Genomic DNA, 288,358 nt, shown 5'->3' with positions numbered 1-288,358 from the left:
TACTTTGATTTCATGTCTTGATAATTTTTTTCAGTTAGAAGAAACCGAGGCATTTCATAAAAAGTTGAATGAAGATAATCTTCTCCATGCTCCTGAATTTGTCATTAAACCTCGTTCCCATACTGTTTGGGAGAAAGAAAATGTAAAATTACACTGCTCTATAGCTGGCTGGCCAGAACCTCGTGTCACATGGTACGCTGTCTTTTTGAAAGCTTCTCATAGAATTGATTACCCAAAGTTAATTTTAAATCCTGTGAACACATGTGGATTTATGAACATGCAAGAGTCAGTGAAAGCATCTGTAAGTTCAAGTAAATTTTTTTAAATAGTGAAGAAAGAATACATGCATGGAAGGAAGAATGATTTTGCATCATTATAATTTATTATGATACTTTATAATATTCTTATACAGATGGGCCTTTATCTTACATAAAGTGTTAAAATTTAGTCAGCATATTTATTTGGTAACATTTTGTGATGAAAAGCAATGCCACCTTTTAGAGAAATAAAGCCCAGAGGGCTTCATCTCTAGTCTTCATGTGAGCTGAGGTCCTAGTTTCTAAAGCCAAACAAAGAAGGGGATGGGACGGGGAGCTGTTTCTAATATGAGGTCTGAAGAAACTTTCATTCCATAAAGAAGAAGCTCCCCTTTTTTCCGTCCATTATATACCCTATTGCAATTGTCAGTGACTTGGTAACCCCTAAAATAAGAACTCATATGGCATGAATGTCTGCCATGGAGAGTGGGAATCTGAAGAGGATTGTAAGCCAGTTTTAAAAGGTGTTTTCTGCCTTATTCTACAATGTGGGTATTTTGCATGCTGCTTTCTTACCCTTGGGAGTGTGGTAAATGCCCTGTGTCGCAGTATAAACACTGCAGAGAATGGTACTGTTGCCCACAGGGCGCCAGCTCCTTCTCCCTTTTCTGTCATTTCTAATGTTGTTTGGACACCTGGCTTACATAACGAGACTGACAAGATAAACCCTTACCTAAGGTTGTTCTTAAGGAGCAAGTCGTGAGTTTTGTTTTTTTTTAATTCACCTATAATATCAACCTGCCTGTGATCAAATTGGATTTACATACAGTTTTTCTTGTACATAAACTTTTCCAAACTTTTCCCAGGGTTCTTGAGTTTGAAAGTGAGAGAATGAAAAACAAAGCCAGTTCTGTATTACCAAGACAAATAATTTATAGTAAACAAAGATGAGAAGTGTGAGAATATATTTAAATGAAAATGAAGGTTAAAAAAAAATCAATTTCCAAGCTTTAAAAGTATGAGTATACTATAGTAAGCTGGGCTTCCCTGGTGGCTCAGTTGGTAAAGAATCCACCTGCAATGCGGGAGACCTGGGTTCGATCCCTGTGTTGGGAAGATCGCTTGGAGAAGGAAATGGCAACCTACTCCAGTATCCTGGACTAAGTCCATGAGGTTGGAAAGAGCTGGACACGACTGATAAACATAGTAAGCTAGGAATCCACTCATCTGTACCCCCTGCCTTTTTCTCTGCCTATTGGGTTGCGTAGATTGGCCTATAAAAGGGACATTTCCTCTTAAAAACTGATTACTTTCTACCTCAGAAAAAATTCAAACTTCCCTGTAGAAATTCATAAAGAGGGACTTCCCCAGCAGTCCAGTGATTAAGACTCTGCCTTCCAATACAGGGAATGTGGGTTTGATCCCTGGTTGAGGAGCTAAGATCCCAGAAGTTGTGTGGTGTGGCAAAAAAAAAAAAAAAAAAAAAAAAAGAAATACATAAAGAATAACAAATTTTTAGCTCTGAGAAATATTACTTGATGAGTAAAAAATTCCTCATGTTTCATGAATTAAAATATACTACCGGTAAATGAATAATTGGAGTCTTTAAGTAGATATATTTATTACACAGTGTCCTATCTCTGTTTTCCTGATTTTTAAACATGAGAGTTAAAGATGATTTTCAAAAGAATACAAAGTGATCTCTAGGAGATAAATATTAATTTCTTAAGCATTTACTTATTCTGTGAAGTACACAGTAACTAGAATACAAACATGCCATGTACCACTGATGGTGTCACTAAGCCAGAGTCATGAGGCTCCACAAAGTCAGAGCTCAAATTCCATTGGAGGTTAAACTCCTCACATGGTGTTCTTGGGCTGAAAAAGGAGTGATTAAAAAACAAACAAAAAGACATAAACTCCACTGAAAAAATATGATATGACTAAACTTGGCAACTCTGAAAATTCCTGTCAAATTTAAAAATAGAAATACTGTCAGTTTTTAGTTATCCTCACTGGGGGTATGATTGACCCCTCAAATCTTTCATGTTTAGCTTTGAAATATTTATTTCCTTAACATGTGAATTTTATGGCATCAGGGCTCGTTTTAATGAAAAACAAAGGCACAGAGACAAGATTTGTCTCAGGAAGGACTGGAAGGCTGTTCGTTGACTGGGACAAGTCTTCTCTAGTTCCTGCGCCTGCTTCGATGCTTGGAGAACACAAATCCATTCTGTTCAGAAACTCTTCCAGGAGGGACGAATCAGAGCACTTCACACAAAGCCCTGTTGCCTTGCAAGTCAAGTGGGAAGTAAATATGAAAACAAAAGAACCAGTGGACCACTGAGAAAATAGTTTACCTTCCTTTAGCGTGCAAGGTTTGCCCCTAGATAAAGCTGAAATTTGGACAATCAGCTAGCAGATAGCTAAGAACTGGTTCTGGCAATAGCTAAGGTCAGATTAAGGTTTTGTGGGGCAGGAGGGTTATACAATTTGAAGAGCATCCTTTGTAAAAAAAGGTTATAAAGTTAGTCACATGCATTAAGCACAGAGCCTTATGGGAACCTGTGATGATGAGAGACCCTGCAACTTCAGCTTTACTAGTTTCAAGGTAAATCCACTTCTGGGAGTAAATTTCATGTGGGATTAATATATTAATACCTTCCTGGGTGTGCTGCTTTTTAAAAAATAATCATTCAATGAAGCTCTAATTTACTTTGCAAGGTGCTGGTCCAGATTACACAATCTTCAGTGAGCATCCTCCCCCTCAACGAGCAGGGAACCCACAACTCAAGTGAGAACCAAGATGTTGGTAATTTATTTGCTGGCCTTGATATCTCTTTTGTACCGAGCTGCAGCCTCCTGGGCCTGACTCTGAGTACAAGGATGAGAAAAACCATTGAGAATGACCTTCCTGAATAGAACAAGGTCAAATACAGAAACAAGTTTCCAATGCTGCTGCGGGCAGTTGTGCTGTCTCCACTTGAGCCTTTAGGTCCTAAGCCACATCTTTCAAAGTCATATGCGCACAGGGTCTGACTCCCTAAGACTCCTTTCCAAGGAACGTTCAGTTCCAGGTTTCCACTGGCACCCTCAGGCCATGGAAATCCCTGAGGCTGAACAAATGATATCAACATGCTGCAGCTGCTCTTCAGCCAGCCCCTGCATAGTGACTAAATCTGGATGGAGTCCAGAGGGTACCTGGGAGAGCGCTTACTGACAGGCGGGCCCATCACTCATCACGGCCAGGTGCAGAGATGCTGAGCAGCACTGCCCTATTCCAGTTCACCTTCAGAGCAGAAGGAAGCCTGTGGGCCTTGGGTTCAGGAGGAAAGTTAGTTGCAGAAGACACAGTAGTGAAGCTGGCCATCCAGGAAGAGGGCTAGCCAGCAGAGAAGGAGAAATATATATGTGGTGAAAAACCAGTTGTTTAATTTAATAGGTTATATTTATATAATAACTTGTTTAATAGGCAGTATATTGTTGTAAAGGGGGGAGGAAAAGCATTTATGTTTGTATCTTTATTACCTGCATAAAGAAGCTGGAAGGACATATGAGAACCTAAGGAGACCAGTTAGCTGTGGGGAGGAGCTGGGCAGAAGGCAGATAGGTGTGAGAAAAGAGAATGTTCCCTGGGCATCCCTATATTTCTGATTCTTGGATCATATGCTCACATTGCCTGGTCAGATTGTAAGAAGCTATATGAAATAGGGGAGAAAAGTTCTCTTTAAAAGAAAGAGAATTAAAAAAAAAAAAAAAAAAAAAAAGAGAATTAAATTAGTTGTACCCCCTCTTTTTTTTAGAGAGCCAGATTTAATTGCATTTTGAGCCCAAAGTCTAGATTGATTTTTGTCAGTGGAAATTGGAATTATATAATCTGCAGGGAGGCTCACGCCAACTCCTGGAACAATATGTTGTTATTATCACGTAAAACTCATGTGTTCACACACTCAGTGTCCTTGTTTTCAGATTTATATGTGGATCCTGGGCTACAGTCCATGGGGTTGCAAAGAGTCGAACTGGAACAACTTAGCACCTGGGTTAGATCCTCACGCAAGACACTTAAAATACATATTTGAAATTCTTTGCATTATCCCTGAAGTCATTGCCACTTCAGGGATAGTGTGAAGATAAATAGACACTTAAACTTGTCAGTGAACATGATCATAGTTCAAAACCTAGGGATAAGATAGTATGAGAAATGTATTTTAGGAAGAGTCTAGAGATTTGGAAAAGTCTTATTTTATTTTTGCAAATTATGAGAATTCATAAATTCCATGGTAGAATTAATGCATTGAATTTTTTACAAGATTAGAGTTATTCACAGTGTATTTAAATTTAGCAATTACTGACATATTATTGTAGGAAAACAACCTGCATTTAAAATATTAAAAATTCTTTATAATTACTTTTGAAGTATAAAGATTTGGGATTTTATTTTAGATTTTTCTTATTTACATCCAAATTCTATGCTAAAGAAGAGTTAGCTCTCAGCTAATTGGTTTTTAAAGTGAGTAATGGCTGTTTGTTCAAAACAATAGGGTTGCATTCTAACCACACTTTTGGGGGAAGGGGATTCAACGTGACAGAGATAATTTTGGCAGCATTATTTGCTGACAAAGAAAAGTTAGAGTGAAGTCCTTTTGTTTGACCACACTTTACACTGCCAAAGAGCTTTCACTGTAATCCCTTGTTATCAAATTCAGCCTAGTATCCAGACAGACATTTGTTTGGGGAAAATAAGTGTGTATTTTACATAGATAAATGAAGAGTATTAGTCTAGAAATAATATGTAACAGAAGTTCATTAACTAGTCGTTCATACAACTTTAGATGAAAATGATGAGGAAAAGGGTGTACATATAAATACTCACAAGAATTTCAGAAACCTGATAAATAGTCCCAGGGTGTAGATTACTCTCTAAAATTAGCCGATGAGTGGCCAGTTTGGAATTTCACTCTCCAGAAATAACAAGCTGTGAAGTGTACACAAAGCAGGCCTCAAATTCTCCTTTTCTCCTCTGATTTGATACTGAAGACAGTCAATCACAAGTGGTTCTGAACCCGAGTGCCTCACAAGGAGAATTCCTTGAAGAACAGATTTGAATAGCTTCCTCATTTAATCCTTGTCTGCTGCTTTAAAACAGGTGCTTCTTACACTGACATATAGAGTCCCAGTGGAGAGAAAATGTGTGTGTGTGTGTGAGAGAGAGAGAGAGAGAGAGAAATCTATTTCAAGCGGTCACATTAGAAAACTGGGGGAAAGGCATTGAGATATTAAGTCACACAGGACTGGAGTAGCAGTCCCCAGACTCTGGGATCTAGTGCCTGACGATCTGAGGTGGTGCTGATGTAAAAATAATAGAAATAAAGTGCACAATAAATGTAATGTGCTTGAATCATCCTGAAACCATCCCCCGCCCCCTGGTCTGTGGAAAAATTTCCTTCCATGAAACTGGTCCCAGGTGCTGAAAAGGTTGGGGACTGCTGGACCGAAGGACAAGGAAGGTGAAGCAAGCCTAAGAGCTGCAAATGCTATTTTAATTCAAACTTTATGGAAACATGAACATCATTTTTGGTCAGAAGCCAAATCAAGCGTCACTCAGTTGTTTGGTCAAGTAGCACCGGTCACACACATTTGGTGTCTTTTATATCTTCTTATGTTGGGAAGAAATACTGAAAATACCCCAGCACAAAGTAAACTGAGCAAAAAGAAGCTTCTGAGTCAGGTGTGAAATGACTGAAACCGATTCAGTCAGGAGAGTATGCTCATGATTAACGTGATCGACCCTGTCATTCATCCAAACTAGGAATGTTCCAAATTAAGAGCAGCCAGCAGATTGCTTTTTACAGCCCATCTCTGATCAAACAGTCCTGTCCGCCTGGAGCCCTGTTGGGGGACAGCTGTCTGAGGCCGTTTCTGGACTGTCAGAAACAGCTAAGAATGATTCCCAAGGGTGGGGTGGAAGGCTGTGCCCCTACACCTGCTACACAGCTGCGATTCCTAAGCCAGTCCACCCTCCCGTTTCACATCCAAGGAAACCAAGACACAAACAGCCTCAGCATACCTTCTTCATCTGCGCTGATTTTAAATTATCCATACCATGAAAGATGGATTTGTCAGAACTCTGCTCCTTCACCAAAATTCAAGAAGCACAATTGAATTTATGATGTTACCCAATGACTCTGTTCAGTCCAATTTAATACACACTGCCTAATATTTTCCTGGGATGGCTGCTTCCTTGAGAGTGGGAATAGAAATCAGTACGGATCTGACAGAAACCCCATCTTCAAGGCACTCACGGTTTAGCAGAAGTGACACTTACCCAACCATAATTTGATTAACGTTATACCTTCCCATTTGAACCAAGTAACACTGATGCAAAGAGGTGGGAATGATGTTGTGTGGAATTTCAGGGAGGAGATTATTGAATAAGTGGTATTTGATCAGAGCCTTGAAGGATGAGTTGGAATTTTGCTACATGGAGAATGGTGTATTTTCTAAAGTGTAGAAAAGTGTGCATTTTAGGGACATAGGGCATGAGTGTGAGTGTGTATGTGTGTTTATGTGTGTGTGTACACAAGCTGGGGAGAGGAAAGGACTGGCTGAGGATTATTTCCTTTCTCTTTCCCTTTCTATAACTTCCCTTGCTCCCAAATCTGCTTATAACCGTGTCCAAAAATCTGAAGAAATAAAATGCAGCTAAATAGAGAATTGGGCTTCCCCGTTGGCTCAGTGGTAAAGAATCCACCTGCTAAGCAGGAGACATGAGTTTGATCCCTGGGTCGGGACGATCCCCTGGAGAATTTAATGGCAACACACTCCAGTATTCTTATCTGGAAAATACCACGGACAGAGGAACCTGGTGGGCTACAGTCCCTGTGGTGGCAAAAAGTTGGACATGACTTGGCGACTAAACAGTAACAAGAAATAGAGAACAGTAGGAAGATGGAAGCATCCCATGTTGTCAGGAGCCAGATCGCCTGGGTTCAGATCCCAGCTCTGCTGTTTTAGCTGTTAAAGCTGGGGCAGGCTACTTAACCGTTCTATGCCCGGGTTTCTTCATCTGGAGAATGATGTTAAAAGTAGTAGCACTGGGAATTCCCTGGTGGTCCAATGGCTGGGACTCTGAGCTCCCAATGCACGGGGCCCAGGTTCAATCCCTGGTTGGGGAGCTAGACCTAGACCTCATGTGCCATAGCTAAAGATACTGTATGCTGCAACTAAGAGCCAGCGCAGCCAAATGAAAATATATTTATATTCTTTAAAAAGTAGTGCAACCTTATGTGGTTGTTGTGAGGATTGAATTTACTAATCTAGACATAAAGTACTGAGAGCCTTTCCGGACTCTCAGTAAATACTCTGTTTCTGTTATGGTCATTAGCATCATTTGTGATAATTATGCACATGAAGTGGAATGTCTGAAAAGGAAACAAATGAAATTTAGCTCCCCCTTTGGGCAGAAAATGGCTTAAGCATAAAAGCTAGGTCCAGCACCATAGCTACTGGCTACTGAGGACATGAGGCTTCCCTGGTGGCTCAGATAGTAAAGACCCCTCCTGCCAACGCAGGAGCTGCGGGAAACGTGGGTCTGATCCCTGGGTGGGGAAGCTCCCCTGGAGTAGGAAATGGCAACCTACTCCAATATTCTTGCCTGGAAAATCCCATGGAGAGGGGAACCTGGCTGGCTACAGTCAATGGGGTTGCAAAGAGTCAAACACAACTGAATGACTGAGCACACACTGAGAACGTGAGGACGTGGTGATGAATCTCGGTGCAGACTCAGGGGCCGGTGTCTCAGGAGGGGCCCCTCCAGGGAGCCCCTGCCTCTCAAGACTGAGAGGCTTCACCAGGGATCGGCAGTCAGAAAAAGGGACTCTTTCAGCTTCTATTTATCAGTAGTTTTCTTTCATGACTGATATTCTAAGTTCTTCCAAGCTGAGAGCTATGCTTGCTCATGACAAAATAAAACAAATATAATGAGCTTTCAATGCAATGACAAGGTTTTGAATAACGTGCAGGAATGTCAGGGGGAAGGATGTTTTGCTTTCATCCTACACAGACAGCCAACAAAAAACCCACTCAAAGCCTTCCTCTCTGTTGTGTCAACAATGGTCTTCTTTCTTTTCATTTTTAAGATCATCTATTGAGGTATAATATGTACACAAAATAGTGTGGTATGGCATATAAATGTAGAACTTTGATTAATTTTTGTAGACCACCTACACCCAGATAACAAGCACCAAAATCAGGAAACCAAACATTATTAGCACCCAAGGGACCGCCTTCATCCCTGCCCCTTGCCCTGACTTCTAGCAGCATTAATTGATCTTTTCTTGTTTTGTACTTTACGTAAAAACAATCATTATACTCTTTTGTATCTGGCTCTTTCCACTCAAAATTATGTACGCAAGATTCAAACACATGGTTGTGAATGGCCAACTTCTTGAATGTAATTTTTTTAATGGAGGAGGGACGCACATTCATCAAGAAAGTTTATGATACTTGTAATGAATTTTATTTGCATTTATTGAGCAGACACTGCTACTGACCTCTGTGCTATATCTACAGATATTTTTTCAAGAACAATTGTGTGCGTGTTAATCGTGAAGCTATTTACACCTCAACTTACTTCACCTCATTTCCATTGTCTCATAGGTATAAAAACCAGGTGCCAATAAATGTCCAGGCACATCCTGAAAAGTATATCATCGAAAGCCGATATGGAATGCACACTCTGGAGATAATCGGGTAAGAAACATCACGGTCTATGGATGTTGCCCGACAATTGCTTGGCGGGGGGGTTCTCCCCTCTTCCTCCCTACACGGTGGTATCAGGATGGAGGACAGTCCCAAGTATTGCTTCTCTTGGTGCACGCCTATGAGTGATAATCATGACGTTCTTACCAAGCCCATGTTACTGCCCAAAGTGATCTTTTGAATTTAGTCAAAGATGATGAGAAAAAATTCATTTGTATCTATTTAACCTTCTGTATGGGTTTCCCAGGGGCTCAGTGTTAAAGAATCCGCCTGCCAATGCAGATGACTCACGTACGATCCCTACGTTGGGAGGAAATGGCAATCCTCTCCAGTAGTCTTGCTGAGAAAATCCCATAGACAGAAGAGCCTGACAGGCTACAGTCTATGGGGTCGCAAAGAATCAGACATGACTGAGCAACTAAACAACAATCCTTTTCTGTACTTGGGAGTTCTCAGGTATTAGCAAGAAAAATAAGTTACAAAATAGGCGTTTATTTGTATTCAGCAGCCTTCTCAGAGTCCCAAATCCGCACCAGCATTACACACATTCGCCTTTAATGAGTGCAGGCCAGTGAGGTTTGAGGTGGGTGACACTGAGCGCCAAGCTGGCCCTAGAGAAAGTGTTTCTTCCCTCAGCTCGCCGGTAACTGTGTGGGAACTACGTGCCCATTCTGCCAGCCTGTAGGTGGATGCAGGGCCTGACACGGGGAGGTTTTTTAAAGCAGATCAACAGCAAAGATTTTAAAGCAGAATCCACATCAAAGCTTCTGGGTCTTCAAAGGGGTATCATGTCTCCTAACATGGTGTTGAAATCCAAGCCTACTAATGTGGATGAAGAAGTTACACAAGCTCCCAGCATTTCCAGTTCAAATAAAACCATAATGTGCTGCGAAGTCAAAGTAGAATTTAAGTCATTCTAATCTCAGGAGATATATAGCTTTCTCAGATCAGAGAGGTTGGCACAGGTCATACTCGGCTTCAAGCAGAACCCTAGGGCCCTGGGATGATCCGCCAAGTAGGGACCCCTTCCTAAAGACCCATCCTTTCTGTCAGATGGTGATTCAACCAAGTCGGCAGCGAGCTGTGTGGTTGCTTTATAAATTAAATAAGCAACCATATTGACCCACCTGGGATTATATTTATGTCTATAAAATTTCAACAAGAATTAAAATTTCACCAATGAAACTAAAGAAGAACAGTGAAGAACACGAACCCTGGCAATGATAAAACAGCTTGCTTTGAAATCTTAGCCTGTTTGTCTCTGCATGAGAGCCTTCTCTCTCTAAAGTGAAAGTGAAAGTTGCTCAGTCGAGTCAACTCTTTGCTACCCCATGGACTGTAGCCCTTCAGGCCTTTCTGTCCATGGAATTCTCCAGGTCAGAATACTGGAGTGGGTAGCTGGTAGATCCCCTTGGTAGCTGGTAGAAGGTAGATCCCCTTCTTAAGGGGATCTTCCCAACCCAGGGATTGAACCCAGGTCTCCCAAGACATCCCTATGTCTGCATCATAACTTAGAGGAACTTCCAAATGATACTTCTTGTATTGTGTTGTGGGCCTGAACATTAGTAGAATTGAGGGGTAGATAATTTGTTTGTACTTTGAGGCTAAAACACAGAACCACACATGAGACAAAACTGAATCTGTTTGGGCATCTATAAGGAGAGGCTGTTTCTTTGTCTCTCCGTCATACTATAACAACCAGACTGAAACCCATCCTGAGGGAGGCCCCTCCGGGTCTTACCTGCTACAAAGGTACATGACCAGACATTTTCTGCTCCAGATACAACTTTAAACCAACTTTTTATCACACTGTTCATGCTGTATATACTCAACACATTGTTGACTTTTATTTTTGGACATTTTAAATTAACTCAAGCTAGGGTCACAGTGGACTATAGCTGTTGGTAGGTAGATCTATTGGCCTATGTAAAATCCCACAGGGAGCTTGATCAGAAAGTGTAGCTTTGTCAAGAGTCCCGAAGAGTGGTGTGTTAACTGATGACGTGCTATGTGTTGTGTTAGCAAAGAGATCCTTGACAAAACAGTCAGGAGTTACATCGGCCCGCCTTATCTGTAGAGACAGAACCCATGGGTACCAAGGCCTCAGCATACTACTCCATTTTACTTAAAACAGGGGCCCCCAATCCCCCAGCTGAGGACCAGTACCTGTCCCGTTCCATGGTTGTTAGGATCAGGGTGGCATAGCAGGAGGTGAGCAGTGGGCAAGTGAACTAAGCTTCATCTGCCGCTCCCCATCGCTTCCATTGCTGCCTGAACCAATAGCCCCCTGCCTCTGCCGGTGCCCCACCCCTGGAAAAATTGTCTTCCATGAAACTGGTCCCTGGTGCCAAAAAAGTTGGGGACCACTGACTTAAGGGACTTGAGCCTCCTTGGATTTTGTTAACCATGGGGGTCCTGGAAGCAGTCCCCTGCAGACACTGAGGGACAGCTGTACCAGGAGTGTCACTGGACCGAGCACTCATCCCATCCGTTCTTTCAGGTGTGATTTTGAAGACACGGCTCAGTACCGGGCCTCGGCCATGAATGCCAAAGGAGAACTTTCAGCATACGCTTCGGTTGTGGTAAAGAGTAGGTTTGCTGGACTTGTTTCATTCACAGTGTACTTTTAAAAAATTTATTCTCACTGCTAACGTATAAAGAGGTCAAGAAGCAGTTGTCAAGAATTGCTGCTTTCTTTTCTAGGATACAAGGGAGAATTTGATGACACTCGCTTCCATTCAGGGGCTTCCACCTTGCCCCCCAGCTGTAAGTCTGAAAATATTTTTTCTGTGTCATCTCTGTACAATACTGTATAATAAGCTATTCCATAACACTGAAATAAATGCAGGTATACCAAGTCATTTCAGTTCTGTCCAACTCTTTGTGACCCATGGACTGTAGCCAGCCAGGTTCCTCTGTCCATGGGATTCTCTGGGCAAGAATACTGGAGTGGGTTGCCATGCCTTCCTCCAGGGAATTTTCCCAACCCGGAGATGGAACTCATGTCTCTTCGGTCTCCTGCACTGGCAGATGGATTCTTTATCACTAGCGCCACCTGGGAAACCCAAAATAAATGCATAGGCTATATTATAATATGTGCTAGTTTGTATGTAATGGGTTTCCCAAGTGGCACTAGTGGTAAAGAACCTGCCTGTCAGTGCAGGAGACATAAGAGACATGGGTTCAATCCCTGGGTGGGGACGATCCCCTGGTGGAGGGCATGGCAACCCACTCCAGTATTTGTGCCCAGAGAATCCCATAGACAGAGGAGGCTGGCAGGCTATAGTCCATAGGATCGCAAAGAGTCAGACACGATTGAAGTGATTTAGCACATGTACATAATACTACCTGTAGTTAGTTTTATTTTTTTAGATTCTTTGGCTACTGTATTCTCCTTCTGCTTATAATTGCTTTATTCTGGTTTTATAAAAGCCTGGATGTGATGGGCTAAAAATGACAAATGCTTTTAAGTCTTCCTTTCCTTAAGCTGAGAAAAATCATTACACAAACCTGCACTGTGATTTAACCACACACACACATACATAGAGTCTGGACTGTAGCAGGGCAGTCTTACTCATCCTTATATAAACAGTGTAGCATCATCTCCTTAAGAAGTCTCTGTCGGCCCCCCACGTTACCCCAGCCCACACCTACTTAGGTTATGTGTCCGGGTGAGGCTATGACACCTCTGTAAGGACATCTACTCACTGGACACTAATTGTTAACTGTTTGCTCCCACTGACCCATGAGCCACTTGAAGGCTAGGCTGGACCTTTTATCTTTGGACCCCAGCACCTGATACAGAGTAGTATTTGATGATGAATGAATAAATACATACACTAATTTACAAAATGCAATGTAAAATGAGGTCTAAGTGTGGTTTAATAACAAATTATTAGTATTCTGATCCATAGTAATTTATAAATTTGTGAACTTCGATCATGTCATCTGCATCAGAACTTCTTTTCATGGGAAGCAATAAAAGTAAAACCCTTATGGTTCTTCAGTAATTAGATGATAACTCTGTTCAGACTGGAAATGGTAGTCAAGCCCCAAATTCTTATTTTCCAAACATTAAAAAATAAGTGGTCATTTTGAAAATGGTTATGGAAATACTTACTCATGGGTCAGTTTTTCACCTAACTGATCAGCTTGATGTTTCTCCATACTTCATGGTATATATAGTTAAGTCGTTCAATCGTGTCTGACTCTTTGCGACCCCATGGACTGTAGCCTACCAGGCTCCTCCATCCATGGGATTTTCCAGGCAAGAGTGGATTGCCATTTCCTTCTCCAGAAGATCTTCCTGACCCAGGGATTGAACCTGGGTCTCCCGCATTGTAAGCAGACGCTTTACCATCTCAGCCACTAGGGAAGTTACCTATACTTCATGGGATGGCTTCTAATTTTAATATTCCTAGTTGCAATCATTGGTATCAATCCCATGCATGAGAAGGAGTGCTGGGTGGGAGTGAGGAGGAACACATCCCAAATCAAGTCCTTCTCTTGTCATTTCATTTATATTGAGATACAATAATAGCTGGAAAATTTGAAACTATGATTTATAAATTATTTGACAGGTTTGTTGTGATTGCTTTTGGCCTGTGCTAATTAAAATGCTTATGTCTCTTTGATGATAAAAAATAAATTACTGATGTTTGTTTCTGTTGTGTCCAGTTGCCGTGACCCCTTACGGTTATGCGTCTAGGTTTGAGATCCACTTTGATGACAAGTTTGAAGTGTCTTTCGGGAGAGAAGGCGAGACAATGAGTCTGGGCTGCCGTGTAGTTATCACCCCTGAAATTAAACATTTCCAGCCGGAGATCCAGTGGTACCGAAATGGTAAGCCTTAATGATGAATTCTCACTGAGGCTCATATTCGCAGAAGGTCGCAGACCGGACTTGGTCCCAAAGCATCAATGTCTATAGATTGCAGTTCTGTTTACCAGAACTGGCAGAAACTGGATAGTAGAGGACATAACCTACCAGGTGTTACAAAAGTTTTTATACATATTTTAGAGTAGCAGAACTTTTATAACGTATTTGTGGAGATCATAATTTCTTATCACCATGTACTACAGGGAAAAGATTACAAAAAATGTATTTTCATTTTGCAAGTTGGATATATGTTCATTTTGTAAGTTAATTTTATTTGGTAAGATAAAGTGAAATCTAGTGAAGTCTTATTGGTTCCCAGGCACTGTGGGTGGTAGTCAGCATGCTCACCATGCAGCGGGCCTAAACTTCAGTGTCCGTGTGGGCACCGGGCAGGCTGGGCCATCGTGAAGTGATGACGAGGACCGGGGTCTGCGCCCGGAGTGAAGCCAGTAGTAGCTGCAGCGGTGGCGGCAGCAGTGCTGCTGGACGTGGCCCTAGAGGAGAGGAGAGGCCCCAGCAGATGCAGCCCGGGAGCCCCCAGTGGGAACCCAGATCCCCGGTCCATCTCCAGGACCCGTCTCTGTGGGATCTGCACAGACATGAACTTCCTGGCCTGAGCACCGTGACAGGAGCTGCCAACAATCACACCTTTGTCTGTAAAACATTACAGAATAAAAGCACGTATACAGACACTGCAGTAAGGCACATAAGGCAGTTAGAATGCTTCTGAGTTTGGACTCTCTGTTTATGAAAACTGCCACAACATTGCAAAGCAAATATTCACGGGCTTGGAAATAAAAATTAAATTTAAAGATTGACACATTCAGTGAAAATAAACACTATTTCCATACAAAACTTTGGATGAAGCAGTTATTAACAAGAAAGATGTTTTTTTTTTTTTCTTTTTAAATAGAGTAGCTAGTTTTAATAAATAAACAACTGAATTGAAAACTGCCATGCTAGTGCTCAGAAAGATGTTTTTAAAGTAATTTTTCTAATAATCGAAGTTACAGTGAGAAAATGTATAAATAGGCATTTAAATTATATACAAATCATGAAGCCATATTCTTTTTATGTATGATCAAAGGTACAGGACATGTAAGACAAAACATTAAGATGCAATTATTTAAATATACATTTAAAATTAAATTTAGATTTACGTGAAACTATTTGTATAAGGAGTTAAATCTTTTAGAAAAAATTGTTCCTCAAGAATTGTCAGCTCTAGAGTACAAAAATTTATATTTTAAAATAGCTTATCAGAGAATTAACCTACTGTTAATTTTATAACCATAACTATATAATTGTATATAGTATAAAACTGTATAATACTATAACTATATAGCAGTCTTAGCAACAGCATTAATAGTTGCATCAGTGGAAAGATCTTTCTCAAAATAAAAGGAATCAAAACTTATTTGTGACTTTGCATTTGCAAAGACTGAATGACGTTACTTTCAATTTTATTAATTTAAAATGAAGTTGGTAAAAGTATGAATTAGATCACCTAATAACTGAGGTTGCAAAAAAATAAGTAAAAAATTCTGTATTATCCATCAACATATCACAAAACAAAGTATTGTTTGTATGTAAGAATTATGGCATGAAAATAATTATTTTTTTGTAATTTGTATTACCCTATTATGTTTTATAAATAATAAACTATTTTTAGAGGAAAAAGTTTTATATTTTAGTACCTTAACTGTATTTTTTTCTTCTGCTTTTTGAGCCAGGAGCCTTGCAATTTCATCTTGCACTGGGCCTTCCAGATGATATATCTGGCTGTGGTTCCCTCACTTCTGGTCTAGCATTTTAACTGATATAAATATGGCACAATGACTCAAAGTCTTACAGACTTCCTCTAATAGTCAGATAGCTTTCAATATAGAAGAAGAGGAATAAAGAGAGAGAGAGATGGGGAGAGGAGCGAGTTGGGGGGAGGGAGGAAGAAGATAGTAATGGAGAAAGAAGTCAGCAAATTTGTTTACGTTTTTCCACCCAGGGGTACCTGTTTCTCCATCAAAATGGGTGCAAACACATTGGAGTGGAGATCGGGCAACACTAACATTTTCTCATCTCAACAAGGAAGACGAAGGTCTCTACACAGTTCGTGCTCGAATGGGAGAATATTATGACCAGTACAGTGCTTACGTCTTTGTTCGAGGTAAGACATGGCAGAAAGCAGAGCATCTGAGGATATTTAAAACACTGAGTCCGTATCAATCTATCCAAACATATTTTGGGTAACGATGAAAGGGCTGTTGGAAAATTCCCCCTGGGACTTCCCAGGGTCCAGTGTTCAGGACTCAGTGCTTCCACTGCTGGGGTGCCAAGGTTCAATCCTTGGTCTGAGAGCTATGACCCCGCAAGCCACACGGTGTGGCCCCAAAAAAATTGAAAAATTCTCCCAGATGATGTAGCACAGGGATGTTAGCATCTAGTAAAATTAGAATGGATGTGAAAAGGTTAACCCTAAAAGCACCAACCTGAAGGTGACCAGTTTCCAGACTGTGCTGCCGTTACTAGTGTCAGTACTTTCCTCTTCTTCAGTGAGCCACCAGCACAGTCCTCTGTAGGTGTTTGAGAGGCTGCGTCCTAGTGGTGTGAACGAAGAGTCATCTCGGTTTAAAGAAGGAACAATAAAATAGCAGTGGGGATTCACTCTTGATCTGTTTTGGAGAGCAAATTTGTTGTTTCATTCCAGGCCTTCTCTTAGTTTTATGAACTAGGAAGCAAATGTACCACTGAATCTCTAAGATAAGCTATAATTGGTGATTTTAGGAGTCTTTATTTTCTCAGTGGTGTCTTGAACGAGTAGGGTATGTACAAGTGGAAATGTTCTCGATACATGAGATCTGAGCGCACTTAGAAGACCATGCACATGTCCTGGCCACAAGTGCCCTGTGTTCTTTTCTGTGACTTGATTGATAGTCACATGAGTAGATGGAGGAGGGGCTCAGAAAAATAGAGTATATCACACTCACAGGTCCTGGAGAACCACACCGGGCTACATGGGGAGGCAGCCACACTGCTTTGTCCAGGAGGCAGCAGGGTCAGAGGGGAGAGCTCAGACCACAGTCTTTACTGGATTTCCTGTGGAAAAGGCAAGGCGGGATGGGATACACAATTTAGGATCGGCTAGTGTGAGCAGTTTCAGTGGCCCCTAAGCTATAGGGGTTGTGCCTAGTTTTCTGGTGCCTGGTGCAGAGATGGTTAAGTCAGAGGAATATTTCCTCCTGGGGAACATGGCTGGTTGAAGGAGGTCAGCTCTGGACAAGTTAGAGTTGGCTAGCCCCAGAAGATGGGTGATCTCTCCCCAACCAGAAAGGTTTGTTTTGAAAGCATCACAATTCACAGAGAATAAATATATAAACAATATGGTTTATATTGGTTTATAGCAACAAAATTGCTTTTTTTTAATCTAAATGGATAAAAAATAAATTCCATTTTACACTAAATGGAGTCATGAACATCTAGGCATTTTGATCACGGTGGGACTTTAGAGGCCATCCAGGTGTCCTTAACTGGGATCCACAGACTCCAGAGGGGGTCTGTGGTTAAAACTGTACTTCAGTATAATTGGTTTCTTTGATAAGCTCATGTATTTATTTTATGCATTTAAAAGCATTATTCTGAGGAAGGGATCTTTATTCTTTCTTTACGAGTTTTCCAAAGGAGTCTCAGTTCAGTTCAGTCGCTCAGTCAAGTCTGATTCTTTGCAACCCCATGGACTGCAGCACGCCAGGCCTCCCTATCCATCACCAACTCCCGGAGTTCACTCAAACTCATATCCATTGAGTCAGTGATGCCATCCAACCATCTCATCCTCTGTCGTCCCCTTCTCCTCTCGCTTTCATCTTTCCCAGCATCAGGGTCTTTTCCAATGAGTCAGCTCTTCACATCAGGTGACCAAAGTATCAGAGTTTCAGCTTCAACATCAGTCCTTCCAATGAACATTCAGGACTGATTTCCTTTAGGATGGACTGGTTGGATCTCCTTGCAGTCCAAGGGACTCTCGAGAGTCTTCTCCAACACCACAGTTCAAAAGCATCAATTCTTCAGCACTCAGCTTTCTTTATAGCCCAACCCTCATATCCATACATGACTACTGGAAAAACCATAGCTTTGACTGGACAGACCTTTGTTGGCAAAGTAATGTCTCTGCTTTTTAATATGCTATCTAGGTTGGTCATAACTTTTCTTCCAAGGAGTAAGTGTCTTTTATTTCATGGCTGCTGTCACTATCTGCGGTGATTTTGGAGCCCAAGAAAATAAATTCTGCCACTGTTTCCACTGTTTCTCCATCTATTTCCCATGAAGTGATGGGACTGGATGCCATGATCTTTGTTTTCTGAATGTTGAGCTTTAAACCACCTTTTTCACTCTTCTCTTTCACTTTCATCATGAGGCTCTTTAGTTCCTCTTCACTTTCTGTCATAAGGGTGGTGTCATCTGCATATCTGAGGTTATTGATATTTCTCCCAGCAATCTTGATTCCAGCTTGTGCTTCTTCCAGCCCAGCGTTTCTCATGATGTACTCTGCATATAAGTTAAATAAGCAGGGTGACAATATACAGCCTTGACGTACTCCTTTTCCTGTTTGGAACCATTCTGTTGTTCCATGTCCAGTTCTAATTGTTGCTTCCTGACCTGCATACAGGTTTCTCAAGAGGCATGTCAGGTGGTCTGGTATTCCCATCTCTTTCAGAATTTTCCACAGTCTATTGTGATCCACACAGTCAAAGGCTTTGGCATAGTCAATAAAGCAGAAATAGACGTTTTTCTGGAACTCTCTTGCTTTTTTGATGATCCAAAGGATGTTGGCAATTTGATCTCTGGTTCCTCTGCCTTTTCTAAGTCCAGCTTGAACATCTGGAAGTTCACGGTTCATGTATCGTTGAAGACTGGCTTGGAGAATTTTGAGCATTACTTTGTTAGCGAGTGAGATGACCTTTTCCAGTCCTGTGGCCAGTTTCCAAAGGAGTCTAAGGCTCACAAAATGTTAGGATTCCCCTTAGTTTTAAGATGCAGAAACTAAAGCTCAGTAAAGTAAACTGATTTTCCAAAAGCCTCATGGGCTTTCCAGGTGGCACTAATGGTAAAGAACCTGCCTGCCAATGCAGGCGAAGTAAGAGACGCAGATTCAATCCCTGGGTCGGGAAAATCCCTTGAAGAAGGGAATGGCAACCCACTCCAGTACTCTTGCCTGGATAATCCCATGGACAGAGGAGCCTGGTGGGCTACAGTCCATGGGGTTGCAAAGAGTCAGACATGACTGAAGCAACTTAGCATGCATGCATAAACCTCGCAGTTGTTGAGAAACAAAAGTGGTACTAAGATGCAGGTCTTCTGGTGGCTAACCCAGGATTTTAGTTAGGGAATAGGCTAAGCTGCTGAAATGGAACTTAAAAACAAAAAGTTTATTTCTGTCCTGTGTCCATCAATGTAGAAGAGTGGTCCAGATGGTCCTGCTCAAAGCACTTGGGTCCCATCTATGTTGCTGCTCGGCTGGCCCTGTGCTGCCCTGACTCCCAGGCCATCCTGCAGGAGGGGAGATGCAGAGATGCACACAGCACTTCTTCTTGGTGAACACACCTCCATGTGTGTTGGGGAGCTGGGGTGATGAAGTTCTAGCTGGACAGCATGTTACCCGTGGAAGCTCAAGGGTTCCAGTACTAAGAGGCAACAGGAGGAGTGGACACTAGGGACGGTCAGCAGTCTACACCACAGCAGTACTGAGAAGTAATAAATGATCATTGGATTCTGCCTCAGATCAGCAACTGATAAAGATACATGAATATCTCTACCAACTGAAAACCGGGCATTTTGGGAAAAATCAGATCTTGTAAGGGAAAAAGGGTTGCAGTGAAAATGGACACATTGGAAGTTACCAGCAAGTATATTTATTTAACCACCTTGATGGTCCTGGCCAGATGAGAACTGAATAAGCAAACAGAGTCTTTGCCTCTGCTCTCAAGTGTCTTACCTGAACTAGAGTCTTCTCTGGTGACTCAGAAAGCACTGAGTTATGCCTTGAGGATTCCCTCTGTGCTCTTTTCCTGGGAGCTCAGACACAGTCCAGGGTCTCCTCAACAACATTTCTCAGTGGCCATGCCAGGGTCATGGTCCTTTGCAGGTTGAGACCAAATTTCACATTACTAACCACGGATAGGTGGAAGGATTGAAGTTTATCATTAAGCTGGTCTTCATTCCACAAAATAAGGGAAGATTCTAAAATGTATCAGATGTTGAGAGAATTGAGAAGATTCATGGAAAGATGAAATTGCAAAGACGAGTCTCAGAAATCTAATTGTGAATTCAACTTTTAGAAGACCATTTCCCTTGTAAGTTTATTTTAAGTGCTATATTTTGGATTCTTTTAAAAAAATCTTTGTTGAGATGTAATTACACACCGTAAGAGTCAGCCATGCTAAGTGGACAGTGCTTTTTGGAATATTTATAGAGCTGTGCACCACCAGCCCCCCATCTACAATCCAGCTTTAGAACATTCCCATCACACCCCGCCCCACCCGAGATATTTCTCGTGTCCCTTCCCCACTCTCATTCCCAGTCTAGCCCCCAAGCAGCCACTAATCTACTCCCTGTTACTATAGACTTTCTTTTCTAAACATTTCTGAATATGTGATCTTTCACTTTTGTCTTTTTTTTCATTGAGCATATGTTTTGAGGTTCTTTATAATGGTAGTTTACTTCTTTTTATTGCTGACTAGACATGCTTCATTTTGTGTGTCTATTCACCAGTTGATAGACAATTGGATTGTTTCTGCTCTCTGACTACTCTGAATAATGCCGCTATGAAGATTTCTATTCATAGTCACTGACCTGGGCTTTCACTTCTCTTGGTTAGATAGCTACCACTGGAATTGCTGGGTCGTATGTTAAATTTGTGTTTGATTTTTTGAGAAACTGCCAGAGTGTTTTAAGTGACATTTTACGTTTTTGTTTTTTTTAAACTTTGAGCTACATGAAGCCATTTCCATGTATTTTTTTTTAGAGCTCTGGTATTTTGTTGCTTAGGAAATAGCTTCGGAACCAGAATGATCAGTGCAGAAAGCACCATATGTCAGCAGAAACACATTCCAGATTGTACACTTTTGGCCAGGGTTTTATTACATAGATACTATATGTTCTCTCTGAAAAAATTGATAATGTAAATAAGCAAAAAAGGACAAAAGAAAAGCCATCATAAGTCTACCATCCAGAGATATCCAAAATTATCATTTTAATACATATTCTTCTAGACTTTTATATATTGTCCCCACCCCTCCACACATACATGGTGGGGGGAGCAGAGAAAGATGATAAAGTGATGAAGGATGGTATATAAATGTAATGAAAAAAGAATTACAGTTGACAGATAAATGGATGAAAAAGTTTTTGCTATAATCAAAGCAATAAAATTGATCTATCACATTCAAAAGATTTACAAGGTTTTTAGAATCCATTAGGATGAAGGAATGGATGGATGAACACTCCTACATGTTGTTGGTGAGTGTAAATTGGTTCAGCTTTTCTCGGGGGGTTTTGTCACTATATATCAACAGTGTGCACTTTCAACAATTCTATTTCTAAGAATTTTAGTGGACAAAACTGAGAAAGGAATGTTTGTTTTGGGGAAAGTCTGGAAGGAATCTAGGTACCCACCAATCGGAGTTGAAAATAATGTGTAATAAATAGTCCATAAAAACAATGGAAATACTGCACAACAATGAAAGCTAATGGTGTATGTGTGAGTGCTAAGTCACTTCAGTCATGTCTGACTCTTTGCAACCCTATGGACTGGAGCCCTCTAGGCTCTTCTATTCATGGGATTCTCCAGGAGAGAAGACTGGGGTGGGTTGCCATACCCTTCTCCAGGGGATCTTTCCAACTCAGGGATCGAACCCGTGGCTCTTATGTCTCCTGATTGGCAGATGAGTTCTTTACCACTAGTGCCACCTGGGAAGCCCTTAATGGTGTATACTTATACTAATTAATATGAAAATATATTTTAAAAAACAGTTTACATGAAACTATATAGTCCAATCCCACTTTTATTTAAAAAACAATCACTTAGAAAAATGGAAATGTAGTTGGTTTAGATTATGAAAAACAAGCACTTTTGAGTTTATAAATATAGAAAAAAATCCAGAAAAGTTTAGGCCAATGTATTAATAGTAGTAATCTCTGAGTTACGGAATTAAGAGGGATTTTAACATGTATTTTTATTGTCATATATTTTATAAGCATGTACTATTTTTATAATAAGGATAAACAATAGAATTACTTACATTTTGAAAAAAGTTATTAAATAGCCTGTGTCAGAGATCAAAATATAAAAAAGGAACAGGGTAATCTTTGGTCTAATCAATCAAAGCTACAAAAAGTTTGACTATTTGGAGCACTGGAAGAAGGAAGGGCAGAGGCTAAGAAGAGAATTGACCTTGACCAGATGGGTGCCGTGGGCCAGGCGCCCTGCAGCAGCTGACGAAGGCGAGAGCACATGTGTGAAGCAACATAACACAGTTTCAGGTCTGACTTCCAGCAGCTGCTATACAGAATATGTGTTTGAAAGATTCTCAGGTCCACACAACAAATGGCATATTCCAAGCAATTTTATAGAAATGCTGAGAAATGGCTCCCTAAATGCTTACTGTCTGCCAGGCTCTGTTACACACGATGAATTTACCTATCGGCACCAAGTTTACCAGTTGTTACACTATGGGCCTTTTGCTTTAAAAAAAAAGGGGGGGGCATGCCTAGAGGTTGCCAGCTGCCTTCATTGCAGCTGAGCAAATCTTAGGCCTGTTAAGGTCAGCGTTTCTACCTCCTGCTAGTTCTGCTCCAGGACTTCCCAGGTGGCTTAGTGGTAAAGAATCCACCTGCCAAGGCCAGGAGACTCAAGAGACGCAGTTTCAATCCCTGGGTCGGGAAGATCCCTTGGAGGAGGAAATGACAACCCACTCCAGTATTCTTGTCTGAAAAATGCCATGAACAGAGGAGCCTGGAGGGCTCCATACAGTCCATGAGGTCGCAAAGAGTCAGACATGACTGAGTGACTGAGCATGCACACAGCTCAGCTCCACCTTTACCATCAGCTGACCTTCTCCCCACCATCCAGTGCTCTGAAAGCCCGGAAGGAAAGACGTTTCTCCCCTGCCCTCCCCAAATGCCCGTTTGCCATCATGTGGCATGCAGGGATTCTGCATTGTGTTTCGGGCACGATGATTTAGTTAGATTCTCCTATCGCACTTACACAGGACATATTACCCTGCAGGTTCATGAGTTCACACAAGTTCATGGGGCAAGAAACAGAATGTTCAAAACCAAAATGATTTGAGCCCTTCACAGATAACACATACCTATTCGATTCAGAAGCATACAAACAAATATCTCAGCCTTCTTAGCAAATATTTCGGTGACTTAGAAGAGTTACATAAGGGTAGCTCATTGGAAAAGAAAGTGTTTCTTATTTGGTCAACAAGAGTGCTTTCCCTGGGTGAGTGGCTCCTGCAAGTCTCAGCCTCCTCTCCTACTAATTCCAGTTATTAAAGTGCTGACCGGATGTCAGCAGGAATTCGCAACTGTGGATCTCCTCCCCCAGGGATTCTGCCTCTTATCTTAATCCTTCTCACTTAAAAGGCTATTAAGTGGTTATTTTCATTCCCCTTCCTTTCCACCTAAAAACACCCCCAAGTCACTAATTTATCTGTACACACACTGCTGAGGAGACCCACAGTCAGCAGATCCTGTTTCATGGGCAGTCACTGAACTGTTTCTTGTATAGTCCTGGACTTTTGCTAAACTCAGATAAACTAAGCTCAGATGTGGGTATTGCATCAGAGTTCCTTTCGCAAGTATCTTCAGTTTGGGAACAAACATTTAATTAAAATGAATGTTTTTGTTTCTCTTCCAAAATGGTAGTCCCAGCATAGGGATGGGCAAAACTTCTTGGTTCTTCTCTTCTGGATCCAGAACGTGACAGAAGGGGCCGTTTTCTCCCCCTTGGAGCCATTTATAGTTTCTGAGTAACGCTGCACAATAATTATCTTAAGAACAGACATCCTGGCATAATTTACATTAGACTTTTCTGAGAGCAGTCTCTGATGTCTCCATAGTTATTTTCTTTTAGAATATTTTGGGCAGGCAAGGACTATGAAGCCAAGGTCATGGGTCCTTTTCAGAGCCCTTTCTGACATAATGTTCCTTGTACTGATGGTGAAAAGCACATATTGTTATTTTGGTAAGCAAATTACAAAATTGATGATTGCTCTACTGGGGCCTAATGGAGTTCCCTGGTGGCTCAGTGGTAGAGAATCTGCCTGCAAAGCAGGAGACATGGGTTCCATCCCTGGGTCAGGAAGGAGGAAATGGCAACCTACTCCAGTATTCTTGCCTGGGGAATCCCATGGACAGAAAATCCTGGTGGGCTATAGTCTGTGGGGTTTGGGGTCGCAAAAGATTTGGACAGAACTTAGCAACTGAACAGTGACAACAATAATAAACTACTTGGCCAACGATGTAGCCACTGCAGCGATGTGGTAAGAGAGGTCTGCACTATGACCTTGGCTTTGGGGGCTGACAGAATGCATCTGAGAGGGTTCACGGGTCCTTCTGTATCCCCCCAGATGCTGATGCAGAGATTGAAGGAGCCCCCGCCTCTCCCCTGGACGTGGTGTGCTTGGATGCCAACAAGGATTACATCATCATCACCTGGAAGCAGCCGGCTGTGGATGGAGGGAGTCCGATTCTGGGATATTTTATTGATAAGTTAGTACTAGTATGACTTCATTTAGAGTGATTGGCTATAGAGATGCCTGCTTGGTTTTTCCCACCATTTCTTTTGCTCTTTTTTTTCTTTTTTAATATGCTGATTTTAATTTTTATTTTATTTATTTATTTTTTGATTGCACCGGGTCTTCGTTGCTCTGTGAGCTTTTCTCTAGTTGTGGCAAGCAGGGGCTACTCTCTAGTTGAGGTGCGTAGGCTTCTCATTGCTGTGGCTTCTCTTGTGGAGCACAGGCTCTAGGGCATGCAGGCTTCAGTGGTCCCAGCTCCCGGGCTCTAGAGCACAGGCTTAATAGTTGTGGGGCACAGGCTTATTTGCTCTGCAGCGTGTGGAACCCTCCCAGATCAGGGATCGAACCCGTGTCCCCTGCAATGGCAGGCGGATTCTTTACCACTGTACAACCTGGACAACCCTCTCCCGCCGTTTCTTGGTGAAGTGTTTTCTTTACCAGTCTTGTCTCCCTCTTTTTCTCTCTCTGTCTACAAACAGATTGGTATGAATATATACTTAACTATCTGCTTACCTCAATTTCAAAGATAATTCTTCAATTCTGCTCCCAGCCCAAGTCGCTAATTTGGCAAGAATATTATGAATTTGTACACCTGATAGAGGCCACTTCAGAAATGAAATAGCTAGTGTTCAACACGCGTAATGTCCGTGTTCCTAGTATGTCAGTAATTTAATAATATTAAATAATACTCTAGGAACACTAACAAAATTTCATTTACATCACAAGAATCAAGCTTGACAGAGAAATAAATATCAATAGTACTAAACTGTGATTTATCTACAAATTGTTGCTGTTTACATTCTCTAAAATTTAGAGGTTTTGTATTTACAGTAAATGGGCCTTACACATGAATTTGGAGAAGGAAGTGGCACCCCACTCCAGTATTCTTGCCTGGAGCATCCCATAGACAGAGGACCCTGGTAGGCTACAGTCCATGGGGTCACAAAGAGTTGGATATGAGTTAGCGACTAGACCACCACACATGAATTAACCAGTGAGCTTGGCCAATGTAGACAACAAATTTAGATTATTGACCTAAAACCATTATTGTCTGATTTAGTTTCTTTTCAAATAGTTGCTCTAATTCTCTTCCATTTTTGAGTAATAAAGTCTGTAAAAAGCACTAGGGACAGATAATCTGTGCCACTGTAGTATAACAGGTTTGTGCTAAGCTGGATTAGACTTAATATTTATAGAAATAAGTGAGTATATGTCTACTGGGCTCAGAACCAACCAGAGAAATGTTTATAATAAGCTATACACTATTTAACCTGTACTAGATGCTTCCACATTATTTAATCATTGAGTAATGATGACTTGTGAAATTTTAGGTAGGTTCTTCTTCATCCTTACAGTTTCTGCATTATTGTCTTTGGTAGATTTACAAAGAATTTTCAGACTTTGATCATTGAAAGACCAGGGAGAATCAGTACATCTTGTTTTCTTCTTGCTTTAGTCATAATGAAAATAACCATAATGCAGTGAATATTTATTAAGCATTTGCTGTGCGCACTGCACTGTTCTAAACACTTCATGTGCATGTCCCATTAACCCATAGCCACTCTTTGAGAGGTAGGTGCCCTTATTACAGATAGGAAGCAAGTAGCTGAACCATGGCTGCGTCCTAGTGACGAAATGGTAAGTTTGTGTTCTTGCTATGGAAATCTCCAGAGCAGCTGCTCCCCACCTTCCTTTCTGCTCATGTGAGAGTTTGGAAGCAAGTTTCAGGACCACTGGTCACTGAGACAGTATCTGCTCAGGGGCAGAGGGAGTTTCCTGGCAGAATTCCTGGAGGCAGGGGAGGTCTGCTGCTTGTCCTAGCCTTTTAGCTCTCTCCCCTGGCCAATTCACAGCAGCTCCAGAATTCCTACAAAGGAAAATTCAGGAGGAGGTCGTGGAAGGCATAGACTGAAGCCTTATTTGATACCATTTCACATAAGATCGAAGAAAATGTCCATTTATTTCAAAGAATGGAAGGGTGATGGTAAAGAAGTGAAAATAACACCCCCCCCCAACTCCAACTGCCTTTGCACTGCCATTGGCACCCCCCTCCCCCATGAGAATCCTTTGGGAAATTATACCCTTTGGACAGAGAGCCGAGTTGGGGAAGTGATAAAAGCTCAAAGTGCAGTGCTCTGCTCATAAAAAATAGTGAGTTACTTACTGCTGCATTTTAAGGTCACACATTGGGCCCCTCAGACTCTATTGATCAGGCCGAAAGCATGATATGGACTGTCATCTTTTCCTCCTGGGCATCGGCTCTCCACCCCTCTCTCCCCAGGCATTGGCTGCCGTAAAGGCACCCAGTAAGAAATCAGAAGTTCCAGGGACTTACCCTTCCATTGCCAGGCCCAAGGATTTCCCTGCATCTCATCAGTCTCATCTGATAAGAAAAAAAATACAGTGCCTATCTCACTGTTCCACCCACACCACGTGTAGTGACCACTGGTGAGTTCTTTCCAGACTATAGTACAGAGAGATGTCTTGTAAGGTGTTAACTTTCTCAACCATAGTTCGATTTTAAAAGAAAATGCCTAGGAACGATAAAGAAAGAAGTCACTAGTGGTAGAACTGAAGACATTATCTGGGGGGATGTTTTGGGGGTCCTCCCCCTTCTGCTTTGTAAAAACTGTGCATACCTGCCTGCTTCTTTTCCCCCCCCAAAATCTCCTCTGCTTAGCACAGGAGACCCCTCAGCTGCCTGCTTTTAGTGAGGTGGAAGGATGTACATGTCTTCAGGAAAACTCTGAGGTTTCTTTCCTAACTGTTAGAGTAGATCCATTGCAGTTGAGTGGAGCTGAGTGCCTGCAGTTATGTATCTGCTGCAGTCTGCTCCAGCTGGATGTTTTACAGAGAGAAGCCCTGAAGCACTGGGGTGGGTTTACAGCCCTGAAGCCATCCACTTAGCCATCCTTCCTCTCATATAACTGTCTATCACTCTCTCTCTCCCTTAGATGTGAGGTGGGCACAGACACCTGGACTCAGTGCAATGACATTCCTGTGAAATTTGCTCGTTTCCCAGTCACTGGGTTGATCGAAGGCCGTTCTTACATATTCCGAGTTCGAGCTGTGAACAAAGTTGGGATAGGCCTGCCCTCTCGAGTCTCCGAGCCCGTGGCAGCTCTGGATCCGGCTGAGAAAGCTAGACTGAAGAGTAAGTGTTTCTCATTTTTCAGAATGACCTTTTAAAAATGATTGCAGTAGATCCCATTGCAAAGTTATTCTTCCCCTGTCCACCAGAGGGAGAAGAGAATAAGAAATCCTTTACTGATCAGAAAAATGCTAGGGGGAAGAAAACAAAAACAAAACCTTTTTCTGTTTTTTAATTTGTCTATTCACTAAGGGGTTTATTTTATTTAGAATCTTTGCCTTATTTAGCTGAGTTCCAGGCATTGTGTTTGAAATGAAAATATGAAAACCAGGAGCCTGAAGAGCATTTTAATTCATTTTATTAGAACACTTCAAATACACTTTTCTTTCTGGTTTAGTTTCTTAAAATTTTAAGGTAATTTTCTTAAACTTGAATTTATCCCTTAGAGCATTAATATCTCAACACTGTGAGCTTTTGATATCAAAGGAAAATCACATTTACAACATTATATCTGATCTGTACTTAAGTTTCCATGTTAGGCAGTCAAAAATAATCTTTTCATATAGTTAGCCTCCAAGTCTTGATGTCAAAATAGTGGTACATAAATTATGATCTGCTTTTGTTTCATGGGAACCAATATAGCATCCTTAACGATAGGGACCATAAAATGACAGTGAAGAATTTTTGGATGTTCATACTTCAGTCTATGCCAGATTTCTCAACCGTGGCTCTACTAACATTTTAGGCCAGGTAGCTCTTTGTTGTGGGGGCTGTTCTGTGCATTGTGAGATGTTTAGCAGCATCGTTGGCCTCTACCCACTAGATGCCTGTGGAATCTGCACCCTCACCATCTCACCCCCATTGTGACAATCAAAATTATCTTCAGATGTTGCCAGATGTCCCTGGGGGAACAAAATCACCCTAGTTGAGGACTACTGGTCTGTGCCATTTACCACATTTATAGCTTTTCTTGACCTTAAGTACATGCAGTGGCATCATAAAAAATCTAGTAAAATGATGCCACCGTCTCTCTGGAGACTTTCTCTGATCAGGCTCCTCAGTTGCTCTCCAGTCACTTTTCACTTGCTTTTTCACTCTTCACTTTTCATCCAGCTTCCCTCCATCTTTCTTAATTCCATCTCATATTTTCATTTACTCCTCCTTTATAAATTTCAATGAAAATAAGATTTGCCAGAATTGAAAAAAAGTTATCTTGCATTTCACCTTCCTGTTTTTGTACACACTCTGGTAGAAAGTACCTCTTTTAAAGCAAGAGTTGAACCACTCTCTCTGATGTCTTTCTACAATCACGGAAATGAATTTCCTTTGTGACTCTATACTGCCTGAGTCACTCATTTTCTTTACTTGGGATCGAAAATGCTTCCCTTTGTAAGTAACAGTTTTAAAAGTAATGGAAAGAGATCCCTTTGGTTGAGCTTCAACTGCGTGATCAACAACGCTGCCATCACTTTAATCTTCATTATGACAGATACAAAACAGCCAGGCTTGCATTATTCTAGAGAGGTTTCTCCCAGGTATATGCTATCTCTTTAGAAGGGTGAGAGAGCTTACGTGTTTCAGGAGATACACGTTGAAGAGTATATGGGCACAGGCTGTTCCCCTTGCTTATGTGAGTAGTTCCAGAAACATGGACTCCTTCCTGGCAAGTTCTGGGCTTTTGCAGATTGTGAGTTGTTTGATGACCGGGGCTGTGCCCCCTTCCCCCAAAAACTATGCACACGCTTGGTAAGACTCATTAGGAAGGTACATAAGTAAGCTAGTAACAAACACATTTGTGATGAATCTGGACCGTTTATCAGTTTCTCAGTGCAGTTGAACTGTGTTTGTGAATGTTTCTGATTTTTCACACTTATCTCTGTTAGGCCGCCCCTCAGCACCCTGGACTGGACAGATCATTGTCACTGAGGAAGAACCAACAGGTAAAAGCTACATTTTCCCCTGATAGTATTGCCAGTGTTCTGCTATGCGGTTTAGCTATTGTGGAGGGTATGGTGTATATTATTTAAGATGTTTTGGAAAGAACATACTGAAATATTTGGAGATCATGAGGTAACTTGTATTGTTAGAGAATCACTTTTTTTTTTAAAAGATTTATTAAGGTATAATGACATGGACCAAACTGCATGTCTGTAAAATGTGCAATGTGATAAATTAATACCTGTGAAACCACCACTGTAATCAAAATAATGAACATCTCCAGAACCCCTTAAATTTCCTCATGCCCCTTCCTCATCTCTAGGCTCACTGATCTGCTTTCTGTCACTGTTGTTTGTGTTGTTCACAATTTTACATAAATGGAATCCTACTCATTTTTGTCTGATTGCCTTCACTCAGCATAATTATTTTGAGATTTATCCATGTTGACACATATATCAGTTCATTCCTATTTATTTATACCTTCACCCTTGAAAGCCTCTATGAATCTCTCTGTTAAGTGTTTTTGTGGATATACACTTTCGTTTCTCCTGGATAAATACCTAGAGTCTGAATGCACAGGTCATCTGATAAATGCCTGTTTAATTTTTAAAGAAATTGCCAACTCTTTCTCAAAATGATTGTACCTTTTACATTCCCATCAGCAGTAGCTGAGAGTTCCAACTGCTCCTCACTGTCCCATACGTGGTATGGTCAGTCTTCTTCATTATAACCATTCTAGTCAGTGTATAGTGGTGTTCTATACCATAGTGGTATTTCATAGTAGGTGCATAGTGGTCTTAATTTGCACTTCCCAAGTAATGTTGAGCATCTCTTCATGTGTGAATTTGCCATTTTTGCATCCTATTTGACATCTTTGCCAAATCCTATTTCACTCAGATATTCTTTCTTTTTTTCTAGAAATGTCACAGCATCAGCTCTGATGCTATTATATTTTAATTTATGATACATTTCAAATTAATTATTTCTATATTGTGTGGATTAAGAGTTATTATTATTTTGCATATGGTGATCCAATTATTTCAGCAATATCTGTTGAAAAGATTATCCTTTTCTCATTGAATTGCCTTGGCACTATTGTCCAAGTCAACTGATATGCATATTGCATATCTATTTCTGAATCTTCATTTGTTAATTTTATTTTCTTTATACCAGTACCACACTGTCTTGAACACTGTAGCTTTTATAAGCGTCTTGTTTTTCTTTCTTTTGTTTTAGCTTCATAGTTTTGAAATAGAGGTAGTAGAAGACCTCTAATCATTTTTTTCCCAAAGTTGTTTTGACTATTCTAAGTCTTTGCATTTCCATGTAGAATTTAAAATTAGACTATCAATTTCTATTAAAAAATCTGCTGTGATTTCTATTGAGTCTTTTATTTTTCATTTGTTTCTATCCACTCTCTCTCTCCAACTAAATGATGGATTTATATACTTCTTGTAGTTTTATCAGGTTTTGTTTCATGTATTTTGAGACTCTGCTATTAGGTGCATAAACATTTTTATTATTATATCCTCTTATGCACTGACTTATAACTTTATTATCAGAAAGTGACTCCTTTTATCCATGGTAATGCATTTTTGCTTGTAAATCTGCTTTGTCTGATATGAACATGACCATTCCAGCTTTCTTTTGATTAGTGTTAGCATGACGTATGATTTCTGTCCTTTTCCTTTGTGTCTTTGTATTTAAATCACATTTCTTGTAGGCATCATATCATTGGGTCTGGTTCTTTAATGTAAACTAATAATCTTCACCTTTTAACTGGGATATTTGAACAATTTACATATCATTGTGATTATTGATATGATTGGATTTAAATCTAACATCTTGCTGTTTGTTTTCTATCCATTCCTTTATCCTCTTTTTCTCTTTTCTTTTGGATTTGAATATTTTTGTTATTTCATTTTATCTATATTATCTTATTAGCTATAATTATTTATTTTGATTTAATAATATCTTGGAATTTTTTCAGTATAATACACATCTGATCACACCCTACTTTCAAGTAATACTACACTACTTCACATGCAGTATGTCTTACAATACAATTCCATTTTCCTGAGTGCGTGTCCCTCGCGCTTCCCTGTTGTTTTTCAGAGGGTGTTGTTCCCGGGCCCCCCACCGACCTCTCTGTCATTGAGGCCACACAGAGCTATGTGGTGCTGAGCTGGAAGCCCCCCCGCCAGCGTGGCCATGAAGGCATCCTGTACTTTATAGAAAAGGTGAGACTCTAGGAGCAGCATCATTACCTCTGGCACGTCTTCAATATTTCTTTAAAGAAGTAAAGATTAAGTTTCTGTTGTGTCCTGAACTTTTAAAACTCTTATAAACTGTTACCTGTTTCCACAAAAAAATGTGTTTCCCAGAATTTTGCCTGAAAGTTCACGGGGTTTATGGATCCCTGAGGGTCACCCATGGACTCCTAAGAGGTCCACAGACCCCAACTCTTAGCTCCTCTAAGAAGAGAAACATTACTGGAACTGTATATAGCCTCTGCAACACTGTGTTGCAGGGCTTTCTCACCACTTTTTCCATCTCCCTTGCTCTGTTGTTGTGGTTTAGTTGCTCACTCATGTCTGACTCTTTTAGACCCCATGGATTATATATAGCCTGCCAGACTCCTCTGTCCATGAGATTTCTCAGGCAAAAATATTGGAGTGGGTTGCCATTTTCTTCTCCAGGGGATCTTCTTGAGCCAGGAATCAAACTCACATATGCTGCATTAGTAGGCAGAGTCTTTTTACCACTGAGCCACGGGAAAGTCCATCAAAAGACTATAGGTATAGGCAAATACCTGCAAGTTAGGTAACAACATAAAATCTATATTCAACTATCTTTCTGGCCCTTTAATTATTTCTAACCAGCAGCTCTTGAGAAAATTATATTGGAGCCAAAAACACAGGGTCTATGGTTTCCCTTTATTAATAACTTTTATTCATGAGGACATTTGGCTCATGGCTTTGGGGAGCATGCCTCACTTCCTTCCTATACCTAGAGGTGACTAAAAATAAGTAGGTAATTTCTTCAACACGCAAATATGGACGTCTTCAAAGAAAGTCTGATTTTACCAAAATAATGCTTAAATTTTATGTTTTGTCAATTTTTACATTTTCTAGACATTCGCCTCAAATGAAATATAACTTGAGTATCATTCTTGATTAAAAATTTTTTTTCTTTCTCTCTCTCTCTTTTTTTTAATAGAGGACAAGACAAGAGTGATAAACATTCACTTTCTGGTATATTTAATACACACTCCTCCAGTGAATCATTTTGAAATGCTCCACACAAAGATAGTTCTAAATAAGCTCTGTGGCAGTAATTACCATCTTTCTTATAATAATGACACAGTAACAGCCTATTACTGAGGCCTTTCTTTGAGATGAGTCAACTTTGGCTTCTGTTGAGCATCTCCTCTGGTCACATAAACTCAAATTTCTCCATGAAAGTCTGTAGCTTCTCCAGACCTAAATACATGAATCTGATTAAAAATTTGAGTGTTTTTCCATCAGTGGGCCAGAAGGGACATTTATGAGTACGGCATGGATAAAGAGGTCTGCACAGCCCCTGCCAACATTCAAGGTCCAGGCTGTGCCAGAGGGGCAGCACACCTGCAGAGACCTGGGGCACATTTACAGAAAAACCATCCAAATGAATGCCAGACTATGGTCCGGAGCCGAGTCTCAAATTCTCATTTTTTTAAAAAAAAATATTTATTTATTTGAGTCTTTTTTGCTGGGCCCAGGCTTTTGCTAGTTGCAGAGAGTAGGGGCTATTCTATAGTTGTGTATGGGCTTCTCATTGCAGTGGCTTCTCTTGTTGTGGAGCACAGACTCCAGGGCACACAGGCTTCAGTAGTTGTGGCCACCAGCTTAGTTGCCCCGTGGCATGTGGGGTCTTCCGGGACCAGCGATCAACCCGTGTCTCCTGCATTGGCAGGTGGATTTTTAACTGCTGGACCACCCGTGCTTAGTCTGTCCGTTGTGTCTGACTCTTTGTGACCCTTTTGACTGCAGCCCACCGGGCTCCTCTGTTCATGGGATTTTTCAGGCAAGAATAAGGACCACCAGGGAAGTCCTCAAATTATTTCTGATGAATCACTTCTATCCCATTGACTTTTCACAAGGGAAATGTTCCCATGCTCTCTTCCCATGACAAGTTTCCATCCCCAGGATGTTCAAGCCTGCAGCAGTGCTGCCTCTCTGGTTATCCCCGTGCTTACTTTTCTTCAAGGAACTTTTTACCTGAGATTTGCACGCACATCAAGCATGAACTTGCCTGTCATGGTGACGGGCTTACAAGCAGTTATGCCATGTCTGTGAGCCCTGAAATGGTTAATGTTGAGGGGAATTAGATAAATCAAGTTTCATTGCTCTCAGCCCCTCCATACTACTGTGTTCTTTCCAGCCCCCAAATTTTTCCTTAGACTTATTTCCTCAGTCTTACGTTTTTAGCGCTTTCTCTCATTTCCCCCATCAGAAGTCTGGTCAAGTCAGAGACAAGAGTTGTATGACTTGGTAGCTCTGTTTCTACCAAAGGAATGAAAACAACTGACGTTTACCAAGGACCAGGCACTGTTTTTCAAATGACTCAGTGGTAAAAGAATATGCCTGCCTTTGCAGGAGACTCAGGGGACTGGTTCAGTCCTTGGGTCGGGAAGATCCCCTGGAGGAGGAAATGGCAACCCACTCTGGTATTCTTGCCTGGGAAATGCCATGGGCAGAGGAGCCCTGGTGGGCTATAGTCCATGGGGTCACAAAGAGTCAGACACGACCGAGCAGCTGAGCATGCACATGCAGGCACTGTTTTAAGCTCTACATATGTTAACTCACTTCATTCTTACAGGAACCCGCTGAAGGAAATACTTTTATTTTTATTACTTCTGCTTTGTAGATGAGGAAACAGGCCTAGATGGGATATACAATTTACCCCGATCACACAACTAGTAAGAGACAGAGCTAGGATTTGAACCTAAGCAGTCTGGCTCAGGTCCATATATCCAACTTTTATACACTGCTGCCTTTCAACCTTCCCACACCTAAGTCTTCTCTCAAAACCTTGGATAATAGGGACTTCCCTGGTGGTCCAGTAGTTGAGATTTCACCTCCCAGTGTAGGGTGTATGGGTTCGATCCCTGGTTGGGGCCCTAAGATCTCACATGCCTCACAGCCAGAAAACCAAAACATAAAACAGAAGCAATGTTGTAACAAATTCAATAAAGGCTTTAAAAATGGTCCACATCAAAAAAAAAATCTTAAAACAAACTTCGATAGTCACATAATATATGCTAAAAATGAATCAAAGTAATAAACTAAACAATAAGTCTGGGAGGATTCTGTTCCTCAGTGGGTAGCCAAGTGACTTAAAGGGGAATTTATTCTCTCTGCCCTCCCACATACAACAGACACATTATCATAAAAGGCACTGCAAGGGATGTCAATGGTTACCTCATCAAATTTGCCTATTTTACAGACATTGACACTGTTGTGACTTTCCCAGTACCACATAGCTCACTGTTACCAAAGCAAGGACCTGGATCAATGCCTCTGGGTCCTTTTCATCATACCATATTGCCTCTCATTTCAAGTAAATGAAGGTTATGCTGAGTGATGTACTAAAAAACTTATTGTCCCCTAAAGTTATCATCCTTGACAGCTGGTCAGTCTATCATAGGTTTAGATTTCTGGAAAAATCTCTTGAAACCATTCAGACATTCTGTAGCAAAGTCACTTCTGCTTTGTCCGTATTCTAAAAAAGTAAAAAAAGTTTCTTTATCTTTCACTAACTTCATACATTCAAAATTCAGAAAAATTAGTTCATTCAGAAAAAAAATCATTGAGTATCTACTATGTGCCAGATGACAATTCCAGGCTCTGGGGTATAGCAGTGAACAAGATATCTTCCTGAACTCATTTCGTTGGAATTTACATTCCAACAATGGAGACAACAAATAAATAGTATAATTTCAAGTGTTGGTAAGTTTCTCAGTGAAAAATAAAGCAGGGAAAGTAAGGGATAGAGAGAGATGGGGAAGGAGCAAATAACCTTTGCAGGTCAGTGATGGGGTGGTGATGATCAGGAAGGTGATATGTGAGCACAGACCTGCATGTTGTTATGAGTCATTAAGTAAAACACAATTAAAATAACTCAGGTCATAACAATATAATGGAAATGTATCTAACATAGCATATGAAACTTAATTACATACCCTAAAAAAGCATCTGACCCCAATTTGTGTGTCCTGCTGTGCTCAATTGTGTCTGACTCTTTGCGACCCTGTGGACTGTAGCTCGCCAGGCTCCTCTGTCCATAGAATTTTCCAGCAACAATACTGGAGTGGGTTGCCATTTCCTATTTCAGGGCATCTTCCCAACCCAGGGATCAAACCGCATCTACTGCATTGGCAGGCAGATTCTTTACCACTACACCAAGTGGAACGCCCATCTGACTCCAAACTATCATCTAAATAAATTAAGGACTTTTGTAAGTAGACCAATGGCCTTATTTAGTTAAGAAAGGAAGTGAAATATCAAGGCATCATATTTGTCCAACAATACAGCTGTATTTGATTGAGGTAATCCTATGGACTTGAAATGTTTCATCCCCCACTTCCTCCAAATCTCTTTTCCAGACCAACTTGCATAACAGGTAGTAGTTTGTTGGCAGATAAATGAACTTCAAGGTGCCTGGCTTAGAGTTCTTCAGTTTATTCTTTCTGTGCCTTCAATGATCTCACTGTTCTGGCTGCAGTGTGATGCGGGAACAGAAAACTGGCAGCGGGTGAACACAGAGCTCCCTGTGAAATCTCCCCGCTTTGCTCTGTTCGACTTGGCTGAGGGGAAATCCTACCGTTTCCGAGTCCGCTGTTCTAATTCGGCAGGAGTTGGTGAGCCGTCAGAGGCAACGGAAGTGACCGTGGTTGGCGACAAGCTTGGTAAGTGTAGAGTTTGCTTGAGCGGCTATAAACTTATGTAACTTCAATTCGAGAGAAAACTTAAAAGCAAGAATCATACTGAAATACATATATATTCAAAAGTAAAAATGGTAAAAAAAAAAAAGTAAAAATGGTGACAGGTTTTTTCATATTGTAAATTTAATTGATGACTGTGCTTGACTGATATGTTAAAAAGAACTTCATGTGTGTGTATTAGTTGCTCAGTCATGTCCGACTCTTTGTGACCCTGTGGACCTCCTCTGTCCATGGAATTCTCTAGGCAAGAATACTGGAGTGGGTTGCCATTTTCTTCTCCAGGGGATCTTCCTGACCGAGGGATCGAACCCAGGTCTCCTGCATTGAGGCAGATTCTTTACCATCTGAGCTACCAGGGAAGCACCTCTCCCCCCGCAAAAAAACTTTATGAATGATTATGAAAGTACTTTCTCTAGGAGTTTCAACAGTATTACTAGTGTACTTTTTTCCTGGAGGGGATTGGTATGTTCATGGATGTTTAGTTTCTCATTGTGCTTCCAAACTAGAATATTTAAAACATTTTCTGCTCTAACGAACATAAAGAACTGTGTGTTTGACGTGGTTACTAGTATATTTACATATGCATGTTCATGTTTCTGCATATGTGATAAGAATGAAGTTTTAAAACCACCTTGAACTTGACCATCATTTTCTTCTTTTCTCAGACATCCCCAAGCCTCCGAGCAATATCATCCCAAGCAGAAACACAGACACATCAGTGGTCGTTACGTGGGAGGAACCCAAAGATGCTAAAGAGCTGGTCGGGTACTACATAGAGTCAAGCATTGTTGGCTCTGGCAAGTGGGAGCCTTGCAACAACAACCCTGTGAAGGGCACAAGGTAACCGCACTCTGTCGGGAGGTGGGACTGGGGTTCTGACGTTGCAGCCACAGGGCTGCAGAGAAGGAATGCAGCCATGGACCCAACAGCAGCACAAACATCCAACGCAGGGAGATTATTGAAAACATTAGGCTCTGAGTATCCAAATGAATTCAAAATTGAACGTGTCTATGGCCATACATTTGAAAAAAGGATTACTTAGTGACATTAAACACTTAGAAACCCACAATGGCAGCTATGATAAGAGGTCATTTCATAGCTCTTTTCTGATTCTTTCACTTTATACTGTATGTCCTTTGAAACCTTCTGTTCACTTTTAATATCTGCTGTGATACTAGATTCCAAGGATCTAATAGGCTCTAGTGAATATAAATTATCCAGACATTTTGTTTTATTTTATTATTTTTTAAAATTCAAGTATAAGTAATCTACAACACTACGTTAGTTCCAGGTGCACAACATAGTGATTCAGTATTTCTATACATTACCAAATGATCTCCACAATAAGTCTAAGCACCCACCGCCACCATTGCAAAGCTATTACAGTATTATTGACTATATTCCCCAGGCTACACATATCATTCCCATGACTCATTTTTTAACTGGAAGTTTGTACCTCTTAACCCTCTTCACCTATTTCACCAACCTCCAACCCTGTTCCCCTTTGGCAACCACCTGTTTGTTCTCTGTATCTAAGAGTCTGTTTCTGTTTTGTTCTGTTTGTTTATTTGTTTTGTTTTTTAGATTCTACATAGAAGTGAAATGAAGTCATACAGTATTTGTCTTTCTCTATTTGACTTATTTCACTTAGCATGATACCCTTTAGGTTCATCAGTGTTGTAAATGACAAGCCTCCATTCCTTTTTATGGTTGAGTAATATTCCATTGTATGTGTATGCCACATGTTCTTTATCTATTCATTATCAGTGGAAACTTAGGTTGCTTTTATATCTTGGCTACTGTCAATAATGCTGCAGTGAACATAGGGACACGTGTATCTTTTCAAATTAGTGTTTCTGTTTTCTTCAGAAAAATACCCAGAAGTGGAACTGCTAGATGGTATGATAGTTCTGTTTTTAATATTTTGAGGAACCTCCATGCTCTTTTCCATATACCAATTTACATCCCACCAACAATGAGCATTCCTTCTCCTCCACATCCTTGCCAAGACTTTTTGTTTCTTGTCTTTTTGAGAATTTTCATCCTGACAGGTGTGAGGTGATAGCTCATTCTGGTTTAGATTTGCATTTCCCTTATGGTTACTGATGTTGAGCATCTTTTCATGTGCCTATTGACCATCTGTATGTCTTCTTTGGGAAAATGTCTATTCAGATTCTCTGCCCATTTTTAAATTGGGTTGTTTGGGGAGGGTTTGATATTAAGTTTTATGAGTTCTTTGTATATTTTGGATATTAACCCCTTATCAGATGTATCATTTGCTCATATCTCCTTCCATTCAGTAAGTCGCCTTTTCATTTTGTTGATAGTTTCCTTTGCTGTGCAAAAACTTTCTCATTTGCTATAGTCCCATTTGTTTACTTTTCCTTTTGCTTTCCTTGCCTGAGGAGACAGATCCAAAAAAACTTTGTAAGACCAGGGTCAAAAGGTATATGGCCTATGCTCTCATCTAGGACTTTCATGGTCTCAGGTCTTGCATTTAAGTCTAATCCATTTTGAGATTATTTTTGTGTATGATGTGAGAAAATAGTCCAGTTTGATTTTTGTTCATGTAGCTGTCCAGTGTCATAAATTATGCCTGCATTTTAAATGAGGAGAAAAAAGTATTGGTATCGTATGAATTTTGAACATCAGTATGGTAAATCCAGTGCTGAGGAGATATACACAGACCAAAATAAAGACATTCAGAATACTAGTGATCTTGTATCTGGTTCTAATGTAAGGAGGGTTATTTATTTTTTTTCTTCTTGCTTTTGAATATTTTGCCAACCAGCTTTGTAAACTGATGACGAATTCTGGCCTACACCCAAATTCCAAGTCTCCTTTACTTTAGGATCAATCTCAGGGGAGAATCCCCCCACCCCATTGTCAAGCAGGTCTGTTAGGCAGCTTCTGGGGTGGCCACTTCTATTCCAAGGACCCCCATAGATCGAGTCATTCCTTTGCAGAACATGAGAGAATGAAGACAAACCAGTTAATGGGAGAAGGCAGTATGTTTTGCAAGAGATTAATTTAACCTGTTTGTGCATTTCACGTTTACTCTGAGTTTCCTGCATTTTCCAGGGACTATTTAGAAACTTTCATGGCAGGTAGGCATTGACTGCCTTTCCACAAATGGAGGGGAGCTGCTCAGGGGCTGACACCATTTGTTACCCATCTTTGTATCCTCAGAACCTAGCTCAGTGTCTGGAACACTGAAGTGCTTGGTAAATGTTTACTGAACTGAGCTGGCTTACACTATGGCTGCCTGTATTAAATATTTCAACTTGCTGATGGTGGCAGAGTCATCAGCAGGCTGTAGTTTCCTCTACTTACCGTCCTTCAGGATGGATTAGAATGTTACTGTGATTCATGAAACAGGCTTTTGTTATAGCCCTGATAACTATTAAAAAAGTGAGGTTGTTTTATGTGTGAAACTGCCCATGGACTCACACCTCATTACTGAATCGTTAAAATGTACATGACAATTCTGGAGTCAATTTTTCACCTAATTTTCAGATTCTAGTGTAATTTTTCAAGTAATTTTACCTTTCATGGCATGTAGGGAGGCAGCGAGTAGGCCTCTGTGACAAGGGGCAGCCAATGCTTTAGAGCTATAAATATAACCCTGAAATAATCATTAATAATGTTATTAATACCACCTACTATTTAGTCAGTGCCTCTTATATCCAGGGCCTGTAATGGGTACTATTATACTTTTTAAAATTAATTTTTAATTTTTTATTGAAGTATAGTTGATTTATAATATTTCAGGTATATAGCAAAGTCATTCAGTTTATATATAGATATTCTTTTCAAATTCTTTTCCATTATAGGTTATTACAAGACATTCAATATAGTTACTTTTGCTATTCAGTAGGACCATGATATTGATCTATTTTATATACAGTAGTGTGTCTATTAATCCCAAATTCCTAATTTATTCCTCCCCCTATACTATATATAATTTATGGTCAATCTTCACACAAGAGTTACTATGTAGGCATTATTTTTCCATTTTACTGATAAGTACACACAGGTTCAAAAAAAGTAGGGTGTTTATTCAGGGGAAAACCAGGACTCCTCATTGTTTGACAGAGTGAATTTAGGAAATTGCCTGAGATGCCTTCTTGTTTAATATACGTATGTTACCTGGATCTCTCTACATCCTTTTCTTCCTTTTAAAAAAAGAATGGTTTTCATAAAGCCAGATCATCCTGTTAAGATAACAATCATCTTCCCTAATTTTCCTCCTGGGAAACTTTTTAAAAATTTTCTTCCCTTTCAGATTTACTTGTCACGGATTGAAGACCGGTCAGAGTTATATTTTCCGGGTCAGAGCAGTTAACGCAGCTGGACTTAGTGAATATTCACAGGATTCAGAAGCAATCGAAGTAAAAGCTGCTATTGGTAAGTTCTTCGTGCACAGCTTTACATGGGGGGAAAATGAATTTTTCTAAGTTACAACGAAAGATACCATCCTCTCCAGAGACTATGTCAAGTTTCTAATATGGCTCAACGATCCCATCCTCAGATGGTTATTGTCTCTGATTCCAGGTGACCTCTAACCTTCCACAGCTGTTCTTTTATAGATCTCCATCACTTATCCAGATTCTGTGCTTCTGTAGCCTTTCCATCTTCATCAGCCCAAGTTTCCTCAGATATTCCCATTGTGTGAAACTCCATTTTAACATGGTGCTCATCCTGGGAATACAGAGGGCCATCCAGTCCCATGAGGTGGTATATCACCCATAACCAGATCATCTCATACCTAAAAGCCATTCCATCTGCATCAGAGCCTGGCTTGTTTTCAGTAACAGCACATTAACCTGCCTTCTATAAACTCTGCTAAAATTCATGCAAGACATGCGTGGTTGCTTAATCATATGTTTCATCTCTGCTGGCAAAGTAACCAACAGAATAAAACCAGTAATAAAGTAATTATATGTATGTATAATGATGTGCCTCCCAATCTTAAGGTGGGGAAGGGACCTAGGTAGTTCAAACAATAAAAATGAAATCTGTGATATAGTAGCACATATGTAAAGAGAAAGATTATTTAATACCAATTGTCTTCAGTTAGCATCTTGTGTTACTTTTTTTTTTTGTCACAAGGCATGTGGGATCTTAGTTCCCCAACCAGGGTTGGAACCAGTGCCCCCTGCAGTGGAAGCACAGAGTCTTAACCACTGGATCTCCAGGGAATTCCCCTGTATTACTTTTTAACATTTCTTATAATATGTTCATATTATAAGGACATAGTGAACATGTTTCTTTGAGATTGGGAGGTACAGACCATTACTATATCAATAAGGTACATAACTCTAATTGTTACATAATTAAGATCTTTGTTCGTCTCTTGTGCACTCCCCTCACCCCCCATTCTGTTGAATAATGGAACTTATATTTCTCAAGAAATGTCTGAGAAGTGCTTGTTCTTATATTTACTTGGGTCCTGCAAATCCAAATGGTTCTTGTTCTGTCTCTGGTTTTTTGTTCTCATTTCTTCTTTTTCCCAAATATGGAGAAGTTGAAATGTTTCCTTGGTGTTAGTTATGTGAAATGTACGCTTTTCATATTTCTTGCAAATTCAGGTGATTTCCGTTAAACCAAGATTGTTTTTGTTCTGTGTGCGGTGCTAATGTTTTTCTCTTTTGTTCTAAGAGCGATCTGTACTGCGTCCTGGCTCAAAGTGTCTCTGTTGTTATCTGGCAATTGTAGGGGGCGGAGTGTCTCCAGCTGTGTGGCCTGAAATGAATGAGACACCTGGTGGACTAACAGACTCCAGGGGAGGCATGCATGACACCTCCCGGCCAACCTTTAAGAAAGATGCTTTGCTTGGTAGCAAATTTAACAAACCTTCACTACCCAGTAGCGCTCACAACCTGGGCCAAACAGAAGTGAGTAAAGTAAGTGAAACAGTTCAGGAAGCGCTTTCCCTGCCATCAAAGAAAGCAGCCCTTGAGGGGAAAAGTAAGTCTGAGCCTCTGAGAAAGAAGAAGGACCTAGGTGAGCGCTGAAACAGTAAGAGCGTCTCATCTGTTCACATCAGTGTCCTCACGGCTCATTGTCCATATCACCTTCTTCCATCTGTGTTCGCTTTCATCAGTGTTCATTCTTAATTTTATGTGTTTTCAGTTACCCATTTGTAATACCTTTGTTTAATGAGTCATAGAAGTAGTTTTCTGTGAACTTGGCTTTGACACGTAATTCATTGTGCTTAATGACAATAGAAATATTTAAAGTAATTTGGTTCTTGAGTCCCTTCTAGCTTGTCAAACAGACACACCTTTGGCCTCATTTTGCTGAGAGTTAGAGATGAGAGCAGGAAGAATTCGATAATCGTAGCCTGTAAGAGGTCCTTCAAAATATCATTTTGGTAAATGGATAGGAAAAATATTTCACAAAGAACTGATATTTTATTAGGGTCATAGTTATTAACTTCTATTATTTATCCTTAGGTTTTCAAATTACCTTCACATTTAATCCAAATAAACATAAGTAACAATATGTCTTTGAGTTGTCATGAAAAGTTTAACATGATGTTATAATCACATATCGCTATATTTGATTATATATTATTCACATTCCCAGAACTAAGACTATTTATCAGTAAGGCTAATTATCTAACCAGAATTAAAATAGAAAGACTAATGATCAGTAATCAGATTTTTTTTTCATTTATTTTTATTAGTTGGAGGCTTATTACTTTACGATATTGTAGTGGTTTTTGCCATACATTGACATGAATCAGCCATGGATTTACATGTGTTCCCCATCCTGAACCCCCCTCCCACATCCCTCCCCAAGTAATCAGATTTTTTATCAGGATATTTGGTGCTTGTGGTTTATATATTCTAGGAGACAATGTTTCTCTTATTGAATAAAAAATAATTAATAAGTATATACTGACAAATTGTAACATGACTCTCACCCATCCCCTATACCTACCTCATCTTTAACTTCTGCAACCTCTGCTTTTTTGACACCTTTATTTACCCCTTTAACTCAAAATGAGATGGGGTGAACTCATTTGAGAATTCATATTCAACACTGCTCTGAAACAGAGAAAGAAAGAATTTTTAAAGGTAAAGAATGCAGGAGGTTGGTGATGGGAGGAAGAGAGGAAAAATGTGTGTGTGTGTGTGTGTGTTTTAATCTTTATTGTTCTGAGAATCTTTTTGAACAAGAATGAGATGGTTCCTATCTCTGGTAACCCACATAAATATTCAGAAAATTCTTTCTAATGTTACTGCATATCGAGTGGATTTCTTTTCACCAACCACCCTCTCTTTTTTTAATCAGAAAAACCGTATTTTCAATAGTTGAGAGAAAGTTTGATCAGCAAAGCCACATAAATAAAGGGAAACTTTTAAAGTAGTATCCAAATATTTTCCTGACTAAGCTCTAATAAACATAGTGACAGCTATGTAGTATTTCATGCCATATGAATAATAATCCAGTATCAGGTTTAAAATAATGGAGTAAAAGGTGTTATACTAAGAGAAGAATCACATGGAAGAATGTTCCTGGTTTAAGAAAAAAAATGAATGCTGCATTTAGCTGAGCTCAAGAATATGATTTTTCCTGTGTATAGACAGAACTTATATAGTTGTAAGGTCTCACATGGGTGTATGTGTCTGAGTGGTAAAATGCTAGCTGTTTGGAAATATATGGAAATTCTTAATAAGTGAATTAAGGCAGAAATTGATATACGCATGCCATTTTTCTCAGGGAGCAAATAAAAACAAAGCCACATAAAAAAACTAAAATATCTTATATTTTCATGCTATTGTTTTAGGAATGAAGAGATAGTATGTACCTCTGTCCTAAAATTTAGAGTTGAGATACATAAAGCAAGATGAAAATTAAGCAGTAAAAATATGTAAAGTATTATTTTAAAAAAAAACAAAAATATATATTTTGGGGAAATATTTCTTCATATGGGGAATGAATCATTCTTCAGAATATTGTTAGTTTTTTCAGGATTTTGTTAGAAACACTAACATTTTGCTGTTAATATTTCAAAGCTTCTTTCTTCTTGGGAATGAAGGGGGCAGGTTCTTTTTATCTTTGGAATAATAACTGTGGTGCAGTTTTTACTGTGTGTCAGTTTTCTTCCTTGAACATCAAATGGACGCCAAGTTGCTTACTGGTATTACCTTTTAGTTTTACACTCAAGACCTAGTGCCCTCCCGCATGGCATCAGTGAAACAGTTTGATGGACGTAGAATCACAGAAGCAGTTCTGTCCACTCACAAGCTCTTCATGTTACAACAGCACCACCATCTCCACCCTGTGACATCACCTGTCTCGAAAGCTTTCGTGACTCAATGGTTCTTGGATGGAAGCAGCCAGATAAGACTGGAGGGGCCGAAATTACGGGCTATTATGTGAACTATCGTGAAGTAATCGACGGGGTGCCAGGAAGATGGAGAGAAGCCAACATCAAAGCCGTCAGTGATGAGGCATATAAGGTAAGTGTGTGGCCTTCTTTCTGTGGGCTTCCCAAGTGGTACTAGTGGTAAAGACCTGCCAGCGCAGGATACGTATAAGAGATACAGGTTTTATGGAGGCTTCACTACATAGACTTGGTTGATTAAATCATTGGCCACTGGTGTATGAACTTAATCTCCAGCCCATCTTCCCTCTCCAGAGGTCCAGAGGTCTGGGATGAGGCTGAAAGTTCCTGACCTCTAAGCACATGATTAGTTGCCCTGGCAGTCAGGCCCCATCTTTGGATGCTTTCTGAAAGTCACCTCATTAACACAGTAAAAGATGTTTGTCACTCTCATCGCGTGGGAAATTCCAAGAGTTTTAGGGCCTCTGTGCCAGGAATGAAGACAATAGACAAAACATGTATTTCTTATTATAAATTGCAGTATCACAGTCAGGATAATCTATCTCCCTTTGGATTAACTCAAAACCAACTGATTAGTAATCTTAATTACATATGAAACATATCCCCTTCTTTACCATTTGATGCAACACAATCAGAGCACTGATATTCCAGTACCTCTGCCCTGTTCTGTTGCCCAGAAGCAAGTCTCAGGTTTCACCTACATTCAAGAGGAGATTACAAGAAGGGTGTGACTCACTGGGGATCATCCTAGAGTATGTCCAACACATACTCTAAATAAATGCAATGTTGAAACAAACCTGAAACCTTCACTCTCTGTGATGCTGTCCATATTGCAGATTAGCAACCTGAAAGAGAACATGGTGTATCAGTTCCAAGTGGCAGCCATGAACATTGCCGGGTTGGGAGCGCCCTCAGCAATAAGTGCCAGCTTCAAATGTGAAGAATGGACCATTGCTGTTCCAGGTAACTCGGGGAGACCGTGTCTCAGCACTGAGGCTCAGAGCTTCTTCCAATGGATCCTACAACCTGGAACTAAATTTAAGTGCTACATAGCTTCTAAGGGAGACAAATTCTCTCAGCCCCTCATGTTTACATAAAATATTTTTACAAATCTATTAATAGGAACCAATATAAAACTGAGTATAAATTTCTTATATTCCAAATAAATCCTAGAGTCCCCATAGCTCAGCCTCTGTATGGAGTAAGATGGACAGAAGCACGTGGGTTGAATGCTACTTGATTATTAAACAGAAATACCCATCTTTGCTTGTGCTTCTTAAAGACCATTGAAAGTGAAAGTGAAAGTTAAGTCACTCAGTCTTGTCTGACTCTTTGTCCTTGTGGACTGTAGCCCACCAGGCTCCTCCATCCATGGGATTCTCCAGGCAAGAATACTGGAGTGGGTTGCCATTTCTTTCTCCAGGGGATCTTCCCCACCCAGGGATCAAACCCAGGTCTCCTGCATTGCAGGCAGATGCTTTAACCTCTGAGCCATCAGGACATTCAATTCACACATCCCAGATAAATTTCTCTAAAGTTGTCTTCCTGTACTCCTGAGTTGTCGCACATTCTCTTAATACTCTGGAGCCTCTCATTTATCAATCTCCCCCGATCCCCTTCCCCCGACCCAGCCTCCATGGCCTCCTTCCTGTTGTCTCCTCCTCCCTGGCTCCCAGCTCTTCACTGTACACACGAAGGACCCACTGTGCCTGCCTAGGACTTAAGTCCTGTCTTGATCCTCTTAAATCTTTTACTTACCTCCCCAGCCCTGTCTCTCTATGTCAACTTTTCCCCATCTCTACATCACAACAAAGATCCTGGAACCAAACTGGAAATACTCTACTTTGGAGATTGTCATAGGAGGTGGTTGGCTGAAAAAAATAGGGAGAAGCCAGAAACATTCACCTATGCCTTTAACTCTTACACAGTTACAACAGTGAACAAATCTAAAGACTGGATACTAACTAATTTGCCAAGTCATTAAGAGTCAGACTGTGCTTAGTCGCTCAGTCATGCCTGACTCTTTGCAACCCCATGGACTGCAGTCCATCAGGATCCTCTGTCCATGGGAGTTCTCCAGGCAAGAATACTGGAGTGGGTTGCCATGCCTTCCTCCAGGGGATCTTCCCAGCCCAGGGATCCAAACCAGATCTCCCGCATTGCAGGCGGATTCTTTACCGACTGAGCCACCAGCGAAGCCCAGGGTCAGACTAGCAACATTAATGTATTTGGTGGATGGTTTTATTCTGCTTCCAATGTCACTAACTTCAAAGACCCAAATACTTTAGTGCCACAGAATGACTAAGCTCTCCCACTTGGGTTTGATATTCAGCTTGTTTAATACCTGCTGTGACACCAACATCAACCACATTGGAGCCCCGGGCACATTGAATGGACCCAGTCTGCTCCCAGGGCCACCCTCTTCCTCTGGTGAAACCTTAGCACCCTTGGAGAACCATATTTTTGCCTTAACTTAGCCAGTATCCATCTGCATCACATCTCTATCAAGTGTGAATACAAAGATTACAAGATAAACTCAAGAGAAGTTCAAGTGTTCACTCAGGTTCAGTAAATACAAGAGGTAAACGCACTGCCTTTCCTAGCACTTTCTTGAAGCTGGTGCTATTTCTTAAGTTCTTTCTGCCTCCTACACAAAAGTGGGTCTATTTTTAAATTCTTGCAGTTCCTGAATAAAGTTAAAATGTGAGTGACTAGAGACCAACAAATTCTGAGCAGGCCGATGGAAAATGACCTGATAGAAAGCAATGTAGTAAGCAAAAGAGGTTGCAGGGTGAGTGCTCCCAAATCAGAGGAGAAATGAATGGGGCAGTTCTCCATCCCCAAGACCTGTCTATTCCCAGATCCACCCTTGACTTACTGAGAAGTGTTGGGCAAATCATGAATCAAGAAAGCCTGATGACAGATGAGAGCATTTAGGATGTTTTGTCATCCCTTTGTTTTACAGGTGAAGAAACAGACTCAGGTTAAATGATAATCAGGGGGTCACAAAGGCACTAAGTGGCAGTTAGGTTTGGAAGCTAGGTCTGCTCATTCTTAGATGTGGGGGTTAGGAAGCAGCAGCGCAGTGATCCTCGCCTGGAAAACAGGGCTTGGGCTACTGTTAGGATGGCTCCCTGGCTCCTGAGGATGACAGAGGACAACGGTCATGGAAGCTATCTGCATAACAGAACATGCCATGCCAGGGTAAGGTACTAGTGTTATTGTTTAAACCTATTTCCACACCAGGCATCATCAGGAGATGATGACTCATTGTGACTGTTAAGCCGAGGTCAAGGGCCCAGCTAACATTGAGCGATCCATAGCAAAACCCCAAGGCATAACGCGATGGAGTTCGCACTTGTCGTTGGCTCTCAGGCCACCACGAGTCAGTTCAGGTGATTTTGATTGGTTGGTTAGAAATCACTTGTTATTTAAAAAAAAAAGAGGAAAACAAATAGCTGTATCACCTGCATAGCAGCTGATAGTCATGCAAAGATTGTCATGCAGGTAATCACTGAGTAGCTGGGAGTCTCCCAAGAGTGCAAAGAACACACACAGGGAATGTTTGGTTTCCTTCCAGAACAGGTTGATCAAGTTCCTTGGCTTCCCTGAGCTTTCTGTTAGTTGTCTTAGGAATGGATGAGATAAAAGAGTGTTAAGTGCCTGGTAAGGTTTAGCACAGATTCAGGGCCCATGGGATTGAATGTATTTGTTTTGGTGAAAGTTCTTTGTAACCACAAGTGTAGTTTGTTTTTACCCCATATGAAATATATGCTTTATGGGTATCCTTCCAGTGAGGAGCTATTTTGCAATAAATTTGTTTTTCTTTTTGAAAAAATCTGTATTTATTTATTATTTTTGGCTGTGTTGGGCTCAGATGGTAAAGCATCTGCCTACAATGCGGGAGACCCGGGTTCAATCCCTGGGTAGGGAAGATCTTTTGGAGAAGGAAATGACAACCCACTCCAGTACTCTTGCCTGGTAAATCCCATGGACGGAGGAGCCCGTAGGCTATAGTCCATGGGGTAGCAAAGAGTCGGACATAACTGAGCGACTTCACTTTCACTTTGGGTCTTCATTGCTGTGCGTAAGGGCTGTCTCTAGGTGTGGTGTGTGGGCTTCTCATTGTGGTGACTTCTCTTGTGGAGTACAGGCTCTAGGGTATGCAGGCTTCAGTAGTTGCAGCTCCTGGGCTCTAGAGCACAGACTCAGTAGTTGTGGTACACAGGCTTAGCTGTCCTGAGGCACGTGGGATCTTCTGGGACCAGGAATCAAACCTGTGTCTCCTGCATTAGCAGGTTGATTCTTAACCACTGGACCACGAGGGATGTCCCATGTACTTCTTTTTCTATATTCACAAGCCATCAAATAGAGTTGCTTGCTTCATCATAATTGAGATTGGGGGACATTTTCAGATTGTCAGCCAAAAATAATCAGAAACTGAATCTGCAACCAAATTAAACTGTCCTGGTAAAAGGTGAGGAACACAGGCCTGAGGACAGCCTGAGGGCAACGCTTCATCTGGCCGCTGGAGGGCACCTCGAACTGGCCTTAACCACTTGCTGCCCATAAAGGGTCTTAATAGGCTGATGTAGAGCCACTAAGAAAACTTGATATGAAATGACTACAAAATACCTGTTTCCATGGGAATAGTAGATTTTACAAGAGAAGACCAGTATAAGTTTCAGTTTAAGACTGTGAATATGACTCTAGGTTTACACACACTGGAGTTTTCTTATCTTCATTGTGATTTTTACACATGGGTCTCTCTGTCTTTCGCTCTTCAGGACCACCGCACAGTCTCAAGTACAGTCAAGTCAGGAAAACCTCCCTGGTTCTGCAGTGGAAGCCTCCCATCCACTCAGGACGGACTCCAGTCACTGGCTACTTTGTGGACATAAAGGAGGCCAGTGCCAGAGAGGACCGGTGGAGAGGACTCAATGAGGCGGCTCTGAAACACACATACCTGAAGGTCAGAGGATGTTCACAGTTTGAGAAAGTTCCTCCCCCCCCTTTTTCTTTTCTTTTTTTTTTAAAGAGAAAGGGTTCTTCTAACAGGGTAGTTTAAAAATCAATGAGATAAAACAGAGCATCTCAGTGTTGGTTGGTGTCATGTGTTGGGCTCCTGGTAGGCTTCCATTTGGCAGTGGGTGGGGTTTGGGGAAGTTTCTGATGCTTAAAACAATTTGGCTATAATTTGACCCAAATCTCTTTGCCTGGTTTTAGAAATTACCTCTCTCTCTCTTGTTTTCCTCTTCACCTCCACTTGCCCACCTCATATCTTCACTACTTCCAGTCTTAAGATGTTATTACTTACCATCCCCCAAAGGTGACATTCTCATTCCTACCTGACATATTTTTGAGGGTGTTTTTGATTTGAAGGTGTTATTTGCATAGAGTTCACACCCGTGAGCCTTAGACTCCGATCCCTTGAGTCATGCGTGGCCTCACCTCACCTGCCCTCTCTCACCTGAGCTCACGTGAGCTCTTATGGACCAGAAGAATGACTCAACTCTTGACCTTGACCTCACCCTTATCCATGTCACTGCGTTCAGTTTTCTCTAGGGTGTTCTAACCAAACCAGTTTCTAACTCCCATCTACCAGAGTTGGTTCTGCTATAGCCAGTGACCCTCTCACTGGTACTAAATGGAAACCTCAAAAGCATGTTTTCCCCTATTGTCAGTCATGGCATATGGACATCCCAAGTCCAGAGCAGAGCCTCGGAAACTGTAGGGAATGTGACTCCGATTCCCATTACTCAGAATGGAGTGTGACTGTTCGATCACAGTCAGACAGAACGCTGCCCGGGCATTCAGTATGCAGCCTTATCTGCTGGCGGAATAGGCCCCTGCCCAGAGGGTAGGCCTTGGGGGATTCTCAGAGTATACCTACTTTAAGAGACTTCTCTTGTCAACCTGCCGCTAGAGTCAACACCATCTGTCAGAGAGTGCCCTGGGGTTAAGACATTTTTAGTCCCCATAAAAACATAGATATATTCTCCAGGAGACGTGACTCTTAAACTGTTACACCCAACATGCCATTAACTCAGCTTAGCACATGCAGTAAACTCGACAGCCCCTTACAAAACCATGAGGAGATAAGGAAGGTCACATTTCCTGGGGCAGAGAAAAGGTCAAGGAAGTTCTGGAGCTAGGATGCGATTTGTCTGTCCAGAGAACCTGGAGGCCTCTGGATGCAAACAAACCCAAAAGTCAGTGTAAAACAGAGGTTGGACACATCCTAGATGGTGGTGGTGTGTGCTTACAGCTCGCGTGACCTCCAGATCCTCCATCAGCCATAGCACAGGGGTCCCAACAGTCCCACATACAGGAGCCAAGTAAGGGTGAGAAGTCAAGCAAAGGGGGCCAGGAGCCTAGAAAAAAATGGACAGGAAGAAGAAATAAGAGAGTTTAAGCAGATCAAAAAATGGTTAATGTCACTCATTAAAAAAAAAAAAGACAAGAAACAGAAGAAAGGCAAATTTAGGGGGAAGAAAGAGACTGAGGTTGAGTGCCCCTCACAAAGCAGAAGATGGACTCTCTGTAAGGAAATGACCCTAGAATTTGGCCACAATTTTTAAAGTGAAAAAAGAGCATTGCCTTTTCTGGTTATAGAATGGATGGATGTTAATGATGATAAATTCAAATGGTAAAGACATAAGGAAAAAAAGTTGAGGTTCCCATAATCTCCCTCCCTGTGGTGATGTGGAGTCCCTCTTTCAGGTGGTTCATATTCAGAAAAGTTTCAAGCCTGAAATGGAGAAAAAAATGTGCACATTAAAAAACTTTATCAAGTTTAGGTGAAGAAGGGAGATATGTTAATAACTCCAGGTACAGGAGATTTTAGCATCATTGCACAGAACCTAGTGGGCTAGCTGTTTTCTGCCAGAAGCACCCCTGTTCATGTGAGCATGGAGTGTCTGGGGGTTCCTAGATGGAGTTAAAGGTGCATTGCTTTACATCAAAAAATTAACCAGCTGAGCTCACACTTCCTTTTTTATTGGTAATTACAATCTGCTGAGACAGTGTGGTGAGAAGGGAGTGAATAATTGGAAGGGGTAGGGGACAAGGATGAAGAATGCAAGGGAATGCAGTTCTGGAAATTTTAAGGAGGAAAACAAACCCAAGAAAGGGAAAATAGATGTGATGTGTGCACATGTGGCACATGTCCGGTGCTTTAAGCCCCGTGGTCATTGCCCTGCAGTCATGGAAGGGTGCAGGGATGTGCCTGCCACCCCAGCGACTGGACACGGGATGTGTGGATCTCCTTCCTGTGCCGTGTTGCAGAAATCTAACTCACGGTCACAGATTACCTGAGCAGCAGGTGCAGATGTGGCAGGCACCTGGCAACTGGTCTATTTTTATCACAACAAGGAAGTGTTTCTGTTCCTTTTTGTAGATCCACAGTTGCCTGGCATTATCTCTAAACAAGGACTTTAAATACATCAAACTCTATGCATTTAGTGTGTGCCTAAATTCAAGTTCATTTACAGATTAAAATCATTTAAAAAATCCATTAGCTCCAGTAAAAGCTATCGTAATAGTAACATTCTGTTATCATAACTGTAGCATAATGTTATCATAAACACAGCACAATTAAATCATTAGATTAAAAACCCAACAATTTAATACATAGCTCACCTAAATCCATGGTCACAAACACTTTGCTTGGCTGAGTAAATATGTTCTAGCTTTGTGTGATTTAAATCCCATTTTGGATGTTAATCTCCATCACAACACTATGGGAAAAACTGTGTCCTCTGTGTATAATCAATTCCTTCTTAAAGTACAATATAGGTTTTAAAAGTCAAATGTTTTAAAAAAGATAATTATTGTAGAATATTGATAATATTTATACTGTTTCTTTATTTATGAGACTGTGCTGAACCCAAAGAAAGTCACAAAAATTATGAAGTGGGACTGTCATACAAAGGCATATTATAAATATTCTTTTTTACTTTCCTCACGCTCTTGTAACTCTAGCTCAGTGGTACACTTATAATATAGGTCCTCAGCAAACATCTTCTTGATGCATGACAATGTGAGGACCTGAAATTTGAATACATTTGACTATTCACAAATTACCGAAATTTGCAGCCATGTTAGTTGCTTGTCTATTTAAGTGAGAAATAGCTATATTAAATTTACAAGGACAGTTTCTATTTGTTTTTGTTCTAATGCTTTAACATGCTTTTAAATAAATGGAAAGCGATGCATGATCTAAGATCCATGCTTGTAATTCCCCGCTCCTGCCAGAACTTCTATCTGAAATTACTCTGGAATATTCCAAAAGGACCAGGAAAAGAGGGCAGCCTATATGCTCTTGTGAGCACTTTGTCATTTGACCAAAGAATAAGGTGGTTAACGCCTGTGAAATATACGGGTATCAATCTCCTATTTCTGATGCTCGTGGCTGTTAAATTATCTAAAAAAGAGAAAACATCTGAGTTTCAAGGGATCTTGGAAATGTCTACTTTCACATGGTCGGGAGAGAAGAAAGTCTTAGCTGAAGACACACACTTAGTCTCTGACAGGATGACATTTAGAACCCAAATTTTGTGCTGTATAATTAAATCACCTCAACAGGGGAAGAGCACTTCTGTTCAAATGACACAGAGTGACCGTCACCTCTATACCTGCTTCTTCCAGGTGCAAGGCCTCAAAGAGGGTGAGAGCTACGTGTTCCGAGTTCGAGCCGTAAACCAGGCGGGTGTCGGGAAACCGTCTGACCTTGCTGGGCCTGTTGTGGCCGAAACCCGCCCAGGTGGGCTTTTACTTTTTTGTTAAAGTTTACTCATCTGTGTAAGATACCAAAGTAACATTCAGTCTTACTTCTATGTCTTTCCTCATTTTCAAAATCATCACTGTACGATATCCAAATGACTGATAAGTATGACAGTGAAAAGTGAAAGTCACTTAGTCGTGTCCGACTCTGCGACCCCATGGATATACAGTTCATGGAATTCTCTATGCCAGAATACTGGAGTAGGTAGCCTTTTCCTTCTTCAGGGGATATTCCCAACCCAGGGATCGAACCCAGGTCTCCCGCATTGCAGCGGATTCTTTACCAGCTGAGCCACAAGGGAAGCCTACGTATGACTGTCAGATGTGACAGTCATTTACCCCATCACAGGACCTCAGGGCAGGGGTGAGCCAGGTTTGAAATGGTTGCAATGTGGGAGACTCGGGTTCGATCCCTGGGTCTGGAAGATTCCCTGGAGAAGGGAATGGCTTACCCGCTCCGGTATTCTTGCCTAGAGAATTCCATGGGCAGAGAACCCTGGTGAGCTACAGTCCATGGGGTCGCAAAGAGTTGGGCACGACGGAGCGACTAACACTTTCACTTCACTTTTATGGCTACTTTGGTTCATACTTAAAAACATGGAAATTCTTGATCAAATTATGCTTCCTGGACCAACTGTTTAAAGTATACATTCCTCGGACATTATTTCTCTTATACAGTGGCCATTAACTCCCACAAGAATATTTTTCTACCACAGAAGAAGCTGGAACAGCTCAGAGAGAAAACATGATCCTTAAACAAAAGTAAGGTTTATATCATTGTAGCTACTAAGTTAAATAAACTAGGAATCAGCAGATTTTCTCTGTGAAGGGCCAGATAGTAAATATTTTCAACTCTATGGTTATATGGTGCCTGTCATTATCCTCAACTCTGCTGTGGCACAAAAGTAGCCATACACAATACATAAGTGAGTGAGTGTGGTTGTGTATCAGTAAAACTTTATTATGCATGATAGATGCATTATATAATGTGATAAATTATATGCATTATGAAATTTGAATTGTAACTAATTTTCACATCTTGAACTATTAATTTTCTTTGGATTTTTAAAAGCTATTTAAAAATGTAAAAACCATTCTTAGCTTTCAGGCCATACAGAAAGAGGCAATGGTCCAGATATAGCCCACGAGTCATAGTTTGCTGACCCCTGGGTTAAGCTAACAGCAGTCCTGACTGAATGATCTATAGAGCTGAGGCAGCCCTCACGGCCCAGTTCCCAGATGCCATGACTGGACTAGGAAAGACAGTCTTTCCCTTTGTTACGAGAACAAAGTTTACAGTGTTCACTGGGCAAATAGCTCCAGATCATTATATAATACTTATTTTGTCTTATAGTCTCTATCACTTTTCAAAGTTATATATGTCAGTTCATTAAAGTTGCGTGAAAGAAAGCAGTGGAAATGAGAGAGGATTAAAAAAGTATTAACCATCTATTTTAAGTTTATATTCATTCTAGTCAAGCACCCTCACTTCAACTCTTCCCTATTTCTAGATTGAAGTAAAGAGCAGATATATAATGTGATATTTGTTTTTATGATAAGAAAAGAATGTAAATATAGAAAATTCTGCTCTCACTTCATGATGCTTAAAGAGATTATCAAATGCACCCTTTGAGAAAGTACCTGCCCCTTTCAACCTATTACTTCATAAACTACTTTCAGCTACTCTTGTAACTACCCTCTAGAACTGGGTGCAACAGAAGTGACCTTCTTGTACCAAAGTATAGTAGGTGTGTCGGGAGAGAGTGCCATACTTCATATAAGTACTCTTTGCAAAATGTCATAAGAAAGCATAAAAATGCTGGGAATGCATGTGCCAGATAAAAGGTAACACACAAAGACATGAGGACACAGATCTCTATAGAAATCACACCCTGCAGGTACCAACTGTGTAGAAATATAAGGTGCTGAGTGGACGTGCCGAAGGGCCCAACTGTGAGGCTACTCGTGTAAGAACATTTAGATTACTATACAAATAAACTCTTAATCTAGTTATTGATGAGTTAAAAGCACCTGTTAAGCAGTGAATTGACTGAAGAAAGCTTAAATTGATTTCTTGTTTTCTCATCAATAACCCTTGGGATGGCAGATGGCCAGGCAGGACATTAGCAAAGCCACCATGATGGAAAGTTTGCCTTCAAAAAAGGGTCTGCTGGTGGGGTCCTAGGGGAGAGTGTTGTTTCACTGGTGCAGAATAAGGCCCCCAAAGTTGATTTGTGGCCGTTTCATTCCCAGAATATAATTACAAACAACAGTTGTAGACTAAACAGCATCAGATTAACCTGCTCAGGAACCACTGGCTCCGACCTACGAAAGATTCCTGGGACATACCAAGTCAAGATGCTGATCCGAAGCATCGCCATGGTGGTGGTTTAGTTGCTAAGTCGTGTCCGACTCTTGCAACCCCATGGACCGTAGCCTACCAGGCTGCTCTGTCCATGGGATTTCCCAAGCAAGAATACTGGAGTGGATTGCCATTTCCTTCTCCAGGGGATCTTCCCAACCCAGGGATCGAACCTGGGTCTCCTGCATTGTAGGCAGGTTCTTTAGCAACTGAGCCATCAGGGAAGCCTGAAGCATCGCCCTGAAGGAGCCCAAAACCCAGGAGACACTGGTCCTTGTTCCACAGGCAGCAGGCGCATTCCTGCATGAATGTTCAGGCACATTCGTGTGCCTTCTGCACACCTGCTTCATGCCAGGTGCTATGTGGGCACCACGTGAGTAGAATAAAATGACACTGTCACTGCCTACCGAGCTTGCAATCTAGGGAAAAACAGGGTATAGCACAGCATGATGGAAGCCTGGACAGAGGGTCGCAAAATATTGCCTATAGTTAGGCTACAGACAAGATGCTAAGGTTATAAATCCCCATAAAAACTTAAATGCATTTTTTATTGGAGTATAATTGCTTTACAGTGATGTATTAGTTTCTGCTATACAAAGAAGTAAATCAGCTACAGGTATACATATATATGTATCCCCTCGATCTTGGACCTCCCTCCCATACCACCCCATCCCACCCATTTAGGTTATCACAGAGCACCGAGAGCTCCCTGTGCTATATAGTAGCTTCCCACTAACATAACACTGTAAAACAATTATACTCCAACAAAACCCCGAATGAATAGAAACACACAAGATTGACAAAAAAAAAAACAAAAAAACTATTATGTAGCCTGTGATTGTCTGCATTTACTAACTTTATTTAATGCCAGATTTTACTTTTAACCAGGTATTTATTTTATGCTAAAATATTTGGGGCCCGGGATGGGAGATGAGGCTCGGTTATCAGTTTCAGGGTTTGGAATGTGAGACTTGGATTGCTATTTCAGAAAAACAACTCTTTTTGGAACACGTTATTAATATTTCAGACAGAAAATAAAGCTTATCATGTAACAGCAAACCTCAAATGCATCTAACAAGATACCTCGAGTGTAATTTGAATTCCAGGTAAAAGTTAACCTAATCCACTGGGGTTGGTAGGGTCACTGGTCTCCTTTTGAAGTTGACGAAAATGCCAGCAGATGTAACTCAGCCACTACCACACAGTCTGGTCATGCTGGTAACAAGGATCAAAAATGTGCCGCGCTTCCCCACGAAATCTGGCAGCTGAACGAGCCTGTATGAAGAATGAGCTGGAAAATATTTAGAGTAGATTTGTTGGTACATACGACACACTTCTAGTCTTGATATTTGATCTTTTTTCAAACAGTATCTGTGTGGATTGTGTCAGGTCTGGGCTGCAGGTGGAGGCAAGATGAGCTAGATCAGAAGGAAGACAAGAAAGAGACCTGCCAAGGTGTGGCAGGTGATCCGGAGGGTGGAACTGGCTGCCTGTGTTCTTATCAGAAATCTTGCAGCAGGCAGGGGAACTGAGGTGAGAGGCAGGAGAACCCAGAGACAGGCAGAGTCCCCAGCAGGAACTGAGTTACTGGAAGTCAGGACTTCTCACCAGGAGCAAGGCAGGCTAGAAGACTGGAGCTCCAGAAAGAATAATGAGCAGGGTTTGTGTTGACAACCTACTGACCAATCCCAGTTTCTGAAAATTGACTGCTCATAGAACCTGGTAGGGCTGAGGATGCTCAGTGGCCTTGAGGTGGAGTTTTGAAGATTCTAAAGCAGGAAGTCAGGCTGACTATTCAAGATTATCTCAACTGGCTAATTTAGAGAACTTCACTTACATTTGCTCACTGTCCTCTTTCATACATTAGGAAGGTAATTTTCAACCTTGACAATACATTTCATTAGAATCAGGCCAGGAACTTTTTGAAAATACTGACTCTATTTTAGACTATTGTCCAGACCAGTTAAATCAGAGTCTGCAGGACTGAACCTGGGCATAGGTTTGTTTTTGTTTGCTTGTTTAGATCCTTGGGTAATTCAAGTATGAAACCAGGCTTGTGAATTGTGCATTAGACTGTTCAGTTCAGTTCAGTCACTCAGTCGTGTCCAGCTCTTTGCGAACCCCATGGACTGCAGCATGCCAGGCTTCCCTGTCCATCAGCAACTCCTGGAGCTTACTCAAACTCATGTCCATCAAGTCAGTGATGCCATCCTACCATCTCTTCCTTTGTCATCCCCTTCTCCTGCCTCCTCAATCTTTCCCAGCATCAGGGTCTTTTCCAATGAGTCAGTTCTTCGCATCAGGTGGCCAAAGTATTGGAGCATCAGCATCAGTCCTTCCAATGAACGTTCAGGACTAATTTACTTTAAGATGGACTGGTTGAATCTCCTTGCTGTCCAAGGAACTCTCAAGAGTCTTCTCCAACACCACAGTTCAAAAGCATCAATTCTTCAGCACTCAGCTTTCTTTATAGTCCAACTCTCACATCCATACATGACTACTAGAGAAACCATAGCTTTGACTGGATGGACTTTTGTTGGCAGAGTAATATCCCTGCTTTTTAATATGCTGTCTAGGTGGGTCATAGCCTTTCTTCCAAGGAGCAAGTGTCTTTTAATTTCATGGCTGCAGTCCCCATCTGCAGTGATTTTGGAGCCCCCCAAAATAAAGTCTGTCATTGTTTCCATTGTTTCCCCATCTATTTGCCATGAAGTGATGGGACCGGATGCCATGATCTTCATTTTTTGAATATTGAGTTTTAAGCCAACTTTTTCCCTCTCCTATTTCACTTTCATCAAGAGGCTCTTTAGTTCTTCTTTGCTTTCTGCCATAAGGGTGGTGTCATCTGTGTATCTGAGGTAATTGCTATTTCTCCCAGCAATCTTGATTCCAGCTTGTGCTTCATCCAGCCCAGCATTTCTCATGATGTACTCTGCATATAAGTTAAATAGACTTATAAGCATTAGGCTGTGGGCTCCTTCAAAATAGGAACTGTGTTTTCTCTATGTATGTTGAGAGCCTAGTACTTGGTGTATAGATGAAAAAAATAATGGATGGCTACCATGCTTTGGCAAATAGGTGTGACTCTGTTTTGTAGCCACAGCTTATAAACCTGACCCTAGTTTCTCATAATGAATGTCCAGTTATGAAGAGTGAGCTGCTGCTGCTGCTAAGTCGCATCAGTCGTGTCCGACTCTCTGCGACCCCATGGACTGTAGCCTACCAGGCTCCTCCGTCCATGGGATTCTCCAGGAAAGAGTATGGAGTGGGTTGCCATCGCCTTCTCCAGAAGAGTGAGCTAGGAGAGGCCCAGTGGAGGCCCTGATGTGGCACTAAGGTGGTGGGTCAGCGAGCGGTCCTGTCTTTCACATAGGAGAGCTCAGTATTATTAATACATGCAGCTGATTGAGTTCGTTCACTTTTAATGCTTCCGTTCTGTCCCACTCTCCAGTTTTTTAAACACCACCCATGCACACACACAGGCACACACACACACACATGCACTCATGCACACCAAGGGAGAAGGACAAAGAATATAAGCTTATAAAAGTGATCCATAATGCAGATGTAAAAGACTAAATTACATGAGAAAATTCTCATATCAGATTATGAAATGTTTGGGAAGATAAATTCCCACTTTTAAATTTTATCCTTTTTTTTTTTTTTTAATTACTATTTGGAGAGGAGAAAAAAGTGGGACGGAGTTCATTTCCAAAAAGTTCACTTTAGCCCTGGACCACCCTTAACCTGTTCACTTTCTGGGGGACGTGGAAAGCCTGGAGAGATTATTAAAATGCCACTCCAGTGACTTCTCTGGTCCCGTGGTTAAGACTCTGCACTTCTACTGCATGGAACTAGGGTTTGATCCCTGATCAGGGAAGTTCTGCGTATTGCAAGGTATAGCCAGAAAATAAAATGCCATCCCATGCAATCCAGTATCCCCTTGTGTCCATGTTAAGAATGTGTTTAGGGTTGGGGCAGCTGACTAGAGACAACTCTTCTTAAATCCTTTTCAGACCAGAATCATCTCTTTCATTTTCTATAGCCAAATCTTCTCTGCTCTTAACTGAATTCTTCATGTTCTTTAGTAGATTTGAAGGTTGTTTTTGAGAAAAATCTAAGTCCTGACAAATTCTGGTCCACTTTTCTGGCTCAGCTCTGTGGGCAAGTGAGATGGCCTTTCATTCAGATGAGAATATCCATAGAAATCCCTTTACTTTGACAGCAGAACATCTAACTTGCTGCCTGCCCATTAAATATCAGGACCATTTCGATCATGTTTTAGTCAACTTTAGTGAATGTGGCCCTTTAGTCATGTATGAGTTCAACCATGGATTGACAGCAGCTCAGGGCTTGCAAAAACTCAGGCCGTGGGACATTCGAAAAAGAAAATTTGAGGATGTTGTACCTGAATCTCCTTCATCTGACACTAAGCCAGGTTCAGCTCCTTAGGTATAGTTGTGGACCAGCCCGGGCCTCTCAGAAACGCTGTCATTACACTGCTTTTGGTTTTCCTAGAGTATTTGTAGAAAGAATCATCCATTTCAATATCATGTATCTTTTGTAAAATCTCATTAGAATTTTTTGTCTAGGATGTATCCAGGATCCCTTCATTTAAAGAAAGCCACTGTTAATTTGGAAGACCCGGGTTTGATCCCTGGGTCAGGAAGATCCTCTGGAGAAGGAAATGGCAGCCCACTCCAGTACTCTTGCCTGAAAAATCCCATGGACGGCGGAGCCTGGTAGGCTACAGTCCATGGGGTCTCAAAGAGTCGGACACAACTGAGCCACTTCACTTTCACTGTTAATTCCTCTAAGATTTTAATGTGTTGGAAGAAATGGTCTTTCCAGGTTAGTTTCTTTACCACACAAAGAAAATCTACAATCTGATATGTCCTGCCTGTTCAGATACAAGAAACTCTGAGCTCATTTTTGTTTTGTCTTCTTTTAAATTTTCCAAGGGATGTCTTTTTGTTTTAAACTCTTCACCTTTATTCTTTGTTGTCACAAGTAATTTCTTTCTTTTCTAAAATCCTTTTATTTTTCTCCTTTTTTAAACCCAGAATGTAGGAAGAGGCCACTTTTTTCCCAAATGCCAGCTTCACTTTCATTTTCCACTATAGGTATTATTGTAAAACACTTGGTCTACTAAGTTAGTTTTTTTTTTTCCATTTATTTTTATTAGTTGGAGGCTAATTACTTTACAATATTGTAGTGGTTTTTGTCATACAGTGACATGAATCAGCCATCTAAGTTAGTATTTAAAAATACTTTTATTCAAAGACTATGCTAACAAATTAATTAAAGCTGAACAGTAAAAGAAGCCTTTGAATTTGAAAAGCTATGTTGAAAGAGTATTAGAGCATTAGCATTTTAATTCATGTGACAAATACGGAAAGAACTATAATTTGTTGCTTTAATCATTTTAAGATACAGTTGTTTTATATTTACACAGTGATACTGTTGAAACTGTATTCTTTCTTTGTAAGTTATTTCAGTTAAACATTTTCTATTGAGAACTGTTGTGGGGCAAAGAAGTATGCCTAGAAAACTAGTACTTGAATTATTTTCAGTTAATCTGACTTTTCAAAAGTTTGAGATGATGATCACATTCAGAACAATACTTTCAGCCAGTTGACAGCATGATTGTTTGTCAGGGAGGAGATCTAGCTTTGAATTCTAAGCATAAGTAAGAAAACCACTATGACTAGAATATTTTCTTTGTTGGTGTTTTTATTTCCTCTTGTCTGTTTATCAAAATATTGGTGTTATGCTTAAGCTTTACTAAGACTAGTTCCGATAAAATAAACACTGCAATTCTAAACTGACATTTCTCTTTTAAATCCCTTAAGAGTCCAGCCCCTGGCACATGTAAAGATGTACAGGAAATATGGAAGACAAAACCCCTGCCCTTGTAGCATTTAACCCTGCTCAACTTTTTGAAAGGTGAAAATTCACCAAACACTCATCTTAATGAGCGTTTGATTTTTGAAATAGAAGTATGGAAGAGATTTTTATTTTTTATCTTCCCCTTTATTTTAATAAATCAACCAGTAGCACCCATTATAGCCACAGTTACGTGAACATAAAGTGAGGAAATGTTCATGCCTCTCTTTTACCCCCTACAGATACTGTCTGCCATGTCCTGTCGAGTCTTAGCTGTGGCTCAGGAGATCTTTGCTGTGGTGCAGATCCTCTAGTTATGGTGCTCAGACTCAGTAGTTGCAGTACACAGGCTTAGTTGCCCTGCACCTAAGGATCTTAGTTCCCCGAGCAGAGATCAAACCCTCCTTCCCTGCATTGCAAGGCAGATTCTTATCTACTGGACCACCAGGAAGTCCCTACCATGTCCTGATTTGATATGATTAATCAAGAAAAGCTTCACAAATAAATGAGCAAAACTCTCTTAGATACTCATCAACATTACATCTAATCCCTACTTTTTACTTTGCCTCTCCAGGCAATTACTTAATTTCAAATAATAAATTTTGGTCTAAGACTTAAAAAAAAAACCACATTGTTTTCTAAAGGCATAAATTACTAAATTTCTCTCATTAAAACCCAACTACAACATGATATAAAACTCGTAAGTGGAAACACATATACTGCCTGGGACTTAAAAAAATAACATCTTTGTTTTATCTCATATTGTCACAAAAGATGTCCAAGTACTTTACAAAAATTAATTTTCCAGAATAGTTCAATGAGACATCTCTATACTCAATAACTGAGGTAATTGAGACAGCAACTAAGAGAGTTTTTCTATTCTTCACGTTGCATGGATTTGGGACCAAATCTGGCCATTCAGAAATCTGAAAAAAATATTGTTTTATTTTTATTTTTTTATTTTTTATTATTTTTTTGAAAAAAATATTGTTTTAAATAGCCAGTTGTTTCATTTACCTAAGAATTTATTACTAGACCATCAACTATGTAAAATTTTGTATTAAGACTCTTAGTTTAAAATTCTCATAAAATAGATGACACATTTCAGTACATATGTTTCATATACTTCTTGGATACAATATACTTATTTACCTTTTTCTGTGTAACTTGGAGTCACAAGGATCAACCTTATTTATTGCCCAGTGTTACAATACAGGTATGTCTTACAGGGTTAGGAGCTCTTTGTCCTTCTACTAAGTAATGTCTTTGTGCCAGCTTTTTAGTTTTCTGCTTCCTCTTCTGCTGTCGTTTTCCTGCTGATGGTAGTTTTTTACTTCCTTCTCTTGTTCGGATTTAATCTATTGAGAGAAACCAACCCACTAGGCTTGTTGGAATCATCTCAAGCAAAGTACAGGTTCCAAGTGATGGTCTGGAATTCTCCAGCGAGTATCCAGGAAGGCCAGTGCATGGACTTTGTCACAGTAGCACTGGCTCTGAGAAGCTTGTCTGCATTACTTCTTGGTCCTGGGTGAAATTCTGGATTGAGTCAAGAGTTATAGTGCAAAGGTTATCCATGGACTTGAGGGGAAAGTCCAACTAATTATATTGTTCATATTCCTTCTGTTTTATGACTGCTTTGCCAAAAAGTCACATCTTTCTCTTTAATAAAAAATCAAGATTCTTAACCTAAGCAATATCTTTTTTCTGCTGTAAACTTAAGTCATATCTCCAACATAATAAACAGCAGGCCTGTGGATGATTCACTTCCTTTTAAAAGAGATTACAAGTAAAACAATGAATGATTAATATGAATAATCTGTCATGCCTCCAAAATAGATATCATATAAATCACAAGAAAGGGCCAATCAGCATCTATTACATCTCCTTTTCTTTTTGAAACAATACAGATATTCAGAAAATTTTCCATTTTCATTCTCTGTGATTCAGTCATGCTAACTGTGTACTGTATTATTTAAACCTCAGAATTCTTAGGTGTTAGTCCTTTCTTAAGTTTTGATAAGAGCACTTTTTCATTACTTGTTATGCAACAATGAATTGTAAGAATTGGTCCTGTGTTACCAGGAATAGAAATAAAACATGGTCTGGGACTTCCAATGGAGTAGACACAGACCTTAAAATTAATACATGTGGGACATTTCACTTAAGGAGCAATCACATCTTTAACTGATCCTTATTTCTGTTTATCTATATAGCTAAATATGAAAATAACCCTTTGTTTTTTAAAAAGTAATTTTAAAAAATCTCCTAGAATTAGTTATCTCTAAACTTTCCATGGGTTTTTTTTTTTTTAGTTCTACCAATTTATTGCTACCAACCCATCTCCGTCCACCCTCATGCACACATGCACAGTCATGTAACCCCATGGACTGCAGCCCGCCAGGCTCCTCTGTCCATGGACTTTTCCAGGCAAGAATACTGGAGTGGGTTGCCATTTCCTTCTTCATAAACTTTCCATGTTTTAAGTCACTTTTTGGAGGCTTGTAATTGAAGCACACACTGCTATCAATACAGACACAATTTAAATTAACTGCCAGGCTTAGGAACCAACACCTTCATGTCACCAGTCACTCTTTGGGCACTGGTTTTGCCCTGAAGGTGGAAGGAGTTTTGGAATTGTTTTTCTCCTGACAAGTTTTACTGAACAATGCAATAGAGAAGAGAAAACTTTTCATCATTTGGAAAGTATTTATTGGAAGTCTTTTTTATGCTTTTCAAAAATTAAAGCTGTACCTTTCTGATATTAAATATAAAATATTTTTCTTAATGTATGGAAACAAACCAAGTTTAGACTGGTAGTAGAATGAGTGGCAATTTCGGAAGAGCATTTTACCTTTCAAATTGAAGTTAGCCATAGATATTAAAGTTTTCTATGCTATACAAGCTCTTTGAATTGCTACACATATACGTATTGACCACACTGGGCCTTCATTGTTGCCCAGAGACTCTTTTTTTTTTGGTGTGCTCAGGCTTTCTCTAGTTGTGGTACACAGGCTTAGTTGCCTCACAACTTGTGGTATCTTAGTTCCTTGACCAGGTTTTGAACCTCTATCCCCTACATTGGAAGGTGGATTCTTTTTTTTTTTTTTTTTGGAAGGTGGATTCTTAAAACCACTGGACGACCCAAGAAGTCCCTGAATTGCTATATTGCATGCAGATGTAATTTATTATAACCCTCAGATATAAAAGAACTCAAAATATTAACTTGTTTTCTTTTAAAATCCAAAAACTAGTCTTGAAACATCTGAATTTCTTGAAATTCATTTCCATTTAAATTTCTATATTGTTCAATAACAATCATTTCTAGGTATCTATTGTTCTAACCTAGAATAGCATCTTTAGATTAATTTATGCTTATCTAATCAGCAGAACTTGTTTTCATGGATTTTTTTTTTTTCATTCTTAAATGGTTTACAAACTTTCAACATGTGAGTATAGGCAGTTCTCCTTATCTCTACCTTTTCCCCTTCCGTTTCCCTTTGGTTTCTTTATCTCTTATCTATCCTTTCTTGAGATTAGTTAGATATGGGTATTATTGAAGCAAAAGTCATTAATTAGGCATTTCCCAGGGCTGCCTTGCCCTTCTTGTTATGGTCAACATGCTCCCCTAACTGTTCCATTGGTCATATCAACCAGTTTTTGTTCCGCTCTGACCAAACAGTACTGTCCTTGGTGTTACCACTACCTAAGAAACATGATACATTCATTTAATTATGTGTTGCAACACAAAATTGAATTGTAGCAGGATTGTCAGTCACAGTGAGCAGTTGGGACTTTTCACTTGCACAGACTCAAGGCCCTGCTTTAAGGCTAAAGTAAAAGATCTCAAGGTGAGGAATTCTTATTTGGTTAACTTCTACCAGGAAATGTCAGCACCTTGTTTTTTATCTTCTAGGAACCAAAGAAGTTGTTGTAAGTGTGGATGACAATGGAATCATTTCCTTGAACTTTGAATGTGATCAGATGGCTCCAAGTTCTGAGTTCACCTGGTCCAAAGATTATGTGCCCACGGAGGACTCTCCGAGATTAGAGGTTGAAAGCAAAGGCAACAAGTATGTACCGTTTCAGTCGTAACTATGGGTTTCCTTTTCATGAAAGGAGAGTGAAGCAAGCTGTTCTCCATGTCAATTAAGAGAATGAAATCACACATATTTTTATCTGGTAGTGTGAAAAGTGATAACCAGTATAAACCTTAAAAAATAACAATCCTTATAAAGTACTTTTCACATTATTTGATTTAAAATGCTTTCTCATATGTTATCTTATTGTTGACTGAAAAAAAGGTGAGAATTACATTTTATCTGGGGCAAAAATGAGGACTATAGCCCATGAGACAGCCTTTCAGATAGCTCTGAGTAACTGCTCCAACAAAGTAGGTGGAAAGGTCAGAATAGATGTGATTTTGGTGAAGGGGGAAGTGAGCAGTCAAGCACATGTTTTGGCAGAAGCTTGCTGCTAGTCATGAGGAGCAGATGTTAATGACTTTAGTGCTTCTCTAGATATGAGAAGGTGCAAGAAATTGTTCAGTCACTAAGTCATGTCTGACTCTTTGCGACCCCACGAACTGCAGCACACCAGGCTCTCTGTCCTCCAGTATCTCTCGGAGTTTGCCCAAACTCGTGTCCATAGAGTTAGGGATGCCATACAACCATCTCATCTTTTCTTTCACTTGGCAAGAAGTTGAGCTCATAAAATCTTCTGAAAAACACCCAACTATCTAAAGTCCTGTTCTGCCAGTTTTTCCCAGTGCACAGACTGCCTCATTCCTGATCTCTGCCCTGAACTCCTTTTGGGTGTGTTGAAGGTCAGCAACTGCAGTGGCCAGTGGCTTCATCCTTGTAGAGGCAGATGGCAAGCAACAGTTTTTAGTTGGCATCATTTATGGTGCAAGAAATGACATTGACATTTGATTGACATTAAAGTGAACTTTAAAGATGATTCTCATTATTCTACGAGATAGAAATCTTAAAGTAATGGTGAGGATCCTTTTGGGGAGATGGGTAAGGAAGAACTTGCTGATTCAAATTCTGGTAAATTAAACAGATTAGGTATAATCTGTTCTGGTTTTTCACCACCACTTGTGAGAGACACAGTACTGCCCTGGAACAAACTCTATAGGAGAGAGAAGCATGGGAGAGGTGATCTCAAGTCACAGCTTTACTAGGAGCCCAGCTTTACCAGGAGCCGCTATGTGACCTGGGACAGCTTTTAATTTCATGGACCTCCAATTTCCTTCTCTGTAAAACAGAAGACAGTGAAGGAAATTAATTTTATGATCTGTTACTTCCTTCAACCTCAAGATTCTGAGTTTTTTTATTTCGTCTTACTTATCAAGCTTTGTATCTTTATAGTGCCAACCAGATTAGATGACATTTGGTAAAGCACAATATTCCTAAGTATTATTTCTATTACAAAAAAATCCAATATATCCCAAATTAAAAGAAAGTAGTAGTAATTTTGTTGGAGAGAAGAGCAAGAAAATACTCTATATAATTAAAAGACATTCTGCTGTCACTGTGCTGTAAGATCCTTAAAGTAAAACATAATTTTGGTCAAAGGAAAGACAATCAAACTGTAACTATTTCTTCCTTGACTAACTTGACAAACATATAAATGTTTGGATGACCTTAGACACTGACTAGCTATGTGACTCACAAAAGTTAGAAAACAAAGTGAACTAGACCATTGACCCATACATTCATTCCACAAGTATTTATTAAGCACATAGTATGTGCCAGATAAGGTATGGATGCTGGAAGTCACAACAGTGAACAAAACAGATCTCGTCCCTAAAGACACAAAGTGGAGGCATGTAGTCAATGAAGTATGCAATACCGATGCCATGTAATAACCTCCAAAATGGGAAGTGCAAGGAGTGACATAACAGGGGCATTGGGTGGTTCTTCCCTGTGAAGAAAAGGATTTTCAGGCTGCCCAGCGAGGGTTGACCAGCTGAAAATCTCTTTACTTGGGATATGCATTGATATGCATCGTAGCTTGGGGATGGGAGATCGGTACCATCTCCTCGTCCCATCACCATCACCCCATGGGAGGTCAGGAAAGCCTTCCCAGAAGCAGCAAGAGTGGGTGAGCGTTAGGTCAGCAAGGCAGATGGAACACATGCTCCATGTGATGGGAGCAACATGTGCAGATGGCTGGAGACAGGTCAGGGCACAGCCCCCAGACCCTACACAACCTCACTTCTTATAAAACATTCTGTTCTAAAGGACGAAAATGACCTTCAAAGACCTCGGGACAGAAGACTTGGGCATTTACTCCTGCGATGTCACAGACACTGATGGAATAGCATCGAGCTACTTGATAGATGAGGAAGGTAGGTCAAAATCCGTTCATTCATGGGTCGACTCCTGCTTTGACTTCTCACTGGTTCTCCAGGATTAAGTGACTTCTGTTTTAGCAGTTCAAGCTGTAATTGTTCTCATTTTCTCCCTACAGAATTGAAACGTTTGCTTGCTCTCAGCCAAGAACACAAGTTCCCAAGTAAGTGTCCACAATACACTCACAGAGTTCAGCCATGGCACTAGACAATTCTGACAGGATCAAGAGAGGACGCTCTTGAGAACGTATAATGGAACATACATTGGTAGCTGCAGATGTGCTTTCCAAAGGGGCTGCTTTTAGTTTTCCCTTTGTTCTCCAGAAATACAAAGAACAGTGACAGGAGACATGTCCCATGCTCTGCTACCTAGAGCACCGTGAGGTTACATAGGTGTAACAGCTGAGTAGTTACATTCTTCATCTTTTGCTACATATTTTGGAATATTATATATCTATACACACACATATATATATCTTCTAGACACAGTAATTTGTATATCTTTTAGGCAAACAGCTCTTTCTAAGCAATTTAATGTTAGCATTTAATAGAAGGACCATACCTCTAAATAAAGACAATCTAAAGACAGTACCCTATGGGGTGTCCCTGATGGCTCAGTGGTAAAGGACCCGCCTGCCAATGCAGGAGACCTGGGTATGATCCCTGGGTAGCAAAGATCCCCGGGAGAAGGAAATAGCAACCCCCTCCAGTATTCTTGCCTGGGGAATCCTTTGGACAGAGGAGCCTGGTGGGCTACAGTCCATGGGGTTGCAAGAGAGTCGGACATGACTTAGCGACTAAACAACAATAACAAAGACAGTACCTTACACTTTAAATTCCTGAAAAATAAGGTAAAGGTGCCTTGATCAGAGTAAGAGTCTCTCTGAACTATCATCAAACCCTTCAATGAAGCACCCTCTACATAAAAAATTAATTTCCACAGTTGACACCTAAGAGAAGAGAAAGAAGTCTGAAACGATACTTGGAAAGTTCCACTGACCTGATTGGATCTGTTAACATTGGTACCCACTGGCCAAAGTAGCGAAGCGTCCAAAAAGCTACACTCTGAAAAAACAGAGTGATAGCATCACTCATTCTTTTAATTCAGAAATTTTGTTTTCCATCCTTAATCCCTAAGATATAACTTTTTCACTAATACAAGAGTTTCAGGAACCCAGGAAACCATACCCTGACCCCAAACTATAGGCAAAACTTTGTATGTTGTATGTGTGCATATTTCTAGGGAGAGGGCCTTCAGCTTTCCTGAGATTCTCAGCAGAGCTGTGATTAAAAATCAAAGCTCTAAAACCAGTTGCCTGACCTCTTCACATTCCAAAAAAATACATGTCGTGCTTCATGGTGCGGCTGGGTGCTGGTGACTACTGGCCTCAGCTGGAATGTTCGCAAAACCAGCTTAATTCAGCAGAGCACAGTGGGATGCCTTTGGGGTGTGGGTGCTGGATGCAGGCTTTCTGAATTCCAGGGGAGAACCACTTCTCTTCTGTAATCTTATTCACCATAAAACTGGAAAAGTAATACCGTGAATGGTGTCTTAAAAACTATTTCTTTTAAATTGTAAGAGCAGAGGTTGGCCTGGGCTCTCTTTGTTCTGTGCTCTGTGAACCTGAACAACTCACCCCACTCCCCCAAGGTCTTAGTTTCTTTTCTAGGAATGGCTGTTATAATGATTAACAGCCCCCATCATATAGAGGCGCTGTCAGAGCCAATCAACAGGGCATTGATCCTTGAACTCTTCAGGGAAAATATAAATACTTATTGAAACAGAGCAGTGATCTAGACAAACCCACTTGCAGAAGGGTTGTCTGCCGACCGTACAGATGTCCTCTCTTTCTGTTCCCTGCGCTGTGATGCAGGGGAATGGAAGAGAGTGTCACAGTGCCCAGCACAGCCGGAGCCTGTGAACGCTCCCACTGTCTATCATGCAGAGCAGAAAGAGCAGCACCCACTAATCTAGTTAGTCAGACAGTAAACATTGACCAAGTGTCTAGGCAACAGCTGCTCCTAACGATGTTTACATTTAGCTTAAAGGATGGAGAGGAGAGAAGTTAGGGTGTTACCATAGAACTGGAGGCACCCAGACTCCCCACAGTCCAGTGATCATATGGCCTTGCAGGTAATAACTGCGTGCTGTCCCTGTCATTTAGGCTGAGATATTTTATTCTGCATGAGCATCAACACTGGTTGCTGGCTGTAGGAGAGAGAGGAGCAGCAAACTCAGGGACCCTTCTATTAGACACCAAGTGTGGTGTTTTGGGTCAGCTCAGAGAAAACCCAAGGAGGCATTAAAAACTCTGACGTGAAAGCATAACTCTCCCAACCAGAGGGAGCTTCTGTGAGCCCCTTGAAGCAGCGTTTAAATATCATAGCTTCAGTTCCTTTCATTGCTGTTGGATCAGGCAGGTCACTACGTGAATGTCTTCAGAGATCTGATGACAGGGTCAAAGCAGCATATCCAATTTCTCAATTTATAGGCACTTCTTCTTAGTATATGTTGATGAATAATTAAGTCATCTTCTTGAGATTTTGTAAGGTTTTAAATGGTCTCATTCCTTACAGATTGTAATAAAGAGTGTGGTGTTCCTTTATTCCAGGGCACAGTAAATTCTCCTATTTTAAGCTGTTTTCAAAAATATTTTGAAAACCACTAAACATATGCCTTAAGCCTACAAATAACAGATATTTTGCTGGAGCAAATTAACTGCCAGAGAAAAGAGCCTAAGGAAATTTAGGGCTGAGCAGAAGAAAAAAAAATATATATATATATATAAAGCTAAAAATAGAAAACAACCTAGCCTGTCTTGCCAGTTGTGATACTAAATTGCAGTGTAGAAAGTCGGTTTATTGAATATATATCTGTGTATGTATATATATATCAAAACTATACACATATATATATTCATGATATGTGGGGGAGGGAAGACATATTTCAGAGTCCGCAATGTCCTGCAGGCCTCTTGCCTTTTGAGATGAACTGCATTCTGTCTGTGGAATATGTGTCTTTCTAAATAAATCCACTTTCACGTAAAAAAACAAAACCATTCCACATAATATATTTTTTATTTGTAGGCACTGGTTATTGTCCCACTTGTATATGCACATTTATACATATACTCCATGTATGCAGATATGCACAAGCACATATACACAAATTGTATCTATTTGGTATGTCCTCTTAGGTGAAAAAATATTTTATAATTGGTGGTTATAGGGTGTTGTTTAAACAACTGGAGGAAGAGTCACCAAAATATTAATAGCCACCCTTATAGAGTACCTATTATATGCTGTTTATAGGGTGCTTAAATGGAATGTGTTATTTAAACTCCCCAGTGACCTTAAAAGGGTCAGTAAGTACCGTGGTGATCTAATTTTAGAGATGAAGAAAGTGAGGCTCAGAGAGGTTGAGTAACTAGACCAAAAGGACACAGCTGGTACCCGGGGTGAAGACACCTGGGTGGTCTGACACTAACCAGGACATGGACTGTTTCTGTGTGTGCACCTGCCTGGTGAACCTTGGCGGCCTGTGCTCCCCAGAGGATGTCCGTATTACTCAGGGCAGTGAGCATTAAGGGCTCTGGAGGCTTCCAGGAGAGTGTGTCCCTGCCACCAACCCCCACACACTGGGCTTCTTCATAACTGCATCACTCGTGTATGAGATTCCCTGGAATGAGATCACACTTCTCTGGAAGAGACTCTCCTCTCTACTCCCCTTGAGACTTACTTGTAGCAAGCAGGAGCATCCTGTAGGGAGAAGGCTTAGCCCCTGCTCTCACCATCCTGGGGTCTGTTCTTGATCTGTTCTTACTGGAAAACCACTAGTGTTCTTCAGAGTGGATGGCCGGGACCGAGAGATCACTAAGTAGAGGGAATGGCCCTGATCTCAGCTCTGCCATTTCCTGGGTTTTGTCATCAGTAAAATCAGGGAATAAAGAGAAGTCGCCTTTCTTGAGCACAGTGGTTATTTACGGTGGCTCACTGCGTTCTGCTACCACAGTCACCCTTGGTGACCTATGAGGCAGGTAATATCCATGTCAGCAGGTGAGGACCACAGGGTTTCAGGAGCAGGTGACTGTGCTCAATCGAGGTGTGACATCAGAGCCCATCTCTGGCCACAGGGGAAACCCACAGAAGATGATGTCTGAGCCTCCTTTCACCTCTGCATGGAATGACTCTATAACTGACGTTCACATGAATATGGAATAGTGCAAAGGAAAGGCATCCTTGAAGCTTAAGAAGGGTAGTTTTAGAGAAATGATGCAATAAACTTGTTTACAAAATAGAAACAGACTCACAGACTTAGAGAACAAACATGGTTGGGGGAGAGGGTGGAGGGATAGTTAACTTGGGATTGATGTTTACACACTGCTATATTTAAAATGAATAACCAACAGGTCCTACTGTATAGCACAGGGAACTCTTCTCAATGTTATGTAGCAACCTAAATGAGAGAAGTATTTTTAAAAGAATAGATTCATGTATATGTATAACTGAATCACTTTACTATACACTTGAAATTATCGCAGCATTGTTAATCAACTAAAACATAAAATAGAAAAGAAAAGGATACTTTTGCTATAAATATAAAGAAATATTAATGTACATCTGGTACAAGTTTATATCAAACTTATAATTACTTATAATTTAAAATGTAGCATAATTTAAACATATCTTTAAATTTTGAGATATGTTTAAGAATAGTTGAGAGAAAGCAAAGGATGGTTTTCCCTAATAAAAGTGAAGGACTACAAAACTTTGAGAAACAACCATCCTTTTCCACAAAGCATGTCCAGGAATCACCTCTGATGTAGATCTTTTGGCTGGAGAAGTCTTTGTCGAGAACATTTTCAAGTTACAGGAAATTCAGAAGCTGATTTTGGGAGATGTCAGCCAACTTTTTAAAAATTTCACTCATGTTCAAATGGCTTAAGATATACAGGTGTAAATCAGAAATATTTTATAGTTCTTTACTTTCTATGTGAAATAAACGATTTTATAGTTCCTTACTTTCAATGTGAAGTAAAGTATACTGTATTTTAATATAGCTTCTTGATCATGACTTGCTTATTTGCATCTGAAAAATTTTGCTTAATCTAAGAACTTAAACGAACTGGTATACCACTGGGATGGATAGACTTTAAATGATAAGCTAGTTCATCTTACATATGCAGCAAAATAAATTCTTAAGATTCATTTCTTAAACAGCTTAAAGAACCTCCAAATTGAGTTACTTTGTTGAAAAAATAATATTTAACTCTTTTCCAACTATTTTGAGGAAAGTATATATAATTATAATTATATACTGTAATTAAATCATTGCATGTTGTAGCAGGAAAATATCTTGGCCAATGAGGACATTTGGTTCAATTCCATCCATTTACAGAGGAGTCAGGTGAGGCCCAGAGATGGGAAATGAACTATCTCCCATCACAATTCATTAGCAGCTGACCTTGCCCTACAGGGAACAGGTCTGGACTCTTCATCACACTGTTATTATCCCTAAATAATCCTAACCATCCCAGATAATCACAATGGTATGATCACTCACCTAAAGCCAGACATCCTGGAATGCAAAGTCAAGTGGGTCTTAGGAAGCATCACTATTAGTGGAGGTGATGGGATTCCAGTTGAGCTATTTCAAATCCTGAAAGATGTTGCTGTGAAAGTGCTGCACTCAATATGCCAGCAAATTTGGAAAACTCAGCAGTGGCCACAGGACTGGAAAAGGTCAGTTTTCATTCCAATCCCAAAGAAAGGCAATGCCAAAGAATGCTCAAACTACCACACAATTGCATTCATCTCACACACTAGTAAAGTAATGCTTAAAATTCTCCAAGCCAGGCTTTAGCAATATATGAACTGTGAACTTCCAGATGTTCAAGCTGGATTTAGAAAAGGCAGAGGAACCAGAGATCAAATTGCCAACATCCGTTGGATCATTGAAAAAGCAAGAGAGTTCCAGAAAAACATCTATTTCTGCTTTATTGACTATGCCAAAGCCTTTGACTGTGAAAATCACAACAAACTGGGGAAAATTCTGAAAGAGATGGGAATACCAGACCACCTGACCTGCCTCTTGAGAAATCTGTATGCAGGTCAGGAAGCAACAATTAGAACTGGACATGGAACAACAGAATGGTTCCAAATCAGGAAAGGAGTACGTCAAGGCTATATATTATCATCCTGCTTATTTAACTTATATGCAGAAAATATCATGAGAAACGCTGGGCTGGATGAAGCACAAGCTGGAATCAAGATTGCCGGGAGAAATATCAATAACCTCAGATATGCAGATGACACCACTCTTATGGCAGAAATCAAAGAAGAACTAAAGAGCCTCTTGATGAAAGTGAAATAGGAGAGGGAAAAAGTTGGCTTAAAACTCAACATTCAGAAAACTAAAATCATGGCATCTTGTCCCATCACTTCATGGCAAATAGATGGGGAAACAGTGGAAACAGTGACAGACTTTTTTTTTCTGGGTCTCCAAAATCACTGCAGATGGTGACTACAGCCATGAAATTAAAAGACAGTTGCTCCTTGAAAGAAAAGTTATGACCAACCTAGACAACATATTAAAAAGCAGAGATATTACTTTGCCAACAAAGATCTGTCTAGTCAAAGCTATGGTTTTACCAGTAGTCATGTATGGGTGTGTGAGTTGGACTATAAAGAAAGCTGAGTGCCAAAGAATTGATGCTTTTGAACTGTAGTGTTGGAGAAGACTCTTGAGAGTCCCTTGGACAGCAAGGGGATCAAACCACTCAATCCTAAAGGAAATCAGTCCTGAATGTTCATTGGAAGGACTGATGCTGAAGCTGAAACTTCAATACTTTGGCCACCTCATGTGAAGAATTGACTCATTGGAAAAGACCCTGATGCTGGGAAAGATTGAAGGCAGGAGGAAAAGGGGACAACAGAGGATGAGATGGTTGGATGGCATCACCAACTCAATAGACAAGAGTTTGAGTAAACTCTGGGAGTTGGTGATGGACAGGGAGGCCTGGTGTGCTGCAGTCCATGGGGTTGCAAAGAGTTGGACCCGACTGAGCAACTGAACTGAATTGAACTGAATCGTAATGAAAGCTAACCATAGAAAGTCACAAAGGTTAGCTGAACGACCCTGGGAGGTAAGGTCATCTCCCTCATTTTTAGTTACAACATCTATGATAGTCAGGATGAGAACCCAGTTTTACTGTCCCTCCATAGCAAGTTTTCCTACAATGCTCTCACTACCTCTGCTTCTATTGTTTTCCACTTGTTGAAAAAATCTATACAATACAATTGGTCATCAGTATAATTACTACTCTTATTTTATTTTTTCACAGCGGTCCCAGTTAAATCAGAATTGGCAGTGGAAATTTTGGAGAAAGGCCAGGTCCGGTTCTGGATGCAGGCTGAGAAGCTGTCTGCCAATGCCAAAGTCAACTACATATTTAATGACAAGGAGATTTTTGAAGGGCCGGTGGGTTTTATACTTTTTAGATTTTTAAACATATTGTTATAAGATGTCTAATAGGGCTGGGAAAGCCCTATTAGAATGCAGATAAGTTGTAATAAAAACCACTGAACGTGGGGTGGGGGGTTTAAATCATTTCACAAGTGGGAAATGTGAAAGGAAATATAGATTGATTATATCATATTACCGAAGTAAAATGGGAATCTAAAAACAATTTTTTTATAACATTTTGTGATTTGGGATAATGAAACTTTAGTATTTAAAAAAATAAATGTCAGACTTTTAATAATCAATTCTGGTCAAGGTCAGTGATTCCACATATTTTTATTTTTCTGGATACAGTTTTTTGAAACTTTGCTCATTAAAAAAGTCTTAACAAGGAATTTTATTAGATTATGATAATTTGGAGTTTGTGTGTTTATTTTACATGGCTTATTATCATCCTATCTCACATATTTCCTCTCTTTTCCTTTTCACACTGAAGAAATATAAGATGCATATTGACCGAAACACTGGTATAATTGAAATGTTTATGGAAAAACTACAGGATGAGGATGAAGGCACATATACCTTCCAGGTTCAAGATGGAAGAGCAACTGGCCATTCTACCCTTGTTCTCATTGGAGATGGTGAGAGTTCTATGAAATATTATCTGAAAACCTTTGCTACTTCCTTCAATGTAAATACTCCACCACAGGAAAGTAGTCATGTGGGAGAAGCAGGAATTATTTCTTGATTGGATTCCAGTGTTCAAAGTGCAATTTACAGCTAATACTTTCCATAGTACTTTATTTCCTAGAAATGAAAGTTCATTTAAAAGGACACCAAAGTTATCACTGGCCCACAGGCAAGACTGCACTTAAATTATCTCATATATAAACAAGTAGTTATTACTAAAATTCTCCAGTGAGGGATACTACAATACAACCCAGACTATATTATGTCTCAGAAACTATGAAACTCTCTTGTAATGTGTACCTGCTTTAAATTATTTAAATGAAGAAGAAAAATATTCATGAGCAGAGCATGTCAAATCAGTTAATCATCCATTACAACTCAGTTGTATGGCAGCTCTTATTAGCCAGTGTGGAAATCACCAAGATTTAAAATGTAGTATTTAATAAAGCAATGGAAATGCTGGCCAGGTCTGTACATTTGCAATAGCCAAAGCTATTTCACTGTTTCCTGACTTCATGACCTTGAACAAGTTTCTTAGCCTTCCTATGCCTTTTTCTTCATCTATGAATAATGAAAACAAATAGGGTGGTCTGACGTGAGTGTTATAATAATGAAAGTAAATAACTTAGCACAGTGACTGGCATGTACATTTATACTGCCCAACTTTATTTCATATTTGTTTTTCGATTTTCAGTTTATAAAAAGCTCCAGAAAGAAGCTGAATTCCAGCGTCAAGAATGGATCAGGAAACAAGGTAAAAGTAGGCAGTGAATAAAGAGAAAGCTTCAATTTCTTGAACAAAGTATTCTAAGGTTATTTCCATAACAAACTAAAATGAATATTATTGCTTTGTTAATAATGCCCTGATAAATAAAAATAATTGAAAATATTTATCACTACAAATGATTAAAATATTACACATTTTATTACACATTTAAAAATATTTAAAAACTAAATTTTTAATTTCAAAAATTTCACTTTAAACATAAGTCAACTTAGAATTTAAGAATGAGTTTGGATTTTTGCATTCATGATTAACATTGCTGCTTACTGATGTCATTAAAATTTTATAGGTCCACATTTCGCTGAGTATTTGAGCTGGGAAGTGACTGGTGAATGTAATGTACTATTAAAATGCAAGGTAAAAAGTAGATAAATTTTTAATAATTTGGTACAAAGAGAATAAAAAAATAGAATGTGAGAAGAAAAGGAAGATCAATTTCTTATCTCCTCCATTCTTGTCTCCTCTTATCTCTTATCTTTTGCACCAAAATGATAAGTGACATGCCCTTACTGTTGAATGCTACTGTAATCATTGCTTGGTAAGAAATATTTAAAATAAAACAATATAAAAATATGAAAGTCAAGATGATTGTTTTAATTCATCACACATGTCCTAGTTAATAAAAACAGACTTTTTTTTATTAAGACTTTTTTAAAAAAAAAAAGCAGCTTTAGGTTCAGGGCAAAATTGAGGGGAAAGGTACACAGATTTCCCACTTACCCCTGTCCCTATATGTGCATAGCCTTCTTCATTATCAACATGCTCACCAAAATGGTACAAGTGTTACAACTGATGGACCCACATGGACACATCATCACCCAAAGTCCATAGTTTACATTCTTGTTCACTCTGTGAGTGTGCACAAACATATAAAAACCTGTATCCATCATTAGTGTATCATACGGAGTATTTTCACTGCCCCCCATAAGCCTTGTGCACTGCCTGCTCATCCTTCACTAACCCTCCCCCAACATCTGCTGCCCCGCACTTTGCATCACGTGGGATCTTAGTTCCCGAACCAGGGATCAAACCTGCATCCCCTGCATTGGAACACAGGTTCTTAATCATTGGACCACCAGGGAAGTCCCTGAAATTGTTTTCTTGATTTGTATGAAGTCTTTACCTTTTCATACAATCTTAATTATACAAGAAATACATGAATCTACTCTCTGTCATAGAAGGTTCTAACATTATAGATAAAGCTTAAGATCCCTTTAAGCATATGAAGTCGTTTAACCCATCTGAAATTTGTGAGATGATGTATGGATATAGGATTTAAATGAATTTCCTAAAAATTGCTAAGCGACTAATTTATTAAGCCATACTTGATGGATGCTAACTAAACTTACTGCAGTAATCATTTTGCAAAAATGCATCTATCAAATCATTATGTTGTATACAGTAGACATATGCCATACTATATGAATTATATCTCAATAAAATTGGAAAATATCTAATTTAAAAGATTTCTTAACCATATTTCCTCTTCGCATTTATTTGCAAAGCTTCATTTATCTTACAAAAGTAGTTAGCTATAGATTGGGGCTTCCACATTCTGATACTTTGATAAAGTCATTTGTTTTTGTGACACAGACTATTATTTTAATCTAATGGGATTTGTCTTCCTTTGGATTTCAAATTTTTATGTTTTACTTAAGTCTGTTTGTTAGTTTGTATGTTTCTATGCTTTCTTGTCCACGAGATGATTTTAAAGTCTATTTTTTTTTCCTGCTGGAAATAAAGATACTATTGATTTAGGTTTATTCTTTTGTATCCATTTTATTCTAAACTCTAACAGTTAAAACAACTCTCAGTTGATTTCTCTTGAAATCTCTACTTTTTCTTATATCCAATGCTACATTAAGAATTATTTAATTTCATAAGAATAGCATTCCTTTGTCTTGAGAAGCATAACTACTCTTTTTCTCCTAGGTGGCGAATATTAAGAAAGAGACTAGTATTATATGGTACAAAGATGACAGGGAGATTTCGGTGGATGAAAAGCATGACTTTAAGGACGGCATATGTACCCTCCTTATAACAGAGGTAGGTGACTATAAACATAAAATGCAGCATATTACTTCTGTACCCCACGTTCTTCCAAAATACAGAGACTAGATTATGTGTTCCTTTGCCCCGGGGCCTAGATCCTTGCCCTGACGTCACCCAAAAAGTAAGCGGTAAAGACACAAAGCTCCTCTCACTTTGTGATAAGTGAGGGTTTGTCAGACATCCAAACAGTGTTGGCAGGACGCCACAACTCTTGCCTGTCTGAGCTAGTTTTTCTCATAGATGGGTGAGTGGCAGGGCAGTTAAGCGTTCTGTTCTTTGCTCTTCAGCTTCAACTGGTTCCCTAAAGATACAGAGACAATCAGACATAGTATTTATTTCAGTATAGATTTTTATCTACTTTTTGCCTAAAAGAAGCTACCTTTCAAATACAAGTGCTCATTAGTTTTTAAAATGAAGGCAGAGCAAAGGATGAGGACTTTAAGCCTCAAGTCAATTGTCACCTTAGAGGGTGAAAACTCTGGGCTGCTGGCTAGCCCAGTTTTGATGGATAGTCCCTCTGCGAACTGGTCATTGCTCACACGCCTGGCTGCTTGTTCAGTGTGTTTCGATGGCAGTTCTATAAATCATGGGTCCTGAAAAATGCAAATGCCATATCCTGAGGCTACAATAAGCTGCAGTGTGGTGTATCTTTTCTCCCCTTAGTTTTCCAAGAAAGACGCTGGGATTTATGAAGTTGTCCTGAAAGACGACAGAGGAAAAGATAAGAGCAGATTGAAGCTTCTGGATGAAGGTCAGTCCACCGGGGTCCATTCTGTGTGTTCCATACACAAATGACCAGAATTCTAAGTGAGACTGAACTGGGTGATTCAAGCCATGCTCATCTTTTGTCCATAGGTTTTGTTTTAATTGCCATTACAGCAGAGCAAATTTTATTAAAAAACAAAAACTTCACTTTTAGTCTTCCTTGAAAGTCAGAAATGTAGTTTTGATCCTCAGAGAAAGTATAGTCGACAGTCCACTAGAGGTCTGTTTTCAATATCTGTTTCAAATATGTCTGTTTCAAATATTTTATCATTTTTGTTTCAAACCTATGAAGAATGTTCCAGGATCAAATACTACCATGAATAGCATGTCTCAAAATAGTCCACTATTTAAAAGGTGGCAAGAAATGTTATACATGGAAGGCAAAGCCTCTCAGTTAGTAGCAGAGCAAGAAAACAATTTCCATTTTCCCAAGACCTCTGATGACAATGATATCATGATAAAGAAAACCTATATGGGATGCCCACATTTCCAATTTTGTTCCCTAATAAGATCTTTAACAACATTGCTGATGAACAGCAGAGGTCTGACTTCAATTTTACCTTCCTACTCTTGGTGGAGGCAGGACTCAATGTGCTTTTTGTTTATTGGCAAAAAGCATTAATTAGGCTGAGAAATATCAGGGAATTTAGATAGTTAATTCACCGTGGGTTGATGCCACAGATAAGAAGACTTCCTCTAATGTAAATGAAGCCTTCCTGGTACTTAGGAAGAAGGGAATTCTAAAACAAAAAACATTCCTGGAAATCTCACTGTGGCTTTTTCTCTAGAATGTAAATATGGTGACAGTTTACAAAGAATTCGAGGGAATAAAAACATCAAAATCAGAGCAGAGATCTTTTAAAACTTGATAAACAATTGAGTTCTTTGACCAAAGAGCATATATTACCAATTGGTCAATAAGTCCATCTTGTGACAGGATACTTTTGAAAGTGTATGTGACTAATTGTGTGAGATTGAACTTGACATTGAGCATTTTTATGCTAAAACTTTATGAATCTCTTTCCACAGCCTTTAAAGAGCTAATGACTGAAGTATGTAAAACAATAGGTAAGTTCTCACAAGGCAATACTTTCTTATTCTCTGGGGGTGGGCTTGGTTTTGTTCAGTCATGTCTGATTCTTTGTGACACCATTGACTGTAGCACCTCAGGCTCCTCTGTCCATGGACTTCTCCAGGCAAGAATACTGGAGTGGGTTGCTATTTCCTTCTCCAGGGGATCTCCTTGACCCAGGGATCAAACCTGTGTCTCCTGCTTTGGCAGGAGAATTCTTTACCACTGAGCCACCTGGGAAGTCTGGGATGGACTTACAGGTGTGTGAAATACGTGTTTTCTTCTTGCAGCTTTGTCTGCGACGGATCTGAAGATCCAGAGCACAGCTGAGGGCATCCGGCTATACTCTTTTGTTACTTACTACGTGGATGATCTGAAAGTTAACTGGTCCCACAAGTAAGTGAATAAAAACCCAAGTGCTGTGTGGAAGTCCTTACTCCACTCGGAGGAAGGACTAGGGAAAACAACAGCCCTCTGTTGCACTCAGGTAAGGAGCCTTCTTACTTCTCAGGTCTGATGTTGAGAAGTGTAGGACAGAAACATCCAGGCCATCCCTTCAGTGTGAAGTTAGCACCATCCCTTAGCATGGATGTGGTGAGGCCAGTCATGGCTTGGAACATCTGTCTCCATGATCTGTTGTTGTTCAGTCGCTCAACTGTGTCTGACTCTTTGCAACCCCATGGAGTGCAGCACGCCAGGTTCCTCTGTCTTCCACTATTTCCCAGAGTTTGCTCAAACTCATTTCATTGAGTCGGTGATGCCATCCAACCATCTGATCCTCTGTCACCCCGTTCTCAAATCACAATTTGTATACGCCTCTATAACATTACCTCCACCTCCACACAATCATGCTTTGCCAGATTCTTATCTGGTCTTTCCAAACACACCTCACCCATGCTGTGCTCTAGGCAAAACTGCAGCAGCCTTCACCAAATTTCCTCTTGTGTGACTTACAGCTCATTGACCCAGAAGCCTGATCCAAAGTGGTGCCCAATTTTATCATCATTGTCATTGTAGCAGTTGGCATAGTGGGGCATTAGCGTGTTTCCTCAGAAGGCTTTGGCCATCTCAACATGACTTTGGGAATGTGTATTTGAACTAGATTGAGCCTGAAGATCCATTCTAATCCCAGGCTTCCTTTGTACAATTTGGAGGGATTTCATTCAAGTTCTCCTTGGGGATTCCAAAGCCTGAAGTAGGTTTCTTAGTCAAACCAGGCCTGCCATTTACACCATTACACCACTCTGCGCTTCACTGAAATTTCCTGAGCTGAGAGAAGCCAGCAGGCTGCCACAGAAACCAGTGAGGCACATCCACCTTCATCCACTCTTGGGGTGCAGTGGACACTCATTCCCAAAGACCTTGTACACCCCGCCGAGCAGAATCACTGTGGGTCCCTGGGAGGAGTCAAACAACAGTGTTTACTTATATCTTCCCTTCAGTGATGTTGACTTAAAAAACAGTCACAACCTAAAAGTTGAGAGTTACGTTTTCTTTGGTGCAGATTTTTAGGACTTAAGCCCGGGAGGCAGCTTCTCAAGTAGCCCTGAGAGAACTGTTCTGAAGAGGTGGGGAGAGGAGTCAGGTTACATAGATGTCTGCAACAAAGGGAAAGTAGTCTGAACATCAAAAGTGTTTTTGTAAATTTAAGAAAACCAGATATCTCAAGTTAAGGAATTTAGCGCTTTTCTCAATATGGGAAGATGCGAGAGTCTGGGCTCACTGAAATCATTCCTTTCATATGTATCTCAGCTATCTGGGGGCAGTATCTTGCATTTTTCACATCCTGAGTCCCTCAGTGCTTACCTGTAGGGAGTGGTTGCAGCCTCTGGTATTGATCCCAGTTATTGTTCTTCTTCCTGGGTGCCCTTCCGGCTCAGAAATTCACATTTGAAGGGCTGTGATCACTCATGGCGTGAATTCCTTGTTTACTAATTTGGCAAGAATAGTCAGTCCATTTCTCAGTGGACATTTATAGTATGCTGGGCACTGCTCCAAGTCCTTTAGAGGTACGAAATCATTTAATATTCAAATTCTGTGAGATGGGTACTTCTCACTTTAGTGACTAGGAAGCTCAGGTTCTGGGAGGTGACTGGCCTGAGGTCATCAACTCCGTGATAGGTGAAGGGCTGAACCCAGGAAGCCTGGCCCCAGAGCTCCTCCATCACAGCACCACTCTGGATTCAAGTTTCATTAAAGGTTTAGATTGAACATTTCACCAGAACTGGGTCCCATGAAGCATTCATTTATGTTTTCTTGAACATGACTTTACTGTTATGTAGAACAGCATTTTGTTAGGTTTATTGTTATTACTATTGATTTCCTGAATTCTTTTTAAAAAATGAAAACAAGTGAAATTCCACTTTGAATGCCTGGAGTTTCATTCCTTTGTTCTATTTCTTACAGAATACATTTTAGGAAAGTGATTATAAGGTAAAATAGATCAGATTCTAGGAAATTCCTCTGTGACATCTAGGGCATTCTAATATATTCGTCTGAAGAATAAGAGAAGATAGATTAACTGAATCATCAATCAAAAGGCTTTACATCATCTCTAATAGAATTACATGTTCCCCAAAATTAGAACATTGGGTTTTAAGGGAAACTGCTGCCAGACTAGTAAGGCATAAGCTTCGTCCACTGTTTGGTATGTCAGCTACATGAGTGTTTTGTGTGCACCCAGACGTGTGACTGTAAAAGGTTCAGGAACCAAGGACTGATTGTTCTCCCAGTGTTTATGTAAGTATGCAGTGTGATGCAAAAAAACCTTAAAATGGGTTTGGATCTTGACTTTGCTCCTCTCTTCCTTTGGATCTTAGGCAAGTCATCTAATTTTCTGAAACTCAGGTTTCCCTCATATGAAATAGGAGCAGTAATATCTGTTCTAACTCATAACACTGATGGACTCAATGAGAGAATTAATCATACTTTGAAAACCGTGACATGCTTTACAAATGTAAGGTACTATTATGCGATCTTGTGGACTGTATTCCACCAGGTTCCTCTGTCCATGGAACTTTCCAGGCGAGAATACTGGAGCGGGTTGCCATTCTGTTCTCCAGGGGATCTTACAGACCCAGGGATCAAGCCCATATCTCTTGCATCTCCTGCATTGACAGGCGGATTCTTTATCATTGTGCCATGGGGAAGCCCATTATGCATGTTAGCCAGAGATTAAAGAACTCAAGGCTTACCACAGCAAAGCAGAGGACTGTCTGCCTTTCTAACTCTCTAGGACACATACATATATATTCCTCAGGCTAAAGTCTGTGGGTACAGATGGGTCCCTTTACCCTATATTTTATGACATTTTAATTTTAACGTCTTTTAAAGAATGTGGTATATAAGAAAAATGCTGAATATTTATTTGAAATCTGAAATTTCTGGTGGAGATTTTTGGTTTTTTATTTTTTTAAGTTCATTTTATTTATTACAACTCCAAACATAATATGTTTGTTTTAGAAAATATATTTACTATCATACTAAAATTAGAAAGAGTTTATAAAATGATACCACCCATGGCTTTCCTAGCCACAGTATGTACATTTTGGGCAAACTTCCAGTCTTTTCTCCATGCATAACTGTTGCTGTAAAAAAGTAGTTTTGTGTACTATCTTATTTTTCCTTGGTCTTCCCCGGTGGTTCAGATGGTAAAGAATCTGCCTGCAATGCAGGAGGGAGATCCAAGTTCGATCCCTGGGTCAGGAAGATCTACGGCTACTACTTATTTTTTTCTATTTCCTCACATGTTTATGAACTTTTCATAGAGTTTAACATCACTGAGAGTACATTGTGTGTGTGTGTGTTAATTGCTCAGTTGTGTCCGACTCTTTACAACTCCAAGGACTGTAGCCCACCAGGCTCCTCTGTCCATGGAATTCTCTAGGCAAGAATACTGGAGTGGGCTGCCATTCCCTTCCCCAGGGGATCTTCCTGACTCAGGGATTGAACCTGGATCTCTTGCACTGCAGGCGATTCTTTACCGTCTGAGCCACCAGAGAAGCCCCTGAGAGTACACTACTTCCGCCTTTCTTCTCTTATTTCTTCTTTAACAATAGGGTTTCTAGACTGTCAGATCTGAGAGCTCTATTTGCTTTTATTGTCTTGTAAAGAAGATGATGTGCAGGTCTGCATATGACCAGCTACAGAATAGGAGGAGACACACATCCAGGGTCAGAGTAGGTGCCTCATTCATTTTGACAGCAACTCTGCTTCTCATTTATTCTTGGCCTGACTACTGAGCACATATTTACATTTGTCTTAAATAGCTTTGTAACCACGTGTGTCAATAGATATCAGCCACAGATGAACCTCCTTAGATCTGTTTTTAACTAGTCTGTAAAAACCCCATTTATAGCCATAGACCATCTGCGTGAGACGTGCAGTAATAATATGTGGAGTTTGGCCTTTTCTGTTTAAAGATTCCCTTAGTCCTACAAATAAACCCAAGCAGAAACAAAGATAATTAATACCCCTGAGAAGTACTGGTGCTGCAATCTGAGTCCCAGACCACTATTGGGAGGCCAATGTGCAGATGGCCAGACCCCTAACACCCCAGGCCTTGGAAACCTTGTTCTGTGATTCAGGGCCCATAATTTCTCTCAAGCAGGAGAGCATGTGATGATCTCGTGTTATTTTGAAAGCCTGTAAAACTTGATGATAAGACCTTCAATACAAGACAAAGTAAAGGTAAGTTCTGGATGAAAGCCACCAATAACAAGATTTTCTTTTGATCAAAACAGTGGTACTCCTATTAGGTACTCAGACAGAGTTAAGAGTGGGGTCACCGGAGAACAGATTTGGCTGCAAATCAATGAGCCCACCCCCAATGACAAGGGCAAATACGTGATGGAGCTCTTTGACGGTAAAACCGGACACCAGAAGATGGTGGACCTTTCTGGACAAGGTAAACGGATGCTCTGCAGGTTAGAACCCACAGTGGAGATTGCTGTTGCTATTGTTCAGTTGCTAAGTCATGTCCAACTCTTTGCGACCCCATGGACTGCAGTATGCCTGGCTTCCCTGTCCTTCACCACCTCCCAGAGTCTGCCCAAACTCATGTCCATTGAGTCGGTGATGCCATCCAGTCATGTCATTCTCTGTCTTCTCCTTCTCCTACTGCCCTCAATCTTTCCCAGCATCAGCATCTTTTCCAATGAGTCAGCTCTTTGCATCAAGTGGCCAAAGCATTGGAGCTTCAGCTTCAGTGTCAGTACTTCCAGTGAATATTCAGGGTTGCTTTCCTTTAAGATTGACTGGTTTGATCTCCTTGCTGTCCAAGGGTCTGTCAAGAGTCTTCTCCAGCATCACAATTCAAACACATTAGCTGTGGAAGATGTGGGCTTTTTTAAAAAAGGTTGGAGGCCTCCTGTACTTCATAGCAGGTTCCCACTAGCTGTTTTACACTAGGTAGTGTATGTATGTCAATGCTACTCTCCCAGTTCATCCCACTCAAAGCTTATTTAAATTTGCTTTTATTCTCTGCCCGCTGAAGCTCGTTGAACTACCCAACTCTCAAATCCCCCTCAAACAAGAGGCCTTAGGTTGTTTGACCAGAATGATCCCCTGCAGGAAACACACTAGCGCAGCCTTGCTGTCTTCTTCTGGTGTGACGTGACCAAGAGGAGCAGCCCTAAGTAGCCTGGTTAGCCCAGCTGTCCAGCTCCAGAGCCTGTAAGCCTGGCTTTGTGCCGATTTTTCCCATCTATACAAGGGGGCAGACTGGTTTTATGTACACATTTTCTAGATGTAAAATGTTACGATTCCCAGACCACAGGGGAGCTTAAAGGCCAGGTGAGAGAGATTAAAAAATGAAGCTATATTTTCGCCTGACATCTTCAAAGTGCCTTACTCTGTAGGCTCAGAAAAAAAAAACTATTTTAGAACTCTCATTTCTCTGTCTCTGTCTTTTATTTCATCTCCTGCATAGCATAGAAAGAGTGCTTCAGGCTAGCACCGGCACACACTGTGATTTACCGCAAACGGATGGGCCGGACCACGGAACAGAGTGTTTAACTGTCTGTGACGTGCAGAATAATTTAATGAGAGGAAAGCTTTTCTGTTGCTCAGGATTTTTAACAGACAACCAATCCATATTTGAGACAGACCTTTCTTCCCATTCCATCTTTAGAAAAAAAGAACTTTTTATTTTGTATTGGCGGCTTTCCTGGTGGCTCAGGTGGTAAAGAATTTGCCTGCAATGCTGGAGACCCAACTTCAATCCCTGGGTCAGGAAGATCCCCAGGAGAAGGGAATGGCAACCCACTCCAGCATTCCTGCCTGGAGAATTCAGTGAAGAGAGGAGGCTGATGGGCTACAGTCCATGGGGTCACAAGGAGCTGGACACAACTGAGTGACTAGCACATAGCCGGTCAACGAACAATGTTATGATAGTTTCAGGTGAATAGCGAAGGGACTCAGGCATACAGATGCATGTATCCATTCCCCCCCAAGCTGCCTCCCACCCAGGCTGCCACACAACATCCAGCAGAGTTTCATCCCATTCCGTCTTTGGCTAAGAGAATCTTTCCTTTTCTGTTCGGAGGGTTGAAGTCTTCTCACTGAATTGAAAGCTTCTAAAATCCACTATTTCATGCTTTCTGTCTAGAAAGTATTTGCTTCTCTTGTTAAGCCTTTGAGTCATAGGGACTGCTTGGGTGCAGCCTCCTTCAAAGCCCACCACGTCAGGTCTGGACTGATTACACTGCGCTCATGTTGGGAGCTCTCATAGGCCCCTGTGTCTGGCCAGTTCTGGGTGAGAAAATTCTAACTTCTCCTTTTTTCTCTTCAAGCGTACGATGAGGCCTTTGCGGAATTCCAGAGATTGAAGTAAGTCCCCCCCTTTCCCAGCGACGCCCCCACGGGCACCCTTGCGCTCCTCCCCGTCTGCATCAGTGGGGCAGAGGGTCCTGTACTGGGGCAAATGCAGGCGGAGCAGCAGAAACAGAAATGCAGTTGGGGCTGGCTACTTGGCAGTAACACTAAAACAAAACCCTTCTTTGTTTGCGTGTTTGTTCGTTTCTCTCAACCACAGACAAGCTGCCATCGCCGAGAAGAGTAAGTAAACCCCTTCGAGTTTATTCCTAGTGTGGCTTCAACATACAACTTTTATTTTTCTATTATTACTGCAGATGGAGGAGAGTGAAAGCATTTTTTTTTTCTTTTTCCTTTTTTTTCATTTCTTTGTATATATTTAAAACTTTAGGTGTTCCGCCTGTGTTGTCCTTTAGTCTCTTGAGTAAGACGGTCTGGAAAAGAAGGTCTCAGGTTACACTGTAAGAATGGCTCCCAGCCTAAACCTGAAATATCTATTATAAAAATCTCCTGTAAGGATGGCTCCCAGCCTCAACATGAAAAATCTCTGGGCTGCAAATCACACCGTAGGTTGGTCATTGCTTCCGTCTCTCCCCTCTCTTGAACTCTGCTGTGGACGAGAAGCCTGACCCTCTGCTCCATGAGCTCCTTCCTGAGGTCTCTAGACCACAGTATCTTAGAGCTGGAAGAGACCTGAAAGCCTGTCTAGATTCCTGTTCTTAAATGATTGCACAGAACACTTCATTCAAACAAAATCTTCCACGTGGACCCGATAACATAGGTGAGGGCCAAGCTATCTTCAGTGAAGTCAGGATGAATCCCATGGACACCAGGCAGCAGAGTAGACAAGCTTCATATCCGCAGGTTTAATGCAAGCCCCCCACCCCCATGAGGAGACTGAGGTCCACGTATGACATGACTCACCTAGCACCATCCAGTAAGAGGCACAGGGGGCCAGGCAGTGGGTCGGGCCCACAGGTGGTATTAAGTGCAAAATCAGCAGCAGAAGGCAGTCAACACTCATTCAAAGCTTTAGCCTGACTTAGTGGAGAATGGAATGTATAATAGAAATAAGGATGTAGAGTCACTCATTCACTAAAGCAGGCTGAAAAGGAGAGGGTGGTGCCACTGCATTAGTCCTGAATGAATGACAGAAAGGCGTCCTTCCCTGGGACTGAGGCTGTCACACCTGTAGCACAAAGCTTGGGGTGAGGGTGGGGATGTCAGCCCTGGATTTCAGCACCCCTCCTACCCCTGTCCCCTCAGTCATAGAAAGGGGCCCTGCAGAACATCTGAAGAACTCCCCGGAAACGAGAAGGGGATGCTCTGTAGGGAAGGCCCCAAGGAGAGCCCATGTCTTCTCCAGCCTCCAGATCTCCTGCACACAGCCTCCACTTATGCAGCCTTTTTGAGTCAGAGGGGAGCCCATGGAAGAGGCCATGCTCTGCCCTGCCTGCTCTGGCCCAGCTCGCTGAGCTGCGGGAGGGCCAGGCTGAGAACAGCCGCCAGGCTTACAGAGCAGACCATGACGTGGTCTCAGGTCCAGATAGAGGCACCTGTGTGTGAAGGAGATGAATGTTCAGAAATTGCAGGATCATTTTCTTATTTTGCATAGTGAAAGCAGGTATACAATGACTATAAGGAGAGGGAAACTAAATAGGACGATGAGTTCTGCTGGGTGGCTCTGTGCGTGCATGTGATGGCTGGTGTTTATGGTTTCAGTGATTAACCAGAAATGCCTGTGCTTACAGATCGCGCCCGGGTGGTGGGTGGCCTCCCCGATGTGGTCACCATCCAAGAGGGCAAGGTAAGTTTGGAACACTCCTGTCCCCACTTCTTCCACACTGGAAAGGGGTTCCAGTGCCCCAGACTTGGTTCCCACCATCTTCCTCATATGCCATGGCTGCTCATGCCTGACTTCAGTATAGTCACATACAAGGTTCAAAGTGTAGTCAGTTTTCCACTCATCTGAAGATGTTTTGTAGGCCAAGCATCAGGATGTACATTTGTTTAATGTGGGCATGTGTAGACCTCTTAGTCTCTTTCCAGAAGTAAGGTCTCTTTAAAATCAGGAGAAGCGAAATGTTCAATCATAACTATATGACAAACATAATTGAAGAAAGAAGTGACCTCTAATGCTAGTGGAATGCTAGGACCTAATGCTAGGTCAGCTAGTGGGCTGACCTATAGGATTCCTCATCTTTGAAGGGAAATGTCCTGTTCTGTGAATCTCTATAGGATCCATCATAGCAGAAAACTGATTTATTTCCATTTGGTTTTAAACTGATATTTGTTTGCTCCATAATAATCTCTCTGAAGAGCAGTGAATGTCATGTGTAACCTGGATTTACTTTCTTCATCCCTGAGAAAAGTGAAAGTGTTAGTCACTCAGTTATGTCTGACTCTTTGCAACCCCATGGACTGTAGCCTGCCAGGCTCCTCTGACCATGGAATTCTCCAGGAAAGAATACTGGAGGGGGTTACTGTTCCCTTCTCCAATGGCAATAGTTTCTCTTAATGGCAATAATTTGACTCATATTTTTCTTCCTGAAATGTGTTTGCAGAATAATTCAATAAGAAGTGCTAATTAATCATGGAAAGAAATTTCTTGCTATCTACCCAATTCTAAATGATACACTTATGGAAGAGGCAACAAGTGATCATAAAAGGCCCTTCCAGATAGAAGGATATTCTTTTCCATGTATATGGTGAGCCCTGCTCTTTTTCTTATAACTTCTGGACTTCAGTAAGAAAAAAATACAAGAATGGAATTTAGGACTTCCCTGGTGGTCCAGTGGTTAAGAATCCACCTGCCTTATAGGGGACACAGGTTCAATCTCTGGCCCAGGAAGACTCCACATGCTGCAGGGCAGCTAAATCCATGTACCACAACTACTGAAGCCTACACACCCTAGAGCCCATGCTCTGCAACAGGAGAAGCCACAATAAGAAGCCCATTCACCACAAGTAGAGAGTAGCCCCTGCTCGCTGCAACCAGAGAAAGCCCACTCTCAGCAACAAAGACCCAGTGCAGCCAAAATAAATTAATTTTAAAAATTACATATACCTATGGCTGATTCATGTTGAGGTTTGATAGAAAACAGCAAAATTCTGTAAAGCAATTATCCTTCAGTAAAAAAATAAATTAATTAAAAAAATTAATTCCTTCAGGATGGAAAATTCTAAAAAAAAGAAAACTGGAACTTAAAATGTGAAGTAAATTCATCATCTTTGGTCATCAGGGAAATGCAAATAAAAACCACAGTGAAATATGACACACCTATCAGAATTACTAAAATATAAAAGTGACAACAACAAATGCTGGTGAAGCTGCAGAGAGGCTGAATCACTCCTACATGGCTGTTGGAAATATAGATCAAAATTATACAGCTACTCAGGAAAGCAGTTTGGCAATCTCTTCAAGTAATGAAATATACATTTACCATACCATCCAGCAATTGTACTCCTGGATATTTATCTCAGAGAGATTAAAACGTATGCTCACATAAAAACATGCACACAAATGTTCATAGCAGCTTTATTCATAATAGCCCCAAACTGGAAACAGCTCAGGTGACCCTTGCAGGTATATGCATACCATGGCACCCTTCTGAGCCAAAGGGACAAACTTAACACCTGCAATAACTTGGATGAATCTGCAAGGAATTATGCTCAGTGGAAAAGGTACTCTGGAAATGTTACCTCCTGTATGATGCTATTTATATAATGCTTTGGAAGTTATAATAATTGAGAAACGGATATAGGTTAGTGGTTGCCAGGAGTTAGGAACCAGCTTGGAAGTGGGGAGGTGCGTGTGGTTATAAATGGACCACAGGAAGGATCGTGGTGGGAATGGAAATGTTCTATATCCTGACTGATGTGGTGGATACACAAACCTGGACAAGTGATAGAACCGAATAGATCTAAAGACACAAAAGCACAAGAAAACGGGGGAAATCTATTATATCAGCATCAGTCTCCTGGTTGTGCTTTTATGCTGTAGTTTTGTAAAATGTTACTACTAGGGAAAATTCAGTAAGGGAAATCTATTATTTGATAGATCTAAACATTGATCTTTTAAAGTAAGAGGTTTTCAGCACAGATGGTAATATAATAAAATATTAGGAAAGAGGAATACATTTTGGCAGCACACCTTTGCAACTGCAGCAGCTTGAGTGGGTGTGGGGGGAGAGAGAAAGTGAGGAAGACGGGACGTGAAAATGAGTCACATTGTTGAAGCAGCTGTGGGGCTTCTGCTGCGGGGCTCGGTGACACAAACGAAACGCAAAAGCGAGCAGGTAGAGATGATGACAATGAGGAGATGTCTCTACTGAGACAGGGTCCAAAATGCCACCTTAGACCAAAAGGCCTCGGTGTGTTTATGGGAACTGGAAGCAAATGTCTTCTTGGGGCTTTGATCATAAGTGTTTCCAAAGCCAGAAAACCAAGGCCCCAGAGAAACCACCTCAAGTGTGATTTTGAAATGTAACTTGTACAGGTGCACACAGCCCAGCCCGGCAAATTTAGTCTTGTCCTCCATCTGGTCAGGCCGACCCCCCAGAAGGATGCCTCAAGGTGGATATTACAGCTGATACATCTCCTCCCCTCTCCTAACACCTGTTTTGCAGGCGCTTAACCTCACGTGCATTGTGTGGGGCGACCCGGCTCCGGAGGTCTCCTGGCTGAAGAACGAGAAGCTCCTGGCCTCGGATGAGCACTGCAACCTGAAGTTCGAGGCTGGCAAGACGGCCTACTTCACCATCAACGGGGTCAGGACGTCCGACTCGGGCAAGTACGGGCTGGTCGTGAAGAACAAGTATGGCTCGGAGATCAGCGACTTCACTGTCAGCGTGTTCATCCCAGAGGAGGAAGCCAGGAGCGTGGCCGAGGAGCCCCAGAAGGGCAACAAGAAGGCCAAGTGACCGGAGGGCGAGGGGGCCGAGGGGCCGAGGAGGGGAGAGCCACGCCCAGCTGCCTTAGGCCACGTGTGTGCAGGTGGTTTGAGCTGAGCACCAGGAAGCCTCCAATTCCCTATTTTTGTGCTGGCTTTGGGGGTGGTGGCGGGGATTGTCAAATCTTTGTTCATGTAAGAAAGCATCAAATAGTGACATTTTACTCATTTTTCTTTATCCACAAATTGTATTAAGAAAATAACATTGGTAGCATAAATATTAGGAAACGGTTTTAAGGCAGAGACCAGAGTAAAGTCATAGGGACGTACCCGATGGTCAGAGGAAGTGCTGCAGAGCCATGTGGACGTGGCTGGCCTCGGAGCAGTCCTCTCTCCCGGTTCTCAGTGATGAGTCAGCATCTCGTCCAGATGAGACCAGCTGTTAGGCCGGCCAGTCCGTGTCATGTGTTGTGATGGTAGCGGTGTGCGTTTGTGGGCGGCTGGTGATCTGGAACCTCTCGGTCCTAATAAACAGTTCACACCCCTCTCTTCCCCATCAGTGCTTCTCTTGTTTCACCATTTTGGCTGCCTAGCTGGGTGGTCTCCACTGCACCTTTCTTGCTGCTTCTTGTAACATGTCTTCTGATTTAAATTCCTTTGGCTAAAACAGTGAGCTATTGGTATCTAGAGGATCCGTAGAAGAGACTATTCAAAGTTTAGCTTTAGGAAGGTAGTATTCAACATATTGAAGTAATAAATTTAAAAATCTAGGCCTTAAACCCTTGAAGTTTGACTTTAAAACCTTGTTTTTCTAATTTAAAATATTAGCCACTGAAATATTAATTTTAAGAGTGTTTTAATAACATAAGTTCCCTTTAACTTGTTAAATTGTGTGTGTGTTCAGTTGCTCAGTCATGTCCAGCTCTTTGTGAGCCCATGGACCATAGCCCACCAGGCTCATCTGCCCATGGGATTTCCCAGGAAAGAATACTAGAGTGTTGCCATTTCCTCCTCCAGGGATCTTCCCAACCTAGGGATTGAACCTGTGTCTCCTGCGTTGCCACTGGATTCTAATTAATATATTTGCTTTTTATTTTAAGTAACACTATTGTCTGACTTAACCAACAAAAACTTTCTAAGAACTTAAATGACCCATTAAACTAAGCATATAAATAAGAAAATGTTGATTTCTCTCATATGTTCTCAAATTGTACATAAACTTAGTAAGACTTCAACAGAAAATCACAATCAATTAAACAGTTTAGTTAGAATCGTAAGATAAGTTGTTACTAAGATAAAGGATCAGAAACATTACCAGTACATAAAAATCAAATATGAACAGACTTCATAATGCAAAAATACTAATTTTACCTAGATGTAGCCCCGAGGGCCTCGGACTGGAGTTCTAACACCTGCGCCAGAACAGAAGGCGTGAACTCGGATTGTTTGCCATGGGGAGCTGGACACCAAGACCTCATCACAGCTCTGGGATGCACAAAAGGTAGTTTAGTCAAAAAAACAGGGATAGTAAAAAAACAAATAAATAGGAACAGTAAAAAATATCACCAACTGACATGGAGAAGAAGCTCTACTGAAACTTACCATCTGCCTGGCAGTAGTTCTGGGGAGAAAAACAAAGTTAATGGGTTCCTGAAGCCAGCACTGTATGCTTGTGGGGTCCAGATTTACAGCAACACCACATGGTGTAGGAACCCAAGCCAAGAGTTCCCATAAAAATGGCCAATTTACAATTGCCCCAGAGAAGCAAATGTAAATGACACTATAAGGAACTTCTGTGTCTGCCCACAAAGGATCGCTGTCATGGAAATCATTCTCCCACCGTAAACCACTAGAAAACCTGACAATATATGCGGGACAGAAAAACTGGGGCGTTGGCTAACAGACTTGCAGGGGTGTGATGCCCCAGAGAAAGCAAACAGCAATGAGGGACAGGTGAGGGTCCCAGCTTGTTGTGTGGACAGGGGATGGTGTTCCGGCTGCAGTCCAGCCGGGGGACCCAAAGAGAACGTCAGACTCGCCGAGCTGAGGAGATGGAGACTGAAGTTCAAGGAGGCCGAGGTGGCTGGGATTCATGGGAAGGGGCATTGGAGGAAGAGTCTAACAGAGAGGAGCATGGACTGCAGCAGATGGGTCTCTGACTGAGTGCTGCTCTGAGGGTTCTGGGGAGAGCTCAGGGGGTGGGGGGACCAGCAGTCCTGGGAGCCCATGCAGACTGCGAAAAGTTTCTCCTTCCCACCAGCCAGAAGGGAAAGACTTTGTAATACATGGGGCATTGGATAGAGGCCTCAGAAGTTTCTCACCTTGCTGTGTGTGTGTGTGTGTGCATGCTCAGTCGCTAAGTCGTCACCGACTGTTTGCAACACGATAGACTGTAGCCCGCCAGGCTCCTCTGTCCGTGGGATTTCCCAGACAACAATACTGGAGTGGGTTGCCATTTCCTCCTCCAGGGGATCTTCCTGACCCAGGGATTGAACCTGTGTCTCCTGCCTTGGCAGGTAGATTCTTTACTGCTGTGCCACCGGGGAAGCCCTTCTCACCTTAGTAGTGGGGCTAAATTAACTTTAAACTAAAAGCTGCCCTAGACCCACCCTAACAAAGCTTGAAAGTAAGCCTCGAGAGGATCAAATATCTATGGTGACCTAATGGTGTGTCAGGACAAAGTGCAACACACTCTAAATGAATGCATTACCAACAGTGTGAGATTTATAACAGTAACAGCTGGAGTCCAATCAAAGTGAACAAGTGTGCAAAGAAGCAAGAAAATATGACTAACAGCCAAGAGAAAAGTACATCAATGATACATAAGTCCTGGAGATGTAAGGTACAGCGTGGTGACTATAGTTAATAATTGTTGTTTAGACACTAAGCCGTGTCCAACTCTGCGACCCAATGGACTGTAGCCTGCCAGGCTCCTCTGCCCATGGGATTTTCCAGGCAAGAATACTGGAGTGGGTTGCCATTTCCTTCCTGACCCAGGGATCAAACCCTCATCTCCTGCTAGGCAGGTGCTACTTTACCACTCAGCCACTGGGGAAACTTGTAGTTAATAATACCATATTGCTTGCTTGCAAGTTCCTAAGAGAGTAGGTGGTAAAAGACTTCATCATAAAAAAAGAAATTTGTAACTGTGTGAGGTGATAGAGGTTAACTAAACTTATTATGGTAATCATTTTACAATGTATACATATGTCAAATCATGTTGCATACCTAAAACTAATATGGTGTTATATGTCCATTATATCTCAGTAAAACTGGGAAAATATTTTATACACAAATATCATGGGAGTATCAAGAATAATTCATTATTAAGTTAATACTATTTGATCAGATAATGAAAATTCAGAATAATTTTTAGTTCTTTTTAAGCACAATGTAATCCCAACAGCAAATGTAATCATAATTTTAATGAAAGATGTTTAAGTAGCTTTTGAAATATGATGAGCTATGTGTATATATGTTCAGTTCAGTTAAGTCGCTCAGTTGTGTCTGACTCTTTGTAACCCCATGAATCATAACACGCCAGGCCTCCCTGTCTATCACCAACTCCCAGAGTCTACCCAAACTCATGCCCATCGAGTCAGTGATGCCATCCAGCCATCTCATCCTCTGTTGTCCCCTTCTCCTCCTGCTCCCAATCCCTCCCAGCATCAGGGTCTTTTCCAATGAGTCAACTCTTTGCATGAGGTGGCCAAAGTATTGGAGTTTCAGCTTCAGCATCAGTCCTTCCAATGAACACCCAGGACTGATCTCCTTTAGGATGGACTGGTTGGATCTCCTTGCAGTCCAAGGGACTCTCGAGAGTCTTCTCCAACACCACAGTTCAAAAGCATCAATTCTTTGGCGCTCAGCTTTCTTCACAGTCCAACTCTCACATCCGTACATGACCACTGGAAAAACCAAAGCCTTGACTAGACAGACCTTTGTTAGCAAAGTAATGTCTCTGCTTTTTAATATGCTATCTAGGTTGGTCACAACTTTCCTTCCAAGGAGTAAGCATCTTTTAATTTCATGGCTGCAATCACCATCTGCAGTGATTTTGGAGCCCCCAAAAATAAAGTCTGACACTGTTTCCACTGTTTCCCCATCTGTTTCCCATGAAGTGATGGGACCAGATGCCATGATCTTAGTTTTCTGAATGTTGAGCTTTAAGCCAACTTTTTCACTCTCCTCTTTCACTTTCACCTTTCTTAAAAGAGGCTTTTTAGTTCCCCTTCACTTTCTGCCATAAGGGTGGTGTCATCTGCATATCTGAAGTTATTGATATTTCTCCCAGCAATCTTGATTCCAGCTTGTGCTTCTTCTAGCCCAGCATTTCTCATGATGTACTTTGCATATAAGTTAAATGAGCAGGGTGACAATACACAGCCTTGACGTCCTCCTTTTCCTATTTGGAACCAGTCTGTTGTTCCATGTTACTTGTTGGTAACTTATAGGCATGTAACTTGAAATGGCATTGCTATAGTTTATGATCATTAATCTAAGTTAGCAGATGTCTACAATCTAATAACATGATACACGAGGGAAAAAAGGAAAAGTATATTAATAAAAACAAAGCCAGAAATGACAGAGATGATAGAATTAGCAGACATGGACCTTAAAACATCTGTTATAACTGTATTTTCAAGAAGTTAGAGGAAAGATTGAATACGTTAAATAGAGACATGAAAGAATACCAAGGCATATCATAATGAATTTGCTGAAAAACATTGGTAAAGAGAAAAATCTTACAAGCAGCCAGAGGGAAAAAGACAAATTATATAAGAGGAACAAAAGTGAGAACAACACGAGACTTCTCATGAGAAGCCATAGAAGCCAAAGGACTGTGGAGCAAGACCTTCAATGTGCCACGTGAAAAGCAAAAACTCTCAACCTAGTCTTCTCTACCTACTGAAAATATCATTCCAGACTTAAGGCAAAATAAAGACTTTATCCTCGAAACAAAAGCTGAGATACCCACTGGCAGGAGATTTGCACTACAAGAAATGTTCAAGGAAGTTCTTCAGTCAGAAGGCAAATGGCATCAGATGGAAATTTAGAACAACAAAGAATGAAAGGTAGCAGAAGTGGGCAAATATGAAGTATATTCTCCTCATTTTTAATTTCTTCTTGCTCCTAACACACCTGGCCTGGTACCCAGCACATGTGCTCCCTCCCTGCTGACCTGGGCATCCCTAGGGTTGCCAGGCTTCAGCGTCAATCCCGGCAGAGGCTGTGCCTGTGGACAGGTGCAGGCCCACCAGGATAACGTGCCATCCCTTCATCCCTCCAGTCACAGGAAGTCCAACCCTACCCAGGGCTGGACCACTCAGGAGGCTCTTGTAGGGTCTGCGTGAGAGCGGTGGCCGACAAGGATACACTTCCCAGAAAGACTTTTGGAGGTAAATGGGCAGAGCTTGGGTGAAATTGCTCAGGAGGACACACCTTCCTACCTTCAGCCTTGAGCACCTGGTAAGGGGCACAGCCCAAAGACGAAAGGAGTGATGTGTTTGGGGGGTGGGGGTTTGCATTATGGCAAAACTGTGAGTTTACTGAAAGCTCAGGTGGGGTAAGAAAGTATCGCTTTTAAAAAATATCAGCTGCAGAAAGACTTGACTGCAAGAGGAGGAAGCAGTGAGAAGGATGACCCAAAAACAACAGAGAATGGTGTTTAAACAATTACTGCGGTTGAATTCTTACAACCCATGAAGAGAAAGTGGGAGTTAAAGAACTGGGAACACTGAATTCTTGTACTGTATGTTAAAAAACAAAAGCTTTCCCATCTTTGTGGTGCATCAATACATCTACATTAGGAAAGCAAATCTTTTACAGTAGAAGAATTAAGCTCCAGTTCTCTCAGGCATAGAATCAGGAATTTTCTTTACTGTTTTGGCATTAGGGGAATACTTCCAGGTACTATGTAGCATTTCTGTTACAAACTAACATTGCGTTGTTATTAGATTAAACTGTATGTTCTCATTACTTCCAAGTATCCACTACTATGGAGTGAAAAGAAAAGATTTATGGATTAATAGTACCACTGGCACCGTCTCAAAGTGTTTATTATATTCTACTCTGTGGCCCTGCTCTATTACCGACTGTAAGACGTTTAGATAAAATCCACAGATTTATGGAAGATTACATGCTTGAAACACAATGACTGTTATATCATGTCTTCAAATGTTTGCCTTTCGGCTTCTGGCTGAGGGCTTTTGAGATGAAATTATGTAAGGAAAGTCTTAGGTGATTTAATACGCTTCTGAAGTATCAACTGATTTATATGTATATTAAAATCTCAAAAACTTACATGAAAGTTTCCAAAATGACCTAACTCATAGTTATTAAGATTTAAGTGACTTTTTCACATTATTTCTTTACATATTTTTTGTAGTCTAGTGTCAAGTAAGGATAATAACACAGTACTTTTCACAAAGATCACATACGTGCTGGGGGCGCCCAGAGACAGTCCACACCCCGGCTGTCCCATTTAAGGGCCCATTTTTTCATTCTGGGAAAGGCAGAGAGCAACATGCAACCAACTTGCCTTTAAAACACTTTGGTTTTGGTTTTGTTTTAACTTAAGCTGTTATAGCCACGCTTTCCGGGAAACAGACTCACTCAGAAGGACAATGCAGATAGTGGAGTGCAGTTTATTACACCGGCGGGCCCAAGGCAGAGTCTCCTCTTAGCCAAGGGCCCGGACCAGCATTTGTGAAAATCTTTTATACCCCATGTGTCCAAACCCACTACCCCAATTCCCTTGAGACTTACATAAACAAAGGAAGGGTAAATACAACTACAATAACCCCATCATTCACGTGTTATGCGTTCAAACAGTCAATAATCAATAAGCCCGCAGTTACATTCCAAATAGTTAATAACTGATAAGCCTGTGCTTACATTCTGATAGATAGTGTCCGGAGGCAGGGGTGATTAGTGTCTGTTCTTCAAGATTCCCCTGCCCAGAGGGGGGTCTTATCCTTCCATTGTCATTCCCACAGGCGCTAAGCACAGAGTTCAGAGTCCACTGGAGAGGTGGCCGCGCACGATCAGCACAGACAGGCCTGAGATGGAGTCCAGGCCCTATGAATTCCTTCTTCATTAGGGACTTTGGCGAATGGTGTGTACATCCCTGACCTGTCTGAAGATGTATCTGCTGCCTTGGAGGATATGCAAAATCAAGTGAAAGCCATGTCTAATGAATTGTTGTTATAGTAATCTTGATCATACTGCTTTGTGGACCCTGCTTCCTACAATGCCTTGTGAATTTTGTAACCCAGAGGTTGATAGCATTCTCTCATGTGGGTGGCAGGAGGGCTAAGGTACAATATATCTCAATAAATGATGCTCGTTATGGAAACTAAGAGCATCAAGAGGGGGGAATGAAGAAGGAATTCATAGGGCCTGGACTCCATCTCAGGCCTGTCTGTGCTGATCGTGCGCGGCCACCTCTCCAGTGGACTCTGAACTCTGTGCTTAGCGCCTGTGGGAATGACAATGGAAGGATAAGACCCCCCTCTGGGCAGGGGAATCTTGAAGAACAGACACTAATCACCCCTGCCTCCGGACACTATCTATCAGAATGTAAGCACAGGCTTATCAGTTATTAACTATTTGGAATGTAACTGCGGGCTTATTGATTATTGACTGTTTGAACGCATAACACGTGAATGATGGGGTTATTGTAGTTGTATTTACCCTTCCTTTGTTTATGTAAGTCTCAAGGGAATTGGGGTAGTGGGTTTGGACACATGGGGTATAAAAGATTTTCACAAATGCTGGTCCGGGCCCTTGGCTAAGAGGAGACTCTGCCTTGGGCCCGCCGGTGTAATAAACTGCACTCCACTATCTGCATTGTCCTTCTGAGTGAGTCTGTTTCCCGGAAAGCGTGGCTATAACAAAGCAAAGAAGGGTATTTATTGGTTCATGTAACTGAAAGGTCCAGGGGATATTCTAACTTCAGGCACGGTTGGATCCAAGGACACAAACATTGTCATAAGAACTCAAGTCTCTCCATCATTTGTCTTCTCGTTCCTCTGTACTGCCTTCATTCTCTAGCTCATTTTGGTATGGTGGGCCCTCTTGGTTTAAGCTTTTCATCCTACAGAGCTAAGCAACCTCAGTACAGAGGTTCTGAGCTTCTCCTCCACAGTTCACTAAAACTCTTAAGGTTTAGTAACACTGGACCAACTTGGAAAAAAAAAAACAAACCCACTTTGGCAACAAAATACACCCAGTTTTGAATAAATCATGAAGGTAATTATCCCCTCCCCTGGTCTCAAGTTCCCATGGTTTCCCCTTCCCTCTCCTAACCTATTTTAAAAACAACAGAGGGCATAACCTATATGATCAAAACTTCAGCCTTAAATAGGGTCACTGGTGCCCATGACATCACAGGGAAGCCACCTACCCTGCCTGCCTGGACCTGGTTCTGAGCTGGGTGAGGAGGTGGCCCCACTGAGACCAAGTCACGGGGACAGGTCAGAGGAAAGAGCTTCCTTTCAGAGACCAGGAGTTCCATGCCAGAACCCCAGTGTTTTGTGTTTTTTTTTTCTTTTAATTTGTTGCCCCCATGTTTTCTTACATAGATTCTGTTTTTTTCTTCTTCTTCAATTTATTTATCTTTAATGGAAGGATAATTGCTTTACAATATTGGGTTGGTTTCTGCCATACATCAACACGAATCAGCCATAGGTATACATACGTCCGCTCCCTCTTGAGCCTCCCTCCTTCCGCTTCCCACCCCTCTAGGTTGTTACAGAGCCCTGGTTTTACCCTATGGAAAACTGATAGCCAATGAGAATTTGCTGTAGATTCTATTCTAATGGCTCCCTGGTTGATCTCAGTTGTCCAAACCCAACTGCCCAGGAGCTACCCACAGAAGCGTCTCCAAGCAGGCCTCCAGTCCAGCTGCAGCGTGTACATCAACAGCTCCCCTCCCCTCCTCTCCATCCCCCGCTGCAGCCAGACCTCAGGACCCCACCCTGCTCTCAGGCTGCTGTCAGCATAGGCCCCGTGCAGTCTCCATTCCCCAGAACATCAAATGAAAAGTGCCTTTTGTCACACACCCTAAACCAGGAACCACACTGCCAAGACTTTTTTAAAATTTCATTGATCAGAAAACTATGCGGAGGAAGGACAGATAACTCATTGCTGGGGCAGTCTCAGCAGGAAGTTTCAGCCGAGCAGGCGTAAAGATAAAGAATGATGAAAATGAGTTAAAAAAAAAAGTTTTGTCTCAAAACTGGAAGAGAAGTGAGAGGGTAACAGGCAGGAAGGCCAGGGGTCTCCAAATGGAGGAAAGAGGCTGCAAGTGCCAGACGTTTTTCTCTCTTAAGCAGCAGGAAGAAACAAACCAGCGATATTTTTTCTTCTCTATACAAATTTAAAAGGAGGTTTCTCTTAAAATGCTGTGTTGCCATGACACCTGGTTTCACCTGAAGCTAACTACTCACAAACCTTGAGTTAATCAATACATTTCTTTTTCTTATGGAAATGTTGTCTTAAGCTATGTTAATGTACCCCAGACTCTATCTTCAAGTTGGTTCCGCCAAACGGCCTAACCTACTTACTCAGATATTGTTCCCTAATATATGTAAACGAAACTATTTGTTGGTATTCTGCCCTTCTATAAGATTCGAGTCAATCGTTTTATGGCCAGGGATGAATTATCTGGTGCCATTCTAAATTTTATGACATTCCTTTCTTTTCATTAACAGACTGTGAGTGACTATATAACATACAGCTAAAGACTAGGAGAGGGGTACTCTTTTGCCCCCTTCTGATGCCTATGTCAGAAGCTTTCTCTATCTCCTTTATACTTTAATAAAACTTTATTACACAAAAGCTCTGAGCGATCCAGCCTCGTCTCTGGCCCCGGATTGAATTCGTCTCCTCCGGAGGCCAAGAATCCCAGCATCTTATCGTTCAGCGACAACCTTTCAGAAGGCAATTACCTTCTTATAGTAATGAAAATGCAAGACATCACCTTTTCTGCTCATTCATTCATCAGACAAGTATCGACTTAGCAGGGGTCTGGGTCAGGTCCTGCTGCCCAACAGGCCAGACTGACTCTCAAACTCGGAAACCCCTGCTTTCTTGCCAGATCCATGTCAGTGTAAATGGAAAATCACAGGCAGCTTTGACCTCTGCATGGGCACTCCCGGAAGTCACGGAATTGAACATTCAAGGAGGTGGGATGGGGGTGGGGGGCGGGAATGGGGGTGTGGAGGGGTGGATAAGAACTGTTTTTTTTTTCATCTCAGTGGATGAAGGTTGAAGCAAGATGGGAGCTGTGTGGGTGGCAGGGAGGGGAGAGGAGAAAGGACAGAAGGAAGGGAATTCTTGCTAGTTTCTACGCGTAACTTCATATCTATAAAGAATTGGACTATTTTGTGTAAACATTTTTCACTGGGCTTTTCTTAATTTTACATCTCCTCAGGCTTTTAACATTACTTTTTTTTCATATCTAGGCTGCATTATGGTTGTTAACATTTCCCCCAAAATTGCTATGCTCTCCTGATGCTGTATTAAAGGACGTCATTGCCTTAAAATATGAGGCACCAAAGAAAGATAAAAGCTGTAAGTAAAAATATAATGATAAGCCACTTAATTTGAGTAATAGAAAATTTTTATTTGTGCTTTAAGATAGCCTCATGCTAAAGTCACTCTATCTTATAAAACAGAGACACTTGGATGTCCCCAGTTCTGCTAGATTCTGAGTCAATGACATTTGAACAACGTTTATGAAGTGGGAGCAGATTGATCACCAGCAGAGCCGAGAGGCAGAGCCACTCTAAGACAAAACCCCCCAAAAAGGGAAAAGTTTATCACCAAAAGGCTAAAGTAAGTGTTCAGTGCTCTGTTGACAGATAATTTAAAACAAGATAAAACAAGACATTAGGAGAAGTTTAAAAAAAAAATGAACACATTATTTGAAATGCTTATTGCATGGTCAGTAGCTCAGTCAAGAGTTGCTCAACAAGAATTGTCTGACTGTGATCTCATGGACTGTAGCCCCCCAGGCTCCTCTGTCCATAGGATTTCCCAGGCAAGAATACTGGAGTGAACTGCCATTTCCTTCTCTGGGGAATCTTCCCGACCCAGGGATCGAACCCAGGTCTCTTGCGTCTCCTGCCTTGGCAGGTGGATTCTTTACCACTGAGCCACCTGGGAAGCCTGAAATGCTTATTACAGCAGTAATACTATAGTGATATAGTTGTATATTATTGTATTATTTGTATATTATATATTATTTAGAGATAGAGTTGTATATTTTTATTGTATTATACTTAAACAGCATCAAGTTATAACCAGGATAAAAATTAGGAGACTTGAACTGTCAGAAAATTGCATAAAGACCTTAAAATAGTAAGACATTTAGAACTGCCCTCATTTCTATGGCAGTCACAGCTACGGAAATGCAATGCATTCCTTGTCAACACAGGAAGTTTGTTACAAAGACATCATTCAAAACAGAAGTTAAACTCTGGAACCTCCTTTTAAAATGAAATGAAAAAAAAAAAAAAAGAAAGTGTTTACATCTCCAGACTTTAAAGTATTTTATGCGCAAATTAGGCAAGTCACTGCCAAAAAAAAAAATCCAATTCACTTCTGCTGTGGGCCACTTGATGAGCCCTTGAGAATTCCATATCACAACAGCTTGATCTCTCTTACAAAAGGTATTCTCAGGCTGTACAAAGGTACACATGAATTTAATGCCTTTTCCATGCAGGCTTTCAAAATGCTTACCTTGAATAGGTGGCAAAAGTTCTCCTAGGCAGGTAAGGTCTTAAGATGAATCGATTATTGACTAGAGGTTTGGGGAGAACTTCTCAATACTTAACTTCATGTGTGAAACAGAAGTCAGTCTGGCTGTTGTTATTATTCATCTATTCCTTCAACAAGTATTCACTGAGCAATGACTATGAGGATACAAAGCTGAACCAGGTGGAGATTCACCCTCAGGGTGCTCACTTCTGACTGATGCGATGTTGGGAATGTGAAGAGCCACCATACAAGCCACAAGTCCATGAGGAAAGCACACGTAACACTCTGGTATTATCCACGTTCCGAGGAGTGATACAATACTTGCTGAAGAGTGAGGTGAGCATAAGGGAGATGGTGAGAGCCAGCAATCAGAAAAGACTTTGTAGAAGTAGAAGCGTCTCGTCTGAGTTTTGATAAGTGGGTGGGTTTGAGCCATTTTGAGGCTGATTAGAAGTCACTCAGCATGGTGAAGGTATCCCAGACCTAGAAAAGACTGCACAGAAGTGAGCTGGAATACACGATCCCAGAAAAAGAAGGTATCCAGCAGAATTCATCCTGCCCTTCTTACAGGCTGACTTTTATCCCCTAACATTTATTTGTTGAAGTCTGAAGCCCCAGGACCTCAGAATGTAAGTGCATTTGGAGAGAGGGCCTTTAAAGAGGCAATTAAGTTAAAATGAGGTCATTAGGGTAAGTCTTCATCCAATATAACTGGTGTTCTTTCAAGAAGAGACTAGGACACAGACAGGTGCAGAGGGAAGACCATCTAAAGACACATGAAGGGGCCTTCCCTGGTGGTCCAGTGGCTAAGACTCCCAGTGTAAGAGGTCTCGGTTTGATCCCTGGTCAGGGAACTAGAACCCACATGATGCAAGTTAAGATTCCGCATTCCACAGTGAAGATCTTCAGAGTCCCTTGGACAGTAAGGAGATCAAATCAGTCAATCCTAAAGGAATGCAACCCTAATATTCATTGGAAGGACTGATGGTGAAGCTGAAGCTCCAATAATTTGGCCACCTGATGCAAAGAGCCGACTCCTTGGAAAAGACCCTGATGCTGGGAAAGATTGACGGCAGAAGAAGAGAGGGACAGAGGATGACATAGTTGGATGGCATCATCAACTCAATGGACATTAGTTTGAGCAAACTCCGGGAGATAGTGAAGGACAGGGAAGCCTAGCATGCCGCGGTCTATGGGGTCACAAAGAGTCGGACACACCTGAGCAACTGAACCACAGCAATAAGCATGTAAGGAAAATCCTATTATTAGACTTCTCCAGATGAGCAAACTAAAGTACCAGAAGAGATTTTTGCCCAAGGTCACATAACTAGTAAGTGATTGAGCTGGGTTTGAGTGTAGGCATTTAGGCTTCAAAATCTGTGTTTTTAATTGTTAACTACATTCAGCTGCCTCTCAGGTTAAACGTGGATGGAGATGTTTTCTCTGTCTTCAAGGTATGCCAGAAGCCTTTCCCTCAACAATGCTGGGGCACAGGTGGGCGAGGGTGGTACCTTGGCATTCCAGTAGGTTGACCTGCTGCAGGAAGACAGCCTCCCTCATACCACCCCCCAGACAGACCACCCTCCAGACACACCACCCTCCAGACACACACACTCCAGATACACAGAAATGCTGAAGAAAATGTAACAGAAATATGTTTAGTATATTTAAAGCATGGAAGGAGACAGAACAATCTCTGGAATGTATAATCCTTGAAGACAAAGACTTTATGCTCTTCGTTTCTGATTCTCTAGGATTTAGAATGGTTGCTTGGCACACTTGATAAATATCTGTTGAATGAAAAAAAATTTAGGGGCTGGAAATGACAGAAAACTCCAAGCCAGAGTAGTGTGCAGGAGTGAAACTGAAAGGACAAAGGAGGGACTGGGACTTGACACACACTTTCAGAGTTGGGAGGCAGGGTTTTGATGTTTGTACATCAGATGTTCATAGATCAAACACATGATGTTCACACATATCAAAAGATGAAGCCACTAACCTTTGTAAGAAGGACTCCCTGTATAAGGCCAGCTAGTCATCCCAACTGTGAAACAGAGACTAGAACACTCCAATTGGGCAACCAGTCTGGAGAAGCCACAGGAGACTGACCTGTTCTTGCTGTAATTTGTCCACAAAACCCGAGGAAGGTGGACTCCCGTAGAAAACAATACCCACCGCGTGACTTCCTCTGTGGTCCAGTCACTAAGATCACACTCCCAATGCAGGGGACCCAGGTTTGATCCCTGGTCAGGAAGCTAGACTGCACATGCCACAGCTAAAGATCCTGCCTACCACAAACTAAAAAATGTCCTGAATGCCAAAACGAAGATCAAAAACCCTGTGTGCTGCAGCTAAGACACTGCGCAGCCAAATAAATAAATAATTTTAAAAACCAAAAACAATATCCACCACAGAGGAGCTCATGGGTGAAAATTACAAGCCACTCAGGAAATAAATGACCCCAGGGAAGAATCACAAAAGAGGTAATTTGCATCTAAGAACTAGAGGCAATAGAAAACTGTGAAAGAATCTTTAAAATAATTATGTTTGAAATGTTGAAAGAGGTAAAGGAAAAAATATTAATACAATCTATAAAGCAGGAACAGGATATGATAGAAAAAAGAACAAATGAATTTGGTAAAGGATATATAGAAATCCTATACATGGTAATTGGGATTCCCTAGTGGCTCAGACGGTAAAGCATCTGCTCACAATATGGGAGACCTGGGTTCGACCCCTGCATCGGGAAGATCCCCTGGAGAAGAGAATAGCAACCCATTCCAGTATTCTTGCCTGAGGAATTCCATGGACAGAAGAGCCTGGTGGGCTACAGTCCATGGGGTCTCAAAGAGTTGAACATGACTGAGCAACACACATGCACATACATATGATAATTACTAATTGGAATTTTTTTTAAAAAAGGCTTTCATCAGTTGCCTAAAAAGAGAATTAATGAAGTGGAAAATAGATTGGAAGGAATACTTCATAATTCAGACTAGAGATATCATAAAGAAAACCATAAAAATCACTAAAGAGACCCAGAGACTTGAAAACCATGAAAATCACTAAAGAGACCCAGAGACTTAACTGAGAAATACCAAATAAGTCAAACTGGAGTTCCAGACAAGAGAGTAAAAAGAACAGAAAATATCATTGTTGAAAAAAAGGATCAAAGTATTTTCCGTAACTAAAGATATGTGATGAAGGTCCCTGTATCATGAGCAAAACAAGTAAAAAATAAATCCACATGTAGACCCCTCAGAATAAAATGCAGAATATCAAAGACAAAAGTAAAATATTAGGGCTACGTCTGTGAATGATCCCAGGCTGTTGAGAAAACTGCAGTAGGGGAGAGAACAGGTAAGTGGCCAGTCTATGCCTCATTTAGTGTCTGCTCTTCACAAATTTTCATTCCAGCAGGCAAAGAGGACCCTGCTTTGGCAGGGGAATCAGAGCTCCACCTGTCAGCAGTGGGAGGTGGATAGATTGAGAGGAAGACAGTTCTATTAACATTTTATTACAGTCTCAGAAGCTCTCAAAAATAGCATTTGAAAGGATTGACTCTGAATTAATGTTAGTATATTATTTGCAATTCAATTCACATTTAATTTTAATCCTATCAGTTTTTTGATAGATGCCCAAGCATAGTCTTTATCAAAGGTAATTAGAGCATGAATCAATCATTGAACAAGTTTCACTGAGCAGCATCACTTCTGTTTATTCAAAAAAATGTTATTGATTATCTACTAAGAGTAAGATACTTTGTTAGAAATTTTAGAGTTAAGAATTATGAAAGAAAGAAAAGAAAAAAAAAATAGTGAGCCATGAAGACATACAACAGGACAATGAATAATGGGTTTGAAGCGATTGAGTTAACATGATCCATGCAGAGTTCAGCAAGCCCAAAAGCCCTGGGGTAGGTTGGCACTTACCATGTGTGAATAACAGGAAGTAGGTCAGTGTGCCTGGAACATAGTAACTGAGGAGAAGGGCGGTATAAGGTCAGCAAGGGAAGCAGGGATCAGATCACAAGGAGCCGTGTAGAATGGGATAAGGAGACTGGGCTTTATTCTAAACCCAATGTGAACCTACTGGAAGATTTAAAGCAAAAACAGAGCTAATAAATTTTTTAAGAAATGATCACTGTGGGTGCTTAGTGGAGAATGGATTGAGGAAGGACAAAAAATGAAAGAAGAGAAAGGAGTTAAATTGTTTTCCCACCAACTCAAGAGAGAATTGATGACTAGAGTTAGCAGCAGAGATGGAGGGGGCAGGCAGATCTGAGACAGAATTCAAGCACAAAGTTTTGTTGATGCAGTGGATGTAGTGAATGAAGGAAACAGAGAAAAATCAAGGATAAGGTCAAGACTGTTGCCTGTGCACTGGAAAGGTGGTGATAAAATTTCTTGAAATAGGAAAAAATGGGGAAAACAGGGAAACCAAGCATCCCATAGAGGGCATGTTAATTTTGAGATACCTATTAGACCCTCATGAATTTGAGCAAACTCCAGGAGAGAGCGGAGGTCAGGGAAGCCTGGCCTGCTGCAATCCATGGGGTTGCAGAGTTGGACACAACTTAGCAACCGAATCACAGATTGATACTGCAGGTAAGAAGTCAGGCAAAGTCTGTGGTTCAGGAGAGAGGTCATAGGAGGGAAGGATATGTAGAGTCATTGGACTATAGGTGCTACCAACAGCTGTGGGCTTCCAAGAGAGAACCATCTGTGCAAAGAAGGAAGAGAGGAAGAGAGAGTCCTGGTACACACTCGCATTTAAGTTCCAGGAGAGGAGGAGGAGCCAGCAAAGGCAACCAGGAAGGAGTGACTTGGGAGGTAGAGCGGGACCAGGGAGCCTCAGAGAGGCAAAAGGAAAGAGTGATCATCTGTATCAGATGTGCAGAAAGTTGCCATGAGCTTAGCTTTAGCAACAGAAGCCTTGGAGTCAATTAGAGAGAGAAAGGAAGTGAGAAAGTGGAAACGCGGAGTGTGAGGAGCGAACAAATGAGCTGGTAGCTGCAGGGGACACGGAGTAAAGGGGGAGTTGTCTAGAGTGATAGATCAGCAATGGAAAGATGCTGATGAGGCTGGTTGAGGAGGGAGGGAGGACGTGATGGCGCAGGCTGGAGCCCACAAGCGGAGAAGACAGAATAACATCTGCACAGGCGGGGTGGGGCTCTGCTTGGAGAGGGACCCAAACCCTAGACCTTAATAGGATGGGAGGCAGAAACCGAGCACAGAGCTAGGTAGTTAATGGTGAAATGTTGGTTTTCATCTAATTGTTTCCATCTTCTTTGTGAACTGTGAAGCTAAATCATCCCTTGAAAGTGAAGATGCAGGAGGAAGACTGATGATTGGATTTGTGACTGAAGAGAGAAAACGGTAGGATATAAATATCTCAACCGAAAATGTATTAGGGTTTCCAGAAGGTGTCAAGGGCCCACTTGAAATATGGGTCACATATCTAAGGAGACACTTGTCAGCACAGTTGTGCAACTTCTGCAATGTTCAATTGCGCAAGCCTCGTTATAATGGAGCAGCTTTGCCCAGTGAGTCAGTGGAGAGAGAATGGAGACGGAGGGGAGGGTGTCTGCAGGAAGCGATTAGAGTTGGACCATGGACCCCAAGCCTGGGCAAGAAGATGAGAAGAACATTTGGAAAATGATGGTCACTGGACAACTGGTCCCAATGTGATAGAAACATTTGGAATTGAAGTATTTTTAGTAAACAGGCCAGAGGACAACATCATTCAGAGAATGGAATGCTTAAATTCAGGATTTCAGAGACCATTTTCCCCCAACCTTGCAGAATAGTTAACAATCTACAGAATGAGATTCCAGAATTAAGAAAGGCTTGTTGTCCTCACCTTACCCAGAAGGTATCCCCTTGTCTAAAATTATGCAATTAGAGAGCCTTTATTCCAATATCAAGGGACTTCCTATTAAAATGCAAACCCTACGGGAAAGATGATCTGTTCCAAGTCAGGCAGGGATACCTCATCCTCTCCTCGCTCCATAAGTGTTTAGGGAGCAGCTCTCAGCCAAGGGCCCTGAGCAGCACTGGGCAGGGGGAGTTACAGAGGGCAAGATGTTTTTTTCTTTTCAGATTCTGACACAGGAAGAAAGTACCCAAAGGTACTGATATTTCAGAACTAAAGCCACTCATTATCAGTCTCAACACCAAACATGTATTTAGCATGTCTGTGAACTGTGAGCTATTCAGCAGATAGAACAGGGCTACACAGGGAATAATGCTTAACCGTGTTCCAGTCACTGGAGAAATTTGGATAGAAGGCTCCGTCTCAGTCCTGCGGTTGTTTACTGTCCTGCAGAGACACTCACAGTCTAACAGAAATAAACAGGTGCAATTACAGAAGGCCTGGACCATTGTGCCACTGGATAGGAACGTGACTCAGGCAATAGGGAAACCAGAAGCGCTCACCCAGGAAAACGACACAGTATTAAACTGAGTTTTCAGAAGATAATTAGTGCTAGTATGAGGGATGGACTGCAATGAGAAAAAAATAGCAAAACAGTTTGTAAGTAGAAGTGAATTTCAAAACAGCCTGAGTAAAGTGAAGAGAATGAGCATCTTTTGAGTCTTACTGTGCCACATGTTCTATTGGGGGTGATGATCTGGGCTCTGTTGCTAGGTCTGCCAGCCTCCTGGGCCTCTGTGCTTGCCCCGACACCACGTGCCTTCAGATCCAGAACCACAGGAGTAGAGAAGGGATGGGGAAGAGGGCCCAGAAGTGAGGACACTCCCCAAGATGAGAATCAGAGAGTAATTGAGTGACCTGGACAAAGAGGGTGGTGTGTTGATCTGAGACGTGCAAGACAGATGACCTGGACTTTGGAGAAGAAATATGGCATTTGATTTTTGGATGTGTTGAAGTAGAAGAACCACTTATACCCCAGTGTGGAAACTGAGGGCTCCGAGGGTGGAGCGCGATCGGAGCTGAGCTGACTACAAAGTCTGTGGGCCCAGGATTTCCCTGGCTGTCCAGTGGTTAAAATTGGTCCAGGAACTAAGATCCCATATGCCTGGCAGCCAAAAAAAAAAAAAAACAGTGGAGCCCAGCAGGGCTGGCAAGTTCCTTGAGGGCAGAAACTGCCTCTGCTGCCTCATGGCATCTCCCAACACCAGGCCCAAAGGAGTTCTAAATGAATTTTCTTTATAAATTTCATTATAATGAATGAATGGAGTATAAGGCAATAGGCATGTCTTGATACTTTATTATGATTATCTGTCAGTAACAGATTCAGGAAAGAGAGCACTGCCTACACAGACTTCCTCTTGGTTTATTTCCCCCTCGGTGTTGTTGGCCCTTCTGTCTCTCCTTTTATGAATTTATTAGTCAACTCTCCTCTTTGCACCCAATGCTGCCTTGCACAGAGGAGACATCTGATGGATGTTTACAAAACTGAATGCAGACCAACCTCCACAATGGGTACATTGCTGTTGTTGTGTATCCATTGGGAACATGAGGGCTGCTGAATACAGAAATTGCTGCTCTGCTTCCTGACACCGTCCCTCCTGTGGCCACATCATGGGATCCTCTTGTTCATTTTAGGGTGGCCCGAGCAGCTCAGCACAGCCTCTTTAGCCTCCATCCCTTCCACCCTCAGCCAGCCTTGAAATAAGCACCATGCCCCTCTGTTCGCACCAAGAGCACTTGGCACTGACCTCAGCCTGGCCTGGCATTTCCACCCTCCCTCCTTGCGATGGAGCCTGTGCCCTCTCTGGATCCCTTCCTGGTCCTCAGATTGCCTTTCTAGATCTTGGCTGCCTTCCACCAGGATTTGGTCTCTGCTCAGATAGGTCTCGAGTAAACACTTCTCTCTGTTTAAACCAAGTCTGGGCCTCCCCTTCCTCACGGCTCGCGCATCTTAGCCAGCAGAAACTAAGACAGACCTGTGGGTAATCCCCTTCACCTTTTAAATCTATTATTCTGGATTCTGTGGTCTACTTTCTCACAATGGAGGTCCTTTCAGGAGGTAGTTTAGAGCAGGAGACAGTCTGGGTGAAGCTACCAGCCCTGGGCCAGCCAGGCCAGGGAAGCCAGAACCGAAACCCTGCTACATTATATAGATATTTCAAAACCTCTCAGTAAATCTTTATCTCTGAAGAACAGTGTCACAACTTCCTGCCTTTTCTAAGCAGGAATCCCTGCTGTTACAATAGAGGAAAGTCAGCACAAAACATACTTTGTAGAGGCAGTCATCAGACTGGACCGAAAATCCCAACCCATCACCCCTGACTGGAACAGAAGGTGACCTAGGGGTTTTCATACATCAGGTTCCACCTTAGCTTATTAACTCCTGCAGTGTAGGCCGGGCCTCATCACATCTTGAAACTGAATCTATTCAGATGAGTTTTACTACAGGCACTCAGAAGATGGCTCAGTGATAAAGAACCTGCCTACCAATGCAGGAGATGCAAGTTTGATCCCTGGGATGGGAAGATCCCCTGGAGGAGGGCATGGCAACCCACTCCAGTATTCTTGCCTGGGAAATGCCATTTCAGAGGAGTCTGGTGGGCTAGTCTATGGGGTCACAAAGAGTCGGACACAACTGAGTGACTGAGCTTGCACGCGAGCGCATACAATCAGAAGGTCTTTGGTGCTGAAAGTTGACTGATAAAGGCCATTTGGCACAAAAATAAGTCCTTTGTGTGTGCACACAGGTCTGGCTCCTCTGGTGACTGTTGTCTCTTGTTGTAGGGTAGCAGGTGGGTTGAGCAGATGCAGCGGCAGCATCACTCAAAGCTAGAAGCTGGGGTTCAACCCACCACTTTCTGACCAGGTGATCCGCCACTTCAGACCCTGGGACGTGGGGATCAGGGCATCACAGTGTCTCCCCACACGGAGACTTCATGAGTTGATTCATTTAGAAACTGCCCAGGAAAGCACTGGTACCTACCTAGCAGGTGAGTCTTGAGGGGCTTGCCTTCCCAGGTTCCTTCATTACTTCCTGCCTTGTTTTCCCCCAAGAGCAGCTTTCTAAAGGACAGATAAGAACATATTATAAAAGCAGGAATGACCTCTGCTCTCTGTAGAATGGAAATTATCTGAGGGATATGGAATCAGGAATCCATTTTTGTAAAATTTCCTCACATAGGTTGCCCAAGTGCCTAAACCTTTCACTGACACTATTTTGTTTTTGTATGAAATGTGTTTTTAAGTACCTCCTAGTTAGGGTGTATGAGAAGTAATGTCAGCCCATGGGGTGGTTCAGGGTCAGGCTATTGTCCCCACTTCACAGATAAATCAAATAAGACACAGGGAGGTGAAGGGCTTCGCTCAAGGTCATGTGACAAGTATGGCCGGGAAGTGGGGAACCCAGGTCTCTCAACACCCTGCCTATGTTCTTTCTCTCCCTGGCTGCACAGAGGTACTGGTCTATCAAAGTTCAGAGGCCCATCTCTGTTAGATGAATCTGTGACTTGCTCTCGAGTATTAGGAGAACAACATCCTTGAGTGGGTTGATGGGTGGAAATGTCAGCTGCCCTGAACCCCTTGGATTTCCTCTCTTTGGCTCCCTGGGGAAAACTCAGCTGCCCAAATCTTCCCAGAAAGCCTAGCCCTGTTTCTCCAGCACTATCCCTAGAGATGGAGTGGAAGCTTTGCCTCGGAAAGAACAGAGGGTCAGTAGGAGGGGAGGAAGCAGAAGATAAGTATCAGGGCGCGAGTCTGCTTCTTGAGGAGGTTTTTGTGGTTTCGTGGAGACAGATGGCAGCTGTCTATAGAATATGCTTGCAAGTCCCCCTTCCTTCCTCATTCAATTTGTTGTGACAACTAGAGTTACATTTTGGGCAAATAAATACATAGGATCATATTTTTCACTCTGAGTATTGGAATAATTAAAGCAATGGGATGCCTCGCATATTTCTCCATTCACTTTAAACAAGAAAACTTTCTGCAAAGTGAGTTTTAGTCTGTTTTCCTGGGTTGTGATGGGGAGGCAAGTGTCGGGGAGAACCTTGTGACCCATTTCTCTGATGGTAACAGCTTCTAGGATCAAGTCACTCATCACTTAGCCAGGATGAGTCGATCAAACAAGGGGATCACCTTTACTCTTCTTTGACACCGTGCTCTTGTGAATTCTGTGCACAGCCCCCTCACCAGCTGCCTGCCCCTGGCCCCTCGGGCAGGCTTGTTTTCCCTTAAGGCCTCCCATCCCAAGAACCAGCCCCTGTCTGGACATTCCGGTCCTGAACCCCATTGCCTCCCTGTTCTCCAAGCAGAACGATGGGACTCCTAGTAGAAAACTCTAATTCCTTTTGAAAAACACACTTAACTTTTTCATTAAATTTCATTAGAGTATAGTTGCTTTACAAAGTTGTATTAGTTTCTGCTGAACAACAAAGTAAATCTGCTATATGTATACATACATCCCCACTTTTTAAGATTTCCTTTCCATTTAGGTCACCACAGAGCATGGAGTAAACTTCCCTGTGCTATACATTAGGTTCTCATTAGTTACCTATTTTATACATAGCAGTGTGAATATGTCAGTCCCAATCTCCCAATTCATCCCACTCCTCCTTTCCACCCTTGGTGTCCATGCATTTGTTCTCTACGTCTGGGTCTCTATTTCTGCTTTGTAAGTAGGTTCATCTGTACCACTTTTATAGATTCCACATATATGCATTGATATGCAATATCTGTTTTTCTCTTCATCCTGTATGATAGTCTCTAGATCCATCCATGTCTCTGCAAATGGCATAGTTTTGTTACTTTTTATGGCCGAGTGACATTCCATTGTATATATGAAGCACATCTTCTTTATCCATTCTTCTGTTGATGTGTGTGAAAAACACACTTTTTTTTTTTTTTTTAACAAAGGGCCCCGGTGCTAAATCTGAGGTCCCCACTAGGGACATGCTTTAGGGGAGCAGGATCTCCCAGGATCCCACACTTCCCAGAAGAGCCAGCTGATTGCTGGTAAAGGGTGGTGAGGATCCCACCCAAATAATCTGACGTACAGATCATCTCGATTCACCAGCTGTCAAGAAGGAAATCTTTCCCTGTGACTCAGACTAGAACCTCCAGGAAAAATCAAAAACAAAATCAGTGCACAACCTGAGTGACTGAAATTCAATGAAGCAAGAACTAAGTGGCAAAGGTCTGCAGGGAAACTTGGCACAAGATGAAGAGTGAGAAAGAGATCTGTGAGGACAGGTAACAAAAGGAAGCGCCATGGAAATGTGCAGACAGACACAACGTGGACGGAAACCTCGGACAAAGAATGTCAGGCACAATTAGGAGCAAGAAGGAACTAAAACAAAATGCTTCCGAATGGTTGCTCTGTGGTGTGATGAGTATAATTGGTCTTGACCAGACTCTCTGTTCTGATTTACATAACACAATGGGGAGATGCCCAGTCTAGTTAATGTTTACCTTTGAAAAGCCCTATGCTTATTTGTCTTATTTGAAATTCAGACTTGATGGGTTCTTTCATTTTTGTGATGCCAGTTTATTTCTTTATAGTATTTTGAGACATTAAAAACAGACAGAGGTGGGAGGGGGGATCAGGATGGGGAATACGTGTAAATCTATGGCTGATTTATATCAATGTATGACCAAAAATAAATAAATAAATAAATAAAAAAGAAAAAAAAACAAACAGACAGACTGGGATTTCCCTGGCAGTCAAGTGGTTAAGACTTCGCCTTCCAATGCAGGGAGTATGGGTTTGATCCCTGGTCAGGGAGCTAAGACCTCATATGTCTTGCTGCCAAAAAAAATAAAATATAATAAAGCAGAAACATTACTGTAACAGATTAAATAAAAACTTTTAAAATGGCCCACATTAAAAAAAAATCTTAAAAAGAAAAAGCAGACAAGACTGTTGTCTCCTGAGAAGTTAAAAATTATGGAGATTTTCCTGGTGGTCCAGTGATTAAGAATCCACCTGTCAATGGGTTCCACCTCTGGTTTGGAGAGATTCCACATGCCACAGTGCAACTGGGCCAGCCAGTCACAATTACTGAGGCCCAATGCAATGAAAGAAGCCATTTTAATGAGAAGCCCACACACTGCAACTGGAGAAGAGCCCCTGATCACTGCAACGAGAGAAAGCCCAAGTATAACAATGAAGACTAAAAAATAAAATAAAAATTAAAAATAATCTTTATGGCTGAAAGATGGAAGACATTAGCAATGCCCCTCTTTCACCTTGGGCTTCCCTGGTGATGTAAATGGTAAAGAATCCGCCTGCAATGCAGGAGATCTAGGTTCAATCCCTCAGTCAGGAAGATTCCCCAGAGAAGGGAATGGCAACCCATTCCAGTATTCTTACCTGGAGAATTCCATGGACAGAGTAGCCTGGTGGGCTACAGTCCATGGAGTCACAGAGTCAAACACAACTGAGTGACTAACACTCTATTGACTCTTTTGCCTTAAGAAGGTTTAAAAAGATTCTCACGTGTGAGCCTTTTTCATGATTTCTTCTATTTACAATGATTCACACAGATATTAAAAGTTTTCTATCCTGGATTCCTAATGACTGAGCTGACATTGTTTTCTGCTTTGTAACATTTTAGTGGAACAGGGCAGAAAACAATGTAATGGAAAAACTAAACTTTTTGAGATACTATAATATATAAAGTTGACCTTATGATGGTCCATTTCTTATCTGTGCTCACTGGACTTATCTATTGTAGCTGCTGACATTGTAGGCTTGGGAACCTACCATCCTGGGGCCAATTTCCACCTGCTACGTGTGTGACCCAAATCCATTTGCTTAATATTTGGAGTATCAGTTTTTCATCTGTAATGCAGAGGTAATAATAATGCCTACCCCTAAGAGTTGTTGTGAGGGTGGAGTTAATACACATATAAAGCACTTATTAAGACTCACTGTTATTAAATCTATTATCCAATAAACTACAGCCTTACACAGAGAAGACAGAGAAATTAGAGGTTATGCCCATTTGAATACTTAGAAGAAATCATTTAATTTAAACTGTGATTTAATATATACAAATGCTCTTTATGAGTGTGTTTTTTAAAAAACAATTTCTTTTGCAAGTCACTTGCGCAAATTCGAAACATGAAATGCTAAACAATGTGGTTGAGAAAGAAACTCTATTTGGCTTAGTCAGTAGCTAGAACTATCATATATTTAGCACTGACTTCTAATAAACTGCAATTTTTAACAAGCAGCCTGTTTGTCTCCACTTCGTAAGTTCTGCTTAGAGTTGTGGCTCTTCCATAAGTGTTTGTCACAAACCCCTTACTTAGGTTCAGGGGAGACCCTGATGTCTGACTCTTTGTGGGTACAGCCAGAAAAAGAGCGTGCCTGTTTCTCTCTGCCTTGTGCCGTGTTCAGAACCGTTCCAGGTGTACGGTGTGTGTTGGTTAAACTGAAAATGTAAACAGGAAGAACAGTTTCACAGCCCTGAAAGGCTGCATGGTGAATCAGGGGCTTATGCCGTTTCCAGCTAGCTCCACTGAGATTAACCAACTATCCTTGGGCAAGTCACACAACCTGCCCAGTTAGTTTCTAGTTTCTGCATCAGTGAACAGGAAATGCAAATTACCCACTGGTCCAACCAGAGTGATGTAGGATTAATCAATGCACGAAAATTAACTGGGTATATCTATATAGAATTGTAGTTCTATTGTATACTAAATGATAAAAATATCTTTAACCCAAAAAAGAAAAAAGAAAAAAAAATCTTTAATTTATGAATATTTATCCCATATAGTGTTTTTAGAATGGTTTAGTTGATCTCTTAGAAATTTCTATACCGATAGATTATTACAAACCTTATTCTTCATACAATTATGAATGTAAAATAAATTTTCTATCATTTGTCCAAATTTCAGTTTCTGAGCATTTAGGAAATCTTTTTCAATCTTCCCTTTTATTTAATTGGAAATTGCTTTAATAGTTACCATTATTTAAAGCTTTAACAACATTGTATGCTTCCTACTTTATTATTCCATATTCTTTATTCTCCTTGAAGGGGCTTCTATAAATTAAACCTTCTTTTTCTTTCTAAAGTAGATGCATTGCTTATTCCCTTGAGAAATGTAGATTAAAATTTCCCAGGACTCCAGTGACTACTCTTTCTGTTCTCTCCAAATGTTTCAATCCAGCTCTCCTAAAATATGTGATCCAAGGTTGAATACTCAGCTTTATCTTTTAACACACATCTGCATACAAACACCACAATCAGAACACACACATCCATAGACAGACACTTCTCTTCTTTATTATGCCTTCCCTCTTTCATCAACCTCTGAGATTTTTGCAAAGAATAAATCATAGCCACTAAATACAAACAGACCAAATTCCCACCATCCCCATGTGTGGCTCTCTAAAGTCAAGGTGATTTATGATGCTAAGTTTAAAAGAAATATCACTGCTGTTTATTGATCTGCCCGGTGATTTAATAGCTTTTCCCAGTGAAATGAGACAGGAAAACATTTAATTAGAAGTGTACTAAATCTAGAAGACATCAAAGTCTCTAGCAATCTTTGCAAATTAAAATCTGCATGTGTGGGAGAGATACAGAAATACTTCACTTCATGTAATATTGTTGCCCTGCTCCTGAGAATTTGAACACAAAAGGAATTTTTCTTAAGTGAAGCTTAATTCTTTTTAAAATCTCTCTTGAATCTTTTTTATAAAACAAAGCATCCTTTTGATGTCTGAGCAATAAGCCTGTATTCTATCCTATTTTATCAGCATAGAATTTAGCCTAGAACTAAAAATGGATTGAACTTTTAGAATTTTGTTTATTGAATTATGAATACTGAGCACTGTCTCAGTTCAGGCGCTTATGATGGTGTCTTTGAAGTAAGGTAGTTGTGTGGACTGAATGTTTGTGTTCCCCCAAAAATCGTGTCTTAAAGCCCTCCCTTCCCAGGTGATGGTTGTAGGAGGTGGGGCCTTTAGGAGGTGATTAGGTCATGAGGGTGGAGCCCTCGTAATGGAGTCAGCGCTCTTATAAAAGAGACCTAGGTTTGCTCTTTCCATCAGGTGAAGCTACTAGAAGTCTGCGTCTGTAACCACGGGAGGGTCCATGGTGAGGCCAGCATCCTGATCTCGGACTTCTGGAACGTCCAGAACAGTGAGAAATCAATTTCTGTTGTTTATAAGTGGCCCAGGTTATGGTAGTTTGTTATGACAGCCTGAGCAGACTGAAAGTGTAGTATATTTTCAGAAATTCACAGGTTGGGAATTCCCTGACGGTTCAGTTGTTGGAACTCTGCGCTTTCACTGCTGTGGATGCAGATTCAATCCTTCAGTGAGGGAACTAAGATTCCACAAGCTGGAATTTTGACACAGCCAAAAAAAAAAAAAAGAAAGGAAAAAAAAATTAATAGGTTAATTTAAAAAATGTATTTCTTCCATTATGTTCTGTGAACAGGCTGGCAGTGTCTTAGGTTAGGGCTTTTCGCAGGTTAATTTTCCCTCTCCTTCTCTGGGTGCTTGATGTCCTCTGCCAGCGTTCAGAAGTTGTTTTGTGGAGTTTGCTCAGCGTTCAAATGTTCTTTCGATGAATTCATGGGGGAGAAAGTGGTCTCCCCGTCCTATTCCTCCGCCATCTTAGCTCCCCCTCTATTTCTTCCATTATGAACCTCCACTGTCATAGGGTGGGGGCTGGGAAGGGAGGACGCAATGGAGGCATACTTTTAAAATAGTAATGATAGCATCCATCTGTTGAGGGCTTACTATGTGAGATTCTAAGAGCTTCACATTATTATCTTATTTACCCTTAATAAGAAACTGGTGAATTTTTACATCAGCAATGTGATCAGCTGCAAGTAATAGACAACCTCAAAGACAGCGCTTAAATAGGTAGAGGTGTGGGTCTTTTTCACATAGAACAAGAAGTATTAAGGTACAAAGTCCAGGGCTAGGAGAGCTGCTCAATGAGCTGTTGTGCCGATTGTTTGTGACCCCATGGACGGTAGCCCTCCAGACTCTTCTGTCCATGGGATTTTCCAGGCAAGAATACTGGAGTGGGTTGTCATACCCTCCTCTAGGGGAGTCTTCCTGACCCAGCATCAAACCCGTGTCTCCTGTGGCTCCTGCATTGGCAGACAGACTCTTTACCTCTGAGTCACCTGGGAAGCCCCAATGATGCTCTTAAGGACCCCAAATCTAGTTACTGGTGTTAACTGTGACCCAATGTGGATTCCAGCTATAAGAACAGCAGCATCCTCAAGGCAGCATCAGGAAAAAGGGTACAGACATTAGTAACGATCTGTTGTCATTATTACCAAAAAAAATATTTATTACCAGAACATCTATCCAAGTGACAGGGCTGCAAATAATTAAAGGACATATTTTTGGTTCTTGAAGAAGTTGCAGATGAGGTGGATGTACCAGACGTCAATATAAGAAGATAACTAATAATGCAGGTTACTGCAGTTCAATGGTAGCAACAATGTAGGTGCTAGAAGTTTCAAGGCTGGAATGATGAGTATCATACAATGTATTAACCCAAAAGGGCTTCAGAGACTGTGTCATCAGAGTAGTCATTTTATAGATGATGAGTAAGTGGTCAAGAAGGATGAAGCAAATTGCCCAGCTGGTAGCTGAGCAGAAACGAGAATCCAGGGGTGGGGAGTTTTCATCGGTTGCCCTTCCTTCAGAGCACGCTGCTACTGTTATTGGAAAACTGGCTTTGCTTCTTGGTGTTGAGCCAAAAGTCAAACCAAGCCAATAAGCGGGAGAAGGAAGGAATTACTACTTTCAGCAAATGAAAAGGACACAGGGACCTCACCAAAGCAGTTCCTCCCCGAACATCACAACTGGGGAAGTTCTAAGCTAAGAGTATATGCATATTCATAAAGGGGCTTGAGCAGAGGAGAATTCATCATGGATTTGGGGCAAAAGCTGACAGAGTACAAGCTTTAGTTGATTGAAATCACAAGGGTCATAAAAGGTTAATGTCACCATCCTCTGAGTTCCAGTTGTCTGGTGGCTTGAACCCTTGAAGGGCATCTAAATTCTGCAAAACAGTTCAGAAAGTGCTTCTGTCCGATCTTTACCATTGAAACAGAATTGAGTCTTTTCGACCATTTGTTATCTGCAATCGTTACTTCTCTTGCCTTGTAACAGTCTTTGTTCTTTTGTTCCCTTGATCATCATTACTGAGACCTATTCCAAGGGCAAGCACTGTGGCGGGACTTAGATCACAAAGTGGCTTAGGCCTAAAATGGTTCTTCTTATGTCAAAAGCTACATCTGGTGCTTTTCCTCTGGGGACTCTTGTCCTATCTGCTTTCACTACCAAGGGCTAAGCTGGGGGAGGAACGCTTCACCAGGTTTGTGTATCAAATATTAAGCTTCTTTCTACAACGAGTTAGACACACTGTTAGGTATTATTGAAGCAATAACAACAAGCTAGCCATGGATCAGGCAGTCAATTCTCAAAAATGATCCAGAAAGAGATTGGATTTATTCATGAAAAAGCACAATGCTGGAGTTGGAGGACTTTGAGTCTGGGAAGGAGGGCAAGATTTACACAGTTAGAAGCAATGAAGCAGGGAATTTCAGGTAGGAAGAATGTCAAAAGCTTCAGACCCAGAAATGAGCTTGACATTTTCCAGCGGTGATGAGGAGATGAACTTGGCTGGCAGCGAGAGGAACGAAGTTGGAGATTGGTGGAGGCATGCACGGTGAGCTGTGTGTTCTAGCTGGGGACAGGGCCAGGAAACCACTTGCTGTCTCCCCTAGGACATCAGTTGTATGTCATGACCCACCGCTGAACAGATCCAACTTTGCTCTTATTCGAGGCCACATTCAGGCTTCCCTGGTGGCTCAGCAGGAAAGAATCTGCCTGCTGTGCAGATGAGGGTTCAATCCCTGGATAGGGAAGATCCCTGGGGAAGGGAATGGCTATCCATTCCAGTATTCTTGCCTGAAAAACCCATGGACAGAGGAGCCTGGCGGGCTATGGTCCACGGGGTCGCAAAGAGTTGGACACGACTGAGCATGCACGCATGAGGCCACATTTATCATTTGTACATCAAATGTTAAACTGTCTACAATGAGTGAGACATCCTGTTGGGTGTTATTGAAGCAATTATAACAAACTAGCTATGAATTAGGCAGTCAACTATCAGACGGTCCAGAGAGACTGGACTTACGTATACATAATCACAATGCAGGACCTTATGTGAAATACCAATACACTGCTTTGTCTCTCAGTAAAATGAAAGGGAAAATTATATCCAGCTGATAAGATGAGAGAAGACTCCTGGGTAGCACAGAACCTGGAGGGAAAGAACTGAAGGATCAGGAGAACATTCCAGAACAACTTGAACAAAGTTGGGGGGATGTTAAGTGGGAGGATGGGGGCGGGTCTAGTTAACAGATGGACCAGATGATGGATGAAGGGAGTGGGGGAGACGAGAGGGAGCAGTGTGTGTCCCTAAAACCACCCCTTCAGTAGTCACCGGTCTAGAGGAGGAAAGATCTTGGGGGTGAGGCAAAGATCTGCAGTGAATCACTCCAGGTTGCTCAGTTTTCTCTTAAAACTCACCCTGCATTCAAAGGCCTAGAGCCTCGAAACCTACTGAAACCTTGCTGTTCAGTTGCTCAGGCACGTCCTACTCTTTACGACCTCATGGGCTGCAGCACACCAGGCTTACCTGTCCTTCACTATTTCGGACTTTGCTCAAACTCATATCCATTGAGTTGGTGATACCCTGCAACCATCTCATCCTCTGTCACCCCCGTCTCTTCCTGCCTTCAATCTCTCCCAGCATCTGGGTCTTCTGCAATGAGTTGGCTCTTCGCATCAGGTGGCCACAAGGATTGGAGCTTCAGCAACAATGAATATTCAGGGTTGATTTCCTTTAGTTTAAACTGAAACTTTTACACTGGGGAACAGTTGGCTCCCAACAGCCAAGTTGGTTACACCCAAATAAACATCGTTCGGGTCTCACTAATCTAACAGAGATATGGAAAACGTTTCAGCAAACATTAATAGGAGGTTTCAAGGAGCACGTCTCAGAGTTGAGTTGATAAGACTCTCTAAGGCCAAGGGGGCTGGCTTTCCACAGCCCTTCTATCTCCAAAACCGAAACAACGCAAAACTGCCTCTCTGAGGCTAAAATAGAAGAGGTGAAGGGATGTGAGCCTGGCAGGAAAAGCTTTCCAGGCCTGGTCCTGCTCTTCCACATGTGATCTAAATTTAGACTCAAATCTGAGAACAGGAAGACAGATTACGTGTCTGGTTTCCATTGTAAATTCCACGTTCCCAGTTTGAATTTCCTCTAGTATCTTACAGGATTCTTTCAAAGTCCCCCCCACCACTCCCCATCCCATCCCTCACCCTCCCATCCCATCCCAGGCTGCGCTGGTATCCACACTGTAGACACACAGGGCTGTAGTTTCTGGCACAGGATCATAAGAAAATTCCAGAAAGTCTGAGCAGCTGTGAAACCTAGAAGGTGGTTATTTTGATGGTGATAACATCAGCTCTGGGAAGATTTTCTCCATGGCCACCCCACCCCCAAAGTGCTCTTGCTTCTGTCCTTGTTTAGCCACTAAGTCGTGTCCGACTCTTTGCTACCCCGTGGACTGTAGCCCTCCAGGTTCCTCTGTCTATGGGCTTTCCCAGGAAAGAATACTGGAGTGAGTTGCCATTTCCTTCTCCAGGGGATCTTTCCGACTCAGGGATCAAACTAAGGTCTCCTGTATTGGCAGGCAGATTCTTTATCGCTGAGCCACCAGGGAAGCCCTGTTCTGTTCTAGGAACAGGCAATTATTAAACTAGTGTCAGATTGTGTGCAGAGGTCTGAGTTTCTTTCTTATCATTTTCCTCCTTGCCACTCCCCTGTTTGTACCTTTCCTTTATCTTTTCCCTTCCGGATAAAAGAGAAAGTCCCAGCAGTGCGGGTTGTGTCTACGAGGGGAGAATGGAGTGGGGCTGGTGGGCTGTGTTGACCGAGGTCAAGGGCAATTTGGGAAGAGCAGACTTCCAACAATGAAACATTCGCAAGTTTCCAGTCCATGCCGCCATGCCGCCTGCACCTTGTCTTTCTCTCTGTATCCTTGGAGACAAGCACTGCTCTCTTCTCCACCGATAACCAGGCCATCCCCGAGTTCAAAAGTAGTTTCAGTTCTCATACAAGTCTGTGGAGGGTACCTAGTAACTCAGACTGCAGGGAAGGCTGTGTCGGTTAGCTAATTAATAAGGACACAGCAATCTAAACGTGCTGAGCATTTATTTCATATATGCTGGGGTTTATTACTTAATGATAAAAGCTGCTCCTGGTGAGAATGCTAAAACTCAAGCTCTAACAAGAAAACAGTCTCCAAAGCTACATGCCTTCCCCTGATTTTCCTAACGTTGGAAGACATTTGTCTAATGTTAGCAAGCCATTTAGAGCAATATGAAGGAAAGTCGAAGAAAAAAATTAGTGTAGTCAGAAGAGCTTTCATGAAGGAGAAAATGGGGAGGAGGAGAGAAGGTCAGGGGTGGATGCAATAGGAGTTGTCAGGGAGAACAAAAACCCCAGACCGCAGAGGAACAGAGGACAGAGTCCCAAATCTTTTGGACAAGTTCAGGGACAGCAGACATCTTCTGCAAACATATTTTCTAAGAACAGTTTGAGGTTGTCCAGACATTCTATTCAAATTAGTGGCTATTCTGGGGAGAAAAAAAAAGAGACAGTAGCTGCTGAAACAAGCAATCTGGAAATGCAAGTAAGTTAATCTTCACAGATGGAAAGTTTTCCAGACCGGTCCCAGAGTCTTTGCTGTGAGGTATCTCTGTGAATTGTTGTGGTTTTCCAGCAGGTCTGGGGCAGAGTCCTTCCTAGGAGAGTTAAAATCTCCCCAACCCCACAGCTTCTAAATTTAGTGTTACTGTTTTTTCTGTTTGTTTTAGTTAATAAAGTTTTACTGGCTCACTGCCATGTTCTTTCTTCAATGTTATGTCTATAGCAGCTTTTTTTTTTTCTTTTTTAATTTATGAAAGTATGATAGCACATTTACAGGAGACTTGAAAATACAGAACAAAGTTACATATAGTTCCACTATACATTGTAATTATTTTTTAAGTAGATAAGACTTCTTTAAGTATTAAGACTTTCAGTTGGATAGTGTTTTTGTTAATATTGCAGTACCGTTATAATGTAAAATGCATGCTGATGAAAGCTTAGTTCTACAAGGAAGCAGAAAAATCTCAAGGTGCTGAGAATCAAATCCTTCTCACACAGAATCTACGGGACACATCTTCTCTTGACTGCGCAGCTGTGGAAGGTGGCAGGCACTCCAAAGAGAGAATGATCTGGGGGGAGTCCTAGAGAAGGAAATGGCAACCCACTCCAGTATTCTTGCCTGGGAGATCCCATTGACGGACGAGCCTGGAGGATTATAGCGCATTGGGCCACAAAGAGTCAGACATGACTAGATGACTAACACACTTCCCTCTCCTAGATGACACTGGGTGACCTCAGGAAGGGCTCCCGTAGATAGATCTGCCTACCCAGGAGGACAACAGATCTGACTGCCTAGTCAGGGACTGAGTGCCCCCAACATGGATACCTGCCCCGCACTGGATGGATCCAAGCAGAGACAGGACCACTTACACAAGGGGATTTCTGCTCTCACAGCACTGGGACACACAGGCCTAAGTCCCTGGTTTTATGACCGTGGCAGCACATAGCCAGTGAAAATATGAAAGTCCATCTTTAGATGGCTTTGCTCTCAGGACTGAGAATTATAACTGCTGATGAAAAGAATGCAAACAAACTCAGTGGAATGATTTGGAGATTAAGGTTATTTGAGTGATTTCTTAGAACTTCTTTCATGCTTCCTTTGCACTTCTGGCCTATTTACATAACTTTTCTTCCTCATCATCTACAAGGATTTATTGGGAAATAGTCTGTGAAACACTGTCAAAAACAAACTGTTCCTTGCAGCTTCCTAGGAAAGTGGTAAGACATACTGATTGTCTTACAAGTGCTGAAGGTAAACTTAACAAAGCTAGTAGGCAAATAATAGCGTTGAAAATAATAGAGATGTATTCGTCTATTCATTTTCATTTGTCCCTCATTAAAAAATTTTTTTTCTTGAGAAAAAAAAGATACATAAAAACATCTAAGGACCCACCACCCAAGCCAGGAAATAGCACAACACCCGACCCAAGTCCCTCTCTCTATCTGCACCTGTCTCTTCTATCAAAGTTAAGTTTATCCTGATATTTCTACTACTCGCTTCACTGTTTTCCTCTATAACTTTTACTACCTGTGCTTTTGTCCTTAAAAAATATACTATCTAGAGTTGCCGGTTTATGAAATAGAGCAAATAGAACCACTCTTAAAGTTATTTATCTATTTGTCTGTGACAGGTCTTAGTTGCAGCATGTGGGATCTAGTTTCACTGACCAGGGATTGGACGGGCCCCATGCACTGGAAGCAAGGTCCTAGCCGCTAGACCACCAGGGAAGTCCCCATACTTTAATCTTTTGTTGCTTCTTTGCTCAACATTTTATTTTCCTTAAGAGCTATCTTTTTAAAAATCATTGATTTATCTTTGATTGCACTGAGTCTTCATTGCTGCAAGAGGGATTTCTCTAGTTGCAGCAAGTGAGGGCTGCTCTCTAGTTGCCATGCGAGGGCTTCTTGTTGTGGTGGCTTCTCTGGTTGTGGAGCACTGGCTCTAGGGCATGCAGACTTCAGTAGCTGTGGGGCTCAGGCCTAGAATCTTCCTGTGGACCAGGGATCGAACCCGTGTCCCCTGCATTGGCAGGCAGGTTCTTAACCACTGCACCATCAGGGAGGTCCTCAACATTGTACGTTTGAGATTCATCCATGTTGTACTCCTATAGTATTTTACTGTACGATTATACCACAGTTTAACAATCCAATCCACTTCTGGTGGACATTTGGATCGTTTCTCCCTGTTTGCAATTGTGAGCAATGCTGCTGTTGATTCCAGAATGTGTTTTTGAGCCCACTTGTGCAAGGATTTTTCGAGGATAAAGGCCTACACTGGAATTACTGAGCCTTTGTGTATGTGCACATTCAATTGTCTGGGTAATATCACCTTGTTTTTCTAAAGTTGTTATACGTTTGAATCCAACCTGCAGTGTCTGAGTTCTGGCTGGTCACTCTGCATCAACAGTTGGCATTGAACAACTTTCTAAATGTTGGCAGCTTTGATGAGTGTGTGGTGCTATCTCATAGTTTTGATTTACATTTCCCTGGTTATGAACCATTTGCATTTGTTCTTCTGTGAAATTCCCCTTCATTTCTTTTGCTTATTTTTCTATTGATTGCTAGATTTTTACTTATTGATTTATGTCAATTCTCTGTATCTTTTGGATTTGAATATTTGGTTGATTATGCGTGTCGTGAACTCTTATTTAAGAAATACTTCCTCACCCCAAATTTGTTAAAGTATTCTCCTATATTGTCTTATAAATTTTTCATATCATATATCATTGAATCTAATTTGCCACTGATTGTAAGAAAAACCACAATTTCAGAAATGGTAAAAATGTGAAAAAGAAAGCGTATACTTGAAAGGATGACGTTAATGCAATTTTGCTTTTCTTATATGGGTCTTTAATCCACCTAAAGCTGATTCGGTGATGTGGTGTAGAGTGGGGTTCAAATTTACTTTTTGCTATATGGATAATCAGCTGCCTCCTCATCATTTATTGAAAAGTTTATCTTTCCACCAGTGATTTGAACTACCATCTATATCATATACTGCATGTTTGTGTATGCCAGGGGGTGTTTCTGAGCTCTCCTTTTTGTTTGATTGGTCTGTTTGTCTCTCCCTGAACCTATACCACCCTTACTGATTAGTATAGGTTTGGTATATAGACGGGTAATTCCTCCCTCTGTGTTGCTGCTGCTGTTTAATTGATTTGTGGGAACTCTATTTTTGGCTGCACTGGGTCCTCCTTGCTGCACCCAGGTTTTTCTAATTGCAGTGCACCAGCTTCTCGTTGTGGGGGCTTCTTGCTGCAGAGCGTGGGCTCTTGGGTGCTTTGGCTCAGTAACGGGGGATCTTGGGCTCTAGAGCACAGGTTCAGTAATTGTGGTGAACTGGTTTCACTGCCTCATGGTGTGTGGGATCTTTCCAGACCAGGGATCAAACCCATGTCCCCTGCATTGGCAGACAGATTCTTCACCACTGGACCACCAGGGAAGTCCTATGTTCTTTAAGGGCCTCTTGTTGGAATTTCAAATTGAAATGCATTGAATCTATAGATCAATTTGTGGAGAATTAATATTTTTATGAGATTGGGTCTTTTCTCTCCAAGAATATATATCTTCTTCATAGCCTTTCAATGAAATTTTGTAATTCTCTTTGTAGAAGTCTTGCACATACTTTGTTAGATTCATTCCTAAGTATCTTATTTATTAATACTGTAGGGATGGAAATGTCCTCCTTGACCCTCTAGGGTTCCTGGCTGGGTCTGAAAGTTAAACTGACAAAGACAGACTCACAGGAGAAAAGCGTGCAAATTTATTTAGTACAAGTTTTACTAGATCCAGGAGCCTTGGTAAGGAATTAAAGGCCTGAAGAAACAGACTGTACTTTAATGCTGATTTTGATAAAGAATGGTCAGTAGTATAGAAATATGAAAGCTTAAGGAGTCTAAGGTAAATATAGCAAACATTGTATGGCATCTTTCAAAAAGTTTCATTTCTGTTTATTGGCTGTATATACAGATGCTAATGGTCTTTGTATGTTGACTTTTGTATCCAGAAGCATCACCAAACTCTCATTCTTTTGAATTTCCTATATATACTATTATGTCGTTGTGATTTCTTCCTTTCCAACCTAATATACATTTTCTTTTTCTTTCCTACTCCACTATTTAGGACCTTAAGTACAATACTGAATAGAACTGGAGATGGCAACACACTTATCCTGTTGCCCATTTTAAAGGGAATGGTTACCTATAATGTCTGCTGTAGGTTTTCGTAAATGCCTTTTATCAAGGAAAATATTCCTAGTTTTCAAAGAATTTCATCTGAATGGGTATTGAAGCTTTCTACTTTTCTTTTTTTTTTTTTTTACTTTTCTTATTTATTTATGTATATAATTTGGCCACACCAGAGGCATGTGGGGTCTTAGTTCCTTGACCAGGGATCAAACCTGTGCCCCCTGAAGTGGAAACATGGAGTATGTTAACCACTGACAGCCAGGGAAGTCCTGGATATTGAATTCTATCAAAGAATTTGTCTGCATCCACTGAGATCATTGTATGATTTTTCTCCTTTAATGTTTTAATGTGGTAAATTACATTAATTGATTATTCTAATTTGAAATTAACCTTGTATTCTTGGGTACACCGATTTGGTTATAATTACTGTCTTGCTGGATTCAAATTGCTGAAATTTTGCCTGTGACTCTTCTGTCTATATTTATGCATGAGATTGACCTGAAATTTTGTTTCTCTTCATCAGATTTTGGTATAATGTTATGCCAGCCTCATAAAATGATTTGAGAAATAATCCCTCTTTTTCCGTACTCTAGAATAGCTTGTGAGAGGCTGAAATTATTTATTCCTGGAATATTCAGTAGAAGTCACTGGTAAAACTGTTTCAGCCTGGGTTTTTCTTTGAAGAAAATACTTAACAACAGATTCAAGTGCTTGAATGGTTATGAGCCCCTTCTGGTTTTCTATTTCAGTTTTATTAACATAATTCTTGGATTTTTCCCACTTCATCTAAGTTTTCAAATTAATTGGCATAGCAATGTTCACAAATTTGTCCTCAATTTCTGCATCATGTGTGATTATAAACTATATAGGAATATAGTTTATTCCTCATATTGTTGGCACCTTTTCTTTTTCCATCAGTCAGTTTTAACCAGAGGTTTGTAAAATGTGCTGTGTGATGGTTTAGTTGCTAAGTCGTGTCTGACTCTGAGACCCTGTGGACTGTAGCCTGCCAGGCTTCTCTGTCCATGGAATTCTCCAGGCAAGAATACTAGAGTGGGTTGCCACTTCCTCCTCTGAAACCCAGGGATCAAACCCACTTCACCTGCTTGGCAGTCAGATTCTTTGCCACTGAGCCGCCGGGGAAGCCCGTAAAATGTGTTAGTCTCTCACAAATCCAGTGTTTGGCCTACCTGATCCTTTCTACTGTATGTTTTCAGCTTTATTATTTTCTTATTGTATCTTCCTTTCTACTCTTCTATTGAACTGTATTTTGTATCCCTTTTCTAACTTTTTTGCTCTTTACATTTAAAGCTATTTTCTACTATAAGCTTTTAGGTCTATAAATTTCACTTTAACTACTTATTTAGCTTTCTCTCTCAAGTTTTCACATGTAGTATCAAATATTTGATACACAGTATTTAAACACTTACATTTTCATATGGATTTGTTCTTTGGCCCAAACAAATGGATTTTTAATTTTTCTAGGTTTTTTTTTTAACTGATTCTTGACTTAATTGCATTGTAGTCAGAGAATATGCTCTGTACAATAGGAAATTTTCAAGATTTGTTGAGACTTTATGGCTCAATCTATGACCAATTTTAGTGAGGTTTCTGGATGGGTTCAAAAATATTTTTTTTCCTTATTCTATGATTTTGCACTTGGGATCCCACCTTTATTAGGTATCCCATTAAATTCTCCACTTAAAGCAGACCCTCTGGTTTTACTTCTGCCCCCAAGACTCCCAAAGCTGCAAAAACCAATATCAGATTCACTCAATTCAGCAAATAAATACCTTCCAGGCAAAAGCTGACTTTTGGCCTCTGCTTACCTCTCTGAGTTCTGGCCTTTATACTCTCTCTTAGGACTGTTTCTTAACTTCTTGCCAGTTTTTGGATCCCTTCTAGAATATATCTTTTAATATTTTACCCAGTAATTTTGTTGTTGTTGTTTTCAGTGGAAGAGTTAGTCAGCCAAGCATATAACTAGAAATGGAAATCCTCTTTTATTTTTCATCAGATATTTGTTGAACACCTACTGTGTGTGGAATAAGTGCTGTAGTTTTGATCTGTGCAAGGTGGACTAGTGACACAAGAAAAAGGATGCACACTGGGATAGGACAGTAGAGGCATCGGACAGAAGTTGGTGGGAAGGTGATTAAAACTATGGTTTGGGGAGTCAAGCAGGCCTGGGGATGAAGGTCAGGGTCTCAGCTTACTAGCTGTGGGGCCTCTCTTTGCCTTCAGTTCCTTCTTCAATAAATTGGCATTAACAATAGCAGCTGCCTTAGAGGTTTGTAGTTAGAATTACTAGAAAGCTGAGCAGTGATGGCTCAGAAAATGCTAACTAATCTGTGTTCTCACAGAAGAGATGCATAAACTGGGAACAACAAGATTATTTCTCTGTGACTCAACCCCCTCCCCCGGGAGCTGCCAGAGGAAGGGCATAGGACCCCTGGCCTTCCAACTCCGGGCTGCGGAGACTGGATCCTCATCCTAAGGACCATCTTTCCCTCTTCCAGAATCCCTCAACAAGACCCCCTTCTCCTCGGCCCTCTCTCTCCTGACTTAGATTGCTTCCTCAATGAGTTTAGATTGTGGAAATCAGGCACAGGAAGGCAAGGTCTGCAGGCAACTTCTGCTTTCCAGAACTTCCTTGAGACCAGCAGCATGTCTGGGTGCATTCTCATGGTGGGAGGGGGGAGAAAGGGGACGGTGCATGGAGAAAAATAAACATTCATGTTTTAAAAGCTAGCATGCTGCAGAAGGGATGGCTAAAGCATAGCAGCCAGAAGGAGCAGGAAAGGAGAAGAGCGCCCTGGATGATGTGCAGGAGAACCTGGGCTTTTTCCTCTAGGCAGTGGGCTGCCAATAACTGGTGCCCGGGTCTCATCTGTGATTCAGGGTGAAGGGTGCTTAGAAGTTGAAGAACAGAGGGCAGGGAGACCAGCTGGAATATGTCGCCCAGGGGATCCTCAGGGATGCTGTGGGAGAGGGCCTGATGGCTAGAAGGTGAGGCCTCCTGCTGTGTAGCTGGGGAGGTGACTGAGGGCCGTCAACACAGTCGCTCCGCAGAGAGATTTGGAGAGTAGAAACGACAAGACGCGGTAGACATGGAGGGGAGAGGAAGGACACAGACCTCCTCCTAGGTTGCTGGCAAGGATGACTGCGTGGATGATGGTGCAAATAGCCATGAAAGGAGATTCAGGAGGAGCAGGTTTGAAGAAGCAAACACAATAGAACTGCATTTGACATCACGGTGGGCTGGTGGAGCTGTCTAAACTCTCTGAACACAGGCGTGGGGCCCTCGGGATTCTGGCTAGAGCGAGGATGCGGGAGTTTCCAGGAGGAAATCGTGCTCAGTAGTATCTTACTCTCGAGGCTATGAGGGAGGGTCTGAAAAGGTGCACAGAATTTGGCAACCAAGCGTTTGTTGGTAACTCCAGCGTGAGTAGCATCTGGGTGGAGGAGAAGCGAGAGCAAGGCTGTGAAGAGATGAAAAGGCGGAGTCTCTTCTTTCCAGCTTGGCTGGGGAGCCAAGCTGGGAGATAAGTTGATGGCCTGGGGGGCAAGAAAGCCGGCTCCTGCTCCTTCTTTTCCCCCACCCCACCGCTTCCAGCTCCCTGAGCCCACTCACACGGAGGGGTGGTCCAGAAGTTGGGGCAGGAGACACCTGGCAGGTGAGGCTCCTCCCACGAAGTGGGAGGGAGTGGGGCTAGAACACCTGAAGGAAGTGCTTCTTTCCTCCCACATTCCAACGGACTTGAGGGAATGGAGGCTCCCAGCACTCTTCTTAGATGTTAGGGGCAGGAAAGTAAGTGCTAGTAACTCAATCGTGTCCGAGTCTTTGTGATCCCGTGGACTGTAGCTCACTAGGCTCCATGGGATTCTCCAGGCAAGAATACTGGAGTGGGTTGCCATTCCCTTCTCCAAGGGATCTTCCTGAACCCGGATCTCCTGCATTGTGGGCAGATTCTTCACCAACTGAGCCACCAGAGAAGTCATGGGCAGGAAGTGAAGGCATATCACACGACAGATATTTCATGAGTCTCTGTTTTGCTTAGGTAGTGGCGTAATGTAGGTAAATATCAGAGAATGAGGAAATGGTAAATGCGTGAACCTGTCATTCAGATAAGGGATCCAGTCTCAGGTAGTTTGGAGGGAGGGAGGATGTGTAGGGCTTCCTGAATGATGAAAGGAAGGAAGGAGGCCTGACAGAAGTTTCTTCCCAAGCTCTTTCCCAAGGCAGTGAGAATGGCCTCAAAGAAACAGGAAAAATCTAAGGGGGCAGGGGCGGGGGAGAAAAGAAAACAAGCAACAGAATACTCCAGGCCCCACACTAAGCTCAATTAAGCACTTTACTGTGTGCCTGTATGCTCAGTTGCCAAGTCCTGACTCTTTGGGGCCTCATGGACTGTAGCCTGCCAGGCACCTCTAGTTCATGGGATTTCCCAGGAAAAAAATACTTTTGTGGGTTGCCATTTCCTTCTCCAGGAGACCTTCCCAAGTCGGGAATCAAAGCTGCCTCTCCTGCATTGGCAGGTGGGTTCTTTACTACTGAGCCACCACGGAGGCCCGCTTTAAATGTAATGGTGTGTGATTCTCAAGACAACCCCAGGAGAAAGGCATTCCCGTTCCCATTCTATTAACATAGAAAGTGAGGGTCCAACCATTTTTCTCGATTTAATTTCATTTCTCCAGAGCAGAGTAAAATACTCAAGGAAAAGTCCAGCCTTTGTCTTTGAAAATTTTTATCCACTTGTGAAGCCTGGCACCCAAAAGGGAAACTCTAGAGTCCTTGGGCCAAGGAAACCACCTACATTTCTGTGGGGCCCTGGTTAAGGATGGGGCGAAGCCTGGCTGAATGCTTGAGAAAGGCAGAAGGAACTTGGAGGAGGAAGTGGTTGTCTGGGTTCCTTCTGCAGAGGCCACCCAGGGGCCCTGAGACAGGGAGCTGGTTCCCTGGTCCCAGCCCCGTCAGCCCACACTCGGTCGGTGGGAAGAGACTCAACTGCGGCTGGGCTTGGGAGGAGCTTTATATAAATGCCCTACTTTTCAATATCCTCAAAGCTGTATAAGTTGTCATCCACAGAATGCATACTGAGAAGTTAATGGAATTTGGAAGGAACACATGTACTTCCATTCATAACTTTCAGTAAGGGCATAGGCAGCGAAGAGACAAAAGCCAGTGTGCAACAATAATATCCAACCCGAGCAATCCATTTGTTTAAAAGTATATTTTTAAAAGCGGATGTGTAATAGGATGGGAGGGGGTTGGCGCGGGGAAGTAATCAAACAGATGTGCTACTTGTGATTGAAAGTGGATTATGAAATACTGATGCCTTGTTTCTTTTCTGCCCTTTACTGTGCTCAGTCGCGTGGGACTCTTTTACAACCCCCTGGACTATTCATGGGAGTCTCCAGGCAAGAATACTGGAGTGGGGTGCCACTTCCTTCTCCAGGGGACCTTGCAGATCCAGGGATTAAACCTGTGTCTACTGCGCCTCCTGCACTGGCAGGCGGGTTCTTTACCACTGAGCCACCTGGGAAGCCCCTTTCATATTTATTCTTTTTGGGCAATTGGGCTCTAAGATGCTCGTGACGCGCCGAAGGGTTGCCATGGGTACCAGGAGTCACTATTACAGAAAGGTAACTTTCGAATGGCCCCACGCCCGCCAGAGGCCGAGCGCGCGGGAGATGGGAGGCTCGGCGGCGCGCGGGGCCGCGGTCTGGAGGGCGGCGCGTGGCCGGGAGGGGGTGGCGGAGCGGCGGCGTCACGTGGCGGGGCGGGGCCTGCGAGTCGCCCGCCTGCCCGCCCGCCGCCGCCGCTCCGCCGCCCCGCCGCCGCGTCCCATTCATGAGGGCCGCCCGGCTCGGCTGCGGCCCAGGCGGCTCCCGAGGCAGCGGCGGCGGCGGCGGGCTCCCGGGCCCCGCGCGCGCCCCTGGCCGGCCCCGCCCCCTCGGCCGCCCGCGAGCGCGCCCAGCCCGGCGGGTCCTCGCCGAAGCCGTCCGGCCGCCGCCTGCCCTCCGGGCGCCGGCGCGGGCCGGGAGCGGAGTCGCCGCAGGTAAGCGGGGTCGCGGGGCCGGGTCCTCCCTGCGGTGAGGGGGTCGTGGTGAGGGGCGTCTGCAGCTCGGCTGCAGGCCGAGGCCCCTGCCTGCGCCCCCTGCGGGCGGGCGGGGAGACGCGGAGAAATTCGGCGCCCCCGGCGCGCGAGCGGAGGGTGACTCCGGGCCCCCTCGCCCGGCCCTGCGGCGCGGAGGCGGAGCTGCGGTCCCGGAGACGCTCTGCCGCGCGGGTCCTGGCGAGGGAAGCGCCGCCGGAGGCCACGTCTCCATCCCGCCCCCGGGCCTGGGGGAGGGGGCCCGGCACGTGATCGCGGCGCGGCCGGGAAGTTGCTGTTATTTCTCTGCGGCCGTTCGTTCTCCTGGCGTCTCCGCCTCCGGGCTGTGAACCGGATCCCGAGTGTGAGTAGTTCTCCTCCTCCTTCCAGACCCCCTCCCCGCGCACATCCCCGTCTGCGTCGACCGTGTGCAAAGGATGCTGAGGCTTTCTCTCTCTTCTGACCCCGGCGGGTCTCCGTCTCTCCCTTGCCCGGGTAGATGGAGACTGTTCCCAGTGAACACTGGGCATGTGGCCTGGAAGACACTTAGGAAAACCTTTACCAGAAAGATCAGCCTCCCTTTCAGAAAGTGCTGGAACTCGGACAGTTCGGAAATGTTAAGAATTAACTTAGCAAACCGCTAGGTTCATTTAAAAATCCACGATTGAAAAAGTGCCCCCCTCCCCGCCCCCGATTTTAAAAGTGCCCCTTGCCTTGGTGTCAGGCCAGGCCCTATTGAAGCTCTTTGCCCAGTGCGGATGCTCGGGAGTGTTACTGGTTATTGAAACTTGGCCTGGCTAGTTCCTAAAGCGTTGACAACACGTAGCCAGTCCTGAGATAGATTTTGAAGTATTTAGAAATTGTTTAGGGCTTATATGATGATGGCTTATATGTTGATGGTCTGATGTTGATTGTTCTCAGCTGCGGTAACATTGCAAAGGGCGGCAGGTACAGCAGAGGTGGGATCAGCAGGGGAAGGGCCCCCTAGTGCAGCATCCTCTCTGCTTAAGGGGCGGCAGCCTCAGGCCATCCTGGGCACGAGTGTGAAAAGGCCCCAGGCCAGGGGTGGAAGGGCATTGGACCGTGTGGGTGGCCGATTCCCTCCAGTTTCAAAGTGCAGTCAGGGGGGATGTGTCAGATTGAAGCACCTCCAGGCCCAAGGGTGGATGGTGAAGGCCGAAGAATGCTAGAAATGAGACTGGTAGGTTCTGTTGTAATTGATAGCGAGGTTGAGAACCAACTAGAGAAGCTTTATTTTGGAGGAACTGGAAGTGGGAGCATTGCAAAGCCATCTGACACTACAGTAAAGACACCGGTGAGAAGCAGATGATTAGGATCGGCTGGGCTCTGCGTGGTTGCTCCGTTGTTCTTGTGACTGTGAAAGGTGCTCGTCACTGGGGATTGCCACGTTTGGGTTACTGACTGCACCCTCTCCTATGGTAGACTGTGTCCTAGAAGGCCAGACTCTGGTTGCTGCCAGCTCCCAGGGTAAGGCTATCTTCTAGAAGCATCTCTGTGGAGGTCTGTAGAATGAAGGTAGAAAGAAGCGGACAGTGTCTCCATAACAGTGATCTCAGAGCTGGTGGCACTTCCTAAATGAATTCGGCTCTCCTGAATTGTGAGCCCTGGATGCACAGTCCGGGCCACGCCACTCGCTGGAGGCGGTAGTGGTGGCTTAGCCGCTCAGGGGGTCAGACTCTCTGCGACCCCATGGACTGTAGCCTCCCAGGGTCCTCTGTCTGGGGTTTCCCAGGTTAGAGTACTGGAGTGGGTTGCCATTTCCTCCTCCAGGAGATCTTCCCGACCCAGGGATCCAACCTACTTCTCCTGAATTGCAGGGGCTTCCCTGGTGGCTCAGAGGTTAAAGCGTCTGCCTTCAATGCTGGAGACCCAGGTTTGATCCCTGGGTCGGGAAGATCCCCTGGAGAAGGAAATGGCAACCCACTCCAGTATTCTTGCCTGGAGAATCCCATGGACGGAGGAGCCTGGTAGGCTACAGTCCATGGTTGCAACGAGTTGGACATGACTGAGTGACTTCATTTTCACTTTCTTTGCTGCTGAGCCGCTAGGGAAGCCCCCACCCGGCTGGAGGTGGTCAGTGAGCTGATGTGCGTTACAGTGAACGTTTTGCAGTGTTTACATATTAACCTGAGCTTAGAAACAGCTTGGTTCTCTGTGTTGGCAGCTGTGCTGCTTCATCTATATGCTTTTGCTCCTAGGTGGCAGCGGTGACACCCAGCTGGAAGCTTTGTCTAGTAAGGAGGTGGGTTCAGCTGCCTCCCTTGGGTGCTTAGCAACCTGTCAGGAAGTGCCCGTTCAAACAAGTCTGCCCACCTTTAATTTAAACCCTTTTGATCTGACTCCAGCGGCTGTCACTGTGTGTGTATGTGTGTGCCCACATTGAGTTGCCCATCAATCACTGGGCAGTGGTTTGGGGCCTTTATTTTGAAAGCCTGTTTTAGTCTGTGTTATTTCCCTTCATTTAGAAGTAAGTTGTTTTCCTTCTGGGTGAGCCCCAGAGTCCTCTGACTTATCATTTGCCTTCTTTATGATGAAACAACACACAGGTTGGTATGTAGCACCTTCTGTTGGCACTGCGTGTATGCTCGGTTGTGTCCGACTCTGTGACCGCATGGACTGTAGCCCACCAGGCTTCTCTGTCCATATGGAGTTTCCAGGCAAGAATACTGTAGTGGGTTGCCGGGCCCTCCTCCAGGGGTTCTTTCCAATGCAGGGATTGAACCCACTTCTCTTGTGTCTCGTGCATTGGCAGGCAGAATCCTGTATAAATACTCTCATACTACAGCTTTGAGGATAGTTACAGGCTGGAGCAGGATGCTTTATGACTTTATCTTAGTAATAAAGTACTTAAATGAGTCATTTTGGTGGCTTTGCTGGCTAATAGCGGTGATTTGGGGACTCCACCTTCCCTGCCTTGGGCTTGAGTCTTTTATTTTAGTTACACTCTGTCACTCCAGCTAGACACTTCACATGTGTCCTGTCCCATCGTCCAGGGTGAAAGTGGAGAGTCAGTCGCTTGGGATCTCTCTGAGTCCTTGGCAGCGGGAACCTGGGTCCAGGTGGTCTGGCCTGCTCAGGAACCCTGGGACTGAGGGATTCGGCTCCTAAGTATCCATTCCCTCTAGAGGGAAGAAGGAAAAGAAAATCCGTTAGGAGATAAATGGTGCTGCAATGCAAGATAAAGCCCTGGGATTAAATGACGATAAATTATATTGTACAGTCTTGTTTGCTTCACTGATTATAGTTTAGAATCTTTTTTCCTCTAAAGACTTTGAGTGCTAAATTTCGTTGATGCTGTTTGTTAGAGTGGTGGTAAAACTGCTACAAAGAAATGAAGAAAGGAGCCAGAGTGCATTCACCTGGTAAAGTGAGGCTCCTTGGCCACAGCATCAGCCCCTTTCCCTGCCTTCATCTCAGGTCCATACCAGGAGGGTGTGGCCAAACCCCAAGGAGGGGTTTATATGACTGCTAGGTAGAAAGTGAAAGTGAAAGTCGCTTAGTTATGTCCGCCTCTTTTTGATCCCATGGACTTCTCCAGGCCAGAATACTGGAGTGAGTAGCCATTCCCTTCTCCAGGGGATCTTCCCAACCCAGGGATCAAACCTGGGTCTCCTGCATTGCAGGTGGATTCTTTACCAGCTGAGCCACAAGGGAAGCTCAAGAATACTGGAGTGGGTAGCCTATCCCTTCTCCAGGGGATCTTCCCAACCCAGGAATCGAACCAGGGTCTACTATATTGCAGACAGATTCTTTACCAACTGAACTGTCGGGGCGGGGGAGGGGGGGCTTTTAAAATTATTTTTAGACTATTTATATCAAATACATGATTTGAGAGACTACATACATGTTTGGGGGCTGGGACTAGAAAGTGATCTTTTAAAAAGCCATTTGGAATGTGTGGCCAGTTTTTGTCATGTTTGCATTTAGAGCTTTATTATGCAGTGTTGTGTGTATCTTCAGTGTCCTATATTTTCAACATGAACTATCCAAATAAGACTTCCCTGCTTCTTCGGAGGAGAAGCACTGACTCCCAGGAAAGCGCTGCTCGCCTTACCCTGGTAGCTGGTGGATTGCCTTTATCTGACTTTCTTGGCATATGTGAACAGTTTAGATAAAGTCTTCTGTCATTAATCTTATGAACAGTAACTGAGTCTGTTGCCTTTGTTTCATTTCATATCCTTATTTATTTTCTGTACCAATTCCCTTGATTGTTTTGTAATATGTAAGTTTGTCTGAACTGTATCAACTGATTTTTTTTTTCCAACCAGGAAGAGTATAAGAATCCGCCTTGCAATACGGGAGACCCAGGTTCGATCCCTGTGTCGGGAAGATCCCCTGGAGAAGGGAATGCCAACCCACTCCAGTATTCTTATCTGGAAATCTCATGGACAGAGGTGCCTCGGGGCCTACAGTCCATGGGATCACAGGGGGTTGGACACGACTGACTTAACGAGAGACTAACACTTTGAGAGTATAAGTAAAATTCAGAGGGGTCTGTAAATTCTAAATTGTTTTCAGCTTCTAGCATTTTTTCCATCTTTCCTATTCAAGAATCTAGAATGGTCCTTCACGCCTGTTTTAGCAAATCTGAATTTCTCCTCTCTCAGTTCAATTTCCTCCCAACCATCTCCACCTGCCTGAGCATTTAATCCTCTAGACTCACTTCCCTTGATGAACATCAGCTGCAGGGAGGCACGCCCTTTGCATGTGGTGATACAGTTGCTTTTTTGTTTGTTCTCGGCTGCTTTGGGTTTGCTCTCAAGTCATCTCTGGCTTTCCTCTAGCTGCTCACCAGGGTCAGAGGAAACAACAACTGTTGCCTTAGTTTTCATGCACTCTTTGTGGCCAGTCTGCCTCCTTTGCTCTGTAAATACTGAACCAGAGGGAGTAGAGGAGAGGTGGACTGTTGGATGGAAGAAGCAGCCAGATGTAAAGGCTTGTTGTATTCTAGCGAAAAGACAGTTTGCAGAGGGAAGGAACACTTAAACAGGGGCACCACTGGGGACCGGTCATGGGGACAGGATCTGTAGGTTTACAAGTCTCTGTGAAGGGAAGAGAGAGGAGGGGACAGGTCTTCACGGGTTGATGTGTGGAAGGAATCAGACCCAGTGTGCCCAGGTGGCGGTGCACACCTAGTACCTGCAGGGCACCTGTGGTGCTCTCTCCAATTGTCTTGATTTTTAACTTTTTTTGGTCATTTGTTAATTTAGTTGTTATATATTTTGCGTAACATTACAGGGAGTGCAAAGGAACGTGGATTTGAAAAGTTGAAGAAACACAAAGACACTAATATTTCAAAGAGAAGAGGTACCAGTAGCTAGGTCTAGAAGTGACTTGGTTTTGGTGAGTATGATTAAGTAATTGTAGATGCAGAAGAGACCCTGAGGACAGGGAAAACCTCCTTCAGAAACTCTGAAGCTGGGACTAGTGACTTTCTCGCAGGAAGGAAGACGGGTGTGTGGCACCAAGTAACATTTTCAGTGGCTGAATGTCTGCATTTACCTATTTCTGAAACATAATGGAAGGGGTGATATTATTGTGTTTTTCAATCTTTAGTTCCAATCTTTACTAAGTTGTTTTCCTTTTTATAGAAAAAGGATCATAATTATAAAGAAGTTCATTGGTTAATCTGGAATGGAAATCTACCTGAGAGCCTTTCTTCTGCCTCTGAATAAGCAGAGGCAGTGTGCGGTGGTCAGGATGGTTCTCATCTCTTTATTTAGTGGTGATGTGACGTTTTTTGCTCCTGATGAGCTAGGCGTGTCCTGCTGTACTAGAGACATGCGGTTTCATTCATTCTGAAAGGCCCTTGAAAGGTAGAAGCTCTTCAATATAAACTCATCCATTAATTTTATTGTATGATTTTGTATAGTTATCAACTGGGCAACAGTGAAACCATCACAGTTCATGTGAATTAAATACTCTGAATTGCTACTCCCTGATATGAAGTGGTACTTCCTCTGATGGGTGGGTCATACACCTGTGACCCTCGTAAACTGATGTCTTTTCTGAACCAGCGTAAGTCAAGGACCGATTGGGCTTAGAGGAGACCCCTAGGGGACATACTTTTTGTTTCAAGATTCTGTATGAATATACTTTTGCCTCTTCAGTAGTCTACGTGTAATTATGTTTCTCTTTGTAAAACTTCCAAAGAATCTACCCACATATTTCTTTGAAATTTCAACATTTTTGGATGAATTTGAGTAACATTAATAGCCATAACCAACCCAATGGACATGAACTTGAGCAGACTCTGGGAGATAGTGGAGGACAGGAAGCCTGGCGTGCTACAGTCCATGGGGTTGCAAAGAGTCAGACACGACTTAGCGACTGAACAAGAAAGATAATCATAACGTCTTTTTACATAAGACCTATACAGAAGCAGGACTTACTTAGGGAAGCATCATTTAAGAGAGAAAGTTCTCTGTTTTATAACTAAATATGTGTATTAAACCAGTGCTTCTTGAGAAAGAACTGATCTTTTGTTGACCTGGCTCAACCAATTCAAAAAACTTGCCTAAGTAATGTTATTTGAGAAGTAAGAATTTGGAATTTGGGGGTCTTTAAAAGATAGCTGCTCCATCCACTGAGGCTCTCCATCTGCAAAATGGTACTGATGTCTACTTTTAGGAACACTGCATGTTTCTAGGAGGTGCTTAATGTTTGTAAGACCTTGTCATCATCATTGCAGTTATATGATTGAACACTTTCTTAGGGCAAGGCGTCCTAAGAAATTATCTCAAGAGTCACGACGACTCTGGGAGGTGGAGATAATAGACCCATTTTCTAGGCAAAGATGGTGAGGCTGGAAGAGCTTTGCCAAAGGCTGGCAGCTGTGCGGGGGGGAGTGCTGCCGTGGCCCCATCACCACCGCTCTGCCCAAGGACTGTCAGAATTCACCTGTGTCTGCTCGACAGGCCAGAGTCAGTTTCCGGCTTTGTTTTGACTTGATTAGGTAACACTGGAGAACTAATTCTTGATGTCAGCGTCTATCAGTTGCTAGAAGGCTAGCACCTGCTGTGTAGGCGCCTTGGGTTTCTCTGAGGCATTTGTGTGTGAAAGCCAGCAGTGCCAGGGCAAGAAGTGCCAGGGGGAGAACCCCGGAGGCCGTGGGGCTGGGGCCGTGCTGGAATCGGCTGGACTGTGTGATGCCAGGTCCCTCTGCCTGCCTCCCCTGGCACGAGCACATCGCTGGGCTGAGTCGGGACGGAGCATTTAAAACATGGCCCCTAAACGCTGGCTGAATATTGTTCTCAGCTGAGTCCCCGAGGACGCTGATTCTGTTTAGTGTCGAGGAGACCTGGGCTCAGTTGGACTTCTGGTGACATGTTTGTCATAATCCAAGAAGCTCCCTTCCTCAGGGATCTTCCCGGGTACTCTGGACTGTCGACTTGCGTGTCCTCTGTGACTCCTCGTTACCTGGGACTGGACTGAGGGTCTCAGCCCCGAGTCCAACGTGGCCAAGTTGGACGGGGCTTCCAGCTGTCTCCTCCACACCAGAGCCTCTCCCCTCCCGTGGGGGCAGCCAGCTGAGACCCCTAATGCTGTTGAGTTTGAGGGTTTCTTTCTTTTTTTTTTTTTTTCCATTTATTTTTATTAGTTGGAGGCTAATTACAATATTGAGGGTTTCTTAATTGGTGCTTTCTTCACTGTATCGTTTGACTCAACTTTCCAACTCCATCTGCAGAAAGATTCTCTCTAATGGAGTTTTCCTTACTGTGAATAAATTAATGATTTGGGATTTATCAGCTCTTCAGTACAGGGGAACTTCCCATTAAACAAATACATTCATGGACCTTCAGGAATTTCCACGTGTTTAAATACACTTTTGGCCTTAAGTTGACTCAGTTGTCTCATCTGTAACGTGGGAACAACAATACCTATACAACTGGGCTGGCTGTCAAGGTTGGAGGACGATGTGTGTTAAATGTCAGAGCCTCGATCCACCCCAGGACCCAGGCAGGGTGGCAGATTGGGAGCTCTGACTAGACTAGGGCAAAGGGCCAGAAGGCAGCAGAACATCCCCCTTGCTCTGAAGTAGCTTGCAGTCTTGTCGGGGAGTTAAGTCTGCTTCTCTGTGAAGCTGGATGGGGAGGGGTTGAAAGGGAGCCAAGGAAGAATCAGCGAGACCTCTGTGCTTGTATTTTTAGCACGAGAATATGATGTTTGGTTGAAAGATGTTTATGTCTCAGAAATATGATTGCTTCCTGTGCTTAAAATTTCTTCCTTGACCCAGAAACTTTAATCTTTATAGTGTCAAAATAGGAAATATACTTTTGTAGTCAGCAGTTTTGTATATATTTTATGTACTGTGTACATTTACAAATTTAAGCCTTGGGATTTTTGCCATCATTATTGCTCTGGCTGTGTGAATCTTGTTGTCCAGGCCTGTAGGGAGAGCCTTGTCTCTGTATCTGCAAAGCAGAGCTGTCTTCTGTACTTGGAATATACACTGCAGATGAGTGCTTAATTAAAAGAAAATTCTGTTGCTGACTACTATTTTTTTTTGCTGCTGACCACTTTATAACTGGTCTCTAAGTAGCTGACATTCTTCTGCAAACTTCAATCATTTTCATAAAAAATTTACTTAGATTATAAAACTACGTGTAGTTTTATTCTCTGCTAGTTGAAAAATACTGATATACCTGTATTGCTATGGTAGCTGATCTTTTTTTTTTTTTTCCAACTGCTGAAAGTCTTCCTGGTAAAATGCTGGCTGAATCTTTTGCTGATGTCCTTGCCATCAACTGGGAAAGGGCTTCTGTGTAGGGCTTCCCAGGTTGTTCAGATGGTAAAGAATCTGCCTACAATGTGGGAGACCTGGGTTCGATCCCTTGGTCTTCAAGATCCCCTGGAGAATGGAATGGCTACCCACTCCTGTATTCTTGCCTGGAGAATTCCATGGACAGAGGAGATTGATGGGATACTGTCCATGGTGTCACAAAGGGTCAGACACGACTGAGCAACTTTTACCTTTTTCTTTCTGTATTAGGACATTTCCCTACCCCACACAAATTATCTGGATAACATAATAGGAACTCTGCTATATTTAAATTTCCTGGTTCGTTTGTTTGATCTTGTTAATGAGAAGTACCTAAATCTCAAATGGACCACCAGGGCTGATGCTGAGAGTTGGAAAAGAGCTTCTCCTAATTAAAAGCCAAGCAAAACAAAACCTCATGGTGCTCCTACGCGCTTGGTGTTTATTTCTCTTTCCTCTAGTAGGCTGCATTCCAGTAAACAAGACTCTTTTTGTAAGGCTGCATCATATAATAAATCTCTCCATCTTAAGACATTTTAAAGTATATGTGTGTCTATATATATCTTTATATGTAGTTTAAAAATTGAAATAGTACTTTGAATACTCTTTCTCACTCTTGATCACTGCTTCCTGAAAGCAACTCCTTTCAACTCTTCTGCCTGTTTTGTGTGGGACTTGGGTCCGTGTGTGTGTGAGTGTGCGCGCACGCGTGTGCTTACACCTCAATAGCTTGGTTTTCTGATTGGAGGCCTTCTCAGAGAAAGTGACTTCCTGGTGTGCGAGGTGAAGCTTCATTTCCTGTATAACCCTCCTTACACACATTTCCTTCCATCCTCCCAACATAACTGTATTATAACTTATTTTCTCAACATTCGGTGTTTATGTTTTCATGACTGAATATGGTTCAGAGCCAAGCCTGTGCAAGGATCCTGTTTCTTCAGCAGTTCCAGTCTTTGTCTTCTCCGGAGTTGGTTGTATTGGCGTGTGTGTCAGGCCCCCAGCTTCTGACAGAGCCCCGGACCCCTCGCCTGCCTCGGGCCTGCCCTCCCGGTGGGCAGGTGCAGGAAGGGCTGGAGGTCAAGGGCCCCTCCCGTCGTGACCACCTCCCGTGGAGCCGGGAGGTGGGTGCTGCCCCTCCTGTCTGAGACACCCGTGGGAACATTCAGTTTGGAAAATCATGATTTTGACTCGGAAATTTTCTTGTAGTTGTCGTGGTTTCTGACATCCCTCCACCAAGGAGAGCTTCTGAGCACTTTCTGACTGTGTGATCCTCCTTTTTTTCCCCCTACATTCATCTTTCATCTTTCAAAAGCGTGACATCTTCCACTTCCTCTAACCATGCTTTTTATACTTGCTAGTTACTCCTCTTGTGTTTCTTCCTGTTGACCTGGTGAGTGGATTCTTGTGCTAGGGCTGCCATCACAAAGTGCCACAAATGATGAATTAAACCCAGAAACATGCTGTCTTAAAGTTCTGGAGGCCGTGGATCTGAGGTCAAGGTGTCAGCAGGACTGGTTCCTCCAGGGCCGCCTCTCTTGGTTAGGTGCCAGCCTTGGCATTTCTTGTGGGCAAGCACTGTGATCTCCTCCTCAAGTTCTCGTGGCCTTCTCCCCGGGTGTGTGTCTGTGTGTGTCTCTTTGTCCAGGTCTCCCCTTTTCATGAGGGAGCCAGTCATTGGTTTAGGGCCCATCCCTGACGACTGCATTTTAATTCAGTTAACCTCTGTAAACATCCTGCTTCCAGATAAGGTGGAATTGTGACGTGTTGAGGGTTCGAACATCAACTTACCCTGGGTCACAGTTCAGCTCAGAAGGAGTTTCAAGAGGGAATGTTGATCAAGTAACACCCTCTGTGTCAATAGCGGGTCCTGTTATTGTAACCTCTTAAAAGATGCTTTTAGTCACATCCGTCTTCACTGAAGATCAGAAAACCACTCTCAGAAAGCAATTTTTTGATTGCAGTTGCAGATTTTTGTTCAGACTCTGTGACTGCTAACATTTCCACTGGTTTCCTGAATGTTTTATAACTTAGCATCTGAGTCACCTCATTTTCTACTCCGGCCTTGATTCTGCAGTAATTTGAAGGTTGGCAAAATGCCTAAAGAGAGAGCAGCCGCAGAGTCCTGTGAGAGTGAATCGAAGTCTGTCCCTGCGTGTTAGGTGAGCGCGGTCCGCAGGTCCTGTGCTGTCTCCCGGGTGAGGCTTTCACCTGAAGTCACCGGCTCCTTTCCTTCCTCCCTGCGCCCTTTGACCTCCTTCATAGTCGTCATCCCGGTCTAGCATCGTCTTTGTCTTTGCCTCTCTCTCCTTAGCGTTAGAGTGTAAGTGCTGTGCGGGCAGGTGCCTGGTCCGCCACGTTCACTGCTCGATCCCAGCTCAGAATCGAACACTGAACAGCATGTCCAAGTAGATGCTGTTTTTAAACAGATCGATGTGGCAAACAGGCTTTGTTTTCCAACATTACAAACACTGCTTCACTGACCCGCTGTTGCTGTTGGGAATCCTCTCCGTGAAGGAGCTCGTGTTCCCCGGGGCGGGGCGGGGGAGGAGGGGGTGCTGGCCACAGCTGCTCTCTCTGTCCACCCAGGGCCGGGAGAGGGATGGCCCCTCCTGACATGTCTGAAAACTCCCCCGGGGCCCCGGTAGGCACAGTGCACAGTCAAGCAGGACGTGAAATTCGAGTCGTGTTTGCGCTGGCCTAGTGGAAGGCTCTTCCAGGTTTCCCCGGGGCCTTCTGCAGCTGCAGCCTGGGATGCCGGAGCTGGGTGGCTGCCTGGGAGTCCACGGCCCTGCCTCCCAGCCTCCTGATCGCCACGTGCTGTCTGAGACAGACAGTCCCCAGGTGGTTCCAAAAAGAGGAGGAGGAAATGGTGAATTTGTGCTTCCCGATCTGAAAGACTTCCCTCTGAGACACTGGGGGCTGCATTCCTGAGAGTGAAACGCAGGGGAGCCTGCGGCTGTCTGTCTTATGGGAGCTGAGGCCTTTTGGCCACAGTCATGACATCAGTTAACTAAGCTAATGGGTTGGTGCTTGTTTTTTTTCCCTTGTTCGTTTAATTGTGGTGCTGCAAGTCATGAGGAAAACCCTCCTCTCCACCGCAGGAGTCACTGAAAGGTGATCGAGGCAGTGAGACAGGCTGGTCTAATTGTTTATGCGGCAGAAGTTAGGGTTGTGGCACCGGAGCGCATCGCGGCTCTCTGAAACCAGGTGAGATCCATTCCCGCACAAGGGCTCGGCATTGATGATGGCCAGGGCTGTAGCTGTGACCTCTCTAACACTCCTTTCAATTTAAGTTAGAGAAACACAAGCCTCAAAAATGAACTGTGCAGACTTGTGAAGTGTTGCAGCTGTCACCTCTCATGCAGTGGTTTACAGTCGGCTTTGGCGTTCCTGGAAAATGTACGGAACTTGGTGCCTGTGGCAAGGTCTCTGTGAAGCCAGATGGTGGGGTGGGGAGGTGGGCTGTGGTTCTGTCGTTCTGGGGGGTGTGTGTGTCTGTGTGTGTGTGAGAAACCTGCTGCATAGATATGTATGTGCATACTCTGTGTGTGAGAAACTTGCTGCATAGATATGTACATACATACTGTGTGTATGAAACTTGCTGCATAGATATGTATGTGCATACTCTGTGTGTGTGTGTGTGAGAAACTTGCTGCTTAGATATGTATGTGCATACTGTGTGTGTGTGTGTGTGAGAAACTTGCTGCTTAGATATGTATGTGCATACTCTGTGTGTGTGTGTGTGAGAAACTTGCTGCTTAGATATGTATGTGCATACTCTGTGTGTGTGTGTGAGAAAATTGCTGTACAGATATGTATGTGCATACTCTGTAAGAAACTTGCTGCATAGATATGAACGTACATACTGTGTGTGTGTGTGAAACTTGCATAGATATGTACATACATAGAGTGTGTGTGTGAAACTTGCTACATAGATATGTACGTACATACTGTGTTTGTGTGAAATTTGCTGCATAGATATGTACATGCACACTCCGTGTGTGTATGAAACTTGCTGCATAGATATGTACATACATACTGTGTGTGTGTGAAACTTGGATAGATATGTACGTACATAGAGTGTGTGTGAAACTTGCTACATAGATATGTACATACATACTGTGTTTGTGTGAAACTTGCTGCATAGATATGTATGTACATACTGTGTGTGTGTGAAACTTGCTGCATAGATATGTACGTGCATACTCTGTGTGTGTGAAACTTGCTGCATAGATAGGTATGTGTGTACTCTGGGTGTGTGTGTGTGAGAAACTTGCTGCATAGATATGTACGTACATACTGTGTGTGTGAGAAACTTGCTGCATAGATATGTACGTACATACTGTGTGTGTGTGAAACTTGCATAGATATGTACGTACATACTGTGTGTATGTGTGAAACTTGCATAGATGTGTATGTACATAGAGTGTGTGTGTGAAACTTACTGCATAGATATGTACATACATATTGTGTGGGTGTGAAACTTGTTGCATAGATATGTACGTACATAGAGTGTGTGTGTGTGAAACTTGCTGCATAGATATGTATGTACATACTGTGTGTGTGTGTGAAACTTGCTGCATAGATAGGTATGTGTATACTCTGGGTGTGTGTGTGTGAGAAACTTGCTGCATAGATATGTACGTACATACTCTGTGTGTGTGAAACTTGCTGCTTAGATATGTACGTACATATTGTGTGTGTGTGAAACTTGTTGCATAGATATGTACATGCATACTGTGTGAAACTTGCTACATAGATATGTATGTACATACTGTGTGTGTGTGAGAAACTTGCTGCATAGATATGAACGTACATACTGTGTGTGTGTGAAACTTGCGTAGATATGTACGTACATAGAGTGCGTGTGTGTGTGAAACTTGCTGCATAGATATGAACGTACATACTGTGTGTGTGTGAAACTTGCTGCATAGATACGTACGTACACACTGTCTTGGGATGAGAGCAGCCCCCAATGCCCACCGAGGTGGGACTGGTGGATGGTGATCATTGGTGGACATTATTCATGATGAAAAACACTGGTGTTTAAGTAACAGGTGCATGTGTTATTAATAAGATCTAAAATTCACCCATAAGCTCTGATTACCTCAAGTTCTTAGTTTTGCACTCCGTTAGATGGCTGATAAGGAGTCTGTTCACACTCCTGCAGACAGTGTCTGTGAAGGAATGAGCGGAAAAGCCCGCGCAGTCCAGGGGCAGTATCTGCATGTCAGCAACGCCGTCATTCTCACACGTTTGGGAACACCCCATCCTTTTAAAATTGCTTTCAGTCTTGAAATACATCTCTTCATATTCAATGGTGGAAGATCTTTACCCTTCAAGGTAGGTCAGGTTTATGGAAATAACCAGAAGTCATTCAGAGCAAACCTGGTGGATGAGGCAAGTGAGAGAAATGAATCACAGCTACTTTTGTAGTTTAAAAGAGTTGTGACTGCATAGTAGTGATACTGGCTTTTATCCTGTGTAAAACCTAAATTTAAAGAAGAAAAAAACTAACATGCTGGACAGTGGTACAAAAATAGGATTGGTTTGTTGTGTACCCCTCAGCAGTGATTAAGGTGAGCAATCACATTAAATAGTTAGGTCACGTGTCAGGGTGACTAAGCAGTTTTACACCAAAACTTGGAAGAAGGGAATACGTGGGGAAAATGTCTTCCCGTTGCTTGGGGAGGCCAGTCTAGGCTGGACGAGGGTACAGGGCGGGGGGTGGGGGGTGCAGGTCTGGGAGTAGCTGGATCCAGCCTTCCTACCTGAAGACCTTTGCCTACACCTCTCAGGCTCTTCTGACCCAGGTCAGCCCTAATTTGACTCTTTGGGGCTGGAATCTCTGAGTTAAGACTCATATACTATTTGCACAAATGGGCTGAAGGGTAGACCTCACTTGGGTGGGCCTCACGGAGCAGGAAATGGTTTGGGAAGCTAAAATGAGAGCTAAGAAGAGCTATTGACTGAAGTGGGAGTTAAGTCATAGGTCACTTGTTTACTTTCCTGTGTCCCTCAGTGAATAGTGGGCTCCTTGACGGCAGGGGTCCTAGCCTGATACCACCTGTTAGGCTCCTGTGTGACCCAGGTCTTTTCAATACAGATCTCCCTCTACTTAAGAATAGGGTTACATCTTGATGAACTCATCCTAAGTTGAAAACATCCTAAATAAAAAATACATTTAATATACCCCTCGCCTGCCGAGCATCACAGCCCAGCCTACCTTATGCGTGCTCAGAACACCTCCATTAGCCTAGAGTGGGGCAGGATCAACTGACAGAGCCTGTCGTGCCGTGAAGTGCTGCCTGTTTCATGTGACGGATGCTGTCCTGAAAGTGAGGAACACAATGGTGGTCTGGGTGCAGGATGGCTGTAAGTGTATCGTCACTGGCCCTCACTGTCGGGTGGCTGGCTGGGAGCTGGGCTGCCTCTGCCCAGTGCACGAGAGAGGATCGTAGAGCCGGCAGATCCCTAGCCTGGGAAAAGATCAAAATTCAGAATGCAAAGTAAGGTTTCTGCTGAATGCATATTGCTTTCGCACCATTATAAAGCTGAAAAGTCATAAGTTGAACCATTGTAAAGTTAAAAATTCACAAGCCAAACCATTATAAGTTGCGGATGGTCTGTACGTTGTTTCTTAATGAAGGAAGAAGACTAATACTTGTTAAGTACCTAGTAGTTTCCATGTGCTACCGTTGCTGAACCAAACTTGGGTCTGCTCACCCACACACAGTGAAGTCAATCTCCTGACACCAGGTTGTGGTGAAGGAAAGAGCAGTATTTATTCAGGGCGCCAAGCAGGGAGTCCAGGGCAGCTCGTGCTCAAAACAGCTGAACTCCCCGTGGCTTTTGGTAAAGCATCTTTAAAGGCAAGGAGAGGGAGGGTGTCCCCGCTGGTGCACGCTTCTCTGACTGGCTGATGGTGTGGTGACAGCATGGGTAACATTGTCAGTCCTTCGGCTCCTGGAGGTCTGGGGGCTGTCTGCTCGTGGCCTCAGGTGGTTAATTTCTTCCATTTGGTGGAGGTTTCAGCATCTGTAAAACAAGTCAGGAAATGTTGTGTTGAAACATCAGATACTGTTGTCTAGGCACTTCAGAGAGGAGCTGCATATGGGGAGGGGGTCTGTCCCTGGAAGGCCCTACAGGGTCCTGCTCAGTTACATAGGACTCTGAACTCCTTGACCTCTGGAAACAGTCCCCCCTGGTGGACACTGCTGTGATCCCCGGCTCTGTGGAGGGCAGGGGTTGTGTGGGGCTCTGGTCAGACCGAAGCTCAGGATCGTTATGTGTCAGGGAACCTGGGAAGCAGTGGAGCCATCATTTAAGACTGCCTAAATTCAGAGCCCAAGCTGTGTGCCTAACCAGAACCAGTGCATAAATACAGGGCCACATGCCATCTAGATAAACTGTGGCTCTCAACTGGAAGGATTTTGCTCCCAGGGGACACTCAGAAACCAGGGAGACATGTTTGGTTGTCTTGGCTGGGGAGATGGTCACTGACATCATGTGGTGAGTTGGAGTCGGTGGGGGGGTGGTGGGGACTGGTAGGAGATGCTGCTCCCTCCACACACTGGCAAGGTTTTCCTGTATCCTCAACGCTTTTCTGTTTGGTTTTTTGAAAATGGCCATCAATAAGTATGAAGTGGTATTTCTTTGTGGTTTTGTTTGCATTTCTTTAGTGATTAACCATGTTAAGCATCTTTCATGTACTTAACTGGCCATTTGTGTGTCTTCAGAGAAATACTTGTGCAGGTCTTTTGCTGATACTTTGATAGGGTTGCCTTTATGTTGGTGAGTTGTACAAAAGTTCTTTACATATTGTGGACCTGAAACTGTTATTAGATACGTGATTTGCAGGTATTTTCTCCCATTCTCTAGTCTGTCATTTCACTTTCTTGATAAGGTCCTTTGATACAGGGGAAAAATGTTTTAAATTTTGATGGAAAGCAATTTTTCTTTCTTTACTCATGTTTTTGGTATGTTATCTAAGAATCATTGAGTTTCATGGTTTTACCTCCTATATTTAGGTCTTTGATCTGTTTTGAGCTAGTTATTCCGTAAGAAGTGTCTTAGACAATAGGTCTTCTGTATATGTGAATTAGACACCTACAGTGTGGTTAGACAGACAGGCTCTGGAGTTGGGGCTGTCTCTACACCATGTGTTGGAGAGACTGTTCTTTCCCCATTGAGTAGAATTGGCATCCTTGTCAAAAACAATTGACCTTGGATGTTTGGGTGTATTTCTGGATGCTGGTTTCTGTTCTGTTGGTCTGTATGTCTGTCTTTATGCCAGTACCACATTGTTTTGATTATTGTGGCTTTATAACAAGATTTGGAATCACGAACTTTGTTCTTCTTCTTCAAGGTTGTTTTGGCCCCTTGCAATTCTATGGCAATTTGAAGATAGACTTTCTATTTCGGCCCTCCCCCCCAAAAAAAAAGGTCTGTTGGGATTTTGATAGGATTGATTTGAATCTAAAGATGGCTTTGGGTAGTATTGACATCTCAGCAATATTAAATCTTTGTAGCCATGAACGCGAGGCTGTTTACTTTAGTCACTTTAAATTCTGTTTACTTATACTATTTACTTTAGTCACTTTAGATTTCTTTTAGCAATGTTTTGTGATTTTAAATATGTAAATATGTACCTCCTTGGCTAAATTTATTACTAAATATCTTATTCTTTTAGATTTATTGTATTTGAGATTTTAAAAATACCTAGCACATCAAATTTGAATTCCAAATTGTGTTATGTCCTAGAAGTTACGATGGAGACATCTTGAAGTTTCAATATATGGATTGGGGTTTGAACCTGGATTTGGCACTTAAAAAAATTAGCTCCCTCTGAGCCTCTATTTCTTCATCTGTAAAGTACAGGGATAAAGCAAATCATCTACACAGAAGTTGTATAGATCAGAGATAATGCTTGCAAAGGACTAGTTCCAGAGTGTAACTCAGAGTTAAATACTTAAAGAATGCTAGGTTGCCAGTATTGTGTTTTCTTGTATGGTTTCAGTGTAAATACTGGTGTATTACATAGTTTGTCATGAATGTTTAGCTTATATTACCTTTATTTGCTGATTTCTTTTCACATCCAGAACTTTTGTGATTAAAATATACATTAAAAGCATTAGTAAAATTAATTTGTTGCAAAGGCTAGTGATTTTTACACAAATATCCTCTTCCTTAGAGAGTCTCATAAAGTGTGTTGAGTCTGTAAGAGAAATAGATTGTAGCAAAACGTCACGCTCATTTTTTGTTTCAGTAGTTGCTGTATACTTATACGAGGGGTATTTTTCTTCTGATGTTGCTGCTTTCAGATGCCTCTGTGCTTTCTTGGATCCTACCTGTGCCCAGACATTGCAGGGTTTAATTTTAGACATGTTAGCGTTTAACCTCTCAGTAGCAAAGCTGACACACGGCTTTACCTTCAGTGAAGGGTGCAACTACTCCTGCCATCTTGGAATTGAGTTATTCTGTATGTGTGTAATATAACTGGGTATCAGTACTGCAATTTTTAACTTTTTTTTTTAAATTCGTCTTAGGTGAGCTTTACATTGAAGGAGGCAGATCCAACCTCTGAAAGACAATAATCTCGGAATTCTGATTTTTAATTTTATTTTAAATTTCACTGGCTAAATGAAATCTGATAACAGACTTAAACATAGCATTAGAATGTTCCAACTGAAAGTAAATTCCTCAAGTTATTCACATAGCAATGTGTTTTAAGCCTTGTTTGCCGTTCATTTCCCTAAGAACACAAATGAACCTGCATACGGGAAGAGATCCTGTGTGTTCTCATGGGGAGGCAGGGCTGGTGGGAATGCAGTCAGGCTGAGAAACATAGAAGTTTGAAAAAGAAACAGAAGATAGGAGAGCAGACTGACCACAGAAACCAGGCGGGTTTTCCAGACTCCATTGGAAGCCCATTTGATCCTGCAGAGCATCTGTCCTGGGAGGTGACTCTGATCAGCACTCGTGAGGATTCTTTATTAAAATGATAATCCCAGCGGCTTGGGTGGTATTTTCTTTAAGCCTGCTAATATAATAGTAAGCAAGTTGTGAATTAAACACCAGCAATACAGTTAAAAGCAGAGACTCTGGAGTCAGACAGGTCCTCATGTACATCCTGGCTTCTCCATGTAAGACGTGAGCAGGTTCTTGGTCTTGGTGACAGTTTGTCCTCCGTGCACTTGTCTGTTGAAATCCTAGTGTACTTATTATTTGTATGAATTTTACGTGTGATAGAATTTTTACTTTCCCCCCAAGAAACTGCATATCCAGGTGATTATTGCTGAGTTCCTGGCTTCTGAGTACTTACTCAGCGCCACGGTCACAGCTCATTTCTCTAGATGGGAGACTGCAGGAAGGAGAGTACCAGCTAATCACCAATACTTTTAAAGCAAAGAAAACTGTAAGCAATTTTTTGAAGGAGGTGAAACCGCAGCAATGAAAATAATTAAAACAACTGTCCCCAGTTTTTCTCAAGTGGTCCAGAAGATCTTCAGTGAGAAACATTGTACAGAACCAGAGGAACGTGAACCTGACTGACACGGGCCCCTACAGGATACTGATCACAATTTGTGACCTTTTCTCCTGTTCTTCTCCGGGTTGTGTTAACGATACCATTGGGCCTTGCTCATCGTTAGTTCCCCTGGCGAGCTCTAAGCCATCCCACGTGGACCAGCCTGCGCCCCGCTCCCCACCCCCAGCGGCACCTGCTGGGATTCGCTGTGGGCTCCTGCCAGCTGTGAGGCTATAGCAGAGAATTGGTTACTAAAAGGTTAAAGAACCACACTTTTTAAATTATGTACAATTTTTTGAATTTGATCATATGACTTTCAACGGGGGCTTCTAGAGTGTGAGTGAAATGGGGAGGCATAGTCCTTATACAGAAGCTTGCTTATTATTCTTAGGGATTTGCTCCTGCATGTCACCATGGGGGCAGGACCATTGCAAACTACTATCCATAGGGTGAAAGGGGGGACTAGAAAGACAAACATTTAAACAGGAACAGTTGCGAGTAGCAGGAGACAGACACATACCTGCAAGTGAGGCAGCTGCCCTGGGCTTTCCCATTTGGCTATATTTTCGTGAAAGTGTCGTCAGGATGTGGGACACAAGTGAAGCCATGGTTCTTCTGATCTTCCGTTGGGCTGTTGAAGCTTTACTCTTAACGGTCACACACTTGACTCCTGCAGACAAGTAGTATTCTGGTCTCAAAGTATTGGGTGAGTTTGACTGAGAAACATTAGTGTCAGAGTATTAGAGCTCAGAGGTGGTTTAGTCCCAAATTCCTTAAACTGGGATGTTCACTTAGGACATTCTAGACCATTTGTTCAGTAACTATGGTACCTTAACCCCTGAAATTGGTAGAAGAAAACTTTGACCAGTTGTCCATTTTTTTTTTTAAAGGCTATTTCAAAATAGACTGTAAAAATGTTGAATTTTAAGTGTAAGATGTATGTTAACAAGATTATTGTTGGGAGAGTCGATTTAAGCTGAGTGTTCTGCCCTCAGGAGACCCTTCTGTTTTTTCTCCTCTGTTCCTGAAAAGACCTGCTTATGTTTGATTATTCATTCATTCACAGCTCAGGTGAAAACTGCCACTAGCTAATGCTGTGTAGAGTTTGGCAGTTGGGTGTGTGAGGACACAATGAAACACTGGAAATTGAGTAGACTGGATGGCCATTCTCCAATAAATGGCTGAACTAGGAAAGTTTGGGAAACCTCAGAGTAGTATCAAGATTTTCTCCTGTCTTTGAAGAAAGTGTTATCAGTCCCTTTTGGATTGTTTTCGTAGGCAAATGTTAATTATAAGTAATTCCAAATATGGAAAGAAAAACGTCTTATGCATTAGTGTAGTCTGTGATCCTTTCATGTTTCAATCTCTCCCATGAGGGGCCTTGAAAAGGCAGCAGTGCACCTGAGTTAATTCCTTCAGTGTAGGGTAATTATGGTGGAGATCATGAATTCTTTGTAACTGAGGCTTAAAAAAATATTTTCATCATACATTTATACTAATGAAAACTTTTGAAAAAGTTTTCTCACCTCTTTATTGGTTTGTTGTTTAATTGCTTAGTGGTGTCCAACTCTTTGTGATCTCATGGACTGTAGCCCACCAGGCCCCTCTGTCCATGGGACTTTCCAGGCAAGAATACTGGAGTGGGTTGCCATTTCCTTCTCCAGGGGATCTTCCCCACCCAGGGATCGAACCCACATCTCCTGCATTGGGAGACAGATTGTTTACCACTGAGCCACCAGGGAAGCCCTCTTCATTGGTAATTCAGTATGTTGCTATTCCACATTATGGCCACTTGGGGGAGTGGTTTGCATATCAATATTTTCATGTTTTGCATTAAAAACAGACTATAACTTGTGGCATAAAGATATTTCTGTTTAACCAATTAGCAAATTTCATGTTAGGAAATTTTAAATTCTTATACTTTGTTAAGTACTTTATACCTGCTCCTATACTTATATGGGATTAGTAGTGGAAAAAAATAAAGAAGGTATATATTTTACATGCGTCATCAGCTATGGAATCTGAGTAAGATTCTGACTCTCCTGACCAGCATTTTAGTTTTATGTCCCTATGCTAGATTTCAAGAAGTTTTTTTTTTCTTGAAAGATTTAAGTCTTAGAAAAAAAAGGCTTCCAACTGCCCCTCCCCCCCCCTTTTAAGCTTATTGAAGATGCTAGGTAATAATAAAAAGTAGTTTTTCTCGATGCTCAACCATTTATTCTTATCTTAGCCTGTAGAGAAAAAAGTCAGTAGTATTTTTCTTTGAAAATAGTCATAGAGGTGATTAAGAATGATTGGTTGTGATTTCCAACTTTTTATTGACTCAAGTCTGAAAAGCGCCACCACCGAGTCAGGGAAGTATCAGGTCCCAGCCTGGGGTCAGGGGCAGCAGACGTGCGCACCCTGTCGGGGGTCGGTGTTGGGAGGTTGAACTCGCCTTCCGTCTGGGTCCGTGGTCTCCGCTCCTTGAGTCAGAGCCTCTGTGAGTCATGGGTCCAGACCTCACGGTGACGACGGCAGCCAGGCTCCCTGGAAGCCCGGGTGGCTGGCCTGGGGCTGGCTCGTTGTGTAAGAGGCGGTGACGTCAAGGCTGTGGACAGCCTCTGCCCACCTGTCTCAGGCCGCCTTCCCTGTCTCTCTGTGACCCTTCCCCTGGCACTTCTGCCCGGGGCCTCAACCTGGCATCACAAACCAAAGCACCGACCAGAAGTCAGTGCCGACCGAGCGGGTGGCCTTGAGCAAATTGCCTAACTTCTCTGGGCCTCAGTTTCCTCACCTGTAAAATGGATCAGGTTTTTCCACCAGCGCGTTTTCTTGTCTTTTCCAGCTTGTTTGCCCTGCTTTCCTCTCTTCCCCTCCTCATCTTCCTCGTGACTTCTCTGGACCCTCCTTTCTCATCTCTCCTCACTTCCCTGCTCCTGACCTCCCACTTCTCCTGTTTTTTTCCCAAGGGCGGCATCCCAGGGTGGGTTCATTCTTACCATCTGATGTTGAGGATCCGGGCCTGCCAGCAGCAGTACGTGGAGGAAGGAAGAGGCTTACATTTTTATGCATTGTGTAACAGACTCCTAAAATCACTTCTCTTTTCCAGTGGTGGGGGCTTTGTGTACATGAAGTGTACAGACTTGGATCACAAGCTCCTGGGCCTGCACATGAATGTCTGGTGGGCTCGGCAGCAGGCAATGTGACATGTTGAATACAGGATACATTTTCCTATTTCTAATTTTGGTGAAATTTTAAAATTTTGCCATTTAACATTTTTGTTTGTGTATCTTGGCGGGTCTGTTGCTGTAGTAAACATGACCAACACCACCCCCCTGGTCAAACATTTGGAAATTTCATGTTTGATGTTTAGAGATAGAGAAAAAGTTGAATAACATGAACATTATTACCTACCTGAGGATCAGTTCATGTGATGAGAACTCCTGTCACCTTCAGCTCTTCATTATGGATTCCTTTCCGCCCTTGTTCTCAAGGTTGTCTCAGGATCCCAAAGTTGTGCTCCAGCAGAAATATTAATATAATGGGAACCACATGTGGCATTTCATAATTTCTAGTAACATTAAAAGGTAAAAAGAGAAACATAGGTAAAATTAATTTTAAAATATATCTTATTTAACTCAGTATATACAGAGCATTTTCATATCAGTAAGTAACCTGATATAAACCTTACTTCACATTCTGCTTTTCTTCTGTATGTTTTATGCTCACAGCACATCTTAGTTGGCACTGGCCACATTTTTAAACATATCCATGTGGATAACGCCTGTTTGTAACAGACATCACAGTCCTGTACACTGGCTTGCCAAATATGGTATATTTCAATTTAAAAATTAATGTGTTTTGTCTGTGTGTAAGTGTGTTTTAGGTTTTTAGAAAAATTCACTTGAAGTTTCTATATGCTGACTTATTAAGAGCCAAAAGGAAAATGCCATGATGTTTGAACTGTCCTACTCTTGAAGTTAAATTGTTACTATTATTATATTATTATTGTGTGTGTGCTATTGCATTAATATAACTAATGCTACATTAGCATACAGTAATGTTGTTATTCATTATTTACAGTGCTGAGTAGGCTAGCTCCCATTCAGAACTGTGAAAATATACTGGGTCATTCCAGTATGACAGAGTAAAACATTTCAGTGACTGAGTTCTAAAGACTATCTTTGTTGCTTAGAAAACAGGTGAACTGTTTCCCCTTGCATGATTAATTTATTGAAGATGACTTTTCTGTATGTGTGGTTACTTTTATTTCTAAAAGTGAGGATGTGATTGATCTGGGGAATCATTAACTCAATCCGTGTCCTGTGTGATGGAAGGGCAGTGAGGCCCCTGTGCCCGGGCAGGACTTGGTACCTATCAGTGTAAACACCCGGCGCAGCCCGCCCCGTGCCCCTGCTTATCTCCTCCAGAGGGATGGGGTTGAGGCGTTTTCAGCAAATCTCACTGGTAAAGTCATGCCTGTATTGCCTGCCTTTTTTTTTTTTAAGAACCATTTCCTTTCAGTTTTAACCATATTACTGTGTCGGCAAACAGTTTGCCCTCAGTTTGTCAGCAGAACAGCTTTCTGTTTTGATAACTTATAAGCGTGGCTTCATCTCTGAAAAAAGACATGCTGCTGCTGAACTAGTTCAGTTTTAAGATGTTTTACTTAGATGAAGACAGTGAAGATGAGGAGGAGAAGGTTCCTGAAGGTGTTTACCATGGAAAGGCCCCTGCTGGCATCCTGGTGAGTGACATCCACCAGCACACCGCGCCCCCACCCCCACCCCAACCTGGAACCTGCTGCAAGAAGGGGGCGGGACAGGGCGCCCACCAGGGAAAGCAGTGATGCCTTTCTTTGGAGGATGTAGCGTCAGAATTAATTTCATACTAAGAATTTGAACTGAGTTGTAGTCAACAGAAATCTTTGCCTGCCTGCTCTCCAGCCCTCACTCTACACCATCTTTCTACCCCTCTCTATTTATTATTGAACGAATAATAACTTTATGCCTAGAAAAAAATGAAACTGCTGCTGTAAACTGGGAATTTTTCTGAAACTAGGTTTCACATGCAATGTATCTGGTTTCACATTCTCTTTGCATCTATGTAGTAGTTGAGGAATAAAAATCATTGAAGAGTTTTACGCTTTTTTTTCCACTCTGTCTTTCAGACTTTAGCCATAAATGTCATCTTTTTCTATGGATTTGTTTGTCTTGTAGTTTTTTTTGGTCCTAGACAAATTTGTTTTGAAAACATGTTCTGAGACTGGCATCTTATTTTATCTATGACAGAGAGGAGCAACAGGAGTCTTTTTTTTTCTTCTTTGATTGCAAGCAAAAAGTTCCTAATATTGAAATATGTGGGGGAAATGTAAATTGTGTGAGTTTTATCATCTAAAATTTCCTCTCTTCTTATGATATGTAAAATAAGGTCACATAAAGTGTAAGTTTTAGAAGTCTGCATTAAGGAAACAGATGAATTAAGGACAACATAATTTACCTATGGAACCTCTTGCTGTAAAAATAATCTGAAGTAAATTAGATGAGGTAAAGGTGGTTTTTAGAAACTTGAGGGTGTACATTTTTATGAAAACATGTAAAATAAAAATTACAGTTTCTAAAATCCATGGCTTGTAATCAGACTGATTTTAAATTTGTACAGCTTTTTGTCACCTTTAGAATGTTGCGCTTTTGTGTGCTTTTTGCTTGTGGACCTGTTGGTCGATGTGTACTCACTGTGGGGTCTCCGCAACTGATGGGGCGGGACGTGTTCTGACTGGGAATGGAAGTCCAGCCTCGGGGAGAGGTCATTTACTTGTGAAATTTCAATTTAATGAATTCCATGGACAGAGGAGCTTGATGGCCTACAGTCCACGGGATCGCAGAGTCGGACACGACTGAGCGACTAACACACACATGAGTGTATACGGATTCCTGCACGTCTGCTGTTAAGGTCGGAGGGAGAACGGTGAACATGCTGACGATGATTTAATTTAGTAAGAGTTCTTTCAACAAGTAGCGCCTCACGCGCCCGCCTCTTCTCACAGGAAGTAGTTCCGGTGTTTCCGGCTGCCGCGTCTCCCAGAACGCGGGAGGTGGGTGTTGGGACTGCCCTGACCAAAGTTTCTTTCCGTGTTAATGGTGGAACATTGAAGTCCCGGGAGTCACCTCCCGGCCCCAAGAGAAACCTGAGTTTTCTGAGTGGCTCGTGTTGGGGACACGGGATTGCTATCTGCTTGTTGAGCTGCATGGATTGTGTAGGAGACTTTGGAACCTGGGTGTGGGGGGCCGAGGGCCAGGGAGAATCTCAGTCAGGGTCCAGGCCCTCAGTGACCCCGACGGTCCTCGCTTGTCAGGTGCCTTCCGGGCACACCTCCTCTTGGAGGGTGAAAGTCTCCATCATAAAGGAGATGACTTTGCATGTTTGGAATGTGGATGTAAAAATGTCATAATTTAAAAAACCATGAAGAAACGTCTGTGCTTTGTTAGAAATTGGGAAATTTTTTTAAAATCTCATATTTCTAAATTTTTTAACAGATGAAGCTATTTTCCTTTATTTGGTGTGGAAAAGGCCAAGATGTTTCATATTCAAATAACCTTGAAGTTCCAAAATTATATGCTAGCCTTTTTTTCCCCCACTTATTTTAAATTACTTTGATTTGCATCTTTTAAATTAGGGCAGAATGTACTCCCAAGTGGTGCTAGTGGTAAAGAGGAGCCATAAAAGACGTCTGGGTCAGGAAGGTCCCCTGGAGGAGGGCACAGCAACCCACTCCAGTATTCTTGCCTGGAGACTCCCACGGACAGAAGAGCTTGGCAGGATACAGTCCGTGGGGTCTAAAAGAGTCAGACACAACTGAACTGACTTACCACACAAGCATGTACTGTAAGAGTTCTTAGCCAAATTTGTAATCCTAAGAAATGCTTCTAGAACTGAGTCCTGTGGGTTAGAGCTGGAAGGGGCTGTGGGCGGCATTTGGCCATTCTTACTAGAAATGAAAGCTCGACAGAGGTTCTGAGACCTGCTCAGGGAAGAAGGAAGTCCCCCTCCGGGCAGTGCAGCCCTTTCCTGGCTCTTCTGTGGTCTTTATCAAAGGGGCCTGGTTGAGTCCAAAAAGCTTTTCAGATAGAATTTTGTATGTTTATATTATTTACAGTAAGGTGCAGTAACAAACAAGTGGCAACTTAAAGAGAGGTGGGAGACAGCAAGTCACCCTGTAGGTGGGGCTTGTACTTCGCATGAGTTGGGTGAAGAAGAGACAGCACCACCCCCCCCTTATGTCTGACATCACTCCTGGCTGCCCAGAATCCTGGAACCACCCTGCTGAATGGGGCCAAAACCAAACACTGCCCTCGGGGTAGGGGGGAGGACCGTGGTCACAACACTAATTAAATAATTAGTTGAGTAGAATTTCTTTCCCTCACAGAAATGTGATGTTACTAGTTACGGAGTTTGGGGGAGCACACGCCCCAAGAATTTTTGTTTTCACTTGATTGCCTCAGTCCTGAGACAGATGAGCTCAGGAATTTAGGGGCGAGGTAGCTCTTAGAGGCTGTGGCCAGAAGTATGTGTAGGCTGTTTGAAGGTTATTTATTATCCATTTTTGTATTTATGCCCCCATCTGTTTTTCAATAGGAGAGGCTTGGAGGTGGCTCACAGGTACTGTTGTCCAGTGCATGACTGAACCCCTAACTTAACAACAATCCTCTTCATTCAGCAAATATTTACGGTGCCACACTGAATCCTCTAGGTGCTCACAAGTTTGTTCGCCGTTACTAATGTGTCTGAATTGTTTGCTGCTCTGAGTTTGCAAGTAACACAGCTAGACAGATTTCCTCCAGATGGTCACCTCATTTGGTTTGCCTGATGCTCGGTCCTGTGAGCCGGTCTGTTCTCCCCATCAGCCTGGGTGAGCCCAGGACTGCAGGTCTGGTCCGAATCCCATCACCTGTGTCAGCCAGGTGTTGGGCCAGTCTAGAGGGATGGGACACAGCTCCCTGAAGGGATCTAAATAAAAACCTTAGCTTTCTTGGCAAAATGGTTATCTTTGTCTATAGTTTGTGTTTTATACTCACATCTTAAGTAGTACACATTGAAAACCCTGCCTGTTCTACCAAAGAAAATATTAGACCCATATTCTAGTCATTCTTGCATACATTATCTCATTGAAAGTAGGGAAATTTTTTGTTGTTGATGCTGTTTTGCTGCTTGTTCTAAACATATATATTTCCTTTTTTTCCCCCTCTCTTTTCTTTGAAGCCTGTTGTCTAACCTAGAAGCATTGTCTGAGGCTCTCGCTTTCTTTAACTTAGGACATTTGTCTCAGTTGCTCTCTTGTGTCTGACTCTGCGGCCCCATGGGCAGTAGCCTGCAAGGCTCCTCTGTCCATGGGATTTTCCAGGCAAGAATACTAGAGTGGGTTACCATGCCCTCCTCCAGGGGATCTTCCCGACCCTAGGATTAAATTGGCATCTCCCGTGTCTCCTGCATTGACAGGCGGATTCTTTACCAGTGCGCCATCTGGGAAGCCCCAAATTTAGGACACTTAGGGAAGGTATTTTTCAATACCCTTAGGAATTGAGTGGAAATATTGTTGGATGTCAGTTCAAGTGTGTGATGACATCACCCTAGAACTCAGTGTGCCCTCGGTGTAGTGTCTTGGCTGCAGCCCCATCTGTGTAGAAAAGCCCTTCATCAGAAACTTGCCTGAAGCGGCCCCTGGGAGAGCTGGAGGGTAGGAGTGGGGGACTGTATTGTCTCTGGTGTCGCTCACTCTCTGGAACTCATCTGAACTCTGTGATCTGCAAGTAGCCAGACTGAGTTCAGGCGGGCCAAGGCGGCAGGGGCTGAGATTGTAAAAAGCCCTTTGTCATCTTTCTTTCATGTTCCAAGAAAGAATGAAGGCATGACCACGACAGACAGACAGTCTGAAGACTGAGATTATGTTAGGAAAGTCATTCCTTCAGGGACACGAGGCAGGACTGATGCACCCCTGGGTGTGTCCCTCCCCGGGCTCTGACTCCCCTGCTTGCGGTCGTCAGACACAGCTTGGCAAGCTGCCGTTGAGCTCACTTGTCCCCGTCACCCAGGGCGGTCTGGCCATCAGGATTCTTCAGGGCTCCTTGGTGATTCCGAGTCTGATGGCCATCAGAACCCCTGTGGAGCCCTAAGTGTGGAATACAGATTTCCCAGAGAGACAGAATCAGAATTGAGGGGGCAGTGGAGCCCAGGAATTGTTTTGTGTTCAAAACTACAGACTTGAGTCAAGTTTTCCCGCTGAAGGTCTTTTCTGTTGGAGGATCCAGCGCAGAGTTGGGTTTAGTTGTCACGTCTGTCGTCTTTCCGGTCACTGTCGCCCTTAGTCTCCCCTTTCCTGACCTTAGCTCCTGCGGGGAGTACTGATCAGGGACTTTGTGGAGCCCCCCTCAGTCGGGGTGGTCTGATGGCGTCTCCTCATTGGATGGAGCGCTTGTGTTTTGGCAAAAAGAGCACAGCTGTCATACGAGGTCCCTGGTGTTGGTGGTTTTGTTCTGTCGAGTTTCCCCACTTCATTGAGGTCCCTACTTCATGAAGGTGGCCTCTGCCAGACTTCTCTGCTGTAAAGTTACTGTTTCCTTTGGTGATGAGTATGAATCATGAGGAAGATAGTTTGAGAGCCTGTGGACACCTTGTTTCATGTCCATTGTCTTCACGGGAACTGTGATATGCTTGTGATGGTCTTTTATTCCCCTCATTCTCTACTTCTTCGTTGGAATTCCTCTTTAAGAGAAATCTGTTCCTCCTTCCTACTTTTGACTTAACATCAGTGTGGCCTCGAGAATACTCTGCAGGTTATAACCCATCAGATTTTGTTGTTGTGGGTGCTTTTTCACTTTGGCTCCTGTGTTCCCTTAACACACCCCTACGGCTGTGATTTTGAGCCCACGATTCCTACTTTCTGGCACCATGAGATGCCCTGACCCTGGACCTTGTACTGAAGGGCGGTATTTAGCAACCAGGACCTGGGCTCTCGTTTGCTTATTGCTTCCCATGTCCTTGGTTGTGGATCGCAGAAAGAGCAAGAATGTTACACGTGTTCTGGCCCAGGCATAAGCATGTCTGTATTTGTGCCTCTGTCCATGGAGACTTCCGATGCCTGTCCAAGGGTTGGTGTTAGCCTTCTTTCTAGTAAACTGTAATTTTAGAAGCCTCCCAGGTGTAATGATGACTCAGACTCCAGGATACGAATCTGTGGGCACGTATGGACCCGAAGGCTCTTGTGGCTTCGAGTACTTGCCGCTGATAGACGGTCTTCAGTTGCATAAATCGTCATTTCCCATCTTGGCTTAGTCGTCACTTCTTCTTACTATGAAAAGAGTTTTTATGCCACTCTTAGCCCTTGTAACTAAGGGATCTCAGTCTCCTAGGAGTGGACATCCCAGGTTCTTATAGTGGAGTAGAAATAGGTCTGGTTTCACAGCTCGTGTTCTTAACAGAACTTTATCGGAGAACCTGAGCACACCTGAGGGAAATGTCTGGTGGCCTGAGTGTATGTTAATAAACATACAGACCACGCAAACAAATGATAGTTGCCCTAAATTTCACTAAAGCCAGATTTGTCCTAATCCTTGGTTTTCTTTTTGGTAAGGCACTCTGCATTCTTTTTCTAAAGTGCAGCTTGCTTTCTAAAGCAGGTATTGTCTCTGTCAGACTTCATGAAGATAAACCCTTCAGGGAGGGGTTGTTTGGGTTGAGGATATTTGGGTTGTGGACTTCAGGCCTCCATGTGCTTGTCAGGTTAGTAGCTGTGAAATCAGTTAAGTGGTTGCAGTGAGTGACCTTCAAATCTCGCTGGGGTTGTTCATCTGCCTTGTTTCCCCCTGAACTTAACCAGGTACCATGTGATGCAAGCGGAGTGCCTTTCAACTCGGATATTAATGCATTGGGACACGTTGAAAATTTGAACTTGCTTTATCTGCGATATTAAGGTTCTGTGAAGCCATGAAAGGAAGACGAATTAAGTTTAACATGTCTTTCGATAGACCTCCAAACTCCAATAATATGTTCATTTGTTCGCATCTCACAGCTGTAATTGCATCTGCAGAAGATTCCTGATGTCACTTTCTGACTTCTAGGTCCGTGAGTAAAGAACTTCAGATAGTCAGGTGTTTGAAAGGAAATTGTGTCCTGCCAACATCTGGACTAAAGTGATGGTCATCACTGAGATTGCCGCATATGGTTTATAAAGAAACTTGCTAAGGTTGTGTGAAAGCAAGCCAGACAGTTTTCCTGCTTCGTTTTCAGTTGCTTATAGTTATCAGTGACGACCACCAAAACAGGTTAGCCACAAAGTTTTTTCCTTAGCTAGGAAATTTTAGGGTGAGTACATGTTCCTTAAATGTAGATTTATGATCATAATGTAATCAAATCTTTAAGGCCACTTCTAATAAAAAGCTTTAGCATTTTTCACATAGCATGGGCAGAACTTCTCAAAGCACTTGTGAAGTTCCTCCTTGTGCATAGCCCTGAACATTACGTGCACTTGGCATTGTTGTGCTTGGGAGCTTGTGGCCCAGGATACAGGAGCCCGGGCGCCTGAGGCAGACAAACCTGAGCTGTCGTCTGTGCTGTCACTGTGTCATGGTTTGACTTCAGGTACGTTGCGTATTTTTTTCTAAGCCCCATGTCTTGCTAGTAGAACGCATGTAACACTGCCTGACCTCCCCGTGAGAGTTCAGTGAGAGGAGGTGTGTTAAGTGGCGATTGGAAGGGTAAATGTCAGTGCGCCTCCCCTTCACCTGATCGCTTCCCCACGGCCAGCATGAGGAGGAACGCTGAATTGTAGCTTATGTTATGTGTGGTTTCTTAAGGATGTGCATAGTTCAGAACGTTAGGTCATGAACAAATGAAGAATTTGAATTTTTACCAGTGTAAGTGAATCTAAGTAACTCATACATATGGATGAAAACCCTAATTGATTAAACGGTTAAATTATTACCACTTTGTTAAATGATTTATGGAGGGATTTATTTTATTAGCAGACTCCCCTCAGTGCACCAAAGGTATCTTTGAAACAATACCACTCCTAAGTATTTACCCAAGGGAAGCGAAATTATGTTCACACCAAAACCTGTTCACAGTTCTAGTAGCTTCATTTGTTCGTAGTCTCCCCAAACTGGAAACAACCCAGAGTTTCTCAACTGCTGGATGGATAAACAAACTTTAAGACATCCACACAGCGGGATACTACTCAACAACAGCGAGGAATAAACTGCTGACCCCTGCAAGAATATTAGTCAGTCTCAATACATGATGCTAAGTGGAGGAAGCTGTAGTCCGAAGGGCATGTACTCAATGGCTCCAGCGATAAAACATTCTGGAAAAGCCAAGATAATAGGGACAGAGAACAGGTCAGTGGTTGGCTTGGGGTGGGGTAAAAGGATGGGATGCGAAAGAGCATGGGGGCATTTGAGGCAGCAGTGTAGTTCTGTGTCTTGATTTTCTTGATTGTAGTGACTTCTTCGTGGTTGCATGGTTAAAATTGTATACTCTGAAAGGGTTAATTTTACTCCTTGCAAAGTGCACCTTTTTAAATCTATTTTGAATAGTTCAAAGTACAGCTATATTTCATAGCAGAGTTGGCATAAACATTTAGCTATTTTTCATGTATTGATAGGTATAACCATTATACAAGGGTTGACTGATACCTTTCATGATTAATTATAAACAGAATCTTAAACTCAGCACATATCTTAATGATTTTACTTCCACACTTCTCTCTCAACTCTGGTGACATTCTGATCTCTCACCTCAGGTACAGGTAGATGAGAGCTGGCCATATTTTACCCGTGACAGGAAGAGAGGACTAGTTGCCAGAAAGCTTGGTTGCTTTGAGGTTTGAGGAGTAAAGGGAAAAGTGGTGAGGAGAGATGCAGGAATGAGAACCGTCAGTTTCTAGAGCTGCTGGTTTGAAGCAGATGTGGTCAGGGGAGGTGTGAAGGTTGAGGAGAGTCTTCGGGGCCTCCTTGTCCTCATGAGCTGCTTGCCGCTGATTTTGTTACGTGGAGTCTAAGGATGGGTGTCAGGTTGAGCTTGTAGTTCCCCTTGTGTGCGCAGTCGCTCAATGGTATTTGACTCTCTGTGACCCCAGGGACTGTAGCCCGCCAGGCTTCTCTGTCCATGGGGTTCTCCAGGCAAGAACGCCGGGGTAGGTTGCCACTTCCTTCTGCAGCAGATCTTAGCTCCCCTTGCTCTGTTGGCAGTTCTCTTGAAGGAAATGAATGCCCCGGGTACGTTGCCGAGCCTCAGGAAAATGAAACTTCTGTGACCAGCCGTTTACCGTGACGGCTGCACCTTGTGGTGTTGGGCGCTTTCCCGGAAACGGTCTGTCTGGTAGAAAACGACGAGCTAAGTGTGTCCTTTGTCACCTGCTCTCTGTGACCGTCTTGCCCAGTACCTGACCTCCCCCCAGGCTGTGGGCTGGGTGCTCTGCACCGGGACCTGCAGATCTGCACGGATGCGCTTTGTTCTCATGGGGGTATTTTTAGGTTCACCCGTCGGAGGCGGGTGTCATTAACTGTAACCCACACAGACGAGATCTATGCAGGCGTTTTCTCTGAGATCTTCAGCAGCATCGAGAGAAAAACGTTGATTTCTAAATATCTGAGCACGGCTTGTGGAAGGATGATTGGCCTCCACTGTTGGCATTTTTGAAGAACACATGCATGTGTTAAATACATACAGAGTTACACATACAGTGCCTTCCCTGCCTCCTTGGTTTCTCTGGTTAGTTGCAGTGGAGTGTGCTCCTCCTCCCTTCCCGTGTTGTTCTGGTCCCCAGGCCTCACCATCGTCCATCCGTTGCTCCATCCATTCCTTGACCCAGAAACACTTCTTAGTGACCTCCTGCCCTGAGCCACCGTGCCACGCTCTGGGGCAGTGGTGAAGTGGTAACACTTCTCTTGGTCGGAGCTGAGGGTCTGAAGGTGGTCTGGACAGTGAGCTCGTGGGCAGGGCTCGCCAGCTGTGAGGGGAAGGGCAGCTGTCCGGGGCCCACCTGGCCTCACGCCGCCTCCTGCCTGACCATTCTCATCCAGCTGTTTGTTTCTTCTTTTCCACTGTGCTCTGGGGGTTCACATTCTGTTGTGGACAGGCTTTATTTGTCCCCATCTCCTTCTCATCCAAGAAGCCTAAAACACCCTTGCTCCTCAAATAAAATATTAGATCAACAGCCGGAGTAGTTGATGGATTGAGAAGGAAACTGGTGTTGGATTTTGAAAGGTTGCCTTGAAAGTTCCTGGGCTGCTGCTGAGGGTCGAGGGTGGGGAAGTGATGGGTTTTGAAGATGAAATAGAGGACACCTTCAGTTGTCCCTGTGAAAGGCTGGCGCACAGTTGATAGAACCTAGGCCTCCCCTCAGGAAAGAGTGTTATTGCGATGGTGGCAAAGTGTCTTCCCCCTTTTCAACCTCACTCAGCCCAAGATAATCTTCATCTACTTTGTAGATAGTGAGTGTGGTGAGTTCATAGAGAAGTGAGCCCAGTGAGCAGAAATCTGTGCTTCCAAACTTCCTTAAAGAAAGTGTTTTGTGACAGGCTCAAAACCTCGATTTATCAACTAACCAGCCTTGGTGGCTAAGCTTAAGGCAGTTTCCTGTCCTTTCATTAAAAAAAAAAAAAAGTCTGAGTTGTTCAGTAGAAACTTTCTCTAGGTTACACCGAGGATGTTTTCTTGCTAATTTTCTTCCCAGGGTGTTTTCTGGGGGTGGGGGGAGGTGATAGAAGGCTCAGGGTGGCTTTATCAAGTCAGGGTCGGTACCAGCCTATCCGTGTGTAAATCTTTTGTGGATGGACATCAGAAATGGACTCTGAACAAGTCAAGGAAACAAAGAAAACTGTGACCATTGGTCATTCAGAGAGATGATGGAAGGGCAGGACCTCGGGCTGTGGACCCCTGTGACCATTGGTCATTCAGAGAGATGATGGAAGGGCAGGACCTCGGGCTGTGGACCCTGGTGGCCCCCCGGGTGAGTGCTCAGGGGGCTCACTCTGCCATTTCTGGTGGCTTGGCTCCACCACACTTCAGGAATATCTGTTAAGCCCAGTTTGAGTCAAGTGTCTCCCCAACGCGTCAGCCAGCTGATGCCAACCAAGGCCTGGGTCCCTCATTTCAGGATTAGAGATGAGAGCGTTGTGATCCCAGCACCCTGTTGTATTACCTTCTGAGCTCACCAGTGCATCGTGTATCTGTTCAATTCCAAAACAGAATACTGTTTGGAAAATTCTGTCTTCTGACATATCCTGAAGGCTGATTTGAGTAGTATGCTGGGTTGTGATTAGGGGATGAACCCCTAGGAAAGCAATCTGCCCAGGCCTGGTTTTTTTATACATGATTTTTGACAGAGCCACAGCTGTTCGTCCTAGACTGCCAAGTCCTATAAGCTGATCAGGTCAGCTGTTTGTTCACTGAAATGTACGCAGTTCAGAGTTTGTGGAGTCTGGATCTAACCTCGAGGTGATAGGTGTGCCTGGAGGACAGTATAGACTGTAGCCCAGACAGCCTGGTTTCCTGAACTCGCCTCATCGGGTTGGGAGGAGAAAGCACCTGCCGTGAGTACTGGAAGTCCGTAGAAGTCACGGGTCCTTAGGGGCCCACGTCTGGCTTTATGTCTGCACTGGGACTTAGGAGTCTGCATTCTGTCCTCCTCAACTTGAGTCTGTTGCAGACAGTCCAAGGACCACTCCTGGAGAAGCCCTGAGCTGCAGTGTGATCGTTGGACACACGAAGCTGGGACCTGGCTGCCTTCAGATGGTGAAAGTGATGGAGTTGCTCCTTTTTAGAAAAACAGCTGACAGGCTCGTAACCTACAGGAAACTGACTAGAACCCCCAAAGAATACTGGGGCCCAAAGAATACCGCACTCTTCCTAAATCTGGGTCCCTCCAGAAGGACCCTTCCACGTCCAGACACCAGGCTCAGGAAGAGTCCAGAACCCTGTTGTCTAGCATCCGAGGGGCTCGGCTCTGCTTGCCTTACCTGGCTCATCTTCATAATCAGTTATGAAATTTTGTTTAAAATTCGGGAAATTTTGTGTTTTCAGAAACTGCTCAGTACGCAAAATTTTGAGCCAATGTAATAAGTAAAATTCTTGAAGTTCAGCTGTGCTAGAAAGTTCCCCACCAAGTCTGTCCTTTCTGCTTCCCTCTCTAAGTTGATTTGTTCACTCACTGAAACAATATTGGCTGAATCCCAGCGAGGTGCCAGATGTGTTTCTAGCCCTGCCTGGAATTTGTGGCGTGCTCCTCACCTCATGCCTGCCTGGGGTCTGCCGCTGGTCCTGCTGCCTGTCTGTCCCCTCTGTGTCTCCTCTGCTCGAATGGGCCATGAGAGCTTCCCCACCCATGCATCGATCCTGGCCGGCCCAATGCCCAAGGGCGGGTCCGAGGCCTTGCATCACCTCCCCTTTGCCTCAGGCTCCCCACACCCTCCCAGTCACTGTCCCCGGGAACCCCCTTTGCTTGACCTGGTAAACCCCGATGACATTTTCACCCCAAAAACAAATACGTTCTGCCTCCTGTAGCCTTTCCTTACTCTCCCCTGCAGGTTTTTTTCCTTTCTTATCTAATCTTCCTCAGTCACCAAGACCGCGTGATCACCAGGTCTTCTGTAAATGAAGACAGTGTCTATGCTGCTTTCTCTTGCTGGACCCAGGATTCTGGGGGAAATAGCGCAGGACTTACGTCACAAGGCCTCACTCTGGTGCCTGGCATGAAGCCGGTCTTGGTTTTGTCCAACGGTATGAAGGTCTTCCCAGACACAGCCCAGGATGGTGGCTGCTTTGCTGGGCAAATTACGTCCTCTGTCACATTTCCCTTGAAGGAGTCACACCCTGCAGGATGGTTCTTGGTCTGTGAGGGACCTCCCCGCACGAGGCTCTCACGGCCCTCCTTTTCCATCATAACGGAGAGTCGTCTGGACGACTCAGCGTGCAGGCAGTCTGCCGGGGACCCTGGGGTTTTGGTCTGTGGACTTGCACACGGGGCCTTGTGGTCCTGGTGTGGGAGTGTGGAGGAGCCCCCTGCCCTTTGGGGCCCTGGCCCCGTGCTCTGGACGGGACACTGGGGGTGTGCATGTAGCGGGGATGCTTAGGTGTCCTGTCTTGTTGGATTTGGGGTTTCAGGAGGCCAGAGGGGCTCACAGATCGTCTGCTCTGTGGGGCCCTGGATCTGAGGGGCTCTCCTCATTGAGGTCAAGGCCTTTCCTCGTGCTGCTGTTTCCTGCTCTGAGTTCATAAAATGAGAATTAAAGGCAGCTACTGTAAAATAAGAAGCCACTGGCAGTCTGCTCTGATGGGGAAAGGGACAAAACAGAGAGGTGTCAAGTGAGGTGCTGCCTTGAGTCTCAGTGGGACCCTGTCCCAAGCATCTGCTGGCCCCGGGTCGTGTCCTGACTGAGTTTTGGAGGACAACACGTCCCCTGGGTGCTTGGGCCCCTGCCCTTCCAGGCCTAGAAGATGCTGCAGCGGACACCTGTTGTCTCCCACCTTCGGAGCAGTGATGTTCCCACCGGCTGGGGTCCCCTCCAGGTCCACGTATGGACCCCTTGGAGGACTCAGGAATCCTTGGACGGCTGTGGGGACTGGAGTGCAGCCCTCGGATCTCGGGAGAGCCTCAGGGTGGGGTAGGCAGACAGCACAGCATGCTCTGGCTCAGCCTTCACTTAGGAGTCTGCCCTGGGAGACCCAGATCCCCTTGGAGATGTGTGTTTGAGAACGTTCTTGAGAGATGTCAAGTGCAGAATGCAAGCTTGGTTGCCTGGAGCATAGCTAGACGCCGGACTGGGCGAGGTCATGGTGTGTTGGTGTTTGTTTCCTGAAGTTTCTAGAAGGTTCTGTTCCCTCTTAGCACATTCCTCATGTCTGTGAGCAGAGGTTGCAATGTTGAGGGTAAGTTCTCTGATAAAAGCTGTTCTTCTCTGTCCCTCGCGATCTCCCAGGATGTACACTTCCTAACCCGAGGGGCGTCCAGCAGCCGGCAGGTGGTCAACCCTGCAGGTGGGCAGGAGAGCCAGTGCGGCTCTGGACTCTGTGATCACTCTTATTTGTGGGGTCGAGTAGCATTATGTGAAAATAATACTCCGTTGTGGAAAGCAAAAAATCTGGGGGTTTTGTCAAGGCATTTATCATCAGTGACAGACAACGGTTCTGTCACTTAGAGATGCTGTTTAGGACATAGGCCCCAGAATCAGACTTGAGTTTGGTTATCGGCTTGACGACGAAGTGCAGCAACCTTGAATGTTGCTGAGCCTCCTTGCCTCGTATGATACCGAAGTCCTGGGTGGTTGTGAAGATTATATGAGATAACGTCCAGGTTAACACAGTACCTGACATGTGACAGACATGTAACAACTGCAATTGTGTTTGTTAGTGGTAGTAACTAGTTGTTGTTGTTCAGTTGATAAGTCGTATCCAACTCTTTGCGACCCCATGGACTGCAGCACTCCAGGCTTCCTTGTCCTTCACTATCTCCCAGAGCTTGCTCAGATTCATGTGGATCGAGTCGGTGATGCCATCCAACGATCTCATCCTCTGTCACACCCTTCTTCTACCCTCGATCTTTTGCAGCATCAGGGTGTTTTCCAATGAGTTGGCTCTTTGAAGCTTCAGCTTCAACTAGTAGTACCAGCTTACTAATATCGTACCCAGCATTATGAAGGCAAGCATTATTGGGCTTCCCTGGTGGCTCAGATGGCAAAGAATCTGCCGGCAATGCGAGAGACCGAGGTTCAATCCCTGGGTGGGGAAGATCCCCTGGAGAAGGGAACGGCTACCCACTCCAGCATTCTGGCCTGGAGAATTCTATGGACTGTATAGTCCATGGGGTCACAAAGAGTCGGAAATCACTGAGTGACTTTCACTTCATTTCACTTAAAGCTTAAAATACAGGTTTTGATTATATATGAGTGGTTTACAGTGTATCCATTTTTGTATTGATAACAATTTAGAAATCGTAATATTTTAACAGCTACTTGTATCTCTGAGGTTACTCTTCTTAATAAATGTGATTTTTTGATTGAACATGTCACTTCTAAATAGTTTGGGGTCAGTTTTTATCAGAGGGAATTTGTATTTGAACCACCTACTGATGCCTTCCTGTTTGTAAGTCTTTACTGCACATCATGGTGGTTGACTTTAGTTTCTCTGATTCTCAGGAAAAGCTGCTCAGCAAATCTTTAAACTTTTGGTAAATGATTGAATCTTGAAACCTCCCAGCTATTATTCCAGATGCTAGTGTATGTTTACTTTAAAATGTTTGATAAGCAGAGTCTGATAGTGAGATAAAACATCATGCTATTTGGTCTGTTGAGTTTTATGTGTGAAGGGCCATTTGGCCTCTGTTAATGTCTCAGTTGGTTACTGTCTGCTGACTTCTAACCATTTTTGGTTAGTGATCTGTCAGTGCCTCCTTCCCTGTCTTGGGAGCCCACCGACATGTAAGCCAGCCGCGGGCAGTGTGCTGCTGCCTGGCCCCAAATGCACTGCACACTGCGTGGACGGGACATCAGTCAGGCCTGTCCGTGCCTGCCCTAGTGTCTAGTTTTGGATCTTCCATTTAAAGAAAGTAAATTTTACTTCCGTTTGTTACAAAAATGAAAGTAAACCCAGTCATTTCGCTTCTTTTAAGGACTAAGAATGCTTAGCTCAGAAGAGATGAGACCTGATTGCGGTTGTGCAGTGAACTCCCTGGTGTGTGGAGGGGTCCGTTAGAGGAGGGAGGGGCGTGTGCAGTGTGGCTTCTGTGGACACAGCAGCCGGGGCCATCTGTCTGTGATGGGTCTCCTGGGGAAAGGGGTGTGAGTCTCTGTCCACTGGAAGCATCCAGGATTGGAAAGCCGGTAGCGTATGATGCTGCAGAAGATACTTGAGTCGTTCGCAGCTAAGGCTGCTATAACAAAAGACCACAAGCTGGGTAGTTTAAACAACAGGGATTTATTTCTCCTGGTTTTGAAGGCTGGCAAGTCCAAGATCAAGGTGCTGGCCAACTCTGTTCCTAATGAGGGCTTCTTGCTGGCTTGCCAGCGTTTTCTGAAGCCTGAGTGGATGGGGCCCCTCATCCCCCAGGTGCTGGGACCAGGCCTCCCTTTACTGTGTTCTCCAGCTTCACGATATGGGTGGGGTTGTTTTATATCTGCTGAAAGAAACCATTTGACAACCTGCGTTTTTCTGCATTTAGCGACTGGCGTTTACACAATAGACTTTCTTGTATGGCAGCCCGTCCTTTACCCATGGTAATTACAACCATCCTGAATAGACATAGTTGCGTTTAATTATGGGCTCTGTCCTCTAGTTGATGTAAGCTTATTAAACATTTAGTTTATAATGCGGTCGTTTACGTCTGAATGTAGATGCTCAAGTTATTTTTCAGTTTCTTTAAGAAGGCTGTATGATTTGTTATGAATTCTTTTTAGATTTGTAACACAACTCATTTTAAAATTGCTACTTTCAGGCATAATACAAAGATTGATAATGTGGGTGCTGTTGGTTTAACATATGTGCCATGACAGGCCAAGAGGGTGTTGTGAACATGTATCACCTACAGAATATGAAAATTCTGATGAACTGCTCTAGGTTGCTGAAAAATACTAAAAGAGTGAAAAGATGAACTGCTTCAGACTAAACTTTATTTCACTTCTGTTTTTGGAGACATTCTTAACATATAAAGATTTTGCACCATGACCCCAAAAACAAGGAACAAAAATATATTTATTCCCTTTTCCTCTAAATCAGTTGTAGTGCTCTTTTATATCAAAAAATTTAATTTTCCGCATCATTAGCCATTAGGGAAATGCAAATTGAAACCAGTATCACTACACACCTGTCATCAGGGCTGTCATAAAAAGTAGTGACATTTCTCAGGAAATGGCAACCCACTCCAGTATTCTTGCCTGAAAAGTCCCATGGACTGAGGATCCTGGTATAAACACACATACAAGTAGTTACATGTCTGCTATTATTATGATTATATTAAAAACTAGAATGTGAAAGTGCAAAAATAAATGTGATCATTTAAAAAAATAAAAAGTAGTGACAATGCCAAGTGCCGGCAGGGACTCAGAGACACTGCGTCTCTCAGACACGGCTGGAGGGAGTGGATAACGGGCCAGCAGCTCTGGTGGCTGCATTTGTAAAAACTAAGCAGACGAATCCCTTTGAAACCAGAGCTCAAACCTGGGCATTTTCCTCAGTCAGCTGAGAACTGGTTTTCACACAGAAACCCATAGAGGAATGTTTAAGCAGTTTTCTTTGTGATAACCAAAAATCTGAAATAGCTCAGCTGTTCCTCAACCAGTGAAGGAGGTGTATCCACTCCCATGAAATACTCAGCATTAGTAGAGAGGAACAAGCTGTTGGTGCGTGCACCAACCTGGATGAGACTCCATAGAGATGTGAGTGGGAAAAGGCAGTCCCAAAATGTTAGGTACTGTGTGATTCTGTTTCTGTACCCTCCTTAAAAATGGCAAAAATCTCAGCAGTGAAGAGCGGATCGGTGGTTGTCAGGGGTTAAGGAGGGAGAGCAGATAGAGGGAAAGCAGGTGTGTGTGACCATAAAAGGCCCACAAGACAGACTTTGTGATAACGGGATGTTCTCAGTCTGAACTGAGTCGGTGTCAACGCCCGATTACGATAACTGCACTGGAACTTTGCCATATGTTACCACTGGGGGAGGCTGGCAAAGAATACATGGGATCTCTTCATATTATTTCTTAGAACTGCATGTGTGTGAATCCTCAATTACCACAACATAAAAAGATCAGTGTTTAAAAATTTAATATGTGATGTTGATATATTCTGATAAAACACTATTTCTGCTCCACATCTGTTTCTTGCTTTCTTATTCCCTTTTAGTGATGATTTGTTTGTCCATTCCCTTATTCATTCAAGAAATCATTATCCAGCATTTGATACATGCTTCATTTGGCCTCACTATTGAGCTCAAGTCAGTTATCCTAGAACTGAAATCATACTAACTTGTCACTGTTTTATTAGCGTTCACCTCGTAAAGGACGCCCGCCACTGCATTCTGTTCTCAGTAGTAAGTTCCCCGGCTGGTTTACATCCCCACAGCCAGCTGCAAAAGCCAGGTGTATTTTGGGGCCTTGCTGGCACTGGCTTCAAAATACTCAGGGCATTTTCCAGGTGACGCTGTTGTGGCTCGGCTCCATGATGTGGAGCTCGGCCTTGATAGCTGTGCACGAGAGCAGGAAGGAGTGTGTGAGTGGGGTCCAGTCGCCGGCTCTCCTGTGAAGCGCGTGGGCATCTCTGCGGCAAGGGCGCTGGGGGCCCTGGGCTTGTGCAGGCGGGGCGTGTGTTCTTCCAGTTCAGCTTTGGACTTTCCTACGAGCTAGAATGTGCTCTCTGGGACTTCTCTGAGCCTGTAACTTTGATCTCAAGATCAAAGCGTTTGATCCAGGTTTAGGCAGCCGTGCTGATGGTGAACCCCCTGCAGAAGAGCCCGTCGGGTCTCTGCTTTGGTGAAAGTTGAGGCGGGGAGGGTCTCTTGTCAGGGTTGTGTTCCCCTCCTCAGGAAGGTCTTTTCCTCGGTTGTGCTTCGACACTCCGCTAGGAGAGCCAGTGTCTAATGGATGAACTGTGGTTGTGTGGGTCACCGGAAATGAAATTTGACGACCTTAGCACTAAAGAGGGGCTAACGGCAGAGCTGGGGACATGAGCCCCCATCCTGTGGTCAGGTGAAGCGGCTGCCCTGCGCCCCAGCCAGGCACCCTCGCCTTTTTGACCCTTCCTGGAGGACACTCTGCAGTCTGCTGGTCCTGATTTAAATAGTGAATTGTCGTTAAGGAACAGGATTAAACCCCTTTTCTGTGCTTTGAACTTTGTGGAACGTGAAAGTGTGTTCTTTGGAGCTGTGCGGAAGCTCTGAAGGGTTTATTATAAATCCGTTCAGCCCGGCCTTGCTCACCAGTTGTTTAAGCTAACATGTCTCTGAACCTTAGTCTTAACTCTATAGAAAACCAATCTCTCACTCACACAGTTCTCGACAGGAGCTTCCTCTTGAGGGTGATCTTCACTCACTGTTCTGCATGGCTTCTTCCTCAATGGATGCATTTCACGCAGGACCCAGCCGTCTCGGGCAGGAGGGCTGAGTGGTGTTGGGGTTCTTTGGTGGTTCCTGCAGGTTCTGTACTTTGGGGGGAAGCACCTCGTGGTAGCAGGCTTGATCCGAGATGCTGAAAGAGGAAAGGGGACTTCTGCATGCCCAGCTGGGCCGCCTCTCAGTTCCACAGTGGACGGTCTGGGGCTGCCCATGCGTGGACGTGTGTAGCCACCACTTCAGCATGACGCAGAGGGGCGAGCATCACAGGGGGATAATAGTCTGGGGGACACGTGGGCCGTGCAGTCACTGCAGTTTTTTCTCTGCCGTTGTCATTAGATCCACAAACTCAGTGTTAACATCTCATCCAATTTGTTCTGTCTCTTTTAGTCTCAAACCATGAATTATGTGGGGCAGCTGGCGGGACAGGTGATCGTCACAGTGAAGGAGCTCTACAAGGGCATCAACCAGGCCACGCTGTCCGGCTGCATCGACGTGGTGGTTGTGCGACAGCAGGATGGCTCCTACCAGTGCTCACCCTTCCACGTGCGCTTCGGGAAGCTGGGGGTCCTGAGGTCCAAGGAGAAGGTGGTGAGTGCGGGTCGCGTGTGGTCTGTCCCCTGGGAGGTGGGCTGCAGCAGGGTCAGCCCTTCCCGTGAGCTCCCGGGACCTCTGCGTGCTTCTGTTTTGAGAACCTGTCTGCAGCTGAAGACAGCAGTGTGGGAAGTCCACCCTTCATACTGTGTTTGAGTTTGCTTCTAAATCCACAAAGCTCTCCTGCAGGAAGCCTTGGGGGAAAAAGAAGTGAAAATCATTTTAATAACCCTGTGTGTTGCAACTTAGAAAATCCAAACCCAAACTAGAGTTATAAATGGGGAAATCAGGTGTATTTAGAAAAATGCCTTTACCTTATACAGCACTTGAAAATATTTAGTGTGATGCCTACAGATCAACTGAATAGAATAGGTTGGTGTGCTCAGGAATATATTTGTTTAAATGAAATTAATGCCGAAGTTCTACATTTCTTTTTGCAAAGCTGTAAAATCTTGTTGTAAATACCAGGACTTTTTCACAAATCTGACTGAAGTGAAAATCCACAGGCTTTTATTATTTTAGGGATGATTTCTTTCAAAAAGAAGGTGTTGGTTTTCCTTTTTCTTTTCTTTCTTTTTTTTTTTTTTAAACATGCTTTTCCCTTCAGGTTAGGGAGCACTTGGGAGGTCTGTTAGTGTATCTGAGTGATGTCAGTCATGTTGGAAAAAGCTGAGCTAAGAGTAAGCTTCGCAGGTACATATTAGTGATTTTCTTTCTACTCCTGTCCCACATTGTCGCCCTAAACAGCATAAGGAGATTCTGTCAGGATTTTCAACCCCAGTGAAAGATCTACAGAAGTACATGTCAGAGGACCAGTGTCTTAAGTTGCAGACATCTTTTTTTTTTTCAGATTTTGGCTAATCACACAGGTGATCTTACTGTTTAAAATAGAAATTTCCCTGTCTTAATTGAACTTATATTATTTGGAAAGAGACTGGAGGACCAGAGTGGTGGGGCTTGTGTGGGCCGGCCTCTGTTCAGAGTCCCGATTTAGAAACCACAAGAAGCGGCGATGTCCTGAGGGACTAGGAAACTTTCCACTGCAGGCATGTTTAGCCACAGTTGAGCGTCCCTGGAATTTTTTCTTACTTTCTGGTAACGGTATTCTGGTGTGCTTTCAGACTGTATCAGCTTTGGGAGAATTAGCAACCGTTCCTGCACTCGAATTTCCCGGTAATTGTGCAAGGATCTGTTTGTAAAATTGACTCATAAGGCTTCCCGCCCTCCACTTCCCCTCTGTGACCTGGGTTTTTGGTCAGACAATTGGACAAGTCATCTGGCCTCTGAACTGGAACCTGCAGGCTGATGTGTGTACACCTGTGTGCATCTGTGAGTGTGACTGGGCAGACAGTGGCTCTGTTCCTGCATGCTGTGTGCCTCTCAGATAGTAATCCAGTTTCTTTATGCAGCTGCACGCATCATTGTCCTATGTAAATAGCTCGTCAAACTTGTAGTAGAAGTCTATCCATGAGGCCCAGGAAAAGAGAAAAGTTCTTTCCTATTCCTTCCCTTGGTAGCCCAGAGACCCAAAGGATATATTTGGGAGGAAATTTGGCTGTTGACCAAAGCATAGCATTCCTGTGACGGTAAAACCAAAACCATGTCTGCCTTGAGATACTGGCAGTTTGGAGAAACTCTGTTATTTTAGGTCATTTGGATTAGGGAAAGCTGTCTATTGATTTTATTTTATTATTTTAGGTTATTTATTTATTTGGCTGTGCTGGGTCGTAGTTATGACATGTGACCCCTGACCAGGGATCCAACCCGTGGCCCCTGCATTGGAAGTGGGGAGTCTTAGCCACTGAACCACCAGGGAAGTTGACTTTAAATTAAAAACCCAATTTTCAATTATGGGGACACCTATGAAGTGAACTTGAGATCATAACCACTTTAAAACCTCTGGTTTTTAAGGGAAGAGGCAGTGTAATAATTTTTCCACTGCCGTTGCCATGTTCTTTGCTTGATAGAACACAGTACTCCCTGTAATTTTCATAATTCAAGAGTTTACTTTCAGAAGATAAAGATGTACTTGATATTTTTAAATATTAATTTTGTTGATTTAACACAAAACTGATGATTTAATTGCTTATCAAAGGTAAATAACCCCATGTATTAGGACAGTTTCCATCGTGGATGATGAAAGTCCACCTCACACTAGCTTAGGCAAAAAAGGGATTATATTGGCCTGTGTAACTGAAGTCCAGGAGGATTTGAAATACTCAGGACTTGACTTAGAGCCGCTGAAGGTGTCACCAGAGTCATCTCCCCTCGCCTTTCAGCCCTGCTCCCTTTGTGTCTGTCTGTCTGTCTAACGCACAGTGGCTGCCACACATGCAGGCTGACTTCTGTCGACTCGGCAGCCACAGTGGGAAGACAGCCTCTCCTTTCTGCAGAAGTACCAGAGTTGGTCTCCCTGTCACACTTGGTCACATACATCTCGGGGCCCAGTCACCACAGCAGCGGGTGAAACGTATTGATCGGCCTGGCTGGGGCAGCAGCACCCCCTCTTCTCTCTGTAGCCACTGGAAATAGGTGGTCTGAAATAGAGGAAACTGGATCTCCAAAGGGAACAGATATATGCCCACCCAGAGAGTGGCCAAAACACGCGCCTACTGCCGCCAGCATCTCCCAAGATTAGTTCTGTTTCAACATCTGTCATATGTGTTGAGCAAAAGGCACAGTGTAGGAAATATGACCATATGGAAATGAGTGTTTTAGAAACCAGTTTACTAGAAGTAAACTTCTTCCTTGGGCTTCCCAGGTGGCTCAGCTGGTAAAGAATCTGCCTGCAGTGCCAGAGATATGGGTTCAATCCCTGGCTTGGGAAGATCCCCTGGAGAAGGCGACGGCTACCCACCCCAGTATTCTGGCCTGCAGAATTCTTGGGGTTACAAAGAGTTGGGCACAACTAAGCGACTTTGACTTTACTAAAAGTAATATTGGCACATCAAAATGAGGGTTCTCCTGGTGGACACAGAAGCTGAAGGAGAGGGTGGGACGAATGGAGAGAGGAGCATGGAAACATATACACTACCATATGTAAAACAGATAGCCAGCGGGAGTTTGATGTGTGATGCAGGAAGCTCAGACTGGTGCCCTGTGACAACCTGCAACGGTGGGATGGGGTGGGAGGGAGGTTCAAGAGGGAGAAGACGTATGGATGCTTACGGCTGGTTCATGCTGATGTATGGCAGAAACCAGCACAATATTGTAAAGCAATTATCCTCCAAATAGAAGTAAATAAATTTTTTTAAAAATTAAAAACTTAAAAAAAACAAAGAAAAATGAGGGTCCTCTTTAATAAAATAGACACCTTGGGAAGCATTTATTCCAACTTGGTGCCATCTCTCAAAATATTTTTAGTGTTTTTCCTTTGAGACCTAAAGGACTCATGGCATATTCCTTGAAGTATTCTCAGTATTGGCCCAATCTTGATGTTAGATTTAATTTTTGGAAAGAACCAAGCTCCATTTAGAGACAAATCAAGAGACCAAAGTACGTCGTCATACTGAGAAATGTCACATTTGGGGATTCCTGGCAGTCCGGTGGCTGGGACTCGAGGCTTTCACTTCCAGGGGTCAGGGTCCAATCCCTGGTGGAGGACCTAGGATCCTGCATGCTGCGTGGCACCCCACCCCCTCAAAAAGAGTCACATTTGATCCCTAAAAATAAGAACCATAAATGTAAACCAAAGGGTTAGCTGTTTAAGAATGGGTTTGAAGCAGACTTTGAGTATGCATCCTGCAGAAGCGTTCTTCCGTCCCCGGGTACGTCAGATAAAGGGGGACCTCCAAAAGTGAGTGTTTTGAAGAATGGTATTAGCTTAAATCTGTTATTTTTTTTTTTAATCTAAGATAGAATAACTTTAAATATTTCATTTGTCCTATTCAGTTTAACTTTCAAATTTTATATAGCAGTCAGTCAACAAACATGGGTTATTTAAATTATATGTTTGACTCTAGTTGAATAAATTAAGTCATCCTGAGAAACTTGAAATTTGGCATTATGGAGCAAATTTTTTTTCTTTTCTTCAGTTCTCACATAACTTTTTTGATTGGAGACAGTCTTCCTATGACTTGGGAAGAAGCTGCCGTTATTTCCGCTGCTTCAGAAGCCTTGAAAAGTGAAGTTGCTCAGTCGTGTCCGACTCTTTGCGACCCCATGGACTGTAGCCCACCAGGCTCCTCTGTCCATGGGATTCTCCAGGCAAGAATACTGGAGTGGGTTGCCATTTCCTTCTCCAGGGAATCTTCCTGACCCAGGGATCGAACCCAGGTCCCCCGCATTACAGGCAGGCGCTTTAACCTCTGAGCCACCAGAGAAGCCCTCAGAAGCCTTACATGACTCTAGATACATATGTGACTTCAACTAGTTTATTATGAAAGAAAACTTGAAACACTTGTCTGAAAGTATGTCTTTTCTTGGCTCGGGAACTTGTTGCAGCATTTTGTTTTAGGAGAGCTAGAGTTCTCGTCATATGCCCCTTTTTTAGTAAACGTTCTCAGTAATAGCACTGAGAAGGGCCAGCTGGGAGGCGAGTGAGGGTTCGTGCTTGTCCTGTGGAAACTGTTTCATGCTCCTCTTTGTTTTAACAAGGAAAAGAAAAATGAGTTTTGTGTAAAATAATCATTAACATTTCTGAAATAGGGAATTTTTTACATAAGGTTTTTCACTTATTTTGGATTCATTTCTTAGTTGCCAATTTTTCTGATTTCCTTTTATAGTGTTATCCTTTTCTTACAGTTGTATAATTAACACACCGACCGCCTGTATTCAAAGGCCATACTTGATAAGTTTAAACACACATGTGCACCCATAAAAGTCGCTCAGTTGTGTCCGACTCTTTGTGACCCCGTGGACTGTAGCCCACCAGGCTTCTCTGTCCCTGGGATTCTCCAGGCAAGAATACTGAGTGGAAAGCTGTTCCCATCTCCAGGGGATCTTCCCAACTCAGGAGTTGAACCTAGGCCTCCCGCATTGCAGGTGGATTCTTTACCGTGAGCCACCAGGGAAGCCGTCACCGTGACACGGAGCCTTTCACCGCCCTGTGCTCTTAGTCTCCTCCACTCTGACGGTTCCTCAGGCTTTGTTTCATGGTTTTGACATATTTTTTAGTTTATTTTAGATGTACAGACAAGTTGCAAGTGCAGTTTTTAAAGTTTCCATATACCCTTCACCCAGCCTCTTCCCTTCGTGTTCACTTTCCACATGACTGTAGTACGATGATCAGAACCCGGAGGTCAACATCAGTATAAACTGTCAGCTAAAGACCTTATTGGAAAAGACCCTCATGCTGAGACAGATCGGAGGCAAAAGGAGAAGGGGGAGACAGAGGATAAGATGGTTAGATAACGTAAGCAACTCAGTGGACATGAATCTGAGCAAACTCCAGGATATGGTGAAGGACAGGGAAGCCTGGCGTGCTGCAGTTTGCGGGATCGCAGAGGCGCAGACGAGTAAGCAGCTGAACAACAAACAACAACGGAGACCTTACTAGCACTTCACCAGTGTTTCTGCTCCTGTCTCTTCTCTGCTGCAGGATCCCTCCTTGCTGTTGCCCTGGGCTCTCTGCAGTCCTGTCTTTCCTTGTGACCTTGGCTTCTTAGAGTGCAGAACAGTTACAGTGTAGCTTGTCTCTCAGTTTGAATTCTCTGATGCTTTCTTCGTTGGGTGAGAATGACACCACATGAGGCGCACCCTCCTTGCTGCTGGTGTTAATTCTGCTTGCTGTTGAGTGGTGGCTGCGAGATTATTTGTGGGAAGAAATCTTGAGACTGTGCGCATATCCTGTCTCTCATTATGTTCTCACCAGGAATTTTAGGGGGCAGGGTAGACTTTGCTGTGTGTGATTACTGTGGTGTTTCCCAAGTGGTGACTTTGTTTCCATTCTTCCTGCTCCACTTACTTATTGAAAGTGTACTTTGTCAAACAGCTATTCTCTTATTTACTTAGCTATTCAATTATTAGATTGGTGTGGACTCATGGATATTAATTTTACCCTATGGATCATAATCATTATTATCATTATTTCTGTAGTTGCTAATATTGTCCCAGATTCAGCCGTTGTTAGCTCTTTCGAGCTGAGTGCTTTTGAAATGCTCCCATCATTTTTTGAGCACTTCCTTGTTACTTTCTGGCACTGAAAGATATTCTAGGAGAATCTACTCTCCCTGCCTCAACCCTGGAATTATTATTATTTCTCCAAGGGAGTTTTTGAACTGTGGTGTTGGAGAAGACTCTTAAGAGTCCCTTGGACTACAAGGAGATCAAACCAGTCAATCCTAAAGGAAATCAGTCCTGAATATTCATTGGAAGGACTGATGCTGAAGCTGAAACTCCAATATTTTGGCCACCTGATGCGAAGAACCAATTTATTAGAAAAGACTCTGATGCTGGGAAAGATTGAAGGCGGGAGGAGAAGGGGATGACAGAGGATGAGATGGTTGGATGGCATCACTGACTCAATGGACATGAGTTTGAGTCAACTCCGGGAGTTGGTGATAGACAGGGAAGCCTGGCATACTGCAGTCCATTGGGTCGCAAAGAATCGGACACTGAGCGACTGAACTGAAGGGAGCTTTGGTTTCTTTGATTGGAGAACGGTGTCTGGAAACAAAGATCTGGTTGCTGGGTACACCCACTGGTCTGAGGTGCAGTTGCCTGTAGCTCCCTAGCCGGCAGAGCTGAAAGATTCACGTGTGTAAGTACCTATATCTGTACCTGCCTGTAAGAACTGGGGGTTTGCAGCATCCCCCCCGTTCCAACCTGGCGCCTCAGAGCTCATCTCATTGCAGCGTCTTTGACAGTGAGCACCATGTCTTTCATTATCCACAATAAGCAACATGTTTGTTCAGTCCTAGAATACACATAAAGGGGTTTCAGGATTGTGAGCCCACATCTCTGTGATTAAAAAGAAATCACTAACTGCAGTACAGTATCTGTTCATAGTTTTTTTTTGCATTTAAACCTAGAATTCTATAGTGTGCATACTGTTCTCCAAAGTTACTTAGGTTCCTTTTCTTCTTCCCTTAAACACAGTTATGTTGTTCATACATGGGATTTTTATAACAAGCATTGACAGCATACGTCAACTAATATTGTTTAACACGATGTTTGGTTACTCCTGGGAAGATGGAGCTGGAAGGTGGGCCAGGCTCAGCTGTGGTCAGAAGGGATCACTGGTCCTCAGTGGAAACAGGCAGTGGCCCGTGCAGCTGTTCGCACCATGAGGGCCGTGCAGAGCTAAGGACACTGGGGTCATAGATTGTTCCAGCCTACGTCTATATGATGCCTTTGTGTGTTTGTCTGTATGTTCCCAAACAGTCTAAAGCCAGGGTTCACAAGTTACTGGTAAGAGTTTTGAAAGTCAGTATTTATTATTGTAAAATATAAGTATTTATTCAGAATCTGCAGATAAACAACTGCATTATTTTTAAATGATCTGGCAGTATTTCATTTATATAAACACTCCTCACTTTGCATAGTAATACAGACAGTGAAAATGAGCAAGCTGAAACCCTGCAAAAGGGAATTTAGTCAGTGAGGGAAGTTAGGGTTCTTCCATGACCTCTGTAAGCTTTGGTCAAAACTTGCCACAACTCTTACTGGGTTATAAATGTACAGGCAAATGAAAAATAGTATAACAGTACTTAGTGCACTGCAATTCAAAACATGAGAAATAACGAGAATTAAGTGTCTTATTTCTCCACAAAACTCTCATCAGGAGTGGTGTGAACAGCTCTTGCCTTCTTGACGTAACACTTGCGCTGTGGAATGAGTGTCTTCTCATTGTCTTAGCAGCTTGCCCTGCTCCTTTCTGAATCTGCCTCCGCTTCCAGCTTTTGATCCTTTGGAATTGCCATGTCCTGAGGCACCTCGGGGAGTTGTTGCTTTTGCCTGAGGGCTTTGCCCAAGTCCCTTCCTCTCCATCTGCATCCTTTGTCTCAGCCCCTTCCCTCGGTTCTGGGATAAACTTGCCTCCAGATTCCTCTGGCTGCACATTCTGGGTCTCTTGTTTGCCTGCCTGGCTGTTTCTTCTGTAACTGCTGATGTCCGTTTTGGCTTCTCTGTCAGTACTGGGACTGTTTGTTTCTTTAACTGCCCTTTGGTCCTGGCCAGTGTCCTCTTTCCGTTGTGCGTTTTATAAGGTGTCCGCTGGGTTTGTCACTGGGAGACCAGGAGGCAGCACAGCCACACGCTTTGCCACCTGTGGCTGAACTGAGGGACAGATGTGCTGGGACTGGTCACTGACAGGCTCTGAAGAAGCGACGTGATGAGCTCATGGTCATGACGGGCCTCTGCTATTTCTGTCCAGTTGCCCCTTTGTATCCACAGGTTCCGCATCCAAGGTTTCAACCAATCATAGATCAAAAATACTTGGGAAAAATGTTTCCAGAAAGTTCCCAAAAGCAAAACTTGATTTGCTGTGCACTGGCAAGTGTTCACATAGCATTTATGTTGTGCTACGTATTAGAAGTAGTCTAGAGATGACTTAGAGTACGTGGGAAGGTGTGTGTGGGTTCTGTGCAAGGATGGCTTCCTTTCCTCTGTAAGCGACTTGGGCGTGTGTGGATTTCAGTATCCGAGGCAGGCCTCGAGCCCCTCCCTGTGTTTACCGCAAGATGACGGGGTGACTGTGACGGAGGGGCTGGTGGTGAAGTATGTGCTTCCTGTCGTCACATGGTCAGCACAGTGTGGGAGCTGAGGTTCGTGCTGACCCAGGTCTCTCACGGGAGGCCTGGCAGTGCTGTGACCTCCAGTTCAGGTCAGTCACTCAGTCGTATTCGGCTCTTTGCAACCCCATAGACTGCAGCACGCCAGGCCTCCCTGTCCATCACCAACTCCTGGAGCTTATGCAAACTCAGGTCCATTGAGTTGGTGATGCCATCCAACCATCTCATCCTCTGTCGTCCCCTTCTCCTCCCGCCTTCAGTCTTTCCCAGCATCAGGGTCTTTTCTAATAAGTCAGTTCTTTGCATCAGGTGGTCAAAGTAATGGAGCTTCAGCTTCATCATCAGTCCTTCCAATGAATATTCATGACTGATTTCCTTTAGGATGGACTGGTTGGATCTCCTTGCTGTCCAAGGGACTCTTAAGAGTCTTCTCCAACACCGCAGTTCAAACGCATCAATTCTTTGGCGCTCAGCTTTCTTTATAGTCCAACTCTCACATCTATACATGACTACTGGAAAAACCGTATCCTGGACTGGACGGACCTTTGTTAGCAAAGTAATGTCTCTGCCTTTTACTGTGTTGTCTAGGTTGGTGATAGCTTTCCTTCCAAAAAAAATTGGTGATCTCCAGAGGGGCTCAAGTGTGTGCTGACAGTTATACTTCCCCCATTTTATGACATTTGGGAAAATAAAATTTAAATTTGTTATGAAAATAGGTGATCAAGCCTTTTCTCTCCGTCTGTGGTGTCGTAGGGGTAGGACGTGGGGAGGGAGTGGAGTGGGGCAGGGAGTGGAGGATCTCTCTGGGAGCCTCAGGATTAAGCTCGGCCTGAGAGCCTGGAGTCTGGGTTTTGTTGAGCTGGGAGGATGGACGCTCATCTCTCAGCCTCACTGTGTCTACTCCTAGATTGACATAGAGATCAATGGCGACGCTGTGGATCTCCACATGAAGTTGGGCGACAACGGGGAAGCTTTCTTTGTCGAGGAAACAGAAGAGGAGTATGTAAGTCCTGGGGGGCGGGCAACGTTCGCCTCACACTCGTGGCTGGTCACTGCTGGCTAGGTGAGCTTTCACTTTGGGTTGAAGAACTGGGCTGTCATAGGGGAGCTGGAGCAGGAGGAACTCCCCCCGCCCCAGCCCTGAGGTCCAGGCTGCCCATGTGCGAAGGCCCTGGCGCGGCCCCCACTGTGAGCGTCCAGGGACTTTCTCACGTGGTGCCTGCACAGTTCACACCTTGGCCTGAACACGCTCAGCTCCACGTGAGTCATCACAGATGCACAGCAGGCTGCCTCTGCGTGTGGACACGCGACCTTTAAACTTGGAAACACGTTTGAGGTTTCCACTGGGGACATTACACCCTGATCCTTGATAGTGAGGTGCTTTAGTTTGTTATGTTCTGGGGAGATTTAATTAATTGGCCTCTGCCCTTTATGTGTGATTGTTGCATGTTTGGCCTCTTTGAGTGAGAGCGCAACTGACCCCCTTCCCTTGGTATCCACTGATGTGAATGTTCCTGATTGATTTAAAGTGGATCTTTTAGCAACTTCTTAGGGGGCATCATTAAATCTTTCATTGTAGAGAATAAAATCTCAGAGCAAAAACAATAGCTTCAAGTTATTAAGGACACAATGCTACTTTTTTTTGGCTGTGAAGATGAACTGCTAGCTTGATGCCATAAATTCCCAAAGGAAAACAACAGTGGAATGAGATTGTTCATCATTGTTCACTCGGGGCTGGAAGCCGGCAGCGTCAGTACTGGTATGGAAGGCAGCAGGAACCAGTGATTATGAAGGGGAACCTACCAGACCAGTGTGTCTCCTAGTATCTTAATTACTTGTTTTCATGGTGTCTTATTTGCATTTACTTGCCCTGGAGAAAAATTTTCCATGTCAGAGACACAGACGAAAGGCAGAAAGAAGCAGTGAGTTATCACAAGAATGAACATCTCTGATGTAACCTGTCACGCTGACAAGGTTCCCTGTAAATCTGGCAGTGAAAGGACTGGGTGCTCAGAGTCTGTTGCCTGCTTCACATGTCACTTCTCATGATTCCATTTAAAACTGCTCAGCAGAGTGGCAGCTTTCCAGCCTTTTTTTCCTATTCTGCATATGACCCAATTGGTCAGATTTTCTTTAGCATAATGTGCTTTTCTTTAAAAGTTACAAATTGCAGTTCATCCAACAACACTAGAATCATTACTCTCCACACAGACCATGAAGAGAAGCCCTACTTTTCCAGCGGCTCACAGTTTAAAGAGGGATAAACATTACCAGAATCCCTCTGGCTTCCACTTACTGACCTTTTGTTTCTCCCACTGTTGTTATCAACATCCCTGCTGAGTCAGAAGTTCTAGATCGAGCTTCGTCCTTTCCATCACTGCATGATAGTCCGTGGTATGGACGTTCATTTCTCGAATCTTTCTCGTGCTAATGCACATTCAGCTCACCTGCCCCCACCCCCAAACAGTGAATCTGCTCTGGCTGAGCTTCCACGTGCCCTGTGCTGACCCGGCATGTCCCTCCTCCACTGTGTTCAGCCACATGGACCCACACGCGCTAAGGCTCAGCTGTGCAGGGAGTGGAAACATAGGCAGGTGGTGGTCAGTGCGACTTTCTCACCTTTGGGAACTAGGTCGGTGTTCTTTGTACCACTATGAGGTTTGGCTCAGCCAGAATCACTGCTGTTTTGATTCACCATAGGGTTTGTCAGACTCTTCTTTCTCATGTTCTCTTTAAGGAGAAGCTCCCTGCTTACCTGGCCACCTCACCAATCCCTACTGAAGATCAGTTCTTTACAGACATTGACAGCCATTTGGTGAAACCAGGTGGAAATGAAAGACCTCCTCAGAGTTCGGATGTTGCCCACATCCTGGAAGCAGAGACAGTCTTCACCCCCAGTTCTGTGAAAAAGAAAAAACGAAGAAGGAAGAAATGCAAACAGGACATTAAGAAGGAGGAGCAGGCCGTGTCGCCCCCTGCCGAGGACACCATGGGTGTGGACCTGAGCTCCGACGATGACAAGGGGGCCCAGTCGGCAAGGTAGGTGGGAGGGACAGAAGGAAAGATGTCCATGTGTGAGTCTGCCCTGAAAACCACGCACCTGGACACAGGTGACTCTGGGGAGGAGGAGGGTTTTCGTGCGGGTGTTGCTGTGTACCGTCTCCAGGGCAGATGTGCAATGGAGACGCTTACAACACCCAGCAGAGACCACAGTGTAGGACTACAACCACACTGTCAGAAAGGCATCTCTGCTTTCCATCCACCAGGGCAGACAGGCTTCCATATGGGAGCTGAGTGCAGGGGCTAGAGGCCGCTGCTCCCCTCCTGACCATCTCTGGCCTCAGAGGACGCCCGTGTCAGTCTGCAGGGATGAGGGTCTCCATGCCCCCTTCCCCTCCCCTTCATTCTGCTGCACAAAACGGACACTGACCAGCCCCCTTCTGCCCTGTCAACGGGGGTCTTTTATGGGGCGTGTCCTGATTCCAGAAGCAAACTTGATCATTAGTCACGCTGAGATGGACTGACTGACCCTCAGCTGAGGGCAAGGGTCAGCTGGTGTCAGCGGTGAACTTCGGCCCTGGTCATTGGCAACCCCTTCTCTCTTACATACGTGCTGCCAGCTGAATAGACGAAAGCTCCTTTAGTCCCTCTGATTTATCCATGTAGATGATTCAGGCCACTGACTTTGACTTTCTGTTGGTTTTTGTCCCTGTGCTTTAGAACCTGGGGTGTATTTACATACAGTAATACTCATGGATCTAAGTGTACAGTTCATTGAATCAATAGTTGTAAACATCTTGGAACCTCTCTTGGCTTTTGAATGAGAAAAGTAATTGTTTTATACTATAAAGCTGAACTTGGAGCTGTGATGTTGGGGGTTGTCTGTGAAGCCTGAAGTGCTCCAGGCATACTATCGGCAAACTTCAGCTGGGCCTCCCCCGCCACCCTGACCAGCATTAGGCCATCTGTCCGTCCGCAGATCCTCTGCTGTTGAGGGTTGATGTAGATGTTTGTGCTGCGTTTCAGCATTGAGTCAGCGCTGCTCTTCCTCACGCTCTTGTCAGTACCCTCCCTTACATCCCCGCACCACAGGCTTAGTTAGCCCCTCACGGTCAGCCTCCTGGCTCCCTGTCCTTGGGTACGTGTGCATTTTGAACATGCTCGGCAGGTTTTCGTGAGTCATAGGACTAAAGGGAACCTCAGCATCAGCAGCTTTTTCCATCACTCTGATGGATATGAGCTAACGAATCCTATTTTTGTCCAGATCTGCCCAGAGAAGACATGTCCTGCCTTCCAGGGCTTGTAAATTCTTAATGGTGCCTGGTCTCTTTCTCTCTCAATATTTTATTAGATCTAGTCTGCTTTGCTGTGTTTCTTGGTTTACTGTGTGTGTGTGTGTGTGTGTGTGTGTGTGTGTGTGTCTGTGTGTGTGTTTTAGTCGTGTCCTACTCTTCGCAACCCCATGTGTCTGTGTGATAGTCGCTTAGTCGTCTCTTACTCTTTGTGACCCCGTCTGTGCGTGTGTTAGTCGCTTAGTCGTCTTAGTTGTGTCCTACGCTTTGCGACCCTGTGTATGTGTGTGTGTGAGTCACTTAGTCATGTCCTACTCTTTGCGACCCCACGGACTGTAACCCACCAGGCTCCTCTGTCCATGGAGTTCTCCAGGCCAGGATACTGAAGAGGGTAGCCATTCCCTTTTCCAGGGGATCTTCCTGACTCAGGGGTTGAACCCAGGTCTCCAACATTGCAGGCAGATTGTTTACTGTCTGAGCCACCTGGGAAACCCCATCTTTTATACTGTGGTGAAATATATTCCAAAGATACGTTTTAAGAAAAAAATTCCCATGGCATTTATGTTGCTCTTTTCAAACCTCTTTCAAATATGTGAATAGTAATAGGCCAGGCTGTACTACCCTTTCAAATTTGGCAGATAAGGACTTTTCATAGCAAATGATTTCCCTTTCTGCTTTTACCATTGCAAACTCCTCTTTTAACAAATGCAGTATTTTTAACTGGATATCAGCCTTTTACATGTATTTGTATGTTTCCTCTTAAATGAGGTGGTTTGCCAGAGCTCAGTCTTTCTGAGACAAAAGAGATGAGGGTTAGGAAAACCTGAATTAGGAAATGCAGCCAAAAGGAAAAATAGTTACGTATCAGAGTTGGTGGTAAAGCAGAGCATATTGAATTAAGATGTAAAGAAGAGAAGAGATAATACAAATTAATAAAATGATTTCTATCTGTATTTTTCATCTAGCAAATTAAGTGATAGATATTCTCATGTCTGTCCTGGTAGAAAATTAAAGTTTCTATAAGGAGCTCTTGAATTTGTATCATATTTAGTGTCTGAACTTTTCAGAGTTTTTCTACCATCTGCAGTGCTCTCAACATGATACACCACACGAATCTCACATTGACTCTTGTCAAGTACACAGGACAAGGGACAAATTTCTAACTAAAGATGAAAAACTAATACCCTCAGTGCTTCTGAGGGACGTTTTCAAGGTTATGTGGCAAGTTAGTTCTGTTAACTCAGCAAATCAGGAAAACCAAAGGGCAAATTAATTCAAACCTTATTAGCAGTAGTTCAGTCGTCTACAGTTCCAAGGTCTGAGAATGAATTTTAAAAGCATCTATCATACTTTTGTGTCATCTTCCTCACATCCCTAGAATCCTGCAGATTCTAACTTAGAGAAAGTTCTCAGACTGAAAATAAGTTCCGGGTTTTTAAGAGTTTTTTTCCTGTATTTTTGAATTTTTAAGCCATAGCTTTGTCTTCAGCTGTCTGCTTGCTTCCATTTTCTGTAACATGCAGGAGAGTGTAGTGGAAAGAACACAGGCTTTCTAGCTTTGAATCCAACTACTTACTAGCTTTTTTACTTTGGGCAAGTTACTGAACTCCTCTAGGTCCTTGATTAAGTAATACCTAAGGTAGGATTTTACTGCTTCAGATTTGTAAGGACTGGATGCAATATACAATAAAGCCTTAGTTTGCTTCTTGTAGCCTCTGAGTCAAGCACCCCTACCAGATGTAAAAAGGAGTTTTTAGTCACATCTTTTCTGTCCCTCCTGTTACCCCACCGTTGAATGGTGATTGCAGTGGTGTCCAGTAGGTGGCAGCAGTGAACCCCTTTCTCCTTCGTGGAAGGTCGTGTCAGTGGCTCAGTCACGTCTGCCTCTTTGAATCTCACGGACTGTAGACTGCCAGGCTCCTCAGTCCATGGATTTCCCTTTTAAGAGACTTAGTTATTAATTGTTCATTTGACTTTCTTCTTTTGTATCATTTAGACAGTGTGTCATAATTGGGGGATATTATAAACCCGGTGTGAGTGACATTGTTCTGTCTCTGTGATTTTTTTTTTTTTTTTCTTTCACAGAAGATCTTCAAATGCTTCCTTAAAGGAAGAAGAACATAAGGAGCCCCTGCTCTTCCATTCCGGAGACCACTACCCCTTGTCTGATGGAGACTGGTCCCCTTTAGACAAGTAAGTGTTCTGGAGATGGCTTCATTTCTTACAGGAAGGATAAGCTGAGTAGCTTTTCTGTTACTCCACATGTTGATGCATCCATGTCTTCCATACAGAAGAGGAATTAAGATGTGCTTTCCACACAAGTATGGACCTTCCCCCTCAGTAATTACCTTGTTCCTAAACTTGATCTGACTTATTCTCAGGGCTGGCCAGCATGGACCTGTTCAATCAGCATAGAATCTGACCCTCTACAGTTCTTGTTGGTGTGAACTGCTTACTATGTAACTGGGTAATACCATGAAGAAACATGCAGTCACACTTGTGTTCAAATCCAGTTTCTCTCTGTATTATGTTAACTTTCCCATCTTTCCATGCATTTCCTCTCATAAAATTACCTTTCTCATTGATTTCTCGTGAGAATCAAGTGGGATAATTACATTATTGAGGACCCGGCAAGTCCACAATAAATGCTAGTTGGCATTGTTTTTATTACTATTAAAGAACTCAAGTGGAAAAAGTAGCCGTTTCGTATCTGCAGGTGAAATTGACATGTTCAGACTTCTATTTCTCTGTATTTCTTTTCCTCTGTTCAGCTCAGCAAGACCGAAATTCCCAACTGTAACATCATTACGTTTCTCTGTCTGTGTTTGCAGCCCCTACCCCCCAGTGGCCTGTCCTAAGAGTGACTCAGAGCTGGAAGTGAAGCCTGCTGGGAGCCTGCTCAGATCTGAGTCCCACATGGAGTGGACCTGGGGCGGGTTCCCGGAGTCCACCAAGGTAGAGGGTTCCCTGCTGGAGGTGGAGGGCGGTTTTTGCACCAGTGACGGGAGTGAAAGGGGGATGGCGCCCTCGTGCGGTCACATGAGTGAAGCCACATTAACACCATCTATAACGTTCATGCTATGTTCACAACAGAAGGAATCCAGCAGTGTAGTAAATAATGTTGACCGTTAATTTAACATTTTAATCAGAAAAATTTTTAAAGTACCTAAAGCAAAGTAAAACTTCCACTGAAAGCTTAAATAGGCAATCGATTATGAAAGCTTTTTTTGTCAGCTCTTAGTGAAAGAAGAAAAAATTGGAACGATGCTTTTCTTGAGAGGAAAAAAAAAATGTTCCGACCGTGTAGCGTTTTGAAAATACACATTTTGCCTTTTACGTTTTTGTGACAGGGCCTTGAGGTATAGTGCAGGCCGGCCTCAATTCCCTGGAGTGATCAAGTGTTCTCCTTCTGTCATCTGAAATGTTCACGTGTCCCGTCTTCTCCAGTGCTTAGATCTTTATAGTAGAACAATTATAATGCATTTGTAAGTGTCATAACAGTGAACAAAATGCAGTTAATAGTTTTTTCCCACTATTTAATTATGCACTGTTTTACACATACAAAATTATGTGCTTAGTGGTTGTGTGCTAGTTATAAATAAAATTAACACATGCACCAGTATCCAGGTTAGGAAACAGTTAACAGACACCCTCAACAGTAGTTTAACGTTGAAACAATGCGCTTTTCAGGTCAGCAAACGGGAGCGGTCCGAGTATCACCCCAGGACAGCGATGATCACGCCGTCAGAAAACACCCACTTCCGGGTGATCCCCAGCGAGGACAGCCTCCTGAGTGAGGTCGAGAAGGACGCTTCCATGGGGGAGACGGTCTGCACCATCGTGAAGCCCAAGCCGCGAGCCCCAGGGAAGCAGCATGGCGGAGCAGCCTCAGCAGCCAGCCCTCGGGAGCCCCCCGCGGGGTTGGATGCCCCCCGCCTGCCTCCCTCACCCCCCTTCGTGGAGGCGCCCTCAGAAGCTCGACCAGCTGCTAAGATCGACTCACCCTCCAAGAAGAGAGGTAATCGGGGCTTTGATTTGACCTCGGCAGCTCTGAATCTAGGTAGTAAATTATTTCAGGGTTTCAGGTGATACACGGGGCCCCCTCCTCCCAACTGGGACCTGCCACATCAGGGTGGGGTGGGGCTGTGGTTAGTGTGGCTTCCCCATGGTGCCAACTCTGACCTCCTCTCTCTCCCGGCCATGGCTGCTGAGAAGCATTCTCTGAAGAAATTATGGAGGTATTAAAGTCAAATTAGGAGTAAAATTAATCCCTTTAAGTGTTAGTTTCTCAGTCACTTCTGACTCTTTGTGGCCCCATGGACTGTGGCCCACCAGGCTACTCTGTCCTTGGGATTCTTCAGGCAAGAATATTGGAGTGGCTTGCCATTCCCATTTTCAGGGCATTCCCCTGACCCAGTGTTTGAACCCAGGCCTCCTGCATTGCAGGCAGATTCTTTACCATCTGAGCCACCAAGGAAGCCAGGCTTCAGAAGTATGTGAACCAAGAACTTCCAGATGTACAAGCTGGATTTTAGAAAAGGCAGAGGACCCAGAGATCAAATTGCCAACATCCATTGGATCATAAAGAAAAGCAAGGGAATTCCAGAAAAAAATCTACTTCTGCTTCATTGGCCATCCTAAAGCCTTTGACTGTGTAGATCACAACAAATTGGAAAATTCTTAAAGGGATGGGAATACCAGACCACCTCATCTGCCTCCTAAGAAACCTGTGTGCAGATCAAGAAGCAACAGAATCTAACATGGAACAACTGACTGGTTCAAAATTTGGAAGAGTACAACAAGGCTGTATATTGTCACCCTGCTTATTTAACTTCTGTGAAGAGTACATCACGCAAAATGCTGGTCTGGATGAAGCACAAGCTGGAATCAAGATTGCTGGGAGAAATATCAACAATCTCAGGTATGCAGATGATACCACTCTAATGGCAAAAAGCGAAGAGGAACTAAAGAGCCTCTTGATGAGGGTAAAAGAGGAGAGTGAAAAAAATGGCTTAAAACTCAACATTCAGAAAACTAAGATCATGGCATCTGGTCCCATCACTTCATGGCAAATAGATGGGGAAAAAGTGGAAGCAGTAGCATTTTATTTTCTTAGGCTCCAGAATCCTGTGGATGGTGACTGCAGCCACAAAATTAAAAGATGCTTCTCCTTGGAAGAAAAACTATGACAAACCTAGACAGCGTATTAAAAAGCAGAGAGATTACTTTGCTGACAAAGGGCCATCTTGTCAAGGCTATGGTTTTTCCAGTAGTCATGTAGGGATGTGGGAGTTGTACCATAAAGAAAGCTCAGTGTTGAAAAATGGATGCTTTCTAATGTGGTGCTGGAGAAGACTCTTGAGAGTCCCTTGGACTGCAAGGAGATCAAACCAGTCAATCCTAAAGGAAATTGACTCTGAATATTTATTGGAAGGATAGATGCTGAAGCTGTAGCTCGAATACTTTGACCACTTAATATGAAGAGCTAACTCATTGGAAAAGACCCTAATGTGCTGGAAATGATTGAGGGCAAAAGAAGAAGGGGGCATCAGAGAATGAAATGGTTAGGTAGCATCACCTATTGAATGGACGTGAGTTTGAGCAAGCTTTGGGGGAGATAGTGAAGGACAGGTAAGCCTGGTGTGCTGTAGTCCATGGGATCGCCAAGAGTTGGACACCGCTAAGCAGCTGAGCACTTGTGCACGTTCATGTATAAAGAGAAACCATACTGTCAGGTGTGAATGACTTAGGGCCCAGGATTCACATGAGAGAAGGTGAAAGAACGCGAGACTCAGCCCGTGTTTATTGGACAGCTATCAGGAGTGCTGGGCTGTCTCACCTGGATGGGTGAGAAACAGCAGTGCAGAAAGGTTAGATGATGCCTTTAAAAGTACACCGCAGTTCCGGTCATGGTTGGTTTTATTGTCTGCAAACCTTTGTTTTCTTGCAGTTGTAAATGAAAAGTAAACAGGTTCTCATCTCTGATGTGTTTTTCTTACAAAAACCAGGTGTCCACAAGAGAAGCCAACACCAGGGGCCTGATGATATTTACCTGGACGACCTGAAGGCGCTGGAACCTGAGGTTGCAGCTCTCTATTTCCCCAAAAGGTAGTGGGTTTATACTGCACAGTTGGCAACTCTGAAATGTTCTAGATGTTTCCAGAGCAAAGCATTAGAAAAAGGAGTGAGGGGCTGGTCTCTTTCAGCTAAGTTGAATCCTTGCTTCAGATTTTGGAAATGGAAAATCCAGAAATTGTGCCTATGTTGTCTTTTACCTGTTTATGAAGAAATGTTCAGTACAGTGGGAAGGTGCCCCCGTCAAGCTCATGTAGTAAGGGCGTAACGTGGATGTAACATCAGATTAGCTCTTCCTGTTCATTAGCATTGTTTCCTTTATTATATGTTTAGAGGTGGTATATCTTTATTCAGAGACACTTTACAAAGCAGGCCTCCACTCTTCAGTGAGGCCCCACTTACTCAGGCCTGGATCTGGTGGGGCCCCTTCCAGGGCCTTTCCAGACTTCCCTTCCTCCTTTCCAAACCATCCCTTCCTCCTCTGTGACTCCCCGCTTGGAATAACATCAAAATTTTAGCAGTGATAGACTTGGGCAGTTTTCCCAAGGCCATTTCCATTCTTGGGGAAATTCCATTTTATTAAATAATATTCTGTGATCACAAAGAACAGTGTTTACTTTTCCCCATGTTCTCATGGCTTGAATACACTGAGCCATAGTCACACATAATTAAACACTTTTAAATAAATTATTGAAAAGCATATCTGAAGGTTTTATTTAAAATAGAAAGACAGGATTGATGTGAGGATACTTAATATTTACAGATATTTTTGTAGGATCCTTAAAACGTCCTCCTAACTTTCTCCCCTTTGTTTGGAAGTAGTAATTGGGTTTTTAAGGGGAGAGAACTGAAACTGGTGTTTTTTTTTTTTTTTTTCTTCATTTAGAAAGTTAAAACGTAAGCTATCTTGACATTACCTCTTTGTTTCTGACTTCCCGGTCCTTAATCATTTGTTTACCTTGGGACAAATATAAGACATTTAGTTTCCTTTTTTAAAACACGGGGAGCCTGACTGCTGCACTGGGGCCACCTGTGCGGTTGTAGCCTGACCATCTGGGCCCATAGCTGCTCACATCATGAGTGATTGTTTCTGGAAGCAAGACAGTGAGGCTGTTGGAATGCTCACAGGCATTCATTTTATCATCGTGGTCACCGGCACCCTGACTGAAGAGCTAGTGTTTGTAACTAGAGCTGAACTTGACCCTGAAGCACACAGTCTGGTGGTTCTAGCGGCCCGTTGTTGAACGTCCTCCATGTATTCAGCAGGGGTGTCGCTTAGGGTCACACCAGCTGCTTTATCTGTTAAAACTCACGACCTCAGTGGCTTGATGGCTGCAGTTCATTTCTTGCTCATGTGATAGTGTTGATGGGGGCCTTGCACATGGGGGCTCTGGAGCACCAGCCCCTCCCATCCTGAGGCTCCGCCGTCCCCGTGGGGCCTCGACAGGGAAAGGGGAGGGCCGTCGGGGGCACAGTTTTCAGGGGCCTGGCTTGGGAAGGAGGCAGCACACGCCTTCTGTCCACAGGGACAACACAGTTGTCTGATCGCATGGCTACACCTGACTGCAGGGGACCACCCGTGCGCCCGGGAGGGTGAGGACGTGGTGCTTGTGTTTGACCCCGAGGTCAGCCTTGCTGGGCCCCAGCACAGCAGCGGGGTTTGCTGCTTAGGTGGCCTTGGCTTGTTCACCGTCTCCAGTTAGCAGCACATTCTGTTGATGCGATTAATCTCAAAACTGTGTTGTGGGTGTGCATCACTCAGTCCCAAACACCAGAATTTTCTCTTCAGAGGCTCAAGTGCAAAACATGGTCGTGTTTGAAGCTGCTTTCTCTTTAGGACTTATCTGTACTCTGCTGCCACCTGCTGCTCAAATTTCAGATTTTTTTCTAAAGATCATGTAACTTCATGAGATGACATGCATTTATATACTAGCTTTTAAAAAAATAAAAGAATTTAATAATTCTAGATGTATTTCAGTGACATTAAGTATCTCCAAAAGGTGTAGAGCAGGAAACGTGACTAAGAGATGTAAGGTGTCATTTCCCCGTCCTTTTTCTCTTAAATTTATGCTCCATTACGAAAAGTTTCCTTTAGGATCAGCTTCTAAAACCTGGCTTCCACGCCTTGTTTAGAAAACTGAGAACATTGAGTAACCTCGACTTTGGTTCTGGGGCTCACCTGTGTGTAGGAACAGTTTATTTCTGGTTTCTTGGTGCACTGTTTTCTTGAGATGTGTCCAGCCTCCTGAGAATTTTTACTTGGTTAATTTCTTTGTTTTGTTTTCATGAAGTAACAAATGAATTTAGAAAAGCCTTGTTTTTAACAGTAATACAACCTTGGACTACAGCAATTTTCTACGAGTTGAGTATAGTACCACAGCCGTCTGTAGAAGTTAAGATCAGAAGGTTTCCAGACATCACGTTTTTCTTACCCTGTCATTTTTGTCATGTAAATAAATGCTTGTAACTCTTTCATCCCTTTCATTTAAGTCAGAAAGGCCATCCCTGAAAGGTCCACATGACTGACTGACTGGTGTGTGCGCGTTTACTGTGTTGAGTTAACTCCTCAGCAGTGCTGTTGGGTTGTGTCGGCATCGTCTAGGGTAGGAGTCTGAAACGCTGCCTGAGCAAAGTCGCCTCCATGGGAGGGAGCCCTGAGCTTGGCCGTCGGGCTCACGGCAGGGGTGTGACGGCCGGTGCCTTTCTCCCCACAGCGAGTCGGAGCCCGGCTCCCGGCAGTGGCCTGAGTCCGACACACTGTCCGGCTCCCAGTCCCCCCAGTCGGTGGGCAGCGCAGCGGCCGACAGCGGCACCGAGTGCCTCTCGGACTCCGCCATGGACCTGCCCGACGTCACCCTGTCGCTCTGCGGCGGCCTCAGCGAGAACGGAGAGATCTCCAAAGGTAGGCGGGCAGCCTCGTCCGCCCTGGGTGGTGGAGCCGTGCTGGGAACGCAGCCCTGGGCTCTCATGGAGGTGGCGGGGTCTCCCTCCGCCCCTCATTTAGGTGCCTCGTGTTGGGGTGACCCCGCGTGTTGGTGGGTGGGAGGGCTCTGGGCCTGGGGGCCAGTTCTCAGGCGGCCCCCTGTACTGGGGGGCCAGGGTCAGCTCAGCCCCAGCCGCCTTCTCTCCTGTGAAGTTGCTAGAATAATTGTCGGGCTGGGACCTGGCAGCCCCCAGTCTGAGCATGAGAGGAGGGCCTCACGTTGCCAAAGCTGTCTGCTGAGCGAAATGGTCTTTCTGGCAAAAGTAGAAGGGGCTACTCTTGTCTGAGGCTTGGCCCAGGAGAGTCAAGTTGCTCATGAGAAAGGGGGTTGCTTAGCAGGGCTGGTTCCAACAACCCTGCGGGACTTGAGCACCTGTGTGTCCGACTGTTGCAGCCAGTTCTTCGGCCTTTCTGGCCTTACCTCCTTTTGTAAACTGAACTCTTCATGTTTTCTCACTTTGGCTGGTGGCCCTTGATGGATTTTCCTCTAAGGAAAGATTTTCTGACTAACGTCATCTTTTGTCTTGTGTGTGTGGCAGGCTGGGTTGCCCTGGGCCTCTCGGCTGGAACTCCCTAAATCCTCCTCTTCTTGGGGTCGTGGGGTGATCACTTTTCCATCTCTTACTTCTGTTTACTTTTTGCAAGAAACTGAGTGTGTTATGGCCAGTGGTTCCTTCTAGGGACAAAGTTAGGTCACGTTAGAATCCTCTTAAGCCCTCCCTTTAAAAAATAGGGTGGAGGAGGGGACATACAATTTATGTAAAACTGTAAAACTTATGCTTAAAAGACCATTAACTTAGGGTAGCGTTTGTTATTGGGGGAGGCAGAAATGGCAAGCAAATAGTACGTAGATGACCAGGAGGAACAATCCCAGCGACAGTTTCCTGTTATTAGAGTTTTCTCTGAATTAGAGGATAGCCTCTGGGAACAGGGGACAGAAAGTCACGCTTGACCCTCGTTTGTTCTGCAGGAACTCGGGATTTGTTTCTTCTTGAGAGACCCTCAGCCAAATTCTGCTGTTTGGCTTCTCCCTCCAAGCACTGTAAAATGCTTGGGTGGTTTTCTCATGTAGCTGCACTTGTACACTTACGGCTGTAAGACCCCACGAACATTCCCCAGTTATGCTGTTAGAAGTTGCCCGCCGGTCAAGGGTTTCACACCTGCTTATGAGAATGAAGCTCAGCAGTTTTCGCTGGTTATGGAGTTGAGTGTGTGCGAACCCGGGCCTTCATGTCTCCCTCCCTCTCACATCTGTGATCTATTTGCCTCAAAGTCCCTAGCTTATCCCTTTCTCCTGTTTTTTTTTATTTGTTTGGTTTTTGGTTTTGATTTTTCACTACTGTGGGAAGAGTGGTAGAAGAGGGGCAGTAGAAAAGAAGTGTTTTTTTTCTTGTCCAGGAAAAAAAAAAAACCACAAACATCTACCATTTGTTGTTGATTCTCATAGAAAAGATAGTTGTTGGGTTTTTTTGTTTGTTTTGAAGTATTTTTTTGATCCTGTTGTCTGAGTGTGAAGGGAGTATTATAATAAGCTCATGTGGATGTTTATTCATGTAATCTCTAACCAGATGGATAACTGTTACCTTACAGAGAAATTTATGGAGCACATCATTACGTACCATGAATTTGCAGAAAACCCTGGACTCATAGACAATCCCAACCTTGTGATACGGATATATAACCGGTAAATGCTCTTGCTTTTTCATTGTTTATAATTGTTAAATATTCTTGCAGGTTTTTCTGGCCCTAAGTGCTATGTAATTTTTAAGTATTATACTCTTTCGCACTATGCCCATTTCATATACATGGGCAGCGACTTTGGAGTGAAGCTGAAGAAGCTTCAGCTTTATTTTCAAGTGAGGCTTGAAATGCTGCTCTGTTTTACACATTGTGCTTCTTCCCTGCTTGGAGAAGTTTGGCTCGAAGCAGAGATTGCTTATGTGGCAAGACACTGAGCTGATCACGTCTTCACTGGAAAGAATAAGGACTTTGTTATTGGCATTTCTGCGTCCTTTCCCGCCCTCTGCTCTCTCTGACGGTCATGCCTGGCTTTCCTCTCACAGTTACTACAGCTGGGCATTGGCGGCCCCCATGGTCCTCAGCCTTCAGGTCTTCCAGAAGAGCCTGCCCAAGGTGAGTTGTCGCTCCCCAGAAATGTCTGCAGCACACAGCGCTTTGAGAATCCGTGTGTGCATGTCTCTGAACTGGGTGCTGTTCTGTTTTACTTAATATTATAAAGTTAATACCATCACTCAAATCATCTCATGCCCAGAAACCCAGGAAATTGGCTCGGCTGCCATATCTGTCATTTTTGCTAGATATTTATACCAGTTTCTGATTGTGTGTCAAGGTTGAGAGATTTCACTAACTGTTAGTTAAATATAGGATAAAAACATTTCTTCCCATTAATATGGAAAGGAGCAGTAAGAAGGTGATATGGCCCCTGGAAGCATGGCGTCAGTGTGGTTCCTTCAGCTTATGGCTAATGAGCCTGTTACGTAGAAGCTGAAGCTTAGAATCTGTGCACCAAGGTGACATCATCGGTTGGTCCTCATAACTCGAGAAGGCAGAGAAGGGAGAGCAGCCCACCTGCCAGCCCCTAAGAGGGGCCAGACCACCTGGCCTGACAGCACGGAACAGCCACGAGAGAGGACGCCGGCGGGTGGAGGCATCGTCACCGTCCTCTGGTTGAGGGTAGAGGGGTCGAGTGCCCTGTGACCAAGATGCTGGGCTAACCTGCGTTCATTGTTTGCAGGCCACAGTCGAGTCCTGGGTCAAAGATAAGATGCCAAAGAAATCTGGCCGCTGGTGGTTCTGGCGTAAGAGGGAGAGCATAGCCAAGCAGGTAACCGAGCTGGAAGTGGGCTGAGAAGAATGACTCTTTGATTTATCCAGAAACCCTTTTTTGCCAAGCACAGGGAAGTCCCATTTGGGCTCCATGATGCTCTTTCACAATAGTCGGCACCGTGTGTGAACAGCCACTTGTGCAGGTCAGATACTGGCGCTTCACGTGCGTCACCCGTCACCTTCACTGCCGCCCAGCGGTGCCGGGATGTGGACTCCTGTGTACCGGCAGGAGGCCGGAGCACGAGACCGCGGGCGCGGGGCTGGTGAGGGGTGGAGCTGCGCCGTGACGTCACGTCCGCCCCCAGGAGAGGCCCCAGCACCAGACCGCGGGCGCGGGGCTGGTGAGGGGTGGAGCTGCGCCGTGACGTCACGTCCGCCCCCAGGAGAGGCCCCAGCACCAGACCGCAGGCGCGGGGCTGGTGAGGGGTGGAGCTGTGCCCCCAGGAGGCGGGGACCCCGTGCCCTCGGTCCCCGCCCGGGCCTCGTGGGTGTGGCCAGGTGATATGCTGTGTGGCGGAGCTGATGCCCTGTCACAGTCCTCACCCCTGGCTTGGTGGCAGCAGCTTTTCGCACACACAGCGTATGACTTCTCTCTCAGGTTTCTGTCCTTTTGGCTCAAACTAGAGGAAGTCTGTTTCTTAAGCGTTTTTAACTTGTGGATTCAGACAGTGCTTTTGCTGATTCCTGGAGGGAGCTGCTGATGGTTTTTTGCTCCGTCAGTAGGGCGAGAGCTGCTCATCATCACTGTCATCCTGTCGTTGCAGCTGCCAGAGGCCAAGGAAGGGAAAGTGGAGGTCCCACCGCCCAGTGACCGGCCATCAAGCGCGAAGGAGCCGGCCAGCGGCAGGTGACTTTGACAGATTTGTGTAATTCTTCGTCAGAAATGTTTTGTTCAGTGGACAGTCACTGGCCTCATTGTGCCACTCGGTTAACAGATAACTTCTGCTTTTCTTGAAGAATATCATCAGCTTAGGGAATTCCCTGGTGATCCAGTGGTCAGAACTCAAGACTCACTGCTGGGGCTCTGAGTTCGACCCTTGGTCAGGAAACTAGGTCCAACAAGCCGAACCATGTGGTGTGGCCAAAAATATATTTATGTCTGTATATATGTATCATCAGCTTAGAGTCAGGATACTCATTGCTGCTTCCTAAGCACCTTGCTCCTGCTCTGGAGCCATGAAAACAGGTACCCCTGACATGCAGGCCTCTGGGAAGCAGGTCTTGGGGAATCATAAGATGTGCAGTGCCTGGGGCCCTGCTCCCTGGCTGTCAGGCACAGCAGGAGACATGACAGAACCTCAGAGATGGGTATGGGTCCCTTTCGTTTCTTGGGAGGAGTCTGCCCTGGACACATGGACTGGCTGCCTGAGGGGACGGGTCACAATGCACCCATTCTTGTTTCTGCCACTGTGTTCCTTCCTCTATCACATCTTTTGTTCTCTTCCCATCCCTGACTCTTGGGTTCATCTTCCTGTTCTTTACCCTCTTCTTTTTAAAGAATTGTATAAAATCTTTCTTGTTAGTCTCTTAAATCACTGTAAGTGTTCATACTTTCTATAACTTGTACCTTTTAAAACATACATATCCCTTGCAACAGGAATCAGCAGACCTAGTAGCATTCACTGGTTCTAGCAGAAAACAGCCAGTCATAGCAGGAGAGTGACCCTGGCCAGTCGTGGAGGAGGTGGATCATGCATCGTGGACCCTGGGTCTGGCTCCTCCTGGGTGGATCTGGGACTTCTCTGTCTCTTCGGGATCCTGAATGAAAAGCTGTTGTCTGTAGATGCCCCTCAGCCTCTCCAGTAACAGACTGTGTTTGACAGGTCGGCCGAGGATGACTCATCGAGTGACGAAGGGTCCCAGGAACTGGAAGAGTCCATCAAGGTGGACTCCGCTCCCACAGAACCCCCAAGCCATAGTGGCACAACCTCCTATAAGAAGTCTCTTCGTCTGTCCTCAGACCAGATCGTGAGTTGCATGTGGTGTGGGTGGGTCCAGTCTCATGAGTCTTAGTAACTGGTTGCCTTGACGAGCCTCCCTTTCTGTCAGCCCAGCCCCACGCCTCACATGCGGCCCAGTGCGTGGCCATGTAAATGCTCACATGTGTCCAGGAGAGTGGCAGCCCCACCCCGGGACCCCCAGGGTTCCCTGGGATGCACTTTCCCCTCCTTCATCCCTAGGCCTCCTACTTTTGTGTCTGGGAGTGAACCAGGGCACCTGTGTTTTCAGCCTGAGTCTGACACGTCCAGACTGGCTCTGGGCCCCACGCTGTCTCGTAGGAGCCACAGCCAGAGGGAAATGACATCTACCTAGATGCAGTCTCCCCCTTCCTGTCAATTTCCCACTTCCTCACCTTAACCCATTTTCAGTATGAATTGGTCCTGCTGTGCCCCAAGGGGAAGGATCTCTGGTACACAGGATGTCCCGGGTGGCAGGGAGGGGACCGGGAAGCAGGGGTCAGAAGGGCCCTTGGGCACCTTATACACAGTTCAGGCCGAGGTTCCTCAGCCCAGTCCCCGAACCCCAGGTGCAGCCCCGAGCCATCCTCCCAGAGCTGGGTCTTGAGATGCTACTGGCAGTCTGGAGAGTGTTGACTCTGTTCCAAAACTGTTTTCTGTTGCTTTTCCTTGCCTTTTTTTTTTTTTAATAAACAGTTAATTTGTTCATGTATTTTTGTCCATGTCTGTTCACACACATTTATATATTTTAGAGATTAGGATCATTTCTCATGTAACCTTGTATCTTTTTTAAATTAATTTTAATTGGAGGCTAATTACTTTTCAGTATTGTGGTGGCTTTTGCCATACATCGACATGAATCAGCAACTGGTGTACATGTGTCCCCCATTCTGAAACATTGTATCTTAAGCAGTTTCTCTGACCACATTTTCTTGGAAAGTGTGACTTAATTGTTGCATGTAATTCTATCAAAGTGATGTACTTTTAATTTTCAAAGCTCTAATTTTGCTGATTCTTACACTTTTTATGAAAGGCGAAACTGAACCTCCAGGATGGCCCAAACGATGTCGTGTTTAGTATCACAACCCAGTATCAAGGCACCTGTCGCTGTGCTGGGACCATTTACCTGTGGAACTGGAACGACAAGGTCATCATTTCCGACATTGATGGGACTATAACCAAGTAAGCGGGAGCCCTGGGGTGGCAAGAGGAGGGCCCAGCGCAGTGTGCAGAGGGCCAGGGGCTCCCTCACCTGAGTGACCAGCCACCATCAGGAGGGTTTTTTAAACTACATGCACTGAGAGGTCCTTAGTGCAGTCTCCCCACAGAATCATTCTATGGATGGAGGAGGTGGGTGGGGCCATACAAACATAAGGGCAAAACATTTGGGGAATTCCCCTGGCAGCCAAGTTAGAACTCAGCACTTTCACCGGTGAGGGCCCAGATTCATTCAGTCCCTGGTTGGGGAACTAGGATCCCGCAAGCCTTGTGGCACAGCCAGATGACCATAATAATAACAACTCTTGGAAAGATTTAATTATTCGGTCTCCAAATTCTGGCATGGGGAGGAAAAAATAGAAGCTGTTGCAGTTAGAGAAGAGGAGGCCGTGTGGTCGTAAATGCCCTGAGAGTGAAGGGCCGGCCCTTGGGTCTGGTGGTGCTCTCAGAAGCTCCTGGGTGATGTCCTTGGCTTGTGCACACACAGACCAAGGAGACCGCCTTGACCGCCTTGTGGGCTGTCACCACCCCCCAGGCCCCCTCCCTGCCCCCAGCGGCTGCTGTTACAGAAGGTGGAGTTTCAGTAACGGGCAAACACTCGGCTCTACGTGCTTGGTTCCTGACACCTCCTCCTGTTTCCACCCTCTCAGGTCTGACGCTCTGGGACAGATTCTTCCGCAGCTGGGCAAAGACTGGACGCACCAGGGTATCGCGAAGCTCTACCATTCCATCAACGAGTAGGTGCCTGACCCTGTGGCCAGTGAGCTGGGATTTTGCTGGACCTGTAGAAGTAGTCCCAGGAAATCTTGTTTGTGATCCAGCTTTCTCACTCTTCCTTCTCACTCCTTACTGGAGCCTCCCGCAAGGAAAAGTGTGAGCCACCACCCGTGGGGCAGGAGCCGTGTGCCTGGCGGGTTACACCTTGTTCTTGCACAGAGCTGCGAGTTGTAGGCACTACCTGTGTCAGTAGTTGCAGCTGTACTTGGGTTTGTAGCTGTAGTTTAATCATTTGCAATTTTTGTTAGTAGTTTTAATTGTATTTCTTGAAGTGGGTAATAGATGTGTGCATGGGGGAATCAATCTGCCAGGTGGTTTTCTCCATCGAGTACCTTTTGAGAGAACATAGTGCTGTGGCCTTTGTGGGAATCCTAATACATCCGAGTTAAGTCAATCTGCAGAACTACAGTGTCTTAAGCAGAGTTTGAGAATGTCCCAATAAAGACACCCCCTAGTTTTTTGTTTGCTTTATAATTGGCTTCTGTAGATATGTTATTACATGACACCTTAGCATAATCCCTAATCACACCTCCTCCATGGTGTTTTTCATGGAGTGGTGAGATCTTTATAATCCTGATGATGCTTGTGTTAAGTTTAGGAATTTGACTTTCATGGGAGGTGAGAGGAACTTTATTGGGACCTTTAAAAAGAAAAAATGCATTTCTCCCCCTTTAGCTGAAGCACACGGGCTAAACAGGACGCGTTCTCTTCCAGGAATGGCTACAAGTTCCTGTACTGCTCGGCCCGTGCCATCGGCATGGCCGACATGACCCGCGGCTACCTGCACTGGGTCAACGACAAGGGCACCATCCTGCCCCGCGGCCCCCTCATGCTGTCCCCCAGCAGCCTGTTTTCTGCCTTCCACAGGTGTGTGTGCATGTGTGTGTATGCGTGTGTGTGTGTGTATGCGTGTGTACCTGTGGGGGCCGGGGCCTGGCTGGACTGTATCTATTACAGACCTTCTGGGTCTGAGTTCCATGTTACTCTAACTCACACACCGCTCACCTGGTCTGTGTCAGACACAGCTGAGAAAAGCCAGGCTGGCAGAGATGGAGAAAGATACCAGTTATGAAGGATTTAGCAAAATGGATAGCTGTGGGTTTTCAGACCACATACCAGGGAAAACTGCCATTTTGGATTTGGTGGTGACACTTCTATCTTTCTCCTAGGGAAGTAATAGAAAAGAAGCCGGAGAAGTTCAAGATTGAGTGTCTGACCGACATCAAGAATCTCTTTGCCCCAGCTCAGCAGCCCTTCTACGCTGCCTTTGGGAACCGCCCAAATGTAGGTGTCTGCTCTGGGCTGCACATGCGGGCACCGTGGGAAGCGTGCACAGGACGGTGCTTTAGGGTGTAGGCGGGCCATAGTCTTCACTCCAGGCGTGTGGGCGCAGTGAGGTCTGCTGTGTTGGGTGGGTGCTCACTTCATCTGCGTGATTCCTCCCACAGCAGGGAGGTACTGGGGCGGAGACCTGCCCTAGGATGCCCATCTGTGACCAGGGGCTTCGGTTCCATTTCCGTGAATTCTGAGCTGAGCCTTAGATCCGCCCCCCAGATCCATGGCTTGAGCACTGCCTCTCCCCCAACCCCCAGCCACGAATGCTTCCCCTCTCCTACTCTGGGGCCTGGAGTCTCCTTGGCACCCACGTTCTCTGGCTCCCCAAGCACTCCCTGCAGTGTGCGTTGGCCTCCCTCTTTAGGCAGTGTCTGTCTAAAGCTCAGCCTGGGTGGCGGCTGCCCCAACTCCACGTGTTCTCCATACGCCGCTTCCTGTGATGCAGTGCTTCTGGCTCACAGGGGGCCCGAGAACAACTCAGTAACCACCCTGCTCTGTTTCCTGCGGCAGGACGTCTATGCTTACAGACAAGTGGGTGTCCCAGACTGCAGGATCTTCACCGTGAACCCCAAGGGCGAGCTGATACAAGAAAGGACCAAAGGAAACAAGTCCTCGTAAGTGCGTTCCCACTTCTAAGCCCTGGCGCCGTGCAGCCAGGGGCCAGGTGTCAGAGCCGTGCCTGCCCTTGGAAGCCTCCGCTCTGCCAGGCTGTGTCCACCCCTTCTGCCGGAGCATGCTTCCCTCTGCTGGGGCATCCCCCACCTCTGCCGGACTGTGCCCCCCCTGCAGCCGCTGTTGGGGCTGGCTGGGGAGCCTAGACTCTGAGGAGGGAGGTGGACCCTGGGAAGGAGGGCGCCGGTCTGGGACCCTTCCTTTCTGGCTTCACGGCCTGCCATCTCATGCTCTCAGGTCCGGTGCTGAGGCACAGTATGTGTCCTCCCCGCTCCCAGGTACCACAGGCTGAGCGAGCTCGTGGAACACGTGTTCCCACTTCTCAACAAGGAACAGAATTCCGCCTTCCCATGCCCGGAGTTCAGCTCCTTCTGCTACTGGCGAGAGCCGATCCCCGAGGTGGACCTGGAGGACCTGGTCTGAGGCGGCACCCCTGGCGGGGGGCTGGATCGCGGCCCCCACAGCAGGGGAGGTGACCGGCCTTCTGCTGGACAGAGGATGCGGGGACCCTCCCGGCCACAGGTGTGGGACGGCGTGCTGCCCACCGGGCGCCGGCAGGAATGGGCTGGGGAGCTGCCGGGGCCAGACGCACCCCCCCGTGCTTTCCCGGACCCGGGGCTGCCGTGTGGTGCCGGCAGCCGGCACAGCAAGGGGCTCAGGCCGGAGGCCCGGGCTCCAGTCACCGGCCTGGCCTCCCACATGCTCTGTGTCGAGTTGCGTGCTGGGTGCTCCTTTAATTGCATAATTTAAGAAGAAAAGAGAAGCTAAGAGTGGACCAAATGTTGCACAAAGTAAAGTGTTCTAATTTCCACTGGGCAGTTGAGAGTGTTTCTCTCTCTGAGAGGAGGGCTTGCTTGTAGGGAATCAGGGTCCAGTTATTGATGATGTCTGAACCGCCCGCTCACTTCTCCCACGGGCTCCTCCCTCCATCTCCTACTCCACGGAAGAAGGATGCTGGCTCTGGCGCCTGGGGCTTCAGGGGAAGGAAGGACCATCGCCTCCTCACCCTGACCGTTCCTCGGCAGGGACTTGAACTGTTGTGTCTTGGACCCACCGGAAGGCACGGGTCTTGCAGGATGTGTGATGTCGTGAGAGTGGTCCTGGCAGCAGGAGTCGGTTAGCCAGCAGGGAAACTGAGTTCTCAGGGAGGCCTAGAGATGCAGACATGTGCTTGTGCCAGGCCCCGGGAAGGGGTCTGTTGCCCCTCCCCCTGCCTGCAACTGAGCAAGCCACTCAGGAAGGGCCCCATCCACACGCCCCTCCAGGGCTGTGAGCACGAGCCTGCAGAGATGAGCTGGTGCGGACAGCCCCCTCGGGCTTAAAATCAAGAGAACTGTTAGAGAGGAGGCCCTTGGGACCAGTGGTGACCTCATGCAGTCCCGCGTTGGGTGAGAAAGCAGTGAGCAGGTTCCAGAGTCGGGGGAGAGGGGGGTGATAGTGAAATACTGCAGAGCGGTGCTCCCCCCTCCCCCCACCGTGGTTTCGGGTCCGCCTCTTGCTTTCCCTGCTGGTTTTGGGGGCACTCCTCTTTTCAGTTTGCTCCACCACGGTACTGTTCATCTCGAGCTGGAGAAGTGGGGGTGGCTGCTCTCCAGAGTGGAGGGTTGAAGGTCCCGGACTCCACTGAGCCATGTTGGAGGCAGAGCCCGGAAGCCGTGTTCCCAGAGAAACCAGACATGCTTCCCCCAGGGCAAACCTTCCCACCGCAAACGGTTCAAGGATGCATCGTTTAAAGACCCATTCACGGACAGCAGGTCAGGAAGCTGGGTTGTGTTCATCGTGTGAGGTTCTGCCTCGTCAGTGACATCCTGGTCGCCCGTGACTCCTTCATCTCATGGCTGCTGGGGGCGGCCTGACCCTGTGCTGGGTGCAGGCCCTTCCCTGGAGCCGCATAGGCTTGTGTGCGCGTGTGCGGTATGGAAAAGCTTGACACATACCTTTCTGTCATCCTTCATTGGTTGTCCTTTAAAGAGTCTCTCAGGAGACAGCTTCTCCTTGATGAGCTCTCCTCTCGGGATGGGGGCATCTTAGAGGGTCATGACTGGGAACCTGCACTGGGGCGGCCGACCCCTCTGCCCAGTGTCCGTCAGTGCTAGAGTGTCATCCTGTCCCTGCACATTGATCGGCGGGTGTCACCGGTCCGCTGGGTACACAAGCTGATCAGCCTGAGTGTTCCTTCTCATTTAAAGGAGCCCCTCTTGCTGAACGTAGATGACGACGATTGCTTGAGTGTCACAAAAGTATTGTTTGTGCTGAAAATCCATTGCCATTTGGTACAAATGACATTTGTTCTTTCTGTGAAAGAGAGATGCCCTCGGTGTGTTTGTACACAGACCTCAGGAGGAGAGCTGAGGAGGAGCAGTGGCCGCTCGCTGCCCTCGGGGGCGGGCGACATCTCAAGGAGCCGCCTCTGGGTCACTCTCTCCGCCAGTGGAATGGCCGTGGCCCCTTCCCTCTTTCCGTCCCTCCCGACTGCATCCCATCCAACTGTACACCTGCCTCGGTGTCTGCGCGGAAGCTCATGTGGCTGTGGTGTCCACATCTGCGTCTCTGCGGGGCTCAGGAAGCATGCTTAAGGGCCCAGAGCGGGCAGGCTTGGCCCTGCGTGTGAGGACCACATCTGCTGTGCTGTAAGACATCACCTAGTTTTCAGCTGGAAAAAGGAAAAAACTTCCTAGCACGATGTGAGATAAAAGCTGCTGACAATCCAGGAGTGATAGCCACCCACCGGAGCCAGAAGTGTTCGTACCCCCGACTGCACATGGCCCTGCAGATGGAGTGTGTTCTCAGAGGTACCGGCCAGACCCAAAGGAACAGGCCAAGAGCAGACTTGAGTTGTCTGCAGTTTGGTGAAAACAGACTCTCCCAGGGGATTTTGTCATCTTTTCAAGTGTCATCAATAGTTAACTCTGGGAAGCCTTGTTTTCCTGCTTTAGAGAATGCTGGGTATAATGAAACCGGTGAAAAACTGAGTTTTGGTTTAAAGTAAGTGCTCTTTCCAGGTGAAAACTTTTTTGGGTTTGTTTTAAAGGTAAGAAAAGGAAGAGGAAGGGGAAATGTTGCTCTTTTATTTTAATCATTACATTCGGTCTATGATGACATTTGATTATTAGACACAGCAGTGCCACTAATACGTTTCTTGAGTTGTCAGAAATTGTCAACATCATTACTTTATGGCAAAGATAACTGTCTGAAGATAAATGGCTCATATTTTGGTGCAGTGTTTGATGTTCAAAACAAAATGTTACAACAATAAACAAACGTGAACTCAACGCATCTTGACTTTTTCCTTCAGGGGATATTTAAATTGTCTTCTCTAAACTTTTGCCAGAGGTTGCTAATTTCCATAAATTAGCATTTCGATCTCTGCTGACACTTAAGTTTGTGTATAGAAAGGGCTTCTTTTTGGTGCTTGTTTTTATAAAACCTGACTCCAGAAGTGAGGCTCCACCCACAGGAACTAACCTCCCTTGCTTTGTAGGTTCTGCCAGGGAGCCATCCAGTTGTGCCTATGTAATTTCTGGGGGTCACCCCCTGGTGTCCTCCCGACTGCACCCCCCACCCCTCAGCCCTGCTCAGGGTGCTGGCCGCCCCGCCTTGCATTAAAGCCCTTCCTCTGGGTGAATAGCACTTAACCCTCCTGATGTTTTCATCAGCTGTCAGGAGGCTCAGAGTGATCTGAGTCAAAAACCACACCCCACGTATTTAATCCCCTCGGGTGGCTGAGCCCACGCTGAACCCACCAACTCCCTCAAGCACGCGCCTCCATGTGGGGACGGCACCCATCTTCTCTGCTTGTTTTTGTGATGGAATGGCTGGGCGGGGAGTCGGGGCTGCGGCGCTGTGGAGTGCCCTTCCAGCAAAGGAGGGAAGCGCTCAGACAGGTTCACATCAGGAAAAGACTCCCTCCTGTGGCTGCCCTCACCGCTGCCTGGTGGCCGAGACTGGGGCGAGGCGAGCGGGAGTGAGAAGTGAGTCTGCGTGTGCAGCTACAAGCGTGTGTCTGGTCACAACTATACTTCTTCCCTTTCAAACTGCACAGTGTGAAAAACAGTTCAAAAGAGAACAGGCTCACTGAGAAAGACGAATGTGCTAACGTGGGAGTAACTTCACATTGCATTCCGCGCCAATTTTCAGTCTTTATTGCTGGTTTTGTTTGTTTCTCATCATTTAAATGGGGCCGTTTGCTGACAGGACTGACACATCCCAGTCCTGTCACTGCTTATCTCAAGGTGCACCCTGACCTTTTTCTCAGCAACCCCATCATTTCAGAAGTTGTAACCTCGTGCCTGATTGAGTCCAGGGCCCTGGTCCACATGTCTCGCTCCCAGGCTCTCAGTGCCGGGCCACTGACTTCCAGAGAGAGCGGTTCCGAGCCACTCAGCCTGAGTTCAGCCCAGCCTGCTCCTCTCCATATAAAAGGACAGCCGCTCCCTTCTCGAGACGCTGACTCCTGGTGAACCTCTTTCCTCCTCCTCGAGTCAGTGCAGGACCTGCTCTGAGCTGTCTACACTGCGTGTCGTGGACACAGCTGAAACTCACAGAGACGAATCATAAGGCCCCGCCGAGGAGGACACCATACTCGCCTCTCTAGCACCATCCATGGAGCGAGGCAGGTCAGTCTCCGCCTTCCGTCTGGTTCCCATTGAGCATTTGTCCTGCTTGGCCCAGGGTAAGGCCTGTGAAGGGGGTGTGAGGGGAGAGGGCAGACCCATGTGCCAACTGGGGTTTCCTGAAAACACTCCACAGTCGTGGGGTTTTTCCCATGAGTCATATCTAGGAAGCCACAGCTGCTGACAGCCAGTTCCCCAGCTGTAGAAGCAGGGTGAGCATGCACCCCACCCCTGAGCCCCAGATGGAGGGTCCTGAACTTTAAAATGTGAAAACAGCAGGCCTTCTGTCCTGCTGGGGGGAAAACAGCTAGCCTGCCCCTAGCTGGGGGGAAGGGGTGAGGAGGAAGGCTCCCCCCATCTCAAGGACCCAGTGGCCACCCTGTGATCTCACTTGGGAGCAGTCCTGGAAAGGGCATTTTTATAGCATGAGAGCAACCTGGTGGCTTGATTTAGGCCGGGAGACTTGTTTCTATGGTCACATCTCTCCCTGGGACCTGCCTCCTGCAGTGGCACTCAGTTGGCCAGCAGGTTTTACCCACCTGACCAGTGAAAACCATGTGGAGCTAAGGGGGCTGGTGTGGCTGCTGGCAGAGGAGTGGGGGCCCGGGTTCCCTGGGAAGGTTCCTGCCCTTCCCAGACGGCCTCGGTGTGATCAGCTTCTGGTTCCCTGGGAGCACGAGGTCTCTTAGAGCTGCGCGGCAAGCAGTCACGTTAGCTTGGACAGCTGCTGCTTAAGTGCGACGTTCAGCCTTCCCTGGAGGAGCGCCCCCCTTTCCGCCATGGGGGACTCTGACCTCCAGGCACATCCGGTCTGTCTTTATAAGCCGCCCACAACCCCGCGGTGCACAGCCTGGATGCTGAGGGATGCCGGTTGCACAGTTGAGATCCATGTATTCAAGCTTCCTTCCTATAGCCGTTAAACTCGCTTACTCCACTTGTGCTTTTTAGCAGCAACCCTCAATCCACGAGGCACCAGCCTTACACTGGAAGTGTTTTATGTTTTTATTGCCACTCCCTGTCTTTGCACTTGAGTCGTACATGTCATTCAAGGAGCCCCAAAAAGCCACACGACAGTCTCTCCTGCATCATCCTCTCAGCCAGGCAAACGCTGCATGGGGGCGGGGGTGGGGAGGGGATGGCGAGACAAGCCTGGGACAGCCCACTGTCCACCCTGGGTCTGTGGTGGCCTGTGCCACTTCAGTGTTTCAACTCTCCTCCTGCCGGCAGGGTAAACAAAGACAGACGGCCGGCGATGGCTCTGCTCCAGTGAAGACAGATGCGGCGGGTACCAGCTTCTGCTGCCTGCCTCCTCTCAGCAGCAGCTCCTCCTTGTCCATCGGGAGGACGGGGTCTGTCAGGCAGCAGTCGGCGCCTCCGCGGTCAGCACCTGGTAGGCCCAGCCAGAGGCTGGGGGACATGGGGGAGGAGCCGGGAGCAGGCGGGGCGCCTCCGACTCTGGTCCAGCTGTCCAGTCGGAGTGACGGGAGCGGTGGCCACATTCACCTGTGGTTCCCCCCCGCCGCCGGCCACCTCTGTCTCGGGGGAGGGGCGGGGTGTCTGCAGAGAGCTTGCCCCGTGCCCCGGCTACACACACACTGAATATATTACAGCTTCCGAGCTCTCTCAGCCCCTTCCCGCTCCCCGGCTGCCTCAGAGGTGGGAAAGAAAAGGGTACAAGAAGACCCCGCTGAAGGTGGAGTACATCTCGTCAAAGTCCGTGTGGGCCAGCCGGCCCCCCGTGACCACGATGTTGACACCGTCCCCCGCCTTGAGGTGCACGATGAGGTGGAAGGCGCCCGGGCCCCCACAGGTGTGCGGGGCCCCCTGCGGCCGGTGGTACTCCAGGAACTCTCTCCGGTAGCCGGCCGTGTGCAGCTGGGCCACACTGGCATTGGCCACCGACAGGACGGCCTCCACGTACGCGTCCCTCTCGGGCGTGAGGGTGGCTGTGATCAGGTAGCGCCCGTCATACGGAGCCGTGAAGACCCCTGCGGGGAGGAAGGGGGACCTGAGTGCGGGGTACCCATCATGGCTTGTGCGCCGAGCGGGCGCTCAGCCTGGGTGACGGCAGACAGCTCACCCCCTCCCCACCAGAGGCAGGCCCACTGCGGGGGGATGAGATACGGCTGGAGCCCAGACCCCATGCTGGCGGGAGTGGCTACCTCCGAGGGCGCTGGGGAGGGGGCCCAAGTCTTCGACCTGCCCTGCGACGGCCAGGTCACTGAGCTCTTAATCGTACCATAGGGCCTCGGGGACAGACCGGGCCCTGCGCTCTGGGCACACGGCCTGCGTCTCTGCTCAGCGTCATCAGAACCCATTTACTATGACCCACGGCTCAGACTCTGGTTCTGGGTGTCTGGGCCAGGGGGAGCAAGGGTGCACAGAAAGCTGGCCATGAGCACACAGCAAAGCAGCTCTGATGCTAAAACCCGGGGCCTGGGTGGCAGCTCCCACCCCTGCCCAGAACCAGCTGCTTCCCCCCAGAGGCCACGCGGAGCCCCGGCTACCTCACGCGTGTGACCTGTGACTGCCCTGTCCGCTGGTGCCTGTGGGCGGGAGAACAGTGGGGACCAAGGGGCCCTGTCTCTCCTCTCGCAGGTGAGACACCCCGGGGGCAGCAGCCTGGCTCAAGGCTGGCCTCCCATTTGGGGGCTGGGGCTCATGTATCCCGTCCCGGCAGGGTAAGCGGGTTCTGGCTCAGAAAGGGGCAGCGGGAGGGCCGCCTTTTCCACCTCCGGCCGGGAGGCCCTCCGGAGCAGCCAAGCGCGGGCAGACTCACCGGTGCTGGGGTCGTACACGTCCCCGTCGTTCACCAGCACCTTGTTGAACAGGACCACGCCGGCGTCGCTGGGGAAGGGCTTCCGGGTGAGCCCCGCGGAGAAGGACACGAGAGACGGCGCCGGAGCCCCTGGGGGGACAGGATGCACTCGCGGTCAGGCCCAGCCCAGGCCTGTGTGCACTCCCAAGGGGCGGCCTCGGCCTCTCATTTCCCCTCAGGGTGGACACACCTGGGGCCCAACCTCGTCCTCGGAGGAGCAGGCGGCTGTGGGAGTGCCTGGGGCGCTGTGTGTCAGGTGGGGGCTTGGCGCGTGCATGATGTCTGGGGGTGGGGCGCCCAGGCCCCCCCATCCCGGCCTGCCCTCCCACCCCTGCTGTTCTGGCTGACGTACCTGGGGAGGCTGCAGGCGGTGACTTGGGGTAACCTGAAAAACAGACGCTCTGTCAGAACCCTTACCAGCCCCTCATTTCTGAGCCCCTGCTTTGCCCCTTGTTCCTCACACAAGAGTAGGAGGATGGACAGAGGTGCAAAGGAACACATCACGTGACAGAATATAAGCACCCATGATACATGCAACTAACAGAAGGGAAGCTGTCATTCCTGGAGAAGGCAGCACCCTGCCTAGGAGGAACCGCCCTGACTGCCCCACATGGCAGCCGCATTGCTTCCTGCAGGGGGGCGCTTCTAGCTATTGATGGGTGTAACTCTGAGGGTGGTACTATCCGCTGACAGCTGATGTGACTTCCCTCACCCAACGCCACGGGTTTACACGTCACAGCTCACAGCCTGTTTCCTCATGTGTCAGAATGTCAGCCATGGTGCTGGTCAAGGAGCTGTGTGTCTAGCACTACTTCAGGACAGAAACACAGTGAGTGTCCCTTGACCTCTCCTCTTCCTCTAACCTCCACCTCCGTCCTCCTCCAACATCCAACCTCCTCCAAAATCCAAACTCCTCCAGTCTCCTCCAGCCTCTTCCAACCTCCATTTTCCAACCTGAGCCATCCTCCAACTTCCTCCCTTGTCCAGCCTCCTTCATCCTCCTCCAGATTTCAGCCTCCGAACTCCAGCCTCCAATGTCTTTCAACTTCCTCCATCCTCGTCCAACTTCCTCCACCCTCCAACCTCCTTCCTCCATCCTTCTCCAGTCTCTTCCATCCTCCAACGTCCTCCAGTCTCCTCTAATGTCCTGCAGCCATCAGCCTCTTCCAGCCTCCTCCAACTTCTTCCATCTAACCTTCTCCAACTTCATCCTCCCAACCCTCCTGCAACCACCTCCAGCATCCAACTTCTATTCTCCAACCTCCTTCATCCTCTAACCTCCAGCCTGCATCCTCCTACCTCTTCCAACTTCCAACAACCTCCTCCAACTTCTGCCATCCTCCAGCCTCCAACAACACATCTAATGTTGGAGCCAGACCTTCCACCCTACCCACTTAGTGGTGTGCTCTCTTTTCTGCTGCCCAGGCTCCTGGGACATGTTTGGTTTGCCAAGTCCACTTCCTGCTGCGAGGATCAGTGAGCTGCCTGGATGGCACAAGTCATATAGCCCAGGGTGCAACTCTAAGTGTGATGTTCTGTGCCCAGGGCACTGCAGCAGCTTTGGACAGCTCAGTTCTGGACGCTGGACCCATGACCCACAGAGCCCCACAGCAGCCTCCCAGCGCCTGGGGTGCTCTTACCTGGAGCTCCTGCGTAGCCCTCGGCACTGGGGATTGGCCGCTGCCCAGTCTGGCCATCCACGCCCCGGGGCAGGCCCCGCCCTGACACCCGCATCCTGCCTGGGGGGCCGGCCTCTCCAGTCTCCATGATGACCCCCGTGGAGCCAGGCAAGAAGGGCAGCCCTGTCCAGCCAGGCCGCAGGGGTTGGGGTCGTCTCTTGGGCAGGATGGGCTTCTGTCCTGGGTCCCTCGGAGGCACAGGAGTGCTGGGTGGCGGCAGTGGGGTTAGCACTGGAGTGGATAGCTCTGTGGGGGCCTCTGCTGGGCTCGAGGGCTTTCTTGACTCTTCCTGGGCCTTCCCCCGGGGCAGAGGCTGAGGCGTTTCTGAGGGCTCCTCCGCTGAGCATTGGGGAAAGTAGAAAGAAATACAGAGTTAAAAACCACAGACTTGACTGCTCAACCACAGGCCCCTCTGTGAGACCCCGTGGGCATGGCTTCCTGGAAAGTGTGTGCTTGGGGGTCCCTGGGCCAAGTCCACTGGTAAACATAAGAGCAGCCACCACAGCGTGGGGACCCCTTGCCCCAGAGAGGAGGGTCTTCAGCCTCTCTTTGTACATGATTGTTGCTCTCCCCAAAATAACATGGTCCTTGGTTCCAGCAGCAAAAACTTCATAATGACCCCGCGACTGTACCTGCCTGCCACCACCGACCCCACTTCTGCGGACCTCACGTGACCCAGAGTGTCAGAGAGTGCGAGCTGCCTCTGTGGCAGGCACGGGGTCACCACAGCCTTAAGATCACCAGCTGGAGTTCTTCCACTGCAGGAGCCTCCTGTTCACACTCCCTGCCCTCTCGGGACAGTGCTGAGACACAGCCTGGAAACTGCACCCATTTCCTACTCTGAATACATTCCTGGAACTGCCCTTCCAGGAAGCCCTTCGTGCAGGCCTGCAACACATGTAAGAATAACCAGGACTGGCCTCGATACCCTCCTCAACAGCCAACCCCCACCTACCTCCTCCTCCTCCATCCGTAGGGTGCCTGCCATGGCCCAGGTTCCAAAGCTCCAAAGTTATGATCAAGTAAAATCAGTAACTGCATTGTACCCCCACCCCCACCCCAGTCTGGTTCTGTTTTTAAACTCACAAAGGTGATGGTGGCAGATGGAACACAGGTCCCTCTACCCACAGAGCTGGGTTGCTAGCCCACCTCCAGCCCCAAGGGGGGCTTCTCCTCAAGCAGCCTTTACATGAGAGGATGAAGCCCTCCAGAAAATGAGCTGAATGAACTGATCATCACTTTCTCAAGTGCCCCCAAGATGGTACAGAGCTAATACCACTCTAGATGTCTTGAAGATAAGTTAGTTCACACCATACAATGGGAAGGCATCAAAGCCTCAATTCTCAAACTGTGGCATGAAGAATTTCAGACATGGAAACACCACTAGCCACAGTGAAGGACAGGATGAGAAGGGAATAACCATCCAATAAAAAGGAACTCTGAAAAAACAGGTAATACAAGAAAATAAACATGTAGTTAAGACTCTTTACTGGCAAGGACGTCCACCCTTGAGCTTCTTCTGTCTGAAATAAACTGCTTCTTTGCATGCTCTCCCACATGTACTATGTTTCTTATAAACTCTGTGCCTACTCTACAAAATAGGCAGATAAACTCAGAGAGACAGAAGGCACTGCATCAAAGTACAAGAATAGATTGGTATTTAAGAGGCCTAACCAGAGAATAAGAATGTCCTTACTGATTAGAAATATGCTTGCCAAAAATCAGAAAATTCAACGAGTTGGTAGACAAAATCAAGGAGATCTTTTAGAAGGTAGACCAGGTAGATAAAATAATGGATAATAGGAGAGAAACTGTAGGAAAGTTAGATTCTTTCCAACCCAGAACTTTCTTGAAAAAAATAGAAAAACTGGGGCATAGAGAGGTGGTAAGGAGAGAATTAAATACACAATTCACCAGAATTGTAAAAGATCCCAGCTGGATTACTGAATAAAAGACGCAAACCAAGGCATATTCAGAACACTGAGGGTAAAGAGAAGATCCTACAGACTTGGGGGAGGGAAGTGACTTCAAATCAGAAGGACATCATCAGACTCAAGGGAAACCAGAAAGCAAAAGAACACCACCTTCAAATGTTGAAGGAATATCGTTAATCTTGAGTTCTATACTCAGCTAAAACATCTGCCAGTTGTGAAACTAGAATAAACCTGTTTTCAGCCGTGAAATATTTAAAGACCAGCAAAACTCTCGAGCACCCTTTCTTAAAAAGCTATTGGAAAATGTACTCCACTGAAAGTAAACCATTAAAAAAAAAATGTGGAGTAAAGAAAAGGGTGTAAGACGAGAGAAGTTCAAGAAACTTCTAGGATGGTAGTAAAAGAAGTTTCAGATTGAAAGCCTTAGAGCTTTCTCAAGTCTAGAGAGGAAGCAGTCCAGGCTGTGTTGGGAAGAGAGAACTCCCGGAGAGAGGTCATTAGATTAAAAAATGGAAGGGAATAAATGTATGATTAAAAAATGGAAAGGAATAAATGTATACTTACATTGATTCACATTGTTGTACAACAGAAACCAACAACATTGTAAAGCAATTATTCTCCAATTTGAAATTTTTTTAAAAATCTGCATAATTTGCCAAAAAAATTTAAAAATGAAACAAACAAATGATGATACTTTTTATGGTGTTGAGAGAGTTTCAGTGAGTGAGAAGAATCCCAAGACAGATACATAAAATCTAGCAAATAACACTCCCACTAATTCAGAGGAAAGCAACACAATCCTATTTGGCTATTATTGAGCTGTTTAGCTAATAGTATCAATACTGGCTTGATTTCTGTGGTATAACTACTGGGAGCTGGGAGGAGGGGGAGACGAGAGAGCCTTAGAGGCTAATTCTGCAGCTGATAAATAATGTCAAATACTGTATATAATATCCATATAGAGATATCTAAAGCTAATAAGTTGATTTAGAAATATGGAAGTAAACTTCGGGGGAGAAAACAGCTCAAGGAGTTGCACATGGCCACTTCTGGGATGAGAATGGTAACAGGGAGAAGGGGCAGGGGAGGTGGTTTCCATTGTAAATTTCTCAGAAATGTTTTATTTTTCTAAAACATAGAAAACACCAAGGGCCCGTCTCGTCTGCTTTCCCTCCAGTCCAAGCATGCTCAGGTCCCTCGTCCGTCTCCCCTCCTCCTAACGCTGTTCCTCGGATCACAAGTTGGCCTCCCTCCCCAGCGCAGGCTCCCACCTGAGCCCCAGGCCCACCTCCCTTCTCTGCTGGAGAAGCTCCTCCAACATCACTCCTCTCCTCTGCATTTCCTTCCGCCCCACTGGCTCCTTCCCTTCAGCCCAAGTTTGTGCATCTCCACCCATAATTGAAACACAAAACTGTCCCAGTCCTATAACCCTCAAAGAATTACAGTTCACAAAGCACCTAAAAAATAGCCAAGTACGAGCCCCTCGCACCTTTTTTGGCACCTATCCCCCACAAACCCTTCAAATCATCCCTCTTTCTCTGAAGCACCATCCGTCTCCCCGTCACTTTGTCTAGATGCCCGAGTCTTATTTCACTCTGCCCTCGATCTGGGCTAAGTCCGGCCTCTTCTCGTTTTGAATCATCCTCTGGGTCCTTCCTCCCCACCTTTCTCAGAGGCGAGTCCGTCCTAGTCCTCTTCCCCGCTCAGGAACCTCCAGCTGTCCTCCACTGCTCGTAAGATCCAGTCGAGTCGCCTCTGACAGCCATGTCCGCGCCACCTGTTCCATCGTCTCCTGCTGCCTTCAGTCCAGCCCCTGGGGCTGGGCTCTTCAGGAACCCTCGACGACACGCGCCCCTCCCCACAGTCCCGCTCCTCCTTGTGAAGCCCAGCAGCGCCTAACAATCCTGCCTCCCAATCACGGAGCTCTGAGGGCCTGTCTGGTTTTTACACCTCTCCTCACTTGCTGAATGATGAACACTTGCCGCTGCTGCTGCTGCTAAGTCGCTTCAGTCGTGTCCGACTCTGTGCGACCCCATAGACGGCAGCCCACCAGGCTCCTCCGTCCCTGGGACTCTCTGGGCAAGAACACTGGAGTGGGTTGCCATTTCCTTCTCCAATGCATGAAAGTGAAAAGTGAAAGTGAAGTCGCTCAGTCATGTCTGACTCCTAGCGACCCCACGGACTGCAGCCTACCAGGCTCCTCCGTCCATGAGATAGATCCTCCAGGCAAGAGTACTGGAGTGGGGTGCCATTGCCTTCTCCTGATGAACACTTGAGGACACGTTTTAATGATCTTTTGTCACCAGGGACTGGCACGTGACATTGAGACGTCTTGAGTATTTGGTGAAGGAAGAAAGCCTGGTACCCTGGGCCGCACCCTCACTCCCGCCAGCCAGTAGAGGAGGCGCCCAAACTTTGCCAATGATAATCGTCTTTCTAGGGTCTGTAAGGGCAATGCCAGTACCTAGAATCAGTGACAGTTCTCCCTCTTAACATCACCACTCCCTCAACACCCAGGCTTTTGATAGCAAGTGGAAGGCAGAGGGGAAAGAATGAACAAATAAACCGCTTGGGCCAAATATCCTGCACTGATCACCACGGGGAGTCTGTCCAGCACACTCTGCAGAAGGGGCGGCTCTGACACCCCTCACATCACAGCAGAGACGGCACGAGAGAGCCGCCCTGGATCCTGACTGCTCCCCAACCTTGGCCCCCAGCACATCACGTAGTGTCTCTAATGCACACATTTATTACACGCTTGAAACAAACTGGACAGCATCTTGCTCTGTCTGGGAAGATAACTCTGGCAGCCAGTGTCTTTTCGAGCTGCACACATGTTTCTAATCCAGTGACCATTTGAAAAGTTGAGTTCATAAGAACCAAGTGGGGCTGCCCATGTTTCACATGAGGAATGGTGATGCTTTTGTTCCACAACCTGCCTCCAGGTCTCCGTCCTGACGCCTCCGCAATGGCCTCGTGCAGCTGTCCACAGGCCGGGCCACAGCCTCCCCAAGGACGGAGCCTGTGGCAGTAGGAAAGGCCACTCCCACGCCGCTGGAGTTCTTACTAAAAGCCACTGTCACCTTTGCTAAGATGAAGACCTGCCTGAGGAAACTAACAGCAACCCCGCGGAGTCGTGGCACAGCGCAGAGCTGCGGGGATGTCAGAGTCTGTGTTGGCGGCGTGGCTGAGTCATCCGCCACTTGGGCTGAACCCTCCAAGTCTCCTGACAAGCAAGCAGAGTTTGGCTGATCAGATGAAATGATGGGTGCAGGGCCACATCCCTGACAGTGACGAGTCACTGTGCAAACGTCCAGCCAGTTCACCAGAAGCCCAGTGCGGGGAGGGGGTGGGGAGCTGCCTGGCATTGCGAGGGTATGTCTGCTGACCAAACGCAACTACAGGTCGGGGTGGTGGGACTGTTTCAAAGGTGGCAATCAAGACTTCTGACTTTATATCTTCGTTCTTTTGGTTGCATGGCTTGCAGGATGTTAAATTCCCCGACAAAGAATTGAACCTGGACCCTTGGCAGTGAAAGCATGGGATTCTAACCACAGGATTGCCAGGGAATTCCCAGGACTTCTGGCTTTAATAGAAACCCACCCACATTCTGACATACAGCAGGCTAAGTGGGAGGATGGTCACACCGCTTGGCAAAGCTCTGTGCCTGGGAAGGGCCCACGCCACCCTGATGAGAAATGCCAGGCTCAGTGCTGAGGGAGCAGGTCCCTGCGCTGACCAGGCACGGGGGGCACGAGGCAGGGGCCTCAAGGAGACACTCGCTGGTCTCCCTGCTGGAAGGTCAAGGGCGGAGAGGATGGGGAGGCATGTGAAGGAGCCTCAGGGCTGGGGAGATGATGCACAGAAACCCCCCGCAGCTCCCTTGACAGCAGGGCGGGGGAGACCACGGGTTCACAGGAACTGTCCTACTCTGAGCAAACAGCAGTGGAAATGCTGCTTTGCGCTTTGGCTGGAACGAAGAGAGAAAACACGCAAGCTGGTCCCGGGGGTGCTGTGATTCCATTACAGCAGTGATGGATAAAGATGATGTGGTGTATATATATATATATATATGTATATACACAATGAAATATTACTCAGCCATTAAAAAGAAATAAATATGGGACTTCTCTGGTAGTCCAGTGGCTAAGACTCCACACTCCCAATGCATGGGGCCTGGGTTCGATCCCTGGTCAGGGAACCAAATCCCACATGCCTCTACTAGCACCCAGGACAGCCAAATAAATAAAATTTTAGAAAAAGAATGAAGCAAAGCATTTGCAGCAACATGGATGGATCTAGAGACCATGACCTATCTAGGGCCCATACTGACCGTCCCTCCAGAGCACTGAGCTGCGCCGAGAAAGGAATCCCGCCCAGTGTGACCACACAGAGGCCTCTGGAATCAGGCTCCACAGGACAAACAGGCTGGCATTTCTGAAAGGCGCGACCTGGAGATCACTGCCACAGACACAGCTCCAGCCTCGCGTGTTTACATCAGCAGGGCAGCCCCCTTGGAACAGAGGTCACCCGTTATCAGTGACCCCAGAGAGGCCGACCCGACCCGAGAAGTCACCGGGGATTTCTTCTTTGATAGAAATTCACAAGCTGATTCGAAGCCGTACATGGACACGCAGAGGGTCTACCTGACTTGAAGACTCGCTGTAAAGCCGCCGCGGTCACACGTGAGGCGGCACAGTGACGCGTGGGCAGAGCCCGTCCGCGGACACGCGGGCCCCGCGGAGCTGGCGCGGGCGCTGCGGCTCCGCACGCGGGGCTTCCCCTCCCTCCTCACCCCCCACCCCTGCTTCTCCGCTGCTCTCTGCCCAGCTGCCTCTGAGAGGGGTCTGCCTTCCGCTTCCAGGACAGGAGCTGGGGGGTTCTTTGTTTTAATTACAAATTTAATTACAAGTTCCTGGAACTGACCTCACCCCTGCCGAGCAGGAGTCTCCCGAGGGAGCCCAGAGTCCTTATTTCTGTCAAGCTCGCAGGGGACTCTGCGCACAGCTGTGGGAGAGCCCGGTGCCAGGGACACAGCAGTTCCAGAGTCAAGGTTCAGACGGAGAAAAGCAGCCGCGGCTTTCACCAACCGAAGAGCTTTACAGAAACCAGATGCTCACAGGGCAGAGGGCAGGTATTGTCCAGAGGCAGTGTGGTCCGAGTCTGTGCGGTTTATGTAGCCTTTTATGTGTTTATGAAACTCGGACCGACTCCATCACACTATCTGGCACCTACACTGGCCTCCAACTCGGCCAGTTTCAAGCTGAAGGCCAAAACTGTCATAACACTGGCATGAGGCCACTCTTCCCCCCGCCAGGCTTTATGATTAAGTACTTATTTGAAAAACCTGTGTTTTTTTCATTCTTGCAGCACCGCTTAGGCTAAGCAACCGGATAAAGATGGGGTTCTTAAATCTGTAGCACCCCCAAATGAAATGTTATTCATATCATTCAAAACTAAAAATAGAACTACCATATGATCCAGCATAGGGACTCAATGAATATGAATTTGAACAAACTCCAGGGGATAATGGAGGACAGAGGAGCCTGATGGGTAGAGAGAACATGACTGAACAACAACAATAACATGATCCAGCAATCCCACTCCTGGGAAGATATTTGAAAAAAACCATACATGCACCCCAGTGTTCCCTGCAACACTATTTACACGAGCCAAGACATGGAAGCCACCTGAATGCCCATGGATAGAGGAATGGATGAAGAAGATGTGGTTCATATATACAATGAAATATTACTCAGCCATTAAAAAGAAAGAAATGGGACTTCCCTGGTGGTCCAGTGGCTAAGACTCCACACTCCCAATGCATGGGGCCCAGGTTCGATCCCTGGTCCGGGAACTAGATCCCACATGCCTCAACTAACACCCAAGGCAGCCAAATAAATAAAAATAAATTTTAGAAAAAGAATGAAGTAATGCCATTTGCAGCAACATGGATGGATCTAGAGACTATGATACTAAGTGAAGTAAGCCAGACAAAGACAAATAGCATATGACATCACTTATATGTGGAACCCAATTTTTTTAAAAAAATGAAACAACTGAACTTACAAAACAGAATCAGACTTACAGATATTGAGAACAAATTTATGGTTACTCAAGGGGAAACACAGGGGTGAGGGGTAAATCAGGACTTGGGATGAACACACACACTCTACTATATAAGACAGATAGCCTACAGGACCTCCTGTATGGCCCAGGGAACTCTACAATATTCCGGGATAACCTATATGAGAAAAGAATCTGAAACAGAATGAATACATGTGGGTGTATAACTGACTCATTTTGCTGTACCCTGAAACTAGCACAACATTGTAAATCAACCATACGTCAATAAAATTAAAAAAAATTTTTTTTAAGTACTTACAAGAAATTGCCTGAAGACGTCTGCAGAAGAAAGGGGTGGCAGATTGGAAAGAGGAAGCAGCGGGTTGCTGTCACTGGGGTGTGTGGAAACAGTCCTGCGTGTCCGGCAGGCAGGCCCTTCTTGAAACCATGACGACGGGGAAGAGGGCTTCCCTGACACAGAGACTGTCCCTCGGCCTGCCTCAGCTCTGTGGGAGCCCCAGGCTTCTCAACACCAGGAACTTGCCTACTATCCCAAGTGAAAGGGGAACAGCAGAACTGCTGGAGTCTGCCTGGGGCTCAGTATCTGATCAGATGGGCGATGGGGAGGCCCGTGGGCTCAGAGGCTATGATGCACGCCAGGTGGCCCTGGGCCCCAGCACGAAGCAGATTCTGCCTTTGAGCCACGCTGGGGACCAGGGCCTGGAGCTGCCCCTACCCAATAACTACCGTAGCACGGAGACTGGGCAACTGCAGGCAAGATGCAGCTAAAGGAACGGGATAGGGAGCTGGGGGTGGTGGAGGGGGGAATGGGAACAGGACCAGACCTCTGAGGCCACATCCACAGAAGAATAGAGGACTGCCCCATCCCCTTGTCATTCAGAACCTGATTTATCTAACCATGAATCCTAAATGTTGGGCTTCCCTGGAGGTAAACACTCCACCTGCCAAGCAGGAGACTTGGGTTTGATCCCTGGCTCAGGAATATCCCCTGGAGAAGATAATGGCAACCCATTCCAGTATTCTTGCCTGGAGAATTCCATGGACAGAAGAGCTTGGCGGGCTTCAGTTCATGAGGTCACAAAGAGTCGGACACAACTGAGTGACTAAACAAGAACAACAAGAACCTAAATGCTAGGGAGGGGAGATTTCTCAGCTTTTTACACTTTACACTCCAGTCCCAATTTAGACAAGAAAACAAGAAAAAGAAAGAAGGAAAGAACAAAACCTTCTGGATCCCTAGAACATTCAGCAGAACACCTGCAGTTCTCATCCCACGTCTGCAGTGTGGGCGAGCCCACCTTCACTGCTCTGAGGCTGCAGGTCTGGGGGCCTGCAGGAAGAGGAGAGGATTTCAGCCAGAAGCTGAAGGGAAGTCCAGCAGAGGGGACAGAGGGTCACAGTCATGCTGATATTGAGGGATGACCAAGGGCCAGTCACTGTTTAATACACTACTGGGACTTCTCTGTTGTTCAGTGGTTAAGACTCCCTGCTTCCATTGCAGGAGGCACAGGTTTGATTCCTGGTCGGGGAACGAAGATCCTGCATGCCACGCAAAACAGCCAAAAAATAGGGGGAAAAAATACTCCTTAGGAACAGGGGGGGCTTCCCAGGCGGCACTAGTGGTAAACATGCTTGCCCATGCAGGAGACATGAGTTTGATCCCTGGAGGAGGGCATGGCAACCCACTCCACTATTCTTGCCTGGAGAATCCTAAGGACAGGGGAGCCTGGTGGGCTACAGACCATGGGGCTGCAAAGAGTCGGACACAACTGAAATGATTTACATGCACAGGAACACCAATTATGCTAACTTCTTGAAGTATCACTATTACCATGATTCTCTCCAGTTAACAGCTATAGAAAGTGAGGCATTAAGTAGATAAATAATTTGTCCAAAGTCACAAAGAATGTGTAGAGTAGCTGGGATTACAAACTTGGGAAATAATAATCACTTCCTGGCTCAAAATTCTCCAAGAGTTTCTCATGATATTTGAAATTTAAATCTGTTATCTCAGCCTACAAAATCCCACCTGATCTGACCCCTACCCCCTGACCTCACTGCCTATGACCTTCCCCCTTGCTCATGTACTTGATCAAACTGACGTCTTGAGTTCTCAAACAGGACAAAGACATCCCTGCCTCGGGACCTTTGCACATGCTATTCCCTCCGCCGGGAACAGATCTCCACAAGGCTCGTTCCCTCATCTTATTCATGTCTCTGCTCAAACGTCATCTCCACTGGGCAACCTTCCCTGACTTCTCGTCTAAAACACCAAGTCCCCTGTCCTCTGTCACCCCTTCTCCTTATCTTTCCCTGCACATTGATCGCCTGCTGAAATCAGACCTTTATTTGCTGGGCTGTGCATTCCCTGACTCCCCCCTGCCCAGATCCTGCAAGGGCTAAAACTCCAGTGTGAGGACATGACTCAGTATTTGTTGAATGAATCACTGTATGAATGAAGGGGGGTGGGGTGCACGGGGCCCAGGAAAGGGGCATGACACCCACGTCACAGAGTGGACAATGAGACAGTCATGAAAATACAGTAGTCCTAAGGACTTCCCTGGTAGTCTAGTGGTTGACTCTGCACTTCCACTGCAGGGGACATGGGTTCAGTCCCTGGTTGAGGAGCTAAGATCCCCATAAGCTGCAAGATGCAGCCAAAAAAATATACTAGTTCTTTACCTTTTAGAAGTTAGGCACCTCTCCAAGTCCTGGATGAAAGGCAGGGACCTTTTGTCCAAAAAAGTAACCAAACATTTGTATATAATCTTGAGTGTCTCTTTTAAGACCCAGGGAAGAACGTCTGCACTGATGTGAGGGATACAAAGATACAGAGAGACCAGGACTGATTTCAGCATGGCCTGAGGCCCCTTCAGGTTCCCACTCCACCCTCCCCACCCGCTGCCAGCTGGGCAGTTCAGCTCCCTCTGGGTGCGTCCAAAGAAGAGAACGGGCTCCGTGCACAGGGCAGCAGACGAGGTAGAACCAGCAGAGTCTGGGTCCCGACCCAGCAATCTGGCCTCTGGTGACCATGTCCTGCGTCCTCAGCTTTGCACCTTGGCTCGCAGTGGGAGCAATGGCGACGATCGTTAATGTTCCTCCCCTCCCAACACACAAGCTGCGTCACCTCTCAGGCTGACCTGTTTTGAACCGTGGGATGTGGCAGAGAGGACACGGTGCCAGCTGTGGGCCTCACCTGGAAGGGGCTCCTGCTTGTGCCATGTGGTAAGTGTGACTCCCCGAGACCGCCACGCTGTGAGGAGGCTCACGTCCACCACGTGAAGAGAGAGGATGGCCATGCGGAGGAACACGTGGCCGGTCTTCCTGCAGCTTCCAGCCCAGCCCAGCCCAGCCCAGCCCAGCAGTCCCCTGAGTCGAGCGGCTGTCAAGCTTGAGCTTGAGCGGATGTCAAGTGGAGCAGAAGAGCTGCCAAGTCAGTTCCTGCCCCGCAGAGCAACGGGAAGTGATGAAGCCCTGGTGTTTAAGCCACCAAGGTCTGGGGTCGGCTGTCACGCAGCGGCAAACAGCAGGTCCGTTCCGCCCTCAGCAGGGACGCCCTCCCCTCCTGCTTCTCTGAAGCCTTCCAGTAGGCATGGACAGGTGTGCGAGCTGGAGCATGAGGAAGGCTGAGCACCCAAGAGCTGATGCTTTCCAACTGTGGTGCAGGAGAAGACTCTCGAGAGTCCCTTGGACTGCAAGGAGATCCAACCAGTCCATCCTAAAGGAAATCAACTCTAAATGTTCATTGGAAGGACTGATCCTGAAGCTCTAATACTTTGGCCACCTGATGTGAAGAGCTGACTCACTGGAAAAGACCCTGATGCTGGGAAGGATTGAGGGCAGGAGGAGAAGGGGGCGACAGAGAATGAGATAGTTGGATGGCATCATCAACTCAACACACAGGAGTTTGAGCAAACTCTGGGAGATGGTGAAGGACAGGGAAGCCTGGCGTGCCACAGTCCATGAGGTCGCATAGAGTCGGACACAACTGAGGGACTGAACAACCCCCCACCCTTCAGCATAAGCTCCAGTATCGCCTCCTTTCAGAAGTCTCTCTTATCACTGCATCTCACCCTTCACCCCGCCAGTCTCTGAACTCGCAACTTACTCAGCCGTGATGATGAGAAGGCCTCATCAACTCAGAGAAGCCCTCCCTGACTTCCACGGTGGCTGTGACCATCTCTGCCTGTTTCCCCTCAGACCGTCACTGTCCCATACACTGTCATCCCGGTGTTCCACACACATAAGCTCGTTGCTCCCACACAAGATGGGCTCAGAAAGAGCCAGTGAACTCAAAGGATGAGCCCTGACACACCATCTCATTCATCCTCTCTGCAGACCTGTGTGCGTCACTCCCCCACCCCCAAACCTGTGCCTGAAAATGCCTGGAAGATCAGGGTCATGCTACTCACCGCCTCATCCCTCACGGGGCCCTGCACACAGTGGTGTTTAGTCACTAAGTCCTGTCCGACTCTCTATGACCCCAGGGACTGCAGCACGCCAGGCTCCCCTGTCCTTCATTATCTCCTGGAGTTTGCTGAAACTCATGTCCACTGAGTCACTGCTGCACACAGTAAGCGCTCAATAAATGTGCTGCTGACTCTTTGCTGGGCGCTGTGACCTGAGCTCTAGACTCACCCAGTGACCCAACACTCCGGTTCTCCCGGACCTGGATGCGCTCCAAGAACGGACAGCTCTGCCTGCTCATCGGTGGCTCTCCTCAATCAGTGGAGTTCCCGAAAGTCCATGCATCCTACACTCACAACGATGGATTCGTTCCAAAAGGAGCATCTTGTGGACGCCGCCTTCTCTTTACAGGCATTCACCCCCCACCCCTCTTTCCACAGGCAAGCATGAAGGAGTTAACACCACTTCCCACGCTGCCCGGGAGCCGCAAATCAACTGGAACTATCTGGTTCGATCTGTTGTTACAAAGCACAGTCCAGACAGAACTGTCACCAGGAGGGACAATCATCCTATGAACACATACAGGGTCCCCTGACCTTTCCCCAGCATTCCAGAGATCCGGGAGCTGTGTGGGCCTGGGGGGAGGGGATGGGGGTTATAAATAGCGGGACTGGCCTGGGTAATTCCTTATCTACAAACTCCTTATCTCTGGGAAGGTTCAAAGCGTGTCCCACTGACCACTTCAGACCTTCCTGCTTCCCTGGGATCAGGCCCTGGCTCTCCTCTCCTCGGGCTGTAAGTCTCAGCGGGGTTGTTGTTGCTGTTATGCAGTTGCTAAGCTGTGTCCGGCTCTTTGCAACCCCATGGGCTGCAGCCCACGGGCTCTTCTGTCCTCCACTATCTCCTGGAGTTTGCTCACATTCATGTCCATTGAGGCAGTGATGTCGTCCAACTAACTCATCCTCTGCTGCCCCCTTCTCCTTTTGCCTTCCATCTTTCCCAGCATCAGAGCCTTTTCCAGTAGGACCCAATCCTAAAATCCCAGAGGCTCACACCAGGCCAGGAACTGGCATCAACACATGAGGGCCTTTGTCACCTGGAGCTGAGCAAGGTGAAAAGGCAACATAGGCCAGCAAGAAGACGGGGAAGAAAACAGGGGGAGGACTGGTCAGGAGGTGGAGTCCTTCCGGGCATATGGCTGGCCCTCCCCAAGGCCTCGTGGACCCATAAGTCTGCCTTCGCCTCTGGGAGACACAGAGGAGATGTGGGCTGGCCTGGAGGACGGCACCCAGGGTCCCACCCCACCTCCACCGCGTCCCAGCTGTGCGACTTTAGAACACGTCCCTGCGGGGAGCAGCCCGTGCGACACGACTACTGAGCCTGTGCTCTGGAGCCTGGGAGCCGCAACAGGAAAAGCCACTGCAGTGAGAAAGCCCGCACACTGCAACTAGAAAGTAGCCCCTGCTGTCTCCAACTAGAGAAAGTCTGCCCCGCAATGAGGACCAAACACAGCCGAAAATAAATAAATAAAATTTAAATAAGAACGAAAACTGCTTAGCATTGAGGTTGCCAAATCCAGGTGAGGCTCTGACCTTCAGGGATGACATGCTGAGCCCCCAGGTAACAAAGAATTTAACTTGAATATGTCACTCAGCGCTATTAAGGGACCATTCATTCATTCAGTCCATTCATTCATTCAACAAACATTTGTTGAGAATGAAACGTATAGCGGTAAAGAATCTGCCTGCAATGCAGGAGCCACAGATTTGATCCCTGGGGTCAGGAAGATTCCCTGGAAAAGAAGACAACAACCCACTCCAGTATTCTTGCCTGGAGAATCCCATGGACGGGGAAGCCTGGCCCGCCCCAGTCATGGGGTCACAAAGAGGCAGAATGACTGGAGGGATTAGCACGGATGCGCAGACCTCGTGTAGCATGCATCGCCCTGAGCACGGCCAGTCAGCATCCTTGTTCTGGGCGCTCTGGGGCTTTGAACAGTTACTGCCCCTAAAGTACTCTGTCTTTGGAAAGGAACACAATGCATTCTACTTGCCATCATCGAGGACCCAGGTTTTAGGGAACAAGAGATTGCCCAAAGATGATAATGATGAAGATTATAATGACACCAGCAAACAAAAAGTGATGTTTTCAGAGAGGTGAAGGGGTTTGCATACAGGAAACTTCCTGAGTAGAAGACAGGACAACATATACCCATTGCCCCAAGCTGTTAGGCCACAAATCTGACCCCAAGTCTAAGCTCCCCAACACGATAGTATAGATCAGCCTTCTGCCGCCTACCTGAGGGGAAGGACCAGTTTTCCTTCTGTATTTTCAAACTGTTGTGGGCTGATAATTTACAAAACGCACAAATCGTGTGCTTGAATGCTACAGTGATGTCAAGTTATTCTAAAAGTTTCTAAACACTTGCTCTCACTGTTGGTCTTTGTCTCATTGCTACTCAGCACCAAACAATTCACACACTTTCCCCCACCCCATCTACGAAGCACACTTTGGGCTAGCAGTGACGTGGCTGATGTCACAAGCCATCCAAAATCTAGCAGAACACACATTACAAATACTCAAAATGGGAAGGCAAAGGTGCACTTACTTGCCGATGGCTGAAACCGGATCAGGTCTTGCAGGTCAGTAGAAATCTGGAAGACGTGGCTGTAGAACTGCTGGACGGAATTCTTCAGGCCGGAGATCTCTCTGGAGTGTGTCCGGAGCGTCCCGTTCATCTGCCGGACGCAGCTCCAGAGGCTGTTCACGTGCTTGTTGAGCCCTTCCTTGATCTTCTGAAGGCTTCCAGAGATGGAGTCCAGCTTGCTACAGGTCTTTTCCACGTGAGACACCCTGTCCTCCACCACGGAGACCTCCCTCTGGACCCCGTGCGTCTTCTCCTCACAAGTGTCCAGCTCGCTGAGGACGAGGTCCTGCAGCTGCTGCCACCTGCCCTCCAGCTGCTCGCAGCAGTGTACTGGGGGGGCCTGGGGAGGCGGCAGGGGCGCCTCCGTCCTCCCTGGCTCACCCCCCTTGGACCATCCACCCCCTGCAGCCTTTTTCCCTCCTCTACCACCACTCAGCTCATTCTGTAGACGTCTCAAGTGGTCATCTGTGTGGTTGAGCCTAGAATAAAGAAAATTGAAGTCCTGCTGAAGTCGCTGGATGCTGCGTTGCGTGTCCTGAAACTTCCCCTGCATTGTGTCGTTTAGAGATCTCAAAAGGTTCACCGTCTTGCCCCCGTTTTGCAAAGTGTCTTCCATCCCGCGAGGCTCTCCTCGGAGGTTCTGCAGGCACATGTCCTCCACCACCCGCACTTGGTCCTTCAGGCGCTTTAACTCCATCATGACCTGCGGGTGCCCAGCCCCCGACACAGTGGGCGGGGCTGCCACTGGGGGAGCAGGTTCCATCTCCGAGCCGTTCACCATCTCCAGGAGGGTGCTCCCCAGCCGCTCCTCCAGGGACTGTATTTTCTGATCAAGCAGCTGCCTCAGGCCGTCCACCTCCCCACTAATGGTGCCCCGGAGGGTTTCTTCAATGTAAAAGCAGTGCTCCTCTGCGTTCCTCTCCGTCACGTTGATCCTTGCATCCAGTTCATGCCATCTGGCATCGAAGTCCACGTCCGGCTCTGGAACCTCGAGGCGGTCAAACTCATTGTCCAGTCGTGCGTTCAGCATTCTTGTTGCTTCAGCAACTCTTTCGATTTTCTGGTCTAACATCTTGATTTGTGGCCCCAAGTCATCAGGCTTGGTACCATCACAGCAATTTGCACGGGCTGGAGGGTCTTGGACCCGGGCTTGAAGGTCACTGATTTCTTTTCTCAGCTTGGCCTCCTTCTCTCCTATCAGCTCAATCACTCCCAGGTAGCTGCTCCCATAGTCATCACAGTTCTGCTGGAAACCGATCAACTTGTATTCGCACAAGTTCTTCAGATCAGCCAGCTTCCGGTCCATCCCTTCCATGAGCTCCTCCCGCAGGGCATCGATCTTACTGTCCACATAGGCTTGGAAGAGCTCGCTGGTCGTCATGGTGACCGTTGGGCCCTGGGCGGCCTCCTGGAGCTGTCTGAGCTGCCCTTCGTAGCCCTTCACTTTCCCGTCCAGCTCCTCCAGCTTGTCACTCTTGGTTTTCAGGGCATCCTTGACTTCAGCCAGTTCAGACTTGATGTCCTTCATTCCTGACTCCTTATTGTTGAGGACACCTGGGGGCTGAACCGTTTCCGGTTCTCCACCCACGGCGCTGTTCGGCGTTGGCCGGGGGTGCAGGTTGCTGAGCCATGAGGCCAGCATCTTGCTGGCATCATCCTGGACGGCGTGTTTGAGGTTTTCGCTCACTCCAGCAACGGAAGACTGAAGGTCCAGAACCGTCCTGGTGAGCCGGAGAACCTTCTCCTCCAGCACCTGAATTTTCTTTTCCTGCAGTTCCTGGGGCCCCTGTTTTGGATCTCTTGTCTGACTTGGGTCTGCTGCAGGAGTGGGTGACAGAGTCTTCTTTGGCTCTGAGACTCGGCTTGGTTCATTGTCTGTTACAAGAAAAAAAGAGTTGGACACGACTTAACATTTCCTGTTTAGGAAAACACCCAGTTTCTGCAAAGATAACTGACAGAGTACTCCTGGGACACACTCAAACCTCCCCCTACGACTCCCCTCTCACCACACACAGGCAATTACTCTGCTGGAGTGGAAAAGATGATGGGCGTTAAGTCAAACAGACCTCCAGGGGATTCTGGCTCTGCTGTCTATAGTCCGCCCTCGAGCAAGTTAATTCACTTCTGTGAACTATAATCCCCTCATCTATGACTATCTTCCCTCCTTGTTGTTAAGAGAATATTCACATGACAGATATACAATGGTCTCTTTCACCCTGCAGGGAAATATTCTTTACTTATATTATCATCAGAACATATCATTCCCACATTCGTAACTGCAGTCACACCCCGACAGCTGACTGCATTCTGCAACCACAAGAAGCCACTTGGGATCCACCCATTAGTTGTTGGGTGGTATGATACCATGGCTTCCCCGGTGGCTCAGCAGTAAAGAATCTGCCTAGAATGCAGGAGCCACAGGAGATGCAGGTTCAATCCCTGGATCAGGAAGATCCCCTGGAGAAGGGAATGGCAACCCATTCCAGTATTCTTGCCTGGAGAATCCCACAGACGGAGGAGCCTAGTGGGCTACAGTCCATGGGGTCCCAAAGAGCCGGACACAGCTGAAGCAACTTAGCACACAGGCACACGATACCATAAGAGCAGCAAGTTATCCTCTAAGCAACTCCTAAATATTCTTTCTTTTATTAGCATCCCTGCGCTAAGAGTCTCACAGACATTGTTTAGCACCATCATGCAGTTGGAGAAACTAAAAGCAAAAGAGAGATAAAACAGAGTCTATTGGCGTCTCCCAACAACGGAGCCATGTAGCCCTATGTAACGAGATTCACTGAGTCAAAAGAATACATTGAAATCTTTTTTTACCCATGTCCCACTCAGCTTTGAGATCTCAGATCGAAGACCAAAGATTGAACCTGGGCCCCCAGAGTGAAAATGCCTAACCACTGGACCACCAGGGAAGTCCCCGAACATTGAATTTTTGATAATTCTACTTTGAGAAATATACCCCACAAGGAAACAGCCCAAAAGAAAAATCATAAAATAATTGTGATGAGTCATAAAATGAAAATAAACATGATATATATAGAGAGAGAAACAAAAAAAAGGTCATCAAAATCTGAGGCACATGATGTCACAGAACACAAGGAATACTAGAAAGAGGTTAAAGGACTTCCTTAGTGATCTAATGATTAGGACTCTTTGCTTCCACTGCTGTAGGTCCAGGTTTGATCCTTGGCTTCCCTGGTGGCTCAGACGGTAAAGAATCCTCCTGCAACGCAGGAGATCCAGGTTCAATCCCTGGGTTGGGAAGATCCCCTGGAGAAGGGAATGGCAACCCACTCCAGTGTTCTTGCCTGGAGAATCCCCATGGACAGAGGAACCTGGCAGGCTATAGTCCATAGGGTCATAAAGAGTTGGACACGACTAAGCGACTAATACACTGGGAACTAAGATCTCACAAGTCGTGTGGCACAGCCAAAAAATAAAATGCAAAAATTAATATAAAAAAGAAAGGATTTAAGAATTAACATCAACAAGTCTGCAGACAATACTGAGACCTAGCAAGTAAAGTGGAAAAAGTCACACACAACACAGATTATGACATAAAATGCACTAATGTCCACTGACAAACAGTGGAAGTAACTTTAGAATGTGGTAGATATTTGAGCTTAATGGTCATTGTTTTTTTCCTCCTGTAACTTTTGCAGATAATCATAACAACAGTTATTATTCATTAAAAGCAACTTAGTGGTAAAACCAAGACTTGAGTTTAAATGCTCCAACTCCCAAGCAGAAAACTAGAAAGAACACCTTGTTTTCCATACTGAAAAAATTCTCTCAGGACACTAGACATAAAAGTCAGTAAGTCACGTACAAATGAAATGCTGTTCTGAGCAAAGGAAATTTTTTTTAAAGGGCAGGAGAAGGGGGAAGGATCAGAATGTAAGCAGATGTTTTTCCTTCATATACTACTGGTGACTAAAAAAACTGCTACAAATTTTTGGAAGAATAACTTGGAGAATATATCAAAATACTCAGAGTCCTTTGGACTCTGCAATTACACTTCTAGAAATTTATTCTAGTAAATAGTAAGGATTAATCCAAAAATTTAACAGAAAAAGTACTTATTCAAATACTATCTATATAATAATGAAAAACTGAAAACAGCCTAAGGGACCAACAGTACAAGATTGTATCCAAACAATCACACTCTATGCAGCCAAGAAATGATACTATAGAATATTTAATGACATGGATTTTTTTCATCAATTAAAAATTAAAATCAGTTAAAAATGTAAAAATAAGTGCCCAAAACAGTGTGTTCATTATAATGATGGTGGATTGAGGATAAGTACTTCCTTTCATCCTGAAATCCCATTAATGGCAAAAACAACAAAAACAAAATAAAGAAACCCCAACCAAGTCACACATAAAAAACTGGGCATCAGAATGGTTTTCACAGTGCATTGGAAACTAGAAGAATTTTTTAATTGAAGCATAATTGATTTACAATGTTGTGTTAGTTTTAGGTATTCTCTTCTTTAATTGCTCAGACCTGTCCAACTCTCTTGCAACCACATTGTAGCCCGCCAGGCTCCTCTGTCCATGGGATTCTCCAGGCAAGAATACTGGAGTGGGTTGCCATTTCCTCCTCCAGGAGATTTTCCTGACCCAGGGATAGAACCCTCATCTCCTGCATCGGCAGGTGGATTCTTTACCACTGAGCCACCTGGGAAGCCCAGTTTCGGGTATACAGAAGTGATTCAGATAAATAAATATATATATATATATAATCTATATATAGATAAATAGATAATATATTAATAAATATATATAAACATATATATAATCTTTTATATATATTCTTTTGTCCCATATATATTCTTTTTTCCCATATAGATCATTTACAAGATATTGAGTATTACAAGTATTGAGTTCCATGTGCTATACAGTCTGTCCTTGTTTCTCTATTTCACATACAGCAGTGTGTATCTGCCAACCCCAAATTCCTAACTTATTCCCCCCCCAGCTTCCCACTTTGGTAGCCATAAGTTTGTTTTCTATATCTGTAAGTCTGTTCCTGTTTTGCAAATAAGCTCATTTGTGTCATTTTTTTTAGATTCCACATAAAGTGATAACACAGGAAATTTGTCTTTCTCTGTCTGATTTACTTCACTTAGCATGATAATCTCTAGGTCCATCCAGATTGCTACAAGTGGCCTCATTTCATTCTTTCTATGGCTGAGTAGTATTTCATTGTCTATATGTACCATGTCTTCTTTATCATTCATCTGTCTATGGACATTTAGGTTGCTTCCATGTCTTGGCTATTGTAAATAGTAATGCAATGAACATTAGGGCGCATGTATCTCTTTGAATTATGATTTTCTCTGGATATATGCCCAGGAGTGGGATTGCTGGATCATGCAGTAACTCTTTTTAGTTTTTCAAGGAACCCCCACACTGTTCTCCAGAGTGGCTGTACTAATGTACATTCCAACCAACAGTGTATGAGGATTCCTTTTTGAAAACTAGAAAAAAATTGAGCAATACTTTTAAAATTTTAAAATTCTAAAGGAAATTTTAAAGGAAATTCTAAAGGAAATTTTCTAAAGGAAATTTTAAAATTCTAAAGGAAAATTATTTCCAACCTAGACTTCTGAAGCTGGAGTAAATATACTTTTAGACTACCATGTCAAAAAGTTTACCTCCCACACAATCTTCTCATAAAACTACTGAATGATGTGCTTTACCAAAACAAGGGAATAAAATAAGAAAGAGCAAGCGGGGGAGGGGCGGGGGGAACAGGAAGCAGGGAATGGATAGGAGAGAAGTCAGTGAAGATCACAGCGGGGCAGTGGGGAACAAAGACAAGCAGCTGACCACTCCAGGTGGGGCAGGGGAGAAAGCTCTAGGAGAGATTTCAAGATGAAGAAACTGATGTATCTGAACATACTGAGGGGACATGTAGACAACAGCAGAGAGTTTGGGTTGAAACGGGGATTAAAAATACAGAAAACCAAGCAAAGAGAAACATAACTATTAACACTAGAGAAATAAAAAAACTGTGTAGAAAAGGTAACATATTCATAGCACACTACAGGGCTCAGCTGTAAACACTATGCAACTACTACAATGGAACCAATAAACACTGAACAGATGAAAACACAGTATAACTGAATGGAAAGGATGGGGGTGTAGCAGCCTCATGTTAGATGAAAGGGACTTAGTTCCTCACCTTCCATAATGAGAAGTAAAGGATGTGGAGGTAAATTCCAAAAGACCATCTAAAGAGTTTAAAGAAATGCTCACATCAGCAGCACATATACTAAAATGGGGAGGATACAGAGAAGATTAGCATGGTCCCTGCAAAGGATGGCACGTATGTGAAGCATTCCATGTTTTTAAGCAACCTAAGTGGTGGTACTAGTGGGTAAAGAACCCGCTTGCCGATGCAGGAGACTGAAGAGACACAAGTTTGATCCCTGGATCGGGAGGATCCCCTGGAGGAGGGCATGGCAATCCACTCCAGTATTCTTGCCTGGAGAATCCCATGGACAGGGGAGCCTGGTGGGCTACAGTCCATGGGGTGGCAAAGAGTCAGACAGGACTGAGCAACTTAGCACACATACACACACGTCCATCAACAGATAAATGGAAAAAGAAGATGTGGTGTATACACACATACAATGGAATATTGCTCAGCTATAATAATGCCTTTTGCAACAACATAGACAGATATGGAGGGTACTATGCTTACAGAAATAAAAATCAGACTAGAGAAAGACAAATACCCTACGTTATCAGTTATGTGTGGAAGCTAAAAAATAAATGGGAACAAACTGTTGGTTACAAGTGGGGAGAGGGAAAAGGGGAGGGACAAGACTGGGGCAGGAGATTAAGAGATACACACTACTATGTGTAAAATAAATAAGCCACAAGGACATACTATACAGCACAGGGAAATACAGCCATTATTTTGCAATAACTTTAAATGAAGTATAATCCATGAAAATACTGAGTCACTTTGTTGTACACCTATAATTAATATTGTAAATCAACTATACTTTGATTTAAAAAAAAATTGTAAGAGTTTAAAGCAATTACTCCTGAGAAGAAGGGAAACTAGGGGAGAAAGGGAATTACTGCTTTCCCTAATAGCCCTTATATTATAAAGCTATTCAACTCATTAAACTATATGTATACTTAAACTTTTACAAGATAAAAGCTAAAACTAAACAAAACAGAAATAAACTGTCTACTATGGTCCAACAAGCCATCTCAGAGTCCCCATCAGAGCACCAATTGTGCTCTGTTGTAATTTCTTTTCTAGTGTCTGCCTCAACTTTTTCTCCAAAACACCTCAGTATAGAGACTGCAGATCTAGAAGCTCAATAAATATTTGTGGGATGAATGAATTTTTCTTTAACAAAAATATATATGCAGATACAGAAAAGAGTGCTGTGTTTTACAGTAAAATGTTAACAGTATTTCTCATTTGGTGGTAAGATTAGGTGTACTTCCCCCCCTCCTTCTTGGCCTGGCCCTGCAACATGCAGGATCTTAGTTCCCCAACCAGGGATGGAACCCAGGCACCCTGCTACGGGAACACGGAGTCTTAACCACTGGACCACTGGGGAAGTCCAAGATGATGTGTACTTAAATATTTTTCCTATATGTTTCAAGTGAAAGTAAAAGTCGCTCAGTCATGTCTGACCCTTTGCAACCCCATGGACTAGACAGTCCATGAAATCCTCCAGGCCAGAATACTGGAGTGGGTAGCCTTTCCCTTCTCCAGGGGATCTTCCCAACCCAGAGACTGAACTCAGGTCTCCCACACTGCAGGCAGATTCTTTACCCACTGAGTCACAAGGGAAGCCCCATATGTTACAAACATTCTTTAACTGATATGCACTACTTTTGTAATAAAAAAGTTATTTTAAAATCTGTTTTTCAGGTCAATGGTGGCAGCCTTGCAGCAGAGGCAGAGATGCAGATCTTTGTGAAGACCCTGAAGGGCAAGACCTTCACCCCTGAGGTCAAGCCCAGTGACACCACTGAGAATGTCAAAGTCAAAATCCAAGATCAGGAAGGCATCCCGTCTGACCAGCAGCATCTAGTTTTTGCCAGCAAACAGCTGGAGGATGGGCTGTGCTCTGTCAGACTACAAAATCCAGAAAGAGTTCACCTTGCATTTGGTGCTTCATCTGTGAAGCGGCATCGTTGAGCCTTCCCTCTGCCAGCTCGCTCAGAAATACAACTGAGACAAGATATCGGCTGCATTACGATCACCTATAGCCCCGGCGGTCAACTGCTGCAAGAAGCGTGGCCACACCAACAACCTGCGCCCCAGAAAGAATGTCAAATAAGGCCCCTCTGCCGGCTTCTCTGCCCACAGGGCAGCCTCCTGCCTGTGGCCCTGGGGCCTCAGTAAAGTTTCCCTTTTGTTGACTGAAGCAATAAAAAATAATAATAATAATAAATAAAATCTGTTTTACAGAGAATATTGAGAAACACCACTAGTTTCAAAACTGAAAACACCTCATCAGAAAATATAATCATTTAAGAATGGCTTAAACATCTAACTCATAAGAAAATCAATGGCAACCCACTCCAGTACTCTTGCCTGGAAAACCCCATGGACGGAGGAGCCTGGTAGGCTGCAGTTCGTGGGGTCGCTAACAGTCGGACATGACTGAGCGACTTCACTTTCGCTTTTCACTTTCATGCACTAGAGAAGGAAATGGCAACCCACTCCAGTGTTCTTGCCTGGAGAATCCCAGGGACATGGGAGCCTGGTGGGCTGCCATCTATGGGGTCGCACAGAGTTGGACATGACTGAAGTGACTTAGCAGCAGCAGCAGCATAAGAAAATCTAAGTTTTCTCACTGAACTTTAAAAAAGAAGAAAGATAAAGTGATGTAGAATAAAATGTCAAAATATTTTTGTCCATAAAAGTCAGCCTCTTGGGGACTTCCCTGGTGGGCCACTGGTTAAGACCCCATACTTTCAATGAAGGGAGCAAGGGTTTGATCCCCGGTTGGGGAACTAAAATCCCACAAGCTGCACCGTGTGGCCAAAAAATTTTAAAAAGTCAGTCTCTTAAGTGTTAGTTGCTCAGTCATGTCTGATTCTTTGCAAACCCATGCACTGTAGCCTGCCAGGCTCCTCTGTCCATGGGATTCTTCAGGCAAGAATACTCGAATGGGTTGCCATTCCCTTCTCCAAGGGATATTCCCAACCCAGGGGTTGAACTGCTCCTGCACTGCCAGCAGGTTTTTTACTGTCTGTTAATGTTATACTTAAAAGCCAAGGTGGAAAAAAATACAATAAAATAAAATAAAAAATAAAAAAAGCCAAGCTGGGACTTCCCTGGTGATCCAGTGGCTAAGCCTCTGTGCTTCCAACTCAAGGGGCCCAGGTTCAGTACCCCATTAGGGAGATATTAAAAGGTTCCACATCTTCCAATTAAGACCCAGCATGGCCCCATAAGTAAATAAGTAGATGAATATATAAAAAAAAAAACAAGGTGAAAATTATCATTGCTTTCTAAACTATTCATTGAGTTTGTGCTACTTCACTTAAAAAAAAAAAATCAGAAGCAAATTAAGAACAACCTCAGTGGAGCCTTCTAACTCTGGGCTTAGCTTTGCAAATATGCTCACTGCGCTTGGTCGCTTCAGTCGTGTCTGACTCTTGCCACCCCATGGACTGGAGCCCTCCAGGCTCCTCTGTCCATGGGATTCTCCAGGCAAGAGTACCGCGGTGGGTTGCCATGCCCTCCTCCAGGGGATCTTCCCGACCCCGGAACTAAACTTGTGTTTCCTGTGTCTCCTGCACTGCGGGCAGATTCTTTTACTGCTGAATATCTCACCCCAAACAGAATGAGAATGATTCTATTTCTCTATTTTAAAAAATAATAATAATAATTTTAGTGTCTTCAAATTCAGGCTTAAGGAAGTTCACACATGAAAATGAAAGTAAAAACAAGCCAGGCGTCCTTACATCATTACATGAGAATCTCTTCTGTCTCTGCCGCAGGCCACACAAGGCTGAAAATCAGCCTCATCTCCTCTAAGGTTTTGGTTTTCACAACCAGCTGGCCCTAACAAAGCAATTTATTTTTTAAAAGTTTGTCTTTTAAAATCGCTACTGCTTCCGCACATCAATATGTGTACCACATGCCTCCTGCAGGCATACGGGTGTGTTCCTGGAAGCTCTGGGAAAGCCCCGCATGTAACTCACGAAGCCTGAGTTGGAAGAAGCGGCGACAAGCAGGGCTGAGCGCAGGACGGCAGTGAGTTACCTGTGGGTTTCTTCAAGCTGTTGCGGGGCCGAGCGGGCGTGGGGCGGGGCATCCTCCCAGGGTCTCTGGGACCTTCTTGACAGTTTCCCCCCCTGAAGCCAGGGCAGCACCTCCATTCCAACTGCGTCACCGTCTTGTACCTGGTGACATACCTGGGTCTGACATTCACGCGATACCTGCCAAAGAGCAAGGTGGCATCTCTCGTTACTGGCTGCTGCAGCAGACACCCCGGCCCTCCTGGCTGCACCCAAGTGAAGAGGCCCCGGGTCACTGCTATCTGCAGGCTGACCCGAAGGGGTCACCAGTCTCCTCCAGTCCAGCCTTGCCCCCCACCGCTTTCCTCCATCTCTTGGATCCACCTGCCCCCAGCTCCCCTCCCCTGAAAGGCTGGAGAAACAGACAACTCAGAAAACCTTGGCCCATGACTCTCATTGAGAGTACAGAGAGCGTTAGTTGCTCAGTTGGGTCTCTTTGTGACCCCATGGACTGTAGCGCCCCAGGCTCCTCTGTCCATGGGATTCTCCAGCAAGAACACTGGAATGGGTTACCATGCCCTTCTCCAGGAGATCTTCCTGACCCTGGGATCGAACTGGAGTCTCCTGCATTGCAGGCAGATTCCTTACCATCTGAGACACCAGGGAAGAAGGTGTGACTCTCACTGGATGTGGACATTTTTAAAAAACTGGGCTTTCACTTCACTGACAAACTTCTATTTGACAATTTGCTGCTTGGTGGAGATTCTCCCAGGCCAAGTCAGGCCCATTTGGTTCGTGTTTTACACAAACATGCCTGGCATCCTCGCCTCCCCGTGTATTTATCTCGGCACCTTCTTTCCTGACACCTGGCAAAGGGAGCGGTGAGCCTCTGCAGGCCCACTTCATGCTATTTGTGTTGAGATCTTGGTGGCTCAGATGTTGAAGAATCCACCTGCAATGCAGGAGACCCAGGTTCAATCCCTGGGTTGGGAACATCCCCTGGAGGAGGAAGTGGCAACCCACTCCAGTATTCTTGCCTGGAGAATCCTCAGCACAGAGGAGCCTGGCGGGCTACAGTTCATGGGGTTGCAAAGAGTCAGACACGACTGGGCGACTAACACTAACTAATGCACACTTGTGCATCACAGAGACCCTGGCAACAAGCTGGAAAGTCTGTCAGACCCAGGGCTGGACCTCAGCCCAGAGCAGAGTACTGATCCAGGACCCCTGGGCGCCCAGGGGGGCCAAGCCGGAGTTCACCCCCAGGGACCCTGCTCACAGCACAGAGGCGAGCGGCTCCTCGCCCACCTCGGCTTCTCCTGCCGACAGCAACCCCAGCTTTCTTGATCCTCGGGTCAGCTGCTCTTCATGTCTAACCCCAGCACTAGCAGCCAGCTACCTTTTCGGGTCTACAGGGGCCCTCGAGCCAGCCAAAGGACTCTGCCTCCGGCCCTGGCCTCATGGCAGGTGGAGTTCAAAGTCACATTCCTGAGAGAATCACAAGCTGCTGAATGTCACGGACTTCTGGCACCCCGGCTGAGGGGCCCGGGCATGACACGAGAACCGCATGAGCCAGGCAGTCCCCCAGGCCAGGACGGGCAAGGCAACCCTGCGGAGTTCTAGGGGCCGGCGACAGTGCTGCCTGGCGGGAGTGACCCCACGCCTGGCTGACCGCCTCACCTGGTCTTGAGGGCACGGTTCTCAACCTTGGCCGTGTGTCACACTCACCAGGGACCTGTGAAAGACCGCCCGGGTCTGGTCCCCAGCCTCAGAGGCTCTGTTATGACTGGACCCTGATGCAGCCTGGGTGTGTGGATTTTGAGATGCTTGGGTGGCAGCCTTTTCGGGAAAAACTGATGAGAAAGCCCAATAAGTAAAACAGAAAAGAAGGGCTGCTCAAGCGGTTGGGGGGAAAGGGTGGAAAAGCAGAGGCAAAAGCCCCCTCCTAGGCCCTTAATTCTCATTCCCCCCACATCCCCCATCGAGGTCCCACTGGAGACATCATCCCCAGCTCACAGATGGAAAAACAGAGGCTCAGAGAGGTTAAGTGACTCCTCCCAATGGTCAGGAAGCGCCAGAATGCACGCATGCTCAGTCACTTCAGTCGTGTCCGACTCTTTTGCAACCTCATGGACTGTAGCCCACCAGGCTCCTCTGTCCACAGGACTCTCCAGGCAAGAATATTGGAATGGGTTGCCATTCCCTTCTCCAGGAGATCTTCCCAACCCAGGGATCAAACCCGGGCCTCCTGCATTACATGTGGATTCTTTACTGTCTAAGTCACTAGGGAAGCCCCAGGAAGGGCCAGGACTGGCTTTAAACCCATGTTCTCCCCTGCACCCACCATGGCCCTCCCAGCATGTGGAAGCCATGGGTCTCCCTGGCAACTGCCCTAAATTCAAAGCCACCCCACCCACTCAGAGATGTTCCAGAAGGCCCCACAAGCTGGGTGAGAAGACAGTCTGAGCATCTAATTCGGTCCAGGTACACTCCTGCCTTCTCCCCCCACCCGGCACCCCACCTACCCAAAGCATCTTCTCTGTGGTCCCAGAAACTACAAGAAAAGAAAGAAAAATCCTATTTCATTGTTTTGCTCAAGCACAGCCTAATGCTGGAAAAATGTGTGATCTCAGGAAAACCTGGTTCCTCTGAGCATTTAGGATTGAATGTGAAAATGGGTTTGCTCCGGGGTTTTGTTCGTGTGCCAGGCGATGACAGCCCACAGTAAGCCCTCTGACCACAGCTGAGCCAGGAGGAGGGGCTCTGATGCTGGTGGACGAGGGACAACCCCCACCCCACCCCATCCAACCTGAGCCGGGGGCCTTAGCCCCTCACAGCCCAAGAAAGTGCTTGGTTCTCTAACATACTTCATTCTTCTCCCTGAAGGGAGTGAAGATTTTGGAGCCAACTCCTAAGTTAGGAAAGCTCCCTGGAGTGCGCGCCTTCTTCTCCACCCGCCCCACTCCCATTGCTATAGGGTTTCTGGTTTCAATGGACTTCAGATTGGCCGCGTCTCCCACCAAGTTTCCAGCCCCAGAGACAGCTGGAAGCCATCAGGGGCCACCTCCACTGTGGGAAAGCTCACGGCCACCTCCCTGCACAGGAGGATACAATGCTGAGGCATCTGCCGGTCCCCAGGCCTCTGCTGGGGGGAGGGGGTGTGATGGGGGAGGTAGGGATGTTTGGTCCCACAGCATTTCTAGGGTATCTCCAAGAAATGGGGTTGCCACTTCCCCAAGGGCAGCCAGGGGGCTCCCCAGAGGGTGGGGAGGCCCCAAGTAGGACCCCCAGGCCTGCTCTGCATCACCCTGGCTTTGCGGAACAGTATCCCCTGCAGGGAGCTTTTAATAAAATGTTTTATTACTTATTTATTTGTGGCTGCTCTGGGTCTTTGTTGCTGCACACAGGCTTTCTCGAGTTGCAGTGAGTGGGGCGGGGGTGGGGCGCCGCTCTCTAGTTGTGCACGGGCTCATCTGGCCTGCAGCAAGTAGGATCTTCCTGCACCAGGGATCGAACCCGTGTCCTCTACATTAGCAGGCGGGTTCTTATCCACTGTACCACCAGGGAATTCCCCAGGGAACTTTTTAAATATGCCCAGGCCTTTATCCTCAAAATTCTGATTTCATTGGTCTGGAGCAAGGGGTCCCCAGGCGTGTGTACCTTGCAAAAACTCCCCACATAATGGCTGAGCACAGCCAGAATTGAGAAGCACCCCAGACTGGCAGGGAGTGAATGGAGCCCCTGGCCTGGTGCTAGTTTGATGCTCCATACACATTCACAGCATCAGCGAGCTGCACCCAGCTGGGGCGGCCGAGGATGGCCTGCAGCCAAAGGGACAGAGTCACGGCAGGCGGGGCTGGAACCTTGGCCCCCATCCCAGCCCGGGGTCAGGACTGGAACAGCATTCTGTGCCCTGGGGATCTCTGACCAGCTGCCTCAGGCCCCCCTGGGGGCAGGGTCGGGAGCAGGGAGGCAATGAGCTGCCCCACAGCCCCACCTAACTCCCCTCCTCTCCTCTGAAGTCCTTTTGGGTTTTTTTTTGCAGGAGAGGGTGAGACAAGAGTTCACCATTTTTACAAGTTCCCCTGGGTCAAGGCACCAGATGAGCCCAGGAGATGCTAACAAGAAGGCAGGTGGGAGAAAAGGACTAGAAAAGTTGACTCAGAACTCAGGGACCATGTGACTGGAAACGTCCCTGTTAACACACAAGGGGACAAAGTGATTGTGCCTCTGTTTGATGTCACCCCCATGAAGATGCCTTCCTAGCAGGAGGAGAGACCTTCCCTCACCTGCTTCCAATTACACTTGAATTTGCTTGTCCAGAATTCATCCTTCTCTCCACAACCCAAAGCCCCAAGAAGGCAAGAATGCCTGGTGGCTCTGTTCCCCACAGTGTCCCTGTTCTTCACACTGTCCTACTGTGCTGAATAATTAACTTATTAATTGCTAATCAATAACTGATTGATCAAACAATTAATTAATGATACTATGCCCACCTTTGACCAGGTTTGGGAGAGTCCAATGTCCATACAGAAAAACCCAGAGTGGACTTCTTTTTTTTTTTTTAGTTGCACTGATTCATTGTCCTCCATTTATTTATTTATTTATTTATTTTTATTATTATTATTATTTTTTCCAGTGGGTTTTGTCATACATTGATATGAATCAGCCATGGATTTACATGTATTCCCAATCCCGATCCCCCCTCCCACCTCCCTCTCCACCCGATTCCTCTGGGTCTTCCCAGTGCACCAGGCCCGAGCACTTGTCTCATGCATCCCACCTGGGCTGGTGATCTGTTTCACCATAGATAGTATACATGCTGTTCTTTTGAAATATCCCACCCTCACATTCTCCCACAAAGTTCAAAAGTCTGTTCTGTATTTCTGTGTCTCTTTTTCTGTTTTGCATATAGGGTTATCGTTATCACCTTTCTAAATTCCATATATATGTGTTAGTATGCTGTAATGTTCTTTATCTTTCTGGCTTACTTCACTCTGTATAATGGGCTCCAGCTTCATCCATCTCATTAGGACTGGTTCAAATGAATTCTTTTTAATGGCTGAGTAATATTCCATGGTGTATATGTACCACAGCTTCCTTATCCCAGAGTGGACTTCTCTGGTGGCGCAGTGGATAAGAATCACCTGCCAATGTAGGGGACACAGGTTCGGTCCCTGGTCGGGGAAGATCCCACATGACACAGAGCAGCTATGCCTGTGCACCACAACTACTGAAACCCGTGTGCCCGAGAGCCTTTGCTCCAGAACGAGAGAAGCCACTGCAATGAGAAACCCGTCTACCGCAACTAGACAGTGGCCCCCTGCTCACTGCAACTCAAGAAAAGCCTTTGCAGCACTGAGGACCCAGCACAGCCAAAAATAAATAAATAAAAATTCAAAAAACAAAAATTAAAGCCCCAGAGTGATCGATCCCCAGGTCCCACCCAGAAGAAGTGGCTTCCTGAGTCCTGTTGTTGTTTAGTCTCTAAGTCAAGTCTGACTTTTTGTGACCCCATGGACTATAGCCCACCAGGCTCCTCTGTCCATGAGATTCTCCAGGCAAGAATACTGGAGTGGGTTGCCATGCCCTTCTCCAGGGGATCTTCCTGACCCAGGGATCAGACCCGCATCTCCTGCACTGGCAGGCGGACGCTTTACTGCTGAGGCACCAGGGAAGCCCTCCAGAGTCCCACCAGAACCCAGTCAAGCCCCAGGGCCCACAGTCATGGGAACAGGACAAGACTCAACACCAGAAGGTGAGCGAGCACTGTGCTTTCCAAGAAGACAGCTGTTATCTGGGGCAGCTGTTTAAATATAAACTGATTAAAATTAAATTAAACCGGACATCTAGTTGCTCAGTCACACTCTCCACATTTCACATGCTTTGCAGCCACAGGGTTAGATAAACAACGTTAACGTCTCCACCACCACAGAAAGTTCTGTAGAACAGGGCTGGCCAAGACAGTCACAAGATTGTCAAGGGAATAGCAATAGGCCCATGTCTATCTGTTCATCTGATTTCTCCTCCCGTGTCCCCAGCAGCAAGCGGAACACGTGCTCTTGAAATAACCACCCGTCACTGGCAGAGGACCCGTCACACAGCGGCCACACATGGTACGGGTCCTTTTCCTGCATCCCGAGTTTACCTGTGTTTTACTTTACACTCCACACAAACTGAAAGCCCGGCAGGTCCTGGGGGACACTCACTTGACTGGGATTTCTCCCAAGAACAGACTTTCTAGTAAATTCCTCTCTGTACTCCAGACACTGGCTGGCCCCAAAGAACCTAGAGCCAGCTCTTGTTGCTTCATTCCACGTGTGTGGTTCCACACACGATCATTCAGAATGGGACAGATGATGGAGAAGAGGCACTTCCTCTCCCGAGTAGGGAGCACCCAGGTCCGGGGAAATCACCTTCTCCCCCGGAGCAGGAGACGCGAGTTCAATTCCTGGGTCAGGAAAATCCCCTGGAGAAGGAAATGGCAACCCACTCCAGTACTCTTGCCTGGAAAATCCCATAGACAGAGAAGCCTGGCAGGTCACAGCCCATGGGGTTGCAAAGAGTTGGACAAGACTGACCGACTAACACCCTCACTTTCTTTCACTTTCCAGGGACAAGGAAAGTCCACACATGTAAACTCGAGAAGTCATCTCCCAGTTTCGAATGCGCACCCAGGGCCGACTTGGGTGTCTGACGCTCAGCTACTGCTCCAGGTTTTCCATGGCGCAGTTCAGGCCGGCCACAGCAATTCCGTTTTGTTTGTTTGTTTGTCTGTTTTAAAACTGTGGTTAAAATACACATTACCCACAGTTCACTGTCTTGGCCATTTTTAACAGCACAGTTCAGTGGCACAAGTACACTCACAACGTTGTACAAACATCACCACCACCACCACCACCATCTACAGAACATTTTTATCACCCTAAACAGAAACTCTATACCCATATTAAACACTAACTCCCAGCCCCCACTTCCCAGCCCCTGGCAACCACATTCTTCTCATCTCTAAATCTGACTGCTCTTGGTACATCATATAAGTCGAATCACATAGTATTTGTCCTTCTGTAACTGGCTTTGTGTTACTTAGCATAATGTCCTTGTAGGAGAGGAAAAAACTTTTCTTCTACCCTCTTATGGGGCTTCCCTGGTGGTTCAGGTGGTAAAGAATCTGCCTGCAATGCTGGAGATGAAGGTTCAATCCATGGGTCAGTAAGATCCCCTGGAGAAGGGAATGGCAACCCACTCCAGTATTCTTGCCTGGAGAATCCCATGGACAGAGGAGCCTGGTGGGCTACAGTCAATGGGGTCGCAAAGAGTCGGACACGACTGAGGGACTAACACTTTCTACCCTCTTATATTTGTTCCTGGGGCCTGTGAATCAAACTGACAACAGGCAGATTAACAGGAGAAAAAGACATACAAATTTTATTGATGTTAATATTTTTATGTGCCCAGGAGGCCTCATGGGAAAGAAGTGAAAACTCAAAGTAGCAGTTAGAGCCTTAAGTACCATTTTAACAAAAGGTGATCAATTGTGGAGAAGGCACCAGACAGAGAAGAGAGTTCGGGCTTCTAGGAGCAGTAAGTCGTGGGGATATGGGTAGGAACAGAACAGGTGATAAGGGCTATCTCAGTGAGGTTTGTTTAGGCAGACTCGTGTCGGTGCTGTTCTCTGTCTCTGCTGATAAGGTTCCCTCCTCTCCCCCTAGTACAGGTGACGCTTTGGGGCATCAGTGGGGATTTCAGAAAGGTCTTGTCTCGGGCTTCCCTGGTGGTCCAGAGGTTGGGAGTCCACCTGCCAATGCGGGGACATGGGTTCAATCCTTGGTCCGGGAGGATCCCACATGCTGCGAGGCAACTAGGCTCATGGCCACAACTACTGAACCTGAACATCCTACAGCCTGTGCTCCACAACAAGAGAAGCCACCACATTGAGAAGCCCACTCACCGCAACTAGAGAGAAGCCCCCACACGACACAACTAGGGAATGCCTGCATGTAGCGATGAAGACCCAGTGCAGTCATTAAAGAAATTTTTTTTTTTAAAGAAAGGTCTTATCTCTGTGGTTTCTCAACTGCTTTCAGCTCAGAATAATCAGTATGCCAAAGTGGTAGGTTTTGAGGTGGTCTGTCCTGATCCCCTTCACCTGAGGCTCATCCGTGTTATGGCATGGGTCACAAATTCCTTTTTACAGAGTAATTCACTTTTACAAAGTTGGGCCCCCGTTTTCCAATTGAGCAATGACCAAGACAGTGAACTGATGTTCTAGGACCCGCCTGTGACAAATGGATTTTTTCTTTTTTTTGTTTGCTGTCCTACCAATCAGTGAATAATTAAGTGAGCCTTTTATTGAAGTAGCAGTTTGCCAGAAGTAAATACTATGCAGGTTGTAGAGTTTGAAGCTGGAAGGGATTTCAGAACTATGTGAAGGAAAAGGGGTTCTGCACAAGCAGAAGAAGTACTTCCCGTCCAAGTCCACTGTGTCCACAGATGATCCAAAAGTTGGCCATTTTAAACTGTGTGCATGGACGAGACGGGCTAAGGAAGTGACTCTGATCCCCACGTCCCATCTAATGCGGATTGTCCACATTGGGAAAAGCAACCCCCGCCCTGCCACATGACAGTGAGTGAAGGAACCAGAGAGCCTTCCTCCAGGTTAAAGCACATCACCCACAGATCAGGATTCACACACACACACACTACTGTATCTAAAGTAGATAACTAATAAGGACCTACGGCAAAGCACAGCATTCTACTCAATACTCTGCAATGGTCTATATGGGAAAAGAATCTAAAAAAGAGTGGATTTATGTACATGTATAACTGATTCACTTTGCTATATAGCAGAAACAAAAGCAACACTGTAAATCAACTATACTCCAATACAAATTTTTATCACAATTCTCGTCTTTTTCTGCTATATGACACATTTCTAGTTAGATCCCTCTGTGGAGAAATTAGTAACATGAAAGTAAAGAAATGCTGAATATTTTACTTGACTCCTTAGGTGGATCCATCTAAGTTTTAAAAGTCAAAAGGCTTGGGCAAATATATTTCTGAAATACAAAATGTACCTAATGGATCTCGAAGTCAGATTGATGAGCCCTGATTAAAACTGGATTACAGGGCTTCCCTAGTGGTCTAGTGGTTAGGAGTTTGCCTCCCAATGCAGAGGACATGGGTTCGATCCCTGGTCTGGGAAGATTCTACGTATTGCAGAGCAACTAAGCCCATGTGTCACAACTACTGAGCCCTTGCGCTTAGAGCCCATGCTCCGCAACAAGAGAAGCCACTGCAATGAGAAGTCCAAGCAACACAACTCAAGACTAGCCTCTGCTATCTGCAACCAGAGAAAGCCCATGCACAGCAATGAACGCCCAGCACAGCCACCAAAAAAATAATAATAGAATAAATAAATAAATAATAAATTAAATTACAATATAGCTTTGTACATTTCTTAAATCGCAGCTCTTAGACCAAAGCAATGTGTTGAAAATGAAAGTGTACATATAGGAGATTGTCTCTTTCCTAAGACAAAGGAGATATCTGCTGTTGTTCAGTTGCTCAGTTGTCTCTGACTCTTTGCAACCCCATGGACTGCAGCACTCCAGGCTTCCCCGTCCTTCACCATCTCCCAGAGTTTGCTCAAACTCATGTCCATTGAGTCAGTGATTCCATCCAACCATCTCATCCTCTGTCGTCCCCTTCTTCTCTTGCCTTCCATCTTTCCCAGTATCAGGGTCTTAACTAATGAATTGGCTCTACGCATCAGGTGGCCAAAGTACCGGAGCTTCAGATTCAGCATCAGTCCTTCCAATGAATATTCAGGACTGATTTCCTTTACGATGGACTGGTTGGATCTCTTTGCAGTCCCAGGGACTCTCAAGAGTCCTCTCTAACACCACAGTTCAAAAGCATCAATTCTTCAGTGCTCAGCCTTCTTTATGGTCCAACTCTCATATCCTACTGGAAAAACCATAGCTTTGACTATATGAACCTTTGTCAGCAAAATAATGTCTCTGCTTTTTAATACACTGTCTAGGTTTGTCATAGCTTTTCTTCCAAAGAGCAAACATCTTTTAATTTCTTTTAATCACTGCAGTCACCATCTGCAGTGATTTTGGAGCCCAAGAAAATAAAGTCTGTCACTGTTTCCATTGTTTCCCCATCTGTTTGCCATGAAGTGATGGGACTGGATGCCATGGTCTTCGTTTTTTGAATGTTGAGTTGGCCAGCTTTTTCATTCTCCTCTTTCACCTTCATCAAGAGGCTCTTTAGTTCTTCTTTGCTTTCTGCCATAAGAGTGGTGTCATCTGCATGTGCTAAGTGGCTTCAGTTGTGTCCGACTCTTTGTGTCCCCATGGACTGTAGCCCGCCAAGCTCCTTGGTCCGTGGGATTCTCCAGGGATCGAACCCAGGTCTCCTCCATCTAGCAGGTGGGTTCTTTACCACTAGTGCCACCCAGGAAGCCCATCCTCTGCATATCTGAGATTACTGATATTGATATTTGCTGGAGAAACCACAATTATAAGCTGTTTCTTTTCCTGTTTCCTCTTGAAGTAATTTCCTTGGGTACTTAGGATGGCAAGTTAGATTTCAAACCCTAAAATCCTCTTTATTTTATGCTCTGATCATACAGCAAATAAATAAAAGTTTTCCACAAATGATCACCCTTCTTAACCCTGAGGACGTAACACGTTCCTAAGACAAAGTCGACTGGAGAGATGTCCAGTGACTCAGCCACCAGGCTGTCCCAGCTCAGCTGCGATCGACAGTGAAGTGTCACTCTCAGATTTACTATAAGAGCGGGGGTGCTTTCTCTCAGAGCAGACTCTCATTGCTAAAGATGACATCATCTCCAAGTGCAGGGCGCGCCCAGCAGCATGAAATACAGCTTATACGTGTGTTCCAAGGAGTCCACATTCTTAGCTTTAACTTCTTCACTTGGGGAAATACACGACGGAACACAAGTCCACAGTTGGGTAGTGGCCAGCAAGTGTGGGGGGCCCCCAAGACCCAAGTGCAGCCCCAGCTTTCTGGAGGCTGAATAATCCAACATTAACGAAGGCCCACAATATCCTAAAGAAATTCTTTGGGAAGGGGCCAAGGCTGCAGCAGGCTGCTTTTCCAACTACAGCCTATATGATTTCATTTATCAAAGCCACATCCCGTCCCCTGATTCCTGGAGTCAGGACCAGAGAGCGGTGGCCTCCACCCCATCCCTCCCCATGCGCACAGCCCCCAGGTTCCCACGGTGTGGACACAAGAACAGCTGCAGCCTCAGCGTTTGGCGTGATGCTGAGCCCAAGGGCGATTTTCTGTGGTTCAGAAATCCAGATCTTTTGTCTCAGAGCCGCTGAATAACTCTTTTGATTATTTCCTCTTTTTTTTTTAAAGAGGAAGCATGATTTCCTCAAATTCTCCTGCAGAAGTCACAATAATTTCGAAAGCTTTTCTTCCATGTCCTTTGTCTTGTTTGGCAACCTCCCTCCCTCAGCTCTGGTCACTCTGCTTTCTCTTCTCTCTCGGCTTCCATGTCTGCCACCACCCTTCACCTTGCAGCTGCCCACGAGGTATCCTCGGTACATTCAGTCCTCCGGCTCAATCGACCATGGATTGAAAGTATTCATGGAAGGGCTTCCCTGGTGGCTCAGTGGTAAACAATCTGCCTGCTAAGGCAGGAGGCGGGGATTCCATCCCTGATCTGGGACGATCCCACATGCCTTGGAGCAACAACTACTGAGCCTGTGCTCTAGAACCTGGGAGCTGAAACTGCTGAGTCCACGTGCTGCAGCTAGTGAAGCCCAAGTGCCCTAGAGCCTGTGCGCCACAACGAGAGAAGCCACGGCCATGAGAAGCCCACGCACCACAATTGGAGAGTAGCCCCGCTCGCCGCAACTACAGAAAAGCCTGCACAGCAACAAAGACCCAGCGCAGCCAAAAATAAATAAATAAGAATTTTTTAAGAAAGAAAGTATTCACGGAAAAGAAAATTCCAGAAAGTTTCAAAAAAGCAAAACGAATTTGTCATGCACCCAGCTACTGTAAGGACTTACATAGCATTTACGCTGTATTATGAGTTATCCAGACACAATTTAAAGTATACAGGAGGATATGCATAGGTTCTAGGCAAATATTACATCATTTTACATAAAGGATTTGAGCATCCGTGGATTTTAGTATCGTGGGATGTCCCAGAACAAATCCCCTGTGGAGCCCAAAGGACCACTGTATTGCTTTTCCATTCAAAAGGGGAACTGGCTACGATATCCCATCTGTAGTCCATGTTGGACCTTTGGATGAAGACCATGGATGGTGGCAAGCTCTTAAAGATGCCTCACCTGGAACTTGGTGGAAGTCACTTAGAAGCTCAGAAAATCCTAAGTCAGTAGGAGTTTCTCTGCAGATATAAAAACATTTTCTTTCTTTGGGCCAATTCATTCTCAGTTTAAAAAAATAATCTGGGAATTGAAAACAGGATGGCTTGTGTTTCTTTTCTAATTTATGACCACACTGTGGGGGAGAAGGACCAAGTGTTACAACCTAGTTTCATATTTCTCACATCGTCCTAGGCAAAGCCAGTGCTATTTTTTTTTTTTCTTTTCTTTTTTAAAAATATGGAACGCTTCACGAATTTGCGTGTCATCCTTGCGCAGGGGCCATGCTAATCTTCTCTGCATCGTTCCAATTTTAGTATATGTGCTGCCGAAGCGAGCACGCTATTTTATGATTTTCAAATCCACACTTAAGACAATGAGGTTGAGACATTCACAGGCGACTGCCCTCTGTTTAGAAGGAGCAGAACTCTGCTTTGGAAGATGGTGCCACAGCCAGCCCACCTCCAGCCTGAAGGTGTAGACAAGTAGAGGGCCAGGGGTAAGCTAAGAAGAATTTTGCTTATTTGCTTTTAAATAGAAAGGGGTGATGGAGGCCATGGAGGAGAAAAAAGTGAGGAGGAACTTTACTCCAAGGAGACTTAGAGTGGCCAGTGGATTTTTAAGGTTGGAAACACCTGCCATGTCTGTCAAGCTGTTTGTGTTGCTATAGTCTTCACTGAATCCGCGTGCTCACGCTGGCTTGCGGAACTTGAGGTTTTCTTAAGGAATTTAAAAAAAAATTAATTTATTTTTGGCTGCACTGGGTCTTAGTTACTTTGCAGGCGCTTTCTCTAGTTGCGGTGAGCAGGGGCTACTCTCCAGTTGTGGAGCATGGGCTTCTCACTGCAGTGACTTCCCTTGTTGAGGAGCACAGGCTCAGCAGTTCTGGCGCACGGGCTTGGTGTCTCTGCAGCATGTGGGATCTTCCCGGACCAGGGATTGAACCATCTCTTCTACCTTGGCAGGCGGATTCTTATTCACTGCGCCACCAGAGAAGTCCTTTCTTAAGGAATTTGAGGGTGTGATGTTTTTCTGAGAAAACCACCCCAGAACCCAAGAATGCAGGGGCTGTAGGACAATAGGGTGTAACAACCTGGAGAAATGCTTCGGGGCACCACGGTTCTTGTAAATTGAGGGGGGAGGGAGACAAATATACAGACTCTCAGGTGGTGGAGAGGGGCTGCAGCTTGCTGTCCATCGCTTTAAAATCATTTAAGCAAAATAACATAGATTGCATTATTTTGTTTTGTCTAAATAAAACAACTAAGATCTATGGTTTGAGTAGTAATTCTCATCCTCCTGGATAAGTCAGGCGCTAGGCTGGCCCACCACCCAAGACGTCACTGCAATTTTTATCGCTAATAAAATACATCAGCACGCTATTTTCAAGGAATTTCTGTCACAAAAATAAACTTTAAAATAATTCCCTATATTTTCAGTATTTAACTTTCTCAAAACACACTCTTATCTCTGATTACTGTACCCTCCTAATTACACCAAAGCGTTCCTTAGAGCTGTGTTCATGAACCCTGGGCCAACCCGGCGGCTCAGTGATGAAGAGCCCGCCTGCAATGCAGGACACGCAGGTTTGATTCCTAAGTCAGGAAGATCCCCTGGAGAAGGGAATACCAACCCACTCCAGGATTCTTGCCTGGAGAATTCCATGGACAGAGGAGCCTGGCGGGCTTCAGTCCACGAGAGTAAGACACGATTGAGTGACTGAACGACAACATCATACTTCACACAGAGAGGCAACGTAGGCTTACACCTTGGTAAAAAGCTTTTAAAGCTCATGCTGAGATGACCAGCTCAGGAATCTAAATGACAACACACATTGTTACTTTGGTTGATTTAACAGGAATCTATCCTATCACAACCCTTCGTTTTAGCTGCAAGCCACTGCATTTTCACTCATCTGTAACAATCATTTCAAAGTCTGTGCATGCCACGATTTCCATTTTAAAAACACAAGCCATGGCCAGTTGTTCAAACTTATAGTCTCCGTGCCTGAAACATGAAAACCAAACTCAGCACATACGAGTCTTCACAATGGGAGGGAAAACAAGCTAAAAACTTTCTCTCCCCAAGAATGAAGCCTAATGCAAACCATGGGCTTTGGATGACCGTGATGCGTCAGTGTAGGTTCATCAACTGTAAGAAACGCTCTGCTCTGGTGGAAAAGATGATAATGGCGGAAGCTGGGTATATGTGGGCGGCGGGGGAACATGAGAAATCTCCTTACTGTCCCCTCAGTTTTGCTGTAAACCTTAAACTGCTCCAAAAATATACAGTCTTAATAAAAGAAATAAATAAACACACAATTCACATGCTTTCTCTTTCATCCATTCATTCAGTAAACATCCTCTGGGTGCCCACCAGGACCACACGATGGCTTTCCCTGAGTATCTACCATGGAACAATCATACGTACCAGGAGCCTACAGACGTCCATGACCCAGAGCAACAGGCACTGTTCTAGGGCATCTCAGCAGAGACCAGTCATATCAGACAAGATATATACAATTATTTTATTGTATTCACCACAAGGTAAAAATTTGTAGTAAGACTAACCCTCTGGGCTGCTTCTATAATAATAGACCCAACTGCCCACTTGAAAGATTAGACTTGATTCCTGATCAAAGGTGATGAATAACGAGGTACTGATCCATCTGTGAATAAAGGCAATTCTGCCACAACCTCTAAAAGACAGTGCGTAAAAAAAAACTGACCTTCTCTCACAAGATCAAAGCTATGGTTTTTCCAGTAGTCATGTACGGATGTGAGAGTTGGACCATAAAAGCGGCTGAATGCTGAAGAATTGATGCTTTTGAACTGTGGTGTTGGAGAAGATTCTTGAGAGTCCCTTGAACTGAAAGGAGAGCTAACCAGTCCATCCTAAAGGACATCAACCCTGAATATTCATTGGAAGGACTGATACCGAAGCTCCAATACTTTGGCCACCTCATATGAAGAGCCAACTCACTGGAAAAGACCCTGATGCTGGTGAAGATTGAAGGCAAAAGGAGAAGGGGCGACAGAGGGTGAGATGGTTGGATGGCATCATTGAACCAATGTACGCGAGTTTGAGCAAACTCCAGAAGAAAGTGAAGGACAGGGAGGACTGATGTGCTGTAGTCCACAGGGTTGTGAAGAGTTGGACAAAACTGAGTGACTGAACACCACCACAAATTATGGTCCATTTTTGTTGTTATTAAATTAATTCATTTTTAATTGGATGATAACACATCCAACACAAGACTGTGTTGGTTTCTGCCATATATCAACATGAATCAGTCATAGGTATATGTGTCTCTTCCCTCTTGAAACCCCCTCCCACTCCATCCCACCCCTCTATGTAAAATTAGATGGCCAATGGAAATTCGCTGTATCACGCAAGGAGCTCAAATCTGGTGCTCTGGTACTGTCCTTTTTATCTCCACCATCGACAACGGACTAACATGCTCAGAGACAGCTCTTCACCCCAAAGCACAGAGAAGAGGCCTCCTGGCCATTCCGTCTCGGTCACTGCTCATCCCTCCACAGCCAGACCCACTTCTCCCACCATACCTGCTTCAGCTCCACCAGGGAACCTGGCCAGGCTCCCAACAGAGCCCCTCCCGCTGTTCCCCACCCATCCTCTCCCTTCTCCAACCCATTCTGCACAAATTGCCAGATTAGCATTTGGAAGCTCTGCTGGTGTCCTTGACCTAAAATTCTCCATGGTGCCCCTTTGCCTAAATGATAGAGCCCACACTCCCAACCCTGGGTGACAGCTTGAATTCTCTGTCACCCCAAAAATATGTCAGAATTCGAATCCCAGGACCTTGGAATGTGACTTTATTTGGAGGTGGAGGGCTTCCCTAGTGGTGCTAGTGATAAAGAACCCTCCTGCCCATGCAGGAAACCATAAGAGATGCAGGTTCAATCCCTGGGTCAGGAAGATCCCCTAGAAGAGGGCATGGCAACCCACTCTAGCATTCTTGGCTGGAGAACCCCATGGATAGAGGAGCCTGGCGGGCTATAGTCCACAGGGCCGCAAAGAGCTGGACACGACTGAAGCCACTTACTATGCATTCAGGGGCTTTACAGAGGTGAGCAAGTTAACATGAGGGCGTCAGGGTGGGGGGCCCTAATCCAGGATGACTGATGTCCTCATATACAGGGCTCATCGGGACAGACACTCAGGGATTCGATGACCATCTACACACCAAGGGGACAGGCCCGGAACAGACCTGCCCCGCCCATGGCTCACTCCTCCCTTCTGTCCTCCTCTCGGCCCCTGCTACCGTCCTCCCTGGGCTGCGCTGGTGTCCTCTGACGTCTACATCTATTTTTCAGCTGGAACCTTCCTTCAAAGCCCCGCGAGAACGTCACCACCTGCAAACAAGCTCGCGGATTCCTCCCGGCTGGAAACAATTTCCTCCACCGCTGAACATCCTCCGCAGTTTGTGCCTCTCTTATTGCAGCCCTCATGCCTACCTTTTGCTTCATAAATACTTCTGTTTATGTCTCACTTCACCTACTGACCGTGAACGTCTGGAGAGCTAGAGAGAAGTCGGGCTCCTTGCTGTGTCACCATGGGGCTTAGACCTGGGCCAGACGGAGACCAGGCACAAAAATATTTTTTTAATGAAACCAAGGAACTAAGAGTCTTCAAATAATAAGTCTACTTAACCCTACTGAGCTTCGTGCCAATTCAAAATGGTGTATGCTAATTAGGCAGCCTCAATCCAATTTTCCCCGGGGCGAAATGTGCCATGTGTTTCTTTACTCCATTAGGGTTTCATCCAGTGTTCTACATCTGTTATGTATTTACTGTCTCAACTGGTCTTCGGAAAAATCAGAGTTGTAACCTTACTATCAGCATAAATGAGTTTCCACACTGTATTTTACCATGAGTCCTCAGCTTCAAAACAACCAGACACAAATGTTGGTGGACACATGCAAAGGAATACTACTCGACAGTAAAAAGTAATCAACCAGTGATCCAGAGCACAACATGGATGTGCCTTAAAATAACCAAACTGAATGAAAAAACCTTATGTATGAGCACAGATCATATGAGTAGTGACATAAATATCTAGAGAATACAAACCCATCAGCAGTTGCCTGGGGAGGAAGTGTGTGTTGGGGAGGGAAACCGGAGGGAAGGATTACAAGGGGTGTGAGGTCACTCTTGGGGGTGATGGAGGCATTCAACATCCTGATTGTGATGTTGGTTTCACAGGTACATATACATGTTAAATCATACAACTTTAAATACGTACAGTTTATGTAAATTACACCTCAGTAGAGCTGTTTGTGTGCTTTGCATATAGCGTACATATATAATATATATATATATTTTATATACTATATACACTTTATATATATTTATGCACTTGAGTATTTTAAAATCTCATCAGCAAATGAGAAATTTGCTTGAAAGCAAATTGCCAGTCTTGACTATCCAATTACAAATCTCAGTTAAGAAAAAGCCAAAATCAGCATTATTAAGTCTTTTTCAGAGTTTCAAAATGAGGATTTAACTAAACTTTTGTTGTTTTTAATGTATCAGATTACTTTTCAAATACACAACCAATTGCTTTATTTCTACTGGGAACTCAGCCCTAATATCTATTTTTGTACTTTTGAAAGCTGTTGTTGTTCAGTCACTAAGTCATGTCTGACTCTTTGCGAACCCATGGACTGCAGCACGCCAGGCTCCTCTGTCCTCTACCATCTCCCAGAGTTTGCTCAAATTCATGTCCATTGAGTTAATGATGCTATCTAACCATCTCATTCTCTGCCGCCCCCTTCTCCTTTAGCCCTCAATCTTTCCCAGCATCAGAGTCTTTTCCAGTGAGTCAACTCTTTGTATCAGGTGGCATGGACCGATGATTAGGGAAAACAGCCAAAACAGAATTTTCTTTTTTATCTTCAAATTGCCATTTTGTGTAAAATAACACAAAATGTCAAAGACATAAATGAGCGTTTAAAAATACGACAAAGAGTGACTCCTCGTTGGGACTCTTCTTTCCCAGTGTGGACTCTGCCAAGGAGGGCTCCGAGGGCACCTTGAGATTTGGTTCTGGACATGAGCCGTGAATGGTGTTTCTGCCTTCCCTCCCTCCCGCTCCGCCAGTGAGCAAGGAATCTACGTTTCATCTCACTAGTTGTTTTTTTGCCATGATGCAACCGAACGACTCCCAGATACCTTGAGAGTGGCCAGAAGATGATGCAACGTGTGGGGATGAGAACGGGCACATGGTTTATCATGATGGGGCCAGGCCCTGACCCTGGGCTGTGGTCCTGGAACACTGCTGCTCCAGCAAATGACAGCTGGGGCATCTCCAGGGTGGGCCACCTGGTGTATACGTCAGGCCTGAGCACCATCAGGACAGCGGCTTCTGGAATGTTCAACGCATCCAGAGGGGCTTGTGATGCCTCCCTCCCTGCCTGGGGCCCTCATTCCCCCCAACCACCCCCACTCCTGCTTGTCAGAGCTCTTAGGGCTGAAACTGCCTAGAGCCAGGGAACCACTTTACTGGTGAAAAGATCCCTCGCAAAGGGATGGATTGTGCAACCAGCCTCCACCCTGAGTTCTGTTGCAATCTCCACCACAGCTTTCGGGCTCCACTTTCAAGATACATGGAAAAGTTTCAGTTAGCAGAAAACAAGTGGCATTTTCACCACCACGGTTTAGGGAGAAAAAAATCTAGGCCCTCATATGATGATCCTTTAACAGCATCTGTGCTGGGCAGACGCAGGCGAGCAGCTGGAAGCAGGAGGGAATTCTCTAGCACCTCATAATGAGCTGCGAGCAAATCTCAGCAAAGATAACATAATGAGGCCCACACAGACAATCACAAAAGTGGGAGAAGATGGGAGAAGTCAGGGAAAAGTTGAGACTTCTCACAGCCAATTCCCTTTCATCAAAATGATCAGCTTGAGAAGACTTCATCTAAATACGCATCTCAAATTTCTTTTTTTTTTCCCCTCAAATTTCTTTTAACTAAATGCTTAGGAAAACGTACTATCCTGAAAGGCTGATGCTGCAAAGAATAATTTTTAGGCGTATTCCATAATCTTCTAATATTTTTTTAGGTGGGGGTTAAAAAAAAGAAAAGAGCAGCTGGATCTTGACACACCCATAAAAGTTTGCTTCTCCAGCATTTTCAAACCAGGAATTTGGTTAGTTGGAAAACTCCCTACTTTTTTTCAGCACCCATCACCACTTTAAAACAGGAAGGAAGGAAGAAAACTTGGTGAGCTTCGTTTTAATAATTTCATTAGTTTTCCTCCCATGTGAATTGCCATCATACTGAAAACCACTCTGTTCCTCTCCAGATCCTCCCAGGAAAATCAGTTATCAGGCAAAGTCACGCTTGTGTCATTTTATCAAGTGGGTCATTGTTATTTTTAAGTCCAGAAAACTGCTTCATCAAGCGCGGAAGCAGTTAATTCTGGGCAGTGAAACAGTCCTGTAGCCAACAATAAATCAGAACATTTGGGTGACAGTCTGGAAGTCATCTGAACACTGGCAGTCTGTCAGTTTTTGGTTTTAGAAAACAGTATGTAAAACAGCAGCTCACTGTCATGCACGGTACCTGCCTCATCATTCACTCAGTAAACACGAGTAACATCTTAATATTCCCAACATGAAGAAGAGGATTTTTTTTTTCTCAGAGCAGAGCATTAAAACAGCGTGTTCTTGGCTGGATGAAACATGATTGGAGCTCAGCGAAGGCAACCTGGAACACTCAGCTGCCTCCTCTCTATGACCCGCCTCTGGCATCCAAACACCTGCAGAGGTAGGAACCAACGTCCACAGCAACCACAGCACTTATTTTTATTTTTTCAAACTTTTGGCCATGCCACATGGGATCTTAGTTCTCTGACCAGGGATCAAACTCATACCCCCTACAGTGGAAGCTCAGAGTCCTAAGCCCTGGACCCCCAGGGAAGCCCCAAAGCACTTATTTTAAATTGACTGTAATCTCTCCTGTGCTTTTTCCCAAAAAAGCTCCATGACTGCTCTGCTTCCAAAGCAACCTCTGGGTTTAACTTCATGTTTACAAATTGATTTAAATGATTTTATTTTCTTAATTGTCATCTTAGGCCACTGCATGTCTTTATATCATTCTTTAGCACCCCAGCCTTTCTCTAACTTGTCAGGGAATTCAGAGCCTTTAAAGAAGAGATCACCCGAGAGGCGACAGCTCCAAACAGGAGAACAAGCTGTGTCTATTAGACATTGCTGGTGACTGTACCTCACAGCGGTCACTGCCCCCGTGGTGCTGAGGAAAGAGCGTCTCAGAGAGGTTGAGTGACTAGCCTGAAGTCACACAGCTCGGTAGTGGTAGAGCAGAGGCCAGAAGTTGCATCTTCCATCTCCTCTTCCAGAAGCATTGGCCACACCCAGCCAGCCTCGAGGGATTACGTGAGGGGCCCGCTGACCTGTCCCCACCCCACCCTGCCACGTCTCCCCTTTTCTGGCCTCATCAGAATTCTAATTCATTGACCAAGTATTGGTGGAATCACAGATCCACGGAGGAAGACTAATTAACGGGAATTAAATGAGGCTTCACAAAAAGCCAACTGTTTTCCTTAAAGCCACAACCTCTGTGTGTATTCTATTCATTTTTCTCCAAGATAAGAAAGGTGGAAAGTGTAGCCCGTAAGTACAAAATTCTTCTTCCAAGACCCCAGTCTCTTCCCTGCTTAATCTGCTGGCTGACCTCGTGATGAGAATAAAATAAAATGATGAACGTGAAAATGTTTTTGGAACGCCAAACGGCTCTACAAACATAACATCGTATCTACCGGGAACAAAGGAAAAGAGCGAGGCCGCTTGTAAGAAAGGTCTGAGGCTCGTGGTGAGGATGGAGCCCGGAAGAGGGGGACGCAGCAGGGTCCAGGCACGGCTCTGGGTACCTCTGTGCAGGTGCTCCTGGGGCGGAACTTGGGGTCCCTCGTGATAACAAGGTCCCTCCTCGTACCAAGGAGCAGGGCTCGTCACAGCCAACGGACCTCAAGACGTTGGTTAAAAAACTGAATGAAGGGACTTCCCAGGTGGTCCAGGGGATAAGAATCTGCCTTGCAATGCAGTGGACATGGGTTCGATCCCTGGCCCAGTGTCCCACATGCCGAGGGGCAACTAAGCCCATGCGCCACAGCCAACGAGCCAAAGCTCTAGGGTCTGTGCTCCGCAAAAAGAGAAGCCACCGCAATGAGAAGCTCTCGCACTGCAACTGGAGAAAGGCCACATGCAGCAGCAAAGACCCAGCACAGCCAAAAATCAGGAAATCTTGGGGGAAAAAAAAACTCAGAAAGAAGAAACATTCCCCCAGAGCTATCTACACAAAAGGCACAGTTCGAATTGAAAGCAATTCTGTTTCTGGAGATGTGAAAAACGTAGAAGTGGCTCTACAAGTCTCATTTTCCCCCCCCCAACTCTCAAGGGCTTTTTTTTTCCTTTTTAAGCTTTTCCTGGCTGAGACTGCTCCCTAATAGAAAACTTTCCTTCCAAGTAAATGGTCATCTGCTCCCCCTAGAATCTAAGGATTAGAGGAGTTCTGGAAACTCAGCACTAACACTCACACCTGGGGGAAATTCAAAAATTCTGCATCTGTGTTATCACAGCAGCGCAGGCTCCTAGAGTGGGCCCCGCCCAGCTCCCTGTCCCAGCCGCCGAGTTTTTTTTTTTCTTTAAAGAGCTAATAGGAAAAATTTCACCAAAATTCCACACACCCAAGGAGAGGGTAGGGGATGGGCTGGGTGGATGCTGACAAACCCCAGTCAGTTTTTGCAGTGTCAGACGGCAGTGAATAGAGGGGAATAACCCTGCCTTACGTTTGGGATCCTCCCTGTCCTCACCAGCGAGGCAGCTGCTCTGCACATGGGACACCCCCAAACGCCTCAAATACAACAGCACTCAGCTGAGCCCGGCTGAGTGGGAGGTGATGGAACTCTCTAGAATCGCTGCCATGAGGCATGAATGATGCATGAAAAGAACAATGCCCAGTCCAGCCAGGAGAAGAAAGACAGTGCTGTTTTCCACCAGCGGTGCACACAGCATGGCCAACCCGCGTCGGGCGGGTGGTGGGCTCTGCGAGAGCTCAGACCCTCACTATCCCCTCCCATCACACTGGGGCTGCCAGGGTCATCGCATCACACATGGAGGCACACTCACGCACGCATACCACACACACCCTTGGGCGCTCATCACTGAGTGTGGGTTTAGACAGCAAGCGGGTGTGTGGGTGTGGGGTGGGAAGAGCCTAAGGCTTAGAAATAACAGAGCTGGACTTGTTCCCAGGCGCCACTACTTCCTGACTCCATGCCCTCCTGTGAAAGGGGGATAACGCCCCGGGACTGCAGTACAGACGGAAGATAATGAACATAAAAGGACTCATCCCCTTACAAGAATGCACTCCAAGAAGAGCGTCTCGTGAAATCAGCCCTGGACACTGTACCAAGCCTGCCAAGACCGTCAACCTGCCCGGTCCCCAACCTGCAGAAAGAATTCCAAGTCTCCCACATTCCTGTCTCCCAAAACAAGTCTCTCAAACCAGTCCAGGACCAGACAGATGCTCTCCATGCTGAGGTGTCCTGCAGAGACCCCAGATTCAGGTGCGGATCTGCTGAGACCATCCTAAGTGCGGGTGTGTGTATGCATGTGCCAACAGTGACCATCGACCAAACAGGCTGAACTGCTAAAGGTTTTTACAGTGAATCAGAAAACTCTGCAATACGATGAAAGTTTAGAAGATTTATGCCTTTCTTAACATGAACGTGTAAACTTGAACAATGATCTCAGAGCAGGAAATGGTCCTCAGACCCATCTTCAGAATTCAGAGTAAATGATCAATCGCTACCGCCCAGCTTTTATGCTGCTTTAGAGTCCACAGTAGCTGCCCTTCCCTCCTCACCGGATAATCAGCACCAGATAACTTCTCTTATCTCCTCCCCGGGTCAGATCAGCCACCCTCAGGAATTAGCTAAGGGAAGACAGCAGTGTCCGTGGATGCAGTCCTGTGCCTTGGAGACCCGGACCCCTCCTCACAGAGTGCAGCAGAGACAGACCCACAGAGAGAGCCCTGATTTCAAATTCCTAGTGACACAGACGTATTCATAGCAATTAACCATTCTCCGTACACAAGAATGGCATCACCACTTCACAAGTATTGGGACATGAGCTTCGAATGGTTTTTCTGGAAGCGCACTTTTGACTCCATCCCCAGTGACAAGTCTCAGGGTGGTGGCTGAGCCCAGGGGGACAGGGGTGGTTTTCCAGAAGTCTCAAGCTCCACCAGTCTGGCCTCCCTAATAGCATCTTTTCAACCACCAGCCTAACAAACCAAACAAAGGAAGCAAACTGGCCAGTGTTTTCATAAAATAAGAGCCAAACTGCACAGCATGGTACACAGTGTGAAAAATGATGTAGTCCACTAAATCCTTGCAAATGATGCCCAGGAAAGAGAGTGAAGCACACAGGCGTGAACACACATACACATGCTCGTACGCGGACCAACAATGCTCACTCACTTTTATGTGGGAATTGTCTTCCAGGAAAGAAGGTGGAAATCTTCTCAGTAGTTGAGTACTCTACAAGTACTAAAGTGGTTTTTGTTTGTTTGGGGTTTTTTTTTGTTTTTGTTTAGTCACTAAGCCGAGTATGACTCTTTTGCGACACCATAGACTACAGACCACCAGGCTCCTCTGTCCATGGAATTTTCCAGGCAAGAATACTGGAGTGGGTTGCCATTTCCTTCTCCAGGGCATCTTCCCAGTCCAGGGATCGAACCCGCATCTCCTGCACTGGTAGGCAGGTTCTTAACCACTGAGCCACCAGGGAAGCCACTGAAGACTCTCTCTCATGTTCCAGGGACAGAGGCCTGTCCACAAAGGCCAGGTCTCCTGGCAGCGCTGCCACTACATGTGACCACAGGAAAGTCAGGGACTTCTTGACTCAAGTCTTCACCAATAAAAATGGGGACAACAGTATTCATTTTGAAGGACTGTAGCAAGCATTAAACTAATGTATGGACTAAACAACCCTGACACAGCGCCTGACACACACAGCTTTCTTCACAGCGTCAGGAAAGCGCTTACTCAAGACACCCATGTATCAGACAAAAACCCTCTCTACTTCCACTTTCACATGAACGATACCCAAATTCACAATCTGGAATCAAAGCTTCTCTGTAGATGCAAACAGAACATTGGCTAAACCTTCTGGAAGCCCACCCGTGCCAAGTCCCCAGAGCCCGTGGCATCTGAGTGTCCAGCTCAGAAGCTCTCCTATTGCAGGAGTTACTTCCCCATTGAACCCTTGTCTCCCTCTGATTTCTCTCAGTCTCAGGGCAAATTCAGTCTCTCCCTTCGGCTTTTTCACTTCTGTCCTAAAACCTGCTAAGTCTTCCAAGTAGCTTTTCACCTGCTTCAAAGTTTGAAAGTGTTCAGTTGCTCAGTCATGTATGACTCTTTGCAAGGACTACATGGACTGTAGCCCACCAGGCTCCTCTGTCCATGGGGATTCTCCAAGAAAGAACACTGGAGGGTGGGGAGCCATGCCCTCCTCCAGGGGACCTTCCCAACCCAGGGACTGAACCCTGGTCTCCCGCATTGCAAGCGGATACTTTACTGTCTGAGCCACCAGGCTTCACCTGCTGGGCTACTACGAATTCCCTTTTCCCACAAAAACCCTGGAAACACATGAGACTCTTGGGTAAAGGGGTTTCTTCAGGACCACGCCCTGCATCTCACACAAGTTACAAGGCCTACCCCCCTCCCTGCCCTGGAACGGTCTCCTTCTGCATTAGCAGAAGGCCTATCCCCCCTCCTCCTGCTGCCCCAGAGCCCTGGCCTTTCTGGACCCCTCCACCTCCTGGGCTTCTCCTCTCCGGCTCTCTGAGATGCCACTTCCTCCTCCAAGGTCTTGGCTTTGCTCTCTCTCCTCCTCCCTCCATTCTCTCCGCCGCCCCTAACAGCTCAGTTCTGCTCCGACTCTTGTTAAGTCCGCACAGCTCCTACCTGCTATTCTCACGATGCTCGACAGTCACCAGTGGCTAAACCGCGCTCCTCACTCGAGCCTGTCGCCAGCCTCCAGGCCCACCTGTCCCACGCCACCCAGAAAGCCCCCTCTCCATAACTCCAGGCTGAGTTTCCCAAGAACCTTCACTTCCACAGGTCTCAGGTCCTAAGGATCAAATCATGAAGAACTGACAACACCTGTGAATTGTGGGCAGCAACTCAGGCTCCTGGGCTCACCAGAAACACCTGCGAAATGCCGTGCTCCACGCCCCGTGCAACCAGAGACACGGGCGTCAGGAGAACACTGTGCCCTCTGACGGGCTACCCAACTCAGTGTGGCAGCAGCAATTCAGTGTCAAACCGATGCTCTGCGTACAGCAGTGGAGAGTCTTTTTTGTTTTGGGGGGGGTGGTTTTTTGGCTTTTAATAGGACTTACCCCTTCCCTGGTTTGATCCCTGGGTGGGTAAGATCCCCTGGAGGAGGGCATGACGATACACTCCAGTATTCTTGCCTGGAGAATCCCATGGACAGAGAAGTCTGGTGGGCTATAGTCCATGGGGTTGCACAGAGTCGGATAGGACTCAAGCGACCTAGCACACACGCATCGCTTCCTTGATTCAGTCTTCACCACAGCCCACCTGGGATGATCCCACTTATAGCCTGAAGCTCACCCCCCACCCGCCCCCCCACTGCCTTCTGGAATAAGGTTTCCTGCAGCACAAGTTCCAGTCTGTCCCTTCGCTCTGCCAGAGACAGACCCGCCTACTGGCTACTCTTTGCTGTAAAGACAACTGTGGTCTAAGACAAACAACTTATTCTTAGGGGAAAACAATTAATTTCAACCATCCCATGCAAAGGCTACAGCCATTTATTCACATCAGCTCCCCCTCTGATATCTGACTTAACAGAAAAACACAAAGACTCTCCAGATGACAACTGAGTGAGGGTGATGTATGTTACAAAATCTGTACTTTGCTGCTTCGCTTCCTGTTTTTTTTTTTTTTTTGATACAGTGAAATCTTTATGAGCAAAAAGATTAATCCTTCTCCTCCTCTTTAAGGACCATTCTCTCCTGACAACCACTTAGCTGAATCCCCCAAATCTAACTTGAAAAAACAACAACCGCACACTTTCAAGCGGGTTGTTTCTGGGGACTTTGGTTTAGAGATCCACAACACCTGGAAGAGGTCAGTTTTATGGGGACATTTGGACAAAACGCCTGATTTAGAACACTGGATAGAACAAACCTCTCAGCTAATCCTACACATAAGAGTTCTTAGCAGTATACATTTTGGAATCTTCTCCGTGCCCCAGAACACACAATATGGATCTAATTAGGTCCAGCTGCCTTATGTTAGTAATAAAATTGAAAGAAAAAGAGAGGGAGAGAGAATGGGGGTAGGGGGCTTTGTTCGTCCCCTCCTCTGCCCGGCGATCGACCGCAAGGCAGGCGCGTCCCGGACGCTCACTCCAGACTCGAATACCCCGGAGAGCCTAGTACCCCGCTCAGCGCTCAGACTTTTCAGCGGCTGACTTTTCATCCGCTGGAAGAGATTTTCTGAGCCGCTGGAGCCCAGAGACCCGACCCTACCCCTGCCCCCACCTCGGCCCGGCGTGCCCCGCCCGCCCCTCGGCTCCACGACTTACGTGAGCGCAGACGGACAGGGCTTCTGGTTCCAACCACAGTTGTACTGAGCTTGGATAAAAGTCTCGCTTCCCTCGAGCACCGAGCAGCTCACGTTCTTGTTCACGATGTAGGCGCACCAGTTCCTGGGGTGAAGGAGAGTCGGGAAGAGGGCACGGCATAAACCCGGAGAACAATGAGGCGGGGGAGAGAGGGAACGAGCCTTCAGGGCGACTGATCGAGCGAGGGTAGGGGAGTCCGTGGTCCCCACGGAGGCGGGAGGCTAACCAGCCGACATGTGGACGGTGCACCTTTGGAGAGCAGGCACCTTAATCCGACAAAAGACGGACAGAAGGGCCCCCCTCCCCACGTCCCAGAGGCCCCAGTCATTCCCGGGGAGTTTCCTGAGAGCCCTGCCCTGCGGGGCTCTCCCTGCGCCCCACGGTTCGGAACGCAGCACCGCTGGGGGCGCGGGCGAGGTCGCCTGGGACGCCCCGCTCCGGCCGTGAAGCGCGCTCCACCACGGAGGAGGCGCCGCCCCGGCAGCCCGAGGGGGACCCCGGCTGCGGCTCCTCGCCTCTGCCGGGCAGAGTGGGGTCCTGCGGAGAGCGGGAAGAGGTGGGTGGGAGCCCACGGCTCCCGGCCGTCCTGGGGACGAGAAGAGGCCGCGCACTTACTTGTTCCTGGCGCTGGGCCGCGCGGGGTGCCCGGGCTGCGGACTGGCGTGACACAGCCCCGCGCCGCCCAGGGCCAGCAGTGCCAGCGCCCAGCGCCAGGGCGCGTGGGGCCGGGGCCGTGTCGGCGGCCACATTATGCGCGCGGCGGGCGCGCTCCGCCGGCGGGATCTGGAGCGCGGGTCGGACTAGAGCCGGGAGGGTGAGGGCGGCCGGGGCGCGGCCGGAGAAGGCAAGAGGCTCGGGCGCTGCGCGGCGCCCTTACCCGCGCTGCGCGGCCGCCCCCTCCGGCTTCTCGCTCCCACTTCTCCTTTTCACTCCGTGCGCCCGCGCTTCTCCTCGGTCCCTCAATGACGCACAGGTCCCCCCGGGTGCCGCCCTTTTTATTTCACTTCCCTCTCCGGAACGTGACTCTCCCTCCGCCGCGTCTGTCTCCCGTCCTCTTGCTTCTCGGCAGGGGGTTTGGGGTGAAAGGGCTATAGGGTTTGGGAGAAGGGTCTCTGTTACAGAATTTCCAATTACTCATTCCTTTGGTCTCTTCCCAGAAGCCGGGCGACTCCGCCTCCCACCTTCCAGCGGGCGCGCCCGGCCCCTCGGGAAGGGCCGCCGTCGGCGAGTCCGGCGGGGCTCACGTCGTGCCCGGGGCCGGCTTCCCAGGGCTAACGAGGGACATCTTTATCAGTCCTTCGCTCGACTCGACTCGGATTTCCTCCTCTGGCAAGACGCGGCCATTCCTCCGCACTTGAACTTCGGCGACTTAAGGGGGAATGAACGCGGGTCCTCTTTTTCTTACGCATCCATTAAACAGTTTCCAAGTCAACGTGCCAGGCAGCGGGGGATGAGAAAAGACAGCTCCACCACTTCCGAGCAGCTTCTTCAAGCACAGTATCAGACTCTAATACACTCCACTAATTTCCAAAAGGTAGTCCCACAGCCTCTGCTTTTGAGGTCCCATTCTGAACTGTTAAAAATTATTATTAAAGACATTTACTCCACAATAATCACCTTTTCTTCAAAACAGTTCAGACACTGCTAGACATTTGTCTTTCACGTGCTTGCATATTTTATGCCTTTTTTTTTTTTTGCAGTTTCCTGTTTTTTTCAAAATAAAAGATTATATAATGAACATTTCCATAGGTCTTAAATATTTCTTTAAATATACAATTTAGTCACTGTATAATATTCCATTTTATTTCTATTTTTGAGTTACACCAATCTCTACCAGGGCTTCCCAGGTGACTCGGTTGGTAAACAATCCTCCTGCAATGCAGGAGAGGCAGGCAGACCCCGCTTTGATCCCCGGGTCAGGAAGGTCTCCTGGAGGAGGGCATGGCAATCCACTCCAGTATTCTTGCCTGGAGAATCTCAAGGACAGAGGAGCCTGGCAGGCTACAGTCCACAGCGTCAAAAGACAGTTGGACACGACTGAGTAACTGAGCATGCACGCTTGCACGCTATCTCTACAAATTTCTTTTGGAAGGAAGCAACTTCACAGAAGAATTGGCCATGAACTGTGATGGGAATCATAAAACTTTGTTCCTTACGGTAACTAAGTGAAGCCAGTGGGCCCATTTTATTTCTGATATGCTTTGATGGTGTTATTGGGCCTTTTGATTTGCAAATAGGAAAAAGAAAACTCCCTAAGTAGAAACTTCTCAAGAGCCAAGAAGAAAAATATACCGTGTAAGGACATAGTCTGTCCATGAACTCTGTAAATGGAAGATCTAGCAAATAATGAACTGCTATCATCCAAGGCTTCAAAAGAGCCACCCTGAGGGGAAAATAACAGAAAGGGATGAAAGGCTGCCTTGCGTAACTCAATCTCTAATTTCTGTGGGGGTTCTCTCTTTCCCATCCTCATACCATTTTTGTCCATAAAGTGTCACAGGGACGAAGCACCACACAAAAATAAAAGAGAGGGACAAAAGAGGGGGAAAATGGAGGAAACACACAATTTGTGTATGTCTACATCTGACAGCTATCAAACCACAACTTCTCTTCAATACCCGTAATTCTTAAGCTTGGCAATGAGTCAGACTGATCATCACATCCAACTGTTTCATTGAATCAAAGTTATGCCAGGAAGCTGTCTTCTAGTACAAAAGTTGGAGGACCAACTTCTCATTGAGGTGACTACTACACTATATTTAATCAGTTATAAATGGCACTTATCAGTAAATAAATGTAATTCTGAGCATCTGTTACACTGCAAGGCCCCATGCAAAAGTAATGAGGAGTCACGGGTAAGCCCAGATAGATGTGGGCTCTGTGTTAGCAGAACGTCCAGCCCTTCCTGTGCAATGAAAGATGTGATGTTTCTGATATGCATCAGATAAGTGAACCAATGTGTCCCACGTGTCTTCCTAGACACATCCCTATAGGTATCCAGTGTGGGGCTGCTCTGGGAAGAAAGAAGGCTTGAGGCCAAGATCCCAAAAGATCCTTTTCCCTTTCTTGTCTCCAGTCAGAGGAAGGGACCCTTCAGACTCAGGAAAGAGAGACAGCCTTCCAGAAGAAGCAAGGCAGAGGAGGCTTCCTGGGGATAGAGAGCTTATGCACCTCAAGAAACAGTCTTGGGACTTCCCTGCTGGTCCAGTGGTTAAGAATGTGCCTTGCAATGCAGGGGACACCGGTTTGACCCCTGGTCAGGGAACTAAGATCCCATATGGTGAGGAACAACCAAGCCAGTGCACCGTAACTAGAGAGTCTGTGTCCACAAAGAAATATCCCACACGATGCATTTAGTTGGTGCTGCCACTAAGACCCGATGAAGCCAAATAAATAAGTATTTTTTTTAAAGACTAGAAAACAGTCTAGGGGCTTCCCCTGTGGTCCAGTGGCTAAGACTCCACACTCCCAGGGGGCCCAGGTTTGATCTCTGGTCAGGGAACTAGATCCAGCATGCTGTAACTAAGAGTTCACATGCAACAAAGATTGAAGATCCCCTGTGCCTCAACTAAGACCCCGCACAGAGAAAGAGAGAGAGAAAAGAAAGAAAGGGTCTAAGTGGGCAGATCACTTGGTCCCAGCCATGAGCAGTAAAGTGGACATGATTAGCAGAATGCTGCAAGTGTGAATTCTTTCTAAGCCGCCAACTTCCTCAAATAAGCACTGGAAAACTGTCAGTTTCCTATCACAAGCTGAAGTCATTTCTTCTGCTTTTAAAACAAAAGTGCCCCATAGTGATTTATATTCTTGATTGCATCAGCGACTTACTGAACCAAACTTGGGTCTGCTCACCCAATGAGCAGCAAAGCCAATCTACTGATACTGGGTTGTGGCGAAGAAAAGCGTTAGTTGTTCAGTCATATCCGACTCTTTTGTAACCCCATGGACTGTAGCCCAACAGGCTCCTCTGTCCATGGAATTCTCCAGGCAAGAGGACTGGAATGGGTTGCCATTTCCTTTCTCCAGGAGATCTTTCCAACCCAGGGATCAAACCTGCGTCTCCTGCATTGCTGGCAGATTCTTTACCATCTGAGCCATAAAAGTCTACTGCATTTAGTGCAGAGTCAAGCAGTGAGAACAGGCAGCTCATGCTTAAAAGACCTGAACTCCCCTTTGGCTCTCAGGCAAGGGTTTTAAAAGCAACGTTTGGGATGAGAGTTATAGGATGTGTGCTCAGTTTGTGGACTTTCTTCTAGTTGGTTGGTGATGACGTAACAGGGTGATGCATCAGGAATGTCAATCTTCTGGTTCCAACCAGACGGGGGTCTACGTGCTTGTGGTCAGCTCAGCATCCTCCGCCTGGGTGTGTATATGGGGGTCTTAGTTTCTACAGAACAACTCAAAAACACCTTGTGTACATCCCTTGAGGAGGAACTTCAGACTCAGTGTTATCACTCAACCATTGTCTAAGCTATCCTTACTTTTCTCACTTGATGGCTTTGCCTTTGTTTCTGCATTCCCTCACTCATCTAATTAGTAACTGGTCAAGTCTGCTCTTGGACTCAGGCAAGGCCTTTTTCTATACAAAGAAGAAACAGGGAACACAGAGGGGTTTTTGTACCTGGGGAGGCATTACAGGATCCTGCTAGGTCTCAAGCCCCACTTTTCTTGATATGCCTCAGTCCTGGGGGAAACAGGGGTTGGACCAGAAAGGCAATGAGGTTGTGGATAGAGAGGATAATCATAAACTTAGCAGGGGGAGCTTGGTTTTAGAAGGACTCAGTCTCATTAACTAAAGCAAAAATGCAAAGTAGAGCTATGTCATAAAACCCATCCCCTCACTACTGCTCATGGTAAAAGAAGAGCTCACCAGGCTGTGGACTTGGGAGTGCCCCTAGCACACCCAGACTCCCCCTTCAGCTGCCTGGAGGAGGATAGTGGGCGATCATCATAGAGGCAGCAGGTGGCTTCATGGTCCCCACCCCACCATCAATCATCCAGGCACAAAACACTTGATCAAGATGAATTGATTGCCATCTAGGATGTGGTTAAGAGTCATACGACTTAGCCTGGGTGTCCCAACCTACTCGTTCCTCTTCTTTGTTTTCTAGAACTCAAAAAAATTTCTCCCCTGATTTCTCACTGTTTATTTTCAGTGTCTTAATTTCTTTGTGCTGTTTACTAACGATGAAAAAAGAAAGTCCCTGAAGATTAGATATCTTGAATAAATTTTGATTGCATGGAGAAGGAAATGGCAACCCACCCCGGTATTCTTGCCTGGGAAAGTCCGTGGACAGAGGAGCCTGGCGGGCTGAAGTCCATGGGGCTACATGACTGAGCATGTGTGCATGAGGGTGGAGGGAGATGGGCTGGTAGCAGTAAAGTGGTAGAACTAGAAAAAACAAAAATTTTTGATTGCAAAGCATTTCTGACACAATACACCATAAGAAAATATCTTGCACATTCTTAAGTTAGTGATAAAATGCACTTCATCTTTTTCTTTTTGCTTGGTTTTTTTAAATGCAGTTTGGTAGAGAAGGAGAGACGGAAATGTTTCCGAGAAAAATTAACTGGCTGCACCACTTAACTTGGTCTCTGTTTTGGAATAGCAAAGTTTAGTTGATACAATTTTGTGTAACTCCATTCGACAGAAAGGAGAGGAGGGCAGCAAAGGAGAGGTGGTTAGATAGCATCACCGCCTCAATGGACATGAATTTGAGCAGACTCCAGAATGGTGGAGGACAGGGCAGCCTGGTGTGCTGCGGTCCATGGGGTTTGCAAAGAGTCGGACACAACTTAGTGACTGAACAACAATGACAACCATTTGACAAGGCACCATCTGAATGAAGTCATTGAGTCCCCAGACTTCAAAATTGACAAACAAGAGCTACTTCCTACCTTGTCAAAGATTTTGCTCAGGACTTCACTGGTGGTCCAGTGGCTAAGACTCTAAGTTCCCAATGCAGGGAGCCTGGGTTCAATTCCCGGTCTGAGAACTAGATCTCATGTGCCATAACTAAAGATCCTGAATGCTGCAACGAGCCAAATAAATACAAATACTAAAAAAATAAAGGTTTGCTCAAGTAGACCAAGACAGAAGAAAGAATAACTGCTCTCTTTACTTTTTTCTAACTACATATTTGCAAATATCCCATTAGCTATACAGAGCTAAATATTCAAAACCTCTGTCTTCTGAACCCAAGACTGAAATTATTTATTGATTGATTCAAAAGCATTGTGAAAGATTATGGCTGTTATTTTAACCATCTGTCTTGAGAGATGCCAAGAGCATACCCCCTTTCTTGGTCAGGGGTGTGTGCCTTAATACATGTTAAGCTATCCCCTGAGAACTTCAAAACTGTAAAAAGCTGAAATCCTGCCTGAAGCCACACTTGGGAGAATGTTTAGGAGTTCATGCAATGGACTTAGCACAGTGTTCAAAATTGGGTACCCTCACCTCCTGAGCAGAGTGGTGAGGACAAATCAAAAGCCTCCCCATCCTCCGTTTGGTCCTCTGGAAATAGGATTTTTTTCACGTGGCTGTTGGGAGGATGCGCTGTGTTACCACATGTAAACCGCTGAGCAAAGTGCCTGGCACATGGTGAATGGAGGAGAGTTATTCACAGTTGTTATTGTTACTCACCACTTCAGTATTGCAACAAATTTGCAGTCAGGTCCAAGAGCTTTGTCTTGCTTTTATTGTGTCCACTGTTGCAGGAAGCTGACCATCTACTGCAGTTCTTCTTTCCAAATAAGAAATATAAAGAAATGTGTATCAAGAGGGCATGTGCACAACTCAGAATGACTCTAAATGTGATCGTCAGGAAAGGATACGGGGCTCGTGACTTCTAGCTCGATTTTCTTTCTACCACTTCCCAGGAGAAAGCATATGCCTCCATTGGCTGTTTAGGAGGTTTCTTCCTCTTTGTTGCAAAGGAATGTATTTTAGAACAATTCAACAAAATCTTTGGGAGGATTAATAACGCTATAAAAATCAACTCAGATCATTAGGCAATGCGATAATAAATTTCTTCTTCTTCCTCAGAAAGATGAAATTAGTAACTAATTCCATACCCTTTAATTTTTTTCAGATGTTTCTTAGATCTAACAATGCTTCCTACAGCTAACTGTGGGCCATACATCACACTTGAGAGTTCAGTGCTGTCACGCTGATGGTGTGGTTTTGAATACATTTTTTTCTTCATAAGAAATAAATGACAAAAATAGACTCTTAGAATTTTGTTTCCAAGAGAATTATAATAGCTTAGGCAGTAACGCCTTCATATATATGAGCCACATCAAACTATATTGTAGAGTTCATCATTTATTTATGGAATGAGAGTTGATTGTTCTGGAATCAACAGAATGTTTAAAAGTAGGCAGAATGCGTTTGAGGTCTGTATAATAAATTGTTAAATTTTAGGACAATCTTGGTCCACACTCATGAGCATGGTATTCATGAGCAAATTTACTCTTTCTGGTATTTTAGATCGGGCCATTCTAAACCATGTTTCAAGTATTTAAATAGAGTCAACTCTCATTTGGGCTAGTATGTTCTATTAAGCTACTTACTGCAAACACTGAATTTGTGAATTCTGAACAACTGCTTGTAGAGGAAATGCAGGAGTAGGAAGCCTCTGGTCACAATGCTTTTGTTAACCAGTCAATACATAAGCTTGTTTTCTGTGTGTTTCTGTTTAAAGACACCTTGTTCAAAATATATTATAGATTCATTAACAGTGAACTCAAAGTCAACACCAGTGTAACTCGTGCCTAAACAAAGCTTATCTCACACACATATTTTCTCCCTAAGGCATTTCACAGCCATCTTGTGCTAAGGAACACAAGGCAGCACTTCATGTACTTGGGGACCATTTTAAACAACAAAATTACCAACAAAAAGCACAAAAATACAAAAAACATGGCATTCAATTTCCCATGAAAAGGACGCTTCTTTTCATACTTTTAGTGTGAGACCTAAAACAAGAAGGCAGAGCATTACCTTGTTGGACCTCAGCTGGAAACGTGCACAGTTGGGCAAGTTAATTTTTTTGACACTCTGCTCAAGTCCACCAATGGTCAGAAAGTGCTGCAAGTGTTGCTTTCAGAGTTACAAATAAATGCGGTGAAGAGCCAACTTCATAAATATAGAATCTGTGAATCATGAAGACTGTATTTCAACTTAAATCTGTGAACAGTAAGAAAATACTACACTGGGGAATGGGAAAGGAAAGTTCTTGGAATTTTGTGGCCATCAAAAAATTTGTTGTGGACTTCTCTGGAGGTCCAGTGGGTAAGAATTCGCCTGCCCATGCAGGGCACATGGGTTCGATCCCTGGTCTGGGAAGATTCCACATGCCTCGGGGCAATGAAGCCTGTGAACCACAATTACTGAACCTGTGCTCTAGAACCTGGGAGCCTCAATGAAAGAAGCCACCGCAATGAGAAGCCCCCATACAGCGACTAGAGAGTAGCCTCTGCTTCCCGCCACTAGAGAAAGCCCACACGCAACAATGAAGACCCAGCACAACCAAAAACAAATAAATAATTTAAAAAATTTGTTTTATCAGGAAGCATATTGAGGAAGCTCTGAATATGGAACCCTGCCAGGCAACATGTGAGCCAGAGAAAAAAGAGATTTAGTTCTTTATCATATTAACTGGCTGGAAAGCGAAACACACATGTATGAAATGAGTTCACACATACAAAGTTACGTTCAGTAAATAGAACATAGCACAGTAAAGACACCGTGTATCTAGGTGATGATGAAAAAATAGAGCTTGAGACAGTCAGAAAAGTTCAGTATTAATTAGGAAAGACCACGGAGAAGTATGGGTTTGAGTTGTTTTATTTTTTGTTTTGCTTTAATCAGCTATGAGCAATTAATGTGACCTTGCACATGGCATGTGTTTAATAAAAAAAGGCAAGGGCCAGCTGGTAGATTAGCTGGGCCAAAGTATGTGGCCTTAGAAGTAGCCAGGAGGTTGCAGGAACATGGATGGATCTAGAGATAACCATACTACATAAGTCAGACAAAGAAAGACAAATATGACATCACTTATATGTGGAATCTAAAAAAATAATACAAGTGAACTGACTTACAGAACAGAAATAGACTCACAGATGTAGAAAACAAACTTACGGTTATCGAAGCAGAAAGGAGGTGGTGGAGGGATAAGTGGGGAGTTCGGGGTTAACAGGTACACTCTATATATATAAAATAAATACACAACGAGGACCTACTGTATAGCACAAGGAATTGTAGTCAACATCTTGTAATAACCTATAATGGGAATGAATCTGAAAAAATATATTTAATTTATATATATATATATATATGTATAACTGAATCACTGTGCTGTGCACCCAAAACACTCTAAATCAACTATATTTCAATTTTTAAAATTAAACGTAAAAAAAAAAAGTAGCCAGGAGTTAGGTGAGGTAGGGAGGCTGGTTGGGACTGAGGGGTAATGAACGTGAGGAGAGTGCAGGACATGTCACTGTTAAAAAGCATAATATAGGCCTGTGCAAAAACAAAACAAAAAACAGAGGAAAAAACCCTCTAGTTCTTTTTCCTGCTCATCTAAAAGAGAGGTGGGATGACCAGATGTCCTGATTTGCCCAAGTCAGTCCCAAGTTACTCCTACTGTGGATCAGTTAACACTGTTAATTATTTTTAGTGTCTCCTTTCATCTTCAAAAGTGCCCGGGTTTGGACAATAAATTATATGGTCTCTCTAAGGATCCAAAATGAACTGAAAACCACAACTCTGTTTAGCATAAACAAAGTGTTTATAAAAGCTAAAGAAAACACTAATAAATATCAATGCAAATGACAAAATCAGAAAATAGGGACAAAGTGAACTGCTGCAAGTCCTAACTTTACTCAGGGCAAGTTTCTGTTCTGTTATTGCCTCATGTATTTTGGTAACTTTTTGAAGTTGATATTATAATTGAGAAGTCTGACTAGGCTCTGGAGACTTGGTTTGTTTAGTTGGTTGCTGATGAAGCTGGATATCTGCATGAACTTTCCTTGGCTCTGTCTTCTCAGACGTAATCACTTTAGAACTCATCCCTGAGAGTGGAGGAAGAAAAACACTGCCGTGGAGACATCCTGCTTTAAGTGCTCCGGCCACATCTCCTTTAAATGGAGCGGACCTAGGAGGGCCCTTCTCAAGAGCAGCTCACAGTCTGAACCCACTGACATCTCTGAACACTTACCGGTTACAGAGACCAAAACAACGTAAATAACAAGTCGTGAGCAGATAGAAGCTGCTAATGTCTTACGACTAACGGAAAATACAAGGTGAGACCGGAGTTTCACCTTCAGAGAATGTTGAAGGGCCAAGGAGGAAACTGCCTTCGTTTTCCACGACATCCTCACGTGTTTTCCTCCAGCGTTTCAAAAATATAAAAACAAAATAGTTTATTCCCTGAGTATTCTGAGGTTATGCTTTCTAAAGTGCTGTCTGGTGCCAGGTTTCCTGCAGAAATAGGAAGTGCCAGTCTGTCAGTTGTGTCGGACTCTTCACGACACCATGGACTGTAGCTTGCCAAGCTCCTCTGCCCGTGGAGTTCTCCAGGTGGAATACTGGAGTGGGGTAGCCATTCCCTTCTCCAGGGGATCTTCCCGACCCAGGGGTCAAACCTGTGTCTCCTGCATTACAGGTGGATTCTTTACCTTGTAAGCCACCAGGGAATAATCCCAGAAATAGGAAGGACACTAGAAAAAAGGCACCAGGACTCAGTTCCAATGGGTTTCAATCCTAAAAGAATCTTCACTTTCTCACTGGCGATTCCAATTTCACAAAGGTTTTTAAAACATAAATCTTTGTCGATTGTGGTTTTCTAATACACATTTTATCAAAGCATAGCATTTTTTTTTTCTAAAAAAAGCACACAAAATGTGATCAGCTCACTGAATTTTTCACAAAATGCAGGCAGTTACATAACCAGCACCCAGATAACAAAACAAAACATGAACAGCCCCTCTCAGGGCCCCTCACAGTCCTTGCAATCATTAGCCCTTCCTTTCCAAGAGATACAGCAACTCTGACCTCTAACACCATCGCTTAAACATTTGTTGAAGAAAAACTATTGATTTGTTTTGTTGGTAATAACTAGCACAGTGCCTGGCACAGAATACTTGTTGAATAATGTTGGCTGAATGAATGAAAGAAAGCAGACAGGTGTCTAACTTCTATAACACAGTGGATCAGGTTAACATACATAATATATTGGGGCAAGGGGCATTAAACTTGAGTGAGAACTGGAATAATCTGGGGATGCTAACTTAGAATCAAGTTGAAAACTCAAACTTTGAACAGAAGTGTATGCTTTGGTTTAACTGTTTAACAAATATAAACAATGTGAATACGTCCTATCCCCTCTAAGTTTTCCTTGGGCCTTAACCAACTCTGCTCACATCACATCCACTGTAACTGGTGAGACCAACCTCCAGAGATCTTGTTTCTCTTTCTCACTTGTAAATGGACCCACGTAGCCAAGAAATGACTATTTTCAGCCCTTCTCCACCCCACTCCGAGGCCCCGTCTGTTAGAAAACAAAATAAGAGTCACCCTCTCCCTCTGCCAAAGCATGTGATCTCTGGCCGGAGTGCCTCCTGCCCTAATGAATGAGGTAATGAGGGGCCAAATAAGGTTTCAGAGGCATTGATATGTCACCTCAGAATTACAGTTCTTCTTCACTGTACTGTTAAAAAGCTGGAACGAAGAACCTGGCCCTGCCAAAGCACAGCTTCGTCAGAGGCAATCTGTCAACCGTAGAGATAACAGATAAAAGGAAAATCCATTTCGAGCTTTGAACTGCTGTTCCTAAATGATTCCCAGGAAAACACAAATAAATTATGTCTTTAGAAGGACAGATCCACTATGAAAAACCTTCCAAAGGTGGGGTTTTAAGTATTTCTCTAAAATATTTCCAACATTGAAAGGGAACAAGTCTGGAAATGGAAACTATTTTGTTCAGAGGATGACTCAGTCCAATTTGCAACCCCCTCCAGATATGTCATGCTTTATCATAGATGAACCTTCAAAGGCTGAGGTGCAGCGATAAAGGCCAGACTGGAGAAACACACAAATCCACCAGAGCCACTTCGGCCACATTAAAACTAGTCTTAAAAATCAGGAGCGTGAAATCCAGAAACAAATCTCATTTGCCAAAGGAGGGAAAGCAGGTCTTTTTACCTTTTTTTCCCCTAGTTTCTTTGGAGGCCCTCAAGCAAACATCATCTCTGCATAAACTGTTCTCTGTGTGGAATTTTCGCTATGCCTGGAGAACTTCAGCTTTACCTATAAGACCCTGACAGTCCTCGTTCACTCTCTGAAGCTTTCCAGGAGCCGGACTCTCTCACATGTTGCAACATATAACTGATAAAGAACTGATAGAGGAACTGATTTAACAAATCAACAAGTCAACAAGAAAGAGACAAACAATCCAATAGAAAAATGGCCAATCTGCCCTTCACAAAAGAGGAAACTCAAATGGTCAATTAAAAAACATGTTCAGCCTCATTAATAATCATGGACATACAGAGCAATATCTAAGTAATTAATGAAGATCTAGTGCAAATTGATACCGCTACCACTATGTATTACCAGACTGACAAAAATCTAAAAGTCTGACAACACCAAGTGCTATTGTGAACACAGAGAAACCCTACCTCACTGCTGGTGGGGGTGTAAACTGGTACAACTGCTTTGGAAAACAGTTCTGCACTGCTTTTCTTTATAGTTGCACAGTCACATACCCTAAAACTCATCAACTACACCCCTAGATGAGTAACCTAGAGAGATGAATGATAAAGTTGGGGCTGCCAAGGGGAGAGCCTCATCATTTGTTTCAACAAGCCCAGACTCAGTAGTAAGCCCAACGCCATAATGATGGTTCTATCTCTGAGCACAATGACTGCTGTTCTTCTCAGTGAATTAAAACGGCTTCACAGAGTTGTGATTAGAAATAAAGCCACATGTTTAGCACAGTTTCTGGGAATTTGTCTATTTCATCTAGGTTATCCAACTTTTTTGGCATACAATTGTTCATAGCACTCTCTTATAATCCTTTATATTTCTTTATAATCCTTTATAATCCTAAATATATATTTATATATAGAATCATTTGTAAAGTCCCCATTTTCATTTCAGATTTTAGTAATTTGTATCTTTCTCCCATAGTCCACTGAGCTAAAGATAGTCAATTTTGTTGATCTTTTCAAAGAACCAATTTTTGATATCAATCATTTTTTTTTAATATTCCATTTTACTTATCTCTATTCTTCATCATTTCCTTCCTTCTCCTAGCTTTGGGTTTAGTTTGTTCTGTTTTAGATCCTTAGGTTGTAAAGCAAAAGTTGATTTCAGTCTTTCTTATGTATTAATACAAGCGTTTACAGCTATAAATTTCTGTTGTGCTTTCATTGTGTTTCATGTGTTTTGGGGTATCATGTTCTCATTTTCATTAATCTCTAAGTATTTTTTAATTTCCTTTGTGTTTTCCTTGATTCATTGATTTTTTTAAATGTTTTTAAATTTCCACAAATTCATGAATTTTTGGTCTTCTATTGGGTTGGCCAAAATGTTTGTTTAGGAAGATGCTAGAAAAACCCAAATTAACTTTTTGGCTAAACCCAATATTTCTCATTTATTTTTAAAATTGAAATATAATTCATGTTCTATACAGCTGACCCATTTAACATTAACAATGCAATAGTTTTAGTACATTTACAAACATGTGCAACTGTTACCGCCGTCATTTTGGGAACCTTTTTATCATCTCACGTGAAAATCTTACATTCTTTAGCTGTCACCTCTGGTATTAATTTCCTAGGGTTGTCATTTTAAAGTACCAAAAACTAGATGGCTTGAAACAACATAAATGCCTCAGTTTTGGAGGTTACAAATCTGAAATCAAGGTTCTGGCAGTGCCATGCTTTAAGAATCCTTGTTTTAGTCTGTCTAGGCTGCTGAAAGAGAATACCATAGATTGGCTGGCTCATAACTAGAGAAATTTCTTTCTCACTGTCTGGAAGCTGGGAAGTCCAAGATCAAGGTGTGGGTAGATTTGGCATCTGATGAGAACCTTCTTCTTGGTGGTCATCTTTCTGCTCTGTCCTCATGGGGTGGAAGGAGAGGGGGAAATCTCTGGTGTCTCTTTTATAAATAAGGGCACTAATCCCATTCACCTGGGCTCAACCCTCATAACCAAAGATCTCACCTCCAAACACCCTCACATTTGTGAATAGCTTTCAATATATGAATTTGGGGAAGACACAAACATTCAGTGTCTAACGCCTTCCTTACCTCTTCTGGTTTCTAGTTGTTTGGTTTGTAGATGCATTATTCTAGTCACAAGGCCATCTTTTCCCTGTGTCTTCATTCTGTCTTCTGTTAGTGTCTGTGTCCAGAGTGTTCCTCTTCATAAGAACATCAGTTCCATGGGGGTTAGAACCCACCTTAATGATCTCATTTTCACTAGATTACTTTGTTTTTCAAAGAAGACCAAATTCTGAGGTACTAGGGTTTGAACTTCAGGATCTTTTAGGAGCACACAATTCAATCCATAAGGATAATTCTGTACCTTTTGTCTATCAGATGAATCCTACTCCTCCACACCCTCCCACCACTCTAACAAGCATCCACTAATCTTCCTGTTTCTATAGATTTTCCTGTTCTAAATTTTCATAGGAGGGGAATCACAACGGTATGTGGTCTTTTGTGACTTGCTTTTCTCACTTGATGTTTTTGTGGTTCATCCATATTGTAACATGTATCGGTGCTTTCTTCATATTTTATTCTTTCCTGGTGGATATTAAAAATTTCATTCATTCCTTGGTGGATACCTTTTAGTTATAGGAGTCATGCTGTTATAACATTCATGTACAAGTTTCTGTGGGGACAAATGATTTCATTGCTCTTGGGTATATATCCAGGAATGAAATTACTGGGTTGAATGGTAATACTATGATGAATCATTTGAGAAACTGCCTCGTCAACACTGTTCTCCAAGGTGATTGGATCATTTTACATTCTTACCAGCAATGCATGAGACTTCTAATTTCTACATCTTCTTGACCAAATCGCTGTTATCTGACTTTTTGATTAGCCATCCTAGTGGATGTGAAGTAGTGTCTGAGTGGTTTTGATTCCCTGATGAATGATAAAACATCTTTCATGTGCTTGTTAAGCATCTGTGTATTTTTTTTTTTGGAGAAATATCTCTTCATATCCTTTGTCTGCTTTATTTTTTTTCCTTTGTCTGCTTTAAATTGAGTTTGTATTTTTATTACTCAGTTACATGGGTTCTTCATATATTCGATATGTCCCTTATGAGGTATATGATTTGTAAATATTTTCCACCATTCTGCTGGTTGCCATTTCATGTTGAGAGTATGCTTTGAAGCAAAATTGTCTAATCTTGATGAAATCCAATTATCCCCTTTTGTTGCTCTAGATTTTGGTGTCATATCTAAGAATTCTTCACCAAATCCAAAGCCATGAAGATTTACCTCTATGTTTTCCTCTAGGAGTTAAACTTTTTTGCTTTTCTATTTAGGTTTTTGATCTTTTTTAAGGTAATTTTTGTACATGGTGTGAGGTGGGATCATTTCATTTTTGCTAACTGTCCAGTTGATTCAGCACTATTTGTCAAACAGATGACAATTTTCCCTTTGGTTGATTCTTGACACCCTTTATGAAAATCAATTGACCATAGAGGCAGAGGTTTTCTGAACTCTGTCTGCATAACTATTGCTTTTTATAATAAATTGTGAAACTGAAAAATATGTCCACCTACTTTGTTAGGTGCACTTTCTCTTAGCCTCTACTCATTTTTCATTCTTTTTTCTCTGTTTGAACTGCCTGCTGCTGCTGCTGCTAAGTCACTTCAGTCGTGTCTGACTCTGTGCGACCCCATAGATGGCAGCCCACCAGGCTCCCCCGTCCCTGGGATTCTCCAGGCAAGAACACTGGAGTGGGCTGCCATTTCCTTCTCCAATGCATGAGAGTGAAAACTGAAAGTGAAGTCGCTCAGTCATGTCTGACTCCTAGCGACCCCATGGACTGCAGCCCACCAGGCTCCTCTGTCCATGGGATTTTCCAGGCAAGAGTACGGGAGTGGGGTGCCATTGCCTTCTCCGTCAAACTGCCTAGTCTCTTATTATTCTATCTCCAAGTTCACTAATTCTCTCTTCTGCCAGATAAATGTTGTCATTCTAGTGAATTGCTTATTTCAGTTATTGTTCAAGTCCAGAGTTTCTATATAAAAATTTTTTATTGATATCATTAATTTGACAAAGACATTGTCCTTGTACCTTCAATTCCTTAATTAAGCTTTCCTTTAGTTCTGTGAACATATTGACAATGGCTACTTCAAAATATTCTTCTGTTAAACCTAACAACTAGTAGTTCTCACAGGCAGTTTCTGCTGCCCTATTTCCAGTGTGGGAGTCATACTTTCCAATTTCTTTTGCATCTCATATTTTTGTTGGAAAGGGCACACTTTAGATAACGCATTGTAGCAACTTTGGGTACTGGTTCAACCCCCTCTGGGGCTTATTTCCTAATTTAGTAACTGGTCATGCTCCTCTGTCCATGGGCTTCTCCAGGCAAGAATAGTGGAGTAGGTAGCCATTCCCTTCTCCAGGGGATCGTCCCAACCCAGGGATTGAACCTGGGTCTCCTGCATTGCAGACAGATTCTTTACTGTCTGAGCCACCAAGGAAGCCCTACTTTTTTTCCCTCCCAGATTATTTTAGTGAAATCTACGTCCCCATCCATCCTCCAGTGTTAAGTTGGACGTTCCTCTTCAGGGAGGCACAGCTCCAGGTATGCCCCAAGTCACTTTGGGATAACAGAAGTGTTGCTGGGACTCTCTTCTCTTTCCTTGACCCTGCAATCAGATGTTAAAGGTGTTAGACCCATGAATAGCTGGTTCATTTTTTGAGGGGGATGAAGTTTCTGAGGTTGTTCCTGTGTAGTCACTAAGTCGTGTCTGACTCTGTGACCCCACGGACTGCAGCACGCCAGGCTTCCCTGTCCTTCACTATCTCCTGGCGTTTGATATTTGTTCTTTGATATTTAATATTTGTTCCCGGTGTTTGATATTTAAAGACCCAAGAAGGGCTTCTTCCAGGTTTCTTATTCCTGAAAGCTAGCCAGCCTATATACTTTATCTTCGTTAGATCCATGGACCTCTTCCGTATTTCCTATACAACCTCCATTGTTTCTTGAGAATGCCCTTAAATTTCTCCATGTTGTAAACAAAGCCAGCTCCTTTGTGAAGTGATTAGGAACTATTTG

At 44.7% G+C, this 288,358-nt stretch overlaps 3 protein-coding genes, 2 long non-coding RNA genes, 2 other non-coding genes and 1 pseudogene across 10 annotated transcripts in view; 4 read left to right on the top strand and 4 right to left on the bottom strand.

The window, feature by feature from the left end:
- Positions 1 to 94,164, top strand: part of MYOM1 (myomesin 1) — a 118,352-nt gene extending 24,188 nt beyond the window's left edge. The window contains exons 5-38 of one of the 2 annotated variants that reach the window (XM_043889108.1): positions 35 to 192; positions 8,916 to 9,008; positions 11,518 to 11,606; positions 11,721 to 11,783; positions 13,695 to 13,859; positions 15,898 to 16,059; positions 24,524 to 24,665; positions 27,649 to 27,848; positions 29,669 to 29,725; positions 31,839 to 31,963; positions 36,489 to 36,672; positions 37,374 to 37,548; positions 40,994 to 41,115; positions 42,427 to 42,714; positions 44,986 to 45,182; positions 45,904 to 46,030; positions 49,855 to 50,039; positions 53,717 to 53,831; positions 66,013 to 66,169; positions 68,345 to 68,451; positions 68,574 to 68,618; positions 75,798 to 75,934; positions 76,413 to 76,557; positions 77,301 to 77,360; positions 77,680 to 77,747; positions 79,323 to 79,436; positions 80,106 to 80,193; positions 81,237 to 81,275; positions 81,570 to 81,675; positions 86,022 to 86,185; positions 88,071 to 88,107; positions 88,313 to 88,335; positions 89,844 to 89,899; positions 92,721 to 94,164. In XM_043889108.1, coding sequence (XP_043745043.1) covers positions 35 to 192; positions 8,916 to 9,008; positions 11,518 to 11,606; positions 11,721 to 11,783; positions 13,695 to 13,859; positions 15,898 to 16,059; positions 24,524 to 24,665; positions 27,649 to 27,848; positions 29,669 to 29,725; positions 31,839 to 31,963; positions 36,489 to 36,672; positions 37,374 to 37,548; positions 40,994 to 41,115; positions 42,427 to 42,714; positions 44,986 to 45,182; positions 45,904 to 46,030; positions 49,855 to 50,039; positions 53,717 to 53,831; positions 66,013 to 66,169; positions 68,345 to 68,451; positions 68,574 to 68,618; positions 75,798 to 75,934; positions 76,413 to 76,557; positions 77,301 to 77,360; positions 77,680 to 77,747; positions 79,323 to 79,436; positions 80,106 to 80,193; positions 81,237 to 81,275; positions 81,570 to 81,675; positions 86,022 to 86,185; positions 88,071 to 88,107; positions 88,313 to 88,335; positions 89,844 to 89,899; positions 92,721 to 93,014 — 4,287 coding nt within the window. In that variant the 3' untranslated portion in view covers positions 93,015 to 94,164. The remainder of the gene's footprint in view (positions 1 to 34; positions 193 to 8,915; positions 9,009 to 11,517; positions 11,607 to 11,720; positions 11,784 to 13,694; positions 13,860 to 15,897; positions 16,060 to 24,523; positions 24,666 to 27,648; positions 27,849 to 29,668; positions 29,726 to 31,838; positions 31,964 to 36,488; positions 36,673 to 37,373; positions 37,549 to 40,993; positions 41,116 to 42,426; positions 42,715 to 44,985; positions 45,183 to 45,903; positions 46,031 to 49,854; positions 50,040 to 53,716; positions 53,832 to 66,012; positions 66,170 to 68,344; positions 68,452 to 68,573; positions 68,619 to 75,797; positions 75,935 to 76,412; positions 76,558 to 77,300; positions 77,361 to 77,679; positions 77,748 to 79,322; positions 79,437 to 80,105; positions 80,194 to 81,236; positions 81,276 to 81,569; positions 81,676 to 86,021; positions 86,186 to 88,070; positions 88,108 to 88,312; positions 88,336 to 89,843; positions 89,900 to 92,720) is intronic. The other variant, XM_043889107.1, reaches the window with a different exon arrangement.
- A 41,385-nt stretch (positions 94,165 to 135,549) lies between these two features.
- Positions 135,550 to 212,804, top strand: LPIN2 (lipin 2). Of its 3 annotated transcripts, none has more exons than XM_043889722.1 (20): positions 135,550 to 135,691; positions 178,496 to 178,696; positions 188,279 to 188,374; positions 190,109 to 190,410; positions 193,749 to 193,856; positions 194,495 to 194,618; positions 195,354 to 195,681; positions 197,672 to 197,771; positions 200,453 to 200,640; positions 202,312 to 202,405; positions 202,785 to 202,854; positions 203,477 to 203,566; positions 204,333 to 204,415; positions 205,392 to 205,536; positions 206,560 to 206,708; positions 207,395 to 207,481; positions 208,236 to 208,388; positions 208,691 to 208,805; positions 209,367 to 209,470; positions 209,807 to 212,804. In XM_043889722.1, exons 2-20 carry the CDS (start codon positions 178,505 to 178,507, stop codon positions 209,949 to 209,951), a joined length of 2,673 nt encoding a protein of 890 aa, XP_043745657.1. In that variant the 5' UTR covers positions 135,550 to 135,691; positions 178,496 to 178,504; the 3' UTR covers positions 209,952 to 212,804. The 3 variants fall into 3 exon arrangements, with proteins under 3 accessions (XP_043745657.1, XP_043745656.1, XP_043745655.1); XM_043889721.1 differs by lacking the exon at positions 135,550 to 135,691 and adding an exon at positions 135,966 to 136,091; XM_043889720.1 differs by lacking the exon at positions 135,550 to 135,691 and adding an exon at positions 159,483 to 159,766.
- LOC122685054 lies at positions 151,412 to 160,878 on the bottom strand. Its single transcript, XR_006338235.1, has 5 exons — positions 160,755 to 160,878; positions 158,434 to 158,590; positions 155,558 to 155,707; positions 154,400 to 154,551; positions 151,412 to 151,547 (listed from the first exon to the last, which is right to left on the bottom strand). It is a non-coding gene; the product is annotated as an uncharacterized LOC122685054 (long non-coding RNA).
- A 2,315-nt stretch (positions 212,805 to 215,119) lies between the features above and the next one.
- On the bottom strand, positions 215,120 to 272,122 carry EMILIN2 (elastin microfibril interfacer 2). Its single transcript, XM_043889719.1, has 8 exons — positions 271,657 to 272,122; positions 271,003 to 271,125; positions 243,984 to 244,159; positions 233,675 to 235,588; positions 218,600 to 218,977; positions 217,312 to 217,344; positions 216,921 to 217,049; positions 215,120 to 216,129 (listed from the first exon to the last, which is right to left on the bottom strand). Exons 1-8 carry the CDS (start codon positions 271,788 to 271,790, stop codon positions 215,792 to 215,794), a joined length of 3,225 nt encoding a protein of 1,074 aa, XP_043745654.1. The 5' UTR covers positions 271,791 to 272,122; the 3' UTR covers positions 215,120 to 215,791.
- LOC122685055 lies at positions 218,002 to 218,292 on the bottom strand. The gene is made up of 3 exons (XR_006338236.1): positions 218,279 to 218,292; positions 218,238 to 218,244; positions 218,002 to 218,130 (listed from the first exon to the last, which is right to left on the bottom strand). It is a non-coding gene; the product is annotated as an uncharacterized LOC122685055 (long non-coding RNA).
- LOC122685070 lies at positions 239,982 to 240,083 on the top strand. Its single transcript, XR_006338244.1, has one exon. It is a non-coding gene; the product is annotated as a U6 spliceosomal RNA (small nuclear RNA).
- Positions 241,642 to 242,046, top strand: LOC122685053 (annotated as a pseudogene).
- On the bottom strand, positions 256,573 to 256,679 carry LOC122685127. Its single transcript, XR_006338291.1, has one exon. It is a non-coding gene; the product is annotated as a U6 spliceosomal RNA (small nuclear RNA).
- Positions 272,123 to 288,358: the final 16,236 nt, after the last annotated feature.

This window comes from Cervus elaphus, chromosome 27 (assembly GCF_910594005.1).
Source record: "Cervus elaphus chromosome 27, mCerEla1.1, whole genome shotgun sequence".
NCBI classification, from domain to species: Eukaryota; Metazoa; Chordata; class Mammalia; order Artiodactyla; family Cervidae; genus Cervus; species Cervus elaphus.
The sequence above is the reverse complement of the archived record's forward strand: the minus strand, read 5'-3'. Positions and strand labels throughout refer to the sequence as shown.

Bases quoted from the DNA above. Each gene is read 5' to 3' on its own strand.
- LPIN2 (XM_043889720.1), top strand. From the start codon at position 159,680: ATGTTTTACTTAGATGAAGACAGTGAAGATGAGGAGGAGAAGGTTCCT. The intron at 194,619-195,353 runs GTAGAGGGTTCC...TGCGCTTTTCAG, and splicing joins GGTTCCCGGAGTCCACCAAG to GTCAGCAAACGGGAGCGGTC. The intron at 203,567-204,332 runs GTAACCGAGCTG...CTGTCGTTGCAG, and splicing joins GGGAGAGCATAGCCAAGCAG to CTGCCAGAGGCCAAGGAAGG.
- EMILIN2 (XM_043889719.1), bottom strand. From the start codon at position 271,790: ATGTGGCCGCCGACACGGCCCCGGCCCCACGCGCCCTGGCGCTGGGCG. The intron at 218,978-233,674 runs GTAAGTGCACCT...CCCAATGCTCAG, and splicing joins CCGGTTTCAGCCATCGGCAA to CGGAGGAGCCCTCAGAAACG. The intron at 217,345-218,599 runs GTAAGAGCACCC...TCTGTTTTTCAG, and splicing joins GGGCTACGCAGGAGCTCCAG to GTTACCCCAAGTCACCGCCT.